The sequence below is a fragment of the Schistocerca piceifrons genome, chromosome 1 (genome assembly GCF_021461385.2).
Source record: "Schistocerca piceifrons isolate TAMUIC-IGC-003096 chromosome 1, iqSchPice1.1, whole genome shotgun sequence".
Lineage (NCBI taxonomy): Eukaryota > Metazoa > Arthropoda > Insecta > Orthoptera > Acrididae > Schistocerca > Schistocerca piceifrons.
In genome coordinates this window covers 998,255,233-998,543,590 of record NC_060138.1, presented here as the reverse complement: position 1 = coordinate 998,543,590, position 288,358 = coordinate 998,255,233, and the positions used below count along the sequence as shown (strand labels likewise).

The following is a 288,358-nucleotide window of genomic DNA, read 5'->3' as shown; positions in this document are numbered from 1 at the left end:
AGATTGGACTATCTGTGGCTTCAACCATGAGCATTATATCAATTGACAATTCTGGAAATTAAGTACGTAAAATTGTTGATGCTTATTTTTATGAATTACAATTAACGTTTTAAAAAACTGAAGCTTGTTTATCAATAAAGGTTTCTTCTGATTCTAATTTCCACACAGAGTAATAGTTTTGTCGATTTGCAAAGATAATATCTCGCAAACATTCAGTTCGCACTGATTAAAGAATGCGTTACACAAAAATGTTAATCACTTTTAAATTGAGTTGATTCAAATACTACAACATATTTTCGGTAATATTACGTTAAAGGCTTCTAAAATACTGTTGCTTTTCTTCCTGAAAATTCTAGAAGTGTGAATGTTTGCGCTTGTTTACACGCCAGTTTCAGTTAAGAGCTTTAATTTATACTTCACAATGAAATTACAATGTGAATCAGCTAATTATAGTCTAAAGTCATAGTTTTGACCAGAGGTCATCGATACACAATGATCAATGGGGGAATCGTACTTTATAGCTGACACGATATCGGTAAATATTGACTACGTTGTTCCATTCTGCTACATTACAAGGTGCTGCCTAACATGGGCGGCATCTTTCACGGGGACATTGCCCCAGAACACTCATATTTATGTCTGTTCAAGCGTAATTGAGGTCCATAGAAACTCCAGCCATCCTTTGACTCAGTGTAAACATTATCGAATATCCGACATATTGTCTTAAAGAAGAGAAAGTGATGCCGGTTTTCGCCTTTGGCTGCTACCGGAAGATCATTGGATAACAAATTCTACAGAATTACAGAATTTTTCTCCAAACGGATCAAAAATCACATGTATCCATTTTGTACGGGCTACACCTATGTTAGACGCCATTTTAATCACGTTCTTTTGCTTATCCTTATTGTGATAGCTGTCTGTAAATAAACGCTACCAGTTGAGATGATTTTCATCATTGCCACGTCCAGAACTAAGGTTTTCTCATAACAGCCACACAGGTTCTTTAGGAATGCGTAAGAAAAGAATTTTTCGACATGCTGAGACGCGTCATTAGAATGTTCTTGAGCACACTGTGCAGCGTTTAGCCAACTTGCTGTGGAGTATGACCTAATAGATAATTGGTTGCTTTCACTAGTCGTCATTTGCGATTCTGCCTGCTCTACGCTTCAGATGAGTCAAGCAAGCTAAGAGTCAAGCTATCGTAACAGCTGACTTTAATTTCACGTCCTTTTTGTTTTGGATTACTTCTAGTTTAAGTCGGAAAGGAAAAGTATGTAACTACAGTCTGCAAATAATTATCTCTCATATCTTACCGGATAGATACTTATAAACGCAACAGAAGATATTTAAGCCTTTCCTGACAACAAACAGGTACCATTCAGCCACATTTTTGTAGAAGGCAAATTAGGGGTTAACATCCCGTCGACGATGAGATTAATAGAAAGTAAACAGAAGCTCGGACTGGTGAAAGATGGCAGTGCAAATCGTCCGTGGTCTCTCAAAGGAACCCCTTCGGGATTTGCCTTAAGAGGTTTAGGAAGCCCACGTATAAGCTCAGCTGGATGACCGGAACGAGACCTACATCTAAATTTACGTCTATATCTGTGCTCTGCAACTACTGTGAGTTTCATGGCAGAGGGCACGTCGTAGAGTGCAGGTTACTAGGGCATTCTCTCGTTCCATTCACGTACGCAGCGCGGGGAGAATGATTGACTAAACGCATCTGAGCGCGAATCAGTTAGTCTAATCTAGTCTTGCAGATCCCCAAGGGAGCGATACGTAGGGGGTTGTTGCATACTCATAGATAGATACCTCACTTAAAGTGTGTTCTAGAAACTTTCTAAGTAAGTTGTGCCGTGATAGTTTGCATCTGTCTTCAAGCTTCTGCAAGTTCACTTCTTTCAGCATCTTCGACATCCTCTCCTATGGATTAAACATATCTTTGATCATTCGTGTTGCCCTTCTTTGAGTCCGTTGAGTATCGTATGTTAGCAGTCCTATTTGACACGGATCCCACACACTTGAGCAGTATTTGGACAAGTCGCAATCTCCTTTGTACAATGATCGCAGTTCGCTAGTATTCTATCCATGAACGGCTTTCTGCTATCCGCTTTATCTACGCCTGAGACTATGTGATCGTTCTTTTTCATATTCACACAGGTGTTTGTATGAGTTGATTGATTCCAACCGTGATTCATTAATATTGTAGTCATAGGATACTATGTGTGTACGGTTCCGTACCCGAATCGGTAAAAACGGAGCCATTTTAGGGTCACTTTTCGTCCATCTGTCTGTGTGTCTGTCTTTCTGTCCGACTGTTAAAAATTGATTTTCTCAGAAACGGTTAGAGGTATCAAGTTAAAATTTATTCCTTGGTGGCGTAATAAATATACACTTTTAAGTCAATGTAACCAAAAGATATGCCCATGTATGTCACATACGTTGATACTCGCAAATTCACTTCAAAACCCCTAGTATATTTTCAGTTGGTTCAGAATCACGAAATTTGTAAAGAAGCAACCAAATTAAAAAATCTGAAAACCGTTAATTTATAATTGCATCACACGAAAAGAAGTTTTGTCATTTGTTATCAGACTGACTGACTGTCTGTCCGCCCGTCTTTTATGACCCTTTTTTCTCAGGAACGAGTTGATGTATCAGTTTCTCACATACTAATATCTGTGGTTTCTTGGCGCTAGAATAAGCGGTAGCTTCTAAGTAACTGGAAACAAAAAATATGATCATTTACGTCACATTTTTTATACTCGCAAATTTACTCATCAAAAGCTATTTTCCCTTTGCCCGAGAATCATGAAATTTTGCAAGAAGCAAGGTTTCACTATACAACCAAAGTAAAAAATCGGAAAATTGTGAATTTGTGATTATATCACACAAAAAATTGCCATTTGTTATCTGACAGTCTGTCTATCCGTCAAGCGCCCTTTTCTCAAAAACTGGTAGACAAATTAAATTTAAACTCCTGTCACGTATATAGTGTCTTGGCTGTGTAATAAACGTAAGCTTCTAAGTAAATGCAGTCACATTTCTTGATGCTTGCAAACTCACTCATAAATATGTAGAGGGTACTTCATGTTGACCTAGAATTATGAAAATTGGCAAGAAGCAAAGTTTCGCAGTACAACCAAAGGACAAAATCCGAAATGGTTAATTTGTAATTATATCACACGATAAAAATATTTCTTTTTTCATCTGTTATCCGACTTCAAACTGGAAATTAAAATCTTCTCGAAAGTCTTGGAAGGCCTGAGAGCGATATCTTGTCAGTATCAATCTCCATAAGAGGCAAAAATTATCGAAATTCTCGATTCCTGGAATGGATGAACTGTCTGTAAACATAATTAAGAATTGTACGGAATCCTCGTGCAGAAGTCCTAGTCGTACTTGGCCATTTTTTCGTTTTGTGAAGTGCACAATTTTACATTCCTGAAAATTTGAAGGGAGAGTCTATTGCCTTTATTTCTGCGACACCTAGCCAGTTCATAACTGCATAGAGACTAGGAATTTGTGACCGCAGTCTACTATATGTTCATCAGTATTCCGCTAGCCACCTGACTGTGAGTGACGGAGGGTACATCTGGTACCATTAACTGATCCCCTTCCCTGTTTCATTTGAAAACGGCTCGCGGGAATAATGACTGTCGGCAAATGCAAGTGTTGTGTGACTAGGGCCTCCCGTCGGGTAGAGCGTTCGCCGGGTGCAGGTCTTTCGATTTGACACCACTTCGGCGACTTGCGCGTCGATGAGAATGAAATGATAATGATTAGAACAACACAACACCTCCAGTCCCTGAGTGGAGAAAATCTCCGGCCCAGTCGGGAATCGAACCCGGCCCCTTAGGACTGACAGTCTGTCGCGCTGACCACTCAGCTTCCGGGAACGGACTGACTGTCGGTAGGCTTTCCTATTAGCTCTAATACCTCGAATTTTCTCGTTATGGTCATTTCACGAGCCGCATGTTGGAGGAAGCAATATGTTATCCGACTTTGCCCGGAAAATGCTCTCTCGAAATTTCCAAAGTAAACCTCTCCGTGATACACAACGCCTCTCTCGTAACGTCTGCCAATGGAGTTTGTTTAGTACCTCGCGCCAACTTAACAATCCTGTGACGGAACGCGCAGAATTGGTTATGGCGAACAAGCTGCCCAACAGCGAAGGATAACATTCATGTTTGATTCACCTTTGAAGTAATAGCTGAAAATATGACGCAACCCTATCTCGCCCCCAACCCTCCCCCCCGTCCCTCCCCCCCCCCCCCCCTACCCCCTCGCTCTTTTAAAAGGATAAATGCAGCCGCCGCAGTGGTTAAGAGACACCGTAATCTTATTCGACAGGTCCGGCGTTTGAGAATTTAGGACCTACTTCGACTGTTTAACACGCATTCAAAATGCGAGACCTTTTCAGTGGGGTCACCTTACCAAGTGCCTTGGCAAAATACTGCCAACATAAACTGACTAATTCAGAGATGTGGGCACTTTGGTATTAATGTTTCAAATTGCTTCATACATTCTAAGACAAAAACACACCACGAAAGAAGTATCTGAATAGGACCGAAAACGGAAGTGTGATGTGCGAGGGTTGCCCTGAAAGCAATGCACCGCATTTTTTTCTCAGACGAAAACAATGCTACGAACCCGAAACGTTACGTATGTATTATTTGAAGTCTCCTGAGTGAGCGCGCCAAGTTTGCGTGGAGCAGTAGCGTAGCGGTAGCGTTTCTGCCTACCACCCAAGGGACCCGGGTTCGATTCCCGTCAGCGTACTGCGTGTTGTGTGTCCTTCATCTTCATTGACCCGCAAGTCGTCGGAGTGGCGTTAACTAAACGGAACTTGCAATACGGCGGCCGAACTCCCCCACATGGGGCCTCCCGGCCAACAATGCCACACGATCATTTCATTTCATTTCAGTTTCAAAATTGCCTTTGTAGGTGATGTATGTTCAAGCAACGTGCCGTCATTGAATTTCTCACTGTAGAGAAAGGAATTGTGGGAATATTCACAAACGCTTGTGTAAAGTCTATGGAGCATTTGCTGTAGACAGAAGTGCAGTTAGTCGCTGGGCACGGAGGGTCATCAGAAGGCGGTTCGGCGGAGCTCCACGATTTGCAGCGATTAGGGAGACCATACACGGCTGTCACACCTGTCACGTTGCAGCGAGCTTCTATTTGTTTGGGCCATTAAAGGATGCCATTCGTGAAAGACATTCTGAGGACGATGAGGGGCCCACAAAGTGAAGCACTGGGTCCGCCACCAGGACAGGGATACACGCCCTTGTTTCTCACTGGCTGAAGGCCATAGAACGGGATGGAGATTGCGTTGAAAAATAGGGTGTGTAGTTAAAACACCATTCTTTCGTGAGTGTAGTTCTCGTTATGTTCAATAAACAATTGTTGAAGAAAAAATGCTGTTTATTACTTTCTGGGCGAACCTCGTACATGTAAACAAAAACAAATAACAGTTTCACAAAAACTGGATCATTTATTCAAGAGAAAAACATTCACAAACGGAGAAAGTCAATAACGCGCTGGTCAGTCTCTGCCCCCTATTCAATCAGTGCCTTGAATTGATTGACAGGGTTGTTGGATGTCCTCCTGAGGGATATCGTACGAAATTCTGTCCAATCGAAGCGACTTCTTAAGTAATAGAACCCAGTACGTTGTCCTCGATGGTGAGTGTTCATCGGAGGTGAGGGTATCATCTGGAGTGCCCCAGGGCAGTGTGGTAGGTCCGCTGTTGTTTTCTATCTACATAAATGATCTTTTGGATAGGGTGGATACCAATGTGCGGCTGCTTGCTGATGATGCTGTGGTGTACGGGAAGGTGTCGTCGTTGAGTGACTGTAGGAGGATACAAGATGACTTGGACAGGATTTGTGATTGCTGTGAAGAATGGCAGCTAACTCTAAATATAGATAAATGTAACCAATGTGCGGCTGCTTGCTGATGATGCTGTGGTGTACGGGAAGGTGTCGTCGTCGTTGAGTGACTGTAGGAGGATACAAGATGACTTGGACAGGATTTGTGATTGGTGTGAAGAATGGCAGCTAACTCTAAATATAGATAAATGTAAATTAATGCAGATGAATAGGAAAAAGAATCCTGTAATCTTTGAATACTCCATCAGCAGTGCAGCGCTTCACACAGTCACGTCGATTAAATATTTGGGTGTAACATTGCAGAGCGATATGAAGTGGGACAAGCATGTAATGGCAGTTGTGGGGAAGGCGGATAGACGTCTTCGGTTCATTGGTAGAATTTTGGGAAGATGTGGTTCATCTGTAAAGGAGACCGCTTATAAAACACTAATACGACCTATTCTTGAGTACTGCTTGAGCGTTTGGGATCCCTATCAGGTCGGATTGAGGGAGGACATAGAAGCAATTCAGAGGCGGGCTGCTAGATTTGTTACTGGTAGGTTTGATCATCTCGCGAGAGTGTTGCGGAAATGCTTCAGGAACTCGGGTGGGAGTCTGTGGAGGAAAGGAGGCGTTCTTTTCGTGAATCGCTACTGAGGAAATTTAGAGAACCAGCATTTGAGGCTGACTGCAGTACAATTTTACTGCCACCAACTTACATTTCGCGGAAAAACCACAAAGATAAGATAATAGAGATTAGGGCCCGTACAGAGGCATATAGGCAGTCATTTTTCCCTCGTACTGTTTGGGAGTGGAACAGGGAGAGAAGATGCTAGTTGTGGTACGAGGTACCCTCCGCCACGCACCGTACGGTTGATTGCGGAGTATGTATGTAGATGTAGATATAGATAGTCAAAATCCCGACCTGGTTAGACGGCCTTGCTCGTAACGCTCCAAGAGTTCTCAGTTGGAGAGGGATTCGGCAACCTCAGAGGCCAAGACAGGGTTTGGCAAGCACGAAGACAAGCAGTAGAAACACTCGTCGTGTGCGGGCGGGTATTATCTTGCTGAAATTTAAGCACAGGACGGCTTGCCATGAAGGGCAACAAAACGAGGCGCAGAATATCGCCGACGTAGCACTGTGCTGCAAGGATGTTCCGGATGACAACCAAAGGGCTATGAAAAGAAATGGCACCGCAGACCATCACTCTGGTTGTCGGGCCGCATGGCGACCGATAGTCAGGCTGATATCCGAACACTGTCCAGGTTGTCCCCAGACACGTCTTCGGCCTGGAATTTCATTGACTGGAGTAGATTATCTTCAGTGATGAGTCCCGCTTCGAAATGAGCCCCGACCACTAGCAAAGACGTGTCTGGAGATGCTCCAGACAGCGGTGGGATACCAACCTTACTGCCGCCCACCATACGGCCTGACAACCAGAAGTGATGATCTCGGGTGCTATTTCTTTTCATAGCAGGACCCCTTTGGTTGTCATCCGCGACAACCTTACAGTAGAGCGGTACATCGACGATATTCTTCGCAAGTTGCCCTTCACCAAGGGGCATCCTGGGCTTACATTTCGGCAAGATAATGTCTGGCGTGAGGTCAGTCGTTTGACGGCGCGTTTCGGGACGGGCCCGCCCGTTGCCGGCGCGCCGTAGGGCACGGAAGCTCGCACTGGGGCGTATCGCTTTCCAGTCGGGTGTGCCGCGGCAGTCCTCACAGGGGAAGTGAATCGTCTCTCATAGCCTCTCCTTCCCAAGTGGCTCTTTCCGCCTTCCCGTGGTGCCGGACGTTAAGCTTGGCATTCTGCCTTGCGACAAAAGGGAGAGCTGCGACCCAACCCGATGCGAAAGCGAAGGGTGCGTGGGACAGGGGGAGCTGTGTCGAGGGACCGAACATCAGTCCCTTTCTGTTCGCAGGGCACAGGCCAGCAGGTGCTCTGCATGCCGGCGACCTCGTTTGTCGGCGTGGGATCACGGCGCGAGTCGGCAAGGGTGCTTCGCCGCGCTCCTGGGTAACCGGGGCGTGTTCTGCCAAACCCAGCAGGTGGTGACATCGCCTGGGCTAGGTTAGATGGGCCCAGACCGCTGAACGACTGGGGGACCGACCCACCACCTGAGTAGGAGTGGGTCCATGGCCTTCTGGTGGAAACTCGGGCAAGTAGGCGGCGAAGGGCGAGGGGTGCATCCGCCTCTCCGGAGTGCGGGGTGCAGTTGCCGAGGAGCGTCGTGTGAAATCGTCGACGACGTGGCCGTCGATGGGGACCAGTGCGCTGGCGACGGCGCGCTGAACCTGGCAGCTCTGGAGTGCCCTTGACCTAGGGGCGAGGTTGGTGGGCGAGCTGCAGTAGTCCCCCCCCCCATGCCAGAGGAGCCGGTCCGGGGAAAGAGACGGGCTCCCAACCTTTTCTCACTCGTTATCATCATGGCTGAACAGGAAACGAGTGATTCGAGTGCTATTTCGAGGGCAAGTATGTCTACTGTCCCTACCTCGCAGGAGGAAGTGGGACACGACGATGAAAATGCTTATGACAGACATTGTCGTATTAGTCAGATATTAGACTCCAGCATCAAGAACGGAAAAATAAGCCAGGCTGCAGTTACAGCAATAAAGAACGAGCTCGCTGCCTGGGCTATCGCAAACGCCAAGCTTGAGGGGCGTCTTGAAGAGCTGGAGAAGGAAAATGCCAGACTAAGACAACAGCCAGCTATGACATGGGCCGGAGTGGTGGCGCAACCCGCCACAAAAGCCCAAACAACAAAAGAAACAATTGCGAAGATCTCAAAAAGGCCAGACACGGCAGTCTTTTTAAGACCCCTGCCTGGTCAGACAATTAAAAAGGTACAGGAGATCTTTACAACAACAATTGACCCAGCAAGGGACAAAATAAAAATAAACAAAGTCAAAGCCACAAAAAATGTAGTTGTAGATCTTGCAACAGAAGAAGACAGGGACAAAATACTAAATAATTCCAAACTCAATAAGGCCATTAAATGTGAACCTCCCAAGAAAAGAAATCCTCTGGTAATACTGTATGACGTACCTGTGGCATTAACTGAAACCGACATCTATGAAACGATGTATAATCAAAACTTTGAAGATATAGAATGGGAAACATTCATAAACGAATTTAAGCTGCGTTTCAAAACGGGACGCGATGTTGTCCATCACGTGGCCGAGGTCTCCGGCAAGATGTGGAGAAAACTTACCGCTATGGGAAGAATCTATATTGGATTCCACGCAATTAATGTTAGGGACTATCTAGTAGTCCCCCGATGCCACAACTGTGGTGATTTAGACCACGTCCACAAGCATTGTGAAAGGAAGCCGGCCTGCTCCAGGTGTGGGGCTGAGGATCATACAAGAAAAAACTGCAATAAAAACGCAACCTGCATTCCTTGTACCAAAAGGGGAAGGAAACCGTGCAATACCACTGGGAGGAACTGCCCGACGTACAGGATGCTAGAGCAGAGACTAATCTCTCGAATTGATTATGGCTGAGGCTACACCTGAACTCAGGAAGCCTAAAAGGAAATCCCCAAGCAAGAGGCTGAGGGACGCTCTGAGGGCAAACAAATTCAAAGAATTCTTACAAAAAATCACGCAACCACGATCCTTGGTGATAATAATGAAAGACGTTTGCGTACAGACTGACCCATGTGAAGAAGACGTTCCCTCTCCTCCTTGCTGGGGACCTGGGTCGAAACAAGAGCATTCTCGACCACACAGGCATCCTGTACTTGGGAGTTCACAATTACACAGAGAAGATGTAGTAACCACCAAAAATATCCAGTATAATGAAGTGAGTAGCTCAAACCCATCCTCTGACTCACCATCCCGGGGTGTAATGGGAATTGATCCCCAACGAATATACCCCAACCTGGAGCATGCTTTGCAGCTATCAAGACTTGAGGAGCCGGCAATCATCACAACTGCACTGAGACACGTGGTACGTGTTGGCCACGAGTATGGTAGAGATGTCACCTTTCCAGTAATGGAGGCGGTAGACAGAATCCACCTCAAGACAATGAATCTCCCCACCGACTTCGGAGCCCTGCGAGAACTGGTTAAAAAGGTCTTCGAAAGAAGAGATGAGAAGTTTGACTTGGATGAACTATATTGTCAATCAGTGATAACAAATGGCAGAGTAGCCCACGACTGGTCTAAAAACTGGCCAGAATCACACGTTCATACCTACTACCCACGTGAGCCAACTAAACGTGGGTCAAATAAACACTCACAATAGTAAACTAGTCTTGCAGGAACTGCGAAGGGTGGTGGAGGAGAAGAGTCTGGATGTACTCTGCTTACAGGAACCGTACTCCCACGCGGGACGGATCCCATTCATGGCTGCAAACTGGCAAATTATACACTCTAATATAGAGCCTAAAGCTGCAGTTGTAATCATTAATAGATCAATCAGAGCCACAGTCCTTGCGCAATTCTCGGGCGAACACTGCAATGTCGTGGAACTTCAAACACCCACTGGAGTGATTTACATCTGCAACATATACTTTCATTATGGTAGAGGAATAGAGGAGTTTTTGGAGTTACTTACAGAAGTTGCCACGGCATTGCGGGGACGCAGAATGCTCGTAACGGCAGACATAAACGCAAAGTCCCCCCTGTGGTTCAGTGGCACGCACGACGATCGGGGATTAAAAGCTGAGGAGACTATCATGGCACTGCAACTGGTGGTTGCCAACCAACAAGGGAGCCCCCCCACCTATACTGGCGGAGGGGGAGAAGGCACAAATATTGACGTCACTTTAGTGACACCAAACCTGGCTACAAAGGTTGACAATTGGAAAGTATGGGACAAAGCAACCACCAGTGATCACAACTTAATTACATTCATCATTGGGGAAAGGGAGTGCCACTGGGACATGGAGTGGGAGCTGCAGCTTAACTACAACAAGACCAACTGGGACCGTCTCGCGAGGGAGTGCAACATTCCGACATTGCTGGAGGGTGACGAAAACGTGGAAGAATGCGCCAAAGGACTGGTACAGGCGATCACCAGGGCGGTGCGAGCTGCTGTACCAACCAGGAGGAGAGCCGTAGCGGCCACCCCCACACCATGGTCGAACGAATTGGGACAGATGCGACAGGCTGTGAGGAGGGCAAGGAGGTACTACCAGCGGAGTGTCGTCTGGAGAGAAAAACAAAGATGGTTGCAGATCTATCGAGAGAGCAAGGAACAATTCCAACAGGAGTTAAGGGCAGTCAGATTCAGAAGCTGGGAAAACTACGTAAAAAGCCAACTGGCTACAGACCCATGGGGAGTCCCGTACAAACTGGTTCGAGAGAAGTTAAGATCACCTATGGTGTTATCCACCGTCAGGGATGGGGACCGAATGACGGGCACGTGGCAGGAAACTGCTGAGGCCCTACTTCGGGTCCTGTTGCCTGACGATGTGGAGGAAAATGAGACAGAAGAGCAAAAAAGAACAAGGACAGAAGATCAAAGGGACTACAACAACAACATCAGAATCTACCCCTTCTCTGAGGAGGAGGTAGCTGCCCAGATCAAGGCCCTCAAAAGGGGAAAAGCTCCTGGCCCAGACGGCATCACTGCGGAAGTGGTGCAATTCCTTGCCCCCCAGCTCGTAGCTCCTCTCACTAAGTTATACAACGAGTGTCTGAAACTCGGGAAATTCCCAGAAATATGGAAAAAAGCTAACATAATTATCATTAAAAAGAGTCCAGACAAAGATCCCACAGAAATTAAATCGTACAGACCTATCTGCTTGTTAGATGTACTGGGCAAACTTTTTGAGAGGCTACTGGCAGACAGACTGACAGCACACCGCATGCTGTGCGGGATGAGTGACAGGCAATTCGGCTTTCGGTCTGGGCGTTCTGCGTCTGACGCAATCGCCCTGGCTGCCGAGGTCTGTGGCTCCACCCCGCACAAGTATGTCGTCGGCATCATGGTAGACATCAGTGGCGCCTTCGACAACCTGTGGTGGCCCTCACTCTTTTCCTGATTGCGGGAGAAGAACTGCCCAGGGCCGCTATATGGCTGTCTGAGGAGCTATTGTGCAGACAGGGAGGTCTGGCTATCGGCCCCTAGAGGCACAGTCAGCAAGACTGTTACCAAAGGATGTCCTCAAGGCTCTGTCCTAGGACCTCTCTTTTGGGACATTAATATGGAGCCATTACTTGAAGATCTAAAGAACTGTGACGATGTGCTAGAGGTCATAGCATACGCTGACGACCTCCTCCTGCTGGTCGGCGGCAGAAGCCGCGAGGATTTAGAGCCGAAAGTGGATAGAGCCATAACTATTCTCACATCGTGGTGCCATAGAAGTAAGATGACGATTGCACCCAACAAATCCACATACCTACTCCTCAAAGGCCAATTGGCCAGAAACCCCACAGTAAGAATAAACGGCATACCAGTCCTCGGCGCCGCAAGGCCCGATACCTGGGTGTAATCATCGACGAGAGGTGGAACTTTGCATCACATATAGACACCGTATCTCAGAAATCCCTGGTTTTATTAAACAATCTCATCGGAATTGGACACAAGCGGTTTCACCTTCCACCTGATCTAATCAAGTTATACCACAATAGCATATTAACTTCAATAGTAGGATATGGATCAGGAGTCTGGGCACACAGACTCACGAGGGTCATGCCTGCCATGGCCGTAAGAAGAGTGCAGCGAAACATGCTTTTACGTTCAGCAGGAGCCTATAGGACAACACCTGGGGGAGCGCTGTTAGTGCTAATGGGAATCTGTCCATTGGACATAAAAATTCGTGAACAGGCTGCCTGGTACTGGGTAAAGAAGGACAATAGGGACAAAATTAGGGAGATACTTGGGGTGTACGCAGGGGACAAATATACCATCAAAAAGAGAGGGATAGAACTGTGGCAAGAACAATGGAACAACGAGGATACAGGTCGCAGAACATACGAGCTGCTACCGGATATAGAAGAAAGATTAAAACTTACGTTTTTCACACCTACGAGAGGAATGCTGCACTTTCTTACTGGACATGGACCATACCCAACATACCTATGTAGGTTTGGGAAGCAGGCTACACCAGCGTGTGACTGTGGTGCAGTGCAAGGCACCCCAGAGCATGTGGTGTATGAGTGCCACCTCTTCGATGATGTAGCCCAAGAGCTAAGACAACAACTACCAAACAACAACACGTACCACTTATTAAGACACGACAACACCTTTGACACCTTAAACAAACTTACAAATGAGATATCAAAAAAGATAATTAAGAACTTTTTAAGGGACAATCGCCACTAGAAACCAAAACTTCCACCGACTTTGACTAGTGTACCCTTCCTGTACCGCCGGGTAGGGACTGGCCAGCCGCTTGACGGCTGGAATCCGCCTTGTCCTGGATTAGGAGGGAGGGGGGCACAAAAAATACCGGACTAAACGCACACCGATAATGACTAATATAATTAGAGTAGATTTAGAAGATAGGATAATACTGTAGAATAGACTGCAGCGACACCAAGTTAAGGGCCAGCCCAGTGCCAGGGGCATGCCCACTGGGATTAGCTCAGTGGGCCAGGCCAACAACTAGTAGGTTTATAGTAGCGCTGGCACACTTGTAATCGCTGCAGGTAGTACGTAGTTTCCTCGTAGATTAAGTAGTTAGAGCCTCATAGCGGTAAGATTAGAGTAAATAATAATAACAATAATAAAAATACCTGTAGTGTAGAACTAACAGCTGCATTTTCCATGTATAATATTAGGACCCACTAATGTAGTCAAGTAGTGGGTTATCATGTATCATGTAATGGATTTAATAAAGAAGTTTTTTTTTTTTAAAAAAAAAAAAAAAAAGATAATGTCTGACAGCATACGGCGAGAATTACTGCTGCCTGTCTTCCTGCTTGCCAAGCCCTACGGTGGCCAGCAAGGTCGCCGGATCACTTCCCAGCTGAAAACGTTCGGAGCATTATCTGTAGTTCCCTCCAACTGTTTCAGTGTTTTGACGACCTGGAGCGCCAATTGGACATAATTTGGCTCAATATCCCTCAGGAGTACATCTATCAACTCTGTCAATCAATACCACGCCGAATAGCTGCTTGCATAATGATCTGAGGTGGAGCAACGCGTTATTGAGTGGCTCAATTATTTTTTATTTTCAAAAAATTGTTTTAGAGTGTGCATTCAGGTGGACAACAGTTGTACATCTGTATACTTACACCAGCTGCTGCATGATTTTTGTCGTATTAATTGCTGCACCATATTGGATTATATTATTATATCATGAAAAATACATTGGTAACCAATAACGAAGTAAGCGAGTATTGTATAAAAAGTATCAGTTGGGCAAGAGAACTGTAACTTGAAACACGTATCTAACGCAGCAGCGATGGCGAGGCATTGCAGCGTCTCTGACCAGAGAGTATGCGCTTGACCGCGCGAGTGTTGCGAGCAGTTCGCTAGTTGTCGCTATGCAGAGCAGTTCTCTGTCTGTAGTCGTGGCAGTCTGTAGCTCGGTTTAGTTGCGAGCAGTCGGTCAGTAGTAGTCGTGCAGTGCAGTTCACTACTAGTCGTCATGTAGAGCAGTTCGCTAGTTGTCGCTATGCAGAGCAGTACTCTGTCTGTAGTCGTAGCAGTCTGTAGCTCGGTTTAGTTGCGAGCAGTCGGTCAGTAGTAGTCGTGCAGTGCAGTTCGCTACTAGTCGTCATGTAGTGCAGTACGCTAATAGTCGTCATGCAGAGCGGTCGGTCAGTAGTAGCAGCCCAGTGCGGTTGTGTGATGTAGGCGGTCGGCAACACTGGTCAAGATGCTGAATGAGGTATTCTGTTAATTAATATAATCATTAGATAATGTAAAGTTTATTTATTGTAATTAATTTCCAACAAATGCCCCAATAATAATTTTTATTTCAAAAGCATTTTTCAAAAAATTTTATTTTTTATTGAACTAAAGATTTCGTTGCACTTCCCATTTCACTCCACATTTTTTTAAAGAAAAAATTTCAGTAAAATCACAAAAAAAAGGGGAATATTGTTATTTGCAATGCAGATCCTCCAAGCCGTGCGCACGAAAAAGAGCAGAAATTTGACATCCAGTTATTCTGAGGTAAGACTTTAATTCTGATTGTTTTACACAGGGCCAAAGACCGATATTTCGGTTTAATTGAATTTTCTTATCACTGAATGGACTTTAAATTTTCGTGAAGAACTTATATTTGAGTCAGATTGCTAATCTTTGTTTAATTGTCATTGTCAGTAGATTTCATTGTGGGGAGGTTACACTCGGCTCCCATTTGTATTAAATAATATTGTCATTTTTCCTTTTAAATTACCGTGGGGAGGTTACACTTGGCGACACCCAGTCCAGGATCGTATTTCGTTGAGAGTCTTTTGAACAACAGTCAGATATCTGACCTTATTTGCTTAGATATAATTAGGATTTGGCGCAACGCTTTTATTAACTTGTGACTTTTTTTCTACAGGTCAACGGCAATTCGTTGCTCCGTTGTATTTGTGTGTTGTTTTTGCATTGTGCTTATTTATTTTGTGAAAAATTTTGACTATTGTAAAAAAATGCCGCGAAAGACTGTGAATAGTGTATCGCGAGGTATTATGAATGAAATTACCGACTCAAACAACTTTACCGATAGGACATGTGACACGCAGTGTAATGATGACAATCCTGCGTTCACTAACAATCAGTGCATTCCAACCACTAATGATGACTTTTGTCTTAATGATGAACAAACGAACTCGATTGTGTCTTGTGTTGATTTGACGACAATTGATGACGCGAGACGCTCTATTGTAATGAGCGCTGCCGAGCCTAACACAACCGGTTTGGAAAATTTAAGTAACATACAAACAAATTTTTCGAATGAAAATGGTCAGTGTAGTGAAAGTACGACGGATTTATTTAATTCCGAAATAGGGACTGACAGTGTATGTTTAACTGGCAAACCTTTTTGTAAATTACAGAATGACCAAATGGTCACGCAAAACGAGACAATTCCAGATCGACCATTGAATAGCACAGAGAATAGAAATGCTAATTTTGAATCGGATCCAATTATGGCATTTTTGCGGCAAAATTTCAAACAGTTTAATGAAAAATTTAATAAAATTGATGAAAATTTCAAACAACAGAACGAAAAACAAGACAAACTTAGTGAACAGTTCAAACAACTTAGTAAAATACTTGATGAGCAGAACAAACGACTGGAAGAAGAAAACAAACAATTTAGAGAACGGAACAAACAATTTTCTGAAAGTATTAAACAGCCGAGAGAAAAACACGATAATGTTGAAGAACGGAACAAACAAGTTAGTGAGCAGATTACAGCTGTTACCGTGCAATGTCAGGACAGTAAAGGACAATTACGTGTGGATACTAAGACTTGTGCTAATAACAGTAATGAAGAAGTTGGCACTGTTGCACAAGAATTAAGTAGCACACGTGTAGGCACAACAGAATCACATAAAGACGGGATTATTGCAGTCCCCGAACAATGTTCAGCAAACGAAACACAGGTACACGAAATTAATGCAATCACTGAACAATGCCCTAAAAACGCAGTACAGATTTGCGACGAAGTTAATTTAGAGTCAGTGGAAGTTTCACACACTGCGAATACGGAAGTCAATAATAAAAGTGAACGACAGAACAACCAAAATGTCGAAAGTTTTCAAGTAACAGAATTAAAAACTATTTCAGTCACCAATACGTCACAGAATCCGCCACGTTGCGAGCATTTGTCAGAGTCACGCAGCGTGTATAATGTGAACAATTTACAGAGACTACGAGACGTAAAATCCGAAAAGCCACGCGACTTGAAATCCGAAATGACGCAGACAAACAGATTTACACACAAACCTGAACGTGTTATCAAACTGAGTGACGAGAACGTAGATTTCGAGCAGTTTGCATTTGTAAGAAAATCTAAGGAATTTAATAATGACAGCGTACAGGTACACGCTTTGAGCTGTATACGACAATTTGTTTTTGTACTTTCACCGCTATTGCCTGTAATGCAGAAGCTGGCTTTGATCCTGAGGCGACAATTTATTTTTGTATTTACAACAGCATTGCCTATAATGAGGAAACTTGAATTAACATGGTTACAACAATTTGGATTTGGATTTTTACCGCTATTGCGTGCAACGCAAAAGCTAAAATTTATTTGCAGTGCGTAATTGACCTCAGGGGATTCATTACGCTTTAATGAATATGTGCCGTAGCGAGCATAGGGCCCCGAGCTGTAGTAGTGCTGTTTCATCTTTAGTTTTCTGCACTGCTGCCTTCTCTTCTACTATCCTTTATATCTATCAAAACTGCTCTTTAACTATTGCTCTTTGTAGAATTAAGAAACATATGCAATGAAAACCGGACATGACAAATATTTTACCGAATGTGACAATTTTCAGTAGGCACTCCAGAACCAGCGTAATTTTAATAACGGATAAAATCGTAATCATCAGTATGTATAAAATTATCAGCAATAGCAAACCACATTTTGGTAACAATAGACGTTTTTCACCGCAACAGCATGAAAGTCAGCCGCTTAGCATACCTAACCAACAATGCAGTCTACAAGGTCAACTAAACTTTAATGTTTCGCCGCGTGCACGTATAGTCCCAGCTCCAACAAATAGTAACGCATGGCAGCAAAGAAATAACTACGTACAGACAACACACCATTTCAATTCGTATCGCAATGCGCCGTATAGAAATTACTATCATGACAGACGTAAAAATAACGAGCACAATTTTCAGCGTACATTTAATAACAGTCGATCTTATGAGCAGCAACAACATCAGCAACAACAAATAATCATGAATGAACCCGACAGTAGGTACCATCCAGAGCGTAACACGTCTGGAAGAAGTAATAGGACAGTTCAAATAGTAGAAATGCCACAGAACCCTCCTAATAATAATAACACGTCAGATAGAATCTGACTAGATACTGCACAGGACGCATCTTCCGATAACACAAGCACTACGTTTGACACGCAAAATGTTGTTCACGAAAATGTAATTACTTTTGACGATATCAGAGACACTCTTTTACAGGAAAGACCAGTTGTTCAGAAAACTATTTCTCATCCTATTATCGAAATTAAAATTGGTTCATCGAAATTCTCAGCAGTAATTGATTCCGGATCACCAATATCAGTAATAAATGAGGAGACTTTCAACGAGTGCAACAAAGAGAATACGTATCCGACATTACCATTAGGCAAAACAAAAGTGAAAGGAGCAGTACCGAGTAAAGGAGTAGACGTTAAATTACAGACGCATTTATCATTTTGTATTGGAGGTCATAGTTTTCATTCTAATTTTTGGATTGTTCCTTTATTGACAACAGACGTTATTTTAGGTACGAATTTTCTGGTACAACACGACGCAGTCATTGATTTTCAGAATTCTTATTTAATGTTAAAGGATGAAAATGTACAACTTGCTTTAGAATTTCAGCACTCATTATCTGCGGAAGAGCAAACAATCAACCGCACAGAGGTCATTTCCGCAACACGTGACATAGACTGTAATCCCACATTGTTCACGGATACGTACGTACACAACTATAATACTCCAGACGAAATGGACTACGACGTAATACAAATGATTTCCGATAACGTTAGACAAAGCAGTGCAACTACAGACGACGAACGAACGCAATTACACAAAATTCTTTTACAGCAAGCTCCAGTTTTTGACAACATTCCTGGTACTATGTCCGGTTTTATGTATGAATTTCAAGTCAAACCGCACGACACATTTAAAGCAAAGCATTATTCTATTCCATATATCCACAGAGAACAAGTTAAAAAAGAATTGCAGGATATGCTCGATCAAGGAATTATTGAACAAGCAGTTAGTCCGTACATAAACCCGCTACATATTGTTAAGAAAAAAGATGGCTCACTTCGCCTTGTACTTGATTCACGTCACATTAATGACATTATTATTAATGAAACTGATCGACCACAGACATTAGAGGAACTTCCACAGAAATTTCATGGTACTGCTATTTATTCCACATTAGATTTGAAATCGGGATTTTGGCAAATTCAACTTCATCCGAACTGCAGAAAATACACAGCTTTTCTCTGTTTCGGCGACTGTTATCAATTTTGCAAATTACCGTTCGGCTTAACTATTTCTTCTGCAGCTTTTATTCGCGGTTTGAACACAATACTTCCGACAGAACTTAAAGACAGAATTACGACGTATGTAGACGATATTCTTATCGCAGAAGCTAACTGGTCTGAACACAATCTGATTCTTGAACAACTGTTACAAACTTTTCATGCACAAGGACTTACAGTTAATCTCAGTAAATCGCACTTTGGCAAAACTTCTATAAAATTTCTTGGACACGTAATTTCAGCAGAAGGCATTGCGCCTGATCCAGAAAAACTTCAAGCTCTACGTGACATCACCGTTCCTACAACAAAATAACAATTACGCAGTTTTTTGGGCTTAATTAACTTTTTTCGCAAATTTATTCATCACTCTGCTTTAGACACACCCAGATTATGCCAATTAACAGGAAAAAACACTATTTGGTCTTGGGATAAGCAAGCACACTCTGAATTCATGAACCTGAAACATGCTCTGTTGAATGCTCCACTTTTATCGCACCCAGATCTTACTAGAAATTTTTCCATTGCCACCGACAGTTCCAACACCGCCTTAGGCGTACACATTTTCCAGGAAATTGAAGAAGATGGTTCTACAGTAATTAAAAACATCGCATTTGCAAGTCGCATTCTGTCACCTGCTGAACGAAATTATTCCGTTACAGAACTGGAAACATTATGTGTTGTATGGGCTTTTACGAGATTTCGGCACTTTCTTTATGGCAGACATACCACCGTTTACACAGACCATAGAGCGATACAATTTTTACTTTCGGCCAAATTCACTCACGATAGATTAAGTAGATGGAAACTGTATTTACAGGAATTTAATTTTACGATTGTTCACATTCCCGGCACACAAAATGTTATAGCAGACGCACTATCGCGTTCTCTCAGCAACAATCAGCAAGACGTAGCAACCAACTTCTGCAAAGCAAATTTCAGTGTCATGTACATTCAGCAAGTTGCATTTGAAAACTTTATTTCATCGTCATTACAGGACATAGCAAAGGAGCAAAATAAAGACAACGTGTGGAAAGAAATTAAACACATTTGGCAAGATAAGAATAATGTTACGATTAGGAACCACTACACTGTACGCAATGACATTCTGTTTCGCCGCTCTCATCCTGACAGCAACAATTGGTTATTATGCATTCCTGACGAACTGGTTAACAGACTAATCTGGTACACTCATTTAAGTTACGCACATTACGGAGCACGAAAATGTTTTCTTATACTGAGACAGAACTGTTATTTTACTAACATGGAGAAACGTATACGACGAGTTTTAGCGTCTTGTAAAATTTGCCAGAAAGCTAAATCAGACACCACTTCCCATATTCCTCCATTATATCCCATTATACCTGTTAAATTAAGACATATGGCTGCAGTAGATATTTTTGGTCCGATTCCCAGAACTAACAGAGGTTTTTGCTACATCTTCGTCGCTGTTGAGCTCACTTCAAAATTTGTTACTTTCACTCCGTTACGCAAAGCTACTGCTAAAACTGTTTCGAAAGCATTTGCAAAACATTTTCTATTTCATGTAGGGCATGTAATGAAAGTAATTTCTGATAATGGATCACAATTTCGTAGTAGCGTATGGACACGCATGTTACGAGCCAGAAACATTTCTCCGATCTATATATCCAAGTACCACGCTTCTTCGAACCCCTGTGAAAGATTAATGAAAGAAATTGGTAAGCTGTGCCGAATATACTGCCACAAAAGACATATTGATTGGGATACACACATACTCTCATTCCAAGATGTAATTAATTCCATTCCAAATGAATCCACTATGCTATCTCCGTCTGTTATACTGAAAAACGTTGAACCACCAAACAAAATTAAAGAATTAGTAAAATTCCCCAAAAGTCGTCGCCTACGACACCACGAAATAATTGACATTGCGCTGAACAACATCAAACGTGCCGCAGAGCGCCGGAGAAGACAGCAAAAACAGGTTTGTAGACGCCGAGACTTTCACGTTGGACAGAAGATATTAGTACGTACAAACTATTTATCGAGTAAATTAAAAGGTAAGTGCAGTAAATTTGAACTTCTATACGCAGGTCCATATCGGATTCGCAGCATGCCTCACCCCAATGTTGTACACGTTGAAACTTTGAGAACCAGAAAATCGAAAGGCAATCACCATATCTCAAACATTAAACCGTTTATTGAGTGAAACCACTGTATGATTCAACAGACTATGATGCCATTTACTAATGCAATTATTTCACCTGACTAATTACTGATGATTATCGTATTTTTTCTTGGCAAGTGCCCGGCAAGGTAAGGTTAGCAGGTCGCTTTTCTTGTCGTTACACATCAGACCGTGCACATTTTCCATTTTTTTTGTGTGTATGATTGTATTCCAGTTTTGTTTATATGCACTGTGAAATAGTTAAGATATAACACACACCAGTCGACTTTGACATTTTTTTTGCCCTATGACATCTCAAGATCGTGACTGTTTTACATTTTTTTGCTGCTGCATTGTGATATTCTGTGTACATTTTTGCATCTGAACACTGTCAATGTCTTTGACATATTACGTTTTCTGTCATGTTATGCTGTATGCTTAATTGTGTCACCATTAACCAGTCATTATTTAGTGGGTATATGATTTAAATGCAAGACATTAATCTTTGTTCATGAATTTCAGAGAGAAATGATGCGTGTAAGAGATAAATTCTACAGAAATGGAATTTCACCTACGGAATAAACGAAAGGAGATGCAATAACTTTATGAGGAAGAGTAAATGGATCAGGATTAACAAACATTAACAAGAATATACTATACTCATCGTAGAATAGCAGTCTTAACTAATTTTTTCTTTCAGAATACAAGGTGATTGATGCAGGCTGTCAGAGAGAACTACACATCTTAGTTTTAGTGATGAAATATGCTAGAGATAAGGAATAGTTTTATAATGAGTAATGAAGTGATTTTTTTGCAGATGATAATGAATACTGATGAATAATGATGAAGGATATGGTATTATGAATAATGAAGTTTTTCTTTACAGGTGATGATAATATTGAAGTTATGATAATATGGATAATGAAGTGATGGATAATGAAGTTTTTTTCTTTACAGATGAGGATAATGTTGAAGTTATGTATTTAGGCTATGTAGTTGTTTAAGTATTTGTTGCAGTTTGTTTTGACAGCAGGTGTTATATTGCATAGTAGGATGACGGAAAGTTTTGGAAAGGACAGCTATGGAACACATTTTTATACACATTTCACTACCTGTTAATTCGAAGTTCACTACTTTTCAGCATAGTGTGCGTTTCTTCTTTCAGGTCAATAATCCATTCTGTATTTTTTTCCAGGAGAAGCTTTTCATGATACTTACTAAACCTGTTAGTTATTATACCTGTTCTAGTACTTGCATTTTCATTTTTTACCCATTTGTGTTTATGATTTATAAATGTGATCACATATACTGCCTTGTTACATAACCTTGCTACAGCTGACTCATGACGAATGACGTTACTTATCCTCAAAAGCAAATAGTGTTATGCCTCAGCAATTAATTATCGATCCCAACGCAATGCATTGCTAACACAAAATGTATTACCAGTCCCAAATAGTGATACCAGTTTGAGAAAGTTCTGAATAATACTGATTAGCTCTGAATAGTATGTCGCTTGAGTAATGACTTCTTAATGAGACAAAAAAAAAGTATATATTTAAAATAATGCTTTGTCACTAGCTAATAACTGCCACTGTTTATTGTAATGAGACTACTTATAATGCCTGTGATTATTAATGCTTTGACTGTAATTAACTGATTTTAATAATGACTTCATAATGATCTGAATACTACTGAAGGAGAAACACTGTTTATTGTAATGAGACTACTTATAATGCCCATGATTATTAATACTATGACTGTAATTAACTGATTTTTAGTAATGACTTCGTAATGATCTGAATAATACTGAATGATGAACTATGTTTTAATCTATTCAATACTTGCTGGCCACTGAGTGCCAATAATTAATGTCAATCAACGAATTATGTTATTAATTATGCCATTAATTAGCTCTTGTTTTCCATGTTGAGTTTTCATGTTTTGGTTAATGGCCAATGAGTGCCAATAATTTGTATCACTCAATGTATTATGTTAATGCTAGGCCAATAATTGACTCTCCTTTTCAACTGAGACTTCTGATGAACATTATTCTGTCATACTAAATATACTTTGTAACTGGCCAAGGACTGCCACTGTTTATTGTAATACGATTACCCATGATGCCAGTTAATGATTCTTACTAGATTGGAATGACATATAATTAATTAACTATGCTACTGTTTAATTATGCTTTGTAATTAGGAAAAAGCTAATGATTATTACTATTGAAATGACAAATGATTAATTAACGATGCCATACTTTGTTATTGGAAATGAATGTGACTGTTTAATAATGCTTTGTAATTAGAAGAAGGCTAATGATTCTTACTAGATTGGAATGACACATAATTAATTAACTATGCTATTGTTTCATAATGCTTTGTGGTTAGGAAAAAGATAATGATTATTACTATTGGAAGACAAATGATTAATTAATTATACTATATTTTGTAACTGGAAAAGAATGCATTTATTTCATAATGCTTTGTAACTAGGAAAAGAAGGCTACTGATTCTATGTAAAACAATTAATGAACATTTTTCTGTAATACTACATACTTGGTACAGAAATGTTCAATAACTGGGCTATGAATGCCACAAACTACTAATTAAGTCTGTAATTGTCAATATTATGTGACTTGATGTCCTTCACCTCATGAGCTAACTACCCTGAATTACTGCAATGTCCATTTGTCCTGTCTATCGTAGTGATCATGGAGCACTATCTTTGGTTTTGCACTAATTCTACGTTGGTGTGCCTTGTAAGAGCGTGGTGTTGACACGACATGCTGTGCACCACCGTGAGAGATGAAGACATTATTATGATCCCACTGTTTGGTGTGCTTAATGTACTGCCAAAATGAAAACATGGGACATTACTACGACAGTTCAGTGTCTTGGCTACACTGATAAATTCTGATGGGAAAAGAACTTCAAGTTATGTCACTTGGTGTTGTACTTCTGTGGAAAGATATGGACTTTCAGAACAGCTGTGTGCAATCTAAAGTGCTACAACCATGATGCAATCCTTCCCTTTCCTATCCTAATTCTTGTCACATAATGAAAATCATTTTTTGGTAACATCATTTATGTTCGTGGGTTATACATTTTTTTTCTTTCGATTCGCTGAACTCCAGTGCGAGTACACTTATGTCACTGGTGGACATGATTTTTTTTTGCCATTGTGTTTATTTGTTCTGAAAATGCTGAAGACATTTCTTCAGTGCGTGTGCCCTTTGGACATGATTTTTTTTTGCCATTATGTTTATTTGTTGTGAAAATGCTAAAGACATTTTTTCAGTGCCTGTGCACTTTTCTCATTTTTCAAAATGATTTGTACTCATTCTGTATATTCAATACTTCAATGCGTATGCACTTATGTCATTTGTTACTAATTGTATATACATTTCATCATTTACTGATATGTTCTCAACTGCAGTGCATGTGCACTCATGTCACTTGTCAACATAATATTTTTTGCCAGTCTGTTTATTTGTTCTGAATATGCTAAAGAATTTTTTCAGTGCCTGTGCACTTTGTTTTCTGTCAAATAATTTGTATATACATTTTTCTGATTTGCTACTATGTTTTGTACTCATATCTTGTCTTTGTCTTATATATTTTGTACTTAGTGCGTGTGCACAACATTTACTTTATGTACTACATCTAAATATTCTGTAAATTGTAGAAGTTTATTAATTAGGAAAAAATTTTGCCGCGATTGGCAAGTCCAAATGACTCACCATCGCTGCCAAATTTTTGCCCCACCCAGTGGAGGGTTATGAAACACGTATGTAACGCAGCAGCGATGGCGAGGCATTGCAGCGTCTCTGACCAGAGAGTATGCGCTTGACCGCGCGAGTGTTGCGAGCAGTTCGCTAGTTGTCGCTATGCACAGCAGTTCTCTGTCTGTAGTCGTGGCAGTCTGTAGCTCGGTTTAGTTGCGAGCAGTCGGTCAGTAGTAGTCGTGCAGTGCAGTTCACTACTAGTCGTCATGTAGAGCAGTTCGCTAGTTGTCGCTATGCAGAGCAGTACTCTGTCTGTAGTCGTAGCAGTCTGTAGCTCGGTTTAGTTGCGAGCAGTCGATCAGTAGTAGTCGTGCAGTGCAATTCGCTACTAGTTGTCATGTAGTGCAGTACGCTAATAGTCGTCATGCAGAGCGGTCGGTCAGTAGTAGCAGCCCAGTGCGGTTGTGTGATGTAGGCGGTCGGCAACACTGGTCAAGATGCTGAATGAGGTATACTGTTAATTAATATAATCATTTGATAATGTAAAGTTTATTTATTGTAATTAATTTCCAACAAATGCCCCAATAATAATTTTTATTTCAAAAGCATTTTTTCAAAAAATTTTATTTTTTATTGAACTAAAGATTTCGTTGCACTTCCCATTTCACTCCACATTTTTTTAAAGATAAAATTTCAGTAAAATCACAAAAAAAAGGGGAATATTATTATTTGCAATGCAGATCCTCCAAGCCGTGCGCACGAAAAAGAGCAGAAATTTGACATCCAGTTATTCTGAGGTAAGACTTTAATTCTGATTGTTTTACACAGGGCCAAAGACCGATTGTTCGGTTTAATTGAATTTTCTTATCACTGAATGGACTTTAAATTTTCGTGAAGAACTTATATTTTAGTCAGATTGCTAATCTTTGTTTAATTGTCATTGTCAGTAGATTTCATTGTGGGGAGGTTACACTCGGCTCCCATTTCTATTAAGTATTGTCTTTCCTTTTAAATTACGGTGGGGAGGTTACAAACTTGGATTGATAATAGTTGATTCACAGTGATGGAAGCATCAAGTATTCGTGTAAAAAGAAAAATGAACGTCAGCTTGGGTATTAAAACTTGGTGTTCCCACTTGCCATAGTCATGTCGAGTAGTGATAATGAGACGTCAGTAAAGAGACGTTAACAAGCCTAGAAAAAAAAATCAGCTTGAGAAAAGGTTTTTCATTCATAACATGACCCCCAGCGACATGTGTTATTAAAACTTGGTGTTCCCACTTGCCATAGTCGGGTCGAGTAGTGATAATGAGACGTCAGAAAAGAGACGTTAACAAGCCTAGAAAGAAAAGTCAGTTTGAAAAAAGGTTTTTCATTCATAACATGACCCCAGCGCCATGTGTTAGCTTTCCTAATTGACGCCATTTCAGTGGCTTGCTTGATAAGCAAAGAACAGGTCTCCACAAATGTCACCGATAGATACTGAGCTCCCGAGCACAGGAATAACGGCCAGAAAGCTGACGCAAGGCTCTGAACTGTTCGCCCTAATGGCGAAAGCCACCCTCGCTTGCGATGTTCGGCGGAGAAAGTGTTAAGAGTGACAGCGAAAGCGAGACTTTGGCATTACAATAAGTCATTTTCTTCTGCGAGGGCCCCACAGCCTCAATAAATTTGAAGAACGGAATTTTTGCACTAGAATGTGTGTAAAACTTTTTACTTTTCACACTACCGCTTTCGGGTACTGCCCATTCTCAGGCGTGTCTCTAGTACCACATGTGGCTACGTCATCATCATTAATATAAACAATCGCGTGCCATGAATAACCAGACAAAGCACAGTCGTCTAAAGTGCTCATCTTGCAGGATTTCCTATGAACACAATATATACTTTTTTAAGAATAAAGCGCCATTTTACTGTTTATTACTATATTTGTCTTCTATGCTATCCAGACCACAGCTTTTCTGCCATTATCAAGTACAATGCTAAATGTTGTTAGCATTGTACTTGATAATGGCATAAAAGCCTGAATCTGTTTAGCACAGAAGATAAGTACGGTAATACACAGTCAAATGAAGGTTTATTCTTTTAAAGAGTATGGCGTGATTGTGGCTCAACACCGTCGATAACTGTTCACACGTATACACTCACTCACGTTGATTGTGTGCATACAGTGCGTTTCGTAGGAAGTATTGCAATATGAGGACGTTTGACAACTGTGCATTGCCCAGTTACGCATGGCACGCGATTTTTTTAAAAATTAGTGACGGTGATGTAGTCACATATGATACTAGACACATACTTGGGTATGGTCAATCCCTGAAACCGGTAGTGTGCAAAATAAAAAGTTTTATGCACAGTCTCATGGAAAAATGTCGTTCTTCGAATTTACATTAGCTGTTAGATTAACCGTCTTAAGTTGTGTAGGAAGTTTTAATTATTTCCTACGCCACTTAAGACGGACCCTATAACAGTTATTGTAATCACATAAAAGTTGCAGACCTGTTTCAACCCCAGATACTGGAGATACGAGACTTTGGCTGTCACTGTAAGCCATAACGCACGCTCTTGTCACTATAACTCACCAGTTAGATTTGTTGTAATACCATTGCACCCTAATTCTAAAGGCTTCATGGTACTATAATAACAAATATTTTGATGGTGGACCGTACAAAGGACGTTTCAGTGCAAGAATCTCTATGTTTTTTTTCGAAAGAGTAATTAAGAAACGACTTAGTATATAAGTACCCTTATAAAAGTCCATCGTTTTACCACTGCGCTCGAACATTCTATGCGATTATCGCCATAAACTGTGAACTCCTCCCTTCCCATTTAAGTAGTGCGCCGTGTCAGTTTACCAGGAAATGCTGACGCTCTATACAGATGAAAGCTTTTCATGATAATGAGTAGATCGGTGTGGACAATATGGGGTGTAAAGGCGGCAGGTTACAGAGAGGTGAAACTGGAACACTCGTTTTGTGTGACAAACGACTTTTGTCAATTGCCAAGACCCTCTACAGGCAAGTAGTTGACGAACTGATTCAGAAGGATCAGTGCACCACTAAACAACAAAACTGTTCCACATCTCACAAGGAGGCATGACATACTGTCTCATTTTGTGGTTATCGCAATGTCTGTTCTCGCTAGGTCGAGCCATATGCTTACAACCGAAACGAAAAGTTACAGATGAAAGCTCGAGATTTTGCTCTTTTTCGGTACGAGAGAGAATGTGAAGCTTTTCTCCAAAACAGTGAAAATGTATGTGCAAAATTTAGTGCACCGCTATGAAACCACTAAAGCGTGAAACACGTATGTAACGCAGCAGCGATGGTGAGGCATTGCAGCGTCTCTGACCAGAGAGTCTGCGCTTGACCGCGCGAGTGTTGCGAGCAGTTCGCTAGTTGTCGCTATGCAGAGCAGTACTCTGTCTGTAGTCGTGGCAGTCTGAAGCTCGATTTAGTTACGAGCAGTCGGTCAGTAGTAGTCGTGCAGTGCAGTTCGCTACTAGTCGTTATGTAGTGCAGTACGCTAATAGTCGTCATGCAGAGCGGTCGGTCAGTAGTAGCAGCCCAGTGCGGTTGTGTGATGTAGGCGGTCGGCAACACTGGTCAAGATGCTGAATGAGGTATACTGTTAATTAATATAATCATTAGATAATGTAAAGTTTATTTATTGTAATTAATTTCCAACAAATGCCCCAATAATAATTTTTATTTCAAAAGCATTTTTTCAAAAATTTAATTTTTATTGAACTAAAGATTTCGTTGCACTTCCCATTTCACTCCACTTTTTTTAAAGGAAAATTTCAGTAAAATCACAAAAAAAAGGGAATATTATTATTTGCAATGCAGATCCTCCAAGCCGTGCACACGAAAAAGAGCAGAAATTTGACATCCAGTTATTCTGAGGTAAGACTTTAATTCTGATTGTTTTACACAGGGCCAAAGACCGACATTTCGGTTTAATTGAATTTTCTTCCCACGAATGGACTTTAATTTTTTGTGAGGAATTTATATTTGAGTCAGATTGCGAATTTCACAATTTTGTTGCCATTGTCAGTACATTTCATTGTGGGCAGGTCACGCTTAGAGCAATGTCCATTAGCATTCCTAAATAATTTTGTCATTTCTTATAAAATTATTGTGGGGAGGTTACACTTGGCTCCCATTTGTATTAAGTATTGTCTTTTCCCTTTAAAATTACGGTGGGGAGGTTACACTTGGCGACACCCAGTCCAGGATCGAATTTCGTTGAGAGTCTTTTGAACAACAGTCAGATATCTGCTCTTATTTGCTGAAGTATAATTAGGATTTGGCGCAACGCTTTTATTAACTTGTGACTTTCTTTCCACAGATCAACGACAATTCGTTTGCTCTGTTGTATTTGTGTGTTGCTTTTGTATTGTGCTTATTTGTTTTGTGAATAATTGTGACTACTGTAAAAATGCCGCGAAAGACTATGAATAGTGTATCGCGAGGTATTTTGAATGAAATTACCGACTTAAACAGCGTGATCGATAGTAATTGTGATACGCAGTGTAATGATGACAATCCTGCGTTCACTGACAATCAATGCATTCCAACTACCAATAATGATGTAGATCTTAATGATGAACAAACGAACTCAATTGTCTCGTCTGCTAATTTGACGACAATTGATGACGCGGGACGCTCTATTGCAATGAGCGCTGCCGAGCTTAACATACCCGATTTGGAAACTTCAAGTAACGTACAGACAAACATATTTGATGAAAATGAACAAGCTACACAAAGTACGCCGGAGTTATTTAATTCCGAAATAGTGAATGAGAGTGTACATTTGACAGGGAAAGCCTTTTGTGAACCAAAGAATGACCAAATGGTCACACAAAACGCGACAATTGCAAATACGCCGTCAAATAGTACAGAGAATGGAGTAGATAATGTTACATTGGGTAAAATTATGGCAATATTGCTACAAAATAGTAAAAGACTAGAAAATAATGACGAAAATCTCAAACAACTTAGTGAACAGGTCAAACAAGATAACGAAAATCTCAAACAACAATTTAGTGAACAGGACAAAAAAAATTAATAAAATTGATGAAAATTTTAGACAACTTAGTGAGCAGAACAAACGGTTTAATGAAAAATTAGACGACAATTCCAGACAGCTCAGTGAACAAATTAGAGCCGTTGCCGCGCAGTGCCATGACACTAAGGAACAGTTGCGCGTGGAAATTGAGGCTTGTTCACAAAAAAATAGCGAAGAAATAAACTCTGTTGCGCAAGAATTAAGGGAAATGCAAACAGCCGCAACAGAAACACTCAGAGACGAAATTAGCGGAGTCGCTAAACAATGCTCTGAAAAAGCTACACAATTACGCGACGAGTTTAAAGCAATGACAGCAGAACTTTCGCGCACACTGGACGCAAAGATAGACGCGAAATTCGAACAGCAGAACACTCAGATTAACGAGCGCTTTAATCAGCACATACAGAACAGTGAGACGCGTTTCCGTAAATTTATTCAGGATCAAAACAAAGTAAAACGACAAGTCATGGAAACAATCACGGCTCAGAGACAAGAAGACAAACGTAAAATGTTCGCGAAAGCAAAGACATACGTGGACAACAATATTGCCACAGTGTCCGACGAAATTAATACCATCAAACAGTCCAACACAGAATTACGTGACGAAATTTCTGATCTTAAATCAAAAACAGATACACACACAGTAAATATTCAAACAGTGACAGACAGACTCGAACAATTAGAACTAACACAGGATTCAGATGTTGTCAAAACTGACGTTAAAAAACTGAACGAAACTACGCGTAAGTTGCAAAAACAGATTAATGCGTCTGATTCTAAAACCGATGAACAAGCAAAAATACTGACTGAAAAATATGAAGAATTAGCCAGTCGTATTGATGCTATTGAAAGTAATAATGATAATAAATCAGACGATACTGCACCGATTTCATTTAATCAAACACCTGAATTTCAAAATTTACAGCAGACAATTAATGAGATCGATTCATCTAACAACACGTTACGTAGGAAGTTATCAAATTTACAACAAGAAGTAACAGAGATGAAAAACATTTCAGTTAATAACATACCACAACAGACGCCACTTTATGAACATTTGTCAGACTCATGCAGCGCGTATCATGTGAGCAATTTACAGAGACTACGAGACGTAAAATCCGAAAAGCCACGCGACTTAAAATCTGAAAAGCTATGCAACTTGAAATCCGAAATGACACAGACGAACAGATTCACACACAAACCTGAACGTGTTATCAAACTGAGTGACGAGAACGTAGATTTCGAGCAATTTGCATTTGTAAGAAAATCTAAGGAATTTAATAATGACAGCGTACAGGTACACGCTTTGCACTGTATACGACAATTTATTTTTGTACTTTCACCGCTATTACCTGTAATGCAGAAGCTAGCTTTGAACCTGATGCGACAATTTATTTTTGTATTTACAACAGCATTGCCTATAATGCAGAAACTTGAATTAACATGGATACAACTATTTGCTTTTGAATTTTTACCGCTATTGCCTTTAACGCAAAAACTAAAATTTATTTGCAGTACGTAATAGACCTCAGGGGATTCATTACGCTTTAATGAATATGTGCCGTAGCGAGCATAGGGCCCCGAGCTGTAGTAGTGCTGTTTCATCTTTAGTTTTCTGCACTGCTGCCTTCTCTTCTACTATCCTTTATATCTATCTAAACTGCTCTTTAACTATTGCTCTACCTAGAATTAAGAAAAATGACAAAGAAAACCGGATATGACAAACTTTTACCGAATGTGACAATTTTCAGTAGGAACTCCCGTAATGACAATTACCGCCGTAATTTTAATTACAGATAAAATCGTAATCATCAGTATGTGTAAAAGTATTAGTAACAGGAACCACATTTTTGTAACAATAGATGTTTTTCACCACAACAGCATGAAAGTAAGCCGCTTAGCATACGTAACCAACAATGCAGTCTACAAGGTCAACCAAACTTTAATGTTTCGCCGCGTGCACGTATAGTCCCAGCTCCAACAAATAGTAACGCATGGCAGCAAAGAAATAACTACGTACAGATAACACACTATTTCAACTCGTATCGCAATGCGCCGTATAGAAATTACTATCATGACAGACGTAAAAATAACGAGCACAATTTTCAGCGTACATTTAATAAAAGTCGATCTTATTAGCAGCAACAACATCAGCAACAACGAATAATCATGAATGAAACAGACAATAGGTGTCATCTATAGCGTAACACGTCAGTAAGAAATAACAGAATAGTTCGTATAGTCGAAATGCCACAGCATCCTCCCGTAAATAATAGCACGTACGACAGAATTTCACCAGACACAGTACAGGTTTTATATTCCAGTAACGTAAGCAATAATTTTGACACGCAGAATCTTCTTCACGAAAATGTTATTAATTTTGACGCCATCCGACACACGTTTGCATTAAGGACAGAATCACGACGTATGTAGACGATATTCTTACCGCAGAAGCTAACTGATCTGAACACAATCTGATTCTTGAACAACTGTTACAAACTTTCCATGCACAAAGACTTACAGTTAACCTCAGTAAATCGCATTTTGGCAAAACTTCTATAAAATTTCTTGGACACGTGATTTCAGCAGAGGACATTGCACCAGATCCGGAAAAACTTCAAGCTCTACGTGATATTACCGTTCCTACGACGAAGAAGCAATTACGCAGTTTTTTTGGGCTTAATTAACTTTTTTCGTAAATTTATTCATCATTCTGCTTTAGACACACCCAGATTATGCCAATTAACAGGTAAAAACACTATTTGGTCTTGGGATAAGCAAGCACATTCTGAATTCATGAACCTGAAACATTCTCTGTTGAATGCATCACTTTTATCGCGCCCAGATCTTACTAGAAATTTTTCCATTGCCACCGACAGTTCCAACACCGCTTTAGGCGTACACATTTTCCAGGAAACTGAAGAAGATGGTTCTACAGTAATTAAAAACATCGCATTTGCAAGCCGCATTCTGTCACCTGCTGAGCGAAATTATTCCGTTACAGAACTGGAAACATTATGTGTTGTATGGGCTTTTACGAGATTTCGGCACTTTCTTTATGGCAGACATACCACCGTTTACACAGACCACAGAGCAATACAATTTTTACTTTCGGCTAAATTCACTCACGACAGGTTAAGTAGATGGAAACTATATTTACAGGAATTTAATTTTACAATAGTTCACATTCCCGGCACGCAAAATGTTATAGCAGACGCACTATCGCGTTCTCTGAGCAACAATCAGCAAGACGTAGCAACCAACTTCTGCAAAACAAATTTCAGTGTCATGTACATTCAGCAAGTAGCATTTGAAAATTTTATTTCATCGTCATTACAGGACATAGCACAAGAACAAAATAAAGACAACGTGTGGAAAGAAATTAAACACCTTTGGCAAGATAGGAATAATGTTACGATTAGAAACCATTACACTGTACGCAATGACATTGTGTTTCGCCGCTCTCATCCTGACAGCAACAATTGGTTATTATGCATATTTGTCGCTGTTGAGCTCACTTCAAAATTTGTTACTTTCACTCCGTTACGCAAAGCTACTGCTAAAACTGTTTCGAAAGCATTTGCAAAACATTTTCTATTTCATGTAGGGCATGTAATGAAAGTAATTTCTGACAATGGATCACAATTTCGTAGTAGCGTATGGACACGCATGTTACGAGCCAGAAACATTTCTCCGATTTATATTTCCAAGTACCACGCTTCTTCGAACCCCTGTGAAAGATTAATGAAAGAAATTGGTAAGCTGTGCCGAATATACTGCCACAAAAGACATATTGATTGGGATACACACATACTCTCATTCCAAGATATAATTAATTCCATTCCAAATGAATCCACTATGCTATCTCCGTCTGTTATACTGAAAAACGTTGAACCACCAAACAAAATTAAAGAATTAGTAAAATTCCCCAAAAGTCGTCGCCTACGACACCACGAAATAATTAACATTGCGCTGAACAACATCAAACGTGCCGCAGAGCGCCGGAGAAGACAGCAAAAACAGGTTTGTACACGCCGCGACTTTCACGTTGGACAGAAGATATTAATACGTACACACTATTTATCGAGTAAATTAAAAGGTAAGTGCAGTAAATTTGAACTTCTATACGCAGGTCCATATCGGATTCGCAGCATCCCTCACCCCAATGTTGTACACGTCGAAACTTTGAGAACCAGAAAATCGAAAGGCAATCACCATATCTCAAACATTAAACCGTTTATTGAGTGAAACCACTGTATGATTCAACACACTATGATGCCATTTACTAATGCAATTATTTCACCTGACTAATTACTGATGATTATCGTATTTTTCTTGGCAAGTGCCCGGCAAGGTAAGGGTAGCAGGTCGCTTTTCTTGTTGTTACACATCAGACCGTACATATTTTTCAGAGACACTTACGTATTTTATGACTAATTATGCAATGTTAGCTAATGACATGTTAATTTCATTACATTTTTTTTCATTAAAGTCTTTAATTCTCGCCTCTATTAACTACACTACATACAAGCTGAACACAACGAACGTCACATTTGTCTTTTTTATGTACGATTGTATTCCAGTTTTGTTTATATGCACTGTGAAATAGTTAAATAGTTAAGATATAACACACACCAGTTGACTTTGACATTTTTTTGCCCTATGACATCTCAACATCGTGACTGTTTTACATTTTTTGCTGCTGCATTATATTATTCTGTGTACATTTTTACATCTGAACACTGTCAATGTCTTTGACATATTACGTTTTCTGTCATGTTATGCTGTATGCTTAATTGTGTCACCATTAACCAGTCATTATTTAGTGGGTATATGATTTAAATGCAAGACATTAATCTCTGTCATCAATTTCAGAAAGAAATGATGCATGTAAGAGATAAATTCAACAGAAATGGGAATTTCACCTACGGAATAAACGAAAGAAGATGCAATAACTTTATGAGGAAGAGTAAATGGATCAGGATTAACAAACATTAACAAGAATATACTATACTCATCATAGAATAGCAGTCTTAACTAATTTTTTTCTTTCAGAATACAAGGTGATTGATGCAGGCTGTCAGAGAGAACTACACATCTTAGTTTTAGTGATGAAATATGCTAGAGATAAGGAATAGTTGTATAATGAGTAATGAAGTGATTTTTTTGCAGATGACAGGTGATGATGATAATGAAGTTATGGTAATGTGGATAATGAAGTGATGGATAATGAAGTTTTTTCTTTACAGATGAGGATAATGTTGAAGTTATGTATTTATGCTACGTAGTTATTTAAGTATTTGTTGCAGTTTGCTTTGACAGCAGGTGTTACATTGCATAGTAGGATGACAGAAAGTTTTGGAAAGGACAGCTATGGAACACATTTTTATACACATTTCACTGCCTGTTAATTCGAAGTTCACTACTTTTCAGCATAGTGTGCGTTTCTTCTTTCAGGTCAATAATCCGTTTTTGTATTTTTTCCAGGAGGAGCTTTTCATGATACTTACTAAACCTGTTAGTTATTATACCTGTTCTAGTACTTGCATTTTTATTTTTTACCCATTTGTGTTTATCATTTATAAATGTGATCACATATAATGCCTTGTTCCATAATCTTGCTACAGTTGACTCATGACGAATGACGTTACCTATCCTCATTTGCAGCAGTAGGTCAAAAGCAAATAGTGTTATGCCTCAGCAATTAATTATCGATCCCAACGCAATGCATTGCTAACAAAAAAAAAAAAAAAAATGTATTACCAGTCCCAAGTAGTGATACCAGTTTGAGAAAATTCTGAATAATACTGATTAGCTCTGAATAGTATGTCACTTGAGTAAAGACTTCATAATGAGACAAAAAAAAAGTATATATTTAAGACAATGCTTTGTCACTAGCTAATAACTGCCACTGTTTATTGTAATGAGACTACTTATAATGCCTGTGATTATTAATGCTTTGACTGTAATTAACTGATTTTAATAATGATTTCATAATGATCTGAATACTACTGAAGGAGAAACACTGTTTATTGTAATGAGACTACTTATAATGCCCATGATTATTAATGCTATGACTGTAATTAACTGATTTTAATAATGACTTCATAATGATCTGAATACTACTGAATGAGGAACACTGTTTATTGTAATGAGACTACTTATAATGCCCATGATTATTAATGCTATGACTAATTAGCTGATTTTTAATAATGACTTCGTAATGATCTGAATAATACTGAATGATGAACTATGTTTTATTCTATTCAATACTTGCTGGCCACTGAGTGCCAATAATTAATGTCAATCAACGAATTATGTTATTAATTAAGCCATTAATTAGCTCTTGTTTTCAATGTTCATACTTTGTAATTGGAAATGAATGTGACTGTTTAATAATGCTTTGTAATTAGAAGAAGGCTAATGATTCTTACTATTGGAATGACAAATGATTAATTAACTGTAATTAGGAAAAAGCTAATGATTATTACTATTGAAATGACAAATGATTAATTAACTGACACATGATTAATTAACCATGCTATACTTTGTAACTAGTAAAAGAAGGGTACTGATTCTATGTAAAACAATTAATGAACATTTTTCTGTAATACTACATACTTGGTACAGAAATGTTCAATAACTGGGCTATGAATGCCACAAACTGCTAATTAAGTCTGTAATTGTCAATATTATGTGACTTGATATCCTTCACCTCATAAGCTGACTACCCTGAATTATTGCAATGTCCATTTGTCCTGTTTATCCTAGTGATCATGGAGCACTATATTTGGTTTTGCACTAATTCTACGTTGGTGTGCCTTGTAAGAGCGTGGTGTTGACACGACATGCTGTCCACCACCGTGAGCGATGAAGACGTTATTATGGTCCCACTGTTTGGTGTACCTAATGTACTGCCAAAATGAAAACATGGAATATTACTACGACAATTCAGTGTCTTGGCTACACTGATAAATTCTGATGGGAAAAGAACTTCAAATTGTGTCACTTGGTGTTGTACTTCTGTGGAAAGATATGGACTTTCAGAACAGCTGTGTGCAATCTAAAGTGCTACAACCATGATGCAATCCTTCCCTTTCCTATCCTAATTCTTGTCACATAATGAAAATCATTTTTTGGTAACATCATTTATGTTCGTGGGTTATACATTTTTTTTCGATTCGATGAACTCCAGTGCGAGTACACTTATGTCACTGGTCGACATGATGTTTTGCCATTATGTTTATTTGTTGTGAAAATGCTAAAGACATTTTTTGAGTGCGTGTGCACTTTGGACATGATTTTTTTTTACCATTATGTTTATTTATTGCCAAAATGCTAAAGACATTTTTTTCGATTTGTTCTGAAGTACAGTATAGGTACACTCTTGTCTTTTATATTGTATATACATTTTTTATTTTAATGATATGTTCTGAATTACAGTGCATGTGCACTTATATTAGGTGTTAATATGTTTTCTACTGAACTTCAGTGCCTGTACACTTTTCTCATTTTTCAATATGATTTGTGCTCATTCTGTATGTTCAATACTTCAATGCTTATGCACTTATGTCATTTGTTACTAATTGTATATACATTTCATCATTTGTTGATATGTTCTCAACTGCAGTGCATGTGCACTCATGTCACTTGTCAACATAATATTTTTTGCCAGTCTGTTTATTTGTTCTGAATATGCTAAAGAATTTTTTCAGTGCCTGTGCACTTTGTTATCTATCAAATAATTTGTATATACATTTTTCTGATTTTTCAGATTGCGAATTTCACATTTTTGTTGCCATTGCTGTCAAAGCAAACTGCAACAAATACTTAAATAACTACGTAGCATAAATACATAACTTCAACATTATCCTCATCTGTAAAGAAAAAACTTCATTATCCATCACTTCATTATCCACATTACCATAACTTCATTATTATCATCACCTACAAAGAAAAACTTCATTATTCATAATACCATTTCCTTCATCATTATTCATCAGTATTAATTATCATCTGCAAAAAATCACTTCATTACTCATTACATAACTATTCCTTATCTCTAGCATATTTCATCACTAAAACTAAGATGTGTAGTTCAGTCTGACAGCCTGCATCAATCACCTTGTATTCTGAAAGAAAAAATTAGTTAAGACTGCTATTCTATGATGAGTATAGTATATTCTTGTTAATGTTTGTTAATCCTGATCCATTTACTCTTCCTCATAAAGTTATTGCATCTTCTTTCGTTTATTCCTTAGGTGAAATTCCCATTTCTGTTGAATTTATTTCTTATACACATCATTTCTTTCTGAAATTGATGAACAGAGATTAATGTCTTGCATTTAAATCATATACCCACTAAATAATGACTGGTTAATGGTGACACAATTAAGCATACAGCATAACATGACAGAAAACGTAATATGTCAAAAACATTGACAGTGTTCAGATGCAAAAATGTACACAGAATAATACAATGCAGCAGCAAAAATGTAAAACAGTCACGATGTTGAGATGTCATAAGGCAAAAAAAAAAAAAAAATGTCAAAGTCAACTGGTGTGTTATATCTTAACTATTTTACAGTGCATACAAACAAAACTGGAATACAATCGTACATAAAAAGACAAAAATGTGACGTTCGTTGTGTTCAGCTTGTATAGAGTGTAGTTAATAGAGACGAGAATTAAAGCCTTTAATGGAAAAAGTGTAATGAAATTAACATGTCATTAGCTAACATTGCATAATTAGTCATAAAATACGTAAGTGTCTCTGAAAAAATATGCACGGTCTGATGTGTAACGACAACAAAAACGACCTGCTAACTTTACCTTGCCGGGCACTTGCCAAGAAAAATACAATAATCAACAGTAATTAGTCATGTGAATATACACTCCTGGAAATTGAAATAAGAACACCGTGAATTCATTGTCCCAGGAAGGGGAAACTTTATTGACACATTCCTGGGGTCAGATACATCACATGATCACACTGACAGAACCACAGGCACATAGACACAGGCAACAGAGCATGCACAGTGTCCGAACTAGTACAGTGTATATCCACCTTTCGCAGCAATGCAGGCTGCTATTCTCCCATGGAGACGATCATAGAGATGCTGGATGTAGTCCTGTGGAACGGCTTGCCATGCCATTTCCACCTGGCGCCTCAGTTGGACCAGCGTTCGTGCTGGACGTGCAGACCGCGTGAAACGACGCTTCATCCAGTCCCAAACATGCTCAATGGGGGACAGATCCGGAGATCTTGTTGGCCAGGGTAGTTGACTTACACCTTCTAGAGCACGTTGGGTGGCACGGGATACATGCGGACGTGCATTGTCCTGTTGGAACAGCAAGTTCCCTTGCCGGTCTAGGAATGGTAGAACGATGGGTTCGATGACGGTTTGGATGTACCGTGCACTATTCAGTGTCCCCTCGACGATCACCAGTGGTGTACGGCCAGTGTAGGAGATCGCTCCCCACACCATGATGCCGGATGTTGGCCCTGTGTGCCTCGGTCGTATGCAGTCCTGATTGTGGCGCTCACCTGCACGGCGCCAAACACGCATACGACCATCATTGGCACCAAGGCAGTAGCGACTCCATCGCTGAAGACGACACGTCTCCATTCGTCCCTCCATTCACGCCTGTCGCGACACCACTGGAGGCGGGCTGCACGATGTTGGGGCGTGAGCGGAAGACGGCCTGACGGTGTGCGGGACCGTAGCCCAGCTTCATGGAGACGGTTGCGAATGGTCCTCGCCGATACCCCAGGAGCAACAGTGTCCCTAATTTGCTGGGAAGTGGCGGTACGGTCCCCTACGGCACTGCGTAGGATCCTACGGTCTTGGCGTGCATCCGTGCGTCGCTGCGGTCTGGTCCCAGGTCGACGGGCACGTGCGCCTTCCGCCGACCACTGGCGACAACATCGATGTGCTGTGGAGACCTCACGCCCCACGTGTTGAGCAATTCGGCGGTACGTCCACCCGGCCTCCCGCATGCCCACTATACGCCCTCGCTCAAAGTCCGTCAACTGCACATACGATTCACGTTCACGCTGTCGCGGCATGCTACCAGTGTTAAAGACTGCAATGGAGCTCCGTATGCCACGGCAAACTGGCTGACACTGACGGCGGCGGTGCACAAATGCTGCGCAGCTAGCGCCATTTGACGGCCAACACCGCGGTTCCTGGTGTGTCCGCTGTGCCGTGCGTGTGATCATTGCTTGTACAGTCCTCTCGCAGTGTCCGGAGCAAGTATGATTGGTCTGACACACCGGTGTCAATGTGTTCTTTTTTCCATTTCCAGGAGTGTAATTGCATAAGTAAATGACATCATAGTGTGTTGAATCATAAAGTGTCTTCATTCAATAAACGGTTTAATGTTTGAGATATGGTGGTTGCCTTTCGATTTTCTGCTTCTCAAAGTTTCGACGTGTACAACATTGGGGTGAGGGATGCTGCGAATCCGATATGGACCTGCGTATAGAAGTTCAAATTTACTGCACTTACCTTTTAATTTACTCGATAAATAGTGTGTACGTACTAATTTCTTCTGTCCAACGTGAAAGTCGCGGCGTGTACAAACCTGTTTTTGCTGTCTTCTCCGGCGCTCTGCGGCACGTTTGATGTTGTTCAGCGCAATGTTAATTATTTCGTGGTGTCGTAGGCGACGACTTTTGGGGAATTTTACTAATTCTTTAATTTTGTTTGGTGGTTCAACGTTTTTCAGTATAACAGACGGAGATAGCACAGTGGATTCATTTGGTATGGAATTAATTACATCTTGGAATGAGAGTATGTGTGTATCCCAATCAATATGTCTTTTGTGGCAGTATATTCGGCACAGCTTACCAATTTCTTTCATTAATCTTTCACAGGGGTTCGAAGAAGCGTGGTACTTGGATATATAAATCGGAGAAATGTTTCTGGCTCGTAACATGCGTGTCCATACGCTACTACGAAATTGAGATCCATTGTCAGAAATTACTTTCATTACATGCCCTACATGAAATAGAAAATGTTTTGCAAATGCTTTCGAAACAGTTTTAGCAGTAGCTTTGCGTAACGGAGTGAAAGTAACAAATTTTGAAGTGAGCTCAACAGCGACAAATATGTAGCAAAAACCTCTGTTAGTTCTGGGAATCGGACCAAAAATGTCTACTGCGGCCATATGTCTTAACTTAACAGGTATAATGGGATATAAAGGAGGAATATGTAAAGTGGTGTCAGATTTAGCTTTCTGGCAAATATTACAAGACGCTAAAACTCGTCGTATACGTTTCTCCATGTTGGTAAAATAACAGTTCTGTCTCAGTATAAGAAAACTTTTTCTTGCTCCGTAATGTGCGTAACTTAAATGAGTGTACCAGATTAGTTTGTTAACCAGTTCGTCAGGAATGCATAATAACCAATTGTTGCTGTCAGGATGAGAGCGGCGAAACACAATGTCATTGCGTACAGTGTAATGGTTTCTAATCGTAACATTATTCCTATCTTGCCAAAGGTGTTTAATTTCTTTCCACACGTTGTCTTTATTTTGTTCTTGTGCTATGTCCTGTAATGACGATGAAATAAAATTTTCAAATGCTACTTGCTGAATGTACATGACACTGAAATTTGTTTTGCAGAAGTTGGTTGCTACGTCTTGCTGATTGTTGCTCAGAGAACGCGATAGTGCGTCTGCTATAACATTTTGCGTGCCGGGAATGTGAACTATTGTAAAATTAAATTCCTGTAAATATAGTTTCCATCTACTTAACCTGTCGTGAGTGAATTTAGCCGAAAGTAAAAATTGTATTGCTCTGTGGTCTGTGTAAACGGTGGTATGTCTGCCATAAAGAAAGTGCCGAAATCTCGTAAAAGCCCATACAACACATAATGTTTCCAGTTCTGTAACGGAATAATTTCGCTCAGCAGGTGACAGAATGCGGCTTGCAAATGCGATGTTTTTAATTACTGTAGAACCATCTTCTTCAATTTCCTGGAAAATGTGTACGCCTAAAGCGGTGTTGGAACTGTCGGTGGCAATGGAAAAATTTCTAGTAAGATCTGGGTGCGATAAAAGTGGTGCATTCAACAGAGCATGTTTCAGGTTCATGAATTCAGAATGTGCTTGCTTATCCCAAGACCAAATAGTGTTTTTACCTGTTAATTGGCATAATCTGGGTGTGTCTAAAGCAGAATGATGAATAAATTTACGAAAAAAGTTAATTAAGCCCAAAAAAACTGCGTAATTGCTTCTTCGTCGTAGGAACGGTAATATCACGTAGAGCTTGAAGTTTTTCCGGATCTGGTGCAATGCCCTCTGCTGAAATCACGTGTCCAAGAAATTTTATAGAAGTTTTGCCAAAATGCGATTTACTGAGGTTAACTGTAAGTCTTTGTGCATGGAAAGTTTGTAACAGTTGTTCAAGAATCAGGTTGTGTTCAGATCAGTTAGCTTCTGCGATAAGAATATCGTCTACATACGTCGTGATTCTGTCCTTAATGCAAACGTGTGTCGGATGGCGTCAAAATTAATAACATTTTCGTGAAGAAGATTCTGCGTGTCAAAATTATTGCTTACGTTACTGGAATATAAAACCTGTACTGTGTCTGGTGAAATTCTGTCGTACGTGCTATTATTTACGGGAGGATGCTGTGGCATTTCGACTATACGAACTGTTCTGTTATTTCTTACTGACGTGTTACGCTATAGATGACACCTATTGTCTGTTTCATTCATGATTATTCGTTGTTGCTGATGTTGTTGCTGCTAATAAGATCGACTGTTATTAAATGTACGCTGAAAATTGTGCTCGTTATTTTTACGTCTGTCATGATAGTAATTTCTATACGGCGCATTGCGATACGAGTTGAAATAGTGTGTTATCTGTACGTAGTTATTTCTTTGCTGCCATGCGTTACTATTTGTTGGAGCTGGGAATATACGTGCACGCGGCGAAACATTAAAGTTTGGTTGACCTTGTAGACTGCATTGTTGGTTACGTATGCTAAGCGGCTTACTTTCATGCTGTTGTGGTGAAAAACATCTATTGTTACAAAAATGTGGTTCCTGTTACTAATACTTTTACACATACTGATGATTACGATTTTATCTGTAATTAAAATTACGGCGGTAATTGTCATTACGGGAGTGCCTACTGAAAATTGTCACATTCGGTAAAAGTTTGTCATATCCGGTTTTCTTTGTCATTTTTCTTAATTCTAGGTAGAGCAATAGTTAGAGAGCTATTTTGATAGATATAAAGGATAGTAGAAGAAAAGGCAGCAGTGCAGAAAACTAAAGATGAAACAGCACTACTACAGCTCGGGGCCCTATGCTCGCTACGGCACATATTCATTAAAGCGTAATGAATCCCCTGAGGTCTTTTACGCACTCCAAATAAATTTTAGCTTTTGCGTTACAGGCAATTGCGGTATAAATTCAAAAGCAAATAGTTGTATCCAAGTTAAATCTAGTTTCTTCATTATAGGTAATGCTGTTGTAAATACAAAAATAAATTGTCGCATCTGGTTCAAAGCTACTTTCTCCATTACAGATAATAGCGGTGAATGTACAAAGATAAATTGTCGTATACAGTGCAAATCGTGTATCTGTGTTCTGTCATTATTAAATTCTTTACATTTTTTTACAAATGCAAACTGCTTATTATCAACGCTCTCGTCACTAAATTTGAGAACACCTTCAAGTTTGTGTGAAAGTCTGTTTGTCCGTGTCATTCCGGATTTCCAGTTGCATAGCTTTTCAGATTTTAAGTCGCGTGGCTTTTCGTATTTTACGTCTCGTAGTCTCTGTAAATCGCTCACATTATACGCGCTGCGTAAGTCTGACAAATCTTCGCAAAATGGCGGTTTCTGTGACGTATTGGTGACTGAAATAGTTTTCAACTCTGTTACTGTAACACTTTCGTCAATTTGGTTGATCTGTCGCGCAAATTTCTCGTCAGCTTCCGTATTCGGAGTGTGTGAAACTTCCACTGACTCTAAATTAACCTCGTCGCGAATCTGTACTGTGTTTTTAGGGCATTGTTCGGTGACTGCATTAATTTCGTGTACCTGTGTCGCGTTTGCTGAACACTGTTCAGTGACTGCATTAATCTCGTCTTTATCTGATTCTGTTGTGCCTACATGTGTGCTACTTAATTCTTGTGCAACAGTGCCAATTCCTTCATTACTGTTATTAGCACAAGCCTTAGTATCCCCACGTAATTGTTCTTTACTGTCCTGACATTGAACGGTAACAGCTGTAATCTCTTCCCTAACTTGATTGTTCTGTTCATTAACATTATCGTGTTTTTCTCTCGGCTGTTTAATACTTTCAGAAAATTGTTTGTTCCGTTCTCTAAGTTGTTTGTTCTCTTCTTCCAGTCGTTTGTTCTGCTCATCAGGTTTTTCATTAAGTTGTTTATACTGTTCATTAAGTTGTTTGAAACAATCATCCATCATTTCTAGTCTTTTACTATCTTGTAGCAATATTGCCATAATTTGACCCAATGTAACATTATCTACTCCATTCTCTGTACTATTTGACGGTGTATTTGCAATTGTCGCGTTTTGTGTGACCATTTGGTCATTCTGTAATTTACAAAAACGTTTCTCACTCGAGTCCGTCGTATTTTCGGTACACTGACCACTTTCATTAGACAAATTTGTCTGTTCGTCACGAGAATTTTTCAAACCGGGTGTGTTAGGCTGGGCAGCGCTCATTACAATAGAGCGTCCCGCGTCATCAATTGTCGTCAAATTAACAGACGAGACAATTGAGTTCGTTTGTTCATCATTAAGATCTACATCATTATTGGTAGTTGGAATGCATTGATTGTCAGTGAACGCAGGATTGTCATCATTACACTGCGTATCACAATTACTATCGATCACGCTGTTTAAGTCGGTAATTTCATTCAAAATACCTCGCGATATACTATTCATAGTCTTTCGCGGCATTTTTACAGTAGTCACAATTATTCACAAAACAAATAAGTACAATGCAAAAGCAACACACAAATACAACAGAGCAAACGAATTGTCGTTGATCTGTGGAAAGAAAGTCACAAGTTAATAAAAGCGTTGCGCCAAATCCTAATTATACTTCAGCAAATAAGAGCAGATATCTGACTGTTGTTCAAAAGACTCTCAACGAAATTCGATCCTGGACTGGGTGTCGCCAAGTATAAACTCCCCACCGTAATTTTAAAGGGAAATGACAATATTATTTAGGAATGCTAATGGACATTGCTCTAAGCGTAACCTGCCCACAATGAAATGTACTGACAATGGCAACAAAAATGTGAAATTCGCAATCTGACTCAAATATAAGTTCTTCAAAAAAAAATTAAGGTCAATTCAGTGATAAGAAAATTCAATTAAACCGAAATATCGGTCTTTGGCCCTGTGTAAAACAATCAGAATTAAAGTCTTACCTCACAATAACTGGATGTCAAATTTCTGCTCTTTTTCGTGCGCACGGCTTGGAGGAACTGCATTGCAAATAATAATATTCCTTTTTTTGGTGATTTTACTGAAATTTTTCTTTAAAAAAAGTGGAGTGAAATGGGAAGTGCAACGAAATCTTTAGTTCAATAAAAAATAAAATTTTTGAAAAAATGCTTTTGAAATAAAATTATTATTGGGGCATTTGTTGGAAATTAATTACAATAAATAAATTTTTACATGATCTAATGATTATATTAATTAACAGTATACCTCATTCAGCATCTTGACCAGTGTTGCCGACCGCCTACATCACACAACCGCACTGGGCTGCTACTACTGACCGACCGCTCTGCATGACGACTATTAGCGTACTGCACTACATGACGACTAGTAGTGAACTGCACTGCACGACTACTACTGACCGACTGCTCGCAACTAAACCGAGCTTCAGACTGCCACGACTACAGAGTACTGCTCTGCATAGCGACAACTAGCGAACTGCTCGCAACACTCGCGCGGTCAAGCGCATACTCTCTGGTCAGAGACGCTGCAATGCCTCGCCATCGCTGCTGCGTTACATACGTGTTTCACCTGACAATAGTTTATTAAATAATTATGATGTGTTGTTGTGGTCTTCAGTCCTGAGACTGGTTTGATGCAGCTCCCCATGCTACTCTATCCTGTCCAAGCTTCTTCATCTCCCAGTACCTACTGTAGCCTACATCCCCCTGAATCTGTTTAGTGTATTCATCTCTTGGTCTCCCTCTACGACTTTTACCCTCCACGCTGCCCTCCAGTACTAAATTGGTCATCCCTTGATGCCTCAGAACATGTCCTACCAACCGAACCCTTCTTCTACTCAAGTTGTGCCACAAACTCCTCTTCTCCCCTATTCTATTCAATACCTCCTCATTAGTTGTGTGATCTACCCATCTAATCTTCAGCATTCTTACGTAGCACCACATTTCGAAAGCTTCTATTCTCTTCTTGTCTAAACTATTTATCGTCCATGTTTCGCATCCATTCATGGCTATACTCCATACAAATACTTTCAGAAACGACTTCCTGACACTTAGATCAATACTCGATGTTAACAAATTTTTCTTCTTCAGAAACGCTTTCCTTGCCATTGCCAGTCTACATTTTATATCCTCTCTACTTCGACCATCATCAGTTATTTTGCTCCCCAAATAGCAAAACTCCTTTACTATTTTAAGTGTCTCATTTCCGAATCTAATTCCCTCAGCATCACCCGACTTAATTCGACTACATTCCATTATCCTCGTTTTGCTTTTGTTGATGTTCATCTTATACCCTCCTTTCAAGACACTGTCCATTCCGTTCAACTGCTCTTCCAAGTCCTTTGATGTCTCTGACAGAACTAGAATGTCATCGGCGAACCTCAAAGTTTTTATTTCTTCTCCATGGATTTTAATGCCTACTCCGAAGTTTTCTTTTGTTTCCTTTACTGCTTGCTCAATATACAGATTGAATAGCATCGGGGATAGGCTACAACCCTGTCTCACTCCCTTCCCAACCACTGCTTCCCTTTCATGTTCCTCGACTCTTATAACTGCCGTCTGGTTGCTGTACAAATTGTAAATAACCTTTCGCTCCCTGTATTTTACCCCTGCCACCTTCAGAATATGAAAGAGAGTATTCCAGTCAACATTGTCAAAAGCTTTCTCTAAGTCTACAAATGCTAGAAACGTAGGTTTGCCTTTCCTTAATCTTTCTTCTAAGATAAGTCGTAGGGTCAGTATTGCCTCACGTGTCCCAACATTTCTACAGAATCCAAAGTGATCTTCCCCGAGGTCGGCTTCTACCAGTTTTCCATTCGTCTGTAAAGAATCCGTGTTAGTATTTTGCAGCTGTGACTTATTAAACTGATAGTTCGGTAATTTTCGCATCTGTCAACACCTGCTTTCTTTGGGATTGGAATTATTATATTCTTTTTGAAGTCTGAGGGAATTTCGCCTGTCTCACACATCTTGCTCACCAGATGGTAGAGTTTTGTCGGAACTGGCTCTCCCAAGGCTGTGAGTAGTTCTAATGGAATCTTGTCTGCTCCTGGGGCCTTGGACTTAGGTCTTTCTGTGTTCTGTCAAACTCTTCACGCACTATCATATCTCCCATTTCATCTTCATATACGTCCTCTTCCATTTCCATAATATTGTCCTCAAGAACATCGCCCCTGTATAGTTTCACAGCAGTGTTTCGTATTAAGATATTCTTCATGTTTGCTTTTACCTGAATATGATCTCGACACACCATGCTGCCAAGCTCCAGTCTTTTTTTATTACTATAAGCTCGGAAATTATAAAAACAAACTGCAGACTTAACCGTCTCGTCTAACCTCAGTTGCTTGATTAAATCTGTACATATACAGAAGGATCCATAGTTCAACAAGACGAGTTACAGGACGTGCTTCTATACGCCCTCATATCTAAGCCAGGGAAGTCTTCGAACTACTTAAAAGCCCTTTAGTTTTTACGGTTGAGACAACGACAATTTTTGAAGCACTAAGTTTGCAAATTCATCTCTCTTTTTAGATACATTAATAGTGTCAGACTCTCAGAGCGTCGAAACTTCGTGGCAGATCAAAACTGTGTGCCGGACCGTGACACGAACTCGAGACCTTTGCCTTTCGCAGGCAAGTGCTCTACCGACTGAGCTACCCAAGCACGACTCACGCCCCGTCCTCACAGCTTTACTTCTGCCAGTACCTCGTCTCCTACCTTCCTTTCATATCAGCGCACACTCCGCTGCAGAGTGAAAATCTCATTCTAGATCTCAGAGCGTCCTTAAAAATATTCAACAATGGAGATGGAGTACAAACGGCCAACCGTTATATAGTGGATGTGCTAGAATTTGTTCACAGAAACGGAGGAGGCAGTCCATTCATCTGCTGGGAGTGAGTCCAAGTCGGACTCCGCCGTTTGAGAAGGTTGACATCTTATCGAATCAAGCTGCACTTATAGGAACTGTCTTCGATTTAATATTACCATACCGAGCGAGGTGGCGCAGTTCTTAGCACACTGGACTCGCATTCGGGAAGATGACGGTTCAAACCAGCGTCCGGCCATCCAGATTTAGTTTTTCCGTGATTTCCCTAAATCGCTTCAGGCAAATGCCGGGGGTGGTTCCTTTGAAGGGGCACGGCGGATTTCCTTCCCCATCCTTTCCTAATCCGAACTTGTGCTCCGTCTCTAATGACCTCGTTGTCGACAGGGCGTTGAACACTAATCTCCTCCTTCTCTTCCTCCTCCTCCTCAAATTTCCGTATACAGACTACTTACATGAGGTCAAGAGCTAGGAAAACATCAAAGGCAAGAGATATTTAACGTATCGCAACGAACGAGAGGGGTATATCAGGCAACATTACAGACTCAAATTTCTACAAGGCCGTGGTCTGCGGAAACACATTTGCATCGATCACTGATTTCCTCCATCATTCGACTCTGCTTATGCCGTGTCTAATTTACTCTACAGTTACAAAGGATCCACGTTTACGGTTTTCCTGCATGTGAGAGTAATTCTGAGTCAGGAACCGGTGCAAACCGTATCTCGTTTCCATGTCCAAATCTGACTGTGAAAGATCGAAATTTTTGAAGACATGCAAGAATGTGGGATATCACCTTTCTCAATCAGTATCTTCTACTTTCTTTTATAAAGACATTCGGCTTAATGAAGTTATTGCCTATTTCCTTAGGAATATAGGGAATAATCTGTAGCTTTTAATAGTATTCGTATCATCTTTTCTCCTTACCGCTTGTCATTAAAAGTTAGAAACAGAGTGAATTCATAATATAAAAACACCTAAATTACTTACCATGGAATCTGTAAAAAATTTACTGGGGAAAAAGTTGCGTAAACTTGAGCTTTTAAATATCCACTTGTTACTTTCCACGTTCAGATAAATATACAATATGAGCATGTGTTTGGCTAAATAGAGTATAAACTCTGGAGACAACACAAAACAAATGAAGAGTTTGGTGCAGACGAGGGCATGGTCATCCTTAACACATCCAGTAGATAAACCCGGCACAAGCCGAGTAATCGCAGAACACGGCCTAATGACGCAGTCTTTTACGCGTAGCAGTAATAAGATTTTTTTCGTTCGTTTCGATGTGTAAATACATATACGACTTAGAAATGGAACGCATAGATATTAAATCAGGGTAGTACTATATGAGCGGCTATAACATATACATTATCTAAAATACGAGGGGTATTCAATAATTAATGTGACACATTATATTCAGAAAGCAGCTTGGTTTTATTCAGGATTCCAATGCACCGAATTGTTCCCCATTCTTTTGGCTACAAAATCCTAATTTTCAACATAACCTCCGCTCAATGTGACGGCCTTAGGCCTCTTTCTTGGGAGTGCGTGTATACCCGCGTGGTACCACTCTACTGGTCGACGCCGGAGCCAACGTCTTGCTGCATCATTAACCTCATCATTCACGTATTGCTTCTCACGGAGTGCATGTTTCATTGGGCCTAAAAGATGGAAGTTGTAAGATGCAAGAGCCGGGCTGTAGGGTGGATAGGTTAGGTAACACACCTATGAGTACCCGAATTTGTGGAAGAGTGTGTCAACACTACCAACAGAGACGTCCAGTTGTGCAGGACTGTGATCTGTCGATCGCCTAGAATGCGAGTGTCCGCAAGTTCAAACACTGCGGGAGTCACAGCTGTGTGTTCGGCCGACAGGCACGTGGGAGAACGGGCACGTTTGCGCGACCTTGATGTGATAATGACAGACGTCTCGCCCAACGATCCACCGTGCTTTTGTTCACTAGCAGCTCTCCGTACACATTCTGCAAGCGCCTATGTTTATATGCGATGATGTGGTTTTCTACCAAAAGAAATTGAATAACACTTCTCTATTGTACTTGGAACGCACCTCAATTGCAGCCGCCGTTTTGAAGGCTACGTATAACGTCGCGACCAATCGGAATTGCATGAAACTGAAGGGGATGAAGTGGGAAGGCCCCATATATTACTGTAAATTCTGAGCCAAATAACTGACATGTGCATAAGCTATTTCATTTTGTTATTTACATGTTTATTATCTGCAGAACGCGCACACATAGTATGCAAGAACTTCTTGTCTTGTGGCCCATCACGAATTCCCCCTATGCGCCAACCTCTTAATTTCAGAGTGGACCTACACCCTACGACCTCAGTTATTTGCTGGATGTATTCTAATCTCTACAGTTTTTGCTCTTTGCGGTTCCCTCTAGCAAAGTGGAGGTTAATCCTTGATGACTTAACACGTATCCTATCATACTGTTCCATCTCCTTGTTGGTATTTACCACAATTTCCTTTCTTCGCCGATTCTGCGGAGAACCGATTATTCGTTATCTTTTCAGTTCACCTGACTTGCAAACGCTTAGATTCTGTCCTGCTCCGCTTTTGTCACTGTTCATGATTGATTATCATGCCACTCTTTGCTCAAAACGTACGATCTCAGAATATTTTTCCTCAAATTCAGGCCTATGTTTTATACCAGTATAACCCGTAGACTTCTCTTGAGCAGGAAAGCCCTCTTTGCCTATACTAGTCTGCTTTTTGTGGCTTCCTTGCTTCGTTCGTCACGGGTTATTTTGCCTCCAAGGTAGCAGAATTCCTTCGCTTCCTCTACTTCGTGACCAACAACTCTGAAGTTACGTTTCTAGCTATTCTTGTTCCTGTTGCTTCTTGTTATTTTTGTCTTTTTACTGTTTATGCTCAATCCATAGTCTGCAATTATTAGACTGTTCTATTGAAAAGATTCAGTAACTGTTCTTCACTTTCACTGAGGCTAGCAATATCATCAGCGAATCTTGTCACTGATATGCTATCACCTTGAATTTTAATCTCATTCTTGAAAATCATTTTTATTTTCTCCACTGCCTCTTCGATGTATATATTGAACAATAGGGACGGAAGGGTACATCGTTGTATCTCGGTCTTTTTAATTCGTCCATTTAGTTCTTGGTGTTCCAACGTTATTGTTCCCTCTTAGTTCTTGGCCATATCGTACTTTAACCGTGTTTGCCTGTAGGTTAACCATGTTTTTCTCAGAATGTCGAACGTTTTGCCCAATTTCACATTATCGAATACTTTTTCTAGATCGACAAATCCTATGAGCGTATCTTGATTTTTCTTCAGTCTTGCTTCCACTATCAAATGCAAAGTCAGAACTGCCTCTTTGGTGCTTTTACGTTTCCTAAAGCAAACTGATCGTCATGTAACAGTTCCTTAGGTTTTTTCCCCATTCTTCTGCGTATTATTCTTGTCAGCAGCTTGAGCTGTTAAGCTGATAGTGCGATAGTTTTCGCTCATAACTGCCCTTGCTATCTTCGAAATTGTATAGATAACATTTTTTCGAAAGTTTGATGGTACGTCACCAGTCTCATAGGTTCTTGACACGAATTTGAATAGTCGTTTGGTTGTCACTTCCCCTAATTATCTTAGAAATCCCTATGGTATGATGTCTATCCCTTCTGCCTTATTTGATCTCAAGTCTTCCATAGCTCTTTTAAGTTCTGATTCTAATACTTAATCCCCTATGTCTTTTTTTATCGATTCCATTTTCTTCTCCTACCAAGTCATGAGACGAGACCACCTCTCTAAATATATAAATATGCAAATACTTTTCAAAAAAATCATATCCAATTTATTATCTGTAGAGACAATTGAGAAGAAGCCGGCCGGTGTGGCCGAGCGGTTCTTTAGCGCTTCAGTCTGGAACCGCGCGACCGGTACGGTTCTAAGTTCTAGGGAACTGATGACCTCAGATGTTAAGTCCCATAGTGCTCAGAGCCATTTGAACCCAGACAATTGAGAAGAAACACATGCGCAAAGCAGAAATATACTGTGTGTGAAGGACGCACAGGGAGTTAGTAAGCACATCTGAGAAATAATCATAATACACTGTGAAACACGTATGTAACGCAGCAGCGATGGCGAGGCATTGTAGCATCTGTGACCAGAGAGTATGCGCTTGACCGCGCGAGTGTTGCGAGCGGTTCTCAGTCTGTTAGTAGTCAGTCAGTAGCAGTCAGTCTGTCGTTGCGAGTATGTCAGTTCAGTCGTTGCAAGTCTGTAGCTCTGTCTAGTTGAGAGCAGTACTCAGTCTGTAGTCGTCATGCAGAGCGGTCGGTCAGTAGTAGCAGCCCAGTGCGGTTGTGTGATGTAGGCGGTCGGCAACACTGGTCAAGATGAGGAATAAGGTATACTGTTAATTAATATAATCATTAGATAATGAAAAATTTTATTTATTGTAATCATTCACCAACAAGTCTCCCAATAATAATTTTTTTTTATTTCAAAAGCATTTTCTCAAAAATTTAGTTTTTTATTGAACTCAAGATTTCGTTGCACTTCCCATTTCATTCCACTTCTTTTGAAGAAAAATTCCACTAAAATCACAAAAAAAAGAGAATATTATTATTTGCAATGCAGTTCCTCCAAGCGGTGCGCAACAACAAGAGCAGATATGTGACATCCATTTATTCTGAGGTAAGACTTTAATTCTGATTGTTTTACACAGGGCCAAAGACCGATATTTCGGTTTAATTGAATTTTCTTGTCACTGAATGGACTTTAATTTTTTGAAGGATTTATATTTGAGTCAGATTGCGAATTTCACATTTTTGTTGCCATTGTCAGTACATTTCATTGTGGGCAGGTTACGCATAGAGCAATGTCCATCAGCATTTCTAATTAGCATCGTCCTTTCTTTAAAAATTTTGTGGGGAGGTTACACTCGGCTCCCATTTCTATATAATATTGTCATTTCATTTCTTTTAAATTTCGGTGGGAAGCATACACTTGGCGACACCCAGTCCAGGATCGTATTTCGTTGAGAGTCTTTTGAGCGACAGTCAGATATCTGCTCTTATTTGCTTAGATATAATTAAGATTTGGCGCTACGCTTTTATTAATCTTGTGACTTTCTTTCTACAGGTCAACGGCAATTTGTTGCTCTGTTGTATTTGTGTGTTGCTTTTGCATTGTGCTTATTTGTTTTGTGAATAATTGTGACTATTGCAAAAATGCCGCGAAAGACTGTGAATAGTGTATCGCGAAGTATTGTGAATGAAATTACCGACTTCAACAACGTGACCGATAGTAATTGTGATACGCAGCGTAATGATGACAATCCTGCGTTCACTGACAATCAGTGTATTCCAACCACTAATGATGACTTTTACCTTAATGATGAACAAACGAACTCAATTGTCTCGTCTGTTAATTTGACAATTGATGACGCAGAACGCTCTATTGTAATGAGCGCTGCCCAGCTTAACACACCCGATTCGGAAAACTCAAGTAATGTACAGACAAATCTGTCTAATGAAAATGAACAGATCACACAAAGTAGGGCGGATTTATTTAATTCCGAAATAATGTCTGACAGTGTACATCCGACTGACAAACCTTTTTCTAAATTACAGAATGACCAAATGGTCACTAAACAGCACAGAGAATATAAACGCTAATTTTGACTTGGTACGAATTATGACAAGTTTGATACAACAGCAAAGTAAAGAGTTCAAACAACAATTTAGTGAACAGAACGAAAATTTCAAACAACTTAGTGAACAAATTACAGCCGTTGCCGCGCAGTGCCATGACACTAAGGAACAGTTGCGCGTGGAAATTGAGGCTTGTTCACAAAAAAATAGCGAAGAAATAAAGTCGGTTGCGCAAGAATTAAGGGAAATGCAAACAGCCGCGACAGATACACTCAGAGACGAAATTAGCGGAGTCGCCAAACAGTGCTCTGAAAAAGCTACACAATTACGGGACGAGTTTAGAGCAATGACGGTAGAACTTTCGCGCACTATGGACGCAAAGATAGACGCGAAATTCGAACAGCAGAACACTCAGATTAACGAGCGCTTTAATCAGCACATACAGAACAGTGATACGCGTTTCCGCAGATTTATTCAAGACCAAAACAAAGTAAAACGACAAGTCATGGAAACAATCAGTGCACAGAGACAAGAGGACAAACGTAAAATATTCGCGAAAGCGAAGACGTATGTAGACAATAATATTACTACAGTGTCCGACAAAATTAATACCATAGAACAATTGAACGCGGAATTACGGGATGAAATTTCTGACCTTAAATCAAAAACAGATACACACACAGTAAATATTCAAACAGTGACAGATAGATTCGAACAGTTAGATCTAACACAGGATTGTGATGTTATCAAAGCTGATGTTAAAAAACTGAGCGAAACTACGCGCAAGTTGCAAAAACAGATTAATGCGTCTGATTCTAAAACCGATGATCAGGTTAAAATACTGACTGAAAAATGTGATGAATTGGCCAGTCGTATTGATGCTATCGAAAACACTAATGACAATAAATCAGACGATACTGCACCGGTTTCATTTATCCAAACGCCTGAATTTCAAAATTTACAGCAGACAATTAATGAGATCGATTCATCTAACAACACGTTACGTAGGAAGTTATCAAATTTACAACAAGAAGTAACAGAGATGAAAAACATTTCAGTTAATAACATACCACAACAGACGCCACTTTGCGAACATTTGTCTGACTCACGCAGCGTGTATAATGTGACTAATTTACAGAGACTACGCGAATTAAAATCCGAAAAGCCACGCGACTTAAAATATGAAAAGCTACGCAACTTGAAATCCGAAATGACACAGACGAACAGATTCACACACAAACCTGAACGTGTTATCAAACTGAGTGACGAGAACGTAGATTTCGAGCAATTTGCATTTGTAAGAAAATCTAAAGAATTTAATAATGGCAGAACACAGATATACAATTTGCACTGTATACGACAATTTATTTTTGTACTTTCACCGCTATTACCTGTAATGGAGAAACTAGCTTTGAAACTGAGGCGACAATTTATTTTTGTATTTTCACCAGCATTACGTATTATGCTGAAACTGGAATTAGCAAGAATACAGCGATTTACTTTTGAAATTTTACCGCCATTGGCTATAACACAAAAGCTAAAAATTATTTGCAGTGCGTAATAGACCTCAGGGGATTCATTACGCTTTAATGAATATGTGCCGTAGCGAGCATAGGGCCCCGAGCTGTAGTAGTGCTGTTTCATCTTTAGTTTTCTGCACTACTGCCTTTTCTTCTACTATCCTTTATATCTATCAAAACTGCTCTTTAACTATTGCTCTACCTAGAATTAAGAAAAATGACTAAAGAAAACCCGATGTGACAAATTTTTACTGAAAGTGACAACATTCTTTAGGCACTCCAAAACCAGCGTAATTTTAATTACAGATAAAATCGTAATCATCAGTATGTGTAAAATTATTAGTAACAAACCACATTTTGGTAACAATAGATGTTTTTCACCACAATAGCATGAAAGTCAACCGCTTAGCATACCTAACCAACAATGCAGTCTACAAGGTCAACCAAACTTTAATGTTTCGCCGCGTGCACGTATAGTCCCAGCTCCAACAAATAGTAACGCATGGCAGCAAAGAAATAACTACGTACAGACAACACACTATTTCAACTCGCATAGCAATACGCCGTATAGAAATTACTATCATGACAGACGTTAAAATAACGAGCACAATTTTCAGCGTACATTTAATAACAGTCGATCTTTTCAGCAGCAAGAACATCAGCAACAACACATTATCATGAATGATCCAAACAATAGGTGTCATCCATAGCGTAACACGTCAGTAAGAAATAACAAAGCAGTTCATATAGTGGATATGCCACAATATTCTCCCGTAAATAACAGCACGTACGATAGAATTTAACCAGATACAGCACAGATTGCATATTACAGTAACGCAAACATTACTTTTGACACGCAGAATTTTGTTCACGAGAATGTTATTTGAAACATGCTCTGTTGAATGCACCATTTTTATCGCACCCAGACCTTACTAGAAATTTTTCCATTGCCACCGACAGTTCTAACACCGCTTTAGGCGTACATATTTTCCAGGAAATTGAAGAAGATGGGTCTACAGTAATCAAAAACATCGCATTTGCAAGCCGCATTCTGTCACCTGCTGAACGAAATTATTCTGTTACAGAATTGGAAACATTATGTGTTGTATGGGCTTTCACGAGATTTAGGCACTTTCTTTATGGCAGACATACCACCGTTTACACAGACCACAGAGCGATACAATTTTTACTTTCAGCTAAATTCACTCACGACAGGTTAAGCAGATGGAAACTGTATTTACAGGAATTTAATTTTACAATAGTTCACATTCCCGGTACACAAAATGTTATAGCAGACGCACTATCGCGTTCTCTCGGCAACAATCAGCAAGACGTAGCAACCAACTTCTGCAAAACAAATTTCAGTGTCATGTACATTCAACAAGTTGCATTTGAAAACTTTATTTCATCGTCATTACAGGACATAGCGCAAGAGCAAAATAAGGACAATGTGTGGAAAGAAATTAAACACCTTTGGCAAGATAGGAAAAATGTTACGATTAGGAACCACTACACTGTACGCAATGACATTCTGTTTCGCCGCTCTCATCCTGACAGCAACAACTGGTTATTATGCATACCTGACGAACTGGTTAACAAATTAATTTGGTATACTCATTTAAGTTACGCACATTACGGAGCACGAAAATGTTTTCTTATACTGAGACAGAACTGTTATTTTGCCAACATGGAGAAACGTATACGACGAGTTTTAGCGTCTTGTAAAATTTGCCAGAAAGCTAAATCAGACACCACTTCACATATTCCTCCATTATATCCCATTATACCTGTTAAATTAAGACACATGGCCGCAGTAGACATTTTTGGTCCGATTCCGAGAACTAACAGAGGTTTTTGCTACATTTTTGTCGCTGTTGAGCTCACTTCAAAATTTGTTACTTTCACTCCGTTACGCAAAGCTACTGCTAAAACTGTTTCGAAAGCATTTGTAAAACATTTTCTATTTCATGTAGGGCATGTAATGAAAGTAATTTCTGATAATGGATCTCAATTTCGTAGTAGCGTATGGACACGCATGTTACGAGCCAGAAACATTTCTCCGATCTATATATCCAAGTATCACGCTTCTTCGAACCCCTGTGAAAGATTAATGAAAGAAATTGGTAAACTGTGCCGAATATACTGCCACAAAAGACATATTGATTGGGACACACACATATTCTCATTCCAAGATGTAATTAATTCCATTCCAAATGAATCCACTATGCTATCTCCGACTGTTATACTGAAAAACGTTGAACCACCGAACAAAATTAAAGAATTAATAGAATTTCCCAAAAGTCGTCGCCTACGACACCACGAAATAATTGACATTGCGCTGAAGAACATCAAACGTGCCGCAGAGCGCCGGAGAAGACAGCAAAAACAGGTTTGTACACGCCGCGACTTTCACGTTGGACAGAAGATACTAGTACGTACACACTATTTATCCAGTAAATTAAAAGGTAAGTGCAGTAAATTTGAACTTCTATACGCAGGTCCATATCGGATTCGCAGCATCCCTCACCCCAATGTTGTACACGTCGAAACTTTGAGAACCAGAAAATCGAAAGGCAATCACCATATCTCAAACATTAAACCGTTTATTGAGTGAAACCACTGTATGATTCAACACACTATGATGCCATTTACTAATGCAATTATTTCACGTGACTAATTACTGATGATTATCGTATTTTTTTCTTGGCAAGTGCCCGGCAAGGTAAGGTTAGCAGGTCGCTTTTCTTGTCGTTACGCATCAGACCGTGCACATTTTCCATTTTTTTTTTGTGTATATGACTGTGCTCCAGTTTTGTTTGTATGCACTATGAAATAGTTAAGATATAACACACACCAGTCGACTTTGACATTTTTTTTTTTGCCTTATGACATCTCAACATCGTGACTGTTTCACATTTTTTTTTTTTTTTGCTGCTGCATTGTATTATTCTGTGTATAATTTTGTTTTTGAACACTGTCAATGTTTTTGACATATTACGTTTTCTGTCATGTTATGCTGTAGGGTTAATTATGTTACCATAAACCAGTCATTATCTAGTGGGTATATGATTTAAATGCAGGACATTAATCTTTGTTCATCAATTTCAGAAAGGAATGATGATTCTAAGAAATAAATTTAACATAAATGGGAATTTCACCTACGGAATAAACGAAAGGAGATGCAATAACTTTATGAGGAAGAGTAAATGGATCAGGATTAACAAACATTAACAAGAATATACTATACTCATCACAGAATAGCAGTCTTAACTAATTTTTTCTTTCAGAATACAAGGTGATTGATGCAGGCTGTCAGAGAGAACTACACGTCTTAGTTTTAGTGATGAAATATGCTAGAGATAAGGAATAGTTATGTAATGAGTAATGAAGTGATTTTTTGCAGATGATAATGAATACTGATGAATAATGATGAAGGATATGCTGTTATGAATAATGAAGTTTTTCTTTACAGGTGATGATAATGGTGAAGTTATGATGATATGGATAATGAAGTTTTTTTTTTTTACAGATGAGGATAATGTTGAAGTAATGTATTTATGCTACGTAGTTATTTAAGTATTTGTTGCAGTTTGCTTTGACAGCAGGTGTTATATTGCATAGTAGGATGATGGAAAGTTTTGGAAAGGACAGCTATGGAACACATTTTTATGCACATTTCACTACCTGTTAATTCGAAGTTCACTACTTTTCAGCATAGTGTGCGTTTCTTCTTTCAGGTCAATAATCCGTTTTTGTATTTTTTCCAGGAGAAGTTTTTCATGATACTTGCTAAACCTGTTACTTATTATACCTGTTCTAGAACTTGCATTTCTTTTGTATTTTACCCATTTGTGTTTATCATTTTTAAATGTGATCACATGTACTGCCTTGTTACATAATCTTGCTACAGCTGACTCATGACGAATGACGTTACCTATCCTCATTTGCTGCAATAGGTCAAAAGCAAATAGTATTATGCCTCAGCAATTAATTATCGATCCCAACGCAATGCATTGCTACCAAAAAAATGTATTACCAGTCCCACATAATGTCACTAGTTTATGATAATTCTGAATAATACTGATCAACTCTGAATAGCATGTCACTTGAGTAATGACCTCTTAATGAGACTATATTCAAAATAATGCTTTGTCACTAGCTAATAACTGCCACTGTTTATTATAATGTTACCACTTATAATGCTTGTGATTACTAATGATTTGACTGTAATTAACTGATTTTAATAATGCCTTTGTAATGATCTGAATACTACTGAATGAGGAACACTGTTTATTGTAATGAGTACTTGTAATGCCCATGATTATTAATGCTATGACTGTAATTAACTGATTTTTAATAATGACTTCGTAATAATCTGAATAATACTGAATGATGATTTTATTCAATACTTGCTGGCCACTGAGTGCCAATAATTAATGTCACTGGAAGAATTGTTATTAATTATGCCATTAATTAGCCCTTTTTTCCCATGTTGAGTTTTCATGTTTTGGTTAATGGCCAATGAGTGCCAATAATTTGTATCACTCAATGTATTATGTTAATGCTAGGCCAATAATTGACTCTCCTTTTCAACTAAGACTTCTGATGAACATTATTCTGTCATACTAAATATACTTTGTAACTGGCCAAGGACCGCCACTGTTTATTGTGATACGATTACCCATGATGCCAGCTAGTGATTCTTAATAGATTCGAATGACACATAATTAATTAACTATCGTACTGTTTAATAATGCTTTGTAATTAGGAGAAGACTAATAATTCTTACTATTGGAATGACAAATGATTAATTAACTGTAATTAGGAGAAGGTTAATGATTCTTAATTATACTCTGTGACAAAAAAGAATGCGATTATTTCATAATGCTTTGTAACCAGGAAAAGAAGGCTACTGATTCTATGTAAAACAATTAATGAACATTTTTTCTGTAATACTACATACTTGGTACAGAAATGTTCAATAACTGGGCTATGAATGCCACAAACTGCTAATTAAGTCTGTAATTGTCAATATTATGTGACTTGATGTCCTTCACCTCATAAGCTGACTACCCTGAATTACTGCAATGTCCATTTGTCCTGTTTATCCTAGTGATCATGGAGCACTATCTTTGGTTTTGCACTAATTCTACGTTGGTGTGCCTTGTAAGAGTGTGGTGTTGACACGACATGCTGTCCACCACCATGAGCGATGAAGACATTATTATGGTCCCACTGTTTGGTGTACCTAATGTACTGCCAAAATGAAAACATGGAACATTACTACGACAGTTCAGTGTCTTGGCTACACTGATAAATTCTGATGGGAAAAGATCTTCAAGTTGTGTCACTTGGTGTTGTACTTCTGTGGAAAGATATGGACTTTCAGAGCAGCTGTGTGCAATCTAAAGTGCTACAACCATGATGCAATCCTTCCCTTTCCTATCCTGATTCTTGTCACATAAAGAAAAAATTTTTTTGGTAACATCATTTATGTTCATAGGTTATACATTTTTCGATTCGCTGAACTCCAATGCGAGTACACTTATGTCACTTGTCAACATAATATTTTTTGCCAGTCTGTTTATTTGCTCTGCATATGCTAAAGAATTTTTTTCAGTGCCTGTGCACTTTATTATCTGTCAAATAATTTGTATATACTTTTCTGATTTGCTACTATGTTTTGTACTCACATTTTGTCTTTGTCTGATATATTTTGTACTTAGTGCGTGTGCACAACATTTAAATACTCTGTAAGTTATAGAATTTTGTCAATTAAAGAAAAATTTTGCCGCGCTTGGCAAGTCCAAATGACTCACCATCGCTGCCAAATTTTTGCCCCCCCAGTGGAGGGTTATGAAACACGTATGTAACGCAGCAGCGATGGCGAGGCATTGTAGCATCTGTGACCAGAGAGTATGCGCTTGACCGCGCGAGTGTTGCGAGCGGTTCTCAGTCTGTTAGTAGTCAGTCAGTAGCAGTCAGTCTGTCGTTGCGAGTATGTCAGTTCAGTCGTTGCAAGTCTGTAGCTCTGTCTAGTTGAGAGCAGTACTCAGTCTGTAGTCGTCATGCAGAGCGGTCGGTCAGTAGTAGCAGCCCAGTGCGGTTGTGTGATGTAGGCGGTCGGCAACACTGGTCAAGATGAGGAATAAGGTATACTGTTAATTAATATAATCATTAGATAATGAAAAATTTTATTTATTGTAATCATTCACCAACAAGTCTCCCAATAATAATTTTTTTTTATTTCAAAAGCATTTTCTCAAAAATTTAGTTTTTTATTGAACTCAAGATTTCGTTGCACTTCCCATTTCATTCCACTTCTTTTGAAGAAAAATTCCACTAAAATCACAAAAAAAAGAGAATATTATTATTTGCAATGCAGTTCCTCCAAGCGGTGCGCAACAACAAGAGCAGATATGTGACATCCATTTATTCTGAGGTAAGACTTTAATTCTGATTGTTTTACACAGGGCCAAAGACCGATATTTCGGTTTAATTGAATTTTCTTGTCACTGAATGGACTTTAATTTTTTGAAGGATTTATATTTGAGTCAGATTGCGAATTTCACATTTTTGTTGCCATTGTCAGTACATTTCATTGTGGGCAGGTTACGCATAGAGCAATGTCCATCAGCATTTCTAATTAGCATCGTCCTTTCTTTAAAAATTTTGTGGGGAGGTTACACTCGGCTCCCATTTCTATATAATATTGTCATTTCATTTCTTTTAAATTTCGGTGGGAAGCATACAACTGGCGAAAAAAAGTGCGCACCAGGAAAGACGACATCGATTTTGTTCTGATGACGGCATATGCCACCTGGGATATAGTAGCGTACTTACTGTGGTTTCAACGTTGTCCGCCAGTAGATAGTTTCGTGGGGTAGCTACCAGAGCGTCATCTGTGTCTACCCTTTACTATCGAATGATCACAGCCAGAAGACTCAGTGTGGTATAGATGCGTGAAGCAAGCAGGCAACCGTGCCACAGAGATGCACTTATCCTTCCTGCAACCAATTGAGTGAGTTTGAAAGGCTTCATATTGTGTCCAACGGGGTAGCGGTACGGTCCTTTCGGAGATATGCCACACAAGTTGGACGTGCCGCATCAGTTGTGCACCGACGCTGGTATCAGTTGTCACGTGAACATTCCGCCAATAGATAGCGTCATGGCATGGGTACCAGATCGTCATCGGTGTCTACCCTTTACGAGCGAATGCTCACAGCCAGAAGTCTTAGTGTGGTGCAGACATGCGAAGCAAGCAGGCAACCACGCCATGACGAGATTCTGGACATGCAGGCAGCACAGACGCCCGTTAGGATCGTCGTATTGTAAGGGGAGCAATGGCAGATCAAACAGTTATCACTGTACCTTTATAAGAGGACTTGTGAGCCCAGACGTGTCAACACGAACTGCTGCAAACTGGTTATTAGCAGTGAGACACCCTGGAAGTCGCGAGCTCTATCCTCTTAACTCGTGTTTTCTATTGAAAATCTAGTTCTTATATTCTTGTTAACTTTACTATTACAGAGATCGCGTAAACTTTATTTTTTTTAATTGGTCCTGTGTGCAACAAATAACTTATTTGGTCTTTCTGCTGTCACTGCTTGATCTGCTGCATTCCATTATTTAACAAAAACATAAAAAACCTATTATTCATGCTGAGTGCAATGCATGTTCTCTATGGCGGCTCCTGGTGTTGCTGCGGCTACTGCTGCTTACTGTAACTACATGTAATTCAAGAGAAAGGGTTTGGTCAAATCGAAACTCGATAAATGATAACCCAAACAAGTAATTTCTTTTTTCAAAAACTATATTCTGAAAGCGATTCTTTCTCATTCAATTAACAAAACGCTAGAAGCTCTTTGAACAATCGCTTCGTATGTAAATCTGCCTCCAGTGGCATTAAAGCAATATTACAAATTAATCAAACTCTTGAGACAGACTGAAATACTTCTCAATTAAATACATAGTGAAACAATTCCCTGCCAATTACAAAAGAAGTCAGTGACAAAAATCAATACTTAGTCTATTCGCCTAACAATGGTTTCCCTTAAGAATTCAACTCCTATCATTATCAAAATTACCGTCTGCTGCTACGCACATACACAAAACCCTTTTCTTTAAATTAATAAGCGCGCTGCAAATTATAAAAAATATCAACTCAATACCAATTCCTGTGTCGCTGTTGGCGGACACGGCAGTACGGCAGCTCAGCGACGTCCCCTCGCCCAACCACAGTATGCGGGCTCCTACACTGGCTTCCAAACTGCCACTAATTAATCCGTGCGCTGCAAAGCGCGACAACAATATCTAAGATTCCAGAGCTTGTGTATGCGCGCTGTAGCCAACTTTTAAATCCTAAGAGAGTATTGCCAACTCTCAACCCCTATCCATCTTCCACTCACGCTGCGGTGTCGACATGCGCAGCTCGACCTGCGCTGTCGTAGGATGACTTGGAAGATGGAATGGCGCGCTGCGGTCTCCAGCGATGAAAGTGGATTCTGGCTGCACTTAAGTCATGGTCGTTTGCGCGTACGACGTAGACCTGGTAAACGCTGCCTTCTAGGACGCATTCGTCCAAGACGCACTGGCCCCATCCCAGGTCTTATGCTTTGGGGTGAAATAAGCTACAACCGTTGTTCACCATTGATTCTTTGGAGGGAACCAGCGCTCGCTAGGAGCAGAATATTCTTAGATCCGTTTTTCGTCGTTCTTGGGACAGGAAGATGATGTATAATTCCCACGGGTTAATGCTCGTCCACACACTGCCCGTGAGACTCAATTTGCCCTTCAAGACGTGTAGCAACTTCCCTGGCCAACACGATCTCCGCACTTGTCTCCAAAAGAGCACGCTTGGGATATGATGGGAACCGTCAACAAGCAACTCTTACAGAACTACGTGAGCAGATGGAGCAGGCGTGGAATAGCGGACCCGGGGACGTTATTCGCCATCTGCACGATCGACTGGATGCCAGATTCAGTGCCTTCATTGCTGCCCTCGAAGACTACGCCAGTACAAATATGGGTGTTTCAGCATGGGTCGATACCTGGTACCTCAGAACCACTTGTGCTATTGATCCGTAAATGTAATAATTTCGCCTCGGGCATGGCTGTGTGTGATGTCCTTAGGCTAGTTAGGTTTAAGTAGTTCTATGTCTAGGGGACTGATGACCTCAGATGTTAAGTCCCCTAGTGCTCAGAGCCATTTGAACCATTTTTGTAATAATTTCATTTACTTCATATGCACTATCGTAACAATAAATCTTGAATGAATTGGAAACCTCTAAAAAGGTGCGTTATTTTATTTCTGGCAATGTAATTCAGGGTGGCCCAATGGCGTGACATAGTTCTTAGAATTGGACGCCAATGCGGTGCCTTGGTTTTCACTAACCTACTCTAGTAATCCTACACATCATTATACAAAAAATGATCCACCCCAGGACACATCAAAGGTCGTGAAACGCCACCTATAGGCTTGATAATGGCCTCAGTTCGGCGAAGAAGGGAGAGACCCTACGAGTTTCTTCAGGAATGCCATTTCCATCTCAAGCTAGTCATTGATGGTTAGATTCCGCACAGCTGTCAAATTACGGGGATGTTGGGCGCTACGTTCCACACACGCACTTCCAAACAGCCCCAAATTTTCTCGAAGCGATTAACAACTGAGAGCTGGTAATTTTTCGGGCCATTTGGTGTGAGTGGATGAGTGTTCGTCAGACAAGGAACAAATGCATGCAATTCTGCATCACAGCTGTTGTCATCTTGGAGGACGGCAATATTGCTGATGAATTCTTTGAAGAAGTCGAATTTTGGACCCCTCCAAATCGCCTCAGGAAGAAGAAGAGTTCACTAATAACACTTTTCACTCCAGGTTACAGACCTCCTGTGAAACTCCCGCCCACCTGTTGCATGGTTACGTGACTCTTGTCACTTTTTTTATCTGTCATTGTATCAATTGTACTGCGTAATTCTTTATTGTTACATAATGGAACGTATTCCGACAATAACGTTTGTTGCATTATTGTCATCTTCAACGTCTAAACATATTACGCCTGCCTCGCCCAAGAGGAACTCCAATAGCTAGCACACAATACCAAAGTGCATCGTTGACGACGCCGTGGCTTACCAACTCTAAGGAGCCCAGCAACCAGTTGGTGGTAACTACGTTTTCCAAGTGCGCCCATATTCCTCACTTTTACGTCTGCGACCTGAACGAGAACTACTCATCCGTTTTGCATCCGAAGTTAAAATCAAATGGTTATTTGCATTGGTTCCGACCATCACAGACTTGCCGATGCTACTTGGAGTAGTTGGAATTGAGCATAAGAATATCAATATTACCTCAAGGCCAATAGAGGTCACAGAACTTTTAACACAATGTTTGTGGGAATGCTGTTGTATTTTGCGTGCATTGCTGTAATGTAATCTTGTAAAAAAAAATTTAATGTGAACATGTAAGTAGGAGGGCATTGCGGGTACGAATTAACCTTCGGAGTCAGATTAAAACTGAGGCAAATGCGCATGCCATATTTCGCTCAAAAGCCATTCCAGGAATGATGACATCCAGTCGCGTGTCAAGATCAGAGAGGCGAGGGGAGGCCCTGCTGTTCAGGATGAAACGCCGTTAGCTGCAGCATCAGCAGCGATCAGCTGGGATGAAGAAGAAGACTGTCGGTACGTATTATGTCAGTGCATGTCATTATTATTATTGTTATTATTATTAAGAGTGTATACTTCATTAAATTTGGTTGTTTTGCTATAATTGTTAGAGATGCACTGCAGCAGCTGCAGCCAACAGGGTGGGCGGCGTTTCGAGACCATCCGGTAGCAAGAACAGTCGCAGCCCACAGAAGTCTTCCTGACCTTCAGGACTTGACGTCATCTGACTGTACAGTAGCACAACCACAGCAGCCGAGTCCTACAAGAGTACTGTTATTCGGTAATGTATCTGTCACTGGCTCTAAACGTGCAGATGTAGGTTTAGGACCTGACAATGACTTTGAAGCTGTTACAAAGGTAGAAAATGCACAACATGCCGGTGCTAAAGTGCAGAATTCGTGGCATGAGTGGAACTACCTATGCAGTATGATGGAATATAAAAACAGGAAGATGACAGACAAGTATGATGCATGTTGCACCCCTATTGACGTTCACATGTTTGGTCGTCAAGTGTCTGTAGTACATGTGTATCGTGAGGCAATGCTAGAATTAATTGATGGGACACGAAAATACGCTTGAAACATGGACGTGTTGTCAAACTGAAAGAACTATACTGTGCATTATCAGTTGCCGCTGATAGATTGTATGTTTTGCGTCAATACGTGAGAGGAGCGTAATATGAATATATTGTAATTAATGTGAGTTTATGGGGGCTCAGAGCACTGCGCTTGTTAACTTGGCCAGATTCTTCAATAGTTTAGCATTATGAGTTCAGCTTACCCAATCGTGGCCCCAGAGACCGATGATGTCTCACCTCAGCTGTTTAACGAGTACATCCGCCGCAGGTTCACGTGCACCCACTGCCCTCAGCCATTCAGTCGACATTACGCAAGTGCTTATCACTTTCGCGTCACCACCCCCGCACCACCTGTTGACCTGTACCTGTGCTGTGCGTTCTACAGACTTTAGCGACAACAGGCTACCCATGTTCTGCATTACTAAAGACTGGAACTGTCTTCAAGAATGAATGGCACATCGCTACCTTAACAGATTTCCTTTGTACTTCCAGTGCACTTACAAGAAAGCAACAAGGCAACCGGATTTTTGTATGTTTTGATATATATTATTTATAATGCGGCTGGTGGAGGGGTTTTTCGAATCTGCATGAAGAATGATTGAATAATTAATTTGGCAGTCTGTTTTTCTTGTTCTTCTAACAACTAGGGATATTAAATTTCACAATTTCACCAGTGATTCTTCTGCTATCCCGACCGCAGCCGGCATCAGGCTTCATCATGTCTAGTTTCAGTGCTTAATTGGTAAAGAGTGAGACAATAGGGTGAGGGGCGGGGGGGGGTGGGGGGAGGGTGCGAATCCACAGACCAAGAAAACAGACAGATTTGAGATTTGGTATGATGTTCCATATACTGATTCAAGGCAACACATTAAATGAGAGGTAGCCCGTTGCGCGTGAATAATGATTACAGTTCGCCAACGAAGTTACGAAACTGCCGAGACTCGCCTTGCTGCAGGTCAAGACAATAATACTGAAACAGTAAAAATGACGAACATAATACTGAATGGTTCAACCCCTGCATTAAAAGAGAGTGCGCCGACAGATAGCTGAAATACTAAAGTCATGAGGATTGACGAGAGAGCAGCCCAGGCAGGGGCGGTTAAGATGGCTTATACGGAAGTGTGATACGATTCCCGTAGCAACCATTTGGCGTACACGTTATCGCGTCGCGTCGGGATTACTGCCGATTAGCGCGCAGAAAGTAATTACGGACCGTGCTGTATTGTGTCCTGCGATCAACAGCCGCTGTCTACGAAACAAGCACGCACATCTGTGCATAACGGCTGCGCCTCACTCGCGGACGATGGTCACGAACTGCCACCTATCAAGCACTGAATTCGACTGGTGGGTCGAGAGCGTCTCCCGTCACTTTTGCGTCCCAAGCGTCAACGACACTGTGTACGTCCGCCGAAAGGAAGAGAAGCTCTGTGACCGACCCAACAGGTGCGCCTCTCGCGCATTCGTTCCGGCCGTGATGGCAGTTTGGACGTCCTCGTAGTTGTGACGCCTGGAATAGAGGATGTACCATAAAAACGGCGGGCGGGGAATGTGACTCTGCGCCGGTGGCTAAGAAGAAATGAGATTCAGACTAACGACTACTTTATAAGAATTGTATATTAATACCTTCAGCTGCTAACAGGCTTTGATATATATCAACAGGGACAGGTGAAAATGTGTGCCCCGACCGGCACTCGAACCCGGGATCTCCTGCTTACATGGCAGACGCCTTATCCATCTGAGCCACTGAGGGCACAGAGGATAGTGCGACTGCAGGGACTATCTCGCGCACGCCTCCCGCGAGATCCACATTCTCACCTGATATGTCCACACACTATTTTCGTAGTGTCCCACCCCAACACACTTATTACTCGCGGAAGACATTCTTACCAAGTCCCGAAGAGTTCGGGCAATATGTGTGCATCCGCTCAGATGAAGGTCATGTCGGACATGCCCGAAAGAACAGACTATGTCCATTTAAGTATAACGACTACTTTAGTCTTATAGTAATTGTCATATTGTACCGCGACGTGCACGGATTGAGTACGACTCCTTGCTGATGCAAATTTTTAAACGAAGTTGCATGTTCTACGTGAAGACAAATACATAAAGATGAAAAAGTATTCTCTAATGTTATAAGTAAAAGAATCCTTTATTAACAATCTTTTATCAAAGATCAGTAGTTAAGTATTTACAGGGTGTTTCAAAAATGACCGGTATATTTGAAACGGCAATAAAAACTAAACGAGCAGCGATAGAAATAGACCGTTTGTTGCAATATGCTTGGGACAACAGTACATTTTCAGGCGGACAAACTTTCGAAATTACAGTAGTTACAATTTTCAACAACAGATGGCGCTGCAAGTGATGTGAAAGATATAGAAGACAATGCAGTCTGTGGGTGCGCCATTCTATACGTCGTCTTTCTGCTGTAAGCGTGTGCTGTTCACAACGTGCAAGTGTGCTGTAGACAACATGGTTTATTCCTTAGAACAGAGGATTTTTCTGGTGTTGGAATTCCACCGCCTAGAACACAGTGTTGTTGCAACAAGACGAAGTTTTCAACGGAGATTTAATGTAACCAAAGGACCGAAAAGCGATACAATAAAGGATCTGTTTGAAAAATTTCAACGGACTGGGAACGTGACGGATGAACGTGCTGGAAAGGTAGGGCGACCGCGTACGGGAACCACAGAGGGCAACGCGCAGCTAGTGCAGCAGGTGATCCAACAGCGGCCTCGGGTTTCCATTCGCCGTGTTGCAGCTGCGGTCCAAATGACGCCAACGTCCACGTATCGTCTCATGCGCCTGAGTTTACACCTCTATCCATACAAAATTCAAACGCGGCAACCCCTCAGCGCCGCTACCATTGCTGCACGAGAGACATTCGCTAACGATGTAGTGCACAGGATTGATGACGGCGATATGCATGTTGGCAGCATTTGGTTTACTGACGAAGCTTATTTTTACCTGGACGGCTTCGTCAATAAACAGAACTGGCGCATATGGGGAACCGAAAAGCCCCATGTTGCAGTCCCTTCGTCCCTGCATCCTCAAAAAGTACTGGTCTGGGCCGCCATTTCTTCCAAAGGAATCGTTGGCCCATTTTTCAGATCCGAAACGATTACTGCATCACGCTATCTTCGTGAATTTGTGGCGGTACAAACTGCCTTAGACGACACTGCAAACACCTCGTGGTTTATGCAAGATGGTGCCCGGCCACATCGCACGGCCGACGTCTTTAATTTCCTGAATGAATATTTCGATGATCGTGTGATTGCTTTGGGCTATCCGAAACATACAGGAGGCGGCGTGGATTGGCCTCCCTATTCGCCAGACATGAACCCCTGTGACTTCTTTCTGTGGGGACACTTGAAAGACCAGGTGTACCGCCAGAATCCAGAAACAATTGAACAGCTGAAGCAGTACATCTCATCTGCATGTGAAGCGATTCCGCCAGACACGTTGTCAAAGGTTTCGGGTAATTTCATTCAGAGACTACGCCATATTATTGCTACGCATGGTGGATATGTGGAAAATATCATACTATAGAGTTTCCCAGACCGCAGCGCCATCTGTTGTTGAAAATTGTAACTACTGTAATTTCGAAAGTTTGACTGCCTGAAAATGTACTGTTGTCCCAAGCATATTGCAACAAACGGTGTATTTCTAACGCTGCTCGTTTAGTTTTATTGCCGTTTCAAATATACCGGTCATTTTTGAAACACCCTGTATATTTGCAATGAAGACTGGATTATTGTGTCTTATATGTAACTAGAAATTAGAAGACGTGCGTTTTTCATGAAAATGACAGTTGGATACGTATTAGTTAGCATGTAGCTGAATTTTAAATTTACATGATGCAGATATTTCAACGGAAAAGAAATGAAAAAAAAGACCGAAACGATATTTCAAGCTGCGATTACCACTCTGGAGCACAATCGACTTTTTTTTCATATTTGTGTATCTTACATTTCACAAAAATGTTCATAGAATATGCACAGGCCGGGAATCGAACATAAATCGTGACAGACGATCAGTCTACCACAGAATCACTCAATCTGCCGAAAAAGCAACCTAACTCTACGTTAATAAAGAAGCTCGGAAAACTTCCAAGTAGATTTCCTCGAGAATTTTCGAGTGCTGCTTCGAACTGCTGTGGAAGATGGGTATTTGAGTTCTGAACTTCACATACCATAAATATAAAAAATTGCAAAAATCCGATGGCCATGTGGTCTCTGTTTTCCGCTATCTAGTGCTTAGCGTACTAAAAATGATTTTGTGCATTGGTTCTTTGTCGCATGCTAGCTATCTACGTCACTGTTAAGAGGCTGCTGGCTGACAGAGATGAACACACTACTGCTACTTGTGTAAAAGCATAATTACCACGAAAGTAGACTAGTCAACATTGCTGTGTCAAATACTATGGGGCACAGTGTCGTGATCGTGGTTGTCAAATGAATCCGAATGTGTACCTGTGTAACATACACTCCTGGAAATGGAAAAAAGAACACATTGACACCGGTGTGTCAGACCCACCATACTTGCTCCGGACACTGCGAGAGGGCTGTACAAGCAATGATCACACGCACGGCACAGCGGACACACCAGGAACCGCGGTGTTGGCCGTCGAATGGCGCTAGCTGCGCAGCATTTGTGCACCGCCGCCGTCAGTGTCAGCCAGTTTGCCGTGGCATACGGAGCTCCATCGCAGTCTTTAACACTGGTAGCATGCCGCGACAGCGTGGACGTGAACCGTATGTGCAGTTGACGGACTTTGAGCGAGGGCGTATAGTGGGCATGCGGGAGGCCGGGTGGACGTACCGCCCAATTGCTCAACACGTGGGGCGTGAGGTCTCCACAGTACATCGATGTTGTCGCCAGTGGTCGGCGGAAGGTGCACGTGCCCGTCGACCTGCGACCGGACCGCAGCGACGCACGGATGCACGCCAAGACCGTAGGATCCTACGCAGTGCCGTAGGGGACCGCACCGCCACTTCCCAACAAATTAGGGACACTGTTGCTCCTGGGGTATCGGCGAGGACCATTCGCAACCGTCTCCATGAAGCTGGGCTACGGTCCCGCACACCGTTAGGCCGTCTTCCGCTCATGCCCCAACATCGTGCAGCCCGCCTCCAGTGGTGTCGCGACAGGCGTGAATGGAGGGACGAATGGAGACGTGTCGTCTTCAGCAACGAGAGTCGCTTCTGCCTTGGTGCCAATGATGGTCGTATGCGTGTTTGGCGCCGTGCAGGTGAGCGCCACAATCAGGACTGCATACGACCGAGGCACACAGGGCCAACACCCGGCATCATGGTGTGGGGAGCGATCTCCTACACTGGCCGTACACCACTGGTGATCGTCGAGGGGACACTGAATAGTGCACGATACATCCAAACCGTCATCGAACCCATCGTTCTACCATTCCTAGATCGGCAAGGGAACTTGCTGTTCCAACAGGACAATGCACGTCCGCATGTATCCCGTGCCACCCAACGTGCTCTAGAAGGTGTAAGTCAACTACCCTGGCCAGCAAGATCCCTGGATCTGTCCCCCATTGAGCATGTTTGGGACTGGATGAAGCGTCGTCTCACGCGGTCTGCACGTCCAGCACGAACGCTGGTCCAACTGAGGCGCCAGGTGGAAATGGCATGGCAAGCCGTTCCACAGGACTACATCCAGCATCTCTACGATCGTCTCCATGGGAGAATAGCAGCCTGCATTGCTGCGAAAGGTGGATATACACTGTACTAGTGCCGACATTGTGCATGCTCTGTTGCCTGTGTCTATGTGACTGTGGTTCTGTCAGTGTGATCATGTGATGTATCTGACCCCAGGAATGTGTCAATAAAGTTTCCCCTTCCTGGGACAATGAATTCACGGTGTTCTTATTTCAATTTCCAGGAGTGTATAATACACGATAGTTCTTTTCTCTGCATATGAATGTGTCGTGAATGATTAGTTCATCATTCAAATAACTGCTTAAGATGGTGTGGGCAAGAAAACAAATCCTTATCGAAGAGACTAGACCGAGTTCGACAGTTACCGTGTCATCTGAAGAGCTCGGTCAAATTAGACGACTTGCGCACAAGACAAATCTATCCGTCCAAAGTGACCTGACCTGTCAAAACATGCTGTAGACCACTCTACACCAAGTCAGCAGCACAGTGTACATAACTGCCGGGTTCAAATTTGCTCCCACGAAACAATGACAAACGCAAGACGAACTATCGAAAACTGTAATGATGGTACTTCTCGCTGTCGTAGTAGAAAATATTGTCACACTGACTGACATGTACGTCGTGCCAAATAGCAATGTTCAGTTATTTACTCATCATGACAGTCTTAAGAAGTGATGTCTCAAGTTCTGTCATCAGTGATGAGAAAAAATTTAGCGGGTATGAGTGGTATTTCTGAACATTTACAGCTAGGAATTACATACTTCCACGAATAGCATAATATACTCTGAGGTGACAAAAGTAATAAGATAGCAACATGCACATATATAGTTGCGGTAGTATCACGTACACATGACATAAAATAGCAGTCCATTGGCGTAGCTGTCTTTGTGCTCGGGTGACTCGTGTGAAAAGCTTTCCGACGTGATTTTGTCCGCACGACGGCAATTAACAGACTTTCAATGCGGAGTGGTGGGTGGAAATACACGCACGAGACATTCCATTTCGGAAATCGTTTGAGGATTCAATTTCCTGAGTTCCACAGGGTTGTCAAGAATACCAAATTTCAGGCATTAACAACGCAGTGGCCGACGGCCTACACTTAACAACAGAGAGCAGTGGCGTTTGCGTAAAGTAGTCAGTGGTAACAGACAAGCAGTCTTGCGTGAAATAACCGCAGGAATCAACGTGGTGCACACGAAGAACTTTTCCGCAAGGACAGTGTGGCGAAATTTGGGGTTAAAGGGCTATGGCAGCAGACGACCTACCCGAGTGCGTTTGCAAACAGAATGACATAGCCAGCAGCTCCTCTCCTGGGCTCGTGGCGATATCGTTTAGGCCCTAGACGACGGAAAACCACTGCCTGGTCAGATGAGTCCCGACTTCAGTTGGTAAAAGCAGATGGTAGGGTTCGACTGTGGCGCAAACCCTACGAACCCATGGACCCATGATGCCAAGGCACATTCCTTTACATGGAATGGACTGGACCCTCTGGATCTTCGGGTACTTGGAGACCAGTTGCATCCATTTATGGATTTATGGACGTCATTTTCCCAAACAACAATAGAATTTTTATGGACGACAAAGCGCCCCATCACCAGGTCTCAATCGTTCACGATTGGTTTGAAGAACTTTCTGAACAGTTCAAGCGAATGGTCTGGCCACCCAGATCACCCGACGTGAATCCCATCGAATATTTATGGGACATAATCGAGAGGTCAGTTCGTGCACAGTATCCTGCGCCGGCAACATTTTCGCAATTATGGAGGGCCACCGAGGCAGCAGGGCTCACTATTTCTGCAGGGACTCCAGCGACTTGTTAAGTTCATGCCGCATCGAGTTACCGCACTACGCGGAGAAAAGGAGATCCGTCACGTTATTAGAAGGTATCCCATGACTTTTGTCACCTCAGTACAATGCATTTGGATTGTCAAAACAAGAATTTCGAAACAGAGGCCCACGTACCCTAACTGGATTAAAGCAATACTAACAGGACACTATAATAGAAAATCTTCGCGGGGGTGTTCTAGCGTATATTATTGCAGTTTAAAATCCATGGCCGGGCAACAGACCATAAACCGATGTTCTGCTTATAAATCACTTGAAACAACCTTTCGCGGTTACTAAACAACGTAATTGTATAACGCTATTGTTAGGTGCGTTCAACACAGCTTTCACTGCAATGAAATTAAAGATGACCAGTTTTATAGAGCTGAATGCCATTTTTCCGAACTTTTAATTTAAATCCAATTGTGTTCACTGTATGAGCTGTAAATTGTATGAAAAATAAACATTTAAACTTGTTTTTACGTCTTCTAACAATTTTAGTGGCAGGAAAATTTATTGAGGGAATAGGGCTTGTGATGGGACCAACAGAAAATGACGTAAATGGCAAGAAAAGGTTAAATATTGAAATATATTTGATGATGAGCAGACTTCACATTTTCTGAATCACAAATAAGGGGAAAATTTCTTGCTCTTATTGAGAGGAAAACATGTGTGCGCTCCTGCTTCTGTGTGAAATATTATCTTACTTACTGCTAGTAGAAATGTATTTGAAATGCAAACTTTTCGATTCTAGACGCTACAGTCTTGAACCGCGCAACCGCTACTGTCACAGGTTCGAATCCTGCCTCGGGCATGGATGTGTGTGATGTCCTTAGGTTAGTTAGGTTTAAGTAGTTCTAAGTTCTACGGGACTGATGACCTCAGAAGTTAAGTCCCATAGTGCTCAGAGCTATTTGAACCATTTTTTGTCCCTGTGCACGTTTCTCAAACTGAACATAAAAAATAAAACGGCCATCAACTATAGCGCTTCAGTAGACATGATTCCATCAGAAGTGCTATGTGTTTGTCTTCCTCTGACCAGTTCATCCAGGAATTTACAAGGGAATTAACAGTTTAATATGGAATCCTGCCCAATGAATTACTTGCGATTTTTCACAAAAACTAAACAGGGTCAGAATCGAAAATGACGTTCCTTGCCAGAACAAATCATTGGAAGTCTGCCGCTTCTTGTATAAGCACAAAAACGAAACAACAAGGCAAAATTGTCGTTGTCTTTGTTGCTAGTGCTAATCAGAGATGAATTCATCCATTATAAAAAGAAAACCATTTATATTTATTTGGCAATAGCACAAAAAGTCTCTATAAAAATTATGTCTGGTACAGTCATTTCACGCGTCATACGCGTTGTCAGAGTATTTGAAAGAAATGTTAAATACATTTATATATATGTATAACAGAATATATGGCAATTTATTTGGCAGTAGTGGCTCTTCAGCATACTTCAAATAATTTTAGGCCAGTGGTCACGATCATACGATACGTATGTCCTTCTTTAGAATTTTTTTAGTCTTCTTGCTTTGCTTTCTCCGCTCCAGTATTTTGACTATCTCAGGATCTGTAAAGCAAAAGAAAACAGAAAAATCATTAAAAGTTTAGCCTCTTGTAGTCACGGCCTAAAACTGTGTAGAGTTACCAGTTGCACAAGAAATATTTGGAACGAAAAATAAAAATCATCAGCTTTCCGCCTGTTTACAGAAACTACAGTAACATTCAAGAAATGCATTGTTCTGATGTAAATCCTGTGCTGAAAACTATAGGATCATTGTGATAGATGGTTATCAATCAGTTGTTCCAAAAAAACATCCCATTTTAAGTTTCATTACGTCTATGAACGAACGTGAGTGATGCTTTTCATTTCTTGGATATACCATTAACAAACATACAATTTATTGGACACCAGAGAGAACAGTGAGTAATAACTTTAAAGGACTCACACTAAATACAAAAGTCTAAAAGAGTATTAACTGCGCAACTCCAGTAAGATGATAGCGCAATAATGGACTAATACACCTTTATTAAAAGTTAAAGGCCAGTGAACCAGAAATGTATCGTGTCTCAGTTTAGTAAGAAATTTGAAATATTAGAAGAATTAAAATAAAAGGAAAGAAAAAGTTGGGTTTCCCACATGTTGTTACCGCGAAATAAGTTGTAAAAGAGAACAATAATGAAAGGCATCTTGCTGACAATAATGAAAGGCACCATGTTAATACACTGCAATCCGAGGTGGTTCAAAGATTCACGGAAGAAATTAAACTCATGTTCTTCGTTAGACGAATATTTTAGAACAAAATACACATTTTAAATGTCTGGACAGACAACTAAACTTTATGGTGTCTTCGAACAGAGAAATAACTTTAGTTTGGATTTGATATTGAATAAAATAGTATGGACACTAAGTACAAGGTGTTCTTTTATCATCATCATCAGCCAATTCAATCATTAAATGATGTGGCCTCTTCGAGTCGTGGATTCAGGTAGGCTTTCAGCAGTCTTCTCCAAGTGGGACGGTCTTGGGCAGTTCTCTGCCAGGTGTTACCAGCGATCTTCTTGATGTCTCTGTCCCATCTGTCTGGTGGTCTTCCTCTAGGCCTCCGGTGCTCTCTCGGACTCCACTCCAGTACTAGCTTCGTCCATCTGTTGTCTTTTCTTCTTGCGACGTGGCCAGCCCACTGCCATTTCAAGGAACCTACTCTCTCTAAGATGTCATTAACCTTCGTCACAGACCGGATGTCATCTGCCCTTTTCCTGTACTTTCTTGTATAGCCCTGCATTGATCGCTCCATGGCTCTCTGTGCTGTCCTAAGTTTCCCTTTTGTAAATGAGTTCAGTGTCCATGTCTCGCAGCCATACGTCATCACAGGAAGAATGCATTGATCAAATACTTCTTTCTTCAAATTTACTGGCATTTTTGATCTGAATACTTTTGAATTCTTCCCAAATGCTTGCCAGCCAAGCTTGATGCGTCGATAGATTTCTGGCCTTATGTCTCCCTTCATATATATAATCTGGCCAAGGTAGACATATTCACTGACCTCTTCTAGTAGACTGTTCTTTTATACATTGAAGTAAATGTTATTTTACATATTAATAAGCTCTACTGAGATTATATATTTCAATCTCAAATTTGAAAATTCGCGTGAATCATTATTAGGCTGTGTCCCAACGTGTCCTATCACAAAATTCCTTACTAAAAAAATCTCAAACACAAGTGCCGGGCAAAACAAAATAAAAAACATTTTTAACAAATGCAGTGATGATGTTCTGCTCAATACAGTAGTAACAGCTTAACTTCTGCTCTTGACTAAATCAGGAGTTGCATATAGACAAAAGACAAGTACGATCTTTAACATGAATATAATCTTTATAGTAAAACAATCTAAGCTACGAGGATTTGCAGATGACATGGTTTCCTAGTTAAAGGTGGGAGAGAACATGTGAATGTAATCTGCTCAGTAACAGGTGTAGAATTTGGCTAAAAAATGTGCAAATTACAACTCAAAACCATTGGAAGTGGCAAGAAAAAGAGTAACTACTCGAATAACATAACCAATAGTCTTGTGGCTGAAGCTCTATACTTTTCTGCATTTGCTCCCTAATGTATAATATGGAAATTTGGTTCTGCCTTGAGCAAACACAATTCTTCTTGTTTGAATACCCAAACATGTTTCAGAGAAATTTCTTCATCTCCAGTGGGTTCATACTGATATTCAAGTGGCTGTCTGACATTTACGGTACAATTATTATTTTTCTCCAATTTGCCATCCGTAACTAATCAGGGTTTCTCAGTGTTATGTGCCTGTGGTTGTCTTAGCTCTGACGTGCTTTCTGAAATGAAAGACATACCCAACACGTAGCAACAAACAGATCAATAACAACACACAACCACAGACACACAGAACATGAACACAGAGAACACAAACGAACACAACACATCTGAACTAAAGATATCTACAACAGTACACAAATGGCACCACTCACCTACAACAACAAAACAGCCCATAGTATTGGCATTATATTCAATAAACAAGGACTGAAAATAGCTTACATAAAAAAACAACTATACACAAAAGAAACTGAGGACAACCAACACTGACACAACACATCTGGAATCGATCCACTTACATGTCAAGACTGCAGCTCAGTTTATATTGGACAACATGCAGAAAATTTCAATATCAGGTAAACTGAAAACAGAAGGGAACTTAAAAGTAACAGCGTTCATTCTACATTTGCTGATGAACACGTGGGCATGAAACACAAGTCAAGAGACATAATTTCAACAGAAAAAAATTACCATACACGTAAAGCAATACCCTGCAATGGAACCCTACTCTCAGCTCTAAAAGAAGTAACAGAAGCTCACACAGACACACATACACACAAACATACGCACACACACACACACACACACATATGCCTCCCTCCCCACCAGAACCCATTTACAGTGCACAATTCGTAATTCCCATCCAGAACACACATAATAAAATGGCAGAACAAGTGAACATCAGACAGTGAGTCAGTGTGTGTTAGGGAACACAGCCCAACCACTCTGTAGAAGCATGAAAAAAGTAAATCAACAAAAAATAAGTACAGATCTATACATACCCCCTTACTCTTCACCAATTTATGAAGCACATCCAGAATCACCATACATCTAACACACTTTCGAAAACCAATACTTAAACATAAAAAATTGTAGTTAAAGAATGAAACAGTGACTCTCTTTTGATGGTGGAGCGTAAGACAATGACAGTAATATTATAACACAAAGTCAGAAAATAGAAGAAAGCAATAATTTCACTTTAGGTTTAACATTTTGACAAATTACGTACCACAGCACTGAAAAACCATGATCAGCTGCGGATGACAAGCCAGAGAAAAATAGTAACTGTATGGCAAATGTTAGCCAGCCACTTGAACATCAGTATGTAATACTAAGGTATATAATTTCCCGATAATATTTTTCTGTTAATAATTTTACCAATGCAAGTATAATAATCTCAAAGCCTGTTATGTATTATGACACAAAAATTTTAATATGTTGACAGAGAATAAACGAACCCGCTGAAGATGGAAAACGTTCTCCGAAACATATTTGGGTATTAAAACAAGAAGAGTAGTGTTTTCTCAAGACAGAACCGTAATTCCGTATTATATAACTAATATTGGTGATGAAAGGAGAAAATATAAAAAAGCAGCAAATGTAGCAGGCGAGAGGGAATACAAATGTCTAAAAAACTGGATAGACAGGAAGTGTAAATAGCTAATCAGGAATAGCTAGAGGACACATGTACTGTAGCGTCCTTTGTAACAGTATTTGGATCAAGAGGGAGAGAAAGGTCCAAAATTAGATAGTGGGACAATATCTGTGATGCCACAGCTAAAATGAACATCACTTCTGAATGAACGACGAATGCAGTCAACAGAAAGAATTCCATGAGGCTCGTAGAACAGGCATGCGGTCGGAAGACACTTTCGACACGGAAAGTTACATAAAGTGAAGGGACACGAGATGCAAAGAAATGTTACAGGAAAAATAGCGGAAATTATACGACCAGTTAACGAGAAGTTTAGGGCAGTGTGAAGCCACTGTAGTGCTATAGAAAGGAATACACGTTAGAACAAAACAGCAGTGCGAGTTGCGGGGCGGCTGACCTGTCTTGCCCGCCTCTCCGAGCGGCAGGTAGGTGATGATCATGCGCTCCAGGGCGGCGCGGTCGTTTGGGTTGTCGCCGACCTCGACGTCGCTGAGCGGGAGGTACGCCACGGCCAGAGTGCGCTTGCGCTTCTTCCCGGCAAGCCTCTTGGCGTTTATCTTCTTCACCTTCTTCACCACAAACATCAGCAACACGTCCTCCATCACGGGTGGCAGCCGTCTAAACAGACAAAGTGTAATAAAGGAGGGACAGCTTTGTTGCGTTTTCTTTTTTCTGTCTTTCAATTCCTAAATTAACTGATATTTACGAAAATGCTCCAAAACCAACTCTAATCATTAGTCGTGGTCTTCAATTTCACTCCATGTGGTAACTAAACAAATTAAGAAAATATTTACACACTAAAAATTGTAAACGTCGATAGAAAATTTACCTCAAAAGCGACTTTGCAACTGTGTTAAAATAACAGCAAATCACCAAAAAGCACGATAGAAAAGATAATTTTAAACACGAAAATTCTTTATTTGGAGGATATATATTTAAAGTTCCCGCAGCGACACCTGCCGTAGGACACACTAAAGAACAAATGCATACACTGTGTGTGTGGATTCTGACCAGTAACGAGACACTTGAGCATCACAAGTTGTATTCAGAATGATCACCGGCAGCGGCAATACACGCTTGCAGTCTAGTGTCTTGTCGCCGTCCGCTGTGGCCGAGCGGTTCTAGGCGCTTCAGTCCGTAACCGCGCGCCTGCTACGGTCGCAGGTTCGAATCCTGCCTCGGGTATGGATGTGTGTGATGTCCTTAGGTTAGTTAGGTTTAAGTAGTTCTAAGGCTAGAGGATTGATGACCTCAGATGTTAAGTTCAAAATGGTTCAAATGGCTCTGAGCACTATGGGACTTAACTTCTAAGGTCATCAGTCCCCTAGAACTTAGAACTTCTTAAACCCAACTAACCTAAGGACATCACACACATCCATGCCCGAGGCAGGATTCGAACCTGCCACCGTAGCGGTCACGCGGTTCCAGACTGTAGCGCCTTTAACCGCCTGGCCACACCGGCCGGCAGATGTTAAGTCCCATAGTGCTTAGAGCCATGTCAACCATTTTTCTAGTATGTTGCGTGTAGCTGCTCCAGCTTACAGCTGCAGGATTTTCCGTTCATCAAGTACATTCTGGATGTTTATTGGTCCATTGTAATCACTTATCTTTGTTCGCTCTCCTATTCGTGTCAGAAATTCTATTACTGCTTCTACAATCTGTTTTCTCGTAGCCACTTCTCGTTGTTTGTTGAGGACGGTATAGGTTTAATGCAAATGCGCTCCGGTTAGACCCCTTGCGTCGCGTGGGTATTCCCGTAATACACCGTAATCCTTTGAGTTACGATACAGCAGAGGTTTTTTCTTTTTTCCTTGCACCTGTACTGCCTGTTCGTGGCATCTGCGCGGTAGAATGGAGTACTTCCAGTTATGCATGTAAAGGCGGTGCGCTTATTGGCGTCCGACTTATTGAATAGTCCATCGTGTTCACTGTGATGACAATGGATTTATTTTCCTGTGACAGGGGAGGAAATTCTATTTGTGTTGCATTCGGTAGTGTCTGTTTGATCTGTTTGTCAATGTGGGTGAGCAGTTCGGCTAATGTGTAACGATTTAATCGTATGATTATATATAAATGTAGAATAGAAATCAGTAACGGGCTAAGGGCCAAAAAACTGATTCTAAGTTATTACTTTTTTTTACAAAATATCTTAAAGAAGAATCTCACCATATTTTTTTGTTTTGTTTATTGTCTTCAGTAAAAGTCACACAAGTATGCAATTTTTTAAAGGTTCCTTCCTTTTATCAATGAAAACCATTATTTTATTCTGAAAAACTCAGTACGTACTAAACGACATATAGGTATCGGCAAAAACGAGGTAAGTGCCAAGCATTTATCAGTTCTTTTTCATAATAAACATTTTAGTGTTACGGTATACTGTGACTGAATTATTTTTAATCCTTTTAATTTTATGGAGCACAAAGCGGGTTGAATTGACTAACTGTTCGAAACATGTTCTATTACGTACTTCAAAATACGGCAGCTGACAAGCTGATAAGCTGTTTTTACATTGTTGTGACAGTAAAACAAAGTTCTTTATTATCTCAGTGCTAAAGCCTTTCTTGAAAATCTTGTAGATGCTCCAGTCCTCAAATTCGTAAAACATTGATCTCTTCTTGACGATGCCAGGTGCAATTTCTCTTGTTCGAATCCAGCTGCATTTGGAAACATTTATTTTCGTTGTGTTAGTATGTGTATCGGCTGCTTTTTTAAAATAAAATAGCCCTCAGGCTGGAGCACAGTAATCACAAACTACTGTTAGGTGTCGCATTATCCATACGTTACAAGGTCCTTAGGTACTTGAACCTCTGAGTTTCTTCCAGCCTCTTGCATTTTTCAATCCAGGCAAAATCTCAGTCACACGCTGCCAACAGTTACAAAGCTTTGTGTCATGTAGCCTGCTTTAGCTCATCCTGTCTTTCGGGCTTTCTATGCACTACTAAAAATACTCGTAGCGCTTAGTCCGCTTTTCTGGTTGGCAACGGCAATAAGCTTGGCTTTTTTCAGCACTTAGCTCGTTAATGATTTCCATCCTACAGATATAAAAAAATAACTTACGCAGTTTTTAATTCACACACATCGGACCTCTAAGAAAATTCTGAAATTTTCGCCAGAACAGGTTAATTTTCCCCGGGGGTAAAGGGTGCTCAGTTCCAAACCTAATATCTCGAACACCAAGTAAATCTTCAACAGGAATGTCTGGAAAGTAAAAACTTTTCCCTCCGCAAATTATTCAACGATCTGAAGCTTCCGTCTCCATCTCCACAGAACCAACAAAGACTTGTTTTAGGCTCTTTACTGTCTCATCAATTCTCGATGCGGTAGGGGCACTGCACCTCATTTTCAACGGTTCTAAGGGGAATACTACACCTGCCAGCTGATTTACCTTGGCTTATTTCCCTGATAACCACAGCAGAGACGACAAGCTGCAGCATAACATCGTTATAAGTTAGTTAGCTGCGGCGTCCCAACGGGGTCCTAATGCGCCTTTCCACTTCAGCATCATGTAACACATAACTGAAAACCTATTATCTCGGAGAAACACGAAAAAATTTAGAAAATTGCGAAAATGTGGCTTGGCAGGGTTTCACTAAGTTTCCTGATGCTATAATGCCAAGTGATATTATTAGATCTAAATGCAATGTAGTATTTATATCTAAACGTGATTCTGAAAGACAATAATATGCAAAACAACTAGCTTTTACGCTGATGAGAATGCATGACCAGTTCGAGTCACTTTTACAGATTACCAAAAAATTACCTCGTTTCAAATGAAAGCAAAAACACCTGTACAAATCAGAAAACACGTGAAAATGCTGAAAAAATACAAATAGTCCTTCTTAACCACCATTGCATACAATGCAGACACTTGTACCTCGACTGGTTGCTTCAGGAATTTGGCTGAGTGCCAAATACAATCGTTTTCAAAAACCGGCAAACTTGTATCACGTGGTAAAATTGTCTCAGTTGACAGAATATTGAAATATTGTTCACTACAGGCCAGCCTACCCTATTTAGTGGAATAATTGATCCCGTGTTAGTGCAATAGTTGGCCCCACTGTAACGACAACTATACATATAATAATTTTTTTTTCTTTATGAATTTAGATAAATTAATATAAGCAATGTGTTGAATTTCTTTTTCGATTCTTTTCGTGTCATGTTAAAGAAACTGTGAGCAACTTTTGAAACGAATATTATTATTTATGTTAGATTTCAAATAATATGGTAATCTAAGGAAAGTGTATTTAATGTTAAATACTATTGTAAGATGTGAACATTGTAATTTATACACTTGGTCCATACGTAGGTAATGCATTAGGATATGTGTAGTAGAAAACCTGTGGTGAATACCCTACCTGTAGGGGAGCGGGAAAAGGTGGAGGCAGGCGAGGCGGGAAAAGGCACACTGGCGCGGTTCGGCACAACGGACACAGTATAACAGTCGGAGGCGAGCAACAGTCGGAAGTAACGTACTGTACCGAGGAGGCTACCCAGGAAAAGTGGATCCCATTGAGCCTCGGATGAACCGATTCCGACGACTACTTGGCACGGCTATATTCTGAGGCACAAAATTGGAAAGATTACGACGCTAAGAAGATGGAAAGTGCCGATGTTGTGTGAGCCTTAGCCGTGCTTGTATGTGTGCCGTGCTGCCCGCTATCTCGCTGCCCGCCAACCGCCGCACCGACTGCACAGGTCAAACATTTATTTCATCTTTAGAAGTGTATCTGTGTGGACCAGTGTCGAAACTGTTTCTAACTGTTCAATAATAACGTGACTTTTACCAGAATTGGTTTAGCCATGACTTATCCTGATCACTGACCTAGACAGGATCCTTACTTCGTATTGTGCAACCCGAGTATCCTGAACTGAAAGTTTAATGTATGAGTTAATGAAAATTATCAGCAGATTAATCTATGCCATAAAGGAATCTAAAGTTCAGTGTGTTATTGCAAATGTTGGTAAAGAACAAAAGCATGACTAAATTGGAAGAGAGTTTTTTTGAATTGAGTTAGCGATGTTATTTAATTAATCTGAGACAAAAATAATGACAGTTAAATAATTCAGAAGTGAGACAAAAGAGCAGTTATCCAGAGATTGATAATTTTGGGTGTTAATTTGCCTTCAGTACTTAATAGTTTCAGTATAACGACCATCAAAGTTTCAGGCCCCCCCCCCCCTTCTCTTGTCCATTCTTTCAAACCTTGAAATGTGTTGGTCAGATTTGACCAGTAAAGCTAAATTATATATTAATCCTAAGTGTATTAGTGTTTTTCCATCCTCAATAGTGACATAGTGTGTGTACTTTCGAGATTGCTAATGCTAGGGCAATCTATGCCCGATTTCAGTCTGATCAATATACAAAATGTGGTTCGTAGTAATCATTGCTGTGTGGTGTTGTGTAAATGTAGTTCATCCAAATTAGTACAAAGGGAGAAAACTTTAGTTCAGTGGATTTTTCCGGTTCCAAACTTTGCCATATAACGCATCATTACTACGTGTTACTATGCTTGTACATGCACCCACTTGTTCAAGGAAAAACTCACTCATTGCCTAAGTAGGCTGGCGACCGAATTATTAATTATAGGTGACATCTACTGTGTGTACTTCTTGTCCATGCGAAAGAGTAATTATACTTTACATTTGCTTGATGCATCACTGTAGTTATTGACTGAATATAAGTTCGATCTTGCTTCTGTTAGGTACACGCGGTCAACTTATGTATTAAAATCCTTGTTTATAAGGTGAAGCCCGTGAACTTATTACAGTACAGGCTTTATAGAGCTAACGTACGTCCGAGCAGGGCGGTAGCGTTACACCACGTTGAAAACAGCGAAATGTTTATTTTAGAGCGGAAATATGGTAGCTACCGAAACCAAGGCGTCTAAGAACAGATATGAAGTGTTCAGCGAAACCACAAAAGATGCTGCTGCAAACGGGTTATCCAAAATAATCAGGTACACGAAATGAATTATATGCACTGAAATGAAATGAATGGGTCGGTTTGGATGAAAGTGTGACAGATTTCCGTTGCTATAGTCTCATTCAAAGATACGAAACAGCTGCAATGAGCTGTAAAATGACAGTTGTAAGATGAAATGTTTCACAAAGGAAACAACAGAAATTCTTACACGAAGATGGGAAAACTTTCGCCACAGTTTTGTATTTGAAATACAGAGACTGCCATGCCAGTGGGACTTAATTATAAACTAAATAAATTGAATATTTGCTCTCCTCCGTGAAGTATCACAAAAACCTTAACTTGCCTTAGAAAATGATTTACTTTTTTCTGAAATTAATTACATACTTACACTGTGAAAACACTTTGGAAGAGAGGAACATCCTTCTTACAGGGTTCTGTTTTGCACTTCTCCACTTTCTTGAACCGCTCTTTTGGTGAAAATTTTAATTTCACATAGATCTTCTTAGAAACTGAAAAACAGGCACACTGACTTAAAGACCATACTCATACACGTGGAAAAAACTTACGAACTTAAACAGCTTAATATGTTTCTCCACTCCATGTCCGGCATGATTCAGCAACACTAATCCTATTTTCAACAACATAGACTACCTTATCAATTGAAAATTAGACAACTTAGAGCCTTTATGACCATATAAATCCAAAATTAAATACTAGGCCAATATTTCAGTAACAGAACTTTTGTGTTTATTCATTACAGTACGTACTTAAGGCAAGACAGTCAATCACATTCCTAGAGGATAGTTAACCAGACATGTGACGGAATCGAACATTTCTTGACAGGCAGCAAAGCAGCACCATTACTTAAACATCAGTGTCGTAGTGGGCAGTATTACTTAACAGTCTCAGGCTTTGTGCGGCTGGTTAAGTTATCTGATTGGAAGAATGGCCCGGGAAAAAAATTTAATAAGTTACAGTTACATCTCAAAAAAAAAAAAAAAAAAATTAACCTGGTACATCAGTGGAGAATAAAACTGCACACAAATTTCACATCATTTAGCTCCTGTAGTACAGTTCTGCCCTTCACATTCACAGCACGAGGCTACTCGAGTCATACAGTTATTCGAGAGTGACCGTGTGTAGAGGTATGAAGTGGAAGGACCGCGATACCGTTTGTCGCCCACCTATGGAGAAAGTTTTTAATAACTATGTTAGGGCAACGTGGTTCTTTGGAATTAATGCAAAAGAGCTACTTTATAGACGTTTCCGTGGCAAGTATTAATGTTTTACGCCAAGGCTGGAGTATACAAATACTTCGATTTCTTGAGAGGCCCAGAGCACTTTTAGATATGATGCATTTTAAAAAAGATACTATATATTGGTTAGTTAAATCTTTTCGGCAATATTTTACACAAGCTCACGATTTTATTCTAATGTACATCGACGGGACTAAGCAGGAGCTGCTCAGTGGTCTTCACTGGCCGTGACCTCAGGATTCGCCTAACTAGCCAGTACAGGGTCTACAGACAGAGGAAACGGAGGATAGGTGTAAAGAGCACATTGAGAGCCTCTACGAAGTAATAGAACAAGAAATGAAAGTCGATGTGGAAGACATAGGGGACTCAGTATTAGAGTCCGATTCAACACAGCTTTGGAAGAGATCAAATTAGGCGTAAGGCATAGATAAAATTCCTTCGGAATTTCTAAAATAATTGGGGAGGAGGGGGGGAAGTAACAACAAAAAACTATTCGGGCTGATGTGTAGAGTGTACGAGTCTTGCGGAATACCATCAGACTTTCCGAAAAACATCACTCACAAAATTTCGAAAATAGCAAGATTCGACAGGTGTGAGAATAATGACACAATCAGCTAAACAGGTCAAACATCCAAGTTGCCGACAAGAATTAAGTAAGAGAAGAATGGAAAAGAAAATTGAGGACCTGTTGGAAAGATAAAGACACCAGAATGGCAGTCCTGACGTAGCGCTTGATAATAGAAACAATGCTGAAGAAAAATTAAGACACATTCATAGGCTTTGTCGACCTGTCAAATGAGTTCGAAATTCTGAGAAAAACTGGCGTAAGCTACAGGGAAAGACGAGTAATATACGTTATGTTCAAATGTCTAGAGGGAGCAATAAGAATGGAAGACCAAGAGCGAAGTGCTTGGATTAAAAAGGATGTAAGACAGAGAAGCAAATTTCTCCCCTAGTGTTCAATCTATACATCGAAGAGGTAATCACAAAGAAAAAAGAAATTTTCAGGAGTAAGATTATAATTCAGAGAGCAATGGTAAGATTCACTAATGGCACTGCTATTTTCATTGAAACCAAAGTTTAACTACAGGACTTGCTGAACGGAATGAACAGTCTAATGAGCACACACTATGGACTAAGAGTAAACCGAAGAAAGACGGAACTAATGAACAGCTGCAGAAACGAGATTAGCGAAAAACTTAAGATCCAAATTGGTGGCCAAGAAGCAGACCAGTGAAGGAATCCTGCTACCTTGGAAGCAAAATAAATCATGACGGACGAAGCAAGGAAGACAAAATGGAGACTAGCAAAGACGAAGAGGGCATGTCTGCCAAGACAAGTCTACTAATACCAGATAAAGGCCTCAGTTTGAGAAAGAAATTTCTGAGAGTGTACGTGGGGCGTTCAATGAGTAAGGCAATTATTTTTTTCTGAAAGCAGGCTGGTTTTATTGACGATTGCAATATACCATAATATTGCCCACTCTTTTCACTAAAAAATCCTATTTTTATACATAACCTCCGTTCAGCGCGACAGCCTTACGCCGCCTTACTGGGAGAGCCTGGATGCCCTCACGGTAGCACACTACTGGTCGACGTCGGAGCCGGCGTCTCAGTGAATTATAACCTCCCCATCACCCACGTGTGCTTCTCGCGGAGCGCATCCTTCATTGGACCGAACAGGTGGACGTCGGAAGGTGCGATATCCGGGCTGTAGGGTGCATGAGGAAAAACAGTGCACTGAAGTTTCGTGAATGTCTGCACGTTTCGACATTGCAGACTTATGTCAGGCCATGCGTTGTCATGGAGAAGGAGAAGTTCTTTTGCATTTTTATGGCGACGACCACGCTGATGTCGTTTCCTCAATTTCCTGAGGGCAGCACAATACACTTCAGAGTTTATCGCTACAACCCGACGTAGGACGACAAGCAGAATAACCTTTTCAGAGTCCGAGAAGACCATCGCCATGACTATACCGACTGAGGGTGCAGCTTTGAACGGTGTTGTGACACTCAATGGATTCCTGTTTTGTTTCCAGTCCGAAGTTAATGGTCGCATGTGTCATAGCCTGAGATGATGTTCAACAAAATATTGTCACGGTCAGCTTCTTAACGCGAAAGCAGTTCCGCACACATGGTCCTTCGCTGATCTTTATGGTCTTCTGTTAGTCGTCGAGGAATCCAGCGGACTCACATCTTTGAGTACCGCAAATGGTGGACGACTGTGTCGACACTACCAACAGACACGCCCAGTTGAGCAATGAGGTGTTTGATTATGCTCTATCTACCACCTCGAATGAGAGTTTCGGCACGTTCCAAAACTGCAAGAGTCGCGGATTTGTGCTCCCGGCTGGCACGCGGTAGATCGGACAGGGTTGCGTGACCTCGTTGCGATAATGGCGGACGCCTCCCCCAACGACTCATCGTGCTTTTGTTCACTGTCAGGTCTCCGTAGACATTCTGCAAGCACCTATGAACATTTGTGATGCTCTGGTTATCAGGCAAAAAAATGTCAATGACATTTCTGTACTTGGAACGCACCTCCGTTACAGACGCCATTTTGAAGGTTATGTATAGCACCGCCATCTATTGTAAATTCTTTTTTGGAAATTTGTGGTAAGTTCTCTGAGGTGTGGGGTTGATCTGCTATTCTGTGCAACGGATTAATCTGAAATGTACCCTTTACCCTGTGGCTCCTGCAAGATGCAATTTCCACCCCAACACTACTAAAGAAGTCAGACAGACGCTCCTAACGTTCTAAAGAGAAATGCCTGAAAAACTTTCAGCAATAAATATCTTCTGGAGTTGTCCGCTGTAAGGAAATGACACAAAAATTCACTAAATTTCTTACGTAACTAGTGGGATGCTTGGGTACTGGAGTAGTGCTAGTTAGTGTAAGAAAAACAAGAAACTAACGGAAGTTATTATTTATTTTGCAAAAATTCTGAGAAATCACAATGACACTTTTAGTTATGAATTGAACAAGTTATATCCTGGTTCTTTTCGGAATGTGAAGTTACCTCTCAAGGATAGGATTCGCTAATGAAATTTCTATACAAAGTTTAAGATGCTTGTTGCCTTGGCAGAAATGGCTGAGAGGTGCGCCTACTCGACTTGAATAATTATCCTTTAGAATGTTGCTAGGTACGGTCGAGGCTGTTGCATGTGAAATGCAGTGAAGTGTACTGTTGTGGAGGAAATATGGGGCTCGCAATCGCTGTAGCGCACAATACCGTACGCTGCGATGATTGCTGTCTGCGCCGCTCGCTGCTGAAAAATAAAATAACTCTCGTTCTATCTGGATTGATCTTCGCCAATTAAACTCTCCCTATGCCTTGATGAAGTCAAGGATTCCTATTCGCCCCTAGTCTAACTATTGGTGTGGTACACCGGTCAAATAACCAGTCCACCACAATGCCACTCAAAATTCGCTCGCAGGCGTTTAACTATAACAATGTCCATTCACACCGCACAATGTGTCGGCCAACACAGTGAACAACGCTTAATAGCGAGGACTCAATATAGAGTCACACGCCGATTTGCTCTCGTCAGAGGTGCTCTCTCAGTGAAGTACTGAGGAGAGACTTGTTCCTCGCTCTTTTGAGTACACGTACGAGCGCGCACGCTCTCGTTACGTGTTCTCGCTCCAAGAACGACAACGGAACGGCGCCTCTCCACGCCAGACGTGAAGGGGTATACCTTTCGGTCTCTTCCATTATTCCGTCAGCTCAAGGCGTCAGAAATATCGTCTGCCAATCAGCATTGCTCTTCTAAAACGGGAGAATGACGTTTCGTTTAAGGCGAACAATCCGGAAACCTATAGCTTTGCCATTTGGCGTTTGCTGTCTCCCTGCGAAAATCTCTGAAACTGCGTGCTATGTGTAAAGAATGCGTAGGCTGGCCGCTCCCACACAATGTAGCGGAATTTGCTTTTAACCCGAACACGGGGTCGTTCCCCCCTTTCCACTCGGGCCTACGGTGTCCGCTACGGACGGTCACTGGCCGACATGGGCTGGGTCGTCCTCTGAAGGGCCTGGCGTCCCGCTGTGCGGCTCCTCTCCCGAACTAAAAGACTCTGTGACCGTAATGTCTGGAATTTATGTGTGCACGCCAGCCTCGAGTATTTCAACCACGGTGCGCTCACTTGTCAATTGCATATCTTTTACATGAATTCATACAACATTGACTTCATGATTGTGAGGGAGGAATATGTAAGCACTGAAGGTCATGAGACCGCGACGTCTTACAGTTCCTATGGGACCGAACTGCTGAGGTCATCGGTCCCTGGGCTTACACACTACTTAATCTAACTGAAACTAACTTTTGCTAAGGACAAAACACACACCCATGCCCGAGGGTGGACTCAAACCTCCGACGGAAGGAGCCACGCGAACCGTGGCTAGGAGCCTAGACAGCGCGGCTAAACCGCACGGCAACATCTATTGGAAATTCATTAATCTGTAGAGGCTGAAGCGGGAATATTTTACGATGTCCCACGAAAGATTGTGCATTTTTACATCCGAAATTGGCCAAGAAAATAAATTTGCTGCATTAGTTATTGAAAGCTACTCGTAAGTTAAGAGCACAGCATTGTGTGGATATGAATCATGGACTGTGAAAAATTCGGAAAAGAAGAGAATTGAAGGGTTTGAGATGTGGTGCTAAAGGAGAATATTTGAAAATTCCGTGGACTGATAAGGTAACAACTGAAGAGTTTCTTCGCAGAATCGGCGAGGAAAGGAACATATGCAGAACACTGACAAGAAGAAGGTACAGGAGAGGAGATGTATTAAGTTATCAGAGAATAACTTCTGTGTTTGTAGAGGGCAAAAACAGTTGGGGAAGACAGTCGTTGGAATACATCCCATAAATTACTGAGGACAAAGGTTGTGAGTACTACTCTGTGATGAAGAGATTGGCACAGAATAGAAAGTCGTGACAAGCCCCATCAAATCAGTCACAGGACTGATAACCACAAACAATTTCGGAGTTGTATGCGATCCTGAAGGTTCTGCAGCAGTTGGTATCTGAGACAGGGAAGAATTTTCTCATCTGCTCTGATTCCTTCAGTACGCTGCAGGCGATTTTAAGGATGTACTAAGTGAATAGAATGATCCATTTGATTCAGGCCTCCATGATGCATCTCCACGAGCCGGGATTGCTGGATACCATGTCACCTCGGAATACAGAGAGATACGTCGGGTGACATTGCAACCAAGGAAACTTGACAGGGACACACTGAAGAAACATATGCGGTCCCTTGCGAGCCCTTTCCTCGCTGCTTAGCGACAAGAAAAGCATAAGTCATTGGGAGGGAGGGTGGCTGGAAGTATCGGCTTCGCGGTCTGTGAAAAAAAAATGTCCAGCCGTGGCGGTCCTCCTGTTGGTCCCACAGACAGGATAAAGTGTCATCTACCCGTCTCCGTGTAGTTCATAGTTCACTGATCCATGGCTTCTTACTCCAGCGAGAGGACCCACCAGGTTATTGAGCTTGTGGAGTGTTTATTTCAACATCATTCTGGCGGGAGGGCAGCAGTATGTTTAAGAAGGGACCTGCCACCTAATTTAGCCGATGACGTGTGCAATGTCCCTTTGGCATGCACACAAATGCTATCGTGACAGATCGAGATGCAAGTGAGACAACAGGTGCCCAGGCAGCGCGCATGTCCGGCATAAGGCGTATTTACGAAATACAAAAACATTTAGGCCTAATAAATTAAGATACATTTAAACAAACCATTGTAACCACATGAAGCAAAAGTACATTAAGGTACCCTATATAAAAGAGAATAATTACATAAAATACTGATATAAAATAGCAAGTCAAAATATGTCATTAAAATTGTCATGCCTAATAAAATAGATAAATTTTAGAGGTCTTGCACATCGTATGCATACAAAACCAACAACCCAAACATCAAGGCACCAGGAACAGGGGTAGTCGTAAACATTCAAAGTGTAAAGCCATTTCTAGTGTTTAGAATAAAAACATAAGTTCAGAGTATAAAAAGTAAAATCACCTACGACAAAATAAGGTCATTAATATGCCCCTCTTTGAAATATAACTCCTCAAACTTCATACACGAAAAACAAACAAGTTAAAAATTAAGCTGCCGTCAAAATAAAATGTATCACTGTAGCAACATTCCAGACAATGGAAGCATTGTATCATAATATACTTGGTTTCTGCTACTCAGTTGACCGTTCAGCAACTTGCCTTTATCGAAACAGAGCTTCCAACTCCTCGATTAGATTCAACTTTTTCCCCTTTTGATCAAGGTGTAATATCCTCAATTTTTCTAGTGTGGGAGACTGGTGCCATTTAGACTTAAGATGTTCAGCAAACGCAGAATTCTGTTTAACATGGCATATTTTAGTTAGGATGTGCTCGCTGAACCAATTTTTAAGCATCCTGCCGGTCTGGCCCATATGCGACATTTCACAATAAATAATTTGTATACGCCCGGCTCTACATACTTGTAATTATGGGGGCCTCCATTGTGAATGTAATTATGCTGAAGATTATTGTCAGTAGTGAAAACAACACGCAAATTCTGGTTCTTTACAAGCTTAGCCAAATTATAAGAGGGATTCCCCATGATCTTCACAAATCTGACCTCAAGAGCATCGGGACGAGGAGACCTCTGTGCTCAGCTTCTGATCTCTTTTTTTCTTTATATAGCCTATCAACTAGTTTATGACTATCGCTTACAGACTAATGTAGTTATACGGAATACGGAGAGATATGCAGAAACAGAGTAGCGTAGAGAGCCGCATCACTGCAGTGTTGCGTTTACATGTACATGGATAATCCGCGAGCCACCTTACGGCGCGTGGTACAGAGTACCCTCTACCTGTACTTGTTATTTCCTTTCCTTTTTCAGTCGCAAACAGAGCGACGGAAAAACGATTGTCTGGATGCCTCCATAAGAACCCTAAATTCTCAGATCTTATCTTCGTATAGCCGTCCGCCCCTGGTAGCTGAGTGGTCAGCGCGACGCCATGTCATACCTAACGGACCTGGCTCGATTCCCGGCTGGGTTGGAGATTTTCTCCGCTCAGGGACTGCGTGTTGTGTTGTCCTTATCATCATCATTTGATCCCCATCGACACGCAAATAACTGAAGTGGTGTCAAGTCGAAAGACTTGCACCAAGCGAACGGTCTACCCGACGGGAGGCCCTGGCCATACGGCAATTCCATTTCGTATTGCCAACAGCCTTGCCGCAGTGGTAACACCGGTTCCCGTCAGATCATCGAAGTTAAGCGCTGGCGGGCTGGGCTAGCACTTGGATGGGTGACCATCCGGTATGCCGGGCACTGTTGGCAAGCGGGGTACACCCAGCCCTTGTGAGGCAAACTGAGGAGCTACTTGTTTGAGAAGTAGCGGCTCTGATCTCCTAACCTGACATACGGCGAGGAGAGCGGTGTGCTGACCAAATGCCCCTCCATATCCGCATCCAGTGACGCCTGTGGGCTGAGGCTGACCCCGGTACCGTGGGGTCTTCCAAGGCCTGTTCGGACCGACACTTTTATCCTCGTATTCTTTACGCTCAATGTATGTTGGCGGCAGTAGGATGGTTCGGCAGTCAGCTTCAAATGCCAGATCTCTAAATTTTGTCAATAGTGTTTCTCGAAAAGAACGCTACCTTCCTTCCAGGATTTCCATTTGAGTTCCCGAAGTATCCCCATAACACTTCGTGTTGTTCGAAATCAACGGTAACAAATCTAGTAGCCCGCCTCTGAAATGCTTCAATGTCTTCCTTCAATCCGACCTGGTACGGATCCCAAACACCCGAGCAGTACTCAATGATAGGTCGCACCAGCGTCCTATATGCGATCTGCGTTACAGGTTTTTCCTAAAATTCTCCCGATATAACGTAGTCGACCATTCGAATTCCCTACTACAGATCTCACATGTTCGTTCCATCTCATATCGCTTTGCTACTTAAGCCCAGATATTTAAACGACTTCACTATGCCAAGTAAGACACTAGTAATACTGTATCCGGACATTAAAGGTTTCTTCTTCCTATTCATCCGCATTAACTTACATTTTTCTACATTTAGGGCTAGCTGCCGTTCAGCACACCAACTGGAAATCTTATCCAATTCGTCTTGTAGCTTCGCATAGTCACTCAACTTCGACAGCTTACCGTACACCACGGTATCATCAGCAAACAACCGCAGATTATGCCCACTGTTATCCAATTCATTTACACTACTGGCCATTAAAATTGCTACACCACGAAGATGACGTCCTACAGACGCGAAATTAAACCGACAGGAAGAAGATACTGTGATATGCAAACGATTAGCTTTTGAGAGCATTCACACGAGGTTGGCGCCGGTGGCGACAAATACAACGTGCTGACATGAGGAAAGTTTCCAACCGATTTCTCATACACAAACAGCAGTTCACCGGCGTTGCCTGGTGAAACTTTGTTGCCATGCCTCCAGTAAGGAGGAGAAATGCGTACCACCACGTTTCCGACTTTGATAAAGGTCGGATTGTAGCCTATCGTGATTGCGATTCATCGTATCGCGACATTGCTGCTCGCGTTGGTCGAAATCCAATGACTGTTAGCAGAATATGGAATCGGTAGGTTCAGGAGGGTAATACGGAACGTCGTGCTGGATCGCAACGGCCTCGTATCACAGGCAGTCGAGATGACAGGCATCTTATCCGCATGGCTGTAACGGATCGTGCAGCCACGACTCGATCCCTGAGTCAACAGATGGGGACGGTTGCAAGACAACAATCATCTGCACGAACAGTTCTACAACGTTTGCAGTGACATGGAGTATCAGCTCGGAGACCATGGCTGAGCTTACCCTTGACGCTCCATCACAGACAGGAACGCCTGCGATGGTGTACACAACGACGAACCTGGCTGCACGAATGGGAAAACGTCATTTTTTCGGATGAATTCAGGTTCTGTTTACAGCATCCTGATGGTCGCATCCGTGTTTGGCGACATTGCGGTGAACACACATTGGAAGCGTGTATTCGTCATCGCCATACTGGCGTATCACCCGGCGTGATGGTATGGGGTGCCATTGGTTACGCGTCTCGGTCACCTCTTGTTCGCATTGACGGCTCTTTGAACAGTGGACGTTACATTTCAGATGTGTTGCGACCCGTGGCTCTACCCTTCATTCGATCCATGCGAAACCTTACATTTCAGCAGGATAACTCACGACCGCATGTTGCTGGTCCTGTACGGGCCTTTCTGGATAGGGAAAATGTTCGACTGCTGCCCTGGCCAGCAGATTCTTCAGATCTCTCACCAATTGAAAACGTCTGTTCAATGGTGGCCGAGTATGTGGCTCGTCACAATATGCCTGTCACTACTCTCGATGAACTGTGGTATCGTGTTGAAGCTGCATGGGCAGCTGTACCTGTACACGCCATCCAAGCTCTGTTTTGACTCAATGCCCAGGTGTATCAAGGCCGTTATTACGGCCAGAGTTGGTTGTTCTGGCTGCTGATTTCTCAGGATCTATGCACCCAAACTGCGTGGAAATGAAATCACTTGTCAGTTCTAGTACAATATATTTGTCCAATGAGTACCCGTTTATCATCTGCATTTCGTCTTGGTGTAGCAATTTTAATGACCAGTAGTGAATGTATATGGAGAACAACATTGCTCCTATCACACTTCCTTGGGGCACTCATAATGATACCCTTGTCTCTGATGAACACTCACCATCGAGTAAAATGTACTGGGTTTTATTACTTAAGAAATCTTTGAGCCCCTCACATATCTCGTATGCTCGTACCTTCGTTAACAGCCTACAATGGGGCACCGTGTAAGATGATTTCCGGAAATCTAGAAATATGTAAGCTGGCTTTTGCCAGTGTTAGGACTAAAGCCATCAAGAACAACGACGAGAGTAGCAGATACTCACGGGTGGGGTGTAGGTGCGCGGCGTGCATGATCTGCACGCAGAGCGGCGTGTAGCCGTCTGCGTCCGGCTGCGCCCTCAGGGCTCGGACGCCCAGCTTGCCGAGCACGTCCTCGGCGCCGCTGCCGCTGGCGCTGCCGCCGTCGCTGGCGCCGCTGCCCTCGCCGGCGTCCCCGGAGGCGGCCAGCTGCTGGTTGCGGCGCAGGCGCAGCGTGTGCAGCAGCTGGTGGCCGTCCTGCGTGTACGGCTGCAGCAGCGCCGACACCTCGGCGCGCACCCGCGACGCCGGCCCGCAGCCCTCCTCGGCGCAGCGGTCGTCCGCCCGCGACACGAACGACACCAGCTGCTCGCACTCCTCGTGCAGCCGCTGGAACCACGACGCGGGCTCCTGTGGACACCCACGACACCCTCCTGCAATACTGTCGCTTTTCGTAGACGGATCTTTTTAAATACAGGGTGTTACAAAAAGGTACGGCCAAACTTTCAGGAAGAAAATGTGTTATGTGGACATGTGTCCGGAAACGCTTAATTTCCATGTTACAGGTCATTTTTTTACTTCTCTTCAAATCACATTAGGGGTTGGGTTGTTTGGGGGAAGAGACCAAACAGCGAGGTCATCGGTCTCATCGGATTAGGGAAGGATGGGGAAGGAAGTCGGCTGTGCCCTTTCAAAGGAACCATCCCATCATTTGCCTGGAACGATTTAGGAAATCACGGAAAACCTAAATCAGGATGGCCGGACGCGGGATTGAACCGTCGTCCTCCCGAATGCGAGTCCAGTGTGCTAGCCACTGCGCCAGCTTGCTCGGTCAAATCACATTAATCATGAAATGGAAACACACAGCAACAGAAAGTACCAGCGTGACTTCAAACACTTTGTTACAGGAAATGTTCAAAATGTACTCCGTTAGCGAGGATACATACATCCACCCTCCGTCTCATGGAACCCATGATGCGCTGATGCAGCCCTGGAGAATGGCGTATTGTATCACAGCCGTCCACAATGCAAGCACGAAGAGTCTCTACATTTGGTACCGGGGTTACGTAGACAAGAACTTTCAAATGTCCCCATAAATAAAAGTCAAGAGGGTTGAGGTCAGGAGAGCGTGGAGGCCATGGAATTGGTCCGCCTCTACCAATCCATCGGTCACCGAATCTGTTGTTGTTGAGAAGCGTACGAACACTTCGACTGAAATGTGCAGGAGCTCCATCGTACATGAACCACATGTAGTGTCGTACTTGTAAAGGCACATGTTCTAGCAGCACAGGTAGAGTATCCCGTATGAAATCATGATAACGTGCTCCATTGAGCGTAGGTGGAAGAACATGGGGCCCAATCAAGACATCACCAACAATGCCTGCCCAAACGTTGATGACGTGATTGCACAATTGCGTGCGGATCCCCTCAGCCCACACATGTTGATTGTGAAAATTTACAATTTGATCACGTAGGAATGAAGCCTCATCCGTAAAGAGAACATTTGCACTGAAATGAGGATTGACACATTGTTGGATGAACCATTCGCAGAAGTGTACCCGTGGAGGCCAACCAGCTGCTGATAGTGCCTGCACACGCTGTACATGGTACGGAAACAACTGGTTCTCCTGTAGCACTCTCCATACAGTGACGTGGTCAACGTTACCTTGTACAGCAGCAATTTCTCTGACGCTGACATTATGGTTATCGTCAACTGCATGAAGAATTGCCTCGTCCATTGCAGGTGTCCTCGTCGTTCTAGGTCTTCCCCAGTCGCGAGTCATAGGCTGGAATGTTCCGTGCTCCGTAAGACGCCGATCAATTGCTTCGAACATCTTCCTGTCGGGACACCTTCGTTTTGGAAATCTGTCTCGATACAAACGTACCGCGCCACGGCTATTGCCCCGTGCTAATCCGTACATCAAATGGGCACCTGCCAACTCCGCATTTGTAAACATTGCACAGAGTGCAAAACCACGTTCGTGATGAACACTAACCTGTTGATGCTACGTACTGATGTGCTTGATGCTAACACTGTAGAGCAATGAGTCGCATGTCATCACAAGCACCGAAGTCAACATTACCTTCCTTCAACTGGGCCAACTAGCGGTGAATCGAGGAAGTACAGTACATACTGACGGAACTAAAATGTGCTCTAACATGGAAATTAAGCGTTTCCGGGCACATGCCCACATAACATATTTTCTTTATTTGTGTGTGAGGAATGTTTCCTGAAAGTCTGGCCGTACGTTTTTGTAACACCCTGTATACTGGCGAAACAAAACGCAGCATCAAAAAATAATTATTGCACAGACTGTTTCAAAAAGAATATACGTATTACGAAGTATTATTTTGTTCAAACTATCGATTGCTGCGCCTCGGCCAGGCTATTGGAGAAACTAATACATACTCTAGTTTATATTAATAACCGCCAGATGTCAGTTGTCTTATGTTTTGCTTAGAGAGCCTGTATACGGAGAGAGTGGCCATAGGTGAAGTTGCCCGTGATTGGTTGATTAGCTTTGGTAGAAAAATGGCGCCAAAGGTCTCTCGCGCTTCCTATGTTCGCCGTGCTTCTGAGTTGAATTGAAGTTCAGAGGACTTTTGGAAACGATTAACAGGTATTTGAATTATTGAGAGACTTGTTATGTGTTGTGCATGCATGTTCGATTTAGTTGTATATCGTTTTTAGTACGTAATTGGCGTTTGCTATCTTAAATACGAGTTGAAATAATGAAGCGTTTTGTGATGAAGTCGGTAGGCCTACATGTTTGAAGCAAACACGTTAGTAATTGTATAGTATTGTTTTTGACATCTGTAATTCGTTCTGCAGATGTTCGTAAACGATGCCCGGTTGTGCTGCATTTGGTTGTTTCAATAGAGGCGAAGGTGGATTTCGCATGTTAGCATTTCCACGCAATGAAGAAAGACGAAAGCAGTGGGCAGTCGCAGTCAACAGGGCTGACATAAATCAAATAGGAGCCTTGTGGAAACCAACCAAGTACTCTTATCTGTGCGAAGTAAGTCGTTTTTGCTTTTTACTACATATAAAACAACTTGCAATATACATAGTTAAATTTGAAAACAGACCTGTAAATTAGCTGTGTGAAAATTATTATAACACATTATTATTATAAACAAAGGCATTTAACGAATGATTTCGCCATATTGTCTTGTGCTTTTGATTCGGTGAGTGTGTACTCCACTACTCCACTACTGGCCATTCATAAGTCCCGCCCGCAGTTTGGCAGAAAAATGGCCGCCGTATCGTCCGGTTGGCCACTCTCTCCCTATACACACTCTCTAGTTTTGCTTGGTAAACGTCATATGGTTAAAATGGCTACTCCGCAGCGGGAATCATTTTGTGTTCTCGAGTTTGCGAAGTGCAATTCCGTAATTACAGTGCAAAGACGTTTCAAGTTGAGGTACCAAATTGATCCTCCGAATGGAACATTCGCAGATTGTATCGACTGGTTCTAGATGCAGAATGTGTATGTAAAGCAAAGAGTCCCGGCCACCCTCGTGTTCCTGAAGAAAATGTTGCACCAATTCAAACTGCTTTCCAACGGAGTCCTTCAACTCGTCATGCCAGTCGGGAGTTACAACTGCCTACAACAACAATTTGGCGTGTTTTGAGACGTCGGTTGGTTATGAAACCGTACAAGCTACAGCCGTTCCAAGCTCTGCGTCCTGATGACAAACGCAAACGTGTGGCGTTTTGTAACGAGATTCTTGATGCAACTGACATTGATAACACTTTCGCAAAACGCATCCTTTTCAGTGATGGAGCGACTTTCCATGTTAGTGGCCAGGTAAACAAACACAATGTTCGAATTTGGGGCCTACAGGACCAATATGCAGCCATTGAACATGTACGAGATTTGCCCAAAGTCAATGTGTTTTATGCGATATTCTGATCATCTGTTTAGGACCCTTTCTTCTTTGATGGATATACGGTTAACGGTCAGCAGTATCTCGCTATGTCACAAAACTGGTTGTTTCCAAGGCTGCACAAAGACTACTTCGTTTTTCAACAAGACGGGGCAGCCCGTCACTGGAGTCGCCAAGTGCGTTAATATCTGAATGAAACTCTACCGAACGGTTGGATTGGTCGTCAAGGAGCTGGTGACTTGGCATGACTCAACTGGGCTCCACGGTCACCACACTGACTTCTTCCTGTGGGGTTTCGTTAAGGACAACGTTTATGTACCACCATTCTCACAGAACCTGGAAGAATTGAAGAACAGGATCCGTACACCCATAACATCAGTTAAGAAGGATATGCTTGCCCGAGTATGGGAGGAATTTGAATATCGATGTGATATTGTTCGTGTCGCTGATGGAGGACATATTGAACATCTGTAATCTGCACTTGAGAAGTTCGTAAATATGCGTGTAAATCTTCATATTCGTATTTCTTAAAGTTTAATAAATATGTGCAATCCAAATACGTGTATTCTTTTTGAAACACCCTGTAGAGTAATAAAATTTCGGGGGTACATTTCTCTAGCCAACATTTCAGTGATTAACATTGCTAGATCACAGGTTAATGTTGGCGGCAGATACGTCATTGCATACGCTGGTACGTTAATAACCGGTGTAATGGCCAGAGCACCGAATGCAAGGTTGCAAAAGTGAATGCACTGTGTTGTAGAGGTGTCAGTTTGTGGGTTAACGGTCCATGCCTGTTGCACTTGTCTGGTCAATACAGGGACGCTTAATGCCGTTTGTGGAAGACGCTCAAGTTGTCCGATGATGTCCCATATGTGCTCGATTGGAGATAGATCTGGTGATCGGAAAGGCCAAGGCAACATGTCGACACTCTGTAAAGCATGTTGGGGTACAACAGCGGTGCGTGTGCAAATCTTATCCCGTTGCAAAACACCCCCTGGAAAGCTGTTCATGAATGGCAGCATAATAGGTCGAATCACCAGACCGACGTACTATTTTGCAGACAGGTGTGTGGGGAAACCGTGAGAGTGTTCTTATAGCAATACGAAATTCCACTCCGGACCGTAATTCCAGGTGTAGGCGTACTGTGTCTAGCACACAGTAGTTAGTTGCTGGTCCTCAACTGGCCTCCTTCTAACACATGCCATCGCTAATAATCCTCAAGCTGTAACCGACACTGTTCCCATCTTGCTCATGGGAGATCTCAATGTGCGTGCTGCCGATTCGATTACTTTCTTGCATTAAAGAAAGATATAATGAAACATAAATAAATTAAAGTGGAGAAGAGCTAATCATTTTTGTCCATTGAACGAATTACGTATTAATAACACATACTTCGACCATAAACCACGGGATAAAAACATATCCAAGCACTCAGTATACTTCACGGCAATTGGCCTTCATAATGTTGCAGTTTTAATGGTCAGCAATGTAAATTTATCTCACGCCTCCTCTTGCATTAAAGAAAGATATAATGAAACATAAATAAATTAAAGTGGAGAAGAGCTAATCATTTTTGTCCATTGAACGAATTACGTATTAATAACACATACTTCGACCATAAACCACGGGATAAAAACATATCCAAGCACCCAGTATACTTCACGGCAATTGGCCTTCATAATGTTGCAGTTTTAATGGTCAGAAATGTAAATTTATCTCACGCCTCCTCTGTATTTTTGTAACCATTCACATATACAGTACAAGGCTCCCATACACTACTGGCCATTAAAATTGCTACACCAAGAAGCAATGCAGATGATAAACGGGTATTCATTGGACAAATATATTGTACTAGAACTGACATGTGATTACATTTTCACGCAATTTGGGCGCATGGATCCTGAGAAATCAGTACCCAGATCAACCACCTCCTGGCCATAATAACGGCCTTGATACGCCTGGGCATTGAGTCAAATAGAGCTTGGATGGCGTGTACAGGTACAGCTGCCCATGCAACTTCAACACGATACCACAGTTCTTCAAGAGTAGTGACTGGCGTATTGTGACGAGCCAGTTGCTCGGCCACCACTGACCAGACGTTTCCAGTTGGTGAGAGATCTGGAGAATGTGCTGGCCAGGGCAGCAGGCGAACATTTTCTGTATCCAGAAAGGCCCGTACAGGACCTGCAACATGTGGTCGTGCATTGTCCTGCTAAAATGTAAGGTTTCGCAGGGATCGAATAATGGGTAGGGCCACGAGTCGTAACAGATCTGAAATGTAACGTCCACTGTTCAAAGTGCCGTCAATGTGAACAAGAGGTGACCGAGACGTGTAACCAATGGCACCCCATACCATCACGACGGGTGATACGCCAGTACGGCGACGACGAATACACGCTTCCAATGTGCGTTCACCGCGATGTCGCCAAACACGGATGCGACCAGCATGATGCTGTAAACAGGACCTGGATTCATCCGAAAAAAATGAAGTTTTGCCATTCGTGCAGCCAGGTTCGTCGTTGAGTACACCATCGCAGGGGCTCCTGTCTGTGATGCAGCGTCAAGGGTAACCGCAGCCATGGTCTCCGAGCTGATAGTCCATGCTGCTGCAAACACCGTCAAAGTGTTCGTGCAGATGGTTGTTGTCTTGCAAACGTCCCCATCTGTTGACTCAGGGATCGAGACGTGGCTGCACCATCCGTTACAGACATACGGATAAGATGCCTGTCATCTCGACTGCTAGTGATACGAGGCCGCTGGGGTCCAGCACGGCGTTCCGTATTACCCTCCTGAACCCACCGATCCATATTCTGCTAACAGTCATTGGATTTCGACCAACGCGAGCAGCAATGTCGCGATACGATAAACTGCAATCGCGATAGGCTACATTCCGACATTTATCAAAGTCGGAAACGTCATGTTACGCATTTCTCCTCCTTACACGAGGCATCACAACAACGTTTCACAGGGCAACGCCGGTCAACTGCTGTTTGTGTATGAGAAATCGGTTCGAAACTTTCCTCATGTCAGCACGTTGTAGGTGTTACCACCGGCGCCAACCTTGTGTGAATGCTCTGAAAAGCTAATCATTTGCATATCACAGCTCTGTAGCACGTCATCTTCGTGGTGTGGCAATTTTAATGGCCGGTAGTGTATATTATATACACTGAGGTGACAAAACTCAAGGGATAGCGATATGCATCGGTGCAGCTACCATTTGTGCTCATTCGATTCATGTGAAAAGATTTCCGACGCGTTTATGGCCGCACAATGGGAATTAACAGATTTTGAACGCGAAATGGTAGTTGAGCTACACGTATGGGACATTCCATTTCGGAACTCGTTACGGAGTTCAGTATTCCGACAGCGTCAAGATGTCCCGACAATAGTACATTTCCGGCTTTACCTCTCACCACGGACAACGTAGTGGCCGACGGCCTTCACTTAACGACCGAGAGCAGCGGCGTTTGCGTGGAGTTGCGGTGCTAATATACAAGTAACAGTGCGTGAAATAACCGCAGAAATCAATGTGGGGATCGCGACGAATATATTCGTTAGGATAGTGAGGCAAACTTTGGCGTTAATGGGCTATGACAGCAGACGACCGACGCGAGTGCCTTTGCTAACAGCACGACATCACATTCAGCGCGTCTTCTGGGTTCGTGACCATGTCGGTTGGACCCTAGACGACTGGAAAACCGTGACCTGTTCAGATGAGTCGAGATTTATGCTGGTACCAGATGATGGTAATGTACGAATGTGGCGCAGGCCCTACGAAGTCAAAAAAATGGCTCTGAGCGCTATGGTACTTAACATCTGAGGTCAGCAGTCCCCTAGAACTTAGAACTACTTAAACCTAACTAACCTAAGGACATCACACACTTCCATGCCCGAGACAGGAGTCGAACATGCGACCGTAGCGGTCGCGCGGTTCCAGATTGAAGCGCCTAGAACCGCTCGGCCACACTGGCCGGCCCTACGAAGTCATGGACCCAGCTCGTCAACAAAGCATGATGGCTCCATGATGGTGTGAGCTGAGTTTACATGGAATGGACTGGGTCCTCTGGTCCAACTGAACCGATCATTGACTAGAAATGGTTAAGTTCATCTACGTGGTGACCATTTGCAAACATTCATGGACCTCATGTTCCCAAACATGTCACTAGGCCACAGTTGTTCGCGACTTGTTTGAAGAGCATTCTGGACAGTTCGAGTGTATGCTTTGGCTGGTCAGTTCGCACAAAAAATTCTGAATATCTAATACTTTTGCAATTATTGACGGCTATAGAGCCAGCAGGGCTCAATATCTTTGCATGGAACTTCCAACGACTTGTTGAGTCCATGCCATGCCATGCCATGCTGCTGACTTACGGCGTGCAAAAGGATGCCCGACGTGATATTAGGATGTATGCTATGACTTTCGTCGCTTCAGTCTATACATGCAAATAGCAGAGCGTAGCTGTCGAGTGCGTACTGCTAACAAACAGTTGAGATTATACAGTGAAAGATATTGTAACTGAAGTGTATTCAGATTGATATCAGCAAGCGAATGAGAAAATTCTAATGCCGACTGTGGAGGGCGGTGAAAGGTAGGTGTACAGTTGAGCCGATCATTTCGGTGAATATCGCCATTTGGCGACAGATACAGCTGCACAGGCGTGGCAGTAGTACGAGCCGTCTAGGCATCCACTGAACTTTTATCAGAAACGTATAAATTACAGATAAATCCTCTCGTTTTTACACTGTCCTGCATGAAAGCTCACTGCTTCTTCAGTGACAACTCCCATTCCTCTAAAAAAATAGGTTTCGTGGTCGGTGGCTATGAAATCCACGTAGGCGCACAATCACGTTTACTGGTTAGCTAGGTGTTGAGCATTCAGCGTTAACTCCTTCCGTTCGTTCGTACAGCGCGCCTTCTCTTTGCCATTGTTGGATGTTAACATAACGCTGGTGAGTATGTCCCAACATGAGCGATAGTTTCCATTGCTAGAAGAGGCTTGTACTGCAAACGTTCGTGTAAAGACGCCAACAAGACGAATAAGATATGTGTTAGTGTTGAGCACCGTGGAACTACCTACGGTCTCGTTTAGAATGATCGCAGCTGGAGCTACAACTTACGATGGAACCGGATCTTCACTATTTTTCAATGAAGTAACTGAACTTAACACAAGAAATGAAACAGTTATTTCATACTTTGTCAATAACTGAATTTCTTTCACAATCGTCTTCGAATTTCTGCAGACTCGAGATTAGGTAGTAAAAGGGTTAGCACACAGAAAGTTATAAAGAGACATAGATAAAATGTTAAAATTAATTGTTAATAGTTACACTGTTAGGGTAAAAAATGTAAATACACTTACCTTGTTCGTGACAATTTTAATACTGAAACGGAGAAAATTTCTAATGAAAAAATAACTGGATAGTTACGGAACACTGCCCACTACAAGTGTTTTTTCGCTGACAACATTCATGATAAGAAGGTTTAACAGCAGCGACCTATGAACTGTTCCAACTCGAGTGTAAATAACAACTGAAAAAGCAAGCTAAGTAAAACGTGCGTTGCTAGAAAGAAACGTTGCATTTTGAATCACATTACCATGCGTAACAGATCTATAATGCATTAGAAACAGTTGATGAAACAGGATCTGCTCAAACGAGATTTTTAAATGTTAACACACACTGGAGTTATAATGGGGAGCATTAGGTTCCCGCCCCCTTCTAAACGGTCTAAATTAGGTTTCTCTTAGTCCCTCTAAATTATTTCAGGCAAATGCAATAAGATTACGGCTAATTACCTTTCCGAATATGACACAATTCGAGCTAGTACTGTGTCCGCAATGGTCTTGTTTCCGTAAAGCCTTTCCTTTCTTTCTTCCTTGGTTTCTTTTTTCATTTTCAGTATAGCCAAATACGTATTCATGTTAACTGATAGTCGTGCATATCGACAAACTTACAAAGTATCTTGCAATCACATGGCTGAAGAGAATTATGAAAACTTCCGAAATGAGGTCTTCGAGGATTACTCGGTGGGATGCATTATGGTATGTGTGCTCTTGATTTGCATAGTTAGATCATTGATCGCTCATCTATATATCTGAGTGACTGGTAGTAGCGAAGATAAAAACGTATTGCCTTTCACCATGTTGCTGTTTAGGAACTATATTCTAGAACGTTATGTGCAAACTAACGTAATATGACTTTTCCCAGCAGTTTTCCGTGAACAGTAGGTACCACTTCTTGCCACTCCCTTTCACTCGTTATGCCATCGATTGAACAGCTGTAAAACTTGTTTGCTCATAGACAGGTCACGTGCTACAGCCACTCTCCCTTCGTGAAATGTAGACTGATAGGATACAGAAGTGCGGATGAACTTTTCTAGGTTTAAACCGATCAGGACTACTTACGTCGTCGAACGCTCAAGTTGCCCACACTGTGGTTATCAGGGACAAGCTACTGACTGCCGAGAATAAATCGTCATCCTTATTTTATAGGACAGGTATCCTAAGAGGGCTATTTCATAAATAATGAACATAATTTTGTTTATTTCCGTGGTTGTTTTTTGGTCATTATCGCTTTACCGTCCTGCAATATAGTTTCCCTGCTTCTCAGTGGTCGTGTCCCAATGTGGGGAAAGCTGTCCAAATTCATTTAAAATGCTGTTTTTGTTCAATTGGCGAATGGCTCAGGTAACAGCATCAGGAAGTTACTCCACAGATTAATAACGGAGCTCTCGAATGGGTTGTTTCAATTTTGGGAATAAATCAAAATCTGGTGGTCTGATGGCACGATGTAGCTTGCATGAAGTAACACGTCCCAATTTCATTCGGGTAGGTTTCCAATTGCGACACCGGTAATGTGCGGCCGATCTTTGTCCTGGTGATTGAGCAACCTGACATGGGGCAACTGAGAGCAGGTTTCCTGCATTTTCTTTTAAGTTATTTAACAGATTCTTGACGATATACTCCTGCAGTAATATGAAGTTTAAAGGAGCTTAATATTACTTATGCACATACGCAAATGACTGAGCAAAGAGTAATTACTACAGCATTAATAAGAAATACATGGAACACATACACTGAGGTGACAAAATTCATCGGATACCTCCTAGTGACGTGTCGGACGTCCGGCATAGTGCAGCAGCTCAACGCGGCATGGGCTCTAAAAGTCGTGGAAGCCTCTACAGAAATAATGAGTCATGATGCGTCTATAGCCGTCCACAATCGTGAAAATGTTGGTGGTGCGGGACCTTGTCCACTAACTGACCTCCAGATTATGTCCCATAAATGTTCAATGGGATTTATGTCGGGCACTCAGAGTGAACAATAATTCGCTCAAATTGTTCAGAATGTTGTTCAAAGCAATCGCGAACAATTGTGGCCCGGTGATATGTGGCATTGTTCTCCATAAAAATTCCATCTTTGTTTGGGAACTTTAAGTCCATGAATGGCTTCAAATAGTCTCCACATAGCCGAACGTAACCATTTCCAGTCACTGATCGGTTCACATGGACCAGAGGACCCAGTCCATTCCGTGTAAACGGCCCACAACATTATGGAGCCACCACCAGCTTGCACAGTGCTTTGTTGACGAAGTTGGTCCACGGCTTCGAGGGGTTTGCACCACACTCGATCCCCACCATCAGCTCTTACCAACTAAAATCGGGACTCATGTGACCAGCCCACGATTTTCCAGTCACTTAGGGTACAACCAAAATGGTCACGAGCACTGCAGGAGATGTCATGCTGTTAGCAAAGGTAATCGTGTCGGTCGTCTGCTGCCATGGCCATTTATGCCAAATTTCGGTGCCCGCATCTCGTGGTCGTGCGGTAGCGTCCTCGCTTCCCACGCCCGGGTTCCCGGGTTCGATTCCCGGCGGGGTCAGGGATTTTCTCTGCCTCGTGATGGCTGGGTGTTGTGTGCTGTCCTTAGGTTAGTTAGGTTTAAGTAGTTCTAAGTTCTAGGGGACTGATGACCGTAGATGTTAAGTCCCATAGTGCTCAGAGCCATTTGAACCAACCAAATTTCGGCGCGCTGTCCTAACACGTATGTTCATCGTATGTCCTACATTAATTTCTGCTGCTATTTCACGTAGTGCTGCTCTCGGTTGTTAAGTGAAGATCTTCGGCCACTCCGTTGTCTGTGTGAGAGGCAACACCTGGAACTTGGTATCCTCGGCACACTCTTGACACTGCGGATGTCGGAATATTGAATTCGCTATCGATTTCCGAAGTGAAATGTTCCACGCTTGTAGCTCCAACTACTATTCCGCTTTCAGAATGCGTCAATTCCTGGTGTGAGATCATAATCAACTCGGAAACATTTCCACATGAATCATCTGAGTACAAATGATGGCTCCACCAGAGCGCTGCCCTTTTATACTTTGTCTACGCGATACTACCGCTAACCCATTAATCTTCTCACCTCAGTGTATAGAAACACCTCGCACAACGTGTAACAACGAACCATGGAAAAATAATAAACTCTCAACGATAATAGTTAGTCGCTTTCGATTTCTTTATTTTAAATTTTATTAGACATCGCGACTTTAGTTTTCGCCTTGTAGTAGAGGACTCATCCCTGACCTAGTGGGATTACATATTTGCATGTGGAACCTATATTTTGTTTCTTGATATGATCGGAGCAATCATTGTTCACCCCACACCAATTAAGCGTTTCAAGAAGGCAACCGGTCGAGACGATCGGCGCTCTTGCCTCATCCATTCCTTGCAGCCTGCCAAGCAGATCTAACAAGGGGATCACACGGGAATAGGATTTTTAATTTTTTAGTTTTGTAATACCGGTACTTGAAATATCGAGAACAGTTCGATGTAACTCTCAAAAATTCATGAGGTGCGTCGAATGCCCACAGTATCTAACTTCAAACCATCAGATATTTGAAATGCTGCCAACAGTCGTACTTTGGGTCCTACTACGATACGTCACCGATTGAGACGGTGTAGTGCTTAAAACGGAGGACTCGAATCAGGGAGGAGCGGGTTGCAAGTCCACAACCGGCCATCTACACGTACATTTCTCGTAATTTCCCGATATCGCTTAAGATAAATGCGGGGTATTTTCCTTATAAAGAACACAACCGATTTCCTTCATCATCAGGAGTTGCGTTCCGTCTCTAATGATCATGTCACGGACAGGACGTCAAATCCTAAGATTTCTTCTTCAGATTTGTCTTCACGAGTTGTCGGTGGCTACTGACTCTGCAAAGGAGTACTGCAGGGTTTAGCTGATATCAATTTAAAATTTTCTCGCTATATTCTCGCTCCCTGATCAATTAGGATCATTCAATAAACAATGCGCAGGTCAACAACATTGCAAAGTAAATGACGCGTCGATAGTGGTGGTTGTGTCAGCTGCAGGCAAATATTTGCTGAAGATGCCCATGTTTTGTTTTCGCCGATATCATGTTTTGTTTTGTAATGACAAAAATTGGAAATTGCTGCCGTGTACAATGAAGGCTGAGAATCAAAACTCACACATTAAGATGGAAACTTCACGTGGCAATAATCTAACCAAAATCCACAGCATTTTAAGTGAACTTCAAAATTTTTTTACAGTTCTTGTAGTTCTTATACAGTGGACGGTAGCTCATTTTCTCGTTGGGCTAAACGTTTTCAATAGGCCGTTTGAGCATACACAACAACCAAATGAAGGAACACCGAAAGCATCAACAGATGAACCACCTTGTGACAGACGCTCTTCAAGACGGTCTTCGTGGAATACCTGAAAAAAATTCTAAAGCTGTAGGTATGCTGTCAACATCTGTATTCCCTGAACTGACAAACTAGTTGAAGAAGAGAAAAATTTCTGCACGTGTTCGAAACAGGAGGGCAAGCACTTCAACATTGTATTCTTGCTGAAACTAAGTTAAGCCAATCAGGAAATGATCACTGCTGACGGAGTTCCACGTGCACCAGATACTTACTTATCATTAAAACCAGAATTTATCAAGAGATTACGAGTCCAGATACACGCAAGTAGCATACTGTGCACTAACTATTCGCCATTTTTTATAAAGAAGCTCACACACAGGTCACTGACGCATTGCATAATTGCAAATAGTCCGAAGTAGCGTCAACCGGAAAGTCAGTGTCAGTAAATGACAGTTGCGGAATTATTTTGTTAATTGTCTGCCGAAGTGTCGGTTTTGTGCTTTAACTTCCAACAGAACAGATTTTTGTCTGTTATCTATGACTTCTGTTAACATGTACCTGGAATTTCTGACAGTGGATCATATTGGAAATGTCTCGGCACGTTCTCAGGCCGTCTCACACAGCCATCTAGTGCCACCTATCCACATTCATCGTCCACGTCCTCCATGCTCGCTAGCTCTTAGTTTCCGGCTGGTGGTCGAACGTAGATCTGAATCCGCATTGAAGGTTGTGGCTGCAGTGTTCAACGAGGCGAATCAATTATATGAATGTGTGGAGTCTATATTTTTGGTCATGTGTCTTGTTGGCGCAGTGGTTAAGGCAACTGGCTAGAAAGCAGGAGATTCTGGGTTCGAGTCCCAGTTTAGCAAACATTTTCACTCCTCACTGCTGCTTGCGAGCGAAGCCCTGAATCAGCTGCTATCATTAGCATTTACCTTTTCCTTTCCTATCTCCCATTCCCCCTTCTATTTACATAATATGTATCACACTTGCGGATCCGGCATGGTGTCTATAGCCTACTTGTAGACATGTGCAAAAGAACAGACACCGTGCAACATTTTTCTATGTTTTGTTATTGTACGAAGACGTTGCGCTAAGTGTTTTTGTATATCTTGCATGTAGTTTTTTTTTAATAATGCTATGGCAATCACTCTTTTCTTAGTCAGTTTTTTCTTGTCCAACCATGGTGTATGTGATGAAATTATATTCAAATGTACTCCTTCAAATGTCACCTAATAGCCACTTATTAAAAACAGAATTTATTTCCTACTCTCACCAGAACCGATAGTTCAGAGCGAAAAGTTCTGCATTCGCTACAACTTCCTGGCAGAAACAACTCATCAGTCATGGAGTGACAAACTGATTGTAGAATGCAAGTCTGCTTCTGCTGATCGAGTGTCTTCTCTCAGGTCCCTTGTACAAGTCCGTTCTTCCAAATTTTATTTCTCTCTGCTACAGAGTCTCACGCAATAGTCTGTGCAAACTCTGCTTTACTATCGGGAAGGTTCGGTCGAAGATTGTTATATGAAATTTTAGAAACTTCTCCCCAACCAGGAAGGATATTTTTAAGCCATGAAACGCTATCCCGTGACATGAGAGAGCAATGTGTTGCCTGCGTGGTTTTGCATCTGGATGACACAGTTCCTCCCTCGCAAAAAAAAAAAAAAAAAAAAAAAAAAACGTGGAACAACTTTAAAACTACCACGCTGCCGCCCAAAATGAAAACATCGAGACAGCTTTTATTTGCCCAGGACTGTTTTCTCTAGCTTTCTTGGCAGGCCTGTCGGTAAAAACTCGCCGCCAAGAGGTTCTCTTTAACCGGAATAGGGTCTCGACAAATAATTAATTTTGCTTTGTCTGGACGCATAAAATTATTTCCAAACCGAGCTTTTTAGAAAATCATCCCACCTGTCAGACAACATTTGCAATTGTAAGTACCTGGAGCCACACGCGACCGTCTGGAACCACAGCGACAAAGTGTCAAGGGCGACAAAGAATACCTGTCGTTGAGAGGTCAGCGCACTGCTCTCTCCTCGGATGCACCTCCATCCGGAATTTGCTCCGTTCCTAGTAACACCCCCGCAGTCCACAAACGGCTTTCCAGACGGCTTTACAATGACTCGTCAATTTCTTCTCCAGAGACATTTAATAAAGAAACATGTAACTAGATATTTATATAAAAAGATGAAATCAGATGTTTGTCAGCGACTCAATCTTCACAACCGTTGTTATTACCCATGATCCTAACGAACAGATTCTACACTGACAGAAGAAAACTCTCAACACCAAAATATAATCTATGTAGAGTAATGAAACTTCCGGAATACTTTTATCTAGGTAACATATTTAAATGATTAACATTGCAAGATCACAGGTTAATGTAAGTGCGAGACTAGCCATTGCAAATGTGAAGTGCTGGTACATTAATAACCGGTGTAAGCGTCATAATTCTGAATGTAAGCATGCGGACGAGCATGCATTGACTTACAAAGGTGCCGAATGTCAGTTTGTGAGGTGGGTCTCCATGCTGTTGAATTTTATCGATCAAAACTGGAACAGTCATTGCTGTTGGTGGATGACGCTAAAGTTGTCGACCGATGATGTTCGATATGTGCTCGACTGGAGACAGATCTGGTGATCTAACAGCCCAAAGCATCATGTAGACACACTTTAGAGCATGTCGGGGTACAACTGCGGAAAGTGGGCGAGCGTTATCCTGTTGGAGAACTCCACCTGGAAAGCTGTTCATGAATGGCAGCACAACAGGTCGAATCACCATACTGACGTACAAATATACAGTCAGGGTGTGTGGGATAACCATGAAAGTACTCTTGCTGTCGTACGAAATCGCACCCCAGAACATAAATTCAGGTGTAGGTCCAGTGTGTCCAGCGGCACAAAAAGGTCAGTTGCAGACCCTTATCAGGCTCCTTCTAACCAACCCACGGCCTTGACTGGCACCGAGGCAGAACCGGTTTTCATCAGAAAACACAAAAAATCTCCATCCTGCCCTCCAGTGAACTCTAGGTTGACACCACTGAAGTCGCAAATGGCGGTGGTTTGGGGTCAGTGGAGTTCGTTGCATCACTGTGGTGTCAACTGCTGCTCGAATTGCTGCCGCAGATTCAGTACTACGCCCCAGAGCAGTAAACCGATTTCGATGGTCTTCACTCTCGGTATTGCCATCTGGCTGTCCGGAGCGCGGTCTCCTTGCAACCATACATTCTCCTGGTCACCGCTGCCAGCAATCGTGTACAATGACTACATTCCTGGCACGCCTTTCTGCAATATAACATTCAGTTTCTCATAGCCCTATTATACGACCTCGTTCAAACTCAGTGAGGTGTTCATAATGGCGTCTCTGCAGCCTTAAAGGCATTCTTGACTAACGTCAACTCACCACGTCAAAATCTCAAAGGTAATCAAAGCTCACGACAGTTACAGTGTGTATTTAAAGCAAACTTGATTCGCTACTAGCGCCATTCTTGTGCGACTGGCACGAAATTTGAGTAGACATCATCTTTCAGATACAGAAGCGCGCCTACCAACTTACGTTTATGTCACACAACTCCCTCATGGTGTTGCGATTTTTTGCCGTCACTGCACAGACCGGTTCAATCATCACACACGTTTCAATAAATCGGTACAACAAAAAACGAAACGTGGAAAGTATCAGTCTAACCCTTGGGTAACGCCTTGAAACTGGCGTCGCCCTTTCTTCCACATCTTCTTAAGTACACAGAAGACATTTCTATCTTCCAAGATGACCACAGTCATGAAACTTCCTGGCAGATTAAAACTGTGTGCCAGACAGAAACTCGAACTCGGGACCTTTTGCCTTTCGCGGTAAAGTGCTCTAGCAACTGAGCTAACCAAGGACAATTCACGATCCGTCGTCACAGCTTTACTTCCACCAGTACCTCATCTCCTACCTTCCAAACTTCACAGAAATTCTCCCACGAAACTTGCAAGGTTAGCTCTCCTGGAAGAGAGACATGGCTTAGCCACAGCCTGCTACTCCGCTGCAGAGTGAAACCCTAATTCTGGAAACATCCCCCAGTCTGTGGCTAAATCATGTCTCTTCCAGGAGAGCTAGTCTTGCAAGGTTCGTAGGAGAACTTCTTGGATGGTAGGAGACGTGTTCTGGCCGGAGTGAAGCTGTGAGGACGGATCGTCAGTCGTACTTAGGTGGCTCAGTTGGTAGGTCCCGACTTCGGGTCTCGGTCTGGCACACAGTTTTAATGTGACAGGAAATTTATATCAGTGCACATACTGGTGCAGAGTGAAAGTCTCATTCTGACTACACACATGTTCATAGGGCAGCAAGAATACTTTTCGGGTTGACGAGAAGTACAGAACATATCGCAGTTCGACTATGCCCATAAATCATTCAATCTCAGTCACAAGTAAAACGTTCGGGATTAATTTTATGTCCTGTGCGCTTATAAACAAAGTGCCATTACCAGATTTTTGCTTTACCAAAAGCACAATTCAATAGTCAGAACACGGTAGAACTGGGAGGGAAAGAAACATAAATGAATGTGTAAGAGACAAACTGGAAGCTGACGACTTCTCTTTTTGTTTGTTTATTTCTTTTGCACATAACTAGAACCGTACATCGTTTTCAGTCTATTGCATATTTTATGTCCTCAAAGAATATAGATTGGATTCTATAGGTAGTAAAAATTAGTTGATAGCATAACTTCTGCCTTACTATGTAACCAAAACACCTTTGATGCAAGTACAGTTTACATGCACGGGCGTGGGCGTAATAATAATATAATTATTGTTATTTTTTAATCAATAGAACATTCTTCATCGTAATCAAATGAAAGAGTTTGCTGTTATTATTGATAAATGTGAAAGTTGTTTAGGAATAAGAGAAATATGTTTTATATAAGTTTGACAACGTATTGAAGCGATATATGATACATTCTTGTTTTTGTTCCTTTTTTTAATATAACATCCCTCTATCTCACATTAAGTATCAACGATTTTCCAATAGAACCTGAATTAAACATTGACGAGCAAAGAAGGGAAAGCAGGAAGGTGGAAGGAGTATATAGACGGTCTATACAGGGGCAATGTTCTTGAGGACAATATTATGGAAATGGAAGAGGATGTAGATAAAGATGAAATGGGAGATATGATACTGCGTCAAGAGTCTGACAGAGCACCGAAAGACCTGAGTCGAGACAAGGCCCCCGGGAGTAGACAACCTTCCATTAGAACTACTGACAGCCTTGGGAGAGCCAGTCCTGACAAAACTCTACCATCTGGTGAGCAAGATGTACGAGACAGGCGAAATTCCCTCAGACTTCAAGAAAAATATAATAATTCAAATCCCAAAGAAAGCAGGTGTTGACAGATGTGAAAATTACCGAACTGTCAGTTTAATAAGTCACAGCTGCAAAATACTAACGCGAATTCTTTACAGACGAATGGAAAAACTGGTAGAAGCCGACCTCGGGGAAGATCAGTTTGGATTCCGTAGAAATGTTGGAACACGTGAGGCAATACTGACCCTACGACTTATCTTAGAGAAAGATTCAGGAAAGGCAAACCTACGTTTCTAGCATTTGTAGACTTAGAGTAAGCTTTTGACAATGTTGACTGGAATACTCTCTTTCAAATTCTAAAAGTGGCAGGGGTAAAATACAGGGAGCGGAAGGCTATTTACGATTTGTACAGAAACGAGATGGCAGTTGTAAGAGTCGAGGGACATAAAAGGGAAGCAGTGGTTGGGAAGGGATTGAGACAGGGTTGTAGCCTCTCCCCGATGCTATTCAATCTGTATGTTGAGCAAGCAGTAAAGGAAGGAAAAGAAAACTTCGGAGTAGGTATTAAAATCCATGGAGAAGAAATAAAAACTTTGAGGTTCGCCGATGACATTGTAATTCTGTCAGAGACAGCAAAGGACTTGGAAAAGCAGTTGAACGGAATGGACAGTGTCTTGAAAGGAGGGTATAAGATGAACATCAACAAAAGCAAAACGAGGATAATGGAATGTGGTCGAATCAAGTCGGGTGATGCTGAGGGAATTAGATTAGGAAATGAGGCACTTAAAGTAGTGAAGGAATTTTGCTATTTGCGGAGCAAAATAACTGATGATGGTCGAAGTAGAGGATATAAAATGTAGACCGGCAATAGCAAGGACAGCGTTTCTTAAGAAGAGAAATTTGTTAACATCGAGTATAGATTTAAGTGTCAGGAAGTATTTGTATGGAGTGTGTCCATGTATGGAAGTGAAACATGGACGATAAATAGTTTAGACAAGAAGAGAATAGAAGCTTTCGAAATGTGGTGCTACAGGAGAATGCTGAAGATTAGATGGGTAGATCACATAACTAATGAGGAGGTATTGAATAGAATTGGGGAGAAGAGGAGTTTGTGGCACAAGTTGACTAGAAGAAGGAATCAGTTGGTAGGAGATGTTCTGAGGCATCAAGGGATCACCAATTTAGTACTGGAGGGCAGCGTGGAGGGTAAAAATCGTAGACGGAGACCAAGAGACGAGTACACTAAGCAGATTCAGAAGGATGTAGGCTTCAGTAGGTACTGGAGATGAAGAAGCTTGCACAGGATAGAGTAGCACGGAGAGCTGCATCAAACCAGTCTCAGGACTGAAGACCACAACAACAACAACAACAACAACACTCAGTTTCTAGACGGTTCATCGCTTCCGGTTTCTGGGGGAATCTAAGACACTGATCGCACACTTAAAGAAAGCGATCGTTATGAAGTAACGCCCGATAGGTACGAAACACACACAATGAGGGTACGACCTTAACTGAACAGAGCTACAAAGGAGCACTGCCGTAGCCTACGCTTACTTAGTCTACGCAGTAGCGTACCGCAGTCTTGGAGCTCTAGGCGGTACTTACGTAGAGGTGGTCGTCAATGGCCTGGCGCACGGCGGGCCGGAAGCTGTCCCAGGCGACGTCGAGCAGGCGGCAGAGGTGCCTGGGCCGCAGCCGGGCGTACAGCACGGCCAGCGTGTCGTCCATGTGCCGCAGCCACGCCTCGCGCTCGCCGCCCAGCTGCTGCGGGTCCAGCAGCGCTCGCCGAACTCCGCACACCACCTGGCTGCACACAGGGGCCACGCTGCACACGTTGGCTACATTTCTGGCAACGAGCTGAACGAAAGAAGCTGTCAGGGAAAAAGAGTTTGCCACCACCTGGACACCTAATGCGCGCAGGGCTAGATTCGAGGGGAGCAAGGAATGAAAGAACAGGTCTTACCAAAAGACAGGGTCCAGTCACAGTAATGTGACCACAGCCTATATTCGACGTCAAAGTGCAATAACCTATCACAGAAGGCAACTGGCAGCATTAGAATGAACGGTATATTTAGTGTGTTGCTGTGGGAAAGGGGGGGGGGGCGGGGGGAACATAGAAAACAGTACTACAGTCGGTGTCACATTGCAGGAACAAAGTGTATTGTCTGTTGTTAGAAAGGGCGTGGTCATTAGCTTTCGGGCCAAGGTTCGAAGCATTTCTGAAACAATTCACACGCCGCCGTGTTTAAAGTATAGTACGTATGGCAAAATGGCACTATCCAAAACTGGTGCAGAGACAACTGTGGTGCATCACGCGCCATAGATGACAGGGGCGAACAACGGCTGCGGAGACGTGTAAGGCGAATAGATGTGCAACTGTTGAGCAAATGACCGTCCCTATGAACCAAGCAGCTACCAATAGTGTGTCCTCAACGACCGTTCAGCGAACGTTGCTGCCTATAGACCTCCACAGTAGCAGCATGGTTCATGCAGTAATGATGACTGATGCTCATCGGCGACGGACGCTGTAGTTTGCACGCTAATACCACAATTGGGCGTCCACTGAGTGGCAACAGGTGTTCTTTTCAGATAACAGATGGCTCAGTCTGCATCTACCTTTGGGGACCATGTCTAACCTTGCATCCAGTTTGTTTCTCCACGTCACAATGGCATCTGCCAGCATGACAATGACATGCAACGTTTCACACAGCTTGCATTCTAAGTGTGTGGTTCGAAGAGGGTGAGTTTACCGTACTACCCTAGCCACCAGAGTCCTCAGATTTGAACCCAGTCGAGAATGTCTGAGACACCTCGATCGGGCTGTTTGCTCTCATCCGAGAACACTAGCGAAGTTGGCTGGGGGCACTAGAGTCAGAATGGCTCCATGTGCCTGTCAGTACCTTCCAGAACCTCGCTGGCTCTCTATAGAGAGCTACTGAAGCCTTTGACTTGTGGTCACATTAATTTGAATGGACAGTGTAAAAGGATAATCTGACTCAGAAATGCAAACAATAACCACAATAAATGCAGTCTGTTCAAAAGTGCATATTTTTCCACACCTGTAAAATCAAAATCCGCAGAAATTTTTCCCGGGGTCAGGGAGGTACAAGCCCCTATATTAGTCATTTGTGATATAAATCAGTTGGTCAGTTCGGAGACCTGTCATAGAACAAGAACTACATTTTATAGGTGGCACAAAAGGCTTATTATACCCCAGAGAAGTGATGTTTGTCCACTTACGTTAAGAAGTGTATGAAGTGTATGGGAATTCTGTAATGAATAAAAATTGTGTACACCAGTTTCCATGGTGGCGTGTGTGTGTGTGGGGGGGGGGGGGGGTGGCAGGGGGGGTACAAGAGGTTTTTCTCCACAACGCAAGTAAGACTTTGCCTGTCCCATTCTTCGATAGAACTCATGAAAATTATGAGGGTGTTCCTACAAAAAAGCATTGCAAGTTACATCATGTCCCAAGCATGCTTATTCGGTTTCACGTCAGCAAATAAACCGCATCCATCCATTTCGGCTGATTCCCGCCTCTGGTAGGAAGGTATTCAAGTGCGGTGAGCTTGGCCATTTCCACCTGTAAAAACGAACCCTTCTCCCAAATTCTGACCATTGACCCAGCTGGAGGATCCTGTTGCAATACTGGACTGTTGTTAAATTAACCCCCACAGTGATGAGAGGCTGTCTGTCTCAGTAGGAGGACTGAGGTTCCATCCTCGTACTGCCAGTGATTTTCCTTGGTGTGAGGAGTGGGGTGAACGCAGCCTCGTGATACCAGCTGAGGTCCTACTTGAGTAAGAAGGTCTGGGAAGCTGACAGTAGCCGGGAGAGCAGTGTCCTAACCCTATGCACCTGCATACTGCAGCCGCTTGGTTATTACTAACACATTTGATTGTATGTTAAAATATTATGTGTTTATTCATGCCAATTTGTGTGGAACATTCGGTTTCTTCTTTTTATATAGATAACAGACTATAAGAAAATAGCAAATGAATAAATAACTCAAATGATGCCACTGGGAGGGGGCAGTAGACGGAGCTTTAGCGATGAGAGGCGTCCGTTATAGTTACAAGATACTGGCACAAAATCCAACTCTCATACCTCCCTGGTGAGCCTGTGAAACTACATTCCTGGGGAAAGTGCATTGCGACTTAGCAGCCGCCACATTCCTCTCTGACGATCTTCTTAGGCACGCAAACCCTGCACTCCTCGGTGAAGAGAACCCAATATTATTGGCTCAGGTTCAGTTCCTAGTTATACCAATTTCTTCGTGCACCATTTTTCTAGGGAGCGGCTGATAGGTACTGTTGATTAGAATGGACACCTTGAGACCAAATTTATCATGTAGAGACAGTTGTACATCGATTATGTACTCACAGTTTTCCCAGTTGCCTCCAAAAACACAGTGCATAGTTATGTTGCATTCTTTTTGAGGTAACTAAGAGCCATAATTTGTATGTAGAGGTCATCAGCTAGTTTTATTGACTGTCGGCGGCCAATATGTGTGGATCATCGATGTCCTTAGTCTCACGATAGATCTTGAATGTTTGAATATTGTCTCTGTGGTGTAAGCTACGTCGGCGGGCAACTTTCCGTGCTTACAGTCGATCATGCACTAGAGTGACAATATTCCCTTGGAACTCACTCTTTGAGATAACGTTGACAGACTGGACATTATAGACAAGCATCATTATGGTTTTCACAACTGGAGACAGAGCTTTAGTGTACTGGGGTTGCAGATGTATCTCCTTCACATAGATGGACTCATATAAGGATTTCCTGTAGCCGAAACGTTCTGAGAAACAGATTTGCGACCGAAAGGACACAAACTAGGGAAGTAATGAGAGTGGTGAAAACGGGATTTAAGCAGCTTATTTGTGCAAATATGGAGCTTTCCTGTGTTGAACACCGGATCCCATTTCAGACGGAGGCATTTCGAAAAAGTTAAATTTGTAATAAGAGGGGCGTTCAATAAGTAATGGAATCCTTTCTTTTCTGAAAGCAAGTTGGTTTTACTCAGGATTCCAATACATGATATTATTCCTCACTCCGTGGGCTACAAAATCCTATTTTTTTTTAACATAACCTCCATTCACTGCGACGGCCTTACGCCACCTTACTGGGAAGGCTTGTATGACAGCATGGTACCAGTCTACTTGAGTACACCAGCTGGTGGACGACTATGTCAGCACTACCAACAGAGACGTCCAGTTGTGCAGCGAGATATTCGATTGTCATCCGTCGATCCACTTGAACGAGAATGTCGGCATATTCCAACATTGCAAGAATCATAGCTGTGTGCGACCGGCTGGCATATGGGAAACTGGAGAGGTTTGCGCGATCTTATTGCTATGATGACAGTCGCTTCACCCAACTACTCACCGTGCTTTTGCTGACTGCCAGGTCTCTGTAGACATACTGCAAGCGCCTATGTGTATATGCGATGATCTGGGTTTCCGCCAAAATAAACTCAATGACCGCTCTTTGCTTGGAATGTGCCTCCGTTACAGACGTCATTTTGAAGGCTACATATAGCGCCGCCATCTATCGGCACTTTATGAAACTGCAGTGGCTGAAACGGGAATATTGAACGGTGTCCCACATCAAATTTCGCAGTTTTTCAACTGAAATGTACCGAGGAAAAAAGTGATGCATTACTTATTGGACGCTCTTCGTGTCTTTCCCAAGGTGATAGATGTGGAAGTAATTTCTCAAATCTGGAGATAAATTTTTTGTGCTTTGTTAGTTTGCGCTGTTTTTGTTAGTCTCCGCATCTACTACCCTAGGCGTGGATGTGCCAGGAAGGGTCGCGTCGGCGCTCTGGGCTGACCTTGCGGGCGATGAAGTCTATCCTGGCGCAGAGGTGGACGGCGAGCGTGTTGGCGGTGTCCTCGATGGTGTCGGCGAGCCTCTCCTGCAGAGCCTCCACTTCCTCCGGCTCCGAGCTTCGGGCCGCCACATCGTCCAGCGACAGCTCCGCCAGCTGCTGCACCAGGAAGGCGCGCGCCTGCTCCATGTTGCTCACCGACACGCACAACTGCAAACGCACACCGTCACATATTTAATTAGTGCTGGTGTATACTGCCTGGAAGACGTGATTACATTGATTACAGTGAAAAGTCTCTGCAGCGATGTCCAATTTTCGGGGGCAATACCTAGTGGGCTGAGACGTGCAGTTGGATTGAGCTGGGAGGCGTGGTTCAAAATGGTTCAAATGGCTCTGAGCACTATGGGACTTAACATCTATGGTCGTCAGTCCCCTAGAACTTAGAACTACTTAAACCTAACTAACCTAAGGACATCACACAACACCCAGCCATCACGAGGCAGAGAAAATCCCTGACCCCGCCGGGAATCGAACCCGGGAACCCGGGCGTGGGAAGCGAGAACGCTACCGCACGACCACGAGATGCGGGGGAGGCGTGCTGGAGTAGTCTGTGCACTTGTGCAAAGGCTCTGTGCCACGGTGGTGTGGTGCATACCGCATTTTCCTAGTGAGGAGGCAACTCGGGTTCGAATCCTAGCTTTGGTACAAATTTTCAAAAATGGTTCAAATGGCTCTGAGCACTATGGGACTTAACGTCTGAGGTCATCAGTCCCCTAGAACTTAGAACTACTTAAACCTAACTAACCTAAGGACATCACACACATCCATGCCGAAGGCAGGATTCGAACCTGCGACCATAGCGGTCGCGCGGTTCCAGATTGTAGCGCCTAGAACCGCTCGGCCACTACGGCCGGCTTAAAAATTTTCATTGAGCGTTTCAGTTATATATAAGGATCACTGCGTATGCACATGTTAGTGGACACTCTATACGTACTCTTCCTACCTGTGACATTTAAGTATGTATAGTGTGTTCACTTAAAAGGGTCCCCATCACGTAGTTTGTTCTGTAAGTAATATTTTATTGCCAAAATTACGTCATAAGTTACTATAAATTACAGCAGCTGTTGTAAATGTTGTCCATCCGTCTCTATGTACTTGTCGATGCTTTTGACCATGTTCCTGGGTACTCTTGTGAGATTTACACTGTCTGTTTCGTTTATGGCTTCCATAATGTTTGACTTCAGTTCCTGCAGAGTATGGGGATTGCTACTGTAAACAATATCTTTCAAGCAGCCCTATCGAAACGAGTCTGGACTACTAAGATCAGGGGATCGTGGGGGGCCACAATCCTGTCGAAATGAATCTTTCACCGAAAAATTCCTGTAGCATCTCCACAGCAGAGCGAGATGTACGGCAAGTGGCGCCGTCCTGTTGCAACCAGTAGTCACGGTCATCCTCTTATAGTAAGGCTATGAACTGTCGGATAATTTCTCGGTAGACAGTAGGAGCCACAGTTGTTTCAAAAACCAAAGTCCTTTTATTCGTAGTCTTGATACTGTACTCCATAAGCCTTTTTCTTGGGGGGGGGGGGGGGGGGGGGTTCGAGGAGACTCAATGAAAGTGTGCGGGTGCGGGTTGTTAGTACCCCAGTTCCGGGGGTTCTGGCTATTAACATACCCACCAAGCTATATCTGTAAAATACACTTCGTCTAAAACGCCACTGTTGCCTCTAATCAGGGTTTTGAACCATTGACAGTATTCTGTCATAATAAGCGTTATTCAGTGCATGGAAAAAAACTGAATGCAGTACGGATAACATTTCAGTATTACACTGAAATGGAAAAAGTCATCGGATAGCGATATGCACATATAAGCTCAGCGCGTTGGTGGAGCAGTCATTTGTTAGTTTGCTGATTTCATGTGAAAAGGTTAGCGAGGTGATTAAGACCGCAAGACGGGAATTAACAGACCTTGAACGCGAAGCTAGAAGCAAGGGACATTCCTTTTCGGAAACAGTTAGGAAATTCTATTTTCCGAGATCGATTGTGTTGAGTGTTTTTGCGAGAATACCAACTTTGAGTCATTACCTCTCACCACGGATAACGCAATGGCCGACAGCCTTCACTTAACGACCGAGAGCATCGACATTTGCGTAGAGTTGCCAACGTTGCGTGAAATAACCGCAAAAATCAATGTGGCACGTACGACGAACGTATCCGTTTGGAGAGTGCGGCGAAATTTGCCGTTAATGTGCTATGGCAGCAGACGACCGACGCTAGGGCCTTTGCTAACAGCATGACATCACTTGTAGCGCCATTTCTGGGCTCGTGAACAGATCCTAGATGACTGACTAACCGTGGTGATTTCATTTGGTAAGAGCTGATGGTAGGGTTCTAGTGTGTCGTAGAGCCTACGAAGCCATGGACCTAAGTTGTCAACAAAGCACTTTGCAAGATGGTGGTGACTCAATAATGGTGTGGCTGCGTTTACATGGAATGGGCTGTGTCCTCTGGTCCAACTGAACTGGTCATTGACTGGAAATGGTTATGTTAGGCTATTGGAGATCATTTGCAGTCATTCATGGACTTCAAGTTCCCAAACAACGATGGAATTTTTATGGATGACTATGCGCCATGTTTCCATGTCACAGCTGTTCCTGATTCTTTGGAGAATATTCTGGACAATTCGAGTGAATGATTTGGACAGCCAGATCGGCTGACATGCATCCCATCGCACATTTATGGGAGATAATGGAGAGGTCAGTTCGTGCATAAAATTCTGCACCGGTAACACTACCAAATTATCGACGGCAGCATGGATCAGTATTTCTGCAGGGGACTTGCTGCACTATGCCGAGTAAACGGAGATCCGATACAATATTAGGATGTATCCCATGACTTTTGTTACCTCAGTGTGTTCTCTATACCATATGGGATGAACCAAGTGAAATGTTCTTTTCCTGGCTTAAACTACGCTAAGACTTATGGGGAGATTATGTAATTGCTGCTTTAACATACTGAATGGCCTGCCTTTTTAAAACTGAGTTTCGTTTGGCACGTTTCTTCTGTAACATCGAACTTGTATCACGAAATTTTGTAATTGACTTCTGAATAATACACACATCAAAAAAAGTTTTCCATCACCTCGGTTCCGAGAATTCCGGAACCTATACAGAAAATTGGAATAGAGATCAACATAATCATTTTCGCCCCTTTTTATTGCTCATGAAAACCACATATTGCATGTTGTACCACCATACAGCGAGACCTTTAGAGGTGGTGCTCCAGATTGCTGTACACACCGGTACTTCTAATACCCAGTAGCAAGTCCTCTTGCATTGATGCATGCCAGTATTCGTCGTGGCATACCGTCCACAAGTTCATCAAGGCACTGTTGGTCCACATTGTCCCACTCCTCAACGGCGATTCGGCGTAGATCCCTCAGAGTTGTTGGTGGGCCACATCGTCCAAAAACAGCCCTTTTCAATCTATTCCAGGCGTGTTCGATAGGATTCATGTCTGGAGAACATGCTGGCCACTGTAGTCGAGCGATGTCGTTATCCTGAAGGAAGTCATTCACAAGATGTGCACGATGAGGGCGCGAATTGTCGTCCATGAAGACGAATGCCTCGCCAATATGCTGCCGATATCGTTGCACTATCGGTCGGAGGATGACATTTACGTATCGTACAGCCGTTACGGCGCCTTCCATGACCACCATGTACGTCGGCCCCACCTTGCTGCACTCGCTGGACAGTGTGTCTAAGGCGTTCAGCCTGACCGGCTTGCCTCCAAACACGTCTCCGACGATTGTCTGGTTGAAGGCATATGCGACACTCATCAGTGAAGAGAACGTGATGCCAATCCTGAGCGGTCCCTTCGGCATGTTGTTGGGCCCACCTGTACCACACTGCATGGTGTCGTGGTTGCAAAGATGAACCTCGCCATGGACGTCGGGAGTGAGGTTGCGCATCATGCAGCCTATAGGCTGTTTGAGTCGTAACATGACGTCCTGTGACCACACGAAAATCATCATTCAACATGGTGGCGTTGCTGTCAGGGTTGCTCCGAGCCGTAGTCCGTAGGTATCGGTCATCCACTTGGCCGGCCTGAGCGAGGCATGTCATCGACAGTTCCTGTCTCTCCGTATCTCCTCCATGTACGAAGAACATCGCTTTGGTTCACTCCGAGACGCCTGCATACTTCCATTGTTGAGAGCCCTTCCTGGTACAAAGTAACAATGCGAACGCAATCGAACCGCGGTATTGACCGTCTAGGCATGGTTGAATTACAGACAACACGAGCCATGTGCCCCCTTCCTGATGGAATGACTGGAACTGCTCGGCTGTCGAACCCCCTCCGTCTAATAGGCACTGCTCATGCATTGTTGTTTACATCTTTGGGCGGAGGGTTTAGTGACATCTCTGAATAGACAAAGGGACTGTGTCTGTGATACAATATCCACAGTCAACTTCTGCCTTCGGGAGTTCTGGGAACCGGGGTGACGGAAAACTTTTTTTGATATGTGTACTTCTCACTTGTGCTTCCTTTTCAGATTTCTCCGCCAACACATATCATTACATTTCATCAAAAAATAGTTTCAATCACGAGACACGTTCTTCAACACTTAAGTGCATTTTAACAAATAAAAATACACTATTACGCAACCTTGTTCAAAAGCCAATGCTCAACAGTGACTGGCACAACTTAAGTGTGCAGGTAACAAACAGGCCTGCCGCTTCAGCTCGAGTGGTAGTAACAATATAAACATTATTTCACCCTTCTTACACCAGTACATGCATTTCAACAATATTCATTTAGTACTAAATTCTGAAACATGGAGCCTCTTTTAATTTGAACACTTCGTAAATTCTCAAATGAACTGAAGGATCTACAGAAGAAACTAACTTACAAGAGCGTATTTTATGTTGCAGCGTGCTATATGTTTTCTTAAAATCAATAAGATTAAACAAATCATACAACAGACTAGGCTTTCTAGTGACAGATATGGTAAAACTTGTCGCCAGCATGTGCTGCATTCGAAAATACAACGAATAGTTGAGCAAACCAATCTTTACTAAACTAAGGGATAGTAAAGTATTTCGTCTAGATACTGCGTCACCTTAGCATATGTCTTTCTAATCCACTCAAAGCACAGGGTGTTTTGGCGACAGTAAAACCGAGTTTTAGAGAAGTGTCGATTTGAAATCTACATCTACATGCACGGTAATCCATAAGTACCTCCGGGGCTTCAGTAGACGATTGCATGAAAACTACAAGACATACATAAAAGTGACACACATCGGTGAATACAGAATCTCTCCAATTTTCGACTGGTAACATACGCGTCGTGGCGGAATTCCAATAGGAAATGGGGGGAGGGGGGGGGGGGGGGCGGGCAGGCATGCCAGAACATGTAGACCAGTGTCGTCAAACTTTAAAGAGCCAATAATGACATTGCCGGGCAGAATCTCTGGCCGCATATCTTATTATTTGTTGATAACCAACATAAAGTATTGTATTTTGAGCCCGCAGTCAACTATATGCAGTAGCGGCGCCATAACTTAGCGGCAAGTTAAAAGTCGGCGCCATTGGGAACGCTTCGTGTCAATTGTTCTCTGTTTCCGACTGCTACCATTCTTAGCGAAAAGGTGCTGTGTTTTCTGTGTAAGCGGATGACTAACTGACTAACAACAGATTTGGACTTATATTTAGATGCATTATGTAGTATAAGACAACATCACGAATGTTAAAAAAAAATGGTTCAAGTGGCTCTGAGCACTATGGGATTTAACATCTATGGTCATCAGTCCCCTAGAACTCAGAACTACTTAAACCTAACTAACCTAAGGACGGCACACAACACCCAGTCATCACGAGGCAGAGAAAATCCCTGGCCCCGCCGGGAATCGAACCCGGGAACCCGGGCGTGGGAAGCGAGAACGCTACCGCACGACCACGAGCTGCGGACTCACGAATGTTTACTAAATGTTTTGAATACCCTTTTCGTCTACTCGTTGAGTTGTATTACAACAGCTGTAATTTAATTTTTTATATCTTTGCTGCAAATCTGAAATGCATTTGAAGATGACATAGACTGTAATGAGCATCGCGAATCCATGCTACGTCCGTCTAAAAATTTTATCACAGCAGCTTTGTGTGGTAATGCGATGTATACCAGGACATTGCTGGGATTGTCTGACGCCAGTATTGTTACTCGCTTAGAGCCACCCATTGTCCGCCACTGAGTAAACGTAGAGGCGCGAACCCACCATACCACACAAAGAAGGCCGTTACTCCCTAGCAATTAGCAAATAACATTGTGACGACCTCTAGAACTCCTAAGATTCGATCACATACAATTAAGGTCGAAAACGAATTGAAGGCTCTCAAATTAGCCTTTAAAACTGAGTCAGACTACTCCAGACCATTCAGCAGTAAGGAAATTGTTATATAGCTAGGGAAGGCCGAAATGCACGCTATAAGCTCACGCAGGATGGCGTGAGGTCTGAAACAGGATACGTAATGAATGCTTTAAAGAAAAATACGTAGCTGCTGGAATACTTAACTTTAATCCATCATTTGTATACATCGTTCTTGATGAGACATGCTTCATACGATAACTATCAATTGCTATGGCGCCTTGCTAGGTCGTAGCCACTGACTTAGCTGAAGGCTATTCTAACTATCATCTCTGCAAATAAACGAGGCTTCGTCAGTGTTGCATCGCTAGCTCAGTCGTCCGTACAAATGGGGCGAGTGCTAGTAAGTCTCTCGAGACCTGCGGTGTGGTGGCGCTCGGTCTGCGATCACTGACAGTGGCGACACGCGGGTCCGACATGTACTAATGGACCGCGGCCGATTTAAAGCTACCACCTAGCAAGTATGGTGTCTGGCGGTGACACCACAGAAATGACAACAGCTCTCAAAGAAACGAAAGCTAGGAAAGCATCTGGTTTGAGTGCATCCATTCGGAATTCCTCATCCACAGCAGGAAACAATTAAGAAATTGGCTAGCAGCCTTCTTTACTGATATATTCCAAACTGGAAACATATCCGATGATTTAAAAAGAGCAAAAATCATGCCAAACTGGAGAGCTACAGACCCATTGCTTTCCTTAGCACAGTATGTAAACTTTTGGAAAGAATACTGTATAACAGTAACAGCCACAAAATTTTCCAAAACCTGCTTGTTGAACAGCCAGGATTTCGCCCAGTCGGCACCTGCACCGACCAGTTTCGCCCACTGACAGCTTTAACAGAAGCTGGATTCCAAAACAAAGAAAAGACTTTAATGGGTTTATAGCTCTAAGAGCGGCTTATGGTACTGTATGGAGGCAACGAGTTATATTCAAACTTTGAAGAGTCGTAACATCTCTTAAAATTGGAAACTTCGTCAATGCTATGTTAAGCAATAGAAGCTTCCAAGTTCTAATGGGTAATAAAATGAGCCCTCTGATGAAGCTTAATAATGCCGCTCCACAAGGATCAGCGGTAGCCCCTCTTCTATTTTCCCTGTACATAGCAGATCTGCCTAAGACAACATCAATGAAATTTGGATATGGTGGTAATTGGGCTCTTGCTTCGACTCACAAAGGCCTGGGCATTAATGAGTCTGTCTTGACTGAAGACCTACAAATTGTTGGAAAATACTTCTGTAACTTGAGAATACAGCCAAGTGCTGCCAAAACAGAAGTTATACCAACTTCCACCTTAGCAGCAACCTTGAAGACAAGAAAATAAAGGTACATTTTGAAGGGAAACAACTGCACCATAACAAATGTCCACGTTAACTAGGAGTCACTCTTGACAGTATGCTCAGCTTCAAATAGAACTTACTGTAGACTGCAGCTAAGATGAAATCACGAAACAACATCGTGCAGAAACTTCGTGGTACGACATGGAGATTATCAGCTCCAGCGCTAAGGACATCTGCTCTTGGACTGGTGTACCCGCTGGCAGAATATTGCGCTACAACCTGCATAAACAGTCCACACAGCAGACTCTTCGATATGCAGCTCAATCAGACTATGTAAGTCACAAATACTCCAACTTTCTGGCTGCCTACTCTTAGCCATATCGGTCCCCCATTTTTGCGCCGTGAAGATGCTCTCAAGCGGGAGTTTACAAAAATAGCTGGTGATCCTTACCTCCCTTTGTATGAGGAAACAGACTTCGCTCACGTCGCCAACTTCTAAAACGTGCAAAATCTCTGGTGGACAACGGAGCAACAACAGCAGACCGATCGACAGAAGTATGGGGAATAATGCGACCCCAGAACAGCTGAAGATGCCCTGCATTTCGACCAGGACATCAGGTTTTGAAGAGTATCGCAAGGTCTGGTCTGCACTCGTTAGAATAAGGACAAATTGTGGAAGATGTGATGACTCGATATACAAATGCGGATGCTGACTAACAACATTGCCCAGCAGTGACTATGGTGCAGAACGACGAACTTCTGAGCACATCATACGTACGTGCACAAAACGATCCTTTCCTGGGGATCAGGAGGACTTCTTGATAGTAACCAAGACATCAGCTGTGTGTGTTCACCAGTTGGACATAAGCCTGTGACCTTCCGTGCTTTGTAAATAATGTAAATTTAAACATGACATGCTTTTCTACATGTTAAATATCTATATATGCATTGGGAAAGAAAAATGTTTCCTTGTGTGACGTAACGCTAACAAAGCACTAAATAAATAAACCACAGCTGCTGATCGCGCGAATCGCCCACACCCGTAAGCTGTCAGTACAGGAAGACAAAACCGAGCGAGGTGGCGCAGTGGTTAGACACTGGACTCGCATTCGGAAGGACGACGGTTCAATCCCGCGTCCGGCCATCCTGATTTAGGTTTTCCGTGATTTCCCTAAATCACTCCAGGCAAATGCCGGGATGGTTCCTCTGAAAGGGCACGGCCGACTTCCTTCCCCATCCTTCCCTAATCCGATGAGACCGATGACCAAGCTGTCTGGTCTTCCCCAAACCAACCAACCAACCAGGAAGACAAACAATAAAGCAGGCCCCTCTCACATCGTCTAACCCAGCAGTCGCCGCGCTGCTTAGACTTCTGACCCTGAGTTAAGCGACCAACTTTGCTTAGCTCACGACAGAATTCACGAACACCAATTAAAATTAAACATACTTCAAAGTATTATTGTCTCTGTAAGCATTTTTGCTTGTTAATGAATAGGAAAACTACGCTCTTGAGAAACTCTTAACGTTAGTTGTCATTTTTGGATTTGGCTGTTAGTTACTAGGTGCACACTATTACCAAATGCGACTAGTGATGGAGACAAATCATCCGCTCAGTTTTGTAACATCAAATTACTTCACAGCTACCGATAGGCAACCCAATCAACATATTTCCAAAGCGAGCTACCGTCGCTGCACCTTCCCCGGGCACTTCGAGTCAGCGACTTCAGTTCACTGCACGCACGTATTGATATTCGCTGTATCACAAACGGAGCCCACAATGAGCGTCTCTAACGCGAGTTAAAAACTTGGGGAGATGCTCTGCCCTCTATTTTCTGTATGTCGTTTAGTTTTCGAGACGTCATCTTCTGAAACCCCAGGGGAATTTCTAAATAACCATATATGTATTCCGCATGCCACTGCCAGTGCATGATGGAGAGTACTTTGTACCAATATTACACTACTGGCCGTTAAAATTGCTACACCAAGAAGAAATGCAGATGATACACGGGTATTCATTGGACATATATTTTATACGAGCCAGTTGCTCGACCACCATTCACCAGACGTTTTCAACTGGTGAGAGATCTCGAGAATGTGCTGGCCAGGGCAGCAGTCGAACATTTTCTGTATCCAGAGAGGCCCGTACAGAACCTGCGACATGCGGTCGTGCATTATCCAGCTGAAATGTAGGGTTTCGCAGGGATCGAATGAAGGGTAGAGCCACGGGTCGTAACATATCTGAAACGTAACGTCCACTGTTCAAAGTGCCGTCAATGCGAACAGGAGGGTACCGAGACGTGTAACCGATGGGACCCCATACCATCACGCCGGGTGATACGCCAGTACGGCGATGACGAATACACGCTCACAATGTGCGTTAACCGCGATGTCGCCAAACACGGATGCGAGCATCAAGATGCTGTAAATACAACCTGGATTCATCCGAAAAAATGACGTTTTGCCAATCGTGCACCCAGGTTCGTCGTTGAGCACACCATCTCAGGCGCTCCTGGCTTTGATTCAGCGTCGAGGGTAACCGCAACCATGGTCTCTGAGCTGCTGCAAACCTCGTCGAACTGTTCGTGCAGATCGTTGTTGTCTTGCAAACGTCCCCATCTGTTCACTCAGGGATCGAGACGTAGCTGCACGATCCGTTACAGCCATGCGGATAAGATGCCTGTAATCTCGACTGGTTGTGATACGAGGCCGTTGGGATCCAGCACGGAGTTCCGTATTACCCTCCTGAATCCACCGATTCCATATTCTGCTAACAGTCATTGGATCTCGACCAACGCGAGCAACAATGTCGCGATACGTTAAACAGCAATCGCGATAGGCTACAATCCGACATTTATCAAAGTCGGAAACGTGATGGTACGCGTTTCTCCTCCTTACACGAGGCATCACAACAACGTTTCACCAGGCAACGCCGGTCAACTGCTGTTTGTGTATGAGAAATCGGTTGGAAACTTTCCTCATGTAAGCACGTTGTAGGTGTCGCCACCGGCGCGAGCCTTGTGTGAATGCTCTGAAAAGCTAATAATTCGCATATCACAGCATCTTCTTCCTGTCGGTTAAATTTCGCGGCTTTAGCACGTCATCTTCGTGGTGTAGCAATTTTAATGGTCAGTAGTGTATTATTTTCTTTCCTACTTAATTTTCGAAGAGATCAAAGGGAAAATTACTGTATATGCCTACGTATGCGACCTAATCTCTCTTATCTTGTTCTCTTGTTCCCTACTCAAGATATATGATGGTGGCAGCAAAATTGTTTTAATATCTTCTTCCCATATAACTTCTTTAAATTTACCCAACAAAGGATGTCGTCCTGTTTCCAAAGATCCCATTTAAATTCCCTTTAGTAACACTCTTATATGCGCTGTACTGACCTCTTACGATCCTAGCAGTGGTATTCTGAATTTTTTCGATGTCTGTTCCCACGGCTACTTGATACAGACTCCAAACGCAGGTATAGTATGTCGGATGGTCGGTTTCATTTGGCGGAGGGGCCCAAACAGCGAGGTTATTGGTCCCATCGGATTAGATTAGGATGGGGAAGGAAATTGGCCGTGTCCTTTCAGAGGAACCATCCCTGCATTTGCCCGGAGTGATTTATGGAAATCACGAAACACCTAAATCAGGATGGCCATACTTAGGTTCGAACCGTCATCCTCCCAAATGCGAGTCCAGTGTGCTAACCATTACGCCACCTCGCTCGGTATGTGGGGTGGGATGGTTGTGGTTGTAGTAGTGTATACCCCTGGGATGCAAAATTAAAATTCCCGGTAATTAGAAAACAGAGTGAAGCTCCCTATGCAATTATGAGCATTCACTTTCGAAAGGTAATGAAACAAGTCGTGCAACAGATAACATTTTATAAAATCTGAATTTAACAAAGGTAGTCCCATCCTTAGAAGTTACTAGACATGCATGAAATACACAGGTCAACCACCTCACGACACCACATTTTAGTTAAGGGAGGCACCTGAAGGAAAATGTATGCTAATAAAATATGCTCTTTAGTTTCCTTCACGTGAATTCAGGTGGGAAAGAACTTAAACAAGATAACAATAAATGTAAAGTTAAAGACACAAATCATGCCTAACTCCGATATTGGTATCAATTTTAGGATCATGTAATGAATATTGCCAATAGTCAAGCGAAGAACGTATCAGAAAGTGTGATGAAAAGTGAACACGGAAGAACAAACACCGTTCACAGATTCAAAGTGCACCCTGTAAATCATACAGTTAACTACGGTCATCGTTCACCAAAAAGTTTAACTCCACACGATTAATAAATACCGCACCCCTGAACTATCTCACGGAAAAGCATTACTAGCCGAATCTCACCAAATAAACTTCCATTAATCGGCTGCAAGCGCCCAAGCTACGAGCGTCGGTTCATAACATTTAACTTTGCATTTATTGTTATCTTGTTTAAGTTCTTTCCCATCTGAATTCACGTGAAGGGATCTAAATAGCATATTTTATTAGCATGCATTTTCATTCAGATGCCTCCCTTAACTAAAATGTGGTGTCGTGAGGTGGTTGACCTGTGTATTTCATGCATGACTATCAACTTCTAAGGGTGGGACTGCACCTGTTAAATTCAGATTTTATAACCCATTTTCGCGTGCGCGGCCCACTAGGATGCCAGCAAGACCATCATTCGTGGCAGCAGGAAATAGAGACTGTAGACTCAAACTCTAACTTTTTTCTCAAGTTTTGGAAAACTCTAAGTCATCCACCAACGATGGTACTGATTCCGAGTGCCATCCAATCTCCTGACAAGTTTTGCCAAGATTGCGACCGTCGCCCCAATGAAATTTCAAGATCTCGACAGAGCGCTAGCAAGAGTGAGATTTTTTGTTCATTTTACTGGTGGTTTGACCAGAAGTTAAAACTGTATTCGTAGCCACACTCCAGAGCAGCTGTTGAGGCACTGTGTTTTGCGGTTCCTACGGAAAAGTTCCCATCACCGATTTACTTAACTAGGGGAGACATTCTTCCATGCAGTCATCGCAACATTGCACGGGCACTTTCTAGCTGCCTGGTGCATTACCTCCTACCGCGTTAACATTGCCAGCAACGAGTTTGGGGAAGCCCGAGTGTGGAGATTGCATAAGCCCTGAATACTACTCAAGGCTAAATGTTTACGGCTGTGGCGGAGGTCGACTGCTTGCCTCCCTCCACCGTCTATTTCTGCTAGGTTGCTGTGCCGAATAAACAGAAAAATACGGCTTGTCACAAATCGAAGTAAACAGCTAATTCAATTCCTAGCTTGACTATAGGCAACATGTGGAATTACATATTCATTTTGCTATTAGTAGTACGATTTATGAAAAGAACATCTCAGTTACGCACTCGTTATGAGGGGAGTACTATTAGAGCATAAAAATATGGATAAAACATGAGGATGGCGCTACATTAATAATTAAACCACCTTAGAACCAGGTCGCACTTGCGTTTTGAGAGCTATTTCCTTTGCAGTGACGTTAAATTTTTTTAGAACGACTTCCAACAAATCTAAGTCTTCCGTTTGCCGTCTTCTGCAATATTTATTTTTTCGACTGTCCCATTTAATATCGTTTGTTAGTATTGTCCCTAAATAATCAAACGATATCAAGCAGCCGGCCGAAGTGGCCGCACGGTTCTAGGCGCTACAGTCTGGAACTGCGCGACTGCTACGGTCGCAGGTTCGAATCCTGCCTTGGGCATGGATGTTTGTGACGTCCTTATGTTAGTTAGGTTTAAGTAGTTCTAAGTTCTAGGGGACTGATGACCTCAGAAGCTAAGTCCCATAGTGCTCAGAGCCATTTGAACCATTTTTGATGTCAAGTACCTAAAATTTTAGCCACTACCAAGCGAGGTGGACTTGCATTCGAGAGGACGACACTTCAGATCAACGCCCAGCCATCGTGATATAGATTTTCCGTTATTTCCTTAAATCACTCCAGGCAAATGCCAGGATGGTTCCTTTGTAAGGGCAACGTTTCCCATTTATGCTACTTTTCTGACAGCTATATGACAGTGTCAGAAAAGTGGAATACACGGAAAATATATACCATCCGATATACATCCCCAGTGTACACCTGGGAGAAAGTAATAAATCCAAAACAGACAGGACACGACAGCAACGATGTTAAATAGCACCTGACGATGGCAATTTGCCGAAATGGGCTCATCGTGAATGAGATAAAATATAAACAATTTACATAGCAGTGTAGCTGGCTATTATTCACAATAATCATGTCATTAAAAGACATATTTTGTACTGAAGGCTCCAAAGAGCAAAAGTGGGAGCAAACCGTTATTGAACATTTTGTTTGTAAGTAACTGATTTCATGAGCTACTGTAAGCTCGAGTTGTGTTCCGGAGGAGTGTCTATGCGCAAATAGCATTGAGAGAGAACACTGCTGGTTTACAGCAGTAACGCTGGAAAGAGATATATACAGCGAGGCGTCTGCCAGTCTGGTTCTGCGTCTGGAAACTTCCATAACGTTGGAGCAGTAACACCACCGCAGACTGTTTAGGAGGTGAGGACGCAGTTTTGCTGCGAGGAACATCCCTTCAATTGAAGAACAAGACCGTCCGTTTACCCGAGTGAGTGGGGGGGGGGAGGGCGGAGGAATACATTTTTAAAAAATGATGATTAGTGTTTTAAAGTCCCGTCGACAACGAGGTCATTAGGTCTTTTAAGAAATCTGCATTGAAATCTTCGCGCGAAAAACTTAGTCGTGCAATATTGAAAACTTGATGAGAAATTATGTAATGTACTTTTTTACTTCCTGCTGCAGGCTTTCTTCCGCGCTGAGAGCTTCGCTACCAAAAGAGCAGCAGAATTCCGTTTGTTCATAACCTCTTTATGTGATTATTCGTAATAATTCTTTCAAGAAGGCGACGGCTTATTCATTCTCCTATCGCCTTCTGTCGAATGTGTTCATACTGCATTTCTCAAATGATTCCCCTTGAGACGTGACATTCAACAACAAATGAAAACATAAATACATGTTGTGGCAAAGCAATCTCTATAATTTTAACGTGACTCACATGTTGCACCTGCTTCACCTCCAGCGAGTCGCTTTCGTATGCTGTCCTCTTCAAGATCTCCTCGGCGTAGTATGTGCAGCATCTGCAAACGTCCTGCAAACAATGGACTCGATTTAACTTCCGCTCACAGGCCACGGTTTAGCTCGGCACACTTGAAATTAATTGCATAGACTTCAATGAAAATTAAGACAAGCTATACTCACAGTCAGTAACTTCTCGAGGTCCTTCTTGTTACTGTAGCTTTCCACTGGTATTTCTCTGACCTGAAACAAAAGGGTGTGGTGTTGGTCCAGGTGCAGCTACAACACGTACTCTAGTATTTCTTCATCAGACGAGCAGATGCTGAATGTATTCACAAAATTCTGTAGTACAGCGTCTAGCACGATTCTTAGTGATTATGGTAGTGCTCAGGAAATACTGTGCGATGTGATGATGCGTCAGCCGCACGAAACGAGGTCTAACATAAAAGTAATGACTCCGTTCGCTTCGCTTAAGAACTGTTTCTCGCGTTTTACACAGTGAGCATGAAGTCCTTCCTTGATTACAACAATTTATTCCTGAGGAAATAATCCAGATACAGCTGAGTGGTTTCTTCCAAATTGCAGCTTAACCGATAAAGTTTTTTATGGAGACTCTTCCACATGCCTATACGTTTTTCTGCTAATGGAAGCTTGACTCAAATAATTGTTGTGCATATACTTTTAGGTTTGATCTGACAGCTCAGTTACATTAATCTCAAGCACTGACATTATTGCCGGCCGCGGTGGTCTAGCGGTTCTAGGCGCTCAGTCCGGAACCGCGCGACTGCTACGGTCGCAGGTTCGAATCCTGCCTCGGACATGGATGTGTGTGATGTCCTTAGGTTAGTTAGGTTTAAGTAGTTCTAAGTTCTAGGGGACTGATGACCACAGATATTAAGTCCCATAGTGCTCAGAGCCATTTGAACCATTTTGAACTGACATTATTTCAACACACACTAGGGGCTATTTGTGCACCAGATCTTGGATGAAACCTTTCCAGGCAGATGGATCGGTACAGACGCTCCAACATCGTGGCCGCCACGTTCATCTACATAAGCACTCTTGACTCTTTTTGTGGGGTTACGTTAAGGATAAAGTGATCGGTTTACCAGTTCCTTACGTGCAGACTCTTACGGCACGAATATTAGATACTGTAGAGGCAGTGGCGAAAGATATTTTGGCAAAGACATGGAGAGAAATTGAGCATCGCCTTCATGGTCTACGGGCAATGAACGGAGCACATATGGAAATGTATCCATAAAACAGTAAAAATATTAGCTTTGTGACAAAAACTTTAAATATATGACTGTAAACTACACGTATTTCTAATATGTGCTGTTGTCGGCATACGATAATTAAATAAAAAACCATAAAAAACTCGACTCGTTAAGCTACCATTTGCAGGAAATCACATAGTTGTATTTACCATAGTTCCTTACTAACAAATTTTTGTAATCAAGCAAAGGATTCATGCTCACCCTGTATAGCGCTTAGTTGCTTTTCGATCTTGAACCGTCCTGACGCTGTCACAGTGGCTGACGTACTCAAATATCTCAGTAGCAGCGGACAAGAAGTGCACTGGAGCCGTATTCTTGCACTCTTGTCAAGAGACAAAAGCAACAGAGGCCCTGCACAGTCTCACAGACAAACGGTATGTACGTAGAAAGATTGTGAATCACATTGTCTGTTGATTGTGCGTAACTGTGGCGAAAATGTAGTATACAGTGACAAACAGTGTTTTGAACATCACTAATCGAACACACTGGGAAAACACACAAACTGAAGCTTTGTCAGATGACGTTCAGTTTGGGTTCAGAAAAGGGAAGCAGTTCTGGCTTTGCGCTTGGTGATGGAAGTTAAGACTTAAGAAAATCCAAGACAACTTGATCGGAAAAAGTAATATACTGCAAGATGTTTTAAATCCTCAGGAAAGCAGATATACACAATAGGGAAAGTCGGTTAAGAATCAGGAGGAATCAGTTATGTCGGAACATTAAGAGCGAAGTGTTCGTATTAAAAAGGGCGTTAGAAAGAGACGCAGACTTCCTCGTGTTTCGTTCAACATGTGTATTGAAGAGGAGACAACGAAGGATATAAAATAAAGCTTCGGAACTGGTGGCTAGCCACTTAGCTATGGAGACGGTCATGTTTAGTATTTGGGATTGATTACAGCACTTGTAGCATTTGAAAAATGTCATGTTCGTACACAAAGAAGAATGATAGACCTAGTTCTGATCGTTTCGTAAGCAATTACAGACTTTCCTCCAAAAAAAAAAAAACGTTTCTCCTCTCTCTATTGGTTGACTTATGTAGTACAACTTTCTGCACTCAATTTGATAAGCATGGTGTGAGCTCAGAGCTCCTTGGCCCAATTTTCTTCGCTGCGTTTACAGTACAATTATTATTTCTGAATAATTTTAATTTTTATACTGTTCAAACAAATTTTTGACTGTTCTTGTTAACAAAGGAAAATATATCCTAACTAGCGAACGCGCAATGTTTCGTAATTGCTATATACGTAAGGGAAATTAAATATACTGCCTACAGCCCAATCTCCATCTCTCCCCTCTCTGTCCATCCTCCCCGTCTCTTTGTTCATCTGCTCCTCCTCCCGCACTCTCTCTAGCCAGCTCCTCATCGCCCCCCCCCCCCTCTCTCTCTCTCTCTCTCTCTCCCCCTCTCTCTGGATTTCCTCCCTCCCCCTCTACCATCTTCGCTTTCCCCTCTCTACGACAATTTCCTCCCCCCTCTCTGTGCACCTCCTCTTCTCCCTTTAATTGACCTTGGGTCTTCTTTATTGTTATTGCAAACGAAACATTGTTTGGGAATTGAAGTGACTTAAAGTGAATGGGCACATCGGTTGACATCTCCAGCTACATCTACATCTATATCTACGTGATTACTCTGCTATTCACAATAAAGTGCCTGGCAGGGGGTTCAATGAACCACCTTCAAGCTCTCTCGCTACCGTTCCACTCTCGAACGGCGCGCGGGAAAAACGAGCACTTAAATTTTTCTGTGCGAGCCCTGATTTCTCTTATTTTATCGTGATGTGCATTTCTCCCTGTGTAGGTGGGTGCCAACAGAATATTTTCGCAATCGGAGGAGAAAACTGGTGATTGAAATTTCATGAGAAGATCTCGTCGCAACGAAAAACTCCTTTGTTTTAATGATGCCACTCCAATTCACGTACCATGTCTGTGACACTATCTCCCCTATTTCGTGATAATACAAAAGGAGCTTCCCTTCTTTGTAATTTTTCGATGTCATCCATCAGTCCCATCTTATGCAGATCCCACACCGCACAGCAATACTCCAGAATAGGGCGGACAAACGTGGTGTAAGCACTCTCTTTGGTAGACCTGTTGCACTTTCTAAATGTTCTGCCAATGAATTGCAGCCTTTGATAGGCTCTACCCACAACATTATCTATGTGACCGTTCCAATTTATGTTATTTGTAATTGTAATCCCTAAGTGTTTAGTAGAATTTACAGCCTTCAGATTTGTGTGACTTATCGCGAATCGAAATTTAGCGGATTCCTTTTTGTACTCATGTGAATACTTTCACGCTTTTTTTTATTCATGGTCAATTGCCACTTTTCGCACCATACAGATATCTTATCTAAATCATTTTGCAATTCGTTTTGGTCATCTGATGACTTTAGAAGACGGTAAATGACAGCATCATCTGCATTGTAGAATTTTAGAACATGTTTTTTGCTCGCGTATCATGTCATTTCTGGAAACCCAGAATCTACTATGTAGGAATCAACATGGATTCCGGAAACAGCGATCGTGTGAGACCCAACTCGCCTTATTTGTTCATGAGACCCAGAAAATATTAGATACAGGCTCCCAGGTAGATGCTATTTTTCTTGACTTCCGGAAGGCGTTCGATACAGTTCCGCACTGTCGCCTGATAAACAAAGTAAGAGCCTACGGAATATCAGACCAGCTGTGTGGCTGGATTGAAGAGTTTTTAGCAAACAGAACACAGCATGTTGTTATCAATGGAGAGACGTCTACAGACGTTAAAGTAACCTCTGGCGTGCCACAGGGGAGTGTTATGGGACCATTGCTTTTCACAATATATATAAATGACTTAGTAGATAGTGTCGGAAGTTCCATGCGGCTTTTCGCGGATGATGCTGTAGTATACAGAGAAGTTGCTGCATTAGAAAATTGTAGCGAAATACAGGAAGATCTGCAGCGGATAGGCACTTGGTGCAGGGAGTGGCAACTGACCCTTAACATAGACAAATGTAATGTATTGCGAATACATAGAAAGAAGGATCCTTTATTGTATGATTATATGATAGCGGAACAAACACTGGTAGCAGTTACTTCTGTAAAATATCTGGGAGTATGCGAAGGAACGATTTGAAGTGGAATGATCATATAAAACTAATTGTTGGTAAGGCGGGTACCAGGTTGAGATTCATTGGGAGAGTGCTTAGAAAATGTAGTCCATCAACAAAGGAGGTGGCTTACAAAACACTCGTTCGACCTATACTTGAGTATTGCTCATCAGTGTGGGATCCGTACCAGGTCGGGTTGACGGAGGAGATAGAGAAGATCCAAAGAAGAGCGGCGCGTTTCGTCACTGGGTTATTTGGTAACCGTGATAGCGTTACGGAGATGTTTAATAAACTCAAGTGGCAGACTCTGCAAGAGAGGCGCTCTGCATCGCGGTGTAGCTTGCTCGCCAGGTTTCGAGAGGGTGCGTTTCTGGATGAGGTATCGAATATATTGCTTCCCCCTACTTATACTTCCCGAGGAGATCACGAATGTAAAATTAGAGAGATTAGAGCGCGCACGGAGGCTTTCAGACAGTCGTTCTTCCCGCGAACCATACGCGACTGGAACAGGAAAGGGAGGTAATGACAGTGGCACGTAAAGTGCCCTCCGCCACACACCGTTGGGTGGCTTGCGGAGTATCAATGTAAATGTAGATGTAGAAACAGTCTAAAGCGGCTACTGAGATTGTCTCCTATGGCATCAATATAGATCAGGAGCAACAAAGGGCCTAGAACACAACGCCGGATATTATTTCTGTTTTACTCGATGACGTTCCGTCTATTACTACGAACTGTGACCTTTCTGACAGGAAATCACGAATCCAGTCGCACAACTGTGGCGATATTCCATAGGCACGGAGTTTGGTTAGAAGACGCTTATGAGGAACGGTGTCGAAAGCCTTTTGGAAATCTAAAAATATTGAATCAATTTGACATTCCCTGTCGGTAGTATAAAGAGCTTGTTGTGTTTCGCAAGAACGATATTTTCTGAATTCGCGCTGACTACGTGTCAATAAATCGTTTTCTTCGAGGTACTTCATAATTCCGAATGCAATACATGTTCCAAAACCCTACTACAAATCGACCTTAGTGATTTTGGCCTGTAATTCAACGGATAACTCCTACTTCCCTTTTGTGGCATTGGTTTCACTTGGTTCTGTGAGGATAATGGCTCCAATGACAGTAATTTGCATAGTTCTATTCTGCGAACGGGTAGGATTAGAAAGTTTTGGAGCATTTATATTCCGTATTAGTATACTAATTATAAGGCGAAAAGCCAAAGATACAACTTTCACGTTGCTTGTTAAAACCGACTGTGAGAAAGAAAACAAAATAGCATATTGTGTGTATACAATTTTTGTTTAAAATTTATATACAAAGAGAACGTATATGTAGGGGAAAAATGTAAATGTGTGCTGGTTAAACGCCTCGGTACGTTAGCTACAACTGCGTGCAAGAAACAAAATGAAGCCGCACATGTCCACAGAACAGTACAGGATTTTCTTTCTCTCAGCCGGTTTTAACAGAAAATCTGTAGACTGTTTAAAAAAAAAAAATATTGTATCATATGTCTGTCCGAATACTTGTAACGGTATCTTGTATAAATTTGAGGTAAATCAATCAAGATCTTTTTAATATTTTTGTTACTAACTTTTTCCTGTTATAAATGCATATTTAAAAAGTATATAGCCTTTCTCCACCCATAAGTTTATTAGAGCATCGCGTAATAATTTGATGTAAATCGGTCAAGAACTATTCGATAGTTTTGGTAACAACGTAAAACAACGTTATGTCATTACACTAAGGTGACAAGTCATGGGATAGCGATATGCACATATATAGATGGCAGTGGTGTCGCATGAACAAGGTGTAAAATGGCGGTGCATTGGCGGAGTTGTCATTTATACTCAGGTAATTCACGTAGAAAGATTTAGGTGTGATTATGGAATTTTGAACGCTATATGATAGTTGGAGGTATACGCATGGGACGTTCCATTTCGGAAATCATTAGGTAATTCAGTATTCCGGGATCTACAGTGTCAAGAGTGTGCCGATAATACCAAATTCCAGTCATTATCTCTCACGATGGACAACGCAGTGGCCGACGGCCTTCACTTAACGAACGAGAGCAGTGGCGTTTCCGTAGAGTTGTCAGTGCTAACAGACAAGCAACACGACGTGAAATAACCGCAGAAATCAATATCGGGCGTACGGCAAACGTATCCGTAAGGAAAGTGCGGCGAAATTTTGCGTTAATGGGCTATGGTACCAAACGACCGGCCGGCCGTAATGGCCGAGCGGTTCTAGGCGCTTCAGTCTCGAACCGCGCGACCGCTACGGTCGCAGGTTCGAATCCTGCCTCGGGCATGGATGTGTGTGATGTCCTTAGGTTAGTTAGGTTTAAGTAGTTCTAAGTTCTAGGGGACTGATGACCTCAGATATTAAGTCCCATAGTGCTCAGAGCCATTTGAACCATTTCAACCAAACGACCGACGCGAGTGCCTTTGCTAACAGCAGAACATCGACTGCAGCGCCTAACCTGGGTTCGTGACCATGTCAGTTGGACCCTAGAGGACAGGAAACCTTTGGCCTGGTCAGATGAGTCCCGATTTCACTTGGTAAGAGCTGACGGTAGGGTTCGAGTGTGGCGCAGACCTTATCAAGATATGGAGCCAGGTTGTCAACAAGGTCCCGTGCAAGCTGGTGGTAGCTCCATGATGGTGTGGACTGTGTTTACATGGAATGGACAGGGTCCTCTGGTCTAGCTGAAGCGATTATTGACTGGAAATAGTTATGTTCGGCTATTTTGAAACCATTCATTGCCATTCCTGAACACTTCACCAGGCCACTGTTGTTCGAGATAGGTTGGAAGAACATTCTGGTCAATTCGAACAAATGATTTGGCCACCCAGATCGCCCGACGTGAATCCCGTCTGACGTTTATGGGACATGATCGAGAGATCAGTTCGTGCACAAAAACCTGCACCGGCAATACTTTCTCAGTTATGTAGATATGGAGGGAGCATGGCTCAATATTTGTGGAGGGAACTTCCGACGACTTGTTAACTCCACGCCACGTCAAGCTGCTGGACTACGCCGGGAGAAAGGAGGTCCGACACTAATTAGGAGGTATCCCGAGACTTTTGTCATCTAAGTGTAATGTCAGCGGCGGTAAGACACTACACTGATAGAAATGGGAAGCCTTACATCATGAACACATTCACCAAACGTTGCTTGAACCTTTATGGTGGCGATCGCAACACAGCATACACAAATGACATGTGCGTGCAGCTTATCGCGATCTCTCGAACAATTGGAGTGAGGAACATGGGAGCATCAAACAGCAGGATAGCATAGATTGTTGGCTGGAATGCAGTGGGTGCAAGACAGGAGTGTGGCAAGTGGAGTGGTCACAGTGTCTTCCTGAACGACAAAACCACGAGAATTTCGCGGATTTTTCGACTGCCACTGATGAATAAACTAATGAGATCAGCAGCACTCCCTGCAGAGGATAAGGGAGAGCATTACCAGGAACCGTGGGGCAGATTATGGGACGTCCATGTTTTGCGTGAACTCAAATTTGGTGGTGGTGGTTGGAGGGGGGGGGGGGGGACGAAGCTTCCCGTAAAATCTCACCAAATCTCATTCAAAGGGGGATAGTGAAAATCTCACATCAACTTTATAATTCAGGGATTGATCACTATTTACAATATTAAAGTGCCCATCAGTCTTTATGGCCTGCCTGAATTGCACTGAATGCTTTACACGCGTGCATTTCCGGAATTTCAAAATGTATAACAAGTGCTACACAAGCGTCACATTCCATTCGGTGAGTTCCGTGCCGTGCTCATCAAAATCATTGTGATCAGTCAGTGACTCAGTCGTGATATTCTGCAACGCATATAAAGCCGATGTTACTGTGCTGAACATGAATTTGTACTAAAATTTTTATAATGCGTGTGTTAAAAGGCATGCCGACAGGTCAAAACACACATGTCACCAAGAAGTTAATCGTTTGTGGAAGGAAGCTAAGATGGAGTTCACGGACAAGAATTCTTTTTGTGATAATATAAATTAAGAGATTGAAAATCTGCGTAACAGCATGGTCCAAAGGAAATTACAAGCAATGTCGTCTTCCATGTGCAAAGTAACTAAAGGTTCAATAATACACTACTGGCCCCTAAAATTGCTACACCAAGAAGAAATGCAGATGATAAACGGCTATTTATTGGACAAATACATTATACTAGAACTGACATATGATTACATTTTCACGCAGTTTGGGTGCATAGATCCTGAGAAATCAGTACCCAGAAAAACCACCTCTGGCCGTAATAACGGCCTTGATACGCCTGAGCATTGAGTCATACAGAGCTTGGATGGCGTGTTCAGGTACAGCTGCCCATGTAGCTTCAACACGATACCACAGTTCATCAAGAGTAGTGACTGGCGTTTTGTGACGAGCCAGTTGCTCGGCCACCATTGCGCAGACGTTTTGAACTGGTGAGAGATCTGGCGAATATGCTGGCCAGGGCAGCAGTCGAACATTTTCTCTATCCAGAAAGGCCCGCACAGGACCTGCAACATCCCGTCGTGCATTAGCCTGCTGAAACGTAGGGTTTTGCAGGGATCGAGTGAAGGGTAGAGCCACGGGTCGTAACACATCTGAAATGTATCGTCCACTGTTTAAAGTGCCATCAATGCGAACAAGAGGCGACCGAGACGTGTAACCAATGGCACCCCATACCATCACGCCGGGTGATACGCCAGTATGGCGATGACGAATACACACTTCCACTGTGCGTTAACCGCGATGTCGCCAAAAACGGATGCAACCATCATGTTGCTGTAAACAGAACCTGGATTCATCCGAAAAAATGACGTTTTGCCATTCGTGCACCCAGCTTCGTCGTTGAGTACACCGTCGCAGGAGCTCCTGTCTGTGATGCAGCGTCAAGAGTAACCGCAGCCATGGTCTCCAAGCTGATAGTCCATGCTGCTGCAAACGTTGTCGAACTGTTCGTGCAGATGGTTGTTGTCTTGCAAACGCCCCCATCTGTTGACTCAGGGATCGAGACGTGGCTGCACGATCCGTTACAGCCATGCGGATAAGATGCCTGTCATCTCGACTGCTAGTTGATACGAGGCCGTTGGGATCCAACACGGCGTTCCGTATTACCCTCCTGAACCCACCGATTCCATACTCTGCTAACAGTCATTGGATCTGGACCAACGCGAGCAGCAATGTCGTGATGCGATAAACCGCAATTACAATAGGCTACAATCTGACCCTTATCAATGTTAGAAACGTGATGGTACGCATATCTCCTCCTTACACGAGGCATCACAACAACGTTTCACCAGGCAACGCCGGTCAACTGCTGTTTGTGTATGAGAAATCGGTTGGAAACTTTCCGCATGTCAGCACGTTGTAGGTGTCGTTACCGGCGCCAACCTTGTGTGAATGCTCTGAAAAGCTAATCATTTGCATATCACAGCATCTTCTTCCTGTCGGTTAAATTTCACGTCTGTAGCACGTCATCTTCGTGGTGTAGCAATTTTAGTGGCCAGTAGTGTATTTAATGTATACAATATACCAATAAAAGGACAAGTTTTTAGGGATCCATCGAAACGGTTAATACTATGTCCGTGGAGCCTTTTTGTCCATCTGTCACTGGTTTTCTCTTCGTTCAAATACTACGCAGAGCTGACATGTTTAAAATAGTGTACCTAATCACCTGTTAACAGCACTGTTCAATACCTTTTCTAAATAAATCATATTTTCATGAAAGTGTTTTGATCAACGTTTGAAACAAATTTTAAAAATTCATTTTTTCAAGTTTTTACCCAGCCACGAGATAAACCTCACGTGAGGGGCAGCAGGGGGTCCCAACACATCTAACCAAATCTCACCAACGAGGGAGGGTGGGTCCAAATTTAAAAAAACCCCTCACGTAGTTAATGGACGTCCCTTTACAGGAATCTGGCTTGAGATCTCGAGTCACCATGGGTTGATACCGCTGACACCACGCCACACTCGACACAGAGATGCGTGGTGTAGAGGCAGAGTAACTGGGGCATTTGTGGAACTCTCCGGTGTTCGGCGATGAAAGTTGCTTCTGGTGCTTGCGGTCAGGCCGCACCCAGTATATCCGTAGACAGTCTAGTGAATGGTCCCAGGAAGCAGCTCTTCTCGACACTCGTATCTCTCCAAACCATGTGTGCAGGTATTCCACGTGACAGCAAGGCTTATTTGACAGTTGCTAAAGAGAGGCTGAAAGTATGCCAGTATATGACAAGAATGATACGCCCCGTTGCCATACGCATCATGACCGTGGTTTAACAGCTCAATTCGGAGAATGCTCAGGAAGCAAACACAGTTGCACTCGCGGTACAAGAAAGATCGGAAGAATGAGGACGCAGGCAAAAGTTAGTAGAGATTCGTGCTGCTGTAAAAAGACCGATGCGTGAAGCATACAACCACTACCACCGTCATACCTTAGCAAAAGATCTTGCTGAAAACCCAAGAAAATTCTGGTCTGACGTAAAATCGGTAAGCGGGTCGAAGGCTTCCATCCAGTCACTCACTGATCAGTCTGGCCTGGCAACGGAAGACAGCAAAACGAAAGCTGAAATTTTAAATTTAGCATTTGAGAAATCTTTCACGCAGGAAGATCGTACGAACATACCGCCGTTTGAGTCTCTTACAGATTCCCGTATGGAGGACATAGTGATAGACATCCCTGGGGTTGTGAAGCAGCTGAATGAGTTGAAAATAAATAAATCGCCAGGTCCTGATGGGATTCCAATTCGGTTTTACAGAGAGTACTCTACTGCACTGGCTCCTTACTTAGCTTGCATTTCTCGCGAATCTCTTGCACAACGTAAAGTCCCGAGCGACTGCAAACAAGCGCAGGTGACGCCTGTATATAAGAACGGTAGAAGGACGGATCCTCAAAATTACAGACCAATATCCTTAACATCGGTTTGTTGCAGGATTCTCGAACATATTCTCATTTCGAAAATAATGAATTTCCTTGAGACAGAGAAGTTGCTGTCTATGCATCAGCACGGCTTTAGAAAGCATCGCTCCTGCGAAACGCAACTCGCCCTTTCTTCACATGATATCTTGCGAACCGTGGATGTAGGGTATCAGACGGATGCCATATTCCTTGACTTCCGGAAAGCGTTTGACTCGGTGCCCCACTGCAGACTCCTAACTAAGGTACGAGCATATGGGATTGGTTCCCAAATATGTGAGTGGCTCTCAGACTTCTTAAGTAATAGAAACCAGTACGCTGTCCTCGATGGTGAGTGTTCATCGGAGGTGAGGGTATCATCTTGAGTGCCCCAGGGAAGTGTGGAATGTCCGCTGTTGTTTTCTATCTACATAAATGATCTTTTGGATAGGGTGGATAGCATTGTGCGGCTGATTGCTGATGATGCTGTGGTGTACGGGAAGGTGTCGTCGTTGAGTGACAGTAGGAGGATACAAGAGGACTTGGACAGGATTTTTGATTGGTGTAAAGAATGGCAGCTAACTCTAAATATAGACAAATGTAAATTAATGCAAATGAATAGGAAAAAGAATCCCGTCATGTTTGAATAATCCATTAGTAGTGTAGCGCTTGACACGGTCACGTCGATTAAATATTTGGGCGTAACATTGCAGAGCGATATGAAGTGGGACAAGCATGTAATGGCAGTTGTGGGGAAGGTGGATAGTCGTCTTCGGTTCATTGGTAGAATTTTGCGAAGATGTGGTTCATCTGTAAAGGAGACCGCTTACAAAACACTAATACGATCTATTCTTGAGTACTGCTCGAGCGTTTGGGATCCCTATCAGGTCGGATTGAGGGAGGACATAGAAGCAATTCAGAGGCGGGCTGCTAGATTTGTTACTGGTAGGTTTGATCATCAAGCGAGTGTTACGGAAATGCTTCAGGAACTTGGGTGGGAGCCTCTGGAGGAAAGGAGGCGTTCTTTTCGTGAATCGCTACTGAGGAAATTTAGAGAACCAGCATTTGAGGCTGACTGCAGTACAATTTTACTGCCGCCAACTTATATTTCGCGGAAAGACCGCAAAGATAAGAGAGATTAGGGCTCGTACAGAGGCATATAGGCAGTCATTTTTCCCTCGTTCTGTTTGGGAGTGGAACAGGGAGAGAAGATGCTAGTTGTGGTACGAGGTACCCTCCGCCACGCACCGTATGGTGGATTGCGGAGTATGTATGTAGATGTAGATGTAGACTACAGTACCAAATGGCGTATTCCGGCAGGATAACGTAGGAACCCAAAGTGCAGTTCTCACCACAGACTCCCAGACGAATGTATTGGTTCTCGACTGAGTTGCGCGGTCACGTTATTTTTCAGCCACGAAGCATACCTGGAATGCGGGATGAAGACATCTTTCACAGAAGATGGGATGATAAACATAGGTACAGTGAAGGTAACTACAAGGAAGCCATGGGTAACAGAAGAAGTACTGCAACCGATCGATGAAAGAAGGAAGCAAAAAAATTTTCAGGGAAATTCGGGAATACAGAAATACAAGTCATTTAGGAATGAAATACATAGGAAGTGCAGGGAAGGTCAAGTGAAGTGGCAACATGAAAAATGTGAAGAAAACAAAAAAGAATTGGCTGTAGGAAGGACTGTCTCAGCATATAGAAAACTCATAACAACCTTCGGTGAAATTAAAAACTAGGACGGCAAAATTAAGAGTGCAATGGGAATTCCACTGTTAAATGCAGCGAAAAGATCCGATAGGTGAAAAGAGCTCTATGAGGAGAAGGACTCGTCTGAAGATGTGATAGTGTAAGTAGGTTGTTTAGGTTTTATCTTGGTAACGCCACGTAACGCTCTGTATGAAAATCACTGACTGTGCTGTATGCAGTCTTTAGCTTGGCATTGTTGGAATATTCTCTATTGTAGTGTTGGGCAGATTGATGTGAACAGCGCGTAGCGTTGTGCAGTTGGAGGTGAGTCGCCAGCAGTGGTGGATGTGGGGAGAGAGAAGCCAGAGTTTTGAGATGTTAATATGATCGGACGAACTGGACGTGTGTCCGTCAGGAAAAGGAAATTTGCCAAACTGGATGTCACAAATTATACATATGTATTATGACTTTTGAACACTATTAAGGTAAATACATTGTTTGCTCTCTATCAAAATCTTTCATTTGCTAACTATATGCCTATCAGTAGTTAGTGTCTTCAGTAGTTAGAATCTTTTATTTAGCTGGCAGTATTGGCGCTCGCTTTATTGCAGTAGTTCGAGCAACGAAGATTTTTGTGAGGTAAGTGATTCATGAAAGGTATAGGTTATTGTTAGTCAGGGCCATTCTTTTGTAGGGATTATTGGAAGTCAGATTGCGTCGCGCTAAAAATATTGTGTCAGTTTAGTGTTGGTCAGAATAAGTAAAGAGAGAAATGTTTGAGTACGTTGAGATTTGCTCAGCTGTTTGAAAATTAAATAGCGTAGAGATTTACCAGCACAGTCATTTATAAATTTTTCTAAAGGTATGTTTCAATAGAAGAAGAAACCGGAGTCGGTAGGGAAGAGATAGGGGATCCACTATTCGAGGGAGAATTTAAAAGAATTTTGGAAGACTTAAGATCAAATAAGTCAGAAGAGATGGATAACATTCCATCGTAATTTCTAAAAATCACTGCGGAAAATGGCAACAATTTGTTTTGATCTTCTGATGACTTTACTAGTCGATAAACGACAGTGTCATCTGCAAACAACCGAAGACGGCTGCTCGGATTGTCTCCGAAATCGTTTTTATAGATAAGGAACAACAAAGGGCCTGTAACACTACCTCCGGGAACGCCAGAGAACACTTCTGCTTTACTCGATGACTTTCCGTCAATTACTACGAACTGTAACCTCTCTGACACGAAATCACGAATCTAGTCACACAACTGAGACGATATACCGTAAGCACTCATTTCACGCAATTTCACTGCAAGACGCTTGTGTGGTAAGTGTCAAAAGCTTTCCGGAAATACGGAATCAATTTGAAATCATTTTTCAATAGCACTCAACACTTCATGCGAGTAAAGAGCTAGTTGTGTTTCATATGAACGATGTTTTCTAAATCCATGTTAACTGTGTGTCAGTAGACCGTTTTCTTCGAGGTAATTCATAATGTTGGAACACAATATGTGTTCCAAAATTCTGCTGTATATCGACGTTAATGATATCGGTGACCAACAACGAAGTGCTCAGATTTAAATGAGTGTAAGACTGGAACGTAGTCTTTCGCCTCTACTGTCAATCTATTCGTCGAAGGAGCAATGACGAAAATAAAATATAAGTTCAAGAGTGGGATTAAATTAAGGGTGACAAGATATCAGTGATAAGATTCGCTGCTGATATGTTATCCTCAGTGAAAGTGAAGAAGAATTAGAGGAGATGTTGGGCGGGATGAACAGTCAAATATATGTAGAATATTGATAGAAAGTAAATCGAAGAAAGACGGAAGCAGTGAAAAGCAGCAGTAAAGGGAACTGCGAAAAACTTAACATCAGAATTGGTGATAACAAAGTAGATAAGATTAAGGACTTCTGCTACATAGGCAGCAAAATAGCCCATGATGGACAGAGGAAGGACATAAAACGCAGACTAACACTGGCAAGAAGGGAATTCCTGGCCAACAGAAGTATACTTGTAACAACATAGGCTTCAATTTGAGGAAGAAATTTCTGAGAACATTCGTCTGGAACACAGTATTATATGATGGCGAAACATGTTCTGGGGGAAAAACGGAACACAAGAGAATAAAGGTATTAAAGGTGTTGTGCTACAGCAGAATGTTGAGATTAGATGTACTGACAAGGTAAGGAATAAGAAGGTTCTCCGCAGAATCGGCGAGGGAAGGAATATGCGGAAAACACTGACAAGAAGAGGGACAAGATGATAAGACACCTGTTAAGGCATCAGGGAATACCTTCCTAGGCACTAGAGGGAGCTGTAGAGAGTAACAACTGTAGGGGAAGACGGAGATTGGTAAACATTCAGAAAATAATTGAGGACGTAGGTTGCAAGTGCTACTCTGAGAAGAAAAAAGGAAAGGTTTGCACAGGAGAGGAATTCGTGGCGAGCCGCATCAAGCCAGTCATAAATCTGATGACACGAAAAAAAAAAATAAAAAAAATACTTTCATACCAAACTCCACCCAACAATTTTCCTAAGATTTGCAGGCATGACAGTTAATCCCTCTAGATGATATCTGGAGCTGTTTGGCGTCCAACCAATGCAAAAGTGTGTTCATGTGTGTGAAGGTCACAACTTATATTGGTGCTTCAAGCTATTACACGTTCCATTTCCGTAAGTGTATTTCGAAAATTTGACTCTAGTGGTCATTCTGGCAGACAAGTGCAGATGGTCAGTCACCTGTCCCATGATGTCCGCGAGGTCGACGACGGAGCTGCTGTAGCGCACAGATCGGTCAACAGGCAGCAACTCGTCCAACTGGACGGCGCGCTCCACCATTTTCAGTGTCTCGCTCAGCCACTGCTGGTCGCCGCGGTAGAAGCCGTGCGCGAACCGCAGCGTCGACACTGACCCCCTTTGTCCTCCTGGAGGGCTGCAACATACGCATAGACACATATACACTACTGGCCATTAAAATTGCTACACCAAGAGGAAATGCAGATGATAAACGGGTATTCATTGGACAAATATATTATACTAGAACTGACATGTGATTACATTTTCACGCAATTTGGGTGCATAGATCCTGAGAAATCAGAACCCAGAACAACCACCTCTGCCTGTAATAACGGCCTTGATACGCCTGAGCATTGAGTCAAACAGAGCTTGGTTGGCGTGTACAGGTACAGCTGCCCATGCAGCTTCAACACGATACCACAGTTCATCAAGAGTAGTGACTGGCGTTTTGTGACGAGCCAGTTGCTCGGCCACCATTGCGCAGACGTTTTGAACTGGTGAGAGATCTGGCGAATATGCTGGCCAGGGCAGCAGTCGAACATTTTCTCTATCCAGAAAGGCCCGCACAGGACCTGCAACATCCCGTCGTGCATTAGCCTGCTGAAACGTAGGGTTTTGCAGGGATCGAGTGAAGGGTAGAGCCACGGGTCGTAACACATCTGAAATGTAACGTCCACTGTTTAAAGTGCCGTCAATGCGAACAAGAGGTGACAGAGACGTGTAACCTATGGAACTCCATACCATCACGCCGGGTGATACGCCAGTACGGCGATGACGAATACACACTTCCAATGTGCGTTAACCGCGATGTCGCCAAACACGGATGCGACCATCTTAATGCTGTAAACAGAACCTGGATTCATCCGAAAAAATGACTTTTGCCATTCGTGCACACAGCTTCGCCGTTGAGTACACCATCGCAGGAGCTCCTGTCTGTGATGCCACGTCAAGGGTAAACGCAGCCGTGGTCACCGATCTGATAGTCCATGCTGCTGTAAACGTCATCGAACTGTTCGTGCAGATGGTTGTTGTCTTGCAAACGTCCCCATCTGTTGACTCAGGGATCGAGACGTGCCTGCACGATCCGTTACAACCATGCGGATAAGATGCCTGTCATCTCGACAGCTAGTGATACGAGGCCGTTGGGATCCAGCACGGCGTTGCGTATTACCGACCTGGACCCACCGATTCCATATTCTGCTAACAGTCATTGGATTTCGACCAACGCGAGCAGCAATGTCGCCATACGATAAACCGCAATCGCGATAGGCTACAATACGACCTTTATCAAAGTCGGAAACGTGATGGTACGCATATCTCCTCCTTACACGAGGCATCACAACAACGGTTCACCAGTCAACGCCGGTCAACTGATGTTTGTGTATGAGAAATCGGTTGGAAACTTTCCTCATGTCAGCGCGTTGTAGGTGTCGCCACCGGCGCCAACCTTGTGTGAATGCTCTGAAAAGCCAATCATTTGCATATCACAGCATCTTCTTCCTGTCGGTTAAATTTCACGTCTGTAGCACGTCATCTTCGTGGTGTAGCAATTTTAATGGCCACTAGTGTACATCAAGCCCGGTTCCCCAGCTGTCAGTCTACGGGTGGCGCGTTAGGCTTCCCTCTAACGTTACAATAAGTAACAAAAGCATCCTCTCCACGCTGCTGGAAAAGCATCCGGGTTGAATGTTTGTGGTCCAGATATATTCACTTCCAATTAACCATCCTTATGGGACAAAAAGTTAATTACCCTCCTCTGGTCCTAATGGTGGTCTCAACTTGGCGGCAGAGAGAATCCACCATTTTCTTCAGATAGACCATATCCTTCTTAAGCCACTCATTGATAATTAGATCGCCGGCCGAAGTGGCCGTGCGGTTAAAGGCGCTGCAGTCTGGAATCGCAAGACCGCTACGGTCGCAGGTTCGAATCCTGCCTCGGGCATGGACGTTTGTGATGTCCTTAGGTTAGTTAGGTTTAACTAGTTCTAAGTTCTAGGGGACTAATGACCTCAGCAGTTGAGTCCCATAGTGCTCAGAGCCATTTGAACCATTTTTGATAATTAGATCCCATATGGCCGCCAAACGGTGGGAATGTTGATTGCTACACTTCAGCCGCTGTTACGTTTAGTTCCACACATTTTCTATGGAATAAAGATTGAGGGATTTAGCTGACTACTCAAGGTGCCGAGTGTTTGTCAAACCATGGCGGTATGCGTGCAGCCCTGTGACACAGTGGTTATCTCGGAAGACGGTAGCGTCCACAGCACGCTCATCGTGGAGATGTGGAATATAGGCGTATTGCAAGTCCACACTGATATACCAACAAATCAGGCAGTTTTATTTGTGGTGTGGTCGTGGGTACATCCAAACGCTATAGCTTTTTCTGTCATTCTGACACGTCTCCATGTTCATCCGTACAACCCAGTGGCAAATAGGCACAACTTCACTTCAACGAATCTTACTGTGCGGGTTCTACACTACCGACTAGCACCATTTCACTGCCATGAGTCAAATCCGTAGTGGAGGTCACGTGACTGCCTACATCGACTAAATTACCTACAGTGCTCCAAGGCTACCAGCGCGTTATTTTATAGAGATGATGGATATTTCGTCCAGTGACCCTATATTCGCCGTATTGCGCCCATTCTGTCAAATCCTCCATCCTTTGTCATTATAAGCTATACCAATTCCCTGATCTTTCACCGCAGTCCACGTGTGGTCCAAGGCGTTGTCCTCTCTCCTCTCCTGAGTATCCTGCACACCACCATGTACTTAAACAGGCTCCTCCTGGTGACTGCATACAGCACGCCGTTAACATCACTCTCTCGCAACGGACACCCAAACCTGATGTTAGCCTTCCAATTCAACCAGAGGCTCCTCAGGCCTAATCCTTCCAAAACCAAGGCGACATTTATAGAACAAACCACCACCGCTTCCGTCCCTATGACTCCTGCCTACCCATTTAAGGATAATAGGTCCTAAGATTATAGGTGGAGGATGTGCAGGCACTGTCTTCAAGTGGGACCAATCTTCATCATCATAGTGCGACTGTGATGTGGAACACCAGACAGTCGTTCATGTTGTATCAATATGTCCTACACGTGCCTAGAAGGGTCGTTTCCATAATTCCCTGACAGTGACGAATGATGTGATAATATACACAGAAGACCTTGATGTCCATACGCAGCTGTAGTAATTTATGTTATGTTATGCTGGAGACTGTGCTTAAATATTGACATGTAGTAGTTTTGTAAAATTTATATACGTACCGTCATATCATAAATAAACCATTTATGACGCTTCAGTTTATAAATGCATTAAAATAACGTGTACTAACACAGTAACTGAGGGAACATGACGTAAATTTCAACAGGACGGAGCACCATCGCACTGACACCTTCACGTAACGGCATTTCTTATAAATGAGCTGCCTCAGCGGTGGAATGGCCTGGTGAAGGACGTACAGCCCTCGCATTGCACCAATGGCCTCCATCCCATGATATGCCATGTTTTTTGACGGGGTTTCGGATGATTCCACCTATGTCCCTTCCCTTCCTACGACTTTGGGTGAAATGTAACACTGCCACGTCGTACGGCAACAGCAGTGAGTGCCGTAAGTCCAGAATGGCTCGCAAGATTATGTAACGAGATTGACTATCATCTGTATGTTTATCGTCCTTCCGATACAGAACACATTTATAATTAATTAAAGATAAAGTGAACCATACATAGCAAGCGTAATTGTAAAAAGTGCCCTCTGGTTCTATGTGCATGCATGTAATATACAGGGCGAACCAGAACTCCACTGACAAACTTTCAGAGGTGGTAGTGTGGACCAAAAAGAAAAAAAAAATATCGACTAAACTTTAGCTCTAAAATACGAAGGTCATTTTTACAGCAAGAACCGACTTGTAATTGAGTAAGAGAAACTTTCTTTATGAACGTAAATTGTATCACAAACTACAGTATGCACGTCTTTCACTTTTCAACATGTTTACCATGAACATTTAAACATTTTCCGAGTCGTAGCACCAGCTTTCGGATCCCAGCATCAAAGAATCTGCTGCCTGACCGTTAGACCAGTTAGTAACAGTTTCTTTCAACATATCATCATTTTCCAAGCGCTTTCCAACAAGAAATTCCTTCAGTTTTGGAAACAGATAAAAGTCTGATAGGGCTAAGTAATGGCTGTATGGTGGATGATCCAGTTATTCCCGACCGGCCCCTGCGGCCGAACGGTTCTAGGCGCTTCAGTCTGGAACCGCGCTGCTGCTACGGTCGCAGTTTCGAATCCTGCCTCGGGCATGGATGTGTGTGATGTCCTTAGGTTAGTTAGGTTTAAGTAGTTCTAAGTGTAGGGGACTGATGACCTCCGATGTTAAGTCCCATAGCGCTCAGGGCCATTTGAACCAGTAATTCCCAATTAAACTTGTCAGCTGCGTCTTTGCTCTTGCCGCAACATGAGGCCGTGCATGGGCGTGAAGCAAAACGACGCCGCTAGAGAACAGTCCCCACCGGCGATTCTGAATGGCACGCCGAAGCTTTAACACTGTTTCACAGTAGTTCTCAGCGCTTATTGTCATACCTCTTGGCAAAAAGTCTAACAGAATTTTTCCGGTCCCAAAAAACCTTGGCCATGATTTTCCGTGTTGAATGTTCTTGTTCGTTGTTTCCTTGGGGAGTTAGAATGATTCCACTCACTGGACTGACGTTTATTCCCTCGATTGTAGTGCGCAATTCACGTTTCATCGCCAGTCAGAACTCTTCACCATCGTTGTGATAGCACTCCAAAACGGACAAAGAATGTCCCATTCGCTTTGTTTTGTGTTCTTCTGTCAACACTTCCGGCACTAATCTCGCACATATTTTTTGCAGTGAAGTTTGTCACTAATAATGTGAAAAACTACTATCTTGAAATTTGTGTGAATTTCTGATGCACCTCGCCTGTTTTGGCGAATTGTCTCATCAGCTTCTTGTGTCAAGAAGCAGTGAAGTTTGTCACTAATAATGTGAAAAACTACTATCTTGAAATTTGTGTGAATTTCTGATGCACCTCGCCTGTTTTGGCGAATTGTCTCATCAGCTTCTTGTGTCAAGTCTTCATTCATGACAGTAGGCCATCAGATTGTTCTTCGTCATAAACATTTGTCCCTTTTTCATTGAACAGCCCACACCATGTAAGCACATTTCTATCATTCATTACACCTGCACCATGAACTTCAATCTGCCGGTGAATTTCAACACGACGAACTTATTTCGCATTTGAGAACCGAATAACCGAGAGCACTTTAAAATTGGCTGAATTACTAAGATGGCGATTAACGAAGCAGTCTAACCAAACAACCAACGCGGGCAGAGATGAAACTAATAGTGGCGTAGTGAGAGAACTCATGTTGTCGTGTTCGAAGGGCATTTTCATCCAGAAAGGAAGTTCCCTGAAAGTTGTTCGATCGAGAGCGGAAAAGGTGAAAATCTGAGGGCACAAGATCAAGTGAATAATTGGGTGCGGAATGACTTCTCAGCCCAACTCATTTATAGTGCTTTTGGTCAGTCTACTGGAATGCGAACAGGAGTTGTCTTGGTCGTTGTTCTTAGACTGCGTCTGCGAGACGTCTCAGTTGTAGACAGTAAATGTCAGCAGTGATGATTACACCCCTGGGAAATAATTTGTAGTACACCACAGCATTGCTGTTCCACCGTATGCACAAAATTTATTTTGTACGGGAGTTGCTTTGTGCTCAGCCACTCCTTTCTTTTCCTTTTTCCATTTCTTGTCAACAGTAACGATACAGGACAGTTATGGTTGGTGTTGTTCAAGAGCTCAAATGGCTCTGAGCACTATGGGACTAAAAATCGCAGGTCATCAGTTCCCTAGAACTTAGAACTACTTAAACCTAACCAACCTAAGGACATCACACACACCCACGCCCGAGGCAGGATTCGAACCTGCGAACCGTAGCATTCGCGCGGTTCCGGACTGAAGCGCCTAGAACCGCTCGGCCACTACGGCCGGCCCAAAAGCCAAATGACGACGAGCAAGCAGAGGGCACATATGGCCACCCGCTGATTTTTTGATTTTGGCTTAGAGCATTCGGTACCCATACATACGATTTTTGGACCTTCTCCTATTGCATGAAAATGTCGCACGATAGTGGAATCATCACAGTTCATCATATTTGCCAGTTCTCGAGTACAGTGAAACGGATCACTGTGGATTAATGCGCTTAAATGATGTCCATCAAACCCGGAAGGTCTTCCTGAACATGGAGAGTCACTAATGTCAAAATTATCCTCCTTAAAATGAGAAAAACCGTTTTCTTGCTATGCTCTGTCCAATGGCATTATACCTAGACACTGCGCAAATGCTTCTATCTGCCCCCGCTTCTGTCATTCTTCTACTCAACTCAAACAGAAGAATACGTCGGAAATGTTTCGGTTTCTCCACATGGCACTCCATTTACTAGCGTCCACAGCTATACTCACTATCGCCAAATGACAAAATGACAGTATGTAAACTCAAATAGCAACAGTGAACTACAAATACACTACTGGCCATTAAAATTGCTACACCACGAAGATGACGTGCTACGGGCGCGAAATTTATCCGACAGGAAGAAGATGCTGTGATGTGCAAATGATTAGCTGTTCAGAGCATTCACACAAGGTTTGCGCCGGTGACGAAACCTACAACGTGCTGACATGAGGAAAGTTCCCAACCGATTTCTCATGCACAAACAGCAGTTGACCGGCGTTGCCTGGTGAAACGTTGTTGTGATGCCTCGTGTAAGGAGGAGAAATGCTTACCATCACTTTTTCGACAAGATCGGATTGTAGCCCATCGCGATTGCGGTTTATCGTATCGCGACATTGCTGCTCGCGTTGGTCGAAATCCAATGACTGCTAGCAGAATATGGAATCGGTGGGTTCAGGAGGGTAATAAGGAACGCCATGCTGGATCCCAACGGCCTCGTATCACTAACAGTCGAGATGACAGGCATTTTATCCGCGTGGCTGTAACGGATCGTGCAGCCACGTCTCGATCGCTGAGCCAACAGATGGGGACGTTTGCAAGACAACAACCATCTGCACGAACAGTTCGACGACGTTTGCAGCAGAATGGACTATCAGATCGGACACCATGGCTGCGGTTACCCTTGACGTGGCATCACAGACATGCGATGGTGTACTCAACGACGAGCCTGGGTGCACGAATGGCAAAACGTCATTTTTTCGGATGAATCCAGGTTCTGTTTACAGTATCATGATGGTCGCATCTGTGTTTGGCGACATCGCGGTGAACACACGTTGGAAGCGTGTATTCGTCATCGCCATACTGGCGTATCACCCGGCGTGATGGTATGGGGTGCCACTGGTTACACGTGTCGGTCACCTCTTGTTCGCATTGACGGCGCTTTGAACAGTGGACGTTACATTTCAGACGTGTTACGACCCGTGACTCTAACCTTTCTTCGATCCCAGCGAAACCCTACATTTCAGCAGGATAATGTACGACCGCATGTTGCAGGTCCTGTACGGGCCTTTCTGGATACAGAAAATGTTCGACTGCTGCCCTGGCCAGCACATTCTCCAGATCTCTCAACAATTGAAAATGTCTGGTCTATGGTAGCCGGCAACTGGCTTGTCACACTACGCCAGTCACTACTCTTGATTAACTGTGGTATCGTGTTGAAGCTGCATGGGCAGCTGTACCTGTACTCGCCATCCAAGCTGTATTTGACTCCATGCCGAGGCATATCCAGGCCGTTATTATGGCAAGAGGTGGTTGTTCTGGGTACTGATTTCTCAGGATCTATGCATCCAAACTGCGTGAAAATGTAGTCACATGTCAGTTCGAGTACAATATATTTGTTCAATGAATACCAGTTTATCATCTGCATTTCTTCTTGGTGTAGCTATTTTAATGGCCAGTAGTGTAAGAAATGACAATCTATAAACAAACCCCTGACGACCGGAATACAAACATGAAGAACAAAAACGCTACGAATTTACGCGTCAACTTAATAGTATTGAAGATTGTCAGAATGTTTCTGATACGCCGTGTGTGCTAAACACAATGCAGCCGCGTAGCAGTAGCACAGATTCAGCCTTCACGCACTGTCGGTGATACATACATCATCGGTGATATTAATAGCAGTTGACGTGGGTACGATGCAGACAGGCAGCTATAAAATGAGTCTGGGCTACGCGTGCCCGGCTTCCGGCAGCTGCGTAGCGAGAGGCGCGGCCGCGTCACGTGGTCCCGCCGATCACGCGCTCCGCACGGTACGGCTGCCAGCGCTGCGTCCTCCGCCGCTTCAGGGTCGCTGACGTCGCCGTGTATCGGTGTAGCGTTACAGCAGCTGAGCTAGCTGAGATGGGACACGGACAGCAAACGGGTCTCTAGCGGCCTTATGGAACAAAACGTCCCACATTCCTCTAAACTGATTTAGCAAAAATACTGCAAAGCTAAAGCAGAGTTGTCAGACACGAATTTTTAACTGCCACTCGTCTTGACTATGAGCCCAGGGTCTTAACTAAAACGTAAAGAAGGAAACACAGCGATAAAAGGGCAGCTTCAGCAATTCTGTTCTGTACCTTTCCGAAGATCGACAGGAAGTGCAAAATGGCTAAGCAGGGATGCCTAGAGGACAAATGTAAGGATGTAGAGGCTTATCTCACTAGGGTTAAGACAGATACTGCCTATAGGAAAATTAAAGAGACTTTTGGAGAAAAGAGAACCATTTGTATGAATATCAAGAGCTCAGATGGAAACCCAGTTCTAATAAGGGAACCTCCCCATCGCACCCCCCTCAGATATAGTTATAAGTTGGCACAGTGGATAGGCCTTGAAAAACTGAACACAGAGCAATCGAGAAAACAGGAAGAAGTTGTGTGGAACTGTGAAAAAATAAGCAAAATATACAAACTGAGTAGTTCATGCGCAAGATAGGTAACATCAAGGAAAAGTTTGAGCTCCGGAGCGCCGTGGGCCCGTGGTTAGCGTGAGCAGTTGAGGAACGAGAGGTCCTTGGTTCAAGCCTTACTTCGAGCGACAATTTTTTTTTATTTTCAGACAATTATCAAAGTTCAGGTACTCACACATAATCAACTTCGTTCTCCAAAATTCCAGGACATGTTCAGATTTGCTTGGACATATGGAGGATTTGACGATCTACACAAGGAAAAATTAGAAAACGTTAAAAACCGTTAAAAACATATGTTTTGACAGAGCATAGGGAAACCTCTGCGACAGTGAAATTGTTGCATTCATTTGTTGCAATATAGTGACACACTCTTATGTATTCATCACTTTTTTGGGAGTGATTATCACATCCACAAGAAAACCTAAATCGGGCAAGGTAATACCCATTCGCCAAGTGTACAAGTTAGGTGGGTCGACAACATATTCCTGTCATGTGACGCACATGCCGTCACCAGTGTCGTATAGAGCATATCAGACGTGTTTTCCTGTGGAGGAATCGGTTGACCTATGACCTTGCGATCAAATGTTTTCGATTCCCATCGTAGAGGCACGTCCTTTCGTCTACTAATCGCACGGTTTTGCGGTGCGGTCGCAAAACACAGACACTAAACTTGTTACTGTCAACAGAAACGTCAATGAACGAACGGACAGACCATAAGTTTGCGAAAATAAAATTTTCGCGCGAGGGAAGACTTAAACCAAGGACCTCTCGTTCGGCAGCTGCTCACGCTAACCACGGGACCACGGCGCTCCTGAGCTCAGACTTCCCTTGATGTTGCCTATCTTGCACATAGATTACTCAGTTTGTATATTTTGCTTATTTTTTAATAGTTCCACACAACTTCTTCCTGTTTTCTCGATTGAGCTGTGTTCAGTTTTTCAAGGCCTATCCACTCTGCCAACTTATAACTAAATCTGAGGGGGGTGCGATGGGGAGGTTCCCTTTTAAGCAAAGAAGGGAAAGAAGAAAGGTGGGCCGGTCATTGTAGCCGAGCGGTTCTAGGCGCTTCAGTCAGGAAACGCGCGACTGCTACGGTCGCAGGTTCGAATCCTGCCTCGGACATGCATGTGTGTGATATCCTTAGGTTAGTTAGGTTTAAGTAGTTGTAAGTTCTGGGGGACTGATGACCTCAGATGTTAAGTCCCATAGTGCTCAGAGCCAGAAAGGTGGAAGAAGTATACACAGGGTCTATACAAGGGCGATGTACTTGAGGACAATATTATGGAAATGGAAGAGAATATAGATGAAGATGAAATGGGAGATATGATACTGCGTGAAGAGTTTGACAGAGCACTGAAAGACCTGAGTCGAAACAAGGCCCCTGGAGTAGACAACATTCCATTAGAACTATTGACGGCCTTGGGAGAGCCAGTCCTGACAAAACTGTACCATCTGGTGAGCAAGATGTATGAGACAGGCGAAATACCCTCAGACTTCAAGAAGAATACAACAATTCCACTCCCAAAGAAAGCAGGTGTTGACAGATGTGAATATTACCGAACTATCAGTTTAATAATCCACGGCTGCAAAATACTAACGCGAATTCTTTACAGACGAATGGAAAAACTGGTAGAAGCCGACCTCGAGGAAGATCAGTTTGGATTCCGTAGAAATGTTGGAACACTTTAGGCAATACTGACCCTATGACTTATCTTATAAGAAACATTAAAGAAAGGCAAACCTACGTTTCTAGCAGTTGTAGGCTTAGAGAAAGCTTTTGACAATGTTGACTGGAATACTCTCTTTCAAATTCTGAAGGTGGCAGGGGTAAAATACAGGGAGCGAAAGGCTATTTACAATTTATAAAGAAACCAGATGGCGGTTATAAGACTCGAGGGGCATGACAGGGAAGCAGTGGTTGGGAAGAGAGTAAGACAGGTTTGTAGCCTCTCCCCGATGTTATTCAATCTGTATATTGAGCAAGCAAGAAATGAAACAAAAGAAAAATTCGGAGTAGGTATTAAAATCCATGGAGAAGAAATAAAAACGTTGAGGTTAGCCGATGACATTGTAATTCTGTCAGAGACAGCAAAGGACTTGGAAGAGCAGTTGAACGGAATGGACAGTGTCTTGAAAGGAGGGTACAAGATGAACATCAACAAGAGCAAAATGAGGATAATGGAATGTAGTCGAACTAAATCGGGTGATGCTGCGGGAATTAGATTAGGAAATGAGGCGCTTAAAGTAGTAAATGAGTTTTGCTGTTTGGGGAGCAAAATAACTCATGATGGTCGAAGTAGAGAGGATATAAAATGTAGACTGGCAATGGCAAGGAAAGCGTTTCTGAAGAAGAGAAATTTGTTAACATCGAGTATTGGTTTAAGTGTTAGGAAGTCGTTTCTGAAAGTATTTGTATGGAGTGTAGCCATGTATGGAAGTGAAACATGGACGATAAATAGTTTGGACAAGAAGAGAATAGAAGCTTTCGAAATGTGGTGCTACAGAAGAATGCTGAAGATTAGATGGGTAGATCACATAACTAATGAGGAGGTGTTGAATAGGATTGGGGAGAAGAGAAGTTTGTGGCACAACTTTACTAGGAGAAGGGATCGGTTGGTAGGACATGTTCTGAGGCATCAAGGAGTCACTAATTTAGTATTGGAGGGCAGCGTGGAGGGTAAAAATCGTAAAGGGAGACCAAGAGATGAATACACTAAACGGATTAAGAAGGATGTAGGTTGCAGTAGATACTGGGACATGATGAAGCTTGCACAGGATAGAATAGCATGGAGAGCTGCAACAAACCAGTCTGCAGACTGAAGATCACAACAACAACAACTCTTCCCAAGTGAATTTATTATCGAGTTGTAATCCCAGAAATTAAACACTGTCAACCTCTTCTATCAGCATGTCTTCATTATCAACACGCTGGAAAGAAATCTCTTACAGGTTCTGAACCTGTGAATTAGCTTTAAACTATGTGTTAATGGTAGCAGCCATTTCTAAATCTGTACTTGACTTGCTATTTATTGTAATGTTTGTGTCATCTGTAAACAAAACAGAATTAGCATCAGGCAATGTAACAGACGAGAGGTCATTAACGTAGACAAGAAAAGGCAACGGACCCAAGATGGAACCTTGAGGATCACCACATGTAATTAATTCCCAATCAGATGAAGACTGTTTACTCCACAAGTATGTCGCAACGGCACCATTTGTTTCCTGTTAGTTAGATAAGACTCGAACCATTTTGCAGCTTTTAACTCTGTGAATCACAGCATTCTCGAACATCTATATAATAAGGACCGAAATGTCCGACAGGTATCGAAAATAAAGCGGAAACAATCATTTATCCCGTCATCCTGGGTTATTTTTCATTGCACTTTGAGAGCTTCAATGTGTATGCCCTCCGCGAGCGTTTATGACTGCCTTATACCCACGTGGCATGCTCCGAATAATTCTGCAGAGTTCACCCTGTGGTATCCGTTCCCAGTCTTCAATGAGAGCACATGAAAGTTCTTGAAGTGTCTGCGGTGGAACAGAATGACCACGAACACGTCAGCCAATTATATTCCACATACCCACGATGGCGCTTAGATCGACACTCACTGCCGGCCATTCCATTACTTCAGTGTCCAGGCTTCGCATGAGATCGCTGCTGACGCCCGCTACATAGGCCCTGAGACTAGAAGGAATTCAGGGCCACCACCGTATGCTGCAGCCACCACGTGGTCTCCAACAGGACCTGTTCGATGTACTGTCTGGCAGTAAGAAGACTATGGACAAACACTGATGCCTCCCCACACAACCTTGAAAATCTGTTGATTTCCTGGACAACATTTGGTAGGTAGCGCTCACCGCGGGTCTCCACACACGGACATGGTAATCAGTAATCACTGTGCGTCAGAGAATATCCCGATACGTCTGTGAATAAGACGTTCGGCCAGTGACGAAATTGCCATTTGACATGGGAACGGCACAACTGAAACCCAGCTGCAAGATGTTGTCGTGTCAGACGGGTTATTCAGACAGGACGTCTGCGTCCTAAGTTCCTCTCTCGCATCCTGTTCATTACAGTAAAATCGGACACAGCGGTTCAAGTGGCCGGTCGGAGATTGTCTTGCAGTGCTTTGGCGGTATCCGCACGACGCCGCAACGCAGACATGGCCTGATGTCGGTCTTCGCGTGGGATTACAATGCGTCGGCGACCTTGCCCAACTCGCCTTGTGTAGCGATGTATCTGCCTGTAGCGTGTCCACAACCTATTAAGGACACATGAAGAGGCATTAGTATCTTCAGCAACACGACCGAAAGTAAATCCTTTTCGGACCAAGCATACCGCCCTTGCAACTTGCACTGCATTAAGATCTCGCATTGCATGTGCTTGGTTGTATACAGTATCCACAAATGACAACTACATCTACATCTACATCTACATCTACATTAATACTCCGCAAGTCACCCAACGGTGTGTGGCGGAGGGCACTTTACGTGCCACTGTCATTACCTCCCTTTCCTGTTCCAGTCGCGTACGGTTCGCGGGAAGAACGACTGTCTGAAAGGCTCCGTGCGCGCTCGTATCTCTCTAATTTAACATTCGTGGTCTCCTCGGGAGGTATAAGTAGGGGGAAGCAATATATTCGATACCTCATCCAGAAACGCACCCTCTCGAACCCTGGCGAGCAAGCTACACCGCGATGCAGAGCGCCTCTCTTGCATCTGTGTACCTCACCAAAAACACTGGGGCACAGGTACTTACGTCCTTCTGAGGGTCACTTGCTACTGTAATGTATAACACAGCCAATAGATGGCGAATGGTTTTACTTGTAGCTTGCACTGAAAACGTAGATCTCAAGCAATGCATTGAGCCCACCGGTACCGCTTGCATCGAAATAAATTTAACATACCGGACGTTGATACGCGTGTTCTCTTAGTCCTATTTTTCGAGAGACGTTTGGGAAAAGCTCACTTCGCTTGTTTGGAACAAATGAAACTTGGGCTACTTTCATTTTTTCTGTTTCAATGTAGTGGCAGAGGACAGACGTAATAAATTGTTCTCGCAATTTGCTGTATATTAACAGTGTGCGTACTCTGTGGGCCAACTCTTAACAAACTAGAAAAAAATCGAAATAAATACGAGTACCTTTTACGATTTGTAACGAACAATATGGTTTAGCTTCCTGCACGAATTTTCCTGTTTTTATTTTATTTTTTTGTCTTCACTCAGCCGGAGAGCAAAGCCCGTCACGATATTTACTGCCACAAAAAGCATTCTACAGCAACTAGATGAAGTGTAAAGTTTCAATTAATCTGTCTTTACCATCACGAAGAACAGCCACGGCACAGATCAATTAAATATTGTTGATAAAAATCGAACTGGTGTTTCATGGTGTAAAACTTTCCATTTAAATTCGTGTACTACGTGAAAAGCTACGAGAAGAGCTACATTGTCCCAAAAAGACCTTATGTTATTTTTGATTTACTTTCATCGGCACGTGTGTAAATACCAATACTCAACTAAGTAGTTCTCTCTTTCTTGATCGAACTCAAGAGACTGTTGAATTTCTCAAGCAAGCTTGCCCGCAGTACTCCCCTGCAGTTAACTGGAGGCAATTACTATGAACATTTTGCACACATTTCGAACGTATTTGACACGGTCTACGTTTGCTTAAACTGTACGTTACTTTCTCTTGACCAGCATCTCCTCAGCAGAGATCAGAATAATTGAAAGTAAAAGACAAGGCGCTCACCTTGGGAACCTGCTCTGGCTGCAGCTGACCTATCTGCAGGATCACATGATACCTCGTGAACAGCAGACAGGTTTCTAACTACGTGCCCCACAGCTTTCAACGTTTCCGTAGGATGTGTAATGAGCCATATGAAATACTTTGGAGCTGTAAGACTGTCTAGCGCTGCAGAGGTGTGAATACACTGTGAATTGGTTCCATAAACTCCGAAAGAAACTGCTGTAAAAAAAGCGCATGTCTCATGTAGCGCTTCGAAACAAACGAGAAATATATCGTACAACAGATCATTTTTATTAGTAGTGGTTTCCCGCTACAAGTTGTATGACGATTTTGTCATAAATACCGTTAAGTTAGAGTTCTCTATGTAGTACACTGTTTTCACAGTACAAAAGCCAAGTATTTACATATACCGATAAGATCGACCAACAACAGAAACAAACAATGCTTCAGCATTGTTTCAGAGCTAGTCTTAAACTACAGTAGAGAGTCGTATTTGTTTTATATATATTTGTTTTACCAGACAAAGTTTACAGCCGCGAGATCATCCCTTATCGTAAGTAGTGCTCATCGTCACAAGCTTACTATAAATAAATGGCATCACACAAAAAGTGATAACTTCACAAACACAGTTCAAAGACTAATGATCTTATTAATGATAATTCTGAAATAAAAATTGGTAACATGATGTGTCCTATCCTTAGTCATCGACGTTTGCACACCGAGGACAATCTGCTGGTAAAAACTGACCTCCTGGTGCAAGAATGCAATGATGTGTGAAACGTGTAGAGGTGGATTCTTTTAACAAAATCAGTAACTGTCTTAATAAATTTTATTTGAATCTGCACACAAACCTCGCAATTCATCTTACATTATTAGTTTAGCCTTGTAGCATAATATAACGTTGCCTTTTTTCCACTAAAAATTATTCGAAAATTAATACTTTCTATAACGTGGCACGATGGCGGAGATATGTGTTTGACTACAAGTTCAAAAGATCAAGGTCGATAACCCTCGGAACCAGATTGTTTCTCTGTCACTTATGTTTTCTTGCACCTTCGAGAGTGTCCAGCGTACGCAAAAAAAAAAAAAAAAAAAAAAGAAAAAAGGTTCAGGATCTTAGTGACGCTGTAGAATTAAGGCGCTCGCCAAAAGTCATGCTATAGATTCTTCCGCAGTTTCTGATATGTGAAGCAGTGCCGTCCAGAGGAATGTGTTAATAACAGTGATTGATTATGAGCTCCTAATTAGGTATAAAAGTTATCTAGGTCATCCAGTATTTCAGTGAAATGTTGAACTAAGGTAGACAGAATTTAAACTTCACTTTTGAATGAGACCAACTTTTTGCTACGACAGCTATTTCGTCGACTCCGCAACACCAGGAGGAAAAGTGAGGCTTATTTATAACCAGTTATCTGCAGTGATAACCTCCACCCTCTCTGGCGGCGCCAGCTTCCTTCTGTGTCGCCACAGCGGCAGATATTGTCTTCTGCCTCGACTGAGTTAGCCACCGACCAAATAATGTCAGAGTGAAAGTGACTCCGCAAAAAGAAGAAATGTGTTCACGTGTCACAAGAGCTATTTAGCTTATTCTGAAACTGATTACCCGCCTTCTTAACAAAAAAATCACGTTTCATATAACATTGTCAGTACGCGTTACAAAGTTGATAATTTGGAGACGAGAAACAAGGACAATAAATGCAGCAATAACGATGTACGAGTAACTCCATAAGAACTAACAAGAGTTCTTCGGAAACTCTGGATTAAAAAAAAACGCATCACGAGAGATATTGAGCTCTTAAATATCTGAATATGTAATTTCTTTCCCTAAGACTCATTTTTTAGCTTCCTTAAATTAAAAAAAAATCAGTGGAAGGCAAATATTATTCACCGCAGATTATGCAATCATGCAAATGGTAAATATCTACAAATGACCCAGTTGCGTAAAATGCGTGAAATATTTCCGAACAACATACAATTTCAGATTTTTCTTCAACGAAATAAAGTGTGCCTTACATTAGAGCTATTGGATGTACCTTACTCCTACAATATGCCAGCTCTATTCGTTTACGAAACCAAACTCCCGTTTGAGGCTGGAGTGCACAGGACATCAGGAGGCGATGCCGATCGACCTCTATGGAACTGTTTGTGACCCCAGAGGTGAAACTTATTTCGATATTTGAGGTTGGGTGGAATGCCAAAACCTTGTGACATATAACTCATAATCAGCGATTTCTACGATAATATTATTGTTTAATTTCTATGTATCTCGAAACACAAATTTTAGAACACATTTAGTTCATCTTCAAAAGTCACATATTTTTGTCATAAAATTTTTTTACCGATTGTGCGCAGTTCTTTTCTTAGTTAGGCTTAGTCTGCCACTGTATATTTGTTAATGCGGAAGTACCGAGTTCGATGATTACATGACAAAAATAGTGATATCATTACATTTTTTATGAAGAGCGATGTAGTGAAAATAAAAGTGTGGACTAAATACAGTAAAATATTCTTTACATGGGAACATGAAGTCGCGCAGATTCCATGTGTCTTAAGATACAGGTGTAACAATCATTGCCAAGAGTATGAGAATAACTTTTTTAATCCAAAAAATGCAAGTAGCTGCTTAAAGCCCCTTATATCAATGTTGAAATGACAAGTTACCAATTTTACATTTTCGTTAACCATACTCGCTACTACAGAAATAACAACACAAAATAAGATTCACGTAACTGTATAGGAAGATCCAGGAAGCGAGGCGACTTCATATCGTGGCAGGAAATGTCGAAACTCGACTTCCATGCCCAGCACAACAATGTACAAAAATTCCTTAATGCTCATTTTTGAACTCCTGTGCATAAATATCGGTATCAGCAACTTCAAAATACAAGAAGTGTGCATTCGTAAGCAGTGGCGCGGCATGCAATCACAGGGTAACACGAGCACTTTCCTGTCGATAGATACTGAGATCTGTTCAGTAAGCTCCAGATCAGGTGACTTATGGAAGCAAGCAAGCCGGCCGCAGTGGCCGAGCGGTCAGTCTGCTTTCGGCTGCGGTGGGGCGAGGACGTCCGCTGCGCCCCGCCGTTCGCGACCGTGAGCGCTTGCTTGTGTTTACCTTCGCGCGGCGCGAGTTGTATTTGTTTTAAGTTCAGTGCGACTATGGCACACACATGGCGCCACGATACGATCAAAATTACGTTTCAATCAGATCATGCGCGTCCTCGAGCCTATGAAATAGAACAGTTCATACGCTACGATCTACGTTTAGATCCGGCGACTGTGGTCGGAATACATTTTTCTATAATGGCGAGCGTGGTTTATGTTAAAATGACCAGTGCAGAGGTTTGCGCGACAGTGGTGTCTTAATACTCGAACTCACTCAGATTCAAACATTCTGACGGGCATGTCGGTGCTGTGACGGTGGATCATGCAGGCATGGGCTGTACGGGTTTTTGAGCTCCCCTTCGAGGTCCCAGAGGAAGTTGTCAAGGACACCTTCCGACCATGTGGCAATGTTATCAGCCACGTTGCAGAAAAGTGGCAAACTTTCTCGACGTACAAGGTCTACAATGGTGTGCGCCAAATTAAACTTGAGCTCAAGAAACATGTGCCGTCCTATTTGAACATCGGTGGCTGTCGTGCAATCATCATGTACGACAGTCAACCGCGTATCTGTTCCGGATGTGGGCAGGAAGGCCATGTTCGATCGAGCTGCTTACAACGTAGAATTACGCAGACACCAGTGGGAGACTCCGTTTCCCCGACGGGGACGACAATCCTGCCCCTCACGTACGCTCAGACGACGATGCGCACCATAGATGAGGACGAAACGGGCGATCAGACACTTCCATCGACGTCAGAAGTACCAAGGGAGGAAGAGGAAGGACCCCCTACGCCAACCCATATGTCGCCCCCTCCACAGCAACAACAGCAGCAACAGTCCCACGGAATCCAGACGCAACATAACATTCAGAACGCGATGGACGTGGAAGCGAACATTGTCCCGACCGCGGCTTTCCTAGCGGAAGGTGATACGACGCTGGATTGCCTCCCACATTCGGATACGGATGTCCACGTTCGAAAGCAACGTTCGCCTCGACGACGCAAGCGACGTCGGCGGACCCCTTCTGACGATTGCCTCCTACACACGGCCGGTCAAGAAGGTGACATCTCCTCAGACGGCATGGATACTGCGCCTGCTCAGGATCTAAGTGGTGTAGACGGTTCACTTGCCCATACTACGAGTTCCCAGTTACAACTTGCACCACAGATGCAGCAGGTCGCGTCGATGGATGGCGCTCCGTCTACCTTTACCAAAGACGACGTACGTGAGAGAGATTTAGGTGCCGATCAGCTACACAGCATCGTGTTGCACCCACTGTGGTCGGACGATGTTGAGGAACTTCCTGGAGAGGGCACGGGAGACAGGGGAGGGGGTGGCATTGGGGATGCCACTCCCAGCGTGACAGACTCATAATTTGTAACGGGTTTCGTGGGTCCGACATGATTGCCATGGCGTCTACCCTAGGTGAAGAGGCTAGGCACCACACATTTCGCCTTGCCACCATCAATATCAACGCGATAAGGGCACCACACAAACTGACAATGCTACAACGCATGCTCGATGCGGCGGACATCGACGTGGCCCTCTTACAGGAAGTATGTGTCGCTAGTTTCCCTGACTTCTACAGATATACCGCCCACATCTCCCACGCCTCTTCTACCGACTGTGTCGTGGCTAGCCTGCTACGGGACGGCTTGGCGGCTACGGACGTACTGTACTTACCGAGTGCAAGAGCCATGGCAGTAACTGTAAACGGTGTCCGACTCATCAATGTATATGCCCCTTCAGGATCAGGGAGACGGAGATATCGGGCCCGCTTTTTACGGAAGATATTACGCGTCTATTTATGGGCCGCATAAACAATATGGTGATCGGAGGAGATTTTAACTGTACATTATCTCCGTCTGATCAGCAGCCACACCACGTCCCGTGTGCGGAATTGGAAATGCTAGTGCGTGACCTCCACCTGATCCACTGCATTCACCGACCGCACAGCCTATATTTGCACCATTGCCCTCCAACCTGCACGTGTGTGGCGCAGTAGGCCCCCCTGGAAACTGAATGTCGCCCATCTGGACGAGCTGGCATGTAAAGGTGCTATCGAAGAGTCGTGGAACGCGTCCTTACAGCATCGTGGTCGTTACCGATCGACCCTCAGTTGGTGGATTGAATGTGCGAAGCCTGCTCTTAGGCGCACCTTCATGGCTTACGGCCGGAAGGCGGCGGCATGGAGGAGGAGCACAGAAAACTTTTATTACACCGTCCTACAGGAATGTCTTGCTATGGAGCCCTCACCTGACAGGCAGATCATAGTCAATCGCGCGAAAGCGCAGCTCGTCTCCTTAGCACTCCATCATTTACAGGGCGCTGTTATACGGTCGCGTGCTCCAGACATGATACAATCAGAAAGACCATCTATGCATCACGTGCTCCTAGAACGCAGAAGGCGCCGTAGGGCACTGGTAACCGACATGATAACGGACGACGGACGACACGTGGCAGAACAAGCAGACATAGCAGAAGCCTTCTATGGGCATTACGCTGAACTTTATTCAGCAGTGCTCCCTGGTATGACGACGGTAGACGCCGTTTCAGCACATGTCCACGGTACAGTTCCAAAAGGCATGGTACCGACTTTACTGGGAGAAGTGACAGAAGAGGAAGTGCTCGACGCCATTGGTAAAGGTGCTCCCCATAAATAACCAGGAATCAATGGATTACCATTAGAGTTCTATCAAGCATTTAAACAACTGTTGGTACCGTGTTGGGTTGAAAATTGTCAGGAATTGATGTCCCTGGGTATACCGTTGCCTGCACCGTTCTTGGAAGGTCTGATTGACCCCATCCATAAGACGAAGGAACGGAATCATGTCCGCGATTATCGCCCCTTAACGTTATTGAACAGCGACTTCAAGATCTTTTCGAGGCTGCTATCAGAACGTATTCGCGGCACATTATTGCACGTCCTGTCCAGCGATCAGATGTCTTTGGGGGGACCCAAGAACATCAGAACTGCGTTATGTCGTTACAGAGATCTCATCTCCCTTGCACGGGTGAGACGTTTGCCGGCAGCCCTGGCGTCTATCGACTTTAGCCAGGCTTTTGACCGTGTGGGCCACACTTTCCTCACCGTCGTTCTACGGCGCATGGGATTCCCTGACCTCTTTATCACCGTGTTGACACGCCTTCTGCATGAAGCAACTTCTCGAGTTCTTGTTAATGGAAGACTGACGGCACCCATGCCTATCCGCCGATCAGTACGACAGGGATGTCCACTATCAACATTGTTATTTGCATTGGCTTTAGAACCTTTGTTGTGTGGTCTCCGAGACAGGCTCACTGGGATACAGTTCGGCGACTCCATCTACCGCTGCACCGCACATGCGGATGATTTGATGATCGTCATACGTGGAGCTGACGATACGGCCGCAGCTTCGAACTGGATTGCAACCTACGGTACAGCTTGTGGTAGCCAAATCAACGTTGACAAGTATGTCGCATTGAGCATCGGGATTGGGCTACCGCAGGAACACATTGCCCTCTTACGCTTCAGTGATACTGTCCGCTGCTTGGGCTTAGATTTCATGAACGACATGCGACGCGCGACGACGCTCAATTATCGGCGCCTTCTTAACCAAATTAGGGCCGGAATTGCAAATCAGCGATTGCGATCCCTCAACATCGTATTATGCCAATGTATACCTTGCGTCCCGCATACCGCATGTTGGCCAAACGCTACCCATTCCGAACCTTATGGCTCGTAGCATTATGGCAGCACTGGGATACTTCATCACCGCTGGTATGTTACTGAAGATCAGATACGTATCTCTTACCCTCCCCAAGGAAAAAGGTGGTCTCGGCCTAGTTAATGTCCATGATAGGGCCATTGCCCTCTATGTTAGCTCACATTTATGTCTGCTGCGCCGTTGTCCTACGAGCCTCACGAGATTGCTTCTGACGGCGCTACGACCTGCTTCACTAAGAGCGCCCTTCTTTTATATAGAACGTTTCTATTTAGGACAAAGTTATTGCAGTGTAGCGCTCACGACACCACAAATGGCCACAACTCGACGCCTATGTCATGACATGCTAAAACTCCGCCCCCTAAATGTGGTCGAACTAAAATATCCTGACCTACGGTGGCGCGTGGTGTGGAAGACTGTACACGATGCCATGCTTGATTCCGATGTCGTTTCCCATTGGTACGTAGTCGTTAATGGGGAGCTGGTGACGCAAGAACGTCTCTAGAATATCCACATGGCAGAATCTCCCAATTGTGTGGGTTGTAATACGGTAGATTCTGACGAGCACCGCCTCAGCTGTGGAGAGGCGGAACCGGTTTGGCACCTAGTGCGGCAGATGCTGGCTTATCTCTTGCGAGTTAGGCTGGAGCATGTATCTGCACGCACGTTATTGTTTCCGGATGAGACATTTTACCCCAAGATTCGAACCAACTCCGTCATCTGGATACGTGGACATGCGGTCCATTACCTCTGTCGTGACGGACACAAGAATTTACTTGACTTCTGGCTCTATTTGCAAGAAAGACATCATGCTATTTCCGGGCATACTATACATCGACAATGCTTCGCAAACTACCCATGGAGTGCCTTTCACAGCCCGCCGTGTAGCTGGAATGTTCCAGGCAGTGGCAGATGAGGTCAGAAATAACTGCAAACGATTATATATTGAACAATCTTTATCAGTGGGCGCAGTCGCTGGGAGCCTAACTACGAAGTGACAGCTTTATTTTCGTGTTATTTCTGTTTACTATCTTCGATGGTGTCTTCATTCAGTTTTAGATTTCCAGGCTTGATTAACTATGACTGTTCGCACATTGATATCTATATAAATAAAATAATAAATAAAAATTCAAAAAAAATTAAAGAAAATAAAATAAAAATTAAAAAAAGTACAAAAATAAAAAAGTACCTTCTGCACCCTACTAGAAATACCCTTCCCCCCTTCCTTCCCTCGTGTTTTTTTGGGTTGATGCACACACGTTAGTTCCGTATAGTGTAGTTTCTTCACATTTTAGTTGGTGGGTGGTTACGTATAGCTAGGAAGGCAACGCCTGAAGAGGTAAGAAGTCATTTTTGTTTGGCAGGGACACAAGTGGCGATGCCAAGTAGGGATGGCTATGATTTTGTTTTATTTCTTTTGTTAGGTAAAAAAACACGCGGAAGGTACTTAAAAAATAAAATTTAAAAAAATCGGTTCTAGGTGCTACAGTTTGGAACCGCGCGACGGCTACGGTCGCAGGTTCGAATCCTGCCTCGGGCATGGATGTGTGTGATGTCTTTAGGTTAGTTAGGTTTAAGTAATTCTAAGTTCTAGGGGACTGATGAACTCAGATGTTAAGTCCCATAGTGATAGAGCAATTGCTTTTGAAGCAAGAAAATACTCTGACGCCCGTGGATTGCTCATCGAAGCATTGTTACACAGCTCGGGGCGACAGGATGGTACACTCACATGTAGAACGTATAGCTGCCCCTCTCACTGGTCTGTGTCAGAAGCTGAGGCAGCCTTCATCGTAGCTGTGAGCTGGAGTCCTCTCTTCCATGCTTCTTTCTGTGCCCTGAGGCGTTTGGCCACCAAAAGTATTTCCTTTGCGTGTCGGCTCCCGGGTCCCACATATTCTACTTACAAAACTGTCTTTAATCGAGCTGAAAACCTAGCGAGGTATTCCACGTGAACGTTTATTTCTTTGGTGGGAGTCGATCTTTATAAGAGTCTAGAAAAGCCTCTTACAGCCTGCCGCCTCTATTCTCGGCCCTCGTCAAGTAAAACTTTTTTCTGGCCAAATTTTCAGCCAACAAAGAAGCGCACACCGTTCAGTGTCCCAAACTATGGTTCATTTGTCGGTTCATGTCCTGTTCCTCCGACGAGACAGTAATAGCGGGAGTACAACACAACAAATTTTATTTTAGAAAAGATAGTTGGTATCCTGTCTACAATATGGATAATGAAAATAGCTGATTTCTTTTAATTTTCTGGACTGGAAACCATGTAGGCGTGTGACTGTTAAATTCCGACAGAGCCGCAATTTTCCCTCGTCAGCTTTTCGTTTTAGAAAACTAGTTTTCGACTTTCGAAACCGTAGCCTGTTTTCTACTCTCCATACATCTGGTGACATTCTTTGGATTAATGGTTTCGGTCATCTGAAATGCTTAGAAGCACGTGGGATTACCAGGACCGAGTATCTGTAACTGCTGCAAGAAAATCAGAAAGGTAATCATGTGTAGTGCCATACGTCAGCTAAGCGGAGGTCTTTCATTGGCTATGCTGTGCACCTAGTAACTGATGTATCTGACGGCGCGCAACTAGTTTATAAAGTTGCCGACGTCATCGCACGTTACTATACCGTTAGTACAGCCACTTTTTTCTCGTCATGGAATCGTTTGATTATTACATTAGCCGTGGAGTGTCGTTTAAGTGGGTAAAGAGTTCAAAAACCATTTTAAAATCCAGCATGCAAAGTATGCAGAACTCAGTGATAACGGTAAATGATCGTTTTCGCAAAAACACTGAAAGAAAATAATGTGTAGTGTACAATTTAACCGTAAGCTATTAATTAAGAGACCTTTAGATATGAGTATTGTGTGTTGTGTATTACTGAACTTAATGAGATGCATGAGTTTACTTATTCAGTCTCGGCGGAGGTTCGAGTCCTGCCTCGGGCATGGGTGTGTATGTTTGTCCTTAGGATAGTTAAGTAGTGTGTAAGCTTAGGGTCTGATGACCTTAGCAGTTAAGTCCCATAAAATTTCACACACATCTGAACATCTTATTCAGTATCCGAAGTACTAGGATAGTTCCGAACTGGGGAATTTGCTTAAGCAGATAGATACTCGAGATAGATACTCCAGATGATAATTTTTTTGAAGCTTGCGTGCGGATTTGAGTAGCAACCAGACTGAGTTACGTCGTTCTTTCAGGCGTCGTTTTGGATGGAACTTCGTACTTTCGGTAACTTCCTTCTCAGTTAACTACAGAAAGGAGGACCAATATTTTTCGTCTCCTGTTATTTACTTGCCACGAGTCTATTTATAGGACTAAGCAGAAATATTCACTCTCACTTCGACAGTTTCGCTTGGAGCCGATGACATGCAATTCCTCATCTAATCTGAACAGAGGCTGAGAACAGTGGATCTCCAATGAGGCGCCATGTTTTCTTAAGTTTTATTTTGACAGTGTGTAAACAAAGTAGAGCACTTAAGAGGTAGTACATCGTTTTTGCACTTACCTGTATACATAGCTGCGGACTGCTGTTAATTATTCGTTAACTATGCAGATTGGAAGATACCTCCCAGAATGACGAAATGAGGAGACGACAAATCTCACCTGCCAAGTAATATACTATCAGCTAATGCTTTCCTGCTACTTTCAATGCCCGACATCGCTATTGTTCGGACCCTTCTAATTCTTTGCTTTCGACGATAACGTCAAACAATTACCTCAAGCTATCTCTGTCCACATGTCTAAAGGGTTTAGTACTGGATTGGTGCATAAGTTCATTGCGTTTTTGCATAAGTCGATAGACGTAACAGAGACTTTAGTTATTGATAATATATTCTTCCTCACTATTTTCAACAGTCGTCCAACGATGGGGTAACTTTTTGATTCCGTGACTGTAGAAATCAGTTGGTTTCAAGGCGAAGAACTCATCGAGCTATGTTCGGAGCGCATTTTCGTCCTAAAAGGTAGTTCCTTGAAGGCTGTTCGATAGAGAGCGGAAAAGGTGAAAATCAGAGGTCTTAAGATCATATGAATAAGGTGGCTGTGCAATGACTTCCCAACTCAACCTCTGTATAGTTTTTTGTCAGTCTAGAGAATGCGGGCGGGCTTTTGTGTGGAGTAGTATCACTTCACCCAGTCTTCCTGGTCGTTGTTCTTGGACTGCGTCTGCAAGACGTCTCAGTTGTTGACAATAAATGTCAGCTGCGACGGCTAGAGCTCGGGAAGAAATTCGTAGTACACCACACAGTCGCTGTTCCATCAGATGAATAACATTATCTTTTGCGGATGTCCGCAGATCTTTCTACAGGGAGTTGCTACTTTGTTTGGGCTCAACCACTCCTTGTTTCCCCTTACGTTAGCATAAAAACACCGCTTCTCATCACCAGTAACGATACACGATAGGAATAGTCGGTGTTGTTCACGAACTAGTTGATGACGAGCAGGTACAGATGCACATATGGTCACCCGCTGATTTTCCTGGTTTTGGCATAGAGCATGCGGTACACAGATACCCGATTTTTTTAACCTTCCCCTACTGCATGCACATATCGCACGACGATGGAATCATCGCAATCCATCACATCTGCCAGTTCTCGACTACGCTGACGTACATTACTGAGGATTAATGCGTTTAAACGATCCTTATCAAACCCCGAAGGTCTGCCTGAACGTAAATAATCACAAATGTCAAAACAATCCTCCTTAAAACGAGGAAACCATTTTCTTGCCGCACTCTGTCCAATGGCATAGTCCCAATACACGGCTCAAATGTTTCCGGCTACACCTCTCACCTCACTAGTGAACTGAAATAGAAGAATACGTCGAAAATGTCCGACTTCTCCGCTTCCTAGCGTCCAGGGTTTCACTCACTACCTCAAAATGACAAAATGACAATATGTAAACTCAAATAGCAACAGTGAACTACAAATAAAAATGACAATCGTTAAATAAACCCATAGCGATCAGAATACCAACATGCAAAACAAAAAGGCTAAGAACTTATGCACCAACCTAATAACTCAGGTGTGACTGCAATAACTGCGCCGGCCGGGGCGGCCGATCGGTTCTAGGAGCTACAGTCTGGAACCACGCGACCGCTAAAATCGCAGGTTCGAATCCTGCCTCGGGCATTGATGTGTGTAATGTCCTTAGGTTAGTTAGGTTTAAGTAGTTCTAAGTTCTAGGGGACTGATGACCTCAGATGTTAAGTCCCATAGTGCTCAGAGCCATTTGAACCATTTTTCTGCAATAACTGCTCTCTCTCAATTATCAAAACTACACTGAAGCGCCAAAGAAACTGGTATAGGCATGCGTATTCATATACAGAGATATGTAAACAGGCAGAATACGGTGCTGCTGTCGGTAACGCCTATGTAAGACAAGTGTCTGGCGAAATTGTTAGATCGGTTACTGCTCCTACAATGGCAGGTTATCAAGATTTAAGTGAGTTTGAACGTAGTGTTATAGTTCATTTTCCTGTATGACCATTTCACGAGTGTACCGTGAATATCAGGAATCCGGTAAAACATCAAATATCCGACATCGCTGCGGCCGGAAAAAGATCCTGTAAGAACTGGACCGACGACGACTGAAGAGAACCGTTCGACGTGACAGAATTGCAACCCTTCCGCAAATTGCTGCAGTTTTCAATGGTGGGCCATCGACAAATATCATCGTGCGAACCATTCACCGAAACAACATAGATTTGGGCTTTCGGAGCTGAAGCCCCACTCGTGTACCCTTGATGACTACGACACAAAGCTTTACTCCTCGCCTGGGCCCGTCAACACCGACATTGGACTGTTGTTGACTGGAAACATATTGCCTGGTCGAACGAGTCTCGTTTCAAATTGTATCGAGCTGAAGGACGTGTATGGATATGGAGACAACCTCATGAATCCATGGATCCTGCATGTCAGCAACGGACTGTTCAAGCTGGTGGAGACTCTGTAATGGGGTGGGGCGTGTGTGGTTGGAGTGATATGGAACCCCTGATAAGTCTAGGTACGACTCTAATATGTGACACGTACGTAACAATCCTGTCTGATCACCTGCATCCATTCATGTCCATTGTGCATTGCAACGGACTTAGGGCAATTCCAGCACGACAATGCTACACCCCACACGTCCAGAATTGCTACAGAGTGGCCTCAGGAACACTTTTCTGAGTTTAAACACTCCTGTAGGCCACCAGACACCTCAGACATGAACATCATTGAGCATATCCGGGATGCCTTGCAACGTGCTGTTCAGAAGATATCTCCACCCTGTCGTCCTCTTACGAATTTATGGACAGCCCTGCAGGATTCATGGTGTCAGTTCCCTCCAGCACTACTTCAGACATTAGTCGAGTCTATGCCACGTCGTGTTGCGGAACTTCCGCGTGCTCGCGGGAGCCCTACGCGATATGAAGCAGGTGTACCAGTTTCTTCGGCTCTTCAGCATATATGGATGCATATTTATTTACCATGTATACACTATTCCATTTAAACCATACATTTTTGCACTATTTGTCACAATTTTCAATACTATTTATAATTTAATCCACGCATTGGAACTCTATTGCACTCTCTTTAGTCTAAATTATGCTGTTGTATTTATTATTATTCGTACCCATATATTTCCCAGCTGATCAGCACACGAAACCAAAACCTTTGCTGTTTTATTAGGCTCTGCTGCAATATCTGCTTCCGCTAACACGCTATGAGTCTGATGTCATCTTGCTGACAAAATCTCATATGGCCCGTCAGATTGAGAACTCATTCTTCCGGGCTTATTTTAACACGACTTGCTACAGGATATCTACTACCACACCACAGCAGCTTTGTAGAAAGGTAGAAAATGATTCCAAGTCATTTTCGTTGGTTCGTTTGGAAACCATAGTCTGCATGCATATCTATATGTTTGGTCCAAGGAGTTTTAATTTTTTTATTTATATCACGCGGAACATAATTTGCGTCAAACTCCACAGAATACTGACAGAATAACGACCACTTTTTATGCAAGTTTTTCCTACTAAGCTAAATTTTGAGATTGGTGAATCTGATAAAGACAGTTAGATCTAAATTTTGAAAATAGGATGGATGAGGATTCAATCTGAAGCACCATCACATGCAATTTTGTAAATTTGTAGAATAGTGTCCAGGAGGAATCGTTTCTGAGCACAGAGAATACACATTTGCCTTTGTGACTTCTGCATGTTGGACGGAGCATATTCATGGCCAAGAGCACCTTTTTGTGTACCAATCGTGATTGTTTATTATTCAAATAGCATCCCAAACAATGTAGCATTACAACCCCAGTTATGGATTTTCCGTTTCCCAAGTAATCAATATTAAAGCAAAAAAAAAAAAAAACTTCACCTTATTGGCTGACAAAACAGCCTTTCCCCTGTTCGATACATTCTCGTCGGTCTTTGTCGACTTCTTTTCCTGCTGTTAACATATTGGTTGTGTCCACTACCCGGAGCAATCGTCCGGTGCTTGCCATTAAACATTGCCAAACACAGAGTAGTAACACTCTTCCAGATACGCTTTAGGTCAACACTCAGCACCTGTAGTGGCTTTAGGCCACACAGATTCTTCATTCCTAGATTTTAGTGCCCCACTTTCTCAGCTTTCTAGTCGACTTTCACTCTGTAGTCTTGCTTTACGATTTATACAGGGTAATTCAAAATTCATGTCCCATAGGACAAAATTTATATTACTTGGCCCTTAGGACAAAGTCGTAATTGGTGGAGATTGCTACAATACAAGAGAAAGCGCATGCTACAGATGCGCTTTAATCGGTACAAACAAAATGTTACGTCATCGGTGACTGACAACTTGAAACTTAATAGTACAGTGCAACCGCCACCCACGGTCAGTTGTTCGCATGCTCCTCTAACGCAAACTGAATGTCACCCTGTAGACAACTCATCTGAACACGGGAACGGACACTGCTGTGTACTGACTGTTGGTATTTCTCTGTTAGTTCTGGTGATATTCTCCTGCACGTCAATTAATGTTCTTGGTTTGTTCGTGTACACTGTAGACTTGAAGTGCACCCCAAAGGAAAAAGTCCACTGGCGTCAAGTCTGACGACCTAGGTGGCAATTCTACCAGACACGTCAAGCAGTCCAACTCCCAGGAGAAACCTCATCCAAAAGTCGGCGGACGCGTCGTCTGAAGGTGGAGCAGTTCCATACCGCTGTGAGGAAAAAACCTACATCCCCGTTCGTCAGGCAGGTTGTCCAAATAGGATGGTAATGTTTCCTCGAGATGATGTCTGTAGCGTGCTGCAATGAGCTTGCTATTAAAGAATATGGGACCAATCAATGAGAATATCATCATGTATGCCGCACCACACATTTAACCTAATGTTAGTCTGAGTGTATGCCTCGGCAGCGAGACGGGAAAAATTTTTTGGGAAATTTGTGGTAACTTACTATGGGACCAAACTGCTAAGGTCATCGGTCCCTAGGCTTACACTCTACTTAATCTAACTTGAACTAACTTAGGCTAAGGACAACACATACACACCCACGCCCGAGGGAGGACTCGAACCTCCGACGGGGGTAGCCGCGCGTACCGTGGCAAGGCGCCTAGACCGCACGGCTACCCCGCGCTGCAGCGAGACGGGGATTGTCGTTTACCCAATTGAAGCGTTATGTCCTTTCATCGTAGCATTCAATTGGGAACTAGCTTCAAAGCTGGAGAAAAGTCAGCTTCAAGGTACTGCTGACAAGTGCGTCTTTCTTGAAACCATTCGCAGAATGGAGTTCTTGCACAAAGTGGATTCAGCAAGGATGGGAATGATTAAAGGACATTATCCTAGACATCGACGGTTGGCTGGTGTCGCATTTCTGTGCCACCTACCTTGTTGACCGTGTCGGAATCACTATGAGCCAACATGACTGCTGATTTTGTGGTCCCATTGCTGTAGGGTGGTCCGGAACACAAACCCTTCCACAAACGGCCAATCATATTGGGATTAGACCTACGTTGGTTTGGTTGTCACCTGTGGTATTCTACTGCTGTTTCCCATTGACTCATGCCTGCCGCGTGAATGACAACATTTCCGCCATCTGCTGATGTGTGTACATTGCTGTACGAATCAATACTCTGCAGAGCAGCATCACAGTACACAGCTGTGGTAACTGGTGCGCTTTTAATACCCTTCTATAGGATTTCGTTAGTCACTTGCCTCACAGATAACGGGCCATGTGGTAATATCCACTGCACGTGACTAATCATTTCGGTAGTGTAGTGGTGCTAGGTCATTCCTCTCATTGTAGAACTGTTTAATGACGACACTAGTCTCATTTTTTTGTGATTCACTGTGCCGAATGAAATGACTTCAGCTACCAGTCAGCACTTGGTTTCGTGGCGCATTTCCTTCAAACTCTGTTCATTACTGCCACACGAATCACGCTTAACAACAACGACGACATTTGGAAACGTCCCGCGCAAGTCATATTCGTAAGTTTTTCGACTTCAGTGTGTGTATGACTAGACGAGTCGCCAAGTGTGGCAGTGCCGAGGTGACGCCGCGTACCTGATGTCGTTGACGACGTCCAGCGGGTCCTGGGTCCGCAGCTTCTCGAGACGCCGGCAGATGATAGGGTCGACCGGCGGCAGCTCCAGAGGGGGTGGCTCGCCGGCCGCCACGGACGCTGTGACGTCACCAGCAGGAGGCGTTGGTGCGGCGGACCTCTGCAGCCGCTCCGACTGGAGCCGCCCCGGCGCGGCCACTGGTTCGCGGACGACGCGACGCTGGTGGCCATTGCTGGGCAAGCAGTTGTTGAGGGTCGTCTCCGCCTGCACAGGCAGTGTATCGTTAGGATGCTGTATCAAAAGCTGCCTCACATAATGCTAACACTCTTCGATCGGAGAGAAAGCCAATATCGGAAGACAATCTATTTCTATCCAAAGCTAAACTAAATCCAGTAGGCGTTGTAATAGGACTTAATGAGGGACACTATGAACTGTTCGGTACCACTCAAGGTAGCTTTCCGGAACACCACCTGAACCACATTACATGGAAGACAGAATGTAATGAAACATCTTTTGATCATAATTTATGATCAGATGTTAATGCATACATTATGTACACTATGTAGTATAACTTACTAGCTTACCAGCCTACAAGGTAAAAGTAATTAATCAGTGTCTGTAATTACAAGTAATGCTTTATTTCAGAATCAGCACTTTGATAACGGTTATAAGAAAACTAATTATGTATCTTCTGAAAACTATAAGTGAAGATGTCATAATAATGTTAGCATCAAATTTCACAACTTGTGAACAAATTAATCACCAAAATCAAATTATTTCATATAAAGCCAAGTTAACAATTTGAAATATTTCACGACATCAGATGCAATTAAACTCACGTACTATCTTAGGGAATTATTAAAAATGCCAGACTCAGAAGATACGTAATTAATTTTGTAATTACTCCTTCTAGACATATCTAACATAAACAAATGACCTTCTTGAGATTCTGACAAAGTTTTTGTATAAAACGTGAAGCTTGTAATCTTGTTTCACAGTCTATGAAGTTCTCCAACTTATGCTAGCACAAAAGGAATATGTAATTTAGTGTCATGTATTGTTAACCGCATTTCATCACTTTTTTCGTCTCAAAACATAAAAATCAATTCTTTAACTGTGTTCATTGTAAAACAACAATTGGTTACTTCAACATTGTATTGGCAGAATATTTAGTAGTGAAATAAAATGATCGTATGGTATGTATTTTCTAATGACACTTTCTAATTGTAATTCGATATATCTACATTATAAACAATGAGACCAAAAGAGCATGTATTGTCAAGAAAGTGTATAAGCATTGCTGCATGTTAAACCAAATAAAGTTCAGTTGTGTTGTTGTTCTCTGATGAATGCCCGTGTAATTATGTTTGAGAAAATATACGACTCTCAAAAGGAAGATATTTCTGGAGTTGACTTTCATTTAAACCCCCATAACCCCATATGCACAGTTTTCAGGACTATCTGGAAGTGAATTAAGCGCCCCAATGTACAGTTTCTGCAACGTGGTGGAGACTTCCGTTATAAAACCTAAGTAATCAGCCTTCTGAAGTTTACTTAAATTGACAATACTGTGGGTATGGGAAGGTGCTGATGGTTTTACTGGACAAATGTCAACGTCAATTCATTATTTATTAATAGAAACAAAATGTGAACATTAAGCTTAATTGTAAGAGCGATTTCATCTTGGCTGACAACAACAGTTCGATCGCGAAATATATTCGATCACATCTGATCATAGAATAACTTTAATCTTTGATCTAAAAAATGGTACCAAAATATAGCGGGTGAGGCAAGTAAGACAGACAACCCTTAATGTATCCAGAACGAATTAATGTATCGAGGTGCGGTTTTCGCCTAGTATCAGTGGACAATAAGCGTACTTCCTGACTTTTGCAAGCTATTTTTATCGTTTATAGACGCCGCATTACGAAGCCGACTTTTTTTTCTAATGTAGCCATGTTCTTTTTCTGTGGAATTTGAAAGAAGCTTCTGAGAGAACTACAGTGACATAATATGTTTGGGACTTGATCAAACAGTATCAACATAACAGCGCCGCAAACCATTTTCTCGCCCTGAGGAGAAGAGGCTCCTCAGACTTCTGTCGTATAATACCAAATGTAAGGAAGTATGTAACTCAGGTATGGTTCATGTATTTATTATCATGGCTGTCCCACCAAGAGCTGGAGATGTCAACCCTGAGCATTGCTGCACGCTAAAAAGTGATTCTGCAGAAACAATACTACACGTTGTCTTCGTTTGCAAAGATACTCCTGAATGCTTAGCACATTCTGGGTACTCTTCACCACAAAACCGCATCGCTGCTCTAATAGTTTGGCGGCATTCGCGATAATCGCCATTCACTTCTTCGACTATCATACACATTGCGAATGAGTCAATAGCATTAAGAGCAAGTTATCTGACTGCTACAATAGCAGAACACAGACTAACGGCCTTCGAGTGCACAGGTAAACACGACAACCATACCTGAATTATATGTTTGTTTCCATTTGGAAGGCAGACGTTTATGGAACCCTTTTTCCTGATGGTGGAATAGAGGTTTGCGGCATAGTTATCTTGATACTATTTGATCAAGTCCCATAGATGATAGGTCATTGAAGTGCTCTTAGGTGCTTCTTTCAAATATTGCAGAAAAAAGAACATGGTTTTTTTTTTTTAAATGTCGGCGTCGTAATTCGGCGACTATAAACGATAAAAATAAATTGCTAACGTCAGGTAAGTCACCAAATCGTCCGCTATAAATTAGCGGAAACCGCACCTCGATGTATTTATAATTTCTGAATATATCGCAGGTGGCCTGTCCTACATACCTCATTCTGCATACAGCTGTAATCTGTCAAGCGCATTACATTTAAAAAAAGAACAAATAAGTAAACTCAGCCACACATAATTATACTATTAAGGCTCAATGATTCGCAAAATGTGATAACAAAACTGAGTGGCCAATGACGAATATGAAGACAAAGAAGTTTATGGCAAATATTTAAATTTATAATAACACCAAGTTCACGACCAGTGGTAACTTTTCGCTGTGAATCATGAAGGCATTTACGAGCAACCATCAAATTCTTTAAAGCAAATCTTAACGCAAAAAATCTGCACAAAAAACGCTCATGGCATATCCATCAATTAGATTGACACACATCGATGTGTTTACAAAACCTTGGCGCAACTGGCCCTCTAAAGTTAAAGGAATCAAATGGTGGCACCCTGATATCAATGGCTCATATCGAACTATCTGATAGACAGCCTCAGCACTACCAGAGCAATAAATATTTAACAGTACTGGAATGGCGAAAAACTGCAGAATTTAACATCTCTATAAAACCTTACATCCCTTTGCACCACTTAAAACTCATGGCTACAGACATAGGTAGCTAAATGAGAAGCCAAACTTAACACTAAGTTCTAAAACAGAGACGAACAAGAATTAAGTTAACATTGCAAAACTGGCCTTTCTCTTGTATCGGAGACGAAAGAATTCAAGGAAAAAATACTCACACACAGAGTTTAACAAGGACACTGGCTCCCGCATGGAGGGAATACTATCACAAGTGAAGGAATGACACAAACATGGTATAAAGGACACCAAATTTTGTGGTAAGTTCCGATGGGACCAAACTGCTGAGGACATCGGTCGCTAGGCTTACACACTACTTAATCTAACTTACGCTAAGAATAATGCACACAACCATGCCCGAGGGAGGACTCAAACCTCCGACGGAGGGAGCTGCGCGAGCCGTGGCAAGGCCCCTCGGACTGCGCGACTACCCCGCGCGGCAAGGATACCAGAAAGAAAACAATGCCATACGAACCACAATGACCGACCAAAGAAAGTAGCTCACACACATGATCGACCTCTTGCAGCTCAGCTGAGCAGCATGCTAATGTGATCCTGTGCCTTTCGCATCCGCTCCAAGTGTTGCATGACGGGGATGGCATGTGGGCGAATATCTTACTCCACACGCAGTAGCTATAAAATGGGAATCAGACAGGTTATATTCATTGCTGGCGATTACGCAGCGTCCATTCCAAGGCACTCAACAGGACCCTGTATTCCCTTAGTCGTTTGTTGGCAGAGTCGTTACCGAGAGCGTACACCAGCCAAAGCTGCTTTACTTCCGCTTCGGCCAGAGATAACAAGCGCCGTAGCACCCATGCAGGAAGTCCGTCTCAGATCGACTGCCAGAGGCGTGCTAGTACGCCACAATTAGTAATACAGTATGATAACATGATTCAGGCATAGAGAACAGGAGAAGTTTACGTTGCGGCGCCATCACCTGTAGGAATAACTAGAATATGTTGAAAGTCCGGAAGCAAAGGAATTGGTTCAACGTCCTGTTGATGCTGACGTCATTGTAGAAGAACGACAAACTTTAATTAGTCGTGGATGGGGAAGTAATAGACCGTGCCCTATTCTGAGAAGCCATCCCAGGATTCGCCATAACTCACTTAGGGTTCAAATGGCTCTGAGTACTATGGGACTTAGCTTCTGAGGTCATCAGTCCCATAGAACTTAGAACTACTTAAACCTAACTAACCTAAGGACATCACACACATGGAGAGATACCGATCATGTGAACACATCTTTGTAGGAGACACCTAGAACTGTCCCTCGTCAACCACGAGAAGGGTGTTGAGTAGAATGATAGGTCAAATTTGCTCTGTACCTTCAAGCTCTCCCGTCTCTTGATTACATCATGTAGATACAGACCGAAATGAACAGGTGACAGGCAATACTAATCATTTCGTTAATACTTAGTGGTTCTGTGATCACGGTACCAATACTTAAAGCATCGACGTTCTTCTACACAGTTTTGACGACATACATTAAGTACTTTCAAATCCTCTCCCTTCTAATATACTGTACAGTTTTGGAAGACTTACTCTAGTAGAGGTCTTCGTAAAGTCTAGGAAAAATCACAGATTTCGTATGAATTCGAAACACTATGTCTATACAAGACATTTCTCTGATAAAACTTGTTCCCCCTTCACTGATCATGGTATCGGTTATCAATAAGGCATTGTAATTTTATTTCCATAATTCCATACACTTAAGCCGTGTAATTATTAGTATTGTATTTTTAGGTGTTCTCAAAGAGTGATGGAACTCTCGAAGTATTCTGTTCTTTTGGAACTTTTATCCTCCGACACATGAACATTAATTGGAGGATCGAAGCTTTAATTTTATCCTTCTTATTTAAGGAGGTCTACACTAATTTTATCTCCCACAAAAGCACTCTTAGTCTCAGGCTTATTAAGGTATTGTCGCGTTCTTTCACTTCACACCAACTCTTCCTTTTGTCCTCTATGTTTGTATTGCGTCAGAGACTCCCCACCCCCGCCCACCTCATACCTATCCTTGCACTTCCCGTTTCTTTCCGGTTCAACGGTTGTTGGTTTTGTTGCTTGCAGTCAGGAGACCGGTTTGATGGAGCTCTCCGTGCGAATCTATCCTGTGAAAGCCTCTTCAATTCTGCATAGTTACCACAAGTTACATCCATTTGAAGTTGCTTAAAGTATTGAATCATGGTCTCCCCTCATAATTTTTTACTATCGCACTTCCCTCCATTACTAAATCAATTATTATTTGATGCCTCACGACCTGTCTTAGCAAACTATCCCTTCTGTCAGGCAAGTTGTGCCATAAATTCCTTTTGTCCCTGATACGATTCATTAACGTCTCCTTGGGTATCCATGTGCGTATCTATACTTCGGAATTTTTTTTTAGAACTACACAATTCAATAGCTTCTCTATTGTTCGTCGTCCAGTTTTCATTTCCATTAGCGCTGCATCCCAGGCAAATATTTTCAGAAAAGTCTTCCTAAACCTTTACTGTATACAATCACCAGACGCTTCTATTTTCCTTAAAGCTTTCGATACATATGTATCCATTGTAATCCGCCATTGAGAATTAATCTGCTGTTCCAACAGCGAAATTGGTCTACTGCCTTTAACGTCTCATTTCCTAATCTAGTTTGACTGCATTCCATTTTATTTCAGGCAGTTTTAAATTTACAAAAGGACACTGTCTCTCATTCCTCACTGAGTTTTTCAAGAAGTTTTCATCGCTGGTAAGGGTAATATCGTAACTGCTGGTCCTCTCCTGCATTATTCCTAACAATCACAGCTTACTGTTGTCTGCTTTAAACAACTCCAGAGTTCCGTAATAGTACGTCACGGTTTATTCATGCAGGTAATAAAACGTGCAAAAGCAGATATGCACTCCAAACACCGTATTTCTCGTTTCTCTCTTCTCCACATCACGCTTCTTTTAGCTGCCTTCACGTCCAACCGTATTGCCAGCATGAAAACACGCGGACAGACGCCTTTGCTTTCGGTGCGTGCTGTATCGGCAACGAACAGCTTGAGAGGTGAGCTAAACAGGGAGCCGTTAGCAGACGAGGCCCTCGTGTTGCGAAACTCTACCGAGAACCCGCAGACACCTCGCAGCACTTTCCTGCCCTAGGACCCAATGAAACCTTGCGAAGACTTCAACTCTACTGACGCTCACGTCTTCGCTGTTTTTGGCAGTGACGTATGTACGTGGGGATTCCCTGGTTTATTTGCGGTCTGACACTTCCTGTCGCCACAGCAGTAGTACGAGGAAAGACGTGGCCGTAGCGTGAAGTCAGGAGAATGCTGGTCGTCTGGTATGCAGTCCATGCATCCAGGAGACGCTCGCACGATAAATGGGATTATGACGTTATTACAGAATCTCTTAGGAGAAAAACAAATGATGGTTTCTAATGTAATGTAAGAAAGCCTTAGTATTACTTTTAGATCGAGCGCTCTTCTTTTATTCTCATAGAGAAAGATTGTATTAGCGACACGTTATTGGACTGAATTGTACATACAGCTACGAAACAAACATCTGGACACGGATGGTTGAAAGTGAAAATACGTGTTCAGTCATCATTTAATAATTTGGTACAAGTCGTTAGTCGGAAAGCTCTAGCAGTCTAAGTCACATTTTGGTAGTGAAGAGCTGAAGTTCCTAGGATATCTTGTGGGAGTGAACGCTATTAAACCTGACCCTGTAAGAATTTCAGCAATCAAGGAGCGTCGAGAACCAAGATACGTGAAACACATAATGTTTCAAGGTTTAGCCGAATTTTATAGAAAGTACATGCAAGGTCAAGTAATGAATGAACCGTGTCTTCTAGCTCTACTTAAGCGAAGAGCGATATGGGTGTGGAACGATGATACATCCAGAGCTTTCTAGGATATAAAAGATGCCTTGGCCAATTCTTCCATTTTAAAACACCCAGGCCGGCCGCAGTGACCGAGTGGTTCTAGGCTCTTCAGCTTGGAACCGCGCGACCGCTACGGTCGCAGGCTTGAATCCTGCCTCGGGCATGGATGTGTGTGATGTCCTTAGGTTAGTTAGGTTTAAGTAGTTCTAAGTTCTAGGGGACTAGTGACCTCAGATGTTAAGTCCCATAGTGCTTAGAGCCCTTTGAACCATTTTTTAAAACACCCAGTGATAACTGAACCTTTTAAACTATCTACTGACGCCTCAGAATATGAAATAGCTGCAGAGTTATTTCAGGGTGAATGGAACCAAGAACTAGGTGAACATAGAACTATTTCTTTTGCAAATATGAGCATGGATCAATGCGAGCCACTGAAAAAGGGTTACTTGCCTTACTATGGAGTACATAAAAGTTTGAAACATTACTTTGGGGATCCTATTTGGTAGTCTATGTAGATCATCGCCTTCTTAATGCAGAGTAGATTATCACATCGCACGTTGATGCCCTGGGTACTTTTTTCCAACAATTTGATATTGAAATTAAGTACATTAAAGAAGTCAGAATCGGGTACCAGATGCTTTATCTAGATTTCCATTATGAATGAACGAAATAAGGCGAACTAAAGGACCCGGTGTTACATTTACTACGAATTTCTTATACACGTGTATACATACGACCAACCTATAGGCCCCAACACCAGGAGTTTCTTGTATGCTGATGACCTTGCTCTTGCCACTCAGAACACAGACTTTGAATCAGTGCAGAACACCCTCAGGAATGCCCTTGAAGATCTATCAAGATACTATGGCACAAATCAGATTAAACCAAACCCCTCAGAGACTCAAGTGTGTGCTTTTCATTTGAGAAATAGGGAAGCTATTCGTAAGTTGATGACAGTATGGTTAGAAGTTGAGTTACAACATTGCTACACCCTAAAATACTTAGCAGTGACGCTGGATAGATCTCTTACCTTCAAGAGACACTGCATGAATTGCAAGTTGAAACTTTCCACCAGAAACAACTGGCAATTATAGTGGGGCAGTCAACTTGAAACCGTCCGAACCTCGGCGTTTGCTTTAGCCTATTCTGCAGCAGAGTACTCTTTCCTATTTGTTATAATTCATCGGATACCAAATAAGTAGGTGTAGCTCTCAAGGACATCTGCAGGATGATAACAGAGTGCTGGAAATCTATTTCTGTCGAATGGATTTACCACCATGCAGGAATAGCACCAGACCACACGCCTCTCCAATCCACATCCTCAACTGAGGGTGACACGACAGTCGGACGGTCCCGATGGGCCACTTGTGGCCTGAAGACGGACTGTTAGGAATAGCACCACCTCCCAATTGAAGAGTAATTGCGGCGAAGAAGGAAAGAAAGTAAGTGGAACAAGAACAAACTAATCCCCTGTATGGGAATGAACAGCATTCGCAGCGACTGAAGTCAAGAAAGTGTCTCATTAGAACATCAAAGGCACTTACTACCGCTGCTGCGTCAGGGTGCAACTTTGGAGGGATAAGACTTCCCTTCCCTCCGATTGGAAAAGAGTTTCTGAAACTCTGCCTCCAGGACACGACGAGGAATGGATGACCTAGAAATCTTTGAATAAGCTGTGGTCAGAAGTGGCTAGATCAAGGTTTAATCTGGCAAGATGGATCACAGTACAGAAAACAATGTTAAGTGTGATTGTGGAGAAGTCCAGACTGTCCAGCACGTACTTCAGTGTCGACTGCGTACAACTTCCTGAATTGCAGAAGACCTCCACCAAGCGACAGAAAATGGACTGCAAGTGGCCAAATTTTCATCGAAGACTATACGACATGTTAACTGTTCACCTATGTATGTTTCTGACACGAGAATAATAACACAAGACGAAGTATGTATCCTAACCAGAAGGATAAAGCACGAAGTCAGTGTTGATGCATGTTTCAGAATGAAATTTCAGCAATGTCAACAGGGACATTTACCCTTGTAGAGAGCCTTTCGTGGAAAATAATAGATCAAGTATTATTTTGGCGAGAACATCAAAAGCCCCAAAGTGTTGAATTATAGCTAAAAGCGTTCACATACAACGCATATGGACATTTTAGATATCGTAAGTGTATAGCTCATATGGAGAAGTGTTATTATTTTACAGGTTTGAGCAAAAAAGTCACACACAGACAATACAAACCTGCTAGACCTGTCAGAAAGTAAAAGAGAATCATGGTGGCATACATTATACTATGTATCCGATTATACCAAAAGGATTGCATGATTTAACAGCATTGATTTCAGCGGCCTTTGCCATCCAGTAGAGATGGAGTTACATATGTTTATGTACTGGTTGAATGCTAGTCCAAATATGTAACTTTATATCCGATCAAATAACCCAACACCCTACAGTAACCCACTAAATGCGTAATTAATTTACTGACGTCGGGTAACCAAAGAAACTTTTAACTCAGTTAAACAATTTACAAGTAATAACTTTTAAAAATTCTTAGCACTGGAAGGAATACGTCGCATAACCATACCTAAATATGGAAACATTGTAAATATATCATGAAAGAACTGGGTAGGTTATGTAGGACATACTGTTCAAGCAGACTTACAACCTAGGTAAAGAAAATACCAGAGTTCCAAGTAACATTTAATGAACTACCACATTTATCTACTGGTTTATCTTCCATCGAAATACTGCAAGGTATATTGGTAGGCGAGCGATTGTTGAAATTGTTTAAATGGCAAGAGGATGATAATAACATACACTGAGAAAACGTAGACGATATTGTAAAAGAAAATTCACAACAAGCAGCAGAAAAATGGAGCGTAAATAAAATGAAAAAGCTACGACACCCAACTCTGACGTGGACGACTTGGTAGTAATTAAGGAAGTGCACTACAGCTCAAATCTGAAGAAAGAAACACACAAGTTTTTCCCTCAATATAGCGGTCCTTACACTGTTTTAAATGTACCATATCCCAAAGCAGTTTTCTTGTTCGATCCAGAAACAGATCAAGAAAAGGGATTATATAATACTATTACGTTAAAGCGACAGAAGTCGCTATTAAGTTAAACTGAGAAAGAAACACAGTAACAACAAAGATCTTTCTTAATAGGGCAGGTGTGTAAACAGATACTGTCAACTGTTATTTAATCAGCTGCTAACAAGGGAACCTCCCCATCGCACCTCCCTCAGATTTAGTTATAAGTTGGCACCTTGGATAGGCCTTGAAAAACTAAACACAGATCACTCGAGAAAACAGGAAGAAGTTGTGTGAGACTATGAAAAAAATAAGCAAAATATAAAAACTGAGTAGTCCATGCGCAAGATAGGCAACATCAAGGACAGTATGAACTCAGGAGCGCTGTGGTCCCGTGGTTAGCGTAAGCAGCTGAGGAATGAGAGGTCCTTAGTTCAAGTCTTCCCTCGCGTGAAAAAGTTTAAACTTTTATTTTTAGACAATTATTATCTGTCCGTCCGTCCGTCAGGGTTCAAGTCTTCCCTCGCGTGAAAAAGTTTAATTTTTTATTTTCAGACAGTTATTATCTGTCCGTCCGATGCGAGGTAACTGTGCCGTAGTATGGGGACGCTACACCTAAACACTTCTTTGGGAGTGATTATCACATCCACACGAAAAATAATAACTATGTAAAAATAAAGAAAGTAAAATTTTCACTATAGGGAAGCCTTGAACCAACGACCTCTCGTTCTGCAGCTGCACACGCTACCACGGGACCACGGCGCTCCTGTTGTATAGTTGTCCCTGATGTTGCATATGTGATCTATGGACTACTCAGTTTGTATATTTTGCTTATTTTTTCACAGTTCCACACAACTTCTTCCTGTTTTCTCAATTGATCTGTGTTCAGTTTATCAAGGCCTATCCACTGTGCCAACTTATAACTAAATCTAAGGGGGGTGCGATGGGGAGGTTCCCTTGTTAGTAAAGGTAGTCGCATCGGTGGTCTGCTGCCATAGCCCATTACCGTCAAATTTCGCCGCACTCTCCTAAGGGGTACCTTCGTTGTACGTCCCACAATAATTTCTGCCGTTAATTCAAGCAGTGTTGCTTGTCTGTTAGCACTAACAGCTCTACGCAAACACCGCTGCTCTCTGTCGTTAAGTGAATGCTGTTGGCACCGAGTTGTCTGTGGTGAGAGGTATTGTTTGAAATTTTGTGTCCTCGGCACTGAAACTGTGGATTGCGGAATATTAGGACCCCTAACGATTTCCGAAATGGAATGTCCGATGCGTCTAGCTCCAACTATCATTCCGCGTTCAAAATCTGTTAATTCTCGTCGTGCGGCTATAATCACGTCGGAAACATTTTTACATGAATCACCTGCGTACAAATAACAGTTCCCCCAAGGCACTGTCCTTTCACGCCTTGTGTACGCGATACTACTGCCATCTGCATATGTGCATATTGCAATCCCTCGATTTTTGTCGCTTCAGTGGATGTACTTTCCCTTTAACTGCTCTCTAAATCTGATGCATAGCTACTCATAGAAAGTGAGTGAGCTGACATAATGGTTGAGGCGCTGGACTAACATTTCGCTGGAGCCAATCCTGTCATTTCTCGTGATTTAAGTTTCCCGTGATTTCCCTGAATCACATTATACGAAGTCGTGATTTTCTCTTTCAGTAGGCCACTGTTAATTTGTTTCCTCAGTTTCCTTAAAGTCCTATAGTATTCCGTCGCTAATGACTTCCTTAACGACTCTAGGCGTACACCTTTACATAACTGAATGTGTACTTCTTGATTTCACATTCATTCACAGTAAGTGTTTACTTATGTGAGTGAGTATTGTAACACCTCCGTTTTTATCCCGACCTGATCTGATTGAATAGCAGCCCAATATTTATTATTAACATGACCGTGAACCTAATGGGGCTGGTAATCGGAATTGACTGCTACGGAAGTTGTTACTTTCCAGTTCGTCCTGTTCAATACTATAATACTGAATGTATGGTAATAAGGAACACCAACACAGTTTTACTAATTACGAACTTATATTCTTCTCAAAACACAAAAAGGAGAGAGCCACTGCCTTCGTCATACATATCTAATTACGGCTAATCTCAGCACAGGCTTTCTTCCTTTGCCATTATCGTCACACGCTCATCCATCACTACATCCAACACTGCAGTCCAAGGCACTAGTAACGTCACTGATCACTTATATAAAGATACTTCATCACTTTCCCGTAATTTATTTATTATTTAGGGGTCTAACCACGGCGATGGTGACACCCTTCTCGCTTAAAACCCCTGTATTCCAATAATGACCTCCACACACACCATTCCCGCCAACCACTCTGGCGCATCTCGACACTCGCTCTCGCAACACGTCACAATCGATTGTTCGCCCTATCGACCTGCGCCGAGTGCAAAGTTATAGTAAGGGCCTACGGACCCCTTACAGTATGAAACCAAGTGCAGCTGAATACTGCGCATGTGTGTGTTCAACTTGCAAAACGTACATTATTAGAATGAATTTGTGGTGGACACCAAAAGGCAGTGCAATCATCATTATCGTGGCATATGGTCCAGATAATGTTCCTGTGACACCCTCCATCTCATGATATGCCAACAGTGGCTTGAAAACTAGTAAATGGCACAAAAAATAACTCATATAAAAAATGTAAAAAAAATAAAAAAGGCATTGGCTACATATTATACCTATATAAATCGCCTTTTCTGTAAATGAGGGACTAAGTAGCAAGCGGTGTAGTGTAGAATGAAGCAAAACTTTCAGAGGAACATAGTAGGGCAGCTCAGAATGCTGCAACTTAACATACCTGTTTGACTGGTCCCTCTCGTGCACTGGATCCACCGTGGGCTGGCGGCAGGCTTCGCAGCTCCGTGCCGTTCGACAGGGCCGTCACCTTGGTTGCGAGCACTGGAGACGGTGCATCCTCAGCTGGAGCTTTGCCGCAGCACAGCCAGGGGCAGCAGCCTGAAATGTCAACATCAACATCGAGAAGATTTCAAGGGCTAAATGCAATAAAGGGTGATCTATGTTTCTACCGTAGGAGACTGAGTAGGAGTGCTACACCGCCATACTTGGTTAGCTACGGGCATGGCGGCCATTATCTTTCGTGCAGTCTGGTAGTCTGATAATAAAGCACGTGACTGGAAATTGAAGGTCGTGGTATCGAATCCCTCACCCTAGCATTTACCTCTTACATCGAGGAGATTCGCCAGAAACAAGTCGTGGTTCATATTAAACTGTAGGTCACTTTTCCCCCAGTTGGATAAGTGGCGTAGATTAAGACACTCAGGTCTTCGAAGTGTACACTGAAGCGTCAAAGAAACTAGTATAGGGATGCGTATTCACATACAGAGATATGTAAACAGTCAGATTACAGCACTGTGGTCGGCAACACTTATATAAGATAACAAGTGTCTGGCGCGGTTGTTAGATCGATTACTGCTGCTACAATGGCAAGTTATTAAGATTCAAGTGAGTTTGAACGTGGTGTTATAATCGGTGCACGAGCGATGGGACTCAGCGTCTCCGACGCAGCGATGAAGTGGGGATTTTCACGTGTGTACCGTGAATATCAGGAATCCGGTAAAACATCAAATCCCCGACATCGCTGTGGCTGGAAAAAGATCCTGAAGAGAATCGTTCGGCGTGACAGATTGATACACAAATCAATGCAGGGCCATCAACAAGTGTTAGCGTGCGAAACATTAAACGAAACATCATCGATATGGACTTTCTGAGCCGAAGGCCCACTGGTGTACCCTCGATGATTGCACGACACAAAGGTTTACGCCTCGCCTGCCCCCGTCAACGCCGACGCCGACATTTGACTGTTGATGACTGGAAACATGTTGCCTGGTCGGACGAGTCTCGTTTCAAATTGTATCTAGTGGATGGACGTGTGCGGGTATAGAGACAATCTCATGAATCCATAGACCCTGCATGTCAGCAGAGGACTGTTCAAGCTAGTGGAGGTTCTGTAATGGTGTGGAGTGCGTGCAGTTAGAGTGACACGCGACTCCTGATACGTCTAGATACGATTCAGAGAGGTGACACGTACGTAACAATCCTGTCTCGTCAGCTGCGTCCATTCATGTCCATCGCGCATTCCGACGGACTTGGACAATTCCAGCAGGACAATGCGACACCCCACACGCCCAGAATTGCTACAGACTGGCTCCAGGAACACTCTTCTGAGTTTAACCACTTCCGCTGGCCACCAAACTCCCTAGACAAGAACATTATTGAGCACATCTGGGATGCCTTGCAACGTGCTGTTCAGTAGAGATCTCCACCCCGTCGTACCTCTTACGGATTTATGGACAGCCCCGCAGGACTCACGGCGTCAGTTCCTTGCAGCACTGCTTCAGACATCAGTCGAGTCCATGCCACGTAGTGTTGCTGCACTCCTGCGTTCTCGCGGGGGCCCTACACGACATTAGGCAGGAGTACCAGTTGCTTTGGCTCTTCAGTGTATCTCACTATGATTAGTGCACTGAATAATACCGAATCAAATTCTTTCGAGTTCTGTGTTAAATTTTACTTTCTTCCGAAACAGCCAATCATATCAGGGGAAACTAGAGCTATGTCACTTACTGCTGTGTATTGCTTAGTAAATGATAGTCGTATTGTAATTAACCTTCTGTGATAGGATATAAAAGTTGACCATAACAGGAAGAAAATAAAACAAAAGGAGAAAAACCGTGCAATCAGTGTAAAAGATAGTCAGCTTCTTCCAATGAATCGGAATTTGATCATGCATACGATATTAAGAGTAACTTCAGACTTATCGCAGATGATGCAGCTATCTACAGCGAAATACAGTATGAACGAAGCTGTACAAATATTCAGTCAGACCCTGATAAGATTTCAAATTTGTTTCAATGATTGGCAGCTTACTTTAACTGTTCAAAAATATAAAATCGTGCACTTCACTAAGGTTCAAATGGTTCAAATGGCTCTGAGCACTATGGGACTTAACATCTATGGTCATCAGTCCCCTAGAACTTAGAACTACTTAAACCTAACTAACCTAAGGACATCACACAACACCCAGCCATCACGAGGCAGAGAAAATCCCTGACCCCGCCGGGAATCGAACCCGGGAACCCGGGCGTGGGAAGCGAGAACGCTACCGCACGACCACGAGATGCGGGCTTCACTAAGGGGGATATAATATTAGTGGATCTGTAAACTCATACAAATACTTGGATGTAACACATAGTAGGTACAGTCATGTGTAATGCTGATAGAAGACTTCCACTTATTTATTTATTTTGTGGATTACTAGGGAAATGCAAAGAACCTACACAGGATATTGCTTACAAATCGCTCATGCGACCCGTCCTGCAATACTGCTCGAGTGTGTGGAACCCATACCTTATGGGACTAGCGGTGGATATTGAAAGTATATAGGGAGGGGCAGCACGAATGGTGACAGGTTTGTCTGACCCGCGGGAGAGAGTTACTCAGATGTTGAAAGAGCTGGAGGACTCTTGAAGACAGACGGAAACTATCCCGAGATAATCTACTGACAGAGTTTATAGACACGGCTTCAAATGATGGACCTGGGAATATACTACAGACCTGTACATATTGCTCCCATAGGGATAACATTAGATTAATTAGAGCAGGCAGAGAGGCATTTAAGCAATCATTTTTCCCGCATTCCATTCGTCAATGGAACGGAAAAAACCTAAAAACCGGTACAGGTCACGTCCTCGGCTATACACTTCACAATGGTTCGCAGATTATAGATGTAGACGTGGATACAGATGTAGAATGGTGCTGTCTGTATTGAAAAGTGGTAACGTCTCTTCAGAATAGCCCTGATTCAAAGATAACGAGAAGCCGTGCATTGTGCCCACAACATCACAGCCGTTATTGCATTTCCGTTATGAGCAGAGCCTGGTTGTTTGGTAAACTTTTACAACATAATGATCAAACACACGACGTGGAGAAGTTTCGCAGGACAGAATCCTCGGACACAATGAAATAGTTTCAGCATCATTGGTGAGCTCCAGGCAGTCATTTCAAAGAGTTTACCGGCAGTCTCCAGACACAAGATTTAGGCCATAAGAGGCCAATCACGAGTAGCGACGTGACAGATACTCCGTCTTAACTGCGTGATGAAATTCAGCGATGGCTCTAAGAATTTTGCCAGATTGATGAGTTAAGTTACAGAAAGCAAGACTCCAATTACAGAGAGATGTAACGGTATGGCACAAATCACGTTTATTTCTTTCGCAGCGTTATCCCACTCATCGCATAGCTCATGTATGACAAGTATTGATCATCGTCTGATTGACACTTGCTTCTTTGTTGGGATGTCCTGTCTATCACTACAATGTGACCTTAATCAACGTGGAAGTACGTCGTGTCGTTCTTAAGCTGTGAATAATGTAAACTTCCCTTACTGTAGATTCAAAACAGTTTATGTGTCGTCTTTCCGAGTCGGAGAAGGGATGTGATGACCATCAAAACACACACCTAGGTTTGCCACTGCATCAAACTAACAGTAGCTAATCTGAAACGGTGCCCTATACGAACGTAGTTCTTGTCCACGTCTTTTAAATGAGCGCCAATATGAGACTAATATTTCACCATATGAAACGAACGGCCAAAACAGTTCGAATTCCTACTGTAATTTTATATTAGTGGCCCAAAATACGACATACGTCTAAACTAAACCATTTTAATAATAGAAATTCTTTTCTGTTAACGAAGGAAGGTAAAGAAACAAAGTTAAGGTTTAACGTCTCGTCGACAACGGAGTCGTTAGAGACGTAGCAAAAGCTCGAGTTGGGGAACGAAATCGGCCGTATCACATCAGAGGAACCATCCCATCATTTGCATTAAGCGATTAAGGGAAACCACACGAAACCTAAATGTGAATGGTCTGACGGAGATTAGATCCAATTTTCCTTCAAGTACGACTCCAGCGTCTTAACCCCTGAGCCACCAGATATAGTGCTGTTAAGAGGGGGCGTACAGGAGGATGTTATAGTAGTTACGAAACGGAGTACCGTCAGCAAAGAGACAATACGATCACGTTACCCAAGGTTTGCTAAATCGATACCGGCAAAGACTGGATTATTTTCTTTATTAGTAGTAGGAACGAATTCTTTGACCCACATTTCCCAACCTAGTTAGGGCTTAGTCTCTAATAATTTGTCTGATGAAGTTTGCCAACAATTAAGAAGAAAAAATAAAATGAGCGGAAAAACTGTAATCATTGAAGGAGGAAAATACAACTTAGCACATGTGCGGCACGATCAGAGGACAGAGATTTAATTTCCTGAAGCAAGACGCAGTCGACAGTTAACTACACTTAAAATCGTTCATGAAGAGTAGACGTCGCACAAACAGGGACTGAATGCAGTGTTTGGCTTGTCACTACAGCACTCCCGCGTGGTGGCTGATGGGAGAGCACTTAACACTAAACATTGTAGAGACGTCATAACAATCAATTGACTGCGTCAGGTCCTATCTGCATACAAATTTCATTGACGAATTTCTGTCTAATATTTTTCATCGTCTACGATTTATGAACTACCTCAAGAATAAGGTAATCTAACAATAATAATAAGAGAACAGTGTAACATCTAATAAATAATTCACTACCATATCTTGAATAGAGGACTGATTATTGATGGTATCTGTAGCATACACTACAGTTTGATTTCAAATATTTTATTGACACCTAACATCTAATAATACACACAGACGAACAATCCAGCAAAAGAAAACTATGTCAATTAAAAAAGCGCATGGTAAGCAATATAAACAAAAAGGTATCGGATCTTCTAAAGCAACCACAAAGAAGAACGTAACGATAATAACAAAAGTTATATAGCAATGTTCTGATGACAATCACGTTACTACTTCGTGGAAGGTAAAAAGAATTTATTTTTGATAGAAAGCTTCGTCAACACAGCAGATAATTTTTTTCTTTAGTTAAATGTTTAATTATTGAAACAATACTGAAGGTTAACGGGTATTATACCTGTGTTTTCCATCTGATGGACTCGATTTTTCTTGCGTCTTGGTGTTACGGCTTGTAAGTGAAGATATCACGTCGTTTGAATGCTGTTAGTAAGGATGAAGGACGCTGCACTCACTTCTATCGGCTGCACATTGTCATTCAAACTTCTTCAAAATAGACCGAGCTGTACTTCTTTGAAATATATCAAAATGTTGGTGATGACACGCTACAGTCGAAAAATACGGATAAAGATTTTCTGCACAAACATCTGGGTTAAAATGTCGTTATTTATACGCATAGTATAGTTATGCATCAAGCATTTGAGTTACACCATCAGAGATAATACGTACAGTCATGAATGTGGAATAATATTTGCATGATAATGGTGAGTACATAATACTTAATTCGTGCGGTGGTCATTTGAGGACGGAGCAACTGTCACGAACTGTCCATATGCAACCGGACAGGCATCTTGCTCAAAGATAAACTCTAAACGCCTACGATCTATGGTTGTAAGCTTCGTTCTGAGAAGCAAGGAGGTTAAGAAGCGACTTAATCATATCGTTAATGAAAAGCTTAAATCTGTAATCTTGCAGAGATTCTGTTTACTTTATTCTGCTCTCAACATAAAAAGTTCTTCTTACGATGTATAATGAATATTCGAGTTCACGTATTCCATTTTCTTTTATTGCACCTTCCCTTTTCTTTATTTCGTGCCGAGGATTACAAACAAATCTCTCATTCTCCTCTATTTATGTACTGTAGAAACTCTGTGAAACATTGAATTCTTTAGGAACATTTAGATGTTTTAAATACGTTAAAGTTGGCCGTTTACATTAATGTACATTTCGTAGAAATTTGTAAAACGTTTGTGTAGGTAAATTTATTGAACGGGGGATGATGACGGCGGGGCAGGGATATAATGGTATTGCTTGAGAAACCGTGTTCAGCGATGAGACAAATAAAGAAACCAGCCTCACTTGGAGCTCAGAAACATATGCACTCACATGAGTTCTGTAGTGCGCGTGTCATCGATTCTGCCCGCCTAAGAACGAGAATGCTCTCTAAGTGAATCAAAACGAAAATGGTGTCTTAGTTTCTAAATTCATAGCTTGATAAAACTGGTGTAGAGGAATTATGATTTCAGCAAAACTTCGCCACTTCCCATACCACTATAGAACCAAATTCCTTCCTGCATGAAGAGTTCTCATTTTGACATTACTTTCTAGTGCCCAAAACTGGCCACCTCGACCGCACAATTTAATGTACTGTGATTCGTTGCCATGGGAGTATGTTATACGATAGTATTTCGAAAATAAAGCTAAAAATTTAGTACTATTTAAGCAGAAAATGTGAAGCATTGACAGTGAAATCGATGGTGGCATCAAAAGAGGTGCGGTGAATTTAGGATAGAAATCGAGCGTATCAAGAACTTATGAAGAGGGTCTCGTGACGAACGTATTTTCCATGCTCAGGTATCAAGATGTAATGATCAGCTGTATTATCCTTTTCTTTTCTCTACCTGTTAAACTGATTTAGAGAACGATAAATGTGGTTTCCTTTTTAATCTCTCTTCTGGATCATTGTTAAGATACTTTATAATTCTGTTGACCACTTGGAAATCGACAGACCACAGAAGTATGTTCTGTACCTTATGAAATAAATACTGTCTGCCGAAAGTATAAATCCACTTACTGACTCACTGACTCCCGAGAGATATGTTACATTGTTTCTTTTGTGGATGAGGTAAACTACATGCTATGTGGTGTAAATGCTATTTTTGCTTAGCAGAAGCGCTAAGCAGTTCAAGAATTATCGTTTCAATAGATAGCTGCATGCTGAAAAATTTACGTAAAATGTATTATCAATGTTATAAATAAGTAAAAAGTCATATCTTGCAAGATTTTGAAAGGCAGCAGTAAAGTAAAAGTAAAATTAAATAACAATTTATGTTATTAGCCAGGGATTCTGAAATCATCACTGTACGACGTATGTATCGAATCCGCTGTAGACCGATTTTTGACCTTAGTGAAAGCCCCATGTTTCATACATGATTAAAGTACGTGTTTTATAAGGCACATCTGTCCAAACAGAGAATTACTATAGTGTCTTATGGCATGGTTTACTAATTAGGTAAACTTCGGTAGAATTGTAAATTGTAGTACGTTACAGAATGTCCAGCAATATGGGTATCCTTAAATCCTGATACAGACCATGTTTTTCGAATAAATAGGTGAAAAATAATTGTAGCCTTACAAGTAAGTTGTAGATGTGCTACATTTTCCGGCGACCAGCTTAGAGCGAAAAAACTATCAGACAGCCACATAATAGCTGAAACCGCAGAACAAAAAGATTAGTGTTTAACATTTCATCGAAAGCGTGATGATTAGTAACCGAACACAAGGTCGGAAAGAGCACAGGATGGAGACGGAAGTAGGCCGTTGCCTTTTCAAAGAAACCATACCGGCATTGGCTTTGATAAGTTTGGAAAAACCACGGGAAACCTAAGTCTGAATTCTGGACGGCACGGCGAGAAACTGAACCTGTTTGGGCGGCGGAAGTGCAGAATGGGCGATTCCGTAAGGAAGACGGAGAGGTAGCCGATGCTTGGGAGGGGAAGATGGGATTCCCCTGCCCTTGCGCGCCCCTCCAAACCGGAGACAGTCATGACGTATGCAAAGGAGAAGGAGGGGAGGTCACATGTTGTCACGTGAGCAACAGACCAGGGCTAAAGCAGTCGTTAGGAGGCGTCGATGACGTCTGAACGGGAGGGAGAGTGGGAGTACCTTGCTCTCAGGCGTAGAAAACGGAGCGGTCACTGAGGACGTTCTCTGTATGCAGACTGACTGCTGCCAAAACGAGCTCATATTGCTCTCAGATTTCTCGGTGTTTCCAAGTCGACGTAGTGGACATTCTGGGGTGTGGAGGTCGAGAGTACCCTGGTTGCACAGGAAGTGACAAGTGAATATGCTCGCAAACGAAACGTCGGTGCCATCAACAGTGTCTTCTGATCCACGTACACAATGGAGCGCTTTATGCTATCAGAAAACCGTACGCTACTACAGTGCCGCACAGGATGCACAATGGGACACAGTAACAACGCACTGGATGTTCAATGGAACTAGCTGACAGAATTTGTCGAGAGTACGAGCACTGCACGTAGACCTTTTGCCCTGATCCACTGTGAACAGACTACTATGTACCAAATTTCGTAGCGTTACATCTCTGTCCTCTTCCAGTACCGTTTGTAAGTGCCAAACATCCTCTTTGTGGTGCTGAACGTTGCTCTGAACTTTTGATATGTTGGCAACAGAGTGAGTGAATATCTGATTATGCTCTCGTTCGTAGAGCGCAACTGGTCATACAGCAAGTAATGCGCGTCCTAATGCCGCGTGTCTCCTAACTGATAACAGAGTGTGCTAGCTGGGAAGAGATCATAGCGCCATCATGCCATATACTACACGCATTTTAGGCTGAGATCTCCGACGGAAGTAGCACGTTTATGATAAGGCTAGAAACAGCTGGATAGCTGAATAAATTTTCAGTATCGCAGTATACCTAGCAAAGGGTGCACTTGTGATTTACATCTACATTCACACACATACTCTCCAAGCACCCCTATGGTGCGTGGCGGATGATACCACATACCACTACTTGCTATTTCCTATCCTGTCCCACTCGCAAATAGAGCGAGGGAAAAACAACTGCCTATAACCCTCCGAACGAGCGTTAAATTCTCTCCTCTTATGTTTGCGGTGTGCAATGTACGTTGGTGATAGAATCGTTCAGCATTCGGCATCAAATGCCGGTTCTCTAATCCTCACTAGGTCTCGCGAAAAGAACATTCTCTTCCCTCCAGGGATTCCCATTTGAGTGTACGAAGCATCTCCGAAGCACTTGCGTTCTGATCGAACCTATAAGTAACATATCAAGCAGCACACCTCTGAACTGCTTCAATGTCATCCTTTAATCCGACTCTCTGGGGATCCCAAGCACTCGAGCAGTACTCAAGAATGAGTCGCACTAGTGTTCTACATGCCGTCTCCTTTAGAGAAGAGATCCACTATCCCAAAATTCTCCTACTAAAAGTGAGTCACCATTCGGCTTCCCTGCTACCAACCTGACGTGCTTTTTGTGTTTCGTATGCCTAGGTATTCAATCGATGTGACTCTGTCAAGCTACACACTGTCAGTGCTGTACTCGAAAGTTACAGGGTTATTTTTACTACTCATCCGCATTAAGTTATATTTTTCTACATTTAGAGGTAGCTGCCATTCATAACACCAACTCTAAATTATACCCACGTCATCCTATACCCTCGTACAGTCACCCAACGACGACATCTCGCACACCACAGCGTCATCAGCAAACGGCAGTAGATGGCTGCTCATCCTGTCCAGCAGATCATTTATGTAAATGGAGAATAAGAGCAGTCCTATCATACTTTTCTGGGGCACTCCTGGTGTTACCCCTGACTCCGACGAACACTCGCCGTCGGGGGCTACATGGTGACTTCTATTGCTGCACTTCGAGCCAATCACAATTACATACCTGGGGACCTTGCTTCTTTCCCAAACTTGGGCACATTCCGAATCTTTTACTTAGCAGCGGAATGTATTATGTTCGAATGAGGGCTCTTGTCTCATTGACCAAGCTGTGCAGGCATGATTCACGATGAGTGCGACATCCTTTCTCCCAGTAATGCCATAACAAGGTACGTTATAGCGTCTCTGAGGAAGGCGGAAAGCAGCGAAGAGGAAGTGACAGGATAAGAGTTACTGAGACAAGTGGTTAGCAGCTCCTGGAGAACACAGTAAAAGCAACCAACCGGATTCGTGTCCCACTTCGAAACAATACTTTAACCAGACGGAATGCTTCTACGCAGTGTCTTACGGAGCGAGTCTAACATTCCGGAGACATGGAGACAGAATCATGCAGTAGTAGCGATATTATTTGTGAGGCATATACACCGACGAGTCAAAGCATTACAAGATTTCGTTCCGTTTGGTAGCCTTGCGGGCTGGGCCCACGAGAAATACGGGCCCTGCGACTAACTTGTGACGTCACATTTGTCGGCTTGTCAGTCACACTTCACGAACGCTCGCTCCGTGCGGGAAATTAGTATGTAATTGAAAAGGTATTCACCAAAGGTCTTCACTCTGTCGAGTGCTAGAGAGAGGGCTAGCGTGCATGTAAACGGGCAGTCAAGAATTTTTAAACTCGCCTGAAATAGTTACTCATTTGCTGTCGTAGACGGACACTGGCACTCGTAAGACCTGCAATTAACGTGTTGTGACGTAGGCGCCACGGCTGTCTTTCTCGTGGATCTCGGTTTCGGGCACGTGACGCTGCAAGGGAAGTATCTAAGCGAAGCAAGGACAACTGGGGAATCACTCTGGCGACGTAATCGTGCCGTAAGTGGGGGAAATCCAGAGGCATTAAGCGGCTTTGACTGTTACGGCAGATTGTTATGGCCAGGTGCCTGGGAACAAGCATCACGGAAATGGCAAAGCTGGTCGGTTGTTTATGTACTCTCGTGAGCAACTATGAAAAGTGATTGAAGGTCGATGAAATCAAGAGCAGACGTCAGGCTGTCGGACGTCCACGCCACGACACGGAACATGGAGGTCGGAGGCTCCGTAAATCAAAGTGACGGGTCTGGCGACAGAGTACAGTGTTGGTGCAGGGACACATTTTTCATAGCCCGCTGTTCGGCGTACACAACAGACAACCCAAATGTATTTCATGTTATAATTGCGTAGGCTTCCGCGGCCAGAGTCAGTCGACATAAAAGTTTTCTGGGTTTGGTACAGCGTCATAATGTAAAAACTACTGCTGTTATAGATAAGCCAACGTTTCGGCCACGATTGCAGCGGCCTTCTTCTGGGTCTAATGGACCTAATGGACCCAGAAGAAGGCCGCTGCAACCGTGGCCGAAACGTTGGTTTTTCTATAGCAGCAGTAGGTTTTACATTATGACGCGGTACCAAACCCATAAAATTTTTATGTCGTATTTCATGTTGATCCAACTACATCGTCAATTATGATTGTAGCAGGCAATAAATCATCGTGATGAATAGAAACGTGTGGTCTGGTCGGATGAATCATGCTTCTTGTTAAACCAGGTCGATGGTCGTGTCCGACAACGCCGTCATCCAGGCGAAATCATGCTTGATACATGCACCGCGTCACGGAGGGGGCCTGTGGGACTGATATTATGTAATGGGGGGACATTCAACCAGGCTTCAGTGAGATCTGTGGTAGTAATAGGAGGGCAGTTTGATAAGTCTGGTAAAAAGTAAGAAAAAATGTTTGTTTCGTGAACGGCTCACCTTACTTCTCGACAATGTCACCTTTGAGGGCTGCACACTTGGTCCAGTCATCCTCCAGCTTCTTCATCTCATCGGAAAATAGGTTCTGTCAAATTCTGTAAAATACTAGTTGATTGCAACTATCACTTCCTCATTTGACAAAAGTTTCTTCCCAGTCAGCCAAAGCTTCCAGTTAGTGAACAGGAAGAAGCCACTTGGGGGCTATGTCTGGTGAATAGGGAGGATAAGGAACCAGTTCAAAGCCCAGTTCATGCACTTTCGCCGTTGTTATCGCTGATATGTGGGATGCTGCTTTATCCTGATTAAAGAGCAACTTTTGCCTTTTTTCAGCCAAAGAAAGTTTCAAACCAACGAACAAGAACTGTAATAGCATCCAGTTAGGGCTCTGCCTTTTCCCAAGATATGTTTGAAGATTATTTCTTGGGAGTACCAAGAAATCAGTGGCCCTCGCCTTACCAGCTGACACAATGGCCTTCGCCCTCTTCAGTGCACTTTCACAAGCGTTTGTCTATTGCTTTGACTGCCGCTTTGACGCTGGTGTGTAATGAAGGATCTAGGTTTCATCAACAGTCGTAAATCGAATCAAAGCCTTGTAGATTCGGATTAAACAGTGTCAAACATTGCGTTTAAATGTTGTGCTGGATGTGCTTTTAGTCTACTGTGAGCAATCGCAGCATCCACCTTGCACACATCTTCTTCATAGCCAATTCTCCTGTACGGTATTATGCAATCGCTCAGTTGAGATGTCTGCGATCTCAGCAATCTCAAGAATTTTTTTTCGGCGGTCTTGTATTACCACATGACGGATATTGAGAATGGTTTCCTTCGTGGTGACCTCAACTGGACAGCTGGTCGCATTTCGTTTTCGGTGCTTGTCCGACCACGTTTAAATTCATTCATTCAAAACTAAACGGTCTTCAATGATGGTGCAGTGTTGACGCATACTTCATCCAGTTCCATTCTGATTTGTGCGGCAATCCAACCCTTCAAATGAAAAATTTTAATAACATCACAAAACTCGATTTTCTCCATTTTCACTCACAGTCGACAATGACCAGTTCAGACGACTGTCAACAATTAACTGTGCGCTGTACATTGTTGAAACTTTTTAACGATTGTTGGAATAAGTAAGCTTACCAACCATGAAGGTGAACAAAGATGTTTCACTCTTTCATGGAAATTTACCCGACTTATCAAACCATACTCGCAAAAGTCTCCATACCAGCTGTCGACCACCTTAACACTATTGTTAATCATCTACATCCTTTAACGCTTGATCTCTTAACCTGATGCTGACGGCACCTTCCAACATGATAACTGTCAGTGTACAAGGCCATAAGCGAGATGCAGTGGTTTGAGGAGCATTATAACGAACTCCCTTTCATGTCTTGGGTACGAAATTCACCTAACCTGAATCAAATGGAATATATCTGGGGCCTTACTGGAGACCTGCTCTTCGCCCACACACCACCGACCTGTAACTTAAGGGAATTGCCTGACATGTGCGTAGACACCTAATGTCGCATACCTCTGTACCCTAGCAAGAAATTGTCGAATCCATACACTGCAGAATTGCTCCTGTATTGCGTTCCAATGGCGGACTGCACGCTATCAATCTGGAGATCATGATGCTTTGGCTCATTAGTGTGGTTCTGTCATCAGTTGGCGTGAGAAAGGGATCGCGGGAAACACGTAAAGCAGGTATGGCGATTAATCCTCTACAAAAAATTAATACCCAACCTAGAGAGCACCTCGTATCGCGGTCCTCAAGTCTTAGTTTCGCTGATTCCCGAATACAACTGTTACCTCGCGTTTACGGATCTGAAAACTCTGATCTGGAACTCTGTGTGGTTATATGTTGTAGTGTAAAACGATTCTGACTTCTTTCGTCGTTACTGATTTGAGTACACGTTCATGCTCTGCGACATTTTCGGCCATCGGCTTACCGTCAATTTTATCTGTCACACCATACGCCGTTCGCAACACGAACCTGCGTAGTTTGTGCCACGCAACAACATAAAAGCGATGGCGTAAATCGCTGTTTATGGTAAAATACTGGCATTTGGCTTCCAGCTTGGTGCTAACCTTTGGATGTGACGCCACTTCGGTGGCTTAGGTGTCAATTTTGTAGCTTCTCAGAACACCTCGTTCCAGAACTTTCCGCACAGCTGTATTCAAGGTCGTCACCACAAACTGAACCCGGAACATCCGCATTAGTATCCAGCATCACTAAGTTATTTTTGTGATAATCTCTAGATCACGGGGAAAGCCGCACTGTTTATGGTGATTTTCCCGTAGTATATTCCATATATTAAACAATCGCCTGCATGTGAAAAGTTTTCTACGAGCCACGAAGCAACGTGTTTCGGTAATCAAGATGTACACTATCTGATCAAACGTATCCGGACAGGTATTAATGGACATTAAGAGGCAGGTGAGTCGATCCTTCGTCTGTATGACGACCTGACTTTTTGCTGGTGACACATTCAGTGACGTGTCTGAATTTCTGCGGAGGAATGGGTTCTTCCTCCAGTGCAGAAACCAGACAAATGTTGTACGTTGGGTTCCGGAGCGAAATGACTGTTCTAACTTATCCAAAAGATCATGGAATGAAGGCTTTCAAGGCAGGCGTTGTCATCATTTAACACTTCCGGGCTGAGATGCCGTGGTCCATACACAGGACTCTCCCCTGACGTTTTGCCTTCGACTGCGGAAGGCATCTTTCGAGGACAATCGGCGAACTGCAACGAGAGCGCGAAAAGACACACACACTGATCGTTATCTGCAGAAAGCTTCTAACCACCACCCAAGACATAAAAGAGGGGTGATTAAAACATTAATAGACAGGACGCACGAAATATGTGAACCAGCTCACTTAGATGACGAGATTGAACACCTTATAGCGACCTTCAAGAACAATGGGTATTCCAACAGAGAGATAGATGGTGCACTACACGCTAGACTGACAACCAGGACGGACGAGGATCGACACCAACCTAAGGGGAAAGTGTTCTTTCCATTCATCAGTAAGGTCACTGATAGCATCGGAAAGTACGATGTGGAAACTGTTTTCAGGTCCATCTCGATAATAAAAGAATGTTTAAGCTCCTCTAGCTACACCAGGTGTCTGTAAAATTCCGTGCCGTTGTGGAAAGTTCTATATAGGCACAACAAAAAGAAGCTTCAACACCCGTCTGGGTGAATATAAAAGGAACTGCCGCCTCGGACATATTGATAAATCGGCTGTAGCGGAACATGTGTTTCAGGAAGGCGATCATGAAGTAAAGTTTAGTGAGACGGCCGTCATAGCAAAGAAATCGCATTATTATGCGCGAATGTACAGATAGGCAATTGAGATTGCCAAACACTGCAATAATTTTAATAGAAAAGATGAAGGCTTTAAGCTGGATAAGATATGGATGTCAACATTGCAACAACAGCATGACAATCGATTAATTTCAACTGAGAAAGTTGGCAATATCAGAGATCATAGCACAGCCGACGTCACGTGATTGACAGCGGCGCCCTCTGGATGTCTTATATATATGGCGCTCACTCGTGCTCTCGATGCAGTTCGCCGATTGTCCTCGGACGATGCCTTCCACAGTAGAAGGCGAAGCGTCAGGGGAAAGTGTTGTGTATGGACCATGGCATCTCAGCCCGGAAGTGTTAAGTGTTATCCAAAAGATGTTCCATTGCGTTCAAGACAGGACCCTGCGAAGGCCAGAGCATTTCAGGAATGTTGTTCACAACCGTCGCTTCATAGCTGCTACTTTATTACAAGGGGTGCAATCATCGTTTCCAAACTGTTCCTCTAGTGTACGTAGTACACAATACTATAAAATGTGTTCATATCCTTCTGTATTTAGCGTTTATTTGTGCATAATAAGAGGACCACACCCTAAACACTAGAAACACAGCCACGTACACCACCTACTCCGTAATTCGCTAGTGGCACTACATCTACATCTACATCTACATCTACATCTACATACACACTCCGAGAGCCACCGTACAGTGCGTGGCGGAGGGTACCCTTTACCACTACTAGTCCTTTCCTCTTCCGCTTGCAGATAGAGCGAGGGAACAACGACACTGTATATGCCCTCGTATGAGCCCTGATTTCTCGTATCTTATCTTCTTGATCCCTACGTGAAATGTATGTTGACGCAGTAGGATCGTTCTGCAGTCAGCTTCAAATTCCGGTTCTCTAAATGTTCTCAGTAGTGTTCTTCGAAATGAGTGTCATCTTCCCTGCAGGGATTCCCACTTGAGCTCCCGAAGCATTTCCGTAACACTTGCATGCTACCGGTAGCAAATCTCGCAGCTGGCCTCTGAATTGCTTCGATGTTTTCTTTCAGTCCGTCAGTCTGCTGAGCGCGCTCACGACCCATCAGTCTGCTGAGCGCGCTCAGCAAGATCGTTGAGAAGGTAATACTAAAACGACTCACCAGGCACTCCATCACAAACGACACCCTGAGACCGGAGCAATTCGGTTTCAGGAATCACCTCTCAACAACACAACAACTCCTCCGCGTCGTTGAATACATAACACACGGATACAACACAAACAAGGCAACTGTTCCTGGACATCGAAAAGGCTTTCGGTCGTCTATGGCACAACGGCCTAATACGCAAACTTAGCGACGCAGGGTTCCCCGACGGGCTCGTTCGTCTCATACACTCATATCTCACGGACAGTAGTTTCAACACCGACGTGCAGGGCAAACAATCCACACGACATGGTATACAGGCAGGAGTACCCCAAGGAAGTATCCTAGGGCCCTTACTGTTTAACCTCTACATTAACGACCTCCCAGCTACACATAACACGACGGTAGCAATCTACGCGGATGACACTGCCATCCTTGCGCAAGATTGGAAGCTGTCTAACATTAACTCACGACTACAGACTGCACTCAGAACGGCGGAGCCTTGGCTGGTGAAATGGCGTGTTAGAGTAAGCGTCGACAAGTGTGAGGCCTTTCTGTTCACTAGAAGACCGAAGCAACTGCGCAAACATCAGCACTGCAACCCAATAACACTACACATACACCCAATACGTTTCCGCGAGAAGGTCAAATACCTCGGTGTCTGGCTGGACAGGAAACTACTCTGGGGGGACCGCATTCAACACGTGACCAACAAAGCTAACGCGAGGCTCAAACAACTCTACCCTATGTTTAACAGGCGTAGCACGCTGAACAGGAGGGTGTCTAGGTCCATGTACATGACAGTTATTAGACCCCTGATGACGTACGCAGCCCCTGTCTGGGGATACGCTGCGCCAACTCGCCTGCGCCGTCTGCAGCTCATACAGAACAAAGTACTCAAAATCATAAGCAGCGCTCCGCGCTACACACGCATCGCGTACCTTCACCGGGAATACCGGCTAGATACTATCTTGCAGGTGTTCCAAAAACTCTCCACACGACTGTACAATAACACGAGACACTCGCGCAACCTGTTTATCCTTTCTCTGGGTAACTACGACCACAACCATAGATGGAAGCATAACAGACCAAAGACATTACTGGCTAGGAACTAAACATCTATGGTCCACAGAACGCTAACACGACAGTACTGGCAAGCCCCTGCAACACAGTTATTACTGGAAACCCAGATGTGCGACTAGCCGAAAAACAGGCAACCGCAGGGAAACCGTACTGTACACAGCACGCAAACCAGCCACACACACACCCTACACCGTCTGTGAGCCGATCTATGACCGATCGCCCACTAATCTACAACGACCTTGAACTGTTGCAGGGACGCAGCAACTGCAGCAAGCGCCGCAACAAGCTCCAACAACGACAAAGGTAACGATGCTCGATACCACGCACTAACACAGCCACACCTTGCATGCACTGTCGCAGATAGCAAGCCGCTACTGCCCTTACTACCCGTCCTACTTTCGCAGAGGTTTTTTTTCCCTTGGCTCTTGCCTTGGCACTTTTTTTCTGCCCTTACAACCGCTACCCTTCAATCGTTTTCGACCACTTCTATCTCCTGATGGACCATGTTAATGAGTAATCTTACCCAGACGCATGGGCAACATCACAGCTCGCATCCTGTGACGCCTGATTCAAAAACTAACATGTTTACGGAGGTGACAGTAGAACTTTTGGTTTGGTCACCACGTTGGTGTGGGCGTGGAGGGGCCCCATCCTTTATATTCTTTCAGTCCGATCTGGTGCACTCAAAAGCAGGTAGCGCTAGCGTCCAGATGAACCACGCATTCCTAAAATTCTCTCAATAAACCGAAGTCGACGATTCGTCTTCCCTATAACAATCCTCACATGTTCGTCCCATTTCATATCGCCCAGATATTCAAACTACGTGACTGTGTCAAGCACTACTCTAGTAATGCTGTGTCGGAACTTTTCTGGTTTGTTTTACCTACTCATGCGCTCTAACTTACATTTTTCTAAATTAGGAGCCAGCTGCCATTCATCACACCAACTAGAAGTTTTGTGTAGGTCATTTTGTATCAACATACAGCCACTTATCTTCCACACCTTCCTGTGGACCACAGCATCATCAGCGAACAAACACAGATTCCTGCCCATCCTGTCTGGCAGATCATTTATGTATACAGAAAGTAGGCAACGGTCCTATCGCACTTCCCTGGGGCATTCCCCTGTTTCCGATGAACACTCACCATTGAGGACAACATGCTGGATTCTCTTACTTAAGTGCCTATTCCGTATGCACGTACCTTCGTTAATAGTCTGAAGTGGGGTACCGCGTCGAATGCTCTTCCGAAATACAGAAATATTGAATCTGCCTGTGCCCTTTATTCATAGTCCGCAGTATATCTGAGCCGTGCGTGGCTCGTGTTCCCGCCGTCATCTATTTTCACCCTGTTTTTTTTAATGTACTTCCACCTTACTACATTAATTTAAATTACTACTGTCACTGAGTTGCTGCCTTGCCTGACTGTGAGCAGCGTTAGCAGCGCGTATCGATGTATCTCCTCTCGTAGTATCTTTGCTGGACTGCTATTTCTTCCCGGTCGTTCTCTGTCGTAAGCGAGTGGAGTTTGTCGGAGTTGGGATTGGGAGTTTGTGTCGGCAGTTCGGGTCGTGAGATCGGGCTGCCAGTTAGTTGGAAGGCGTCTGGAGCGCAGTCCGGATCTGCCACTCGGGGAGTGGCAATGTAGCACTAGGGCACTCGGGTTGGAGCAGCAGTGAGGTCTGCATCGACATGGCTCGCCCGACCATTGCCGCCATGCATTACTTGAGCCGGGTCACGGTCTTGGTGGATCGTCGGTCGGTCGTCCTACAGGACGACGCGTTTGGGCTCGCCGATCGTTCTTGAGTCGGCTGCGTGTGTGTGCATCGACTCCCGATTTGTCTTCGTGTGTGCTTAGTTACTGTTGCATATCGTTCAGGTCTTTGTGCAAGTGTTTGCCAGGTTGTGTGTGTAGTTGGTGTTATTTCCACTGATGACCATTTGAGATGATGTCGGCATTCTGAGAGGAGTCGGTCTGTTGGTGGGGACCAGTGAGGATATCTACGTGTGGCGCGGGCGGCTGGGTCCGCTGCCGGTCCCTGCGCAGTGTCGGAGCGTGTGTGGAGCTGTCCGATCGCTACGAGCTATGTGGTTCACCGACTCAGGACGTTAAAATTTAGTGGTGTTTTAAGTACTCGAGCCACGTCCGTTCATGTTGTGTCGTTTCTTGCGTTCTCACAGTTTAACACATTTGCATATTTGATTGTGGATTATCACGTTTGTAACATTGCCGGTTTGAGTTCTCATGTACTGATTGACGGGAAGCAAGTCGTTGTGTCGATCGGTCCGTGGCTGTCCCCTGGTTGGGTTCCGACGGATCAAGTATAGTTGAGCTCACCACCTGTCTCACCTAAGTGAACGAGGGCAGACCGACCTCCCTGGAGGCCTTCTGAGTGCCACCGATGTTTAATTATCTGTCGTCAGCTTTTTTAAATTGAAGGCTTATGGTTATTGTTTGTTTCTTAAAATTTTGCAAAATTAATTTTTAAATTTACCTTTCATGCTTAAACACTGAGGCCGTCAGCCTTTAAAGATTATGGTAATATATTTTGAAATATTGAACTCTGATTGTGGCCCTCAGCCATTGGTATTGCACCTTCCACATGTTGTTTCCTTAAATTATTTTGTTGCTATCTTAATTGGATTTTATCTTGTTGATTTTTAAGGTTTCTTGTTGTTAAACATGCTGGCCTCGCCGGCCGCTGTGGCCGAGCGATTCTAGGCGCTTCAGTCTGGAACCGCGCGACCGCTACGGTCGCAGGTTCGAATCCTGCCTTGGGCATGGATGTGTGTGATGTCCTTAGGTTAGTTAGGTTTAAGTAGTTCTAAGTTATAGGGGACTGATGACCTCAGACGTTAAGTCCCATAGTGCTCAGAGCTATTCGAACCACCTGCCTTTAAAAGTTATGGTAATATATTGTAAAATTTTGGAAATTAGTTGCCGGTCCTCAGCCATTTGTATTGCACTTTGCGAATATTGTTTTTTGGATTACTTTGTTGCTATCTTAATTGGATTTTTATCTTGTTACGATTTCTCGTTGGAGGCCTTCAGTCGTGAAAGAGTTGCTAAATTACAACAAATGACAAATAGAAGCAGAAACTGATCTCAACCCTTGGCCCTTTCCACAATCCTATTACCTGTTCTGCCCAGCGAGTTCAGCGGGCGTCTCAATATCATGTGAGAAAAGAGCAACTGGGTTCGCACGAGCAATGCTTTCTAAAACCGTGCTGATTTGTGGACATGGGTTTTTCGGTCTCTAGGAAATTACAATCGTACTCAGAACATGCTCTAGAACTCTTCAGCAAACCGATGTTAAGGATATTGGTCTGTAATTTTGCGGGTCCGTTCTTTTAGCCTTCTTATATACGGGAGTCACCCGCGCATTTCTCCTGTCGCTTGGCTTTACACGTGTTGGCAGGTAACATTTTCCAAGCATTCCCCAAACCCATCGGATTGCCACAAGGTACGGCGTGATTCGTCCCACCAAATCACTCGTTTCCAGCATCACTGTTTACACTACCTCAACTGCCACATAGCACTTACTAGAGAGACGTGTGGCTTACGAGGAGCTGCTGCCCCACTGTACCCCCATCTTTAGCTCCCTATCCACAGTCATTGTGGTAGCTGGGCTGCCGAAGCACTCTGAAACTCACGGGTGATTTCTTTTGCTGATTTTAGGAGATTTTTTAGAGCCACCCTGTGCAACGCTCGATGGTCCCTCTCCCTTAGCACATGATGTCTGCCTGGTCTTTGTTTAGCTGTGGTTCTTCCTTCTCTTTTCCACTTCGCACTCACATCACCAAAAGCTTTAGAACGGCTGAAATGTCTCTGATGGCTTCGTTAGTTGACATCCAATGGCTAGCCTACGTTCGAAGTCGCTGAGCTTTTCTCAACGTCCCATTCTGCTGTTACTGCTTGTCTACACAATACAATACTCCACGCCTCCAAGGTACTGATTGATATGCCTCTCGTGACACCTAGTGATCAATTCTGTATTAATGGCTCTGAGCACTATGGCACTTAACATCTGAGGTCATTAGTCCCCTAGAACTTAGAAATACTTAAGCCTAACTAACCCAAGGGCATCACACACATCCACGCCCGAGGAAGGATTCGAACCTGCAACCGTAGCGGTCGCGAGGTTCCATACTGAAGCGCCTAGAACCGCTCGGCCACACCGGCTGGCAATTCTGCATTACATAGGGGTGTCCGTATTCTTTTGGGCTGGGTAGGACTGAACCCATCGTTCGGTCATCCGGTCCAACGTTACTTTCGACACTGTTCCTCACAAGCGTCTTCTCATCGAGTAAAACAGAAGTAATATGCGGCGTTCCCCAAGGAAGTGTTATAGGCCCTCTATTGTTCCTGATCTATATTAACGACATAGGAGACAATCTGAGTAGCTGTCTTGGATTGTTTGCAGATGATGCTGTCATTTACCGTCTTGTAAAGTCATCAGATGATCAAAACGACTTGCAAAATGATTTAGATAAGATATCTGTATGGTGCGAAAAGTGACAATTGACCCTGAATAAAGAAAAGTGTGAAGTTATTCACAGGAGTACTAAAAGAAATCAGCTAAATTTCGATTGCGCGATAAGTCAAACAAATCTGCGGACTGTAAATTCAGCTCAATACTTAGGGATTACAATTACATATAACCTAAATTGGAACAATCACATAGATAATATTGTAGATAGAGCAAACCAAACACTGCGATTCATTGGCAGAACACTTAGAAAGTGCCACAGGTCTATCAAAGAGAGTGTTTACACTACACTTGTCCGCCCTATTCTGGAGTGTTGCTGTACGGTGTGGGATCCGCATCAGGTGGGACTGACGGATGATATCAAAATAGTACAAAGAAGGGCAGCTCGTTTTGTATTATCACGAAATAGGGAGATAGTGTCACAGACATGGTACGTAAATTGGAATGGCAATCATTAAAACAAAGGCGTTTTTCATTGCGATGGGATCTTCTCATGAAATTTCAATCACCAGTTTTCTCCTCCGATTGCGAAAACATTCTGTTGGCACCCACCTACATAGGGACAAATGATCATCACGATAAAATAAGAGAAATCATGGCTCGCACAGAAAAATTTAAGTGTTCGTTTTTCCTGCGTGCCGTTCGAGAGTGGAACGGTAGAGAGACAGCTTGATTGTGGTTCATTGAACCCTCTGCCGGGCATTTTACTATGAATAGCAGGGTACTCTCGTAGATGTAGATGTGTTCGGATTCCCTCACTGCAGACAGGTGTTTGCGTAAATTCGGGAGCAAGTCCACGGCTTCCTACTCTCCCCTCCATCCCAGCTACGCCTGTACTCGGTGTCCGCAGGATGTTAAACCGCTTCGTTGAGAGGGCGAATTTTAACAACAGTTGGCTCTACAGAGTTCTCATCACTGCACAGTACGCTTCACGTTTCTTTCTGTAATATTTTGATAACACAAGTACTTACTGCGTCACAGTCATTTAGCTTTCGTCTTTTTAATATCCTTATCTGATATTCCATATACATTGTCTGTAAAAGGGAAGTTATCAAAGAGGAAACGGTGATAGATCAGCGAACTACCACGTTCACTGCCTCAGATTTCGATGCCTCAAAACAAAACCAGATCTTTTTGAGTGCAGGTGTTGGTGTGAAGCTGGCGTTAGAAACGAGGGACGCGATCACGTACATATCAGCGACAGATTCTAATGGATAAATTTCAGTTTCAATATCCCGGCTTATAAAAAACACAATGCGCCAATACTGGTCTCGTTGAAAAGAAGAATGGAAATTTGAGCCACTACTCCATCGGTATTAGAGGCGGTAGTACTTTGCGTTTTGCGGACGCGCAAAATGAGCTCATAATTTTTTGACTTTCTGGGTTACACTAGTGTTTTCACGCTGTGTCATATTCCAGAGACTAATGATCCGATATAACTGAAACAACCGTTGTTATCAAGACAGTATATGTGTTATAGCTCATTCTGGAATTCAAGTATATATATAAGTATACAGGGTGCCACACAAACCGATTTAGACTATTTAACCTGCAGTGACTGATGAAGTGTAGACGACAACAAATCCAGTTGTGATTATATACTGCTCTCATGACTAGTGTGTGCAGCCACTCATTTGTTTGTTTCTTGTTTAATTTCAGTTCACCGTTACTACGCGAAAACTACAAGATTGCTGGAAACTTGTCCTTGCAGCAGGGGAAGCGTATTTTAAAATATTATTGGAAATGTGGAAACATGAAAGAAGTGCAGAAGCGATGACGGGCAGAATTTAATATTGTGCGACCATCACGTGTAACGATAAGAAAATTAGGCCACAAATTTGAGAGGGGAGGAAGGGAGTGTGATCTGAAAAAGGGCAGAGTGGCAAGAAGAAAAGAGCAACGGACGAAAGAGGGGTGGGCGCAGTGGTACAAGCCTTTACAAGATCCGCAAGGAAGGCCATACGGCAAGCTGCGCGTGAATCGGGCGTAAACAAATCAATTGTTCACCGGGCTTTAAAGCAATCGTAATGGAAACCGTAGATTACCAGGTTGCTTCAAACGATGAATGAGGGCAATCAGGACAGGCGCCTCAAATTTTGTGAATAGATTTGCAATAGTGAACAACTGACTGATGTCATTGGTCATTTGAACTCAAAAGTACCAGCAATTGGCATAACTGTGTGTACTGAGCAAGAGATAATCCCCATGCTGCGGAGGAACGAGCTGTTAACGTTAGTGGGTCATCAGTTTGGTGTGGTATGTCTGTCAGGGGACTTGAAGGGCCAGCCTTCTTTGAAGGGACAGTGACAGATGAAAATTACCTTACCGTGTTGCAGGACCGAAAGACACAGATGTTCGCCAACTGTATCGAGATGAAGGAAGCTTTTTTCAGGATAGGCCGACAAGGAAGTGTAGAGTTTCCACCCATATCTCCCGATATGACGCCGTTTGACGTCTTTCAGCGGGAAACTCTGAAGGACAACATCTGCCCCACAGAGTCGCGTATGCCGGATGACTCGAGAGAGGCGACTGGTTGTGAATCCACTCCAATGGCAACTATAAACATGTATGCCGATCTGTTCCGCAGCGTTGCAGACGCTGTACCGCTGCCGATGGAGAACATTCTGAACATCTTCAACAGAAAAACATCGTGAGTAATGTGGTGACCGCGGAGCGAGGTGGTTAGGTCAATGGACTCGCATTCGGAAGGAAGACGGTTCAAACAAGCGTCCGGCCATCCTGATTTAGGTTTTTCATCACATGGGACATTCCATTTCGGAAATCGTTTAGGAATTCAACAGTCCGCGATCCTAAGCCTCAAGATTGTGTCGAGAATACCAAATTTTAGGTATTCCCTCCCCCCACCCCCCCCCCCCCCCACCAGGGAAAACAAAGTGGCCGACGGTATTCACTTAACGACGCAGAGCAGCTGCAACTGTCAAGAATAGTGAGTGCTAACAGAGAAGCAGCACTACGTATAATAACCGTAGATGATGATGACGATGTTTGGTTTGTGGGGCGCTCAACTGCGCGGTTATCGGCGCCCGACAAATTGCCAACTTTTGCTCGGTCCAATCACGCCACTTTCATGAATGAGAATGAAATGACGAGGACAGCACAAACACCCAGTCATCTCGAGGCAGGTGAAAATCCCTGACCTCGCCGGGAATCGAACCCGGGACCCCGTGCCCGGGTAATAACCGTAGAAATCAATGTGCGACATACGAAGAACGTATCCGTTAGGACAGTGCGGCGAAATTTGGCGTTAATGAGCTGTGGCAGCAGACGACCGACGCGAGTGCCTTTCTAATAGCACAACATCGCCTGCAGCTCCTCTCCTGGGCTCGTCACCATATCAGTTGGACCCTAGACGACACGAAAACCGTGGCCTGGTCAGATGAGTCCCGATTTCTGTTGGTAAGAACTGAGGACAGGGTTCGAGTGTGGCGCAGACCCCACGAGGTTACGGACCCCAGGTTGTCAACAACGCACTATGCAAGCTGGTGGTGGCTCCATAATGGCATAACGGTGCGGGTTGTGTTAACATGGAACTGACTTGGTCTCTGGTTCAACTGAACTGATCAATGACTGGAAATGGTTATGTTCGGCTATTTGGAGACCATCTGCAGCCATTCATGGACTTCATGTTCCCAAGATGTCGTTTCATCTGGTCACAATTGTTCACGATAGGTTTGAAGAACATTCTGGATAATTCGAGCGAATGGTTCGGCCATCCAGATCGCCCGACATGGATTCCGTCGAACATTTATGGGACATTTTCGTTATTATGGCCGAATGGCTTGGTATTTCTGCAGGAGACATCCAATGGCTTGCGGAGTCCATGCTAATTCGAGTCGCCGCGCTACGATGGGCAAAATGAGGCCCGACATGATATTAGGAGGTATCCTATTAATTTTGTTAGCTCAATGTAAATTTTACTGTAATTTAAATATCTTCATAGGTATTAAACACGACGAGCACAAGCTATATATGGGAAATGGATATGAAACTTGGCAACTGCGTTTCGTGGACGATGGGCTTCCAGTTGTGCAGTCCAATTGAACCAGTGCTTGTCTCCTAATCTTCGTGTGCATGGCTTACTTCCAAGGGCAGTGTCTAGTAATAGTGGATATTTGTGCCAGAATACCGAAGCACCACGCTATCTTAAGGTTCATGAATAATTCACGTAGTAAGTGCGTCGCTAGAAGTGAAAGTAAAAGACTTCTGTCCCTGTTTCTGGCCGGTCTGCAACTCCCGTCGCGTTATTTTATCCCGGGACAAGAAGGCTGTCTAGAGCGTAGGATGAAAAAAAAACTTAACTTGACTGAAGAGAAAAAAGAAATAACTGCTAGTACCCAGTCGTCGTGAGGCTCTGCGTGAGAAAGTGTAGCTGCACTCTGTTTCCCAGCGTCTAGGTCAGGACAATGCCAGAGTGACGAGTGGAAGCCTTGGGCAAGCTCCGTGCGGAAGTGGTTTGCTGTCGACTTCCTCCGCGCTTTGTCGAAACCACCCGCTACGTAGTTATTCAGAGATACAAGCATTCCATAGGTCAGCTAACGGTCTCTTACCAAGCAGTACATAAGATGATGAACAGGGAAACAGAGAGAATTAACGATTGCTCCATCAAGTTGCTCCACAGACTGTGCAAGTGTTGTCCTGCAACAGAAATCAGATGATCTGGAGCTGATCCTTTATGATGCGCTGCGTAAGAGTGGCAGGACATTACGCGACACCGATATAACTGTGTTGATTTGTCAGGGTACCCTCACAGAAAATTAACTTCAGGCTTAACAACAGCTATGAAAACAACAGCAGTCTACATTGTCGTAGTTATTACATGTTGTTTGTAATGTACAATACACAATCCGCATAATGAATTCCATTATAGACGTTTCATTTTCATACTTCCCCGGATTAATCATCAAAAGATTATGCATAGGTGTATATAATACCATTATAGACAGTATGCAAGCATCTTAACGAGAGAGGTTCAAAAATGGTTCAAATGGCTCTGAGCACTATGGGACTTAACATCTATGGTCATCAGTCCCCTAGAACTTAGAACTACTTAAACCTAACTAACCTAAGGACATCACACAACACCCAGTCATCACGAACGAGAGGTCAATCCAGAAATAAATAGCATAAGATAATAATAAAAATTAAAATGTGATCAACATGCTGTCCACTAAGCATAGCAGATAGGCTAATATTATTTGTAGTTCAGTTACAGTTATTCTTTTGTCTTGTTGTATCATTTCCATGTGCTGCAGAAATTTTGTTCAACGGCATCCCTGCTGTCACAAGCTTCTTAAACAACAGTTATGGCATTCTAACAACTTCAAAGTTTGCTCTTGTTTCTAAGAAGGCCAAAAAGATTTGCAAGTAATCTTGTGAAAATATTTTCGAATTTTTATGCTACACGTCAAGTTGGAAAACGACAAACGAATAGCGGTTTGTCTTCATGAACATTTTTTGAATGTCTCTTCGTTTTTATTTATACGATCAGAAACAGAACATCGAAGTGTGATTCGTCATAACAGATTCTCTTCCCTATTTAAAACCTCAGGAACAAGCAAAATATGGTGCAGAGGTTAGGTCATCATTACAATAAATAATTTTTTGGTCCTGTTACAGGTCTTTTAGTTCACTGCAAAATTATCTTCACTCCGTATTTTAAAGTTTTAAATATTTGATTGACGTATTCTTCAGTCTGTTGTTGTCACTCAGAAAGCATTGGATCACACGACATCAAAGTGGAAGTAACGGTAAAAAAATCGTGTCAAGCGTAAACCAGAATGGGACATCTGATTTAGAATTCGTCTCTTCGCAGTCAGGTGGTATTTTAGAGCTGAATAACATTATTTTATTGATAAATGTCGGTGAAATGGTTTAGATCTCATTTCTTTTCTTATTTGCGTCGATTTTCCTTATCTGAGCAGCATTCGTTTTATGATTTATCACTGGCTTGCCAGTATTTTGTTGATGGCTCTTCAGTCTGCCTTCACCTTCCATATTTACCATGGAATTTGCATGTAGTTGTCAAGGGCTGCATAATGAACCTTTTAGAAGGGTCTGAAAAACATAAACACTCCTACCTAAATTCAAAAGATTGCACTGAAAAACTGACACTATTTTTATTATATAGGACCCCTCATAAATAGTAAAAATTAGCCCATTCCTTTTGAATATTAGAAATATTTGCCATATTTTTCAAGTATATTATATATAACCTCCTTACGTACCTTAGTTATACTTTTATACATGTTCCTTGCTGCTAGCAAACAACTTGAATACATACATAAACGTGATTTATTTATTGTGAATTATCAATCTGTCAATCTCCGTTTATTATAATCTCATACAATATGTAGATCTTTGGATATGTCATGGCATTATGATTCTGTACGGAAGATAATGAGATGTGGAACTTAGGGAAGGCAGGATTTGGTGTGGAAGTTGCCTTACTCAGTTACCGTTGGTTGCTCAGTTCCTTTTTGAATCACGTATACCTTATTTGAAACCAATTGTAAATGAGGTTGACAATAATGAACAATCATCAAATTTGACTATTAAGACATAATGTCGAATAAAAAAATTCTTAAACAAGTTCCACTCACGTCTGAAGGCCTTATTGACCAGAAATTCAAATTATTTGGCTCTGAAGGTCTGGATAGAAAATTCTTAAGAAGACTAAAATATTAAAAAAAACACACTTATCAAAATTTCACTATTAAGAGACTGTATCTAATTAAAAAATTTCTTTAGACAGATTGCATTCATGGCTGAAGGCCTTATTGACCAGAAATTTAAATTATTTGTCGGCTGAAGGCCCCAATAGTAATAACCCAAAAACAGTTTAACAGCTGAAGGCCTGGACAACAATTCTTCAAGAGCTACTAAAATATTTTTTTTAAAAAAACACAATCATCACAATGTGATCAAACCAAGAGAGAAGTGGGCCTCAGACAGTGCTCCAAGGATTGGCCTGGGAAAAGTCGCTCAACTTTGTAACCGACGAGACAGGCAGCCAAGAGTTGTATTCACCTAACCGGATGGCAACTCAAACTAGTGACAGCTTAAACGCAGACCAACACTCTTGCAGAATCTACCTAACATGTGGTGACCAACACAACGATGAAATGACCCAGCCAAGGTGGAACCGACGGACAGCACTGCGTCTTCAGAATATGGTGTTTAGAACATCCAGAATCAGAAGGAACCACTACGACCAAGGTAGTTCAAAGGAAAAAAATATCCGAACTACAATCTAGGAGGCTGTCGAACTACACGCCTTACCGGACAGCAGCAGCAAGGCGAGGAAAGGTACACTGCCGAGAAAATACGCTAACTTCCAGGGCAGCTAACTGGGGCGTTAGCGGCCACTAGTCAGAAAAATACCACTGGTTGAACTTCACAAATAAACACAAGGATTCAATGATAGTAATAAGAAGTGGAGGACGGCTAATTAATTTTGCCAACTCCAAATACTCCACTCGCTGCTCTTCGTCTCAGCGACCCTGCGAGCAGCAACGCACGAACGAACGGTGTCATCTCAAAATGGTGGAGGTTTCACTACTGGGTTAGTGTTCACTCAACTCAAACGTCCCGGGTCCAGTGGACAACGAGCTTGTGGGCCCCACAACTGCAGCCCCTCGATCTGGCAGTGCCTGCGTGCCGCCAGCGGTCCCAGCTTGTCGTCGTGCTGCCGTACCTCCCTCCAACTCCGTCTCAGCAGAACTAAACGACACACTTCCTTCCCGGAAAACACTTGGCGTTCCTCCACAGATAGTACCACCGTACTAGATATCGATAACCTCTGCTGCTGCCACTCGCAGACAGACAACGCTAGCAAACGTAGTGGCGCCAGTAAACACAAGAAGAAAACGAGACGCCACTATCCCTATTACACGATGCCAACCTACTAACGGCACCAATGCGAGCCGCAACACGGCTCAGATAATGACATCTGATAAGCCAGTACTAAGTAAGCTTTTGTAATACACTTTTTATACTTTACATAAATGAATGGCCAATGTCTGATGATTTAAAATATCCGTAATTTTGTAGGCTCCTGAAAATGAGAGATTGATCTGTAAAAATCAGTAAAGTGAAAGAAACATTTCTGTGCATCTGAGGACTCAAATGTATTCTGAAATATAGTATACCACAGTTGTGAGAAAATAGCTGTTCCGGCGAAACCACAAGCGCCGGAACGAAGATGTGGAACTCAAGAGCAAAGAAGGCGGTGAGGAAACATCGGCCAATGGCGCGCGGAGTTGGAACGCGCCGCGCCAAGAGCGACACCTGGGAAGAAGGGAATTAAACGTCGCTCCTGCTAGCCTCGGGCCTTCAGATTACCCGAGTCTGCGACGAACATTTGTGCTACGCTATCAGAGTGTCATGATCCATATCAAGTGCTTACGTGAACTTTGTGTATAGCAAGAACTTTACTTTTTTCATGTCGTCCCTCGTTTGCGACTACTATTTGTGAATCTTCAAAGTTAAGTATTGCCAATTTGCTTTCTAGAAATAAAACTACTAATGTTATTGGTTTGAATTGTTGTATAGCATTCCGAGAACGCTTCATCCCATAGGCACCCTATTAGCGACGAGTGGGCAAAAGCCCACAATAGCAGCTACGAATAAAATAGTGACGAAAGATATACTGTTCCTGCTCGTGATCCTGAGATGCTTCGTCTGTTGATAGCTGTGTGGACGAGTCTGACATCTGGCTACGTATCCCCACTCATTGTCCTGGCATGGCGGTTAGTCTCACTACTACCATCATGTCCTACTCCGAGGCTGTCCTCTCCTTGCAAATAAAGTGTCTGCAGCGTCTGTAATTCGACACCATGCCAAGTATACTACTGGCCATTAAAATTGCTACACCACGAAGATGACGTGCTACAGACGCGAAATTTAACCGACAGCAACAAGATGCTGTGATATGCAAATGATTAGCATTTCAGAGCATTCACACAAGGTTTGTGCCGGTGACGACACCTGCAACGTGTTGACATGAGGAAAGTTTCTAACCGATTTCTCATACACAAACAGCAGTTGACCGGCGTTGCCTGGTGAAACGTTGTTGTGATGCCTTGTGTAAGGAGGATAAATGCGTACCATCGCGTTTCCGACTTTGATAAAGGTCGGATTGTGGCCTATCGCGATTGCGGTTTATCGTATCGCGACATTGCTGCTCGCGTTGGTCGAGATCCAATTACTGTTAGCAGAATATGGAATCGGTGGGTTCAGGAGGGTAATACGGAACGCCGTGCTCGATCCCAACGGCCTCGTATCACTAGCAGTCGAGATGACAGGCATCTTATCCGCATGGCTGCAACGGATCGTACAGCCATGTCTCGATCCCTCAGTCAACAGATGGGGACGTTTGCAAGACAGCAACCATCTGCACGAACAGTTCGACGACGTTTGCAGCGGCATGGACTGTCATCCCGGAGATCACGGCTGCGGTTACCCTTGACGCTGCATCACAGACAGGAGCGCCTGCGATGGTGTACTCAACGACGAACCTGGGTGCACGAATGGCAAAACGTCGTTTTTTCGGATGAATCCAGGTTCTTTTTACAGCATCACGATGGTCGCATCCGTGTTTGGCGACATCGTGGTGAACGCACATTGGAAGCGTTTATTCGTCATCGCCATACTGGCGTATCACCCGGCGTCATGGTGTGGGGTGCCATTGGTTACACGTCTCGGTCTCCTCTTGTTCGCATTGACGGCACTTTGAACAGTGGACGTTACATTTCAGATGTGTTACGACCCGTGGCTCTACCCTTCATTCGATCCCTGCGAAACCCTACATTTCAGCAGGATAATGTACGACCGCATGTTGCAGGTCCTGTACGGGCCTTTCTGGATAGAGAAAATGTTTGACTGCTGCCCTGGCCAGCACATTCTCCAGATCTCTCACCAAGTAAAAACGTCTGGTCAATGGTGACCGAGCAACTGGCTCGTCATAATACAGCAGTCACTACTCTTGATGAACTGTGGTATCATGTTGAAGCTGCATGGGCAGCTGTACCTGTACACGCCATCCAAGCTCTGTTTGACTCAATGCCCAGGCGTATCAATGCCGTTATTACGGCCAGAGGTGGTTGTTCTGGGGTACTGATTTCTCAGGATCTATGCACCCAAATTGCGTGAAAATGTAATCAAATGCCAGTTCTAGTATAATATATTTGTCCAGTGAATCCCCTTTTATAATTTGCATTTCTTCTTGGTGTAGTAATTTTAATGGCCAGTAGTGTAACATACACACAGCCGCAAAAGAAGCTGAAGTCGTCTGTCATTGGCCATGTTTGCAAACTGCGGACTGGGATTATGGTCGATAAATGACTGCCGCGCGGGATTAGCCGAGCGGTCTTAGGCGCTGCAGTCATGGTCTGTGCGGCTGGTCCCGGCGGAGGTTCGAGTCCTCCCTCGGGCATGGGTGTGTGTGTTTGTCCTTAGGATAATTTAGGTTAAGTAGTGTGTATGCTTAGGGACTGATGACTTTAGCAGTTAAGTCCCATAAGATTTCACACGCAATTGAACTAATTGATAAATGACTCTGCGTAAGCCGATCGTATGCAAATATACAAAATTAAATAGATAATAAAAAATGTAAGACGGCTGTCTCATTCGTCTGAAGTTTTATTTTTCTTTCATCTATTTCGCTGAGGCTACACATTGGTGAAATCTTGAATCCTTTTCTACATAGATCTTCAACCATCAGGTCGGTTGACATCAACTCGCCGGGTTTTCCAGTCTTCGGCCTTCCTCTTGAGACCAGTATAAGTGGTGCAGCTGGTATCCTTCATGATCTGTTAACTGTATTCCAGTCTCGGTCTTCATCTCGTGTTCCTCCTCTCCGTTGTCCCATTCAGTGACATCTGTAATGACACAATCATGTCTCAGCAGACGGCCGACCCATGCGTCCCTTCCGTGTTGGATAAGCTTTCAGAGACACGGCTTCCCGTCTACCAGTCTGTGGAGCACCTCTTCATTTGCTGCCTTGTCCATCCAGGCAAGCGTAAGCATTCTGCAGTCGCAGCACATCTCAGATACTATTATGTAGTGTTTTCTGCATCTGCGAGTGTACATGTTTCACTTTGGTTCAGCAAGACATTTCAAACAAACGCCTTTTTGTCGTAGCTCCTGATATTTTTCTCTATGCAGCGGTAAGTGAAAGGGTTTCTTCTCTCGCTGAGATCATCCTTTGCCTGGTAGATTCAGCTTGTAATACCTTTCTTTCATCTTCCAACTAATGTAATTTTACTCCATACCTGGCGAAGGATTCGACAGTCATTAATTGTTAGGTGGGCACTGAGCATCACTGTTGTGTCTTCTCACCAGTATGATTTTTGTATTAGCTTTACTAATTTTCATGTTATAGGAAGAGCTGAAGGGATTTCCATCTGCCGGCCGCGGTGGCTGAGCGGTACTAGGCGCTTCAGTCTGGAATCGCGCGACTGCTACGGTCGCAGGTTCGACTCCTGCCTCGGGCATGGATGTGTGTGATGTCCTTAGGTTAGTTAGGTTTAAGTTGTTCTAAGTCTAGCAGACTGATGACCTCAGATGTTAAGTCCCATAGTGCTTAGAGAGTTTTGTACCATTTGGATCGCCATGATAACGAAGGGGACAACTCCTTGCACAGGATCATTACTAGTGACGAAACATGGATCCATCATTACGAGCCGGAGAGTGAACGGCACAGTATGGAATGAAAACATCCAAATTCGCCGTGTAAGAAGAAGTTCAAGACCCAACTGTTCCAGGAAAACCGATGCTTACGGTTTTTTGGGACGATCAAGGGCCATTGCATAATAATTATGGGGAAAGGGGCATAACAATAAACAGTGTACGTTACAGTGAGATGCTTACTGCCAGGCTAGAGCCTGCAATTCGAAGCAAACGCCGAGCATTGCTGTCAAAAGGTGTCGTGTTGTTGCAAGACAATGCCCGTCAGCATACTGCTGTCCACACTGCTGGAACGCTCCAGAAGCTTAAATTTTAAGTACTGGATCATCCTCCATATAGTCCCGATTTTGTCCCTTCTGACTATCACTTGTTTGGTTCACTCAAACAGGTACTAAGTGACCGCCGATTTGCCTCGGACGAAGCAGTGAAAGAAGCGGTGCATTCCTCGCTCGCAGCTCAACCGAGAACCTTCTTTTTTGAGGGCATCAGCAAGCTTGTACAACGATGGACCAAGTGCGTTGAAACGCAAGGAGGCTGCATCGAAAAATGATGTTCTTGTAAGTTACCTATTTGGTTCCGATAAAATTTTATAACTACTTTGCGGAAAATAATTGACTTACCCTCGTATTCAGTCCCTCCAAATGCAGAACCTACTCGTACGTCTCAATCACGACGATATCTCGCACGGTTAGGTACATAGACTGAGGTGACAAAAGTCATGGGATAGCGATATGCACATATACAGACGACGGTAGTGTCGCGTATACGAAGTACGAGGTGTTCAAAAAGTTTCTCCGCAGTGACGTATGATTGTTAGCCGCGCGTGCCGTATGATTGTTCGCCTGCCTGGGTTACTTCCCATCAAGTGGACTTTCCCAACATTCCTCTGTTTCGTTTATCTCAGCCAGCGTCAGTAGTATCGTTGGTGTGTGCCGTTAAGTGTTGACGTGAGCGTTTAAGTTTAGTTCCTTTGTTCATTTGTTTCGTTTTTGTCACTGTTAAAATGCTAACCATTGAAGAACGTGGTGTTCAAAGCTGGCAGTAAATACACAGTTTCAATTTGTCAAACATTTAATTCAGTTTTCGCGGAGACAACACTCCCACATCGCGGTAGTGTGCGAGACTTGATTAACAGATTTCGAAGTACGCGTTCAGTAACAGATGCACCGAGAAGTGGTCGTCCTAGCGTTTTACCTGAGGATAAACTACTCGATATTTCCGATAAAATGTCCATGAGTTCGAACAACTCAGTAAGAAGTGTCTTACGTGAAATACTGAACGGTTATTTTCAGCAAGATGGTGCAACTGTGCATACAGCTCGCGCTTCAATGTCACTGCTTGCTGATTTTTTGGTGACCGCATAATCTCACAGGGACTTTGGCCCCACGATCGTCTGACCTAACATCACCTGACTTTTTCTTCTGAGGTGCAGCGAAAGTATCTGTCTATAAAAACCATCCAAAATCCATCTATGAACTGAAAACTACAATATCCACTTTCACTGCTTCTGTTACAGAAGAAATGTTACAGCTTGTGTTTGGAAACATGATTAGACGGATTGAATTGTGTATTCAACAACAGGGGGCACACTTTCAACATTTAACGTGAAAATTTGTAAGTAAAAATGAATATTCAATAAATTAATAACTTGTATTTCGCTGAGATTCATTTCGGTATATTCACTGCGGCATAAGGCACTCGCGGCTAACAATCATTACGGCACTGCGGAGAGACTTTTTGAACATCCCGCATGAAAGCACAGTGCACTGGTGGAGCTGCCATTTGTACACGTACTCAGGGACTTCGTATGAAACGGTTTCCGACTTGATTATGGCAGCACGACGGGAATTAAAAGACTTTGAACGCGGAATGGTAGTTGGAGCTAGCTAGACTCATGGGACATTCCATTTCGGAAATCGTTTGCGAATCCAATATTCCGAGACCCGCACTGTCAAGAGCGTGCCGGAAATACCAAATTTCAGGCATTGTCTCTCACCATGGGCAACGCAGAGATTAGCGAAACAAGTGACAAATAATGGTGCTTTTCAAACACGCCAAATTTGTAATAAGTCAATGCGGGAGAAACTGTCCTTTTAAATGTATGCAGATAGAAAGGCCTTCACTGAACGACCGAGAGCAGCGGCGATTGCGTAGAGTTGTCAGTGCTAACAGACAAGCAACACTGCCTGAAACAACCGCAGAAATCAACATGGGATGTACGACGAACGAATCCGTTAGAACAGTACGGCGAAATTAGGGTCTATGGGAGCAGACGACCGATGCTAGTGCCTTTGCTAAAAGCACAGCATCGCCTCTCTGGGATAGTGACCATATCGGTTAGACCCTAGACGACAGGAAAATCGTGGGCTGGTCACTTGAGTCCCAATTTCAGTTAGTAAGAGCTCATGCCAATGTTCGAGTGTGGTTCAGATTCCACAAAGCCATGGACCTAAGTTGTCTACCACTCTGCAAGCTGGTGGTAGCTTCATAATGTTATGGGCTGTTTTTACATGGAAAAGATTGGGTCCTCTGGTCCAAATGAACCGATCGTTGACTGGAAATGGTTATGTTCGGCTACTTGGAGTCCATTTGCAACCCTCCATGAACCTCATGTTCCCAAACGCCGATTTTTTGTCACTAGGCCACAGTTGTTTGCAATTGGTATGAAGGACATTGTATACAATTCGAGCGTGTGATTTGGGCAGCCAGGTCGTCCAACATGAATCCCATCAAACATTTATGGAACATAATGGAGAGGTCAGTTCATGCACATCCTGCACCGGCAGCACTTTCGCAATTATGGACGGCTATAGAGGCAGCATGGCTCAGTATTTCTGCAGGAGCTTCCAACGACTTGTGTCCATGCCAGTTCGAATTGCTTCACTACGTCACGCAAAATGAAGTCCGACACGTCGTTAGGAGGTATCCCATGAGTGTTGTCACCTAGGTGTAAATCTGTTGGTTTCCCTGTGAATAATTTGTGAAACATCATTAATTCAAAAATACACTCATTTCCCAAGTGAACGGTTACTAAATGAGTGCAACAGACTTCAAACTCACTCCTCTTCGTGACACTGCCATAATCAACTGATTGCCCAATTCATTTTTGGCAAGCTGCCTCGGGTTCTTCGGCCGATGTTGGACGATTTTCCTGACGTTTCGCCAGTGCGAGTGGCTCCATAGCTGGTGGTGGACTGGAGTCGAGCTTACGGCCCCAAATTATATGCACTTGGCGCGCTAGCGTCCAAGGGCTTTTCCATAGTCATTACCGCTGCGGTTCTCCCCTTGCTACCTGCAACGGTCGTTCGCTGCCGCACGGGAATTCAATACCCGTTGAAACACGCATGTAACATAGCAGCGATGGCGAGGCATTGTAGCATCTGTGACCAGAGAGTATGCGCTTGACCGTGCGAGTGTTGCGAGCGGTTCTCAGTCTGTCAGTCAGTCGTTGCGAGTCTGTAGCTCTGTCTAGTTGAGAGCAGTACTCTGTCAGTAGTCGTCGCGTGCGGTACGCTAATAGTCGTCATGCAGAGCGGTCGGTCAGTAGTAGCAGCCCAGTGCGGTTGTGTGATGTAGGCGGTCGGCAACACTGGTCAAGATGGTGAATGAGGTATACTATTAATTAATATAATCATTAGATAATGTAAAAATCTATTTATTGTAATTATTCTCCAACAAGTCCCCCAATAATAATTTTTATTTCAAAAGCATTTTTTCAAAAATTTAATTTTTTATTGAACTAAAGATTTCGTTGCACTTCCCATTTCATTCCACTTCTTTTGAAGAAAAATTTCACTAAAATCACAAAAAAAGAGAATATTATTATTTGCAATGCAGTTCCTCCAAGCGGTGCGCAACAACAAGAGCAGAAATGTGACATCCATTTATTCTGAGGTGAGAATTTAATTTTGATTTTTGCACAGGGCCAAAGACCGATGTTTCGGTTTAATTGAATTTTCTTATCACTGAATGGACTTTAATTTTGGTGAAGAATTTATATTTGAGTCAGATTGCGAATTTCACATTTTTGTTGCCATTGTCAGTACATTTCATTGTGGGCAGGTTACGCTTAGCGCAATGTCCATTGGCATTCATAAATAATATTTCTGTCTTGTAAAATTTTGTGGGGAGGTTACACTTGGCGACACCCAGTCCAGGATCGAATTTCGTTGAGAGTCTTTTGAACAACAGTCAGATATCTGCTCTTATTTGCTTAGATATAATTAGGATTTGGCGCTACGCTTTTACTAAATTTGTGACTTTCTTTCTACAGGTCAACGGCAATTCTTTGCTCTGTTGTATTTGTGTGTTGTTTTTGCATTGTGCTTATTGTTTTGTGAATATTGTGACTACCGTAAAAATGCCGCGAAAGACTGTGAAAAGTGTATCGCGAGGTATTACGAACGAAACTACCGATTCAAACAACTTTACCGATAGGACATGTGACACGCAGTGTAATGATGACAATCCTGCGTTCACTAACAATCAGTGCATTCCAACCACTAATGATGACTTTTACATTAATGATGAACAAAAGAACTCAATTGTCTCGTCTGTTAATTTGACGACAATTGATGACGCGGGACGCTCTATTGTAATGAGCGCTGCCGAGCTTAACACACCCGATTTGGAAAATTCAAGTAACGTACAGACAAATTTTTTTAATGAAAATGAACAAGGTACACAAAGTACGCCGGAGTTCTTTAATTCCGAAATAGTGAATGAGAGTGTACATTTGACAGGGAAAGCCTTTTGTGAACCAAAGAATGACCAAATGGTCACACAAAACGCGACAATTGCAAATACATCGTCAAATAGTACAGAGAATGGAGTAGATAATGTTACATTGGGTCAAATTATGGCAATATTGCTACAAGATAGTAAAAGACTAGATATGATGGATGATTATTTCAAACAACTTAATGAACAGTATAAACAACTTAATGAAAAACTTGATGAGCAGAACAAACGACTGGAAGAAGAGAACAAACAACTTAGAGAACGCAACAAACAATTTTCTGAAGGTATTAAACAGCCGAGAGAAAAACACGATAACCTTAATGAACAGAACAAACAAGCTAGCGAACAGATTACAGCTGTTACCATACAATGTCAGGACACTAAAGTACAATTACGTGAGGATACTAAGGCTTGTGTTAATAACAGTAATGAAGAAGTTGGCACTGTTGCACAAGAATTAAGTAGCACACGTGTAGGCACAACAGAATCACATAAAGACAAAATTAATGCAGTCACTGAACAATGCCCTAAAAACGCAGTACAGATACGCGACGAGTTTAATTTAGAGCCACTGGAAGTTTCACACACTCCGAATACGGAAGTTGACGAGAAATTTGCACGACAAATCAACCAAATTGACGAAAGTGTTACAGTAATAGAGTTGAAAACTAATTCAGTCACCAATACGTCACAGAATCCACTACTTTGCGAACATTTGTCAGACTTACGGAGCGTGTATAACGTGAGCAATTTACAGAGACTGCGAGACGTAAAATCCGAAAAGCCACGCGACTTAAAATATGAAAAGCTACGCAACTTGAAGTACGAAATGACACAGACGAACAGATTCACACACAAACCTGAACGTGTTATCAAATTCAGTGACGAGAACGTTAATCATAAGCAATTTGCATTTGTAAGAAAATCTAAGGAATTTAATAATGACAGCGTACAGGTACACGCTTTGCACTGTATACAACAATTTATCTTTGTACATTCACCGCTATTACCTGTAATGCAGAAACTAGCTTTGAACCAGATGCGACAATTTGCTATTGTATTTTCATCAGCATTATCTATTATGCAGAAATTGGAATTAACATGGATACAACAATTTGCTTTTGGATTTTTACCGCTATTGCGTGCAACGCAAAAGCTAAAATTTATTTGCAGTGCGTAATAGACCTCAGGGGATTCATCACGCTTTAATGAATATGTGCCGTAGCGAGCATAGGGCCCCGAGCTGTAGTAGTGCTGTTTCATCTTTAGTTTTCTGCACTGCTGCCTTTTCTTCTACTATCCTTTATATCTATCAAAACTGCTCTTTAACTATTGCTCTACCTAGGATTAAGAATATGTAATGAAAACCGGATATGACAAATATTTTACCGAATGTGACAATTTTCAGTAGGCACTACCGTAATGACAGCTACCGCCGTAAATTTAATAACAGATAAAGTCGTAATCATCAGTATGTGTAAAATTATCAGCAACAGGAACTACATTTTGGTAACAATAGATGTTTTTCACTACAATAGCATGAAAGTCAGCCGCTTAGCATACCTAACCAACAATGCAGTCTACAAGGTCAACCAAACTTTAATGTTTCGCCGCGTGCACGTATAGTCCCTGGTATAACAAATAGTAACGCATGGCAGCAAAGAAATAACAACTATGTACAAAGAAGACAGTATTTCAATTCCCATCGCAATACACCGTATAGGAATGACTATTACGACAGACGTAAAAACGATGAGCACAATTACCAGCGTACATATAATAACAGTCGGTCTCACCAACAACAAAATTATCCGCAAGAACATATTCTCATGAATGAACCCGACAGTAGGTACCATCCAGAGCGTAACACGTCTGGAAGAAGTAATAGGACAGTTCAAATAGTAGAAATGCCACAGAATCCTCCCAATAATAATAACACGTCAGATAGAATCTGACTAAATACTGCACATATCGCATCTTCCAATAATACAAGCACTACTTCAGACACGCAAAATGTTGTTCACGAAAATGTAATTACTTTTGACGACATACGAGACACTCTTTTACAAGAAAGACCAGTTGTTCAGAAAACTATTTCACATCCTGTTATCGAAATCAAAATTGGTTCATCGAAATTCTCAGCAGTAATTGATTCCGGCTCACCGATATCAGTAATAAATGAAGAAACTTTCAACGAGTGCAGCAAAGAGAATACTTATCCCACATTACCTTTAGGCAAAACAAAAGTGAAAGGAGCAGTATCGAGTAAAGGTGTAGACGTTAAATTACAGACGCATTTATCATTTTGTATTGGAGGTCATACTTTTCACTCTAATTTTTGGATTGTTCCTTTATTGACAACAGACGTTATTTTAGGTACGAATTTTCTGGTACAACACGACGCAGTCATTGATTTTCACAATTCTTATTTAATGTTGAAGGATGAAAATATACAATTTGCTATAGAATTTCAGCACTCTTTATCTGCGGAAGAACAAACAATTAACCGCACAGAGGTCATTTCCGCAACACGTAGCATAGACTGTAATCCCACATTGTTCACGGATACGTACGTACATAACTATAATACTCCAGACGAAGCTGACTACGACGTAATGCAAATGATTTCTGATAAAGTTAAACAAAGCAGTGCAACTACAGACGACGAACGAGCGCAATTACACAAAATTCTTTTACAGCAAGCTCCAGTTTTTGACAATGTTCCTGGTACTATGTCCGGATTTATGTATGAATTTCAAGTGAAACAGCACGATACATTTAAAGCAAAGCATTATCCCATTCCATATATCCACAGAGAACAGGTTAAAAAAGAATTGCAGGATATGCTTGATCAAGGAATTATTGAACCAGCAGTTAGTCCGTACATAAACCCGCTACATATTGTTAAGAAAAAAGATGGCTCACTTCGCCTTGTACTTGATTCACGTCACATTAATGACATTATTATTAATGAAACAGATCGACCACAGACATTAGAGGAACTTCTACAGAAATTTCACGGTACAGCTATTTATTCTACACTAGATTTGAAATCGGGATTTTGGCAAATTCAACTTCATCCAAATTGCAGAAAATATACAGCTTTTCTCTGTTTCGGCGACTGTTATCAATTTTGCAAATTACCGTTCGGCCTAACTATTTCTTCTGCAGCTTTTATTCGCGGTTTGAACACTGTACTTCCGACAGAACTTAAGGACAGAATCACGACGTATGTAGACGATATTCTTATCGCAGAAGCTAACTGGTCTGAACACAATCTGATTCTTGAACAACTGTTACAAACTTTTCATGCACAAGGACTTACAGTTAATCTTAGTAAATCGCACTTTGGCAAAACTTCCATAAAATTTCTTGGACATGTAATTTCAGCAGAAGGCATTGCACCTGATCCGGAAAAACTTCAAGCTCTACGTGACATTACTGTTCCTACGACAAAAAAGCAACTACGCAGTTTTTTAGGCTTAATTAACTTTTTTCGCAAATTTATTCATCACTCTGCTTTAGACACGCCTAGACTATGCCAATTAACAGGTAAAAACACTATTTGGTCATGGGATAAGCAAGCACACTCTGAATTCATGAACCTGAAACATGCTTTGTTGAATGCTCCACTTTTATCGCACCCGGATCTTAGTAGAAATTTTTCCATTGCCACTGACAGTTCCAACACCGCTTTAGGCGTACACATTTTCCAGGAAATCGAAGAAGACGGTTCTACAGTAATTAAAAACATCGCATTTGCAAGTCGCATTTTGTCACCCGCTGAACGAAATTATTCCGTTACAGAACTGGAAACATTATGTGTTGTATGGGCTTTTACGAGATTTCGGCACTTTCTTTATGGCAGACATACCACCGTTTACACAGACCATAGAGCTATACAATTTTTGCTTTCAGCTAAATTTACTCACGACAGATTAAGCAGATGGAAACTATATTTACAGGAATTTAATTTTACAATAGTTCACATTCCCGGCACGCAAAATGTTATAGCAGACGCACTATCGCGTTCTCTCGGCAACAATCAGCAAGACGTAGCAACCAACTTCTGCAAAACAAATTTCAGTGTCATGTACATTCAGCAAGTTGCATTTGAAAACTTTATTTCATCGTCATTACAGGACATAGCGCAAGAGCAAAATAAGGACAATGTGTGGAAAGAAATTAAACACCTTTGGCAAGATAGGAATAATGTTACGATTAGGAACCACTACACTGTACGCAATGACATTCTGTTTCGCCGCTCTCATCCTGACAGCAACAATTGGTTATTATGCATTCCTGACGAACTGGTTAACAAACTAATTTGGTACACTCATTTAAGTTACGCACATTACGGAGCAAGAAAATGTTTTCTTATACTGAGACAGAACTGTTATTTTACCAACATGGAGAAACGTATACGACGAGTTTTAGCGTCTTGTAAAATTTGCCAGAAAGCTAAATCAGACACCACTTCACATATCCCTCCTTTATATCCCATTATACCTGTTAAGACACATGGCCGCAGTAGATATTTTTGGTCCGATTCCGAGAACTAACAGAGGTTTTTGCTACATCTTTGTCGCTGTTGAGCTCACTTCAAAATTTGTTACTTTCACTCCATTACGCAAAGCTACTGCTAAAACTGTTTCGAAAGCATTTGTAAAACATTTTCTATCTCATGTAGGGCATGTAATGAAAGTAATTTCTGACAATGGATCTCAATTTCGTAGTAGCGTATGGACACGCATGTTACGAGCCAGAAACATTTCTCCGATCTATATATCTAAGTACCACGCTTCTTCGAACCCCTGTGAAAGATTAATGAAAGAAATTGGTAAGCTGTGCCGAATATACTGCCACAAAAGACATATTGATTGGGATACATACATACTCTCATTCCAAGATGTAATTAATTCCATTCCAAATGAATCCACTATGCTATCTCCGTCTGTTATACAGAAAAATGCTGAACCACCTAACAAGATTAAAGAATTAATAACATTTCCTACATCTCGTCGATTACGACACCACGAAATAATTGACATTGCGCTGAACAACATCAAACGTGCCGCAGAGCGCCGGAGAAGACAGCAAAAACAGGTTTGTAGACGCCGCGACTTTCACGTTGGACAGAAAATATTAGTACGTACACACTATTTATCCAGCAAATTAAAAGGTAAGTGCAGTAAATTTGAACTTCTATACGCAGGTCCATATCGGATTCGCAGCATCCCTCACCCCAATGTTGTACATGTCGAAACTTTGAGAACTAGAAAATCGAAAGGCAATCACCATATATCAAACATTAAACCGTTTATTGAGTGAAACCACTGTATGATTCAACACACTATGATGCCATTTATTAATGCAATTATTTCACCTGACTAATTACCGATGATTATCGTATTTTTCTTGGCAAGTGCCCGGCAAGGTAAGGTTAGCAGGTCGCTTCTCTTGTTGTTGCACATCAGACCGTGCATATTTTTTCAGAGACACTTACGTATTTTATGACTAATTATGCAATGTTAGCTAATGACATGTTAATGTCATTACATTTTTTTTCATTAAAGTCTTTAAGTCTCGCCTCGATTAACTACACTACATACAAGCTGAACACAACGAACGTCACATTTGTCTTTTTATGTACGATTGTATTCCAGTTTTGTTTATATGCTCTGTGAAATAATTAAGATATAACACACACCAGTCGACTTTGACATTTTTTTTTTCGCCCTATGACATCTCAACATCGTGACTGTTTTACATTTTTTGCTGCTGCATTGTGATATTCTCTGTACATTTTTAGCTTTGAACACTGTCAATTTCTTTGACATATTACGTTTTCTGTCATGATATGCTGTATGCTTAAGTATGTTACCATAAACCAGTCATTATTTAGTGGGTATAGGATTTAAATGCAAGACATTAATCTTTGTTCATGAATTTCAGAAAGAAATGATGCATGTAAGAAATAAATTCAACAGAAATGGGAATTTCACCTGCGGAATAAACGAAAGAAGATGCAATAACTTTATGAGGAAGAGTAAATGGATCAGGATTGGCAGGCATTAACAAGAATATACTATACTCATCACAGAATAGCAGTCTTAACTAATTTTTTCTTTCAGAATACAAGGTGATTGATGCAGGCTGTCAGACAGAACTACACATCTTAGTTTTAGTGATGAAATATGCTAGAGATAAGGAATAGTTGTATAATGAGTAATGAAGTGATTTTTGCAGATGATAATGAATGCTGACGAATAATGATGAAGGATTATGAATAATGAAGTTTTTCTTTACAGGTGATGATAATAATGAAGTTATGATAATATGGATAATGAAGTTTTTTTCTTTACAGATGAGGATAATGTTGAAGTTATGTATTTATGCTACGTAGTTATTTAAGTATTTGTTGCAGTTTGCTTTGACAGCAGGTGTTACATTGCATAGTAGGATGACAGAAAGTTTTGGAAAGGACAGCTATGGAACACATTTTTATACACATTTCACTGCCTGTTAATTCGAAGTTCACTACTTTTCAGCACAGTGTGCGTTTCTTCTGTCAGGTCAATAATCCGTTTTTGTATTTTTTCCAGGAGAAGCTTTTCATGATACTTACTAAACCTGTTAGTTATTATACCTGTTCTAGTACTTGCATTTTTTTTTACCCATTTGTGTTTATCATTTATAAATGTGATCACATATACTGCTTTGTTACACAATCTTGCTACAGCTGACTCATGACGAATGACGTTACCTATCCTCATTTGCAGCAATAGGTCAAAAGCAAATAGTGTTATGCCTCAGCAATTAATTATAGATCCCAACGCAATGCATTGCTAACAAAAAAAAAAAAAAAATGTATTACCAGTCCCAAGTAGAGATACCAGTTTGAGAAAATTCTGAATAATACTGATCAACTCTGAATAGTATGTCACTTCAGTAATGACTTCTTAATGAGACAAAAAAAAAAGTATATATTTAAGATAATGCTTTGTCACTAGCTAATAACTGCCACTGTTATTGTAATGAGACTACCTATAATGCGCATGATTATTAATGCTATGACTGTAATTAACTGATTTTTAATAATGACTTCGTAATAATCTGAATAATACTGAATGATGATTCTGTTCAATACTTGCTGGCCACTGAGTGCCAATAATTAAGGTCACTTGAAGAATTGTTATTAATTATGCCATTAATTAGCTCTTTTTTTTTCATGTTGAGTTTTCATGTTTTGGTTAATGGCCAATGAGTGCCAATAATTTGTATCACTCAATGTATTATGTTAATGCTAGGCCAATAATTGACTCTCCTTTTCAACTAAGACTTCTGATGAACATTATTCTGTCATACTAAATATACTTTGTAACTGGCCAAGGACCGCCACTGTTTATTGTAATACGATTACCCATGATGCCAGCTAATGATCCTTAATAGATTGGAATGACACATAATTAATTAACTATGGTACTGTTTAATAATGCTTTGTAATTAGAAGACTAATAATTCTTACTATTGGAATGACAAATCATTAATTAACGACAAATGATTAATTAACTGTAATTAGACAAATGATTAATTATCGACAAATGATTAATTAACTGTAATTAGACAAATGATTAATTAACGACAAATCATTAATTAACTGTAATTAGGAAAAGGCTAATTATTATTGGAATGACAAATGATTAATTAACTGTATTTAGGAGAAGGTTAATGATTCTTAATTATACTCTGTAACTAAAAAGAATGCGATTATTTCATAATGCTTTGTAACCAGGAAAAGAAGGCTACTGATTCTATGTAAAACAATTAATGAACATTTTTCTGTAATACTACATACTTGGTACAGAAATGTTCAATAACTAGGCTATGAATGCCACAAACTACTCATGAAGACTGTAATTGTCAATATTATGTGACTTGATGTCCTTCACATCATAAGCTGACTACCCTGAATTACTGCAATGTCCATTTGTCCTGTTTATCCTAGTGATCATGGAGCACTATCTTTGGTTTTGCACTAATTCTACGTGGGTGTGCCTTGTAAGAGCGTGGTGTTGACACGACATGCTGTCCACCACCGTGAGCGATGAAGACATTATTATGGTCCCACTGTTTGGCGTACCTAATGTACTGCCAAAATGAAAACATGAAATATTACTACGACAATTCAGTGCCTTGGCTACGCTGATAAATTCTGATGGGAAAAGAACTTCAAGTTGTGTCACTTGGTGTTGTACTACTGTGGAAAGATATGGACTTTCAGAACAGCTGTGTGCAATCTAAAGTGCTACAACCATGATGCAATCCTTCCGTTTCCTATCCTGATTCTTGTCACATAAAGAAAAAATTTTTTGGTAACATCATTTATGTTCATAGGTTATACATTTTTCGATTTGTTGAACTCCAGTGCGAGTACACTTATGGCACTGGTCGACATGATTTTTTTGCCATTATGATTATTTATTTATCGTCAAAATGCTAAAGACATTCTTCGATTTGTTCTCAAGTACAGTATGTGCACTCTTGTCTTTTATATTGTATATACATTTTTATTTTAATGATATGTTCTGAACTACAGTGCATGTGCACTTATGTTAGGCGTTAATATGTTTTCTATTGAACTTCAGTGCCTGTGCACTTTTCTCATTTTTCAATATGATTTGTACTATTCTGTATATTCAATACTTCAATGCGTAAGCACTTATGTCATTTGTTACTAATTGTATATACATTTCATCATTTACTGATATGTTCTCAACTCCAGTGCGAGTACACTCATGTCACTTGTCAACATAATATTTTTTGCCAGTCTGTTTATTTGTTCTGAATATGCCAATGAATTTTTTCAGTGCCTCTGCACTTTGTTTTCTGTCAAATAATTTGTATATACATTTTTCTGATTTGCTACTATGTTTTGTACTCACATTTTGTCTTTGTCTGATATATCTTGTACTTAGTGCGTGTGCACAACATTTACTTTATGTACTACATCTAATTATTCTGTAAATTGTAGAAGTTTATTAGTTAATTAAAAATTTTGCCGCGATTGGCAAGTCCAAATGACTCACCATCGCTGCCAAATTTTTGCCCCCCCAGTGGAGGGTTATGAAACACGTATGTAACATAGCAGCGATGGCGAGGCATTGTAGCATCTGTGACCAGAGAGTATGCGCTTGACCGCGCGAGTGTTGCGAGCGGTTCTCAGTCTGTCAGTCAGTCGTTGCGAGTCTGTAGCTCTGTCTAGTTGAGAGCAGTACTCTGTCAGTAGTCGTCGCGTGCGGTACGCTAATAGTCGTCATGCAGAGCGGTCGGTCAGTAGTAGCAGCCCAGTGCGGTTGTGTGATGTAGGCGGTCGGCAACACTGGTCAAGATGGTGAATGAGGTATACTATTAATTAATATAATCATTAGATAATGTAAAAATCTATTTATTGTAATTATTCTCCAACAAGTCCTCCAATAATAATTTTTATTTCAAAAGCATTTTTTCAAAAATTTAATTTTTTATTGAACTAAAGATTTCGTTGCACTTCCCATTTCATTCCACTTCTTTTGAAGAAAAATTTCACTAAAATCACAAAAAAAGAGAATATTATTATTTGCAATGCAGTTCCTCCAAGCGGTGCGCAACAACAAGAGCAGAAATGTGACATCCATTTATTCTGAGGTGAGAATTTAATTTTGATTTTTGCACAGGGCCAAAGACCGATATTTCGGTTTAATTGAATTTTCTTATCACTGAATGGACTTTAATTTTGGTGAAGAATTTATATTTGAGTCAGATTGCGAATTTCACATTTTTGTTGCCATTGTCAGTACATTTCATTGTGGGCAGGTTACGCTTAGCGCAATGTCCATTGGCATTCATAAATAATATTTCTGTCTTGTAAAATTTTGTGGGGAGGTTACACTTGGCGACACCCAGTCCAGGATCGAATTTCGTTGAGAGTCTTTTGAACAACAGTCAGATATCTGCTCTTATTTGCTTAGATATAATTAGGATTTGGCGCTACGCTTTTACTAAATTTGTGACTTTCTTTCTACAGGTCAACGGCAATTCTTTGCTCTGTTGTATTTGTGTGTTGTTTTTGCATTGTGCTTATTGTTTTGTGAATATTGTGACTACTGTAAAAATGCCGCGAAAGACTGTGAATAGTGTATCGCGAGGTATTACGAACGAAACTACCGATTCAAACAACTTTACCGATAGGACATGTGACACGCAGTGTAATGATGACAATCCTGCGTTCACTAACAATCAGTGCATTCCAACCACTAATGATGACTTTTACATTAATGATGAACAAAAGAACTCAATTGTCTCGTCTGTTAATTTGACGACAATTGATGACGCGGGACGCTCTATTGTAATGAGCGCTGCCGAGCTTAACACACCCGATTTGGAAAATTCAAGTAACGTACAGACAAATTTTTTTAATGAAAATGAACAAGGTACACAAAGTACGCCGGAGTTCTTTAATTCCGAAATAGTGAATGAGAGTGTACATTTGACAGGGAAAGCCTTTTGTGAACCAAAGAATGACCAAATGGTCACACAAAACGCGACAATTGCAAATATATCGTCAAATAGTACAGAGAATGGAGTAGATAATGTTACATTGGGTCAAATTATGGCAATATTGCTACAAGATAGTAAAAGACTAGATATGATGGATGATTATTTCAAACAACTTAATGAACAGTATAAACAACTTAATGAAAAACTTGATGAGCAGAACAAACGACTGGAAGAAGAGAACAAACAACTTAGAGAACGCAACAAACAATTTTCTGAAGGTATTAAACAGCCGAGAGAAAAACACGATAACCTTAATGAACAGAACAAACAAGCTAGCGAACAGATTACAGCTGTTACCATACAATGTCAGGACACTAAAGTACAATTACGTGAGGATACTAAGGCTTGTGTTAATAACAGTAATGAAGAAGTTGGCACTGTTGCACAAGAATTAAGTAGCACACGTGTAGGCACAACAGAATCACATAAAGACAAAATTAATGCAGTCACTGAACAATGCCCTAAAAACGCAGTACAGATACGCGACGAGTTTAATTTAGAGCCACTGGAAGTTTCACACACTCCGAATACGGAAGTTGACGAGAAATTTGCACGACAAATCAACCAAATTGACGAAAGTGTTACAGTAATAGAGTTGAAAACTAATTCAGTCACCAATACGTCACAGAATCCACTACTTTGCGAACATTTGTCAGACTTACGGAGCGTGTATAACGTGAGCAATTTACAGAGACTGCGAGACGTAAAATCCGAAAAGCCACGCGACTTAAAATATGAAAAGCTACGCAACTTGAAGTACGAAATGACACAGACGAACAGATTCACACACAAACCTGAACGTGTTATCAAATTCAGTGACGAGAACGTTAATCATAAGCAATTTGCATTTGTAAGAAAATCTAAGGAATTTAATAATGACAGCGTACAGGTACACGCTTTGCACTGTATACAACAATTTATCTTTGTACATTCACCGCTATTACCTGTAATGCAGAAACTAGCTTTGAACCAGATGCGACAATTTGCTATTGTATTTTCATCAGCATTATCTATTATGCAGAAATTGGAATTAACATGGATACAACAATTTGCTTTTGGATTTTTACCGCTATTGCGTGCAACGCAAAAGCTAAAATTTATTTGCAGTGCGTAATAGACCTCAGGGGATTCATCACGCTTTAATGAATATGTGCCGTAGCGAGCATAGGGCCCCGAGCTGTAGTAGTGCTGTTTCATCTTTAGTTTTCTGCACTGCTGCCTTTTCTTCTACTATCCTTTATATCTATCAAAACTGCTCTTTAACTATTGCTCTACCTAGGATTAAGAATATGTAATGAAAACCGGATATGACAAATATTTTACCGAATGTGACAATTTTCAGTAGGCACTACCGTAATGACAGCTACCGCCGTAAATTTAATAACAGATAAAGTCGTAATCATCAGTATGTGTAAAATTATCAGCAACAGGAACTACATTTTGGTAACAATAGATGTTTTTCACTACAATAGCATGAAAGTCAGCCGCTTAGCATACCTAACCAACAATGCAGTCTACAAGGTCAACCAAACTTTAATGTTTCGCCGCGTGCACGTATAGTCCCTGGTATAACAAATAGTAACGCATGGCAGCAAAGAAATAACAACTATGTACAAAGAAGACAGTATTTCAATTCCCATCGCAGTACACCGTATAGGAATGACTATTACGACAGACGTAAAAACGATGAGCACAATTACCAGCGTACATATAATAACAGTCGGTCTCACCAACAACAAAATTATCCGCAAGAACATATTCTCATGAATGAACCCGACAGTAGGTACCATCCAGAGCGTAACACGTCTGGAAGAAGTAATAGGACAGTTCAAATAGTAGAAATGCCACAGAATCCTCCCAATAATAATAACACGTCAGATAGAATCTGACTAAATACTGCACATATCGCATCTTCCAATAATACAAGCACTACTTCAGACACGCAAAATGTTGTTCACGAAAATGTAATTACTTTTGACGACATACGAGACACTCTTTTACAAGAAAGACCAGTTGTTCAGAAAACTATTTCACATCCTGTTATCGAAATCAAAATTGGTTCATCGAAATTCTCAGCAGTAATTGATTCCGGCTCACCGATATCAGTAATAAATGAAGAAACTTTCAACGAGTGCAGCAAAGAGAATACTTATCCCACATTACCTTTAGGCAAAACAAAAGTGAAAGGAGCAGTATCGAGTAAAGGTGTAGACGTTAAATTACAGACGCATTTATCATTTTGTATTGGAGGTCATACTTTTCACTCTAATTTTTGGATTGTTCCTTTATTGACAACAGACGTTATTTTAGGTACGAATTTTCTGGTACAACACGACGCAGTCATTGATTTTCACAATTCTTATTTAATGTTGAAGGATGAAAATATACAATTTGCTATAGAATTTCAGCACTCTTTATCTGCGGAAGAACAAACAATTAACCGCACAGAGGTCATTTCCGCAACACGTAGCATAGACTGTAATCCCACATTGTTCACGGATACGTACGTACATAACTATAATACTCCAGACGAAGCTGACTACGACGTAATGCAAATGATTTCTGATAAAGTTAAACAAAGCAGTGCAACTACAGACGACGAACGAGCGCAATTACACAAAATTCTTTTACAGCAAGCTCCAGTTTTTGACAATGTTCCTGGTACTATGTCCGGATTTATGTATGAATTTCAAGTGAAACAGCACGATACATTTAAAGCAAAGCATTATCCCATTCCATATATCCACAGAGAACAGGTTAAAAAAGAATTGCAGGATATGCTTGATCAAGGAATTATTGAACCAGCAGTTAGTCCGTACATAAACCCGCTACATATTGTTAAGAAAAAAGATGGCTCACTTCGCCTTGTACTTGATTCACGTCACATTAATGACATTATTATTAATGAAACAGATCGACCACAGACATTAGAGGAACTTCTACAGAAATTTCACGGTACAGCTATTTATTCTACACTAGATTTGAAATCGGGATTTTGGCAAATTCAACTTCATCCAAATTGCAGAAAATATACAGCTTTTCTCTGTTTCGGCGACTGTTATCAATTTTGCAAATTACCGTTCGGCCTAACTATTTCTTCTGCAGCTTTTATTCGCGGTTTGAACACTGTACTTCCGACAGAACTTAAGGACAGAATCACGACGTATGTAGACGATATTCTTATCGCAGAAGCTAACTGGTCTGAACACAATCTGATTCTTGAACAACTGTTACAAACTTTTCATGCACAAGGACTTACAGTTAATCTTAGTAAATCGCACTTTGGCAAAACTTCCATAAAATTTCTTGGACATGTAATTTCAGCAGAAGGCATTGCACCTGATCCGGAAAAACTTCAAGCTCTACGTGACATTACTGTTCCTACGACAAAAAAGCAACTACGCAGTTTTTTAGGCTTAATTAACTTTTTTCGCAAATTTATTCATCACTCTGCTTTAGACACGCCTAGACTATGCCAATTAACAGGTAAAAACACTATTTGGTCATGGGATAAGCAAGCACACTCTGAATTCATGAACCTGAAACATGCTTTGTTGAATGCTCCACTTTTATCGCACCCGGATCTTAGTAGAAATTTTTCCATTGCCACTGACAGTTCCAACACCGCTTTAGGCGTACACATTTTCCAGGAAATCGAAGAAGACGGTTCTACAGTAATTAAAAACATCGCATTTGCAAGTCGCATTTTGTCACCCGCTGAACGAAATTATTCCGTTACAGAACTGGAAACATTATGTGTTGTATGGGCTTTTACGAGATTTCGGCACTTTCTTTATGGCAGACATACCACCGTTTACACAGACCATAGAGCTATACAATTTTTGCTTTCAGCTAAATTTACTCACGACAGATTAAGCAGATGGAAACTATATTTACAGGAATTTAATTTTACAATAGTTCACATTCCCGGCACGCAAAATGTTATAGCAGACGCACTATCGCGTTCTCTCGGCAACAATCAGCAAGACGTAGCAACCAACTTCTGCAAAACAAATTTCAGTGTCATGTACATTCAGCAAGTTGCATTTGAAAACTTTATTTCATCGTCATTACAGGACATAGCGCAAGAGCAAAATAAGGACAATGTGTGGAAAGAAATTAAACACCTTTGGCAAGATAGGAATAATGTTACGATTAGGAACCACTACACTGTACGCAATGACATTCTGTTTCGCCGCTCTCATCCTGACAGCAACAATTGGTTATTATGCATTCCTGACGAACTGGTTAACAAACTAATTTGGTACACTCATTTAAGTTACGCACATTACGGAGCAAGAAAATGTTTTCTTATACTGAGACAGAACTGTTATTTTACCAACATGGAGAAACGTATACGACGAGTTTTAGCGTCTTGTAAAATTTGCCAGAAAGCTAAATCAGACACCACTTCACATATTCCTCCTTTATATCCCATTATACCTGTTAAGACACATGGCCGCAGTAGATATTTTTGGTCCGATTCCGAGAACTAACAGAGGTTTTTGCTACATCTTTGTCGCTGTTGAGCTCACTTCAAAATTTGTTACTTTCACTCCATTACGCAAAGCTACTGCTAAAACTGTTTCGAAAGCATTTGTAAAACATTTTCTATCTCATGTAGGGCATGTAATGAAAGTAATTTCTGACAATGGATCTCAATTTCGTAGTAGCGTATGGACACGCATGTTACGAGCCAGAAACATTTCTCCGATCTATATATCTAAGTACCACGCTTCTTCGAACCCCTGTGAAAGATTAATGAAAGAAATTGGTAAGCTGTGCCGAATATACTGCCACAAAAGACATATTGATTGGGATACATACATACTCTCATTCCAAGATGTAATTAATTCCATTCCAAATGAATCCACTATGCTATCTCCGTCTGTTATACAGAAAAATGCTGAACCACCTAACAAGATTAAAGAATTAATAACATTTCCTACATCTCGTCGATTACGACACCACGAAATAATTGACATTGCGCTGAACAACATCAAACGTGCCGCAGAGCGCCGGAGAAGACAGCAAAAACAGGTTTGTAGACGCCGCGACTTTCACGTTGGACAGAAAATATTAGTACGTACACACTATTTATCCAGCAAATTAAAAGGTAAGTGCAGTAAATTTGAACTTCTATACGCAGGTCCATATCGGATTCGCAGCATCCCTCACCCCAATGTTGTACATGTCGAAACTTTGAGAACTAGAAAATCGAAAGGCAATCACCATATATCAAACATTAAACCGTTTATTGAGTGAAACCACTGTATGATTCAACACACTATGATGCCATTTATTAATGCAATTATTTCACCTGACTAATTACCGATGATTATCGTATTTTTCTTGGCAAGTGCCCGGCAAGGTAAGGTTAGCAGGTCGCTTCTCTTGTTGTTGCACATCAGACCGTGCATATTTTTTCAGAGACACTTACGTATTTTATGACTAATTATGCAATGTTAGCTAATGACATGTTAATGTCATTACATTTTTTTTCATTAAAGTCTTTAAGTCTCGCCTCGATTAACTACACTACATACAAGCTGAACACAACGAACGTCACATTTGTCTTTTTATGTACGATTGTATTCCAGTTTTGTTTATATGCTCTGTGAAATAATTAAGATATAACACACACCAGTCGACTTTGACATTTTTTTTTTCGCCCTATGACATCTCAACATCGTGACTGTTTTACATTTTTTGCTGCTGCATTGTGATATTCTCTGTACATTTTTAGCTTTGAACACTGTCAATTTCTTTGACATATTACGTTTTCTGTCATGATATGCTGTATGCTTAAGTATGTTACCATAAACCAGTCATTATTTAGTGGGTATAGGATTTAAATGCAAGACATTAATCTTTGTTCATGAATTTCAGAAAGAAATGATGCATGTAAGAAATAAATTCAACAGAAATGGGAATTTCACCTGCGGAATAAACGAAAGAAGATGCAATAACTTTATGAGGAAGAGTAAATGGATCAGGATTGGCAGGCATTAACAAGAATATACTATACTCATCACAGAATAGCAGTCTTAACTAATTTTTTCTTTCAGAATACAAGGTGATTGATGCAGGCTGTCAGACAGAACTACACATCTTAGTTTTAGTGATGAAATATGCTAGAGATAAGGAATAGTTGTATAATGAGTAATGAAGTGATTTTTGCAGATGATAATGAATGCTGACGAATAATGATGAAGGATTATGAATAATGAAGTTTTTCTTTACAGGTGATGATAATAATGAAGTTATGATAATATGGATAATGAAGTTTTTTTCTTTACAGATGAGGATAATGTTGAAGTTATGTATTTATGCTACGTAGTTATTTAAGTATTTGTTGCAGTTTGCTTTGACAGCAGGTGTTACATTGCATAGTAGGATGACAGAAAGTTTTGGAAAGGACAGCTATGGAACACATTTTTATACACATTTCACTGCCTGTTAATTCGAAGTTCACTACTTTTCAGCACAGTGTGCGTTTCTTCTGTCAGGTCAATAATCCGTTTTTGTATTTTTTCCAGGAGAAGCTTTTCATGATACTTACTAAACCTGTTAGTTATTATACCTGTTCTAGTACTTGCATTTTTTTTTTACCCATTTGTGTTTATCATTTATAAATGTGATCACATATACTGCTTTGTTACACAATCTTGCTACAGCTGACTCATGACGAATGACGTTACCTATCCTCATTTGCAGCAATAGGTCAAAAGCAAATAGTGTTATGCCTCAGCAATTAATTATAGATCCCAACGCAATGCATTGCTAACAAAAAAAAAAAAAAATGTATTACCAGTCCCAAGTAGAGATACCAGTTTGAGAAAATTCTGAATAATACTGATCAACTCTGAATAGTATGTCACTTCAGTAATGACTTCTTAATGAGACAAAAAAAAAAAGTATATATTTAAGATAATGCTTTGTCACTAGCTAATAACTGCCACTGTTATTGTAATGAGACTACCTATAATGCGCATGATTATTAATGCTATGACTGTAATTAACTGATTTTTAATAATGACTTCGTAATAATCTGAATAATACTGAATGATGATTCTGTTCAATACTTGCTGGCCACTGAGTGCTAATAATTAAGGTCACTTGAAGAATTGTTATTAATTATGCCATTAATTAGCTCTTTTTTTTCATGTTGAGTTTTCATGTTTTGGTTAATGGCCAATGAGTGCCAATAATTTGTGTCACTCAATGTATTATGTTAATGCTAGGCCAATAATTGACTCTCCTTTTCAACTAAGACTTCTGATGAACATTATTCTGTCATACTAAATATACTTTGTAACTGGCCAAGGACCGCCACTGTTTATTGTAATACGATTACCCATGATGCCAGCTAATGATCCTTAATAGATTGGAATGACACATAATTAATTAACTATGGTACTGTTTAATAATGCTTTGTAATTAGAAGACTAATAATTCTTACTATTGGAATGACAAATCATTAATTAACGACAAATGATTAATTAACTGTAATTAGACAAATGATTAATTATCGACAAATGATTAATTAACTGTAATTAGACAAATGATTAATTAACGACAAATCATTAATTAACTGTAATTAGGAAAAGGCTAATTATTATTGGAATGACAAATGATTAATTAACTGTATTTAGGAGAAGGTTAATGATTCTTAATTATACTCTGTAACTAAAAAGAATGCGATTATTTCATAATGCTTTGTAACCAGGAAAAGAAGGCTACTGATTCTATGTAAAACAATTAATGAACATTTTTCTGTAATACTACATACTTGGTACAGAAATGTTCAATAACTAGGCTATGAATGCCACAAACTACTCATGAAGACTGTAATTGTCAATATTATGTGACTTGATGTCCTTCACATCATAAGCTGACTACCCTGAATTACTGCAATGTCCATTTGTCCTGTTTATCCTAGTGATCATGGAGCACTATCTTTGGTTTTGCACTAATTCTACGTGGGTGTGCCTTGTAAGAGCGTGGTGTTGACACGACATGCTGTCCACCACCGTGAGCGATGAAGACATTATTATGGTCCCACTGTTTGGCGTACCTAATGTACTGCCAAAATGAAAACATGAAATATTACTACGACAATTCAGTGCCTTGGCTACGCTGATAAATTCTGATGGGAAAAGAACTTCAAGTTGTGTCACTTGGTGTTGTACTACTGTGGAAAGATATGGACTTTCAGAACAGCTGTGTGCAATCTAAAGTGCTACAACCATGATGCAATCCTTCCGTTTCCTATCCTGATTCTTGTCACATAAAGAAAAAATTTTTTGGTAACATCATTTATGTTCATAGGTTATACATTTTTCGATTTGTTGAACTCCAGTGCGAGTACACTTATGGCACTGGTCGACATGATTTTTTTGCCATTATGATTATTTATTTATCGTCAAAATGCTAAAGACATTCTTCGATTTGTTCTCAAGTACAGTATGTGCACTCTTGTCTTTTATATTGTATATACATTTTTATTTTAATGATATGTTCTGAACTACAGTGCATGTGCACTTATGTTAGGCGTTAATATGTTTTCTATTGAACTTCAGTGCCTGTGCACTTTTCTCATTTTTCAATATGATTTGTACTATTCTGTATATTCAATACTTCAATGCGTAAGCACTTATGTCATTTGTTACTAATTGTATATACATTTCATCATTTACTGATATGTTCTCAACTCCAGTGCGAGTACACTCATGTCACTTGTCAACATAATATTTTTTGCCAGTCTGTTTATTTGTTCTGAATATGCCAATGAATTTTTTCAGTGCCTCTGCACTTTGTTTTCTGTCAAATAATTTGTATATACATTTTTCTGATTTGCTACTATGTTTTGTACTCACATTTTGTCTTTGTCTGATATATCTTGTACTTAGTGCGTGTGCACAACATTTACTTTATGTACTACATCTAATTATTCTGTAAATTGTAGAAGTTTATTAGTTAATTAAAAATTTTGCCGCGATTGGCAAGTCCAAATGACTCACCATCGCTGCCAAATTTTTGCCCCCCCAGTGGAGGGTTATGAAACACGTATGTAACATAGCAGCGATGGCGAGGCATTGTAGCATCTGTGACCAGAGAGTATGCGCTTGACCGCGCGAGTGTTGCGAGCGGTTCTCAGTCTGTCAGTCAGTCGTTGCGAGTCTGTAGCTCTGTCTAGTTGAGAGCAGTACTCTGTCAGTAGTCGTCGCGTGCGGTACGCTAATAGTCGTCATGCAGAGCGGTCGGTCAGTAGTAGCAGCCCAGTGCGGTTGTGTGATGTAGGCGGTCGGCAACACTGGTCAAGATGGTGAATGAGGTATACTATTAATTAATATAATCATTAGATAATGTAAAAATCTATTTATTGTAATTATTCTCCAACAAGTCCCCCAATAATAATTTTTATTTCAAAAGCATTTTTTCAAAAATTTAATTTTTTATTGAACTAAAGATTTCGTTGCACTTCCCATTTCATTCCACTTCTTTTGAAGAAAAATTTCACTAAAATCACAAAAAAAGAGAATATTATTATTTGCAATGCAGTTCCTCCAAGCGGTGCGCAACAACAAGAGCAGAAATGTGACATCCATTTATTCTGAGGTGAGAATTTAATTTTGATTTTTGCACAGGGCCAAAGACCGATATTTCGGTTTAATTGAATTTTCTTATCACTGAATGGACTTTAATTTTGGTGAAGAATTTATATTTGAGTCAGATTGCGAATTTCACATTTTTGTTGCCATTGTCAGTACATTTCATTGTGGGCAGGTTACGCTTAGCGCAATGTCCATTGGCATTCATAAATAATATTTCTGTCTTGTAAAATTTTGTGGGGAGGTTACACCGTTCACGTCGAGATTTTTGTCTTATTTTCATGTTTGTGTATTTCCTTAGCTTTCCTGAACAAGCGGGTGTGATAGCGCTTCTCTACAGCATGAACCACTGTGTGATTACCGAGCGAGGTGGTGCAGTGCTTAGCACAATGGAATCGCATTCTGGAGGACAACGGTTCAAACCCGCGTCCGGCCATCCTGTTTCAGGTTTTCCGTGATTTCCCTAAAATCGCTTCAGGCAAATGCCAGCAAGGTTCCTTTGACACGGCGCGGCCGACTTCCATATCCATCCTTCCGTAATCCGATGGCACCCATGACCTCGCTGTTTAGTCCCCTCTCACAAACCAATCAACCAACTAACCTACGTGATCAGCGCTTGCTCAGCCACGGCTGATTTCTCCACATGTCCCAACCTGCTATGCCCGTTATGTTCAGTGATCCTGGCGTTGAAATATTGTCCAACCATTCCAACATCGACCTTTCCACTTGTACTGGCACGAGTAGTGATCTGACAGTTCTTACTGGTATCGGTCCGTATGTGTCGGTTTTCGATACGCGCTGTGTCCCAGGTTTTCATCATTCCTCGTGACCAGCTCATCCAGAGAGGGTAGCTGTTGGTCCTTTTCGACCTCGACGGTAAATTTTTTTGGTGGCACGGAGATCGTTCAGGTGTCATAGGAAGTGACCGAGCCGTTCCACACGGTGCCTGCACACAAGGAAGGTATCGTCGACGTATCTGTACCACACCCTAAGTTCACAAGGTGCTAAGTCCAGCACCTGTGCTTCGAAATGTTGAGTGAAGAAGCTGGTCACCACAGGACCGACACCCACAAACTGTCAAATCACCACTCGAGCCAGAAAAGATGCATGAAACGAGCAAGACGAATATGTGATCCGCAACGCGTCATGTGCGACATGTAGTATGTAGAAACGGTTCTGAAGAGCGATGGATACTCCATCAGTTACATAGGAAGTGTCACAGAATCGAACATATTTGTCAGACGCGATACTAACCCGAGATTAGCGAAACAAGCGACAAATTCAGGGGATTTTTCAAAGATAAAAATTTGTAATAAATTATTGTGGGAGAAACAGTTCTTTAAATGTTTACAAATAGAAAGGTTATAGTACTACCATCGTTAAAAAGTGACAAGAAATACTGGAGCGTTACAAAGTCGTTGCCTCCAATTACCGATGACCCATCACTCGTGTACTCAAAGGTCTCCACACTGTGTCGTCGTACCACCGAATCACGACTCTCTGATTTAGATACGTTTATATAGTTCTGAAACGTGAAGGATTGTCTTTGAACTACACAGCAAAGAGAAAAACGCTAACAGCTATCTCACGTGGTGTACAAAGCAATGCCGCAACATTATTGGCATAAATGTTTCCCCAGTATCATGTTGTGCATGGAAGCTTGAGGACTGTCTTCTGGACGCCAGTTTCAGGCACACCAAGGTCCGACAGAGAAATACTGTGGTAGAGGAGATACCATGTGGTCCTTTTTCTCGAAGCTCTGTCACTATAGAAGGTTAAGAGGATTTTCTGAAAGCTTACAGGCTACCTTCGATAGTAGAGCAATTCCAAAATGGGCATTGAGGGAATCATCTCGAAAAGAATCCTCATTTACACTCTTCAACCAGAGGAATGTACTTTAGACTTGCACAGAACTGTAGGTCCATGGGGCAATCGCAAAACAGAACTCATGAACGACTGCCCTCGTCATAACTCTCCGTAAGATTAATGATGATCGATTTCCGAAGAAGATCTTTCTATTAGTAACCTGAAGTGCGTTGAGGACTGTGGAGACTGTTATCAACATTCGGTACGATGGATATCCATAAGAGTGCATGATATGAGGTGGATTCAAAATTTACATTGACTGCAGTTTTGTTTGTACTTCTATGCCTTTTTCAACACGTAGTGTAACCTTATTGACGTATGCCATATTCCTTTTTACGTTCGCAAGCATCTTAAAAAGCCGATGAAGTCCGCGCTAGAGCTTCCAGAGCTAAAATGTAATAAGTTTAAGACTTTTCGCCGTATACTAAGAGCAACAGCGTCGAGAGTATTCCCGTCTCCCTTTAGCTACTGCTTGCGCCCCCGCAAATTCCTTCCGTTGTTTGCCATCCTCTAGTCACACACGTACGCACGGCGAGCGCTGAGAGTGAGGTGCAGGCATCCGAGAATATGGCGCGTCATGTCGTTTTCCTGCTGGAAGGTTGCCGCAGCTTACGGTGAAGTTGCGAGCTCTGGAGATATACGGTTACTACTGCCGCTGCAAAATCTGTTTGTCAACGGTGACAGTGCTGCATGCTGCGTGAGCATATATCTTGTCAAAAGGCATCTCGCTTGCATATGGGCCCAACAGAGCTGCCCAGCTGATCTTTGAAGCAGCAGAAGTAACTATCCAAAACAAGCCACATATATCTCATATCTTCTCACAGTATCTATTAGTTTCAAATTCCTTAGCTGCGTAATGCTAAGTGTGGGAATAGAAGCGACACAGTATATATGGTTTGCCAATCATCAGTTAGAATACTGTGGTTAACTAGAGCTATGGAAAATATTACAAAGTTCTGTCATACTGAAGTTTGCACACACTAATACTGATGTGTCAATTTCTTTCCTACACGAAAAGTTTTCTCAGTTGTTCAGCACAGAACTACACCCACTCACAGGGCTAGTAATTGCGTAAAGAGGATGGTAACAGATTTCTGTATCTCAAAGAAGAGTTACAAAGCGATGCTGAAAAACAGTAGCTGGCAAGCGCCACTTTCAGCAAAACATTTCTCGGTTTCTGACCGCGTCGTTGTATTCTTTTGTGGACTAACGCCCAGGGCACTGTTGAAAGTGGCCTTCAATAGGGTGCTGTGTTTGCTAAATACAATAACAAACAGCATGCACTGCAATCTGTTGCAAGTCAGTCGCAAAAGAAACAAGAATTGCCTTCAATAGGGTGTTGTGTTTGCTAAATGCAAAAACAAACAGCATGTACTGCAATCTGTTGAAAGTCAGTCGCAAAAGGAAACAAGAAGCAGTAAAACATAGAAAATAGCGTTATACATGTTATAAAAACTCACATTTTATGATCAAAACCTTTCGTCATTAATATGGGATGGGTCCACTCTTCGCCTTAATGACTGCTTGAACTCTGCGGGGGACACTTTCACTGATGTGTCTGAATGTCTGTGGTGGAACAGCAATTTATTTGTCCTAAAGAGCAGAAACCAGAGAAGACAGTCATATTCGACGCTCAGTTTTGGAGTGAAATCAACGTTGTAACTCATCCCAAAGGTGCTCAATTAGGTTCAGATCGGGACTCTTTTCAGGCAAGTCCATGTCGTGAACCTATTATCCACAAATCGTTGCCTCACAAATACAGCTTTATAACAGAATATATTGTCATCCTTTTACAAACAATCATATTCACCGAACTGTTCCTCTAAGTGATGTATAAATGCATAGTTTCGCGGCGATATGAATTAATAAAATTTTCTCGGGCTTCCGGCCGCGTCAGATGGTTAAAATCGTACGAGCTTTCGACCGAGCTCGCGTCAGTCATTGTCAACTGGTAAGACTGACTGCTGTGTCGCCGTGTCCTCTAAGTGATTTTAAGTGCAATAAGGGGACCACACACTAACCAACAAAGACACGTCCATACCATAACACCACTGGCACTACACATTGATGACCTGCAGCTGTCTAGAATGAAATTAGAATTATATCAATACCTTCAGCTGCTGACGGGCGTTGATATATACGAACGGGGACAGGTGAAAATGTGTGCCCCGACCGGGACTCGAACCCGGGGAGACACTACGAATGTAGTGTGTGGACAACCGGCCGGTGTGGCCGTGCGGTTCTAGGCGCTTCAGTCTGGAACCGCGTGACCGCTACGGTCGCAGGTTCGAATCCTGTCTCGGGCATGGATGTGTGTGATGTCCTTAGGTTAGTTACGTTTAGGGGACTGATGACCACAGATGTTAAGTCCCATAGTGCTCAGAGTCTTTTTTTTTTTTTTTTTATACAAAGTGCTTCTCACCAAACATCTGTCATGCTCGCAGCCAAATCTGTGTCAAAAGTACGCCCAGTAGTACTACCAGTTTTTTTAATTTCTTTCATTATTTGTACTATATTGCCTAGGATACAAGCATTACTTAGTGGAAAGTGCCAACTACTCATAATTTTTTATAAAATGATTTCCTTTGCCTTGTGCCCTATAAAATTTATATTATTTACTCACACTTTCCTTTCTGCTTCTCTTATATAATATGACAAAATTTTCTCTCTTCTTCAATTTATGTATGGTCTGTAGTATATGTAAAAAAGTTTTTTCCACTCCTGCTCCATCTATCATGCTAAAGTTTCCCTCATACTGTCCCACCTAACAGTGCAAACTAGAGGAAGAGATCAAACCAGAATGCACAATGTGCCTGTGGCATCACAAGTGCATGACATACAGAAACATGAACTCAAAATCAATGTGCCGATGCTACATATAAATTATTATGCCTGTCCTGCAATGTTTTACCCAAAAAAAGATGACAAATGGCCATGTAAAAGGGTTCAAGGAACAATAATAAGAGAAAAACGAAAAAGGACATAAAAACAAAAACCTATAAAATGATAATAATGTTAACCAACACAAGGAATATAATAGGTTAATAGAATAAAATGTGTTTTTTTAAATGTATCGTTGTTAATATGTTTAAATAAATATATATGGTTACAAAAAAAAGAGTCCCGCTCGGTGCACACATTTTCACGCGTCCCCGTTGATATACAGGGTGTTTCAAAAAGAATACCACAACTTTAGGTATTTAAAACTCTGCAACGACAAAAGACAGAGCTAAGCACTATCTGTCGGCGAATTAAGGGAGCTATAAAGTTTCATTTAGTTGTACATTTGTTCGCTTGAGGCGCTGTTGACTAGGCGTCAGCGTCAGTTGATGCTAAGATGGCGACCGCTCAACAGAAAGCTTTTTGTGTTATTGAGTACGGCAGAAGTGAATCGACGACAGTTGTTCAGCGTGCATTTCGAACGAAGTATGGTGTTAAACCTCCTGATAGGTGGTGTAGTAAACGTTGGTATAAACAGTTTACAGAGAATGGGTGTTTGTGCAAAGGGAAAAGTTCTGGACGGCCGAGAACGAGTGATGAAAATGTAGCACGCATCCAGCAAGCATTTGTTCGCACCCCAGGAAAATCGACTCGCAGAGCTAGCAGAGAGCTGCAAATTCCACAATCAACTGTATGGAGAGTCCTACGAAAAAGGTTAGTTATGAAACCTGAACGTCAACTACCCGAGGCGATGGATCGGCCGCCAGGCAGCCCGTGACAGAGCACTTCATCACTGGCCTCCAAGAAGCCCTGATCTTACCCCCTGCGATTTTTTCTTATGGGGGTATGTTAAGGATATGGTGTTTCGGCCACCTCTCCCAGCCACCATTGATGATTTGAAACGAGAAATAACAGCAGCTATCCAAACTGTTACCCCTGATATGCTACAGAGAGTGTGGAACGAGTTGGAGTATCGGGTTGATATTGCTCGAGTGTCTGGAGGGGGCCATATTGAACATCTCTGAACTTGTTTTTGAGTGAAAAAAAACCTTTTTATATACTCTTTGTAATGATGTATAACAGAAGGTTATATTATGTTTCTTTCATTAAATACACATTTTTAAAGTTGTGGTATTCTTTTTGAATCACCCTGTATATCAACGCCCGTCAGCAACTGAAGGTATTAATATAATTCTAATTTCACAGAAATGTGTGGCTAGGAGCCGTTCAGCCACTGTATCCCATTCTTTTTACATCTCTCTACACACAATCACTGTGCTAGCTGGACTACTGGTAACACTTTGGAACTCACAAGGGATTTCTTCCGATGAATTCACGTGACTTTTTACAACGACCCTCCCCTATGCTCGACGGTTCCTGTCGGCCAGCACACGAGGTCTGTCTGGTCTTGATCTAGCTGTTGTTTCCTTCGCATTCCCACATCACCAGCACCCCTTGGGCAGCTGTAGAGAGGCTGAAATGTCCTTGATGGAATTGTTTCTCGGGTGACATCCAACGACCAGCTCACGTTCGAATTCACCGAGCTCTCTTGAACGAACCACTCTGCTGTTACTGCTCCTCCACTAAAAACACAACTCTCACCGCCTCGTTTTATACCCGGCGCGTCCGCTTCTCGTGACGGCGGCTCAATCCCGCATCCGGCCATCCTGATTTCGGTTTTCCGTGATTTCCCTAAATCGCTCCAGGCAAATGCCAGGATGGTTCCTTTGAAAGGGCAAGGCCGACTTCCTTCCCCGTCCTTCCCTAATCCGATGAGACCGATGAACTCGCTGTTTGGTCTCTTCTCCCAAACAATCCAATCCATCCGCTTCTCGTGATATCTAGTGGTCAGCTCCGCACTAAGAGGGGTATCAGGATACTGGTGATCAGATGGTGTATTTTGTTCACTACTGCTGTTTTAATTACTTCACACGCGAGTTAATGTTTTCATTTCATTAAAACACAAAGTTTCTGCAGTCAGCTTGTATGTTATCGTAATGCTATGACGTCTCTTTGATTGTTTGTCAGAGTCGTGCAGCGTTTAAACATTACTGAGTTAATTGCAATCAGATTAATGTAAACACATAACTAACAACGGAGTAGTATCAATATATGACTCACGGGTCTGCCGCCACCCTAAAGTATTTCTTCTAGGCATCTACTCGACATTGTCTGGTAGGTGTTCCTGTTTATGGCTAACCTCAGATTTTACAGTCTCCTGTTATGTAGAGGACATCCACCTTGATGAAAGTATTTACGACCTGCTTTAGACCCAGAGACTACAAGATTTTCAAAAAAGTAAGAAAAATAAAACAATAATCACGCATGCAACTGTAGTTGTAACCCTCAATCGAGGTTTGTGGCAAAGTATGACTTTAAACTTAAATTTATCCATGTTATATGGATGTTATTTGAGGACTGCTCCTGTATTGTAAGATTTTATGAAATTGTATATACTGCAACAGACACTTGTTGCGAATGTTTTAGTGGCACGACGCGTATTGGCAACACACTGTCATCACCAGGTCCATTTAAAGTTATTTTTGTATCATAATTAATATGAATTTAGGCTAGCTTCCTTTTCTGTGTGTGCCAGTGAGGTAATGTGACAGAAAAGACACCTGTACAGGAAGATAAATACACTATGTGATCAAATGTACCTGGACATCTGGCTGAAAATGACTTACAAGTTCATGGCGCCCTCCATCTGTCATCCTAGAGTTCAATATGGTGTTGGCCCACCGTTAGCCTTGATGACGGCTTCCACTCTCGCAGGCATACGTTCAGGTTTCTTGGGGAATGACAGACTATTCTTCACGCAGTGCTGCACTGAGGGGAAGTATCGATGTCGGTCAGTGAGGCCTGGCACGAAGTCGGCGTTCCAAAACATTCCAAACGTGTTCTATAGGATTCAGGTCAGGACTCTGTGCAGGCCAATCCATTACAGGGATGTTACTGTCGTGTAACCACTCCGCCACAGGCCGTGAATTATAAACAGGTGCTCGATCGTGTTGAAAGATGCAGTCGTCATCCCCGAATTGCTCTTCAACAGTGGGAAGCAAAAAGGTGCTTAAAACATCAGTGTAGGCCCGTGCTGTGATAGTACCACGCAAAACAACAAGGGGTGCCAGCCTCCTCCATGAAAAACACGACCACACCATAACACCACCGTCTACGAATTTCACAGTTGGCACTCTACACGCTTGTAGATGACGTTCACCGGGCATTCGCCATACCCACACCCTGCCATCGGATCGCCGTATTGTCTACCGTGATTCGTCACTCCACACAACGTTTTTCCACTGTTCAATCGTCCAATGTTTACGCTCCTTGCTCCAAGAGAAGCGTCGTTTGGCATTTATTGGCGTGATGTGTGGCTTATGAGCAGCCGCTCGACCATGAAATCCAAGTTTCCTCGCCTCTGGCCTAACAGTCATAGTACTTGCAGTGGATCCTAATGCAGTTTGGAATTCCTTTGTGATGGTCTGGATAGATGTCTGCCTATTACTCATTACGACTCTCTTCAACGGTTGGCGGTCTCTGTCAGTCAACAGACGAGGTCGGCTGTACGCTTCTGTGCTGTACGCGTTTCCCTTCACGTTTCCACTTCACTATCACATTGGAAACAGTGGGCCTAGGGACGTTTAGGAGTGTGGAAATCTCGCGTACAGACGTATGCCTGAAGTGACACCCAATCAGCTGACCGCGTCCGAAGTCCGTGAGTTCCGCGAAGAGCCCCATTCTGCTCTCTCACGACGTCTAATGGCTACTGCGGTCGCTGATACGGATTACCTGGCAGTAGGTGGCAGCACAATGCACCTAATATGAAAAAAACGTATGTTTTTGGGATGTCCGAATACTTTTGGCCACATAGTGCACACTAAAGTGTGTTCATTGTGTGTCGAACATGATTAGTTATTTCATTAGCGCATTTACTTACATTTTTGTTGCTCATTTTGTTGTCTGGCACATGGAGCACAGTATCGAATACACCAAAACTTTGTACTTTCATAATTATTTGTTTAGATCAATTCAAAGAGTCTCAAAAGCAAAGATAAGATAATTTCTATTGCTAAAGCAGTAGTGTACAGTGAAGATGAAACATTTATATCTAGATGTATTTATGTCATGGCAAATATAAAGTAGTTGGTAAGGACAATTTTTTCCAATGAAATACTCATTCAACATTGGAGAAGTTTTTAAATAAGTTAATATTGTTACTTTCAAGTTTATCATTAGGTACATGTCTGCATGTACTGCGCCTGAATGAATGTTTCCAATTCTTCATATAATTGGAAGTATTCATTCATGGCACGATACATGGGGAAATGTTACTAAGTGACAGACTTGACCAAAGTAATGATAGTAACTTTCTAGTTATATGAAGACTTGGAAATATTCATTCATGGCACAGTACTTCTTACTAAATGATAAACTTGAAAGTAATAGTAATCAAAAACTTCTCCAATGTTGAATGCCTATTTCACTGGAAAAAAAAATCGTCTTTACCAACTACTCACTTTATATTTGCCATGACATAAATACATCTAGATATAAATGTTTCATATTCACTGTACACTGCTGTTTCAGCAGTAGAAACTATTTTATCTTATCCTTTGAGATTCTTTGGACTGAGGTAAACAAATGATTGTGCAAATGTGAAGTTGTGATGCAACTGATATTGTGCTCTGTGTGCCAGGCAAGAAAATGATCAACAAAAATGTGAGTAAATGCACTAACAAAATGACTAATCTTGCTTAACACTTAATGTACACACTGTAATATATTTGTCTTCCTCAATAGGCGTCTTTTCTGAGAAATAACCTCGCTGGCACACACACTAAAAGAAACTAGCCTCACTTCATATTAATTACAATGTAAAAGTAACTGCAAATCCACATGATGATGGCACCATGCTTCCGAAAATCGTTCTGCGAATAAAATATTAGTAAAAAGTGACTGTTACAGCATATATTATTTCATAAAAATGCATGACGTTGTTCAGCAAATAATGTGTTCATAAAACCATGTATTGTGTGCATTCCGTATTCATCTTCAGAAACCTAATTAAATGAAATTGCACGCCAGAGGATTTTATGTAAATCACTGCCTGACAATCAGTAAAGCTTCTAGCGACACATCCTCTCATCCTTCATCCTTGTCCAGTTCTGTTAGAGTTCCCTGGCCTCGGCTTAAGCGAGACGGACTGTACTGTTCCATCCTTTGCTACACACTGTTGTACTTTTACTGCTTACTGTATTACGTAATGCGTCTGTCATAGTTAAAACATGCCTGGTTTTACGTAAGCGAAGCTCGCTGACATTGCATCTTGCTTATGACGCCGCTGGTGCCATGGTTTGCTGCATACAGAGGTTCACAAACAAACGACTACAAAATCCCAGAAAATTTATTGTAGGTGACAGACGATTCGATGCTACAGGTTCAATGACGTAAAAATATTGAACACTCTAATGTGCCCAATAAACTGACTTCAGTGCTTACATCATCTGAGCACAAACGATGCACCGCTGGTACATTACATCAAAAGACTTGCACGGAAGTCCTTTGGCGTTGTGGAATTTAAAACTTACGCAGCGTATAGATCTTCCCATGAGATTTCGGGCGAACTGGTAGCAAGCTATAGGCTTCGTGCCATGTGCTCAAAATTTTATGGATCATCCTCTACCGTTGTTAGCAAAATTCTGCTCTTACACCCTATATGCATCAGGTGCGCGCACGGTAAGTTAACCCTCCATTTCATGAAGTATATGAGCAGTAAAAGAATAACCGGGGAAAAATAAGAAGCAGAGGCAAAACTTGCCAAATGGCTTGTTAGCTGAGATCGCGTAGGAGCTGCGTTGGCGGTCCACAGAGAACGAGCTACTTGGGTGACCTTGGGGCGTAACACGATAACGAGCTCGGTCAATAAAAACAGCAAAAGAAGAAGAAGGCCTACCCAGCGGCTCCATTTCCACAAAGACTGTCTGGAACATAACAGTGCAATTTAGTTGCGCAGGTTTCGGTATACACTTGGCTTCGTAATTAAACATTTTAATGTTTACTCACTCACCGTTAAGTTAGTGCTTCACATAGAAGACTGGACTGAACTCTATCCCTTTCTCGAAGAGTAGTCAGATGTCTACCGATATGCTTAGCGGGCTGAGTTTAATTTTGTTTTCTTCGCCCTTCTTCAATAAAAGCACAATTCACGAACAGGAACATGTATTCCGGCCACAGGTGAGCGTATTACGGTACTAGTTTCAATTCCAGCTCAAAGACCATGAAGTTTGTCCAGCTGCTTAACTGATGTGTTCCGTCACGCAGTAAATAAATCATTCGTACACTTCATGCCGGATACCATGCTCGATGATTATATCTCATTACATGGATCCTGCAGCGTAACGTACAGTTTATAATATAATCAGCCGCGCAGAGAGAAAGCATCCGCTCTGCCTTAGTTAGTCTGGGGCTGGGTTAAAATATCGCCACTGCAGCCTTCTATTAGGATCCTCCCAGTTTCGCTGAACCACTTTCGACGAATGGAAAATGCTTCCTTCATCGAAACCAGTAGCTACTCTATCTTTCATTCTTATGTAATTGACCTACTGGTCTGTCTCCACTGCCTATAGTATACAATTCTTAAAAAGAAACTTCGGCAACTTTATCTTAGGATTTAATGTGCCAATCGCTGGCAACTACTTTGACACTGCCATTAGCTAAACTGTAAAAGTTTTGCAATTAGCAGTATTCAATTAGATGACGGGCCTAACGCAGAGAACATAACGAAAGACCAAGACTTGCAAATCATTCCACAAGAAACTTTTACACTGCCTTTACTCAATACTCCAAATTGGACAAAATGGGTACATCCATAGTGATAGGAGAGAGGAAAACGCATCTAGCAAGCCTCCTTCAAGATACATATCCGTTTCATTACACTGAGACATACGCTGTGTCCAAAGGACGCGGGGAATAAGCGGATATTTATCTCACTTCCGTTTTGTCAGAACTTTGTTTATACGACCAGAACTCCGCATTTTGATAATCTCTATATACGAGAGCGTGCTGAAAAGAAATGTCTCAGGCATTTTAATTCTTGTCTCGATATCGTTTGAGATATTACATGTCACTCATATTACCCGGTCACCATTCCTTCTTCGCTGACGCATGTTGCAACGCACTGCCGCTAGAGCGCTCTGGGCCGGCCAGAGTGGCCGCGCGGTTAAAGGCGCTACAGTCTGGAACCGCACGACCGCTACGGTCGCAGGTTCGAATCCTGCCTCGGGCATGGATGTGTGTGATGTCCTTAGGTTAGTTAGGTTTAAGTAGTTCTACGTTCTAGGGGACTGGTGACCACAGCAGTTGAGTCCCATAGTGCTCAGAGCCATTTTAGAGCGCTCTGAATTGTAGAGTGTAACATGGTGGTGTGCAGCGTAGCTCTTTCGGTGCGAGAGAAACAGCGGGCTGTAATAGAGTTTCTAACCGCATAAAACGTTCGTCCACGCATGGAGCATCCGCTCCTTCAGCATGACAATGCTAGAGCACACACGAGTGCTGCGACATCAGCTACAATCCGACGCATTGTATTCACTGTCATCGATCATCCTCCATACAGTCCCCAATTGGTCCCATCTGATTTTCATCTGTTTCAAAAACTTAAAGAACACCTTCGAGGACTTTATTTGGATAGTGATGAAGTGGTGCGAGCAGAGGTGAAGTTGTGACTCCGTCAACAAAGTCAAACATTCTGCAGTGACGGTCAACAAACTCGTTGGGAGAGTTGTTTTCGCCGCGAGGATGACTATATTGAGAAGCAAATATGTATACATGAAGAATAATGATGTGGAATGTTAATAAAGTTTGTTTTATTAAAAACACTTTAAGAATTTTCATATAATACTGAGGCTTTTCAACACGCCCTCGTATATTTCTATAGCAAATATAACTGTGATTTTGTGTAGGCTATGATCCAACTATAAATTTCATCGAGGAAGTTTCCCACCTTTCCAGAATCGATACATGCGTATACTAAGCGCTCAATGAAATTACTGCGACTATGTTTTGTGTCAATATCCAATTTCATTCCCTGAAATCAAAAGGTTTGGTCAAGCGTTGAATAATGAATAGGTCCACCTTTACATTGTGGATAGTCAGCTTGTACTTCTGAAACTAAACAGTTTAGTCACGTAAATCATGTTACAGCCTTAGAAAGTGTGTACGGATTCTAATCTGACAAACATATCGCAACACAGTTTCGGGTTAGTACTACGCAAAAGGAGTGCTTTGTTATTACTAGGAGCACCACTTCATCTTCGTTAACACTCAAGGCCTTCGCAGTTTCATGTGTGAAGGCGCAATTTTTGCGCTCAGAATACAACCTTATACAGTAACGTCATAAACTTTTTCATTACAGTTGTGACTCGCAGCTTCGCTCGAGAAATCTTTAGGCTGTTGGAAAGTTCATCTTAAGAGATGTACCTGTGGTCAGTAAGAAACACACGGAATGCAAAGTTGTCAAACAATTGAAGAAAATCGTCAGCAACAAAGTTGTTAATACGAAACATTACTTCAGTCGGAAAAGGATGAGGGGCGGCTTTGGCGGTAAACTTGGTGATTCCACTTATGTGATTTAGGCCAGGTGCCAGGCGCAAATAGTACTCACGCTCTGAGATTTCTGTACAAATTGAATTATGTATATAGATTGCTCATCCAACCCGGGAATAAAGAATGTCGACAGTTTTTGCCTATTACCAACACTGATACTGGCCGGATATTTATCTCATTCGAGTATGTTTTAATTTGAGGTTTTAAGTCAGTTACCAAATGACAAAATTTTTTGTTGTTGTGATGTAATTACAAATTCACAATTTTCTGATTTGTTGCTTTACCTGCACTGTGAAACCTTGTTTCCTGTCAAATGTCGTGATTCTAGGTCAACGGGAAGTACCTTACTAGTTTCGATGATTGATTTTACGAGTACCAAAATATGTGACGTAAATGGCCGTATCTTTTGATTGCATTGACTTAGAAGCTTACATTTGTTACACCACCAAGGGACCTAAAACTTTAGAATATGACATAAATTTCAACTTGATATGTCTACTCACACATGAGGAAAAGGGTTTTTAACAGGCACAGACATAGAGGCGGAAGGACAACAAAGAGATGAGATACAGAACGCTCAAAATAAACGCAAATATCTCACTATATTCTATTAACACTATTTCAAGAATTAATCTCAAGTGAAAAATCTAGACAATACGTAAGCTTCCTACGTATCGCTGACGTAGAGATAGTGAAGGTAAGATTAGGTTACTTACAGCACCCAAAGACATTTAAACAGTCATTATTCCCGCATCCCGTATTTGATTGAAACAAGAAGAAACGTTAACACACCATTTAAATTACCCTCTGCCAAGCACTTCGCAGTGGTCTGCAGAGTATATAAGTAGATGTAGAATCCTAATATTCCACCAACTGTCACCTGGCCTACTAAAAGTTAAAAATTTCTAAATGATATTGTCTGTAATTTAGATCCGTAGAATTACTTTCAGTGCCTTTAAAAGCTGTGCATGCGCATCTGCAAAGCGAACGTTTTTATTTTTTCTTCCGACCTTATTCCATAGAACATTTCGTGTTCTCCACTAAATTAAGTAGCTACTATTTAAATCTTAAGATATTTTGACTGAGGTTCGGTAGTTGACTGCTTATCGTGCGCCAGCTTTTATACTTTCGAAGTAAAAGACATCGTTCTGAGCAAGAGGCAACATTCATTTTGCCATCCAAGATCCCAAAGACTTTCTTTATACCCTTCATTTGACTACTTTGGCTACCATCACCTCATGACGATGTCAAATGTCTGACACGGTTATCACTTGTGACCGAAGGACGGTACTCTGACGAGCTACATGTTATTAGATGTTTGATGTAGGAATCATATAATGATGCTCAGTGATGAAAGTTAGTCATGTATGAATTAGAAAACACAAATATTTGTCATCTAGACCGAACTCTTTAACTAAAGTTCAATCACTTCGTCATATACCTTCTTGTCACGAAGTAGAAAACAGAAAAAATATTTGTGATCTAGACTGAACTCTTTATTTAAAGTTTAATCATTTCGTCATACGGCTTCTTGTCACAAGACGCAAACCTACTACACAGATTACAGCAGCAGCTGTAAGCTCCATAGGTCTCAAAAGATTAAGCTGCTACTATCAACAGCTGTGTGAACAGACTATGGAAAACTGCAAGCCTGCTATACAAACTATTCATGACAACTCAAGACGCATTTTGTATATATAGTGGAGGAGACCAAACTACTGAAGGAAACCAAATTACTGAACCTCTAATATCAGCATGTAGTAAGTTAAGAAAAGAGAGGGACACACTAAAGAAGCAAATAACTGAAAAACATGAGGATGATTGCCCATCAGTAAAGTAGATTCAGTTCATAAATTCAAAACAGCTTTTTCAAACTTTTGTAATTCAATATGAAACAGAGTTGTATGACAATCTTCTGGCATTAACTATATCTTCATGTACATATTGAACAACCTATATACATGGTGTTTCAAAAAGGACTTCACAGCTTTGAAAATTCATATAAATTGATTCGTAGCACCTACAGAGGTGATTGTAGTGTCCATTTGTAGGGAAATACATAAAGTTTTGTCTCGGGTAGTTCGCTAGTGCCGAATCGCACCGTAAAGAGCGCTGGCGGCAGTTGCGTTAGAGATGACTGCCTTCACTGGACCTGAGTATGCTAGCTGCGTGTTTTGGTTTGAAGAATCCAAGTCGGCGACAACAATTCAGCATAATTTTTGTACAAAGTACGCTAAAGATCCTTCTAGTAGGCCTGCAGTTTGTGAGTGGCATAAATGTTTTGCAGAAACAGGGTGCCTGGTAACATATGGAAAATCATTAGGTCGCCCAAGCACATCTGACGTCGCTGAGCGAGTGAGACAACGATTAGCCAACAGCCCTACGAAATCGACCCGGCGTGCATCTCGCGAACTGCAAATCCCACATACGACTGTTTGGCATGTGTTGAGAAACCTTTGCATCTGAAACCGTACAGATTGACGATCGTACAAGCAATAAAAGACACTGATAAATTGCAGGCAAGAACATCTGTGCGGATATTTAAAATCGATTACATGGGGATGAAAATTTCTTGGACAGAATCATCTTTTCTGACTAGTCGACTTTTTACTTAAGTGGCAAGATTAACACACGTAACTGTGGGATCTGGGACAGTGAAAAACCACATCAAACATTGCAACCTGTTCGTGATAGCCCTACACTGAACGTTTTTTGTGCAAGAACAAAGTGAACGGCCCCTTTTTTTCTGTGAGAGAACCATCAACCTGGATAGGTTTTTTGATGCCACAGATCGATGAAGATGACCAAGAACGAAATGTTTACTTCATGCATGATAGTACACCATCCTACTACCTGGCTGACGTCCGGGATTTTCTCAGTGACCGCTTTCCAGGTCAATGAATGGCAGTGTTGCACCAATTGCATGGCTCGCACTTTCCCCAGACCTGATACCACTCCCTTTTTTAAATGGGAATTCATCAAGGATATCGTATTTGCGCCTCCTGTTCCGGCTTCTCTACCTGAACTTAGAGCAAGAATTTATGCCGCCACTGAGCAGGTTACACCTGCAATGCTACAACGAGTTTGGGAAGAAATTGACTGCCGATGGGATGTGTGCAGAATAACCAGCGGAAGCCACGTACAACATCTTTACTTTAAGGTAAAAAATCTTGATGTGTTTCCCTACAAAATAACACTAAACCCAGCTGTATATTTTCTTTCAATAAATTTATATGAATTTTTAAAGTTGTAAAGTCCCTATTGATACAACCTGTATGTGCTATAAGCTTAACAACAGCGTTATCATAACTCATACAAATGTTGACACAGTGATCAGATTGTGTCACAAAAGAAAGGTTCGATACCGAAAGTGTGTAATTTATTGAAATTGTAAATATCTTAAAGATGTGTATATGTACACAGATAAGTGGTATTTAAGTAAATTGTTAACACTTGCTGTATTTCAGTTTTGTATCGAGGAAATGGGCGTCAGATGTAATTGCATGAGTTATATTGTTTCTTTTTCTGATTCCCGTCAGATCATCGAAGTTAAGCTCTGTCGGGCTGCCGGCCGAAGTGGCTGCGCGGTTCTGGCGCTGCAGTCTGGAACCGCAAGACCGCTACGGTCGCAGGTTGGAATCCTGCCTCGGGCATGGATGTGTGTGATGTCCTTAGGTTAGTTAGGTTTAACTAGTTCTAAGTTCTAGGGGACTAATGACCTCAGCAGTTGAGTCCCATAGTGCTCAGAGCCATTTCTGTCGGGCTTGGCTAGCACTTCGATGGGTAATCGTCTGGCTCTGCCGAGCGCTGTTGGCAAGAGGGGTGCACTCAGCCCTTGTAAGGCCAACTGAGGAGCTACTTGACTGAGATGCCGCGGCTCCGATCACGAAAACTACAACGGCCACGAGAGCGGTGTGCTGACTGCATGCCCTTCTTATCCGCATGCGGTGACGCCTGTCGGTTGAGGATTCTTCGGACTAGTCTATCTTTGCATAGATGGTTGCGGGACCTCGGCTAGTCAGTACAAAGTGTCGAAATAAAACACCTTCAGCCCTCTAAAAGTGCAGTACTTATTTTATTGAGCAACCAGTTTCAGCGCTACATTACGCCATCTTCAGGCCCCCTGACCGACGTGAAGGAAGAATCCCAACTCTTGCCCAGTCAAAATAGAAGCCAGAATTCAGTGACTGGTTTCCGTAGATTTTTGACACAGCGATTTCTTCTATAACAATTTGCCAAACAGGGATTGATTTATTTATTTTGTGTTAGTTGCCAGCCGGTGTGGCCGAGCGGTTCTAGGCGCTCCAGTCTGGAACCGCGCGACCGCTACGATCGCAGTTCGAATCCTGCCTCGAGCATGGACGTGTGTGATGTCCTTGGGTTAGTTAAGTTTAAGTAGTTCTAAGTTCTAGGGGACTGATGACCTCAGATGTTTAGTCCCATAGTGCTCAGAGCCATTTGAACCATTTTGTGTTAGTTATGTTGTGTCTTTTTAATCTAAAATGCTACAGCTGGCGTTGTAAGTTACCGACAATCATGTAATATACTAATGTAATGGAGCACGTTAAATGAACGAATAAGCCCAATATGTCATGAAAGAGAGTATTATTGATCAAGTAAAATCGTTTGATACTGTTGTCTGGAAAACAATGACCGACAGAGTCATTCACATTGTGACATTACTGTTACTGTGTGACATTAGGTATACCATTTCACTTTTCTGCGGCTATTTCGCAGTTATCTAGTGAGTATACCAGAGCAGTATGTCGAAAGAGACAGTCCTGTGCCCGCCATCTGAAGCATCTCTACACCCTCCCTTGTCGGCAGAAAGATCATTGCTGAATCTCATTAGCTCGAGCAGGTCAGCTCTGGGGAGTTTGCAGAAACCAGGAAGCGACCCACAATGTGGCTATTGACAGCTGGGCTCGCATCTGGGCCTCCAGGGGTCATTGCACGCCACGGCCGCCCCACAGCTCCCAAAGAATAACTAAACACGGCATTTTCTGCATGGCTTCGAAAGATAGATGACGCGACGCCATCTTACCAGCATGGAAGAATCAGTTAAGGTAGCTGTAAGATTTTGGTTCAGGCAGCAGTACAGCGTCCGTGTAGACAGTGCTCTTCTTATGTAAGGCTGACCGGTCATGAAGATACGCTTCAGTCGAGTGCCAACTTCGTCTTCAAATATGAGCATCTTGTACGCAAAAGGAGGGAGGTTACGTGGACTTTCCCTTACTTTTGATTTGAGCAGGAATTCTCGCACACCAAATTGACAATAGCAACCCCTGGCCCTCCTCCAATCCCCCAATGTATAGATTTTAAAGAGTGGAGAGTTGAGGGCCACGAACATACAGGGTTATTACAAATGATTGAAGCGATTTCACAGCTCTACAATAACTTTATTATTTGAGATATTTTCACAATGCTTTGCACACACATACAAAAACTCAAAAAGTTTTTTTAGGCATTCACAAATGTTCGATATGTGCCCCTTTAGTGATTCGGCAGACATCAAGCCGATAATCAAGTTCCTCCCACACTCGGTGCAGCATGTCCCCAGCAATGAGTTCGAAAGCATCGTTGATGCGAGCTCACAGTTCTGGCACGTTTCTTGGTAGAGGAGGTTTAAACACTGAATCTTTCACATAACCCCACAGAAAGAAATTGCATGGTGTTAAGTCAGGAGAGCGTGGAGGCCATGACATGAATTGCTGATCATGATCTCCACCACGACCGATCCATCGGTTTCCCAATCTCCTGTTTAAGAAATGCCGAACATCATGATGGAAGTGCGGTGGAGCACCATCCTGTGGTACGTTTAGCTCCCTGCTTGCTTTATTCGTCGACTTCCGCGGGCTACGCGTGAAACTTGCCCGCATGCGTTCAACCGTTTCTTCGCTCACTGCAGGCCGACCCGTTGATTTCCCCTTACAGAGGCATCCAGAAGCTTTAAACTGCGCATACCATCGCCGAATGGAGTTAGCAGTTGGTGGATCGTTGTTGAACTTCGTCCTGAAGTGTCGTTGCACTGTTATGACTGACTGATGTGAGTGCATTTCAAGCACGACATACGCTTTCTCGGCTCCTGTCGCCATTTTGTCTCACTGCGCTCTCGAGCGCTCTGACGGCAGAAACCTGAAGTGCGGCTTCAGCCGAACAAAACTTTATGAGTTTTTCTACGTATCTGTAGTGTGTCGTGACCATATGTCAATGAATGGAGCTACAGTGAATTTATGAAATCGCTTCAATCATTTGTAATAGCCCTGTAGATTCTGGCACACTATTATGGGGTGTCGAGGGGATAGCATCATCTCCGGTCTCCGCTTGGTGTTGGTCGGCCATGGTAATTGTTTAAGGAAGTGTAAGTAGCGCAATTTCGAAAGTGCGATCCAAATCCAGTACAGTTCGTTACTTGCCTATTCTGCCATGCAATTTGTGTTGGTTACTTTCGTTAAATTTGTAGCTTCTCAATGTAACGTTTAATTCGATTACACGCACTGCTGTTATAAGATCTTGTTGCGCTAGCTTCATATCGCCTTCCACAGTTTTTTGGTAACTCTCACTGAGTTAGCGTTATTTTGTAATCTAATTTGAACTACAGGAAATTTTTTCTCTATTAATCTCATTGCGATTCATGCCAGTCATTATAACAGATAAATCTCAGTCTTGACTTACGTTTCTAGACCCTTTATCTTGCCGTACAACTTGTCCTGGTTAGGCGACCCACCAAAAACAGATACAAACGGTTGGGTTCCCAGCTGGCTCACTTCACCGTGTCGGCGTTGTCCTCGTGCACAGTGGCCCACTACAACGATATCTTACTTATCATATCATAAACACAGTGAGTATTGCACTCGTTCGTCTTATAATCAGTACGAGTCATTTTATCCTGATGTTCGTATCAGTGTAATGAGCATTATATTTGCTCGTCCTGCATCAACAAGCCGTACTCTTCAAATGTTGTCGCGTGAAAGTAACGAGCATTGCACGGGTCGGCTTACATCAACGGACAGTTAACTTAGAACAGTTAAGCATAAACAGAAACGTTCCATTTGACAGTACTCATTGGACGCTGCGCCTTTACGTAAAGCGATAACTGTGCCAAGTGTAACTGTTTGCGATGACTGTCCATAGAGCGTAAGAGTTTGTTTATTGCGCTGATGACAAAGTGAGACAAGGGATACAAGGAAATCCGGTGCCAGTACATAGCAAAATCCCCTGGAATCGTGCCAGAGGCGGTCTCCGTAATTAAGATCCCCATCTGGCGGACTCGTGAGCGACCGTCACATGTCCTCACCCGATGACTCAGTTGCGCAATGTTTCACATGCCACTTACGCGCGCTCTGGTGATCAGAAACTGTTGGTCATGACATCTTCATTCTTTGCAGGTGAAATACTAGAGATGAACACATATTAGCGTGTGTTAAGTTCCTGGCCTTACGGAAACGGGTTAGTAGATATCCACGAAGTGAACCAACTACTCAGTAGTACCGTTGGTATAGGATGCTCCTGCAGCTAGACTGTGACAACAAAAATAAATATGCTTACAAGTGGAGATATGAGGATCGTGTCAAATAATTCACAGGTTGGCAGCACTACGGTGTGAATGACGTGTCGATAATGTTAGTTATGTCGGCTACAGGACAAGGTTTGCGAAGGAAGCTCCTGTTTTGTTTTCGGCGATATGTTTTGTTTTATAATACTTCTTGTTCTTCGGCACTACAGACCTTGGTGGGCCTTGGCCTCCTCAACAATCTTCCTCCATATCTCTCTGTTCTCAGCTTTTTTGTTCCACCCACGGATTCCCAACTTCGCAAGGTCAGCCAGCACATTGTCCATTCATCTAATACTGCAATTTATAAATGGTGTCCGCACTGATTTCTGGTACTGTAACTGTCTGTCGTTGAGCTGACGGTTTTCACCAAACCCGTGTGAGCTTAAACAAATTGGAGTTCCAGTACAGCGCTCGTGGCTGTCGCATCGCGGTCGCGAAGTGGGGCCGAGGCAGTTCCAGATAAGTTTTATAGCCTGACGATAATTTGTGGATTTGTAGTTTTAGACTGACGATGTCCACTATGAACAAACTGCAGTTACTGTTATTCTGAAGAAGGTTGGGTTATCGCGACTGAAACCTAGGTAAATTCTAGGTAAACGGTGCAACTGAGGCTATTGATTATTAAAATTAAAATTAATAGTTTCATTCTTAAAGATAGTTTTCCTCATGTCATTATACCGTATGGCATTATTGAATGAAAATATGTCGACTTACTGATTTGTCTCTCCCCAAGATTTGCAGGTTTTTATAGGAGTTCCGAAATGTGCTTTTTTCAGCTTAAATGTTCAAATGTTCAAATGTGTGTGAGATCTTATGGGACTTAACTGCTGAGGTCATCAGTCCCTAAGCTTACACACTAATTAACCCAAATTATCCTAAGGACAAACGCACACACCCATGCCCGAGGGAGAACCCGAACCTCCGCCGTGACCAGCCGCACAGTCCATGACTGTATCGCCTAAGACCGCTCTGCTAATCTCTCGCGGCCCAGCTTAAATTCTCATCAGTATGGACACCTAAGAATTTTGAAGTTTCCGCACTATCTATTATTTCTGCACCGTGTGTTACGTGTTGGCGTAGTACCCCTAGATGTGTGGAACTGAATATGTTGTGTCTTTTTCAAACTAAGGGTGTGACCATCCACAGAAAACCAGTCAGCAATACTTCTAAAGACATAGTTTACCGTTTCTTCTGTTTCTGCATGCATGCATGGACTGATTACATCTGAAAAAAAGCTAATTCTTCTTGTTGTATATTAGACAGAAGACCGTTTGCATGTATGAGGAACAAGATTGAACGTAATATTGAGGGGACCCGAGATGTGATTTCTCCCAGTCAGAATAATGTCCATGGACTACATTGGTTGAATTACTAAGCACAGCTTTCCGCATTCTTTTGGTTACATATGATATTATCCTTTAGATGGCTATACCATTAATGCCTTTTTTTGTCGTCAGTTTTTGACTGGTCTGATGTCCCCCCCCCCCCCCCCCCCCCCGATGAATTCCACTCCTCTGCCAAACTATGCATCTCAGAGTAGCTCTTGAAACCTACGTTCTCAATCCCACAAAACTTCAGTTTATCTAGGAGAATACCCGTGTTTGTTCAACATCTGGTTGAGATGGACGCGCATCCACTGACAGTCACAATTCCTGTCGAGTTGGAATCCTATTGTTATCGTTAAGGTGTGACACTCGTCACGGTCCCCGTCGTTATTATCGTTTTACGAGCACTGTCTTCAGGCCGTGTTACATGACTGATAGTGGCACACCATTCCTTGCAGATACGTTAGACAGTCCACACTGATACACTAACAAATCGGGCAACTTCATCCACGGTGGCGTGTCCAAATAGGAGAGCTGGTCTCTGCCATCCCTGACACGTCTCTTCGTCGATCCACGCAACCCTATGGCACAAGGGCACTACTTCATTTCCAAGGCTTACTTCAGGGGAGACGGTCGATTCGCATGATGACTTGCTGACAGTTCGACACAATGTACAACTCTCCAAAGATAACAGTAAGGTGTGGATAAATATTTTGTCCGGTGAGCGTGTAAAATAAAAGACATGGAAATAAATACCAGTTGCATATTAAATACGTTCCAAGATTCTACCAAACGGATTAGAAACAACAGTGGACAGTCATTTCGGTGAATGTTAAAGTGCTTTTAGGAAAGGCAGATTATGCTGCTGATTACGATATTGAAAAGACAAAGTAGCAATGTTTGTTGATTTGAAAAAGTCTTTGATTCTATTGAGAGAGACACTGTAGGTAAATAAATCCGAGAATTTGGTGTAAACTTCGAATTAGCAAATCTAATTTGTGAAACACTTCAGTAGAATGTAAAGTCAAATTTATTGGAGAAATATCTCAATCCTTTGAAATGAACAGACGTGTACGGCAAGGTGGTGGCCAATGCCAAATTCATTTTAACAATGTTCCAGAAAAAAAAAACGTGATACTTTGGAAAGAAAAACTGAATGACTATAAGACTTTACCAATAAGGCTGGAAAGAGGAAAAAGAAATTTATACATATTACAAAAATGTACGTACAAATTTATTACCTTCGTGCTACTAACTGTATTCGCAATAAATTTCGTAGACAGTATCTACATACGGAGCTAAATGCACAGACAGAATTACATCATGGTACCACACAGGGTTCAGCAGACATGATGTCATAAATACTGATATGCGTGAAAAACTCTCGCATTGTGCATGACGTTTAAATTTATTACTTCTTTGCTACTAACTCTATTCGTAACACATTTTGCAGTGAGTATCCATGTACGCCGCTAAATATACCTACACAAATATATCGTTGAACGACACATAGATCAAGTGACACGACGTCATTTACACTCTGACCCGTGAAAAAAAGCCGCATCATGCGTGAAGCTTTAATACATTTGTTCCCTACCCTTAAGACACTCCTGCAGTCGATTCAACTTAAGGAAATCCCTGACACCTGGCAGCACCTTTCACACGTTTCAACGGCGAAGCTCAAACAGCTGAAGACGAAAACAGTCGCCATCTCCAGAGCTATGAAGAGGTGTTGTCAAAGTGGCGCTTACAAAATCGCGTTGTAGACACGTGAAACAGCTGCGCCCAGCATACAGAAACTGTTCGGGACATTATCCTACAGCCGGCCGAGGTGGCCGAGCGGTTCTAGGAGCTACAGTCTGGTACCGCACGACCGCTAAGGTCGCAGGTTCGAATCCTGCCTCGGGCATGGATGTGTGTGATGTCCTTAGGTTAGTTAGGTTTAGGTAGTTCTAAGTTCTAGGGGACTGATGACCTCAGAAGTTAAGTCCCATAGTGCTCAGAGCCATTATCCTACAAACACAGTTCGTTTTTTGTTTTCGTTTGTAACAGAAAACTTGCAAAATGAATACCCGGGCAACGCCGAATTTGTCACCTAGTATTGGAATAAGCTGTCTCGCATTTACAGATGACTTCGTTATACTTTCAGAAAAGTGACATCTGCTGTAATACAGATCAGTCCTTCAGATAAATAACCAGTACGTTCTGCTTAAGAATTTCTGGAGAAGAAAAATTGCATTATCGACAAACATTAGATATGCACCGAAATTTCTGAAAAGAGATATCGGTCAAAGAGTGAAGGCTAAAAAATTTACAAATCTTGGGGACGTAATCCAAAATACGATTTGGAAAAAATCGCTACAAGAGTATGGAAAGGGCCTATACCGTAACTAGAGACAAGAGAATGTCTAGAATTAATATTTACAGAATAAGAACATGTACCCTCCACAGATCAAAAGTGAGACTGCCATTGTGGGTATGGAACCGGTCAAAATAAGTCTTAAGCACATTTACAGTTAAAAGTACATTAAATTTGTCACCAAAAATCAAATGTTCAATACACTTATGTGCATGTGATAATTCTTAGGCTATTGTAACCATGCATTATGAAATTTAAAAAAAAAATAAAAAACATTTTATAGCACTTTGTACAGAAGTCAGTTTGCACGCAATATTCACACTATGTTATATTATTAATAACGTTCATGGGTTTAACTGGTTCTGCTATGAAATTCATCATCACTGGCGTGGACAGAGTTGGCCACCAATAAATCTCTTAAACCCTTCTAAAACTGAAATTTTTTATTATTTGAACTTTTTATGGCTGCTGGCATGTTATTGAAAATGTGTATTACTGAATAGTGGACACTTTCCTTAGCCAAAATAAGTAACTTTAAATCTCTGTGGAAGCTATTCATACTTGTGGTATTGATTCAATGAACTGAGCTGTTGGTTTGAAAATAATGACAAATTTCATTAATGAAAAAATACATTTGGAAGCAGTAATTAGTATCTCCAGTTCCTTAAACAGCTCTCTGCTGGACGTCGTTAAGTTGACACCACAGATAATTCGTATTTCACGTTTCCGGGCTCGAGAAACTTTGGCTTGGCTTGATGAACTACCCTAGAAAGTAATCCCGTGTGACATTATGGAGAGAATGTATCATAGTATGCTGGTTATTTTTATTTTTTTATCACCTATTTCTGGAGACATTTGCTTAGCCAATAGAGATTTTTAGACGTTTAAGCAATTCTGTAATCAGGTCATCTCAATTAAATTTATTATCAAGCTCTAATCCCAATAATTTAGTATTATCAACTTCTTCTATCTGCTTGTCACATTTTAGACATATACAGGCAGAAAATCTTTTGCAAGCTATGAACTGCATGCAGTTTTTTCAAGGTTTGGTGACAGGGAAATGGCTAGGAACCATATATTAATATCCATGAAAATTTCATTAGCCGATCTTTCTAAGGCTATACTTGATTTACCACTTACTGCAATGTTTGCTCAATAATGGTTCAAATGGCTCTAAGCACTATGGGACTTAACATCTGAGGTCATCAGTCCCCTAGACTTAGAACTACTTAAACCTAACTAACCTAAGGACATCACACACAGCCATGGCCGAGGCAGGATTCGAACGTGTGACCGTAGCAGCAGCGTGATTCCGGACTGAAGCGCCTAGAACCGCTCGGCCACAGCGGCCGGCATGTTTGCAATGTTTGTATCACCTGCAAACAAATCAAACTTGGCCTCTGGTAATGTTGCTGATGAAGCGTCATTGATACACGCAAGAAAAAGTAAGGGCCCTAAGACGGAACCATGGGGGACACCACACGTTATTGGTTCTCAGTTGGATGGAGCCTGACAGTTTATACGTCCCTTTCTTATTGACACTCTTTGTTTTCTGTCAGCGATATAGGACTTGAACCATTTTGCAGCATCCCCGTTTTACCGTAATATTATAATTTACTTAAAAGGATATTGTGATTTACACAGTCAAATTCGTTTGACAGATCACGAAAGATTCATTCTCTGAAGTTCAAAAATGGCTCAAATGGCTCTGAGCACTATGGGACTTAACAGCTGAGGTCATCAGTCCCCTAGAACTTAGAACTACTTAAACCTAACTAACCTAAGTACATTACACACATCCATGCCCGAGGCAGGATTCGAACCTGCGACCATAGCGTTCTCTGAAGTGATGAGATGGCAGGAAGAGAAAACACAGTGAACAGGTGAAATAGTACTGGAAGAAAAGAAGAGAGAGTAATTAATTAAAATTGGTACGTGGTCCTTCGTTAGCCCATCCGAGAAGGAAAGAAGGTATGTGCATCATTTACATAATTACCCACGTATGTCACTGCGGTTAAGCCTTGAGTGAGAAGTGGATGGGATGCCGGCAGTGAACTTACGCATCGTCTACAGGGGCGGACAAAGAGAGCCCTGCGAGGAGACACTATTGTGGTGACTTACCCGTTGCAGGCATCTCCGGGAGCTGGCGCTAGTGTAGCGCACTCGCGGCCGGTCGGCAGTGTATTATCTTGGGCGCAGCGCGCGTCCTGTCCTTTTTATCAGCTGCTGCTGCGGTTGCGTTCGCGGCGGCTCGCGCCGTGGTACGCGCAGCCTCTGCGGGAAGAGACTGCCGCAGCGGACAGCAACTCCGCACCGGCACCCAGCGCCTGGCCCCCTTCCCGCACTCGCTTTCTTTCGCCTTGTTGGCTCCGGGACGGAGAAAGAGAGTCCAGTCGGTCCGGCGAGGCGCCGCTGTGGGCGTCGGCAATTCTTGCCAATTACGCGGTAATTCCCCGCAGAGCGTAGCACGCGGCTACGGTTTGCTTTACGCGTCGCTATGACGTAGGTGCGGGTGGGGGCGGCCGGGAGGGGAGAGAGTGGGGAGGCAGAGAAGCCGGGGGAGGGGCGGCGCGCAAGAATTCGGCGAAAACGGAGGTCGTGCGAGGTTAATTCTGTTCAGCTGTTCCTCCAACTTTCGCACCGGAGCACTCAGCACGTCTCGGCTGCGTGAGTGAATCACTTTTCAGAGGAAGTTAGAACTTGATATCCCATTATTCTACGTGCTGTTCTTGGATACACTAGTGGTTAGGCCGGTATTACACTATCAAATTTCTTTGTCAAAGTTCTGATCAAAGATGTGATCATGTATTCCGTCAAATGTATTTGTCAAAGATCTTTGACGTAGCGCTAGAAGGGGTATTACACTGTCATCATATTTTTCGTCAAAGCTCAAGATGGCTGACAACAACAACTTGTTATTATCCGCAGCAGTTGCATGTACCACAATTGCACTGTGTGCACATGTGGAAGAGAAGCGGGGGGAAAAAAAGGAAACATACCTGGGTGAAGCCGTGGGTTTTACGACGACACGATAAAAGCATTCAACAAAACATGTTACGTGAGCTTATAGTGGAGGACGCAGAGTCGTACATCAATTACTTAAGAATGGAAGAGCATACATTTCTGTATGTGCTCAGTGAAGTGTATCCTCATATCACAAAGCACAATATTCACTTAAGAACTGCTACATCTGCAGAAGACAGGCTCACTGTAACACTCCGATTCCTTGCTACAGGAGAGGGTTGGGTTAGGTCAGGTCAGGTCTCGCCTCCAATCTTCTTATTTTATTTTTGTATTCAGGGTGCCTCACGTTGTAAAGCGCCTCAACAGCTTCATACATTTCTATTAATTTTGTAGTTGTCGGCACACACCAGTTGTATTTACCAGCAATGTTTATAAAAACACTACAGACGACAGAACGCTACAGCGATGCTAGCGCTCCATGTGGTAATATGTCACATTGCAGTGAACAGAAGACAAGCGACTTCTTTGATCAAATCTACAGCGAGGCCCTAGATGTGATCGAATATTAGACGACATTTGACAAGGTTCCCTATTACACCATCAAATATCTTTGACAAAGATATTTGACAAAGAAATTTGATAGTGTAATACCGGCCTTAGTTCCTTAATCTGCCAGCGGAAAAACGCTCCTATCGGAGCACCAAAAATCCGAATATGTTCCTGTTTATTTAAAACAGCCGCCTCATTCTACTTTACTCAGTACCTTTACAAATTTTCCTAAAAATTTTGACATGCGAACACATGCGAGCTTTTTTTAAAAAATGCAATTCACCTAAGACACCCACAGGATCTCCTAACTGTAACACTCTCTCACCTTCTAGTCCACTGCTGCAAGTCGCTCATAACCATCCACTCCTAAGTGTCCTTTCTCACTTACTCATTCAGCCCAACTCATTATTTCTTTGCGTCTCTCTGTCATTGTGTCAAGTGTCACAGGCACAGTCCCCCCCCTCCCCCCCCCCCCCCAATTACGTACTACTACTACTACAGTCTTCTCTCGCTGTCACTGTCGCCCTCTTGCTCTCTCTTACTGCTACTATCTCATTCATTCACTCTTATTGCTCGATTCTCTTCTGACTATCACTATCTCTCTCTCCCTTGTTGTCATTGTCATATACTCTTTCTCTCACTATCACTGACTCTAGCCCTCTTCCACTTCCCCTTTCTCTTTATTCCTCCTCCCTGACACTGTCTCCTTCACGCTTTTCCTAATGCTGTCCACTAACTGTCAACTATATTCTATTGCACCGTGTCGCCCTCTTTCTCTCACACTCCCATTGTCTCTTCCACACTTTCTACAATGCAAGTACTATCTTCCAGTATGTATCACTTCTCCGTTTCTTTGCTACTACTACTGTCTTCTTCTCTCTCAGCATAAAAAAAGCGCGAATACGTTCGCATGCCTAAATTTTTAAAAGCGCTGAGGAAGGTAGAATGTAGCAGCTGGTACTCCACTTTTCAGTCACAGCTTTTTTTTTAAATAAACAGGAACATATTCGCATTCTTTTGTGGTCTGACAGAGTCATTTTTCCGCTGCTTCGATTCTTTTCCTGGCTGCATGTAACCGCTGTGAAAAGAAATATATTGGTCAGTAAATTTAGACAGTTTACTTACGTGAAACTGAAATAACACAGAACTAATTTTACACCTCAGACAGGATTTTATGTGCAAAAAGATTTTGCATGCGCTTCAGCACTACGACATAGGGTTCTCAGAAGATAACGTAGTTACTTTACGCCATATTTGTTCTTGCTTCCTCACTTTATAAACTATGTTTTCGCCTCACATCGGATTTTACATACGTATTTTACGTGTATAAGCAGGATAATTTTTAACCTTTGTATCTCCGAAACGGATAAAGATCAAGAAAATTTTCCAGGTAGTTCGAGATCAGGATCTTAGAAGCATACTGTAAAAATTTGGGACATTTACTGTGCGAAGCCGTCTAGCAATCCTTGAGTGGGTTTTGGTCCGACGGTGACGGCGAAAAGTCAGTAAAAAAAAAAACGTTTTTGAAGGTCTTCCGAAGAACCGCTCGTGAACTAGTGGCGCCACCGTGAGTTCCATGAAGCCCTCCGTAGACCACATCAAATGCAAAAGAACCCACCGATTTGCTCGATCTGCCTAACCAGGAAGAAGTGCGTCATAGTCATACTTTAGGCCTGTACTGCTTGGTGTACAAATGGTTCCTGGTCCAAGGGCTATCCAAAACACTTGACCCCTACCTTTTATCACCAATAGTAGCCGAGGCATGAGCACCGGAAAATCTCGTGTTTATGCATGGCTTTTTGGAACATACTAGGAACATATGCTACCGCATGCATACCAATATTTACATCAAAGCATATACTCTGCAAACCGCCGTACGGTGCCTGGCGGAAGGTACGTCGTAGCACTACTAGCCATTTCCTTTCATGTTCCACAGTCAAACACAGCGAGGGAAAATCGATTGTCTAAAACCCTCGTACGAGACCTGATTTCTCGTACCTCTTCTTCACGGTCCTTACACGAAGTGTAGGTTGGCGGCAGTGGAATCGTTCTGCAGTAGGCATCAGATGCCGGTTCTTTAAATTTGCGCAATAGTGCCTTGCGGAAAGAGTATCGTCTTCCATCCAGGGATCCCATCTGAGCTCACGAAGCATCTCCGTCAATCTCGGTTGCTGATCGAACCTACCAGTAACAAATCTAGCTGGCTGCCTCTGATTTGTTTCGATGTGTTCCATTAATCCGACCTGGTGGGAGCCCCAGCACTCGAGCAGTACTCAGGAACGGGAAGGACAACCGTTCTTTATAACGTTCCCTTTGTGAACGAGCTAAACTTTCCCAAATACACCAGTTCCCGTGAGATCACCGAAGTTAAGCGCTGTCGGGTGTGGCCGGCACTTGGATGGGTGAGCATCCAGCCGCCATGCGCTGTTGCCATTTTTCGGGGTGCACTCAGCCTCGTGATGCCAATTGAGGAGCTACTCGACCGAATAGTAGCGGCTCCGGTCAAAGAAAACCATCATAACGGCCGGGAGAGCGGTGTGCTGACCACACGCCCCTCCTACCAGCATCCTCACCTAAGAATGACACGGCTGTCGGATGGTCCCGATGGGCCACTTGTGGCCTGAAGACGGAGTGTTATTTGTTTATAAACTTTCCCAAAATTCTCCCAATAAAACGAAGTGGAGCATTTGCCTTCCTTACTACCAATTTGACGTGCTCATGCCATTTCATATCGCTTTGTAACAGTACTTCTAAATATTTAATCGAAGTGGCTGTGTCAAGTTGCACCCTACTAATATTGTATTCGAACGTTACAGGGCTGTTTTTCCTACACATCCTCATTAACTTGCATTCTTCTACATTTAGAGCAAGCTGCCATTAATCACGCCAACTAGAAGTTTTGTCTAAATCGTCTTGTATGTTCCTACAGTCACTGAACGATGACACTTCCCCGTAAATCACAGTCATCAGCAAACAGACGTAAATTGCTGCTCACCCTGTCCGCCAGGTCGTTTACGAATAAAGAGAACAAAAGTTGTTCTCTCACACTTCCCTGGGACACCACTGATGACACTCTTGTCTCTGCCGTAATGATCCCATGCATGGCTAAACAATAACGGACTCACCCAAGGCTCTAAGGCTGTAGTCTGTCACCAACCTTATTTAATGTGTATATGAATGATTTGAAGTGAATCCAGGAATACAGATTAATAGAAATAAATATGTCAGTATCCTAACGTTGAAAGGTTTCTTTATTGTTAAGGAGATCTTTACAATTAATCTGAATATGGAGAATTAAAGTGTGGCCTCAATACAGCTGTTGCCCAAACGGAAAGCAGTAGGATGTGCCGTACATCAGAGATGGATGAAGCATAGAGTGGCATTTTAGCAGTGAGAGCGTAAACAAAAATTCTGGCAAAAGAACATTTATTAGATCGCTAAATTTTATTACACACATGAACGTATGTAGTGAGTAATATGATGGCTGCTGTTGCCTGCAATCTATTACGTCACATATTAATTAACCCTCGAACTTTACTTCGGAGTCCCCTGCAAGGACTATGATCTATGGAAGAGGGATGATCAAAGGATGGTTTAATCACGAACACTTACATTCACACTCACTTGAGAGACTAACAGGAAGGAAAAGAACTAAAACAGTCACCACACCACACGTGAGTAGCAAGCTGGGCTATTCCCTTGATTTTAACATCTACATCCATACTCCGTAAGCCACCTGACGGTGTGTGGTGGAGGGTACCTTGAGTACCTCTATCGGTTCTCCGTTCTATTTCAGTCTCGTATTGTTCGTGGAAAGAAGGATAGTCGGTATGCCTGTGTGTGGGCTCTAGTCTCTCTGATTTTATCCTCATGGTCTCTTCGCGAGATATACGTAAGAGGCAGGAATATACTGCTAGACTCCTCGGTGAAGGTATGTTCTCGAAACTTCAACAAAAGCCCGTACCGAGCTACTGAGCGTCTCTCCTGCTGAGTCTTGCACTGGAGTTTATCCATCATCTCCGTAACGCTTTCGCGATTACTAAATGATCCTGTAACGAAGCGCGCTGGTCTCCGTTGGATCTTCTCTATCTCTTCTATCAACCCTATCTGGTACGGATCCCACACTGCTGAGCAGTATTCAAGCAGTGGGCGAACAAGCGTACTGTAACCTATTTAATTTGTTTTCGGATTGCATTTCCTTAGGATTCTTCCAATGAATCTGTCTGGCATCTCCTTTACCGACGATAAACTTTATATGATCATTCCATTTGAAATCACTCCTAATGCGTACTCCCAAATAATTTATGGAATTAACTGCTTCCAGTTTCTGACCTGTTATATCGTAGCTAAATGATAAGGGAAATGCGGGGTAAATGAATAAAATTTCTGTTTGAAGTGAACTGCTATAAAAGTCAAGCATAATTAAGAATCACAATTAATTCAGATATTCTACAGCGGAAGATCACTATGGCCTTGGCACTGTAAACTTTCTCATATGATCACGACCACGCGGTCCTCGCAAACAAAAGTGTGCACAAAGAAAGTTAACAAGTGAGACGAATTGCACAAAATTCGGTCATAAAATCATGGAAATCATGAGCAATATACATGGTTTCGCGAAAAGGGTACAAAACAAAATGAACTGTATCACAATAAACTCAACACGACTCCGCGTGTTTGATTAACTGTACACCTGAACAATAACCTCTTCCCAGTCGTGCATCGTGCACCCTCTCGGTGCATCGAGTCTGTTGCAGTGACACACTGTTCTTCAGCGTATTCTGCTCCGTTGATGTCACAGGAGACCTGCTCGTGCAGAAGCACTGCCCGCGACACCTTTGATAGATGTCAGGTGCAGGCCGGGTGCACCTAGCGGTGTTGTCGGCGCTTCAGTACGCCGTGCTCAGCCGACGTTGGGTGTGACGCAGGTTCGAATCCTGCCTCGGGCATGGATGTGTGTGATGTCCTTAGGTTAGTTAGGTTTAAATAGTTCTAAGTTCTAGGGGACTGATGACCTCAGAAGTTAAGTCTCATAGTGCTCAGAAACATTTTTTATTGTCACCCCAACATCCGGCGATTCCCTCATCTGCAGCTTCCGCTCATTCGAGGGATGGCCTTACATTGGAGATGTGGTGCAGACCTTTCGATCATTTGGATGAAGTGTCTCCAATTTCAGTGCGTCGGGATGTGGAATGCGCCGCACCCGATATGGTCCACTGAAAACCCTGAGAAACTGTTTGCAGATGCCAGAACGTTTATATGAAAGCTTGTGATTTCTGACGAGGACCTTTGTCTAATCCCAAATACAATTGTTCTAACACCTTTCTTATATGCCTTCAACGTACGTAGACGATGTTTCAATTTCGGAACAAAGTGAAGATGAGCTACGAAAAGCAGTGTACAAACTACATCAATAAGGGGAGCGAAGATGTATCCTTCGCATATCATTAAAGAAAAGTAAAATCGTGGCTCTGCGTGGAAAATATCCCTCACGCTCAAAAATAATAATATATAACACTCCACTGGAGCAGGTCTCCAGCTTCAGTCTTTTAAGATGCTACATAAGCTACGATGTGGCCAAGGATATAGAAAATAAGAACAAATGTCACTCAGTGTGTGGTATAATAAGACATTCCAAAACAAATACGGATGAAAACAAAGTTAAAAGGTTATAAAACCAAGGCTAGGCGTGTATTGTTATAGGAAACTGAGTCGTAGATCTCTAAAAAACTTGGTGATAGCAAATTACGATAAGCAGAAATCAGATTTCTCAGACAAGTTAGAGGTCTTGCCAGGAAAGACAACATAAGAAATGGGAATATTAGGAATCCACTAGATATTAGTAAGATAATGAAGAAGCTTGAAGAAAATAAAACATTATGGAAACATCGCTACAAAGAATGAATGTAGAGAGAATCCCAGTCAGGCTACGCTTTGCAAGCCCAGAGGGGAAGATGGGATGTAAGAATTTGCAGAACGAGGTGGCTGTAAAATGTGAAGCCGGATCAGGCACGAAGGAATAAACCTTGATGTGGAGAAAATCTCAGCAGCGATTTCGTACTCGCTCACTACACCACTAACAAATAAAAGTCCCATCCACAGTCGGCTGGCTCTCTATTAACCATTGAATTACCTGCGGCCCCCTCGTGTGCAACAGTAGTACCAGACGGTACCTTGCCGAACTGATAACGTAGGAAATCGTTGATAAAAATTACCTTAACTGTATTTCAAAATGGTGAAAATATTGGAAACTTGCTTGAAACGTACAGAAATGTATAATTCTGCACTTCACATAGAAAGAA

At 42.4% G+C, this 288,358-nt stretch overlaps 1 protein-coding gene and 1 pseudogene across 1 annotated transcript; one reads left to right on the top strand and one right to left on the bottom strand.

Moving 5' to 3' along the window:
* Positions 1-75,381: 75,381 nt before the first annotated feature.
* On the bottom strand, positions 75,382-280,971 carry LOC124795291 (protein unc-13 homolog 4B-like). The gene is made up of 12 exons (XM_047259252.1): positions 280,665-280,971; positions 195,725-195,882; positions 182,660-182,922; positions 151,593-151,785; positions 136,079-136,138; positions 135,876-135,968; positions 121,129-121,335; positions 116,901-117,098; positions 96,481-96,865; positions 85,705-85,825; positions 79,788-80,008; positions 75,382-75,687 (listed from the first exon to the last, which is right to left on the bottom strand). The coding sequence occupies exons 1-12, from the start codon at positions 280,675-280,677 to the stop codon at positions 75,602-75,604; spliced, it is 1,998 nt and encodes a 665-aa protein (XP_047115208.1). The 5' UTR covers positions 280,678-280,971; the 3' UTR covers positions 75,382-75,601.
* On the top strand, positions 93,781-93,898 carry LOC124725845 (annotated as a pseudogene).
* Positions 280,972-288,358: the final 7,387 nt, after the last annotated feature.

Coding starts and splice junctions, on each gene's coding strand:
- LOC124795291 (XM_047259252.1), bottom strand. Junction 135,969..136,078: donor ACCTCGAGAAGTTACTGACT/GTGAGTATAGCT, acceptor CATTGTTTGCAG/GACGTTTGCAGATGCTGCAC. Junction 80,009..85,704: donor TTCCAAAGTGTTTTCACAGT/GTAAGTATGTAA, acceptor TTGTCTGTTTAG/ACGGCTGCCACCCGTGATGG.